Here is a 254,321-nt window from a genome sequence, read left to right as displayed (position 1 = left end):
CTCCCCATTTTTTTCTTTTGTTTTTATTTATTCGTTTATTTTTGGCCATGCTGGGTCTTCACTGCTACATGAGCTTTTCTCTAGTTGCAGCGAGCAGGGGTTACTCTCTAGCTGTGGTGTGCCGGCTTCTTACTGCGGTGGCTTCTCTTGTTGCAGAGCATGGGCTCTAGAGGGCTTAGTTGCTCTGTGATGCATGGGGCTTAGTTGCTCCATGGCGTGTGGGATCTTCCTGGACCAGGGATCGAACCCGTGTCTCCTACATTAGCCTGCAGATTCTTTACCATTGAGCCACCATGGAAGCCCTCCTCCCCGTTCTTAGAGAGTAACCTGGAAGGCAGGGTGGCAGGGGTTCCAAACAACAGGGCTTTAAGCTGGGGGGAACTTGAAGATCTCTGTTCTCACCTTGCTGTAGCCAGGTAGTCTGTCCTCCCAGAAGTGGGAGAGTGGCCCTTCCCCCTTGCCTCCTGGGTTCCCCCATCTTGCTCCCTGCCTCCCAGCACTGCCTCTTCCTAGGAGAGGAAAAGTCACTTCTGCTAGTGCCAGGGATCTCATATCCTGTTGGTGAGGGGGGCAGTTTTTCCCAAAAATGAGCTTCCGAAAGAGATGAAAGCAGAAGTGTTACTGAAGCAAACTTGGGTCCTCTCACCCACACACACAGTGACGCCAGTGTACTAACCGGGGTTTGTGGCGAAGGAAAGTGCAGGCGCCAAGCAAGGAGTCTGGGAAGTTCGTGCTCAAAAGACGCAAACTCCCAATGGCTTTCAGGGCAAGATTCTTAGAGATGGGGTGAGGGAGGGGGGTTGTGGGGTATGTGATGAGCTGGTGGACATTCTTCTGGTTGGTTGGTGGTGAGGTAATGCCATTAACTTCTCCCACCTAGCGGGGGTTTCAGTATCTGCAAAATAGCTCAAAGGGAACTTCCCTGGTAGTCTAGTGATTGAATCCACCGTCAAATGCAGAGAAAGAGGGTCTGATGCCTGTCTGGGGAACTAAGCCTGTGGACCATAGCTACTGAGCCCTTGTGCCACAACTAGAGAAAAGATCCCACATGGTTGAGAAAACAAAACATTAAAAAAAAAAACAAACCAGAAACAATACTGTAACAAACTGAATAAAGATTTCAAAACAAAACAGTCACTGGCCAAGGACTGGTCTTCAATAATTCAGAAGATTCTGGCAAGTGAAGTTATAACAGTGTAACAGTGTAGCAGCCATTAGCATGCCAAATGTATTGCCTATGCTTTAAAATAGAAAACATCACAGGCTCGAACTTATAAACCTCACTCATGTTACAATTCATTAGGCAAATTGACAGTCCCGTCAAAGCTGGGTGGTTTGCAGCCCACACAGGATCCCGCAGAAGCCTGACACCTGGAAAATTGCCTCTCAGCGTCTTGACAAACCTCTCATCCTCTTGCGAGGCGGGGAGTTCCCGTGTTTTGAAAGCCTGCTCTTTCTGTCAGGGTCCTGCCTGCCACCACCAGGACACATGAGGACAAAGGCATTGACTGGGCAGGCAGTAGCTGGGTCCACGGGCAGCGGGACTAAATCAGGTCAGCCCACAACTGCCCAGTGCCGTCCATGCTCTCATGCCAAGAGGCTGCTGTCTGTCAGAACCAAGATGGAATCTAGCATCCTTCTTCCTAACACACGGCCAGGCAGCACTCTTGTTTCTGTCGCCTCCAGTCCTTACCGGCCTCCTGAGCACATGAATCCCTCATGAGGTTGGCCCTTTTCCAGAAAAACTGCCATAGAATCCAGGGGGTAACTCCATGCTAAGAGCCCCTGCCCAAAGTCAGTTGGGAAGAAAGTTGAAGATGGACCATGATTCCCATGCTGCCATGTGGGGCCAGCCACGTGGTGGAGCCGCTGGAAACGGTCCCTGCAGTTTTGTGGTCGACACTTGGTCACAGCTGGTGGGACGTCCCTGCCAGTCAAGACTCTGCCTGTACTCCAGGCATACGCTTATCTGGGGCCAAGTTCACAGAGCTTTCTAATTCATGGTGACATGCACTTTCATCATCCCCCCCTGTAATCCTGGGTTCAGAATAGCCACTAATGTCATCCATGGACTGTACTGAAGCCAACCCAGCCCCCCTAAACCCTCTACCCCTTTTAACCACTGGTCCGTAGTTGAGATCACCTCAGTGGTTACCAGCATGCATCGTGTCTGTCAAACAAAGGGAATTCAACACAAGGAGTTGATCACACAAGTTACTGAAGGGCTGAGGCATCTCAGGGACTCATCTTCCATGGGCTGAAGGGACCCAAGAGAGGGCAGTATTACTGGAGCCAGGAGTCAGGGCCCCTTGTGAGGACTGGGACTCCAGAAAGAGGGATGGGAGAGACACGGCACTTCCAGAAACGCTCCTGAAACCAGAGCTGGGGACGGAAGCACCCTGGTTTCTCTCTACCCTCCAATTCTCCAACGTTTCCTTTTGGCTGAAACTATCTGGAGCTGAAGGACAAGAAATCATGGGATACAGAACTCTCCGTGCAGCAGAGCAGGGACATAGGGGCGGAATGGGGGTTCGAGCACAGACTCGAAGGTGGTGGCCACAGGTCATCTCAACGAGACAGGATTCCTGACTCTGACAAGTGCAAGCTGGGCCAGAGGGTCGCCCTTCTTTCCAGAGGGCCCAGGACACACCCCTCCCCATCACAGGACCAGGACTGGGCACCAGAGGCTCACGGAACAGCACCCTTGATGACATCAGGCGTGCTTTATCCCCTCCAGCTTCACCTGAAACTGGACCGCTGTAGCTGGCAAGAGTCAATGCTGAAATTCTCAGAAATTTTGTGCACCAATTGGGAAATGTTGTTCAGTCGCTAAGTCGTGTCCGACTCTGCGAGACCATGGACTGCAGCACATCAGGTTTCTGCGTCCTTCACTATCTCCTAGAGTTTGCTCACACTCATGTCCATTAAGTCGGTGATGCTATCTAACCATCTCATTCTCTGCCAACCCCTTCTCCTCCTGCCTGCAATCTTTCCCAACATCAGGGTCTTTTCCAATGAGTGGGCTCTTCGCATCAGGTAGCCAAAGTGTTGGAGCTTCAGCATCAGTCCTTCCAATGAATATTCAGGGCTGATTTTCTTTAGGACTCACTGGTTGGATCTCCTTGGAGTCCAAACATGGCTGTTACTAAAAACAAACTATTTACAACTCAATCAATTATAATAAAAGCAAAGGCAATAAATACTCAAAACTCAGCCCTTCCTAATGATTTACTCTATTTTATTATACTCTGTGCTTCTCAGATTATTGTGTCTACAAATCTGTGTGGTGGGCACGGTGGGGAGCTACCTCTTTTCAACTCCACGCTCCCAGAGGGCAGGTTGGTAGCTGGAAATAGCCCCTGGTGGGGGATATTTGTAAATGGAAATTGGCCAGGCTGCAAACTAGGTCAGGTGTCACAGGGCCTGCAGGCAGGCTCTGCCCAGCACACCCTTGCTGTGTTCTCCCCGGGGCCCTGATGAGTCTTCTCAGCCTCATGACCAGGACAAGGACAGACACGTGGAACAAAGAGGGCCTACTGCTGTGTGACTTCCCACCCTGTCCGCTTGGGAAAGTGCTGGTGCCTATTCTCAGAAAATGGAAAAGGGGGAGGGAGGAGCAAGGGAGGGAGCAAGGGAGGGAGAAATATGTCTAAAATGCCCAATTTTAATCACACTTGGTTCTTTTCTGTTTTAACAGCCAATGTGTTATTTGTTTGTTTATTTGCGGTTGCAGTGGGTCTTTGTTGCGGCACCAGGGCTCTTTGTTGGTGCGAGTGGGCTTTCTCTAGTTGCGGCCAGAGGGGGCTTCTCTTCACCGTGGTGCTCAGGCTTCTTACTGTGGTGGCCTCCCTGGTAGCAGAGCGCCAGCTCTAGGCACATGGGCTTCAGTAGTTGAGGCACGAGGGCTTAGTTGCCCTGTGGCCTGTGAAATCTTCCCGGACCAGGGATTGAACCTGTATTCCCCGCATTGGCAGGCAGATTCTTAACCACTGGACCTCCAGGGAAGTCCCAACCCACTTAATTCTTGAAATGACCCCAAGTAGCCCTGAGAACATCTGTGCCCATTTCTCAGATGGGACAACAGAGGCCCAAGGAGTGAAGTGGCCTGGCACAAGTACACACTTGCTGAAGCAGGTGGGGGTCACACTGAGACCTGCTGACTCCAAGCCTCTGCTTTTTCCACTCTGCCCAGCTGCCTAGTGGATATTTTTTTTCTTTTTAAACAACAGTCTTGTTTTAAATGGCAAAGATGCAACAAACAGCATTTAATAAAACCTAATAACAGGCCCACTTCTTTCATTAATTCAATTATTAATTGACTCTGCAGCAAATTCAGAAAAATCCACATCATCTGTTTAAAACAGTTTATTAGTAACCCAACCTAATAAACAGGTTTCTGGGAAAGACCATTAATAAGCAGATGCTTCTGGTGGAAAACAGTGAATGTGCAGGGTTTCCCCCCCACCCTTTCCTCCGCTCTTGATAGAAATGATGTGTACCAGAATTTAATTTTGTCTAATAAAAATATTCATCACTCCTATGAATCTTCATTATGGCTCAGACTGAGTGAGTGACCCTGAGGGAGAGGACTGCAGTGGGATTGGCCCCAGGGGGTGGGGTCCCCAGAAGAGAGGCAGGGGAGCAGGCAGCCCGCAACGCCTGGGAGTAGGTGGGAACAGCAGCCCCCAGGGGGCAGGGATGCAGGCCTGGCAAGGACTGGCCAGGGAACCAGCAGACGCAAGGGATGGAGACTCATCTGCGAACCGAAGAGAAGCATCTTGTCCTTGTTCATGAGCAAAATCTAGCTAAGAGGGAAGCAACGTTGACAAATAAACACAGGGGTGGTTCTGGGGTCTGTGGGACCTTTGGGAATCAGCCCTGTGTCCTAGGGAGGGAATGCCAGGAGCAGACACACCTGGATTGTATTTGCTGTGTGATTTTGGTCAATTCTTTCCCTGTCTGAACCTGAAAAGGAAAAGTAATACCTGCGCCCAACTTTGCCCTGAGGATTAGGAAAAAAAACAAATAACTCTTATCCATGGCGGTTTTGATTTTTTATTTGCTTCTTATTCTTGTCTGTATGTATTTGTTTTTCTGCCAAGAAATGTGTCTGCTGTGAACGATAATCTACTCTTTCATTCATTAAGGTATTCAACACCTGCTGCACTCTGGGCACTGTCCCTGGTGCTGAGGACTCTGCAGGGAATGGAACAGAATAAAATCCTGCCCTGCCATGGAGCTGGGCCTCACCTTCACAGAGCCAGTAAAATGATGATAAGCAGTAGACAAAGTGCCTGTTGGAAGCTGGTAGGTGCTGAGAAAAAAATAAAGCACAACAGAAGAGGGCGAGGCTGGGGTGACTTCGTTAAGGAGTCACTGGGGGAAACATCATGGAGAAAAGAACAGATGGGACCATCTGTGCAAAGGTCCTGGGGCAGGAGCAGCCAGAAGGAGAGTGCCACGGGGTGGGGCAGGTATAGGGAGAGGAGTAGAAGCAGTCAGAGAGGGCAGCCCTGTAGATCCTTGGGGACTGCCTCCAGGTGGGATATGGGGCCATCTGGGGTCGGGCAGAGCAACATCACTGTCTGTAGTGGCAGGGACCACCAGGATTGGACATGGCAGTGAAAGAGAAGAAGGGAACTCTTTCGATTCAGGCATCTGGGCTTAGATGGGATGGTGGTGGTGGTGGTTTAGTCGCTAAGTTGTGTCCAACTCTTTGTGATCCCATGGACTGCAGCCCACCAGGCTCCTCTGTTCCTGAGATTTTCCAGGCAGGAATACTGGAGTGGGTTGCCATTTCCTCCTCCAGGGGATCTTCCCGACCTAAGTATCAAGCCAAGGTCTCCTGCATTCCAGGCGGATTCTTTGCCATCTGAGCCACCAGAGAAGCCCTAGAAGGGATGGAGTTGCTGTCAACCAAGATGGGGTCTGGGGACGGTGAAGGTGGGGGAAGGTTCACTGAAGATACCAATGGAGTCTGGGGTTGGGGGAGAGGTCTGGGCTGGGATCAGGGATGTCTCAAGATGTCAGACTGGGTGAGAGCACTGAGGAGTGAGTGTTGCCAGGAAGAGAAACCAGGAAGGGTTCATGGGTAAAGGTCTTAGAGACAAGGAGGCCCTGGGGAAGGAGAACAAGTTTGCTGGGGCTGCCAGATGAAGTGCTATAGAGGGGGTGCCTTCAGCAACAGATAGATATGTCTCCCAGCTCTGCAGCCAGAATTCCAGGATAGAGATGCCGGCAGGGTTGGCTCCTCCTGAGGCCGTGCAAGAGGGTCTATCCTTGCCCCTACCCCAGGTCCTGGTGGTCCACGGGCAGCACCCTTCTGTCTATAGAAGCATCAGCCCATCTCTGCCTCCGCTGCACGTGGCCTTTTCCCTGTGTGAGTGTCTGGCTCCAAATCTCCCCTTTTATAAGGACATCAGTCCTGTTGGATCAGGGCCCACATTAATGATCTCCCTTTAACCTAATCCCCTCTGTAAAGACCTCATCTCCAAGTAAGTTCACAGCCTGAGGTCCTTGGGGTTAGGGCTTGGGGTTAGGGTTTTTCAAGGAGGGTGCAGTTCCACCCACAGCAGGACAGCACCAGATACCAGTGAAGAAAATCGCTTCATGGGCCTCCCTGGCGGTCCAGTGGTTAAGAATCCGCTTGCCAATGCAGGGGACACAGGATCGATTCTAAGCCCATATACCACAACTTACTGAAGCCCTTTCACCTAGATCAACAAAAGAAGCCGCCACGATGAGAAGCCCATGCACCCCAACTAGAGAATAGCCCCTACTCATCACTACTAGAGAAAAGCCCTCGAGCAGCAGTGAAGATCCAGTACAGCCAAAAATAAGTAAATAAATAAATAAGTAAATGTGAAAAAGAAAGTATATTATGGGGGAGAAACTGTGTGCCTGAGGATGGACTAAGAGGAAAGCTGAAATGACCATCAGATAGACAGAGTTGTATAAAGCACTGCCCACCAATGTGTGGAGATAAGCACAGCACAGTCATTAATAGTCCTCATGCAGCCCCGAGGGAGGGACTGGCCTGAAAGGGGAAACGGGATGAGGGGGCCCCCAGCACCCACCCTTTGCTTGGGTCCCTGGGGTCCTCAGCCCAACTGCAGACATGGAGAGGGGCCAGCACTATGGTCTCACCCTCCAGGGCGTTCTCTCGAGGGTAGACCTTGTCCTCAAGTACACTCACTAAGAGTCAGCAGGGTGCCACCTGACGTCCCCACGGGGCCTCCCTTCCTGCTCACAGGGGCCTCAGTTTTATTTAATACTTATCCAAGTTCCCTAAACATGATTGAATAGGGAGTCTGGCAATTCGTGTGGTTGGTCCCCGACATGTCCACCGCCCCCCCAAAGCCTCTGCCAAGATGCACTTCCAATGATGACTAGAGGGAAATTCCACCTGCCTGAGCCATTTATTCATTTATTCACTCGCTCACTTATTCAGTGAATGTGTTCTGAGCACCCTGGCTGAGAGTGGGTAGTCAGGGAGCAAACGCCAGGGAGTCAAAGGTACCAGGAACCCCCCCAGCACACGACTGGGCCCCCCCACAGTTGGGAAGCAGGATGCAGGACTTCCCTGACAAGGTGAATTATGAGCGCTTTTTCAACAAAAGTCTACAAAGAACTTTATTCAGGACGAGGGGCCTGGAGCTTGCAAGAGCTATGGGCCAAGCTGTTATGAATCCACAGCACATCTGGTGGCAGGAGGGGTGTTGGGTGGCCAGCTGGCAGGCACTGAATTAGCACCTTCTGAGCACTGGCCTTTGGGGGATGCACAGCTAGTCTGTGGATCCTTGCATTCTAAGCCCCAAGGTCTGCTATTTTCCAGAGTCATCAAAGTTCTCCAAAAGGAAACAAGAGATTCTCACTGGAGTGGCTTTACTGGGTGGCTCTCAGCCACCAGGTGACCAGGACCCTGCCTCCATCACCCCCATCACGGCATCTGGAGGCCTTGCTGTCTACCTGGGAAGGGACCCTGAAGCACCCCTGAGGCTTAGAAAAGGAAACATCCTTCCCTTCCTAGATCCAGACCATCAGAGACCCCTTTGCTTCAAAATACTGCTGCTTTGAGCTGTAGTGCGTGGATCTCTCCCCTGCATTGCTTCAAGGGAGATGAATGACTGAGCAGAAAGAGCAAGAGAAAAATCGATCACCTGTCTTTGAAAAATGTCTTCTGTGTTTGGCAGCAGAGGACTAAAGATGAGGACATAAACTGTCCCAGGCCAGTGGGACTTCCGGCACAGGGTCCCATACCCATCCCTCCAGGGCAGGCAAGGGCACCATTTATCCTGGGGCTCTGAGTAGACAATGGAAAAAAGACCCCCAGAGGCTGAGACAGCTCCTTCCACAGTTTCGAGAGAGCACGGGGACCTCCCGCAGGGAAGAGGGTTACTCAGGGCCATGCGGTGGGTGCAAGGACCCCTGGTTGCAGGGACAGGTCTCCTGGACAGTTTAGAATCCTGCTTCCTTGGCCCCTGGGAAGTGGACCCCAAGAGACGCCTTCCAGCCCCGAGGCCCAGAGGGGAGCATAAAACAGGACCACACTGCTGGCTGCCGATGCCCATCACCCCCAGGGGTGCCCAGGGCCCTCAGGAGGCACATCCCAGGTGCCCCTGGGGACCCTGCCTGCCTGCCTGCCCCTCCCTTCAGGCCAGTGTCCCACTCTTGTGTCTGCCCCTCCCCCTCCTCCTGAGGACACACAGCCATGGATGAGACCCCCACCCCCACCTGCCCATTTTCCCTGGATGGCGTCTGCAAAGGCCCTACTTCCACATGAGGAAGCTGCCAGTGCAGATGCCAGGGACTGAATCTTGGGAGTGGGGGTCATAGTTCACATCACACACTGATGCTTTAACTTTCTCTTTTTTTGCTTTAACTTTCTTCTGCAGCAGACAGAGCCGTCTGGCAGCCAGGCACCCGCATGGGGGAGCGCAGAGGCTGGGGTGTTCGCGATCAGAGATAAACTGTCCCACAGAACTCAGACGGCAGACAAAGCCCCGAACTCCAAACCCCCGGGTTCGCCCACCCAGATGCAGTCCTCCCCCATGTGAGACACAGCTTTGACACCGCCCTACTGAGGCCTCATGCAGACGGACTGTCCTGGAAGAACTGGGAAGAAGGCTGGGGTGCTGGCTGTTGATACTCACAGCACCATCGGTCCCAGGAGGCAAGACCCCAGAGAGAGCAAGGAACGGAGGGGCCAGGGTGGGATCCACATCTCAGCACAGTGATGAGAAGCCAAGTTGGGTGGACAGATGCTGCAAGCCCGGCTCCCTGAGTGGGAGGGCAGAGGTCTGGGGGATTGCAGCAAGCGGTGGGGGGGAACTTGTAAAGTAGGAGACACCCCTGTGAACACCCATCCTGGAGCCTGGTTTCCCTCCCTTCTGAGAACTTCTCGCAAGCTTCAGGAAGTCATAGCCTGGCCAAAGGCAGAAACCATTCTTGGGGATGAAGACTTACTTCAACTTTCAGGCTTGGTCTTCCTTTGCCCAAGGTGTCCCAAGCCCATGACAGGTCCAGTCTCTAGCAGCATCCCAAGTGCCCCTCCACCGCCCTGCCAGAGCAGTGGGTGGAGAATGGAAGCCATCCCAGTAGGGACAACATGGGGACAAAAGCGGGGACATGAGCCAATCCCCCGAGTTGAATTTGGCTCAGAAAACACAGGCTGCAGAAACATCAAAGGTGCATGGAGTAGGCAGGGAGGCAGCCTGAGCCAGCAGGAGCCCACGGGTGCAGAGGGAAGCACCGCACAGCCAACTCGTTCTGGGCAATTTAGGTGGAAACAATGCCGATCTATGGGCTTTCCTGGTGGCTCAGTGGTAAAGAATCTGCCTGCAATGCAGGAGCTGCAGGAGACATGGGTTCGATCCCTGGGTCTGGAAGATCCCCTGGAGGAGGGCATGGCAACCCACTCCAGTATTCTTGCCTGGAGAATCCCATAGACAGAGGAGCCTGGTGGGCTGCAGTCCATAGGGTTGCAAAGAGTTGGACACAACTGAAGCAACTTAGCAGGCAGGCAGGATGCCTTCCTGGGACATAGTTGGGCCAGGGAAACAGTCACTTCCTGTGCTGGGATCAGCAGTGTTCCCAAGATGGGGTCCACATGGAACCTCAAAAGGTGACCTTCTTTAGGCCTGGGGTCTTTGTAGTGTAATTAGTTAAGATACAGTCAGCCAGGAGTTGATGGGCTCTGATCCCCTCGCAGCGTCCTTATAAGAAGCGATGACACACAGACACACAGAGAACACAGCCTCGCAGAGATGGAGGCAGAGCTGGAGTGCTATAGCCACACGCCCAGGACATGGAGAGTGCTGGCGGCCCTAGGAGTGGACGAGGGGCCTGGACCAGTTTCTGCCTCTGCCCCCAGGAGCAGCCAGCCCTGCCGACACTTGGGTCTCAGACTTCTGGCCCCGGACTGTGAAAAGAGAAACTCCTGCTGTTTTAAGCCAGCACGTCTGCGGTCACTTGGTAGAGCTGCCCCAGGACACTGATACACTCCATTAGAGGTAACCACATCTCAGAGATGTGTGAGGTGACATGCTCCCCTCCCACAGCACCCGAAGGACAGAGACAGTGCCCACAGCAACCCCGGAGCTCAGCTGACGTTTCTTGTATCATGGATGCCCCCACCTCTACCCCCAACTCCTCCCCTCTCCCTGCCAGCATCACAGCATCACACCACAACCCTAACTCCTCTTCACTCCCTGCCTACTCCCTAGACCAGCACACAAGCACTGCCTCCAGGGGCCACAGGGCAGAAGTCAGATCTCCCAGGCCTGGTGGCCGAGGGTGTCCGCATGGTGACTGGATAAGAATGAGGTCCACTTGGAACATCATCTCCACTTGGGAATAAAATACATAGTATTATAGAAGAAACCGATTCTACTGGAATCCAGCCAGTTGTCAAAATATTAAAAACAAACACAGTGTGAGAGGATAGACTATGCTGCTATATTCATGCTTCAGACATCAAGATGCAGCCACACGTGTGAGAGCGGGGACCAGCGGCCTCCAAGATGCGATTCTTCAGCAGTGGCAATGATGCAGATTGAAGCTCTGTGATTCCACTAACATCGCCATCAATGTGCAGCTAGTAAAAGCGAGGTTTGCCACCATGCAGCCACCCACATCATGCACAGATTCTGTATTTGTGAATGCACCTGCTTGTTAAATCTATCTGTAACCCCAGCATCAGCAGGTGGGTGCTTCCGTGGTCACTCAGAATGTGGCAGGGCAGGAGAGACGTGACTGGCCCCACACATGTGCTCCTGGCGGGCGCGGAACCAGCTGACGCAGCTGATTCATGTCAGCTCTGAGGTGTAAGCAAACCCTTTGTGTCTGTGTAGGGTTTTTTTGTGGGGGTTTTTTTTTTTTTTTTTTTGGTATGTATTTCTGTTTTGTTGTTTTTGCTGTTTAAAATGGCCCTAAGCTCAGAGCTCAAGCGCCATCCAGTGTCCTAAGGACAAGAAGGCTGTGACGTGCCACCGAGAAGACGCGTGTTAGACGGGCTTCGTCCCGGCATGATCACAGCGCTGTGGGCACTGTGAGTCAACAATGTAGATTAAATGAGATATCTTTAAACAGAAACACATCAAATTAAGTTGTCTGTTGGTTGGCGGACAAAAATATGGTGTCCAGGGGCTCAGGCTTTCCCTGGAACAGGTTTGGTGCCACTAATTTCACAATCACATGACCTCATAGCGCCGGACCCCCAAAGAGGATGAGAACTAAGTGTGTTTGTAATTGAAGGAAACACTGCTTTCCGTTCAGAAGTAAGTGAAGAGGGAGATATGTTTTCTCCCTCGCACGCTCACCAGCCCTGGGGACTGCTGCGAGGGCTCACTCTCATCTGGTTCCTGTCACACCCTTGTAGCCACAGAGGCTTGGCCCAGGGGAGGGGCGTGAGGAGCCCCCTGCACTGGCTGAGATGCGCTTTTCTTGGGCTCCCTGTAGAACCATCTTCACGTGCACTGGGCTCCTGGAAGTAGGAGGGAGGGACCAGCCCCGGAGGCTCCGGGTCTGAGGCGGGAAAAAGAGCCCAGAAGAGCCAGACCCGCGCAAAGAGGCAGGACCTGGAGGGCTGGCTCAGCCATGCTGCCCCCTCCTCTTGAGGAGAACTGCCTCCCAGGCCAAAGTTAATTAAACCAACAGCCTTGATAAGTCGTACAAGTCACTGCTCAGTGATAAATAAGATGAGAAGCCTGTTTATTTCTTCTTGCCCTTTTAGACACCCAATAGACATTTTAAAATTAAATGGCTTATCTGTGCTAACACAGATGGACGGGGTGATCTTCCTTCTGTAACAAGTGACGGCTGACAGTGTCCTCACCCTGAGAACACCCTCCTCTCAGCGCAGCACAGCCTGGCCTGAGCTTCCTGAAAAGTGCTGACTTTCAAAACCAGCTTTGTATCCCTCCTGAAGGTCACAGTTGTGTGGCTTCCAAGGTTTGTCCTTTCTAGCCTCAGAACCCTCCTTCCTGTGTCCCGTGGGGCGTCTGGAAGCCACAGCAGTGGGATCTGCTCCCACTGTTCCCACAGAATCAGGAACATCCTTGTGATGTTCTCTGCAGGGTTGTGAAGCTGCTTCAGGAAAGACCGGGCACTCACCATCAGGACCATGCTGGGGCCCAGTTGCCCCGCCATCTCCCCTCCTCCTGTGCCTGGCCTCATACAGCAACCCCTCCACGTGCTTCCACAAAAAGAGAAGGAAAAGGAGAAGGGAAGGAGAAGAAGAAGAAACGAGGGTGTAGAGGATGAGAAAAGGGAGGGAAAGGCAGGCAGAAGACAGACAAAAAGCATTCTAGGAAAAAACACCCCAAAATAGAAGAAAACTTTCTATAAGTGCTTCTCACTTGAGAAGAAGTTGAGAAGCTAACTTTTCTTTTAAACTTAGAAAAAAATTGGATTATAGTTGATTTATAACATTGTGTTACTTTCTTCTGTGCAATAAAGAAACTCAGTTATATGTATGTTTACATTCTTTTCCATTATGGTTTATCATAGGATATTGAATATAGTTTCCTGGGCTATATACTAGGTCCTTGTTGTCTGTTCATCCTGTATATAATAGTTTGCATCTCATAACGCCAAACTCATACTCCATCCCTCCCCATCCCACCTGCACCCTGGCAAGTTTGTTCTCTATGTCCATGGGTCTGTTCCTGTTGCGTAGATACATTCATTTGTGTCCTATTTTAAATTCCACATATAGTGATATCATACAATGTTTGTCTAAGAAGCTAAGATTTCAAAAGAAGAGCTGACAGATTAGACCACAAAACTAAGGAATGAGATGAAAACCGCTGGTTTCAGAGTTAAAGAAACAAAATAAGGCTCAGAACAGCATAATACAAAACTAAAGAGTAAATCAGGCTATGGTTTTTCCTGTGGTCATTTATGGATGTGAGAGTTGGACTGTGAAAAAAGCTGAGAGCCGAAGAATTGATGCTTTTGACCTGTGGTGTTGGAGAAGACTCTTGAGAGTCCCTTGGACTGCAAAGAGATCCAACCAGCCCATTCTGAAGGAGATCAGCCCTGGGATTTCTTTGGAAGGAATGATGCTAAAGCTGAAACTCCAGTACTTTGGCCACCTCATGATAAGAGTTGACTCATTGGAAAAGACTCTGATGCTGGGAGGGATTGAGGGCAGGAGAAGGGGACGACTGAGGATGAGATGGCTGGATGGCATCACTGACTCGATGGACGTGAGTCTGAGTGAACTCCAGGAGTTGGTGATGGACAGGGAGGCCTGGAGTGCTGCGATTCATGGGGTCGCAAAGAGTCAGACACGACTGAGCAACTGAACTGAACTGAAAAAATAAATCAAACAAAGAAAACAGAAGCGTGACCTAGGATGAGACTGCTGATACAGCAGAAAAACTCAAGGCACTCACACTGGTTAGAGATTCAAACAAACAAACAAAACAAACAAAGACCCTTTGAGAAAAGCACTGGCGAAAAGATGATTAACACTGGGAATCCACACAAAGATGCATCAGCCCAAGGATACCCGGTGTCCAGAGGAAGAAACTTCAACAGAAAAGCCAGGAAAACTGGTCAAAGATGTAATGAAAGCAAAGTTGCCTGAGATGAAGGCGGATGAATGAGTTAAATGAATTGAGCTCGTGTTGAACAAGTCCACAGTGCTCTGAGGACACGTGATACAAACTTTTTACTGACTGGCAACCCAGGCCGACACCTATAGGGCAGGGGCTGACCTCAGACACAGAAGCACCAGCACTCAAGGTCAAAGAGCCCAGTCTCACTCGCCTCCAGCAAAACAAGCAGATATACTGTCTTCTATTCCTCCCACAGGCTCAGCCTAAAACTCAAGACATTCCAGAGAAAGTAAGGAGAGAGACTCTGGAAGGAGGAGAGAAGGGCAGGCTGGCTGAGGGCCTCGGGCCTGAGGGGCAATGGGTGGGGCGTGTTGTCAAGACTCAGCCTCTGTTCACTGATGCTGAATAGAAATGCAGAGACGGTGTTTTGGGTGAAGTAGAAAAGAATCGCTTTATTGCTTTGCGAGGCAAAGGGGGCCATGGCAGACTAATGCCTGTAAGACTGTGTCCAGCACTGGAGAGGGTAGTGAGGAGTCTCATAGAGACGGTTCAAAGAGGAGGGAGTGAGTAGCTCATGGACATCCTTCTGATGGGCTGGTGGTGAGGTAAGTGGGAGTCAGCATCATCAAGCTTCTGGTTCCAGCTGGTCTGGAGTCTAGTGTTTATGGGCAGCATGCCGTTAACTTCTTCCACCTTGTGAGAGTTTCAGCATCTGCAAAACATCTCTTAGGACGTAGCTCAGAATATTACCTATAGCCCTTGAGGAGGAAATAAACGTCCTTGACTTTGCTTAATGGCTTATTATTCTTTTGTCTTACATGACTGTTTTCCTTTCTGCATTTCCTCTTTTTTCTGATTAAATTTATTCTTTGACTTAAGTTTCTCTATAGACAAAAGGCAAGCAGAGAACATGGGGGAAGTAGGGTTTCTCTATTCTGAGAAGGCCTCGTAGGGTCTTGCTTTGTTACAGGAGTGAATTTCTTCTTGCCTTGTCATCCTACACAGACTTGGAGCCCAAGAAGCCAGCAACCCAGAAACCATGATGGGCCCAGTGGACAAAGCCTGCTGTCAGCCAAAGGACCAAAAACGCACAGACACTAACTGTACTCCTCTACCCAAAAGCTGGGGAAAGTCTGGATCCCTACACCCATGCATGCTGCCCCACCAGGAAGCACTGAAGCCCAGCCATGGAGTCAGCGGAAACCATCCAGGGAGCCAAGACCTCCACCCCCATCTGTAACACCAAGCCCTGCTTCTCCTGCCAGAGTCCTCTTCACAGAGACCGTCAGGGACTAGCAGCTCCCCACCCCAGATGGAAGTGGAAAACAATATCTCAGATGTGGGGGCATTTGGGATGTGCAGCCCCCAACCCTCATAGGAAAGAGGAATTTTTCAGATCCATCATCTAAGCGTCCAGGCCAAGAAACTGGGAAAGAGCAAAATGAACCCAGATCAAGTAGCAGAGAATAAAGGACAGAAATCAGAGACCCTGAAAATAGGAGAACAGTGCAGACCATCAAAGTCCTGGTTCTGTGAAGAGATCAGTAAAGTGGACAAATCTCTAGTGAGAATGACAGAAAGAAAAGATGGAAGACAAGTCAGCAGGATCGAGAATGGAACCGAGACACCACTACCAACCCTACAGATGCTAAAAGGATCGGGGATGCTGCGGACGGTTTAAGGATACGGGCTCCCCTGGGGACCTGGCCCCATGACGTCCCCCTCTGTCTGCATTCCACTGGCCAGGCTCCCAGTCAGTGTTGTAGGAGGATGGTCTTTGCATGAGGGGCCAGGAATTTCACCTGCCACCTGGAGTTCTCCATTCCTGACACCCTCAGCTGAAGGTCCACCCTCAGACAAGGACCCGCTCTTGAGCAAGCACCAGATCCCTGGAAGGCTCATGAGAACAGACACGGGACCAGCCCCAGAGCTCCTGACTCAGCAGATCTGGGTGACCTGAGAATCTCTACTTCTGACATGCTCCCGGTAGATGCTGCTGCTGTGGGTCCAGGGTCCCCACCTGCTCAACCTCTGCCTAGATGAAAGCTGGAAATAAATAGGGTGCAAGTTCAAGGAAGACGGAGTCACGTCTCTTAGATGCCTCTGTGAAAGACAGACAGTTGCACACATGTGGGGAAGGGCAGCAAATAGCAGTGTGGCAATGGTCACAACCGTGAGCTCTTGCAGGGCACAGCACTCACTGCTCTCAGCACTCTCGTACTTCACTTCTCGAATCTTCACAGGGAGCCTGGGAGGAAAACGCCAGTATTGACCCCCATTTTGCAGAAGGGGAAACTGCGGCACAGAGAGGCTTGGTAACTTTCTTGAAGTCCCACAGCCAGCAAGAAGCTGTATTTATTAGTCAGAGTTCCCCAAAGAAGTTGAACCGATATGGATGGTACATGGATGGAAGGATGGATGATAGATAGGTAGATGATAAATGGATCTGTAGATAGAAGAGGCTTATGAAGGATTGGCTCATGTGGTTATGGAAGCTGAGAAATCCCACAGTCTGAAAGATCTGCAAGCTGGAGACTCAGGAAAACAGGTGTCGCTCAGTTCAAATTCAAAGGCTGAACTAATGTCAGAGGAGCCCCTGTCAGAGGGGCTGTTGCTCACACAAATAAAGCCAATTTGCCTTTCTTCTCATTGTTCGCTGTATCCAGGCCTCCAACAGACTGGATGATGCCACCCACATTGGAGAGGATGGTTCTCTTTATCCACTGATTCAAGGGAATGCCCTCACAGACCCACCCAGAAATAAAGTTTTACCAGCTCTGCGGGCATCCCTGTGGCCCAGCTGAATGGACTCCTAAAACTAGCCATCACAGTGGTCAAGGTGGGTTTCCTCAGAGCCCATACTTCCAGGACCACGACAGATGCATGCTGTTCAGACACCGACTCCCTGTTGAAAGTGGGCATGGAGGGCAGACGGAGGGAACCCCAGCCATGTGGTGGTATCTTCCTCGGAGCACCCCAGCCCCCAGCCTCAGAGACGAGAGGGCTGCTCGAAGTGCTGACAGCCCGGGGTGTCACTGAGCAGGTGGGTCCCAGAAGGAGGTGAGGGGTCTCAGCTGACACACACCTGCCCCAGAGCAGCCCCACCGTCCAGCTGGTGGGGAGAGAAGAAGATCCTGGGGATGGAGAAATTAATTTTATGGAGAAACAAATGAGACATGCTGAGGGGATAAACCTCACAGCCCAGAGACACCTGCTGGGGACAGGTGCCTAGAAACAAATGAGACGTGCTGAGGGACACAGACCAGGGACACCTGCTGGGGACAGGTGTTTGTCCTCAGCTTCTGTGAGACTCCCAGGTCATCCGGCAAAGCCAGGCCTCCCAGGCCCACAGAGTGCTCCTGAAGGTGAGGGCTGGGGGCTCTCTGCAAGCCCTCTGGAACTGCTGGGCTACCAGGAAGTGGCTCCCCAGCTCGAGTGGCACAGATTCTGCCTGGATGTAGCCCTCCCCCTGCCTCCATTCCACAGTCAGGCCCCCCTGGATGGGAGGCCCAGAGCTTGCATCAGGCTGCGGAGGAGTCCAGGGTAGAGGCCAGGCAGGAGTGGGCCTCCACCTGCCTGTCCAGAGGTGTGGCACTGTGACCTAGGGTGCAGTGGACTCTAGGGAGCAGAGCCTGTCGGGACGGCTTACAGTACCTCCTAGATTGAACGTCAGCTGTTTGCCCAGCCCTGCACTGGGCCCTTTCTGCTGGAGCACCCCTCCTTCTCCACCCACCCCCTCCCTCTGCCCTGGAGGCTGCTGCTGATGCTGCATTTGGGCTCCATGGGCTCCATGGCTTCCAAAGCCCCAGCAGGGGACCAAGGACTCCTCCCTGGGAACCAGGTCCCTTCTTACTGCAGCACCCACTGGGTGGCCCCCGCTCCAGGCTCTGGTCCTCTCCAAGGCCTGGAGACACAGCTGCCCCTCAAACATGGGTCCCAACGCCCCCACTCTTGCCAGTCTCCATGAGCCTCACCATCCCTTCACTAAGGACTTGTCACTGGTGAACCCTGGGTGACCTGGGAGGGTCTGAGTCCATGCTGGCTGTGTGGATGGTTACTCCGAGGCGGCCCAGCCCCTTGGCAGCAGGGCCTGGCTGCAGATCATCTTAGTGGGCTTGGGCTGTCCTCACAAATATCATAGACATGAATTCCTCACAGTTCGGGAGGCAGGGGTCCCAGGGTTCCAGCGTGGTTGGGTTCTCATGGGGACCCTCTTCCTGGCTGCAGATGGCACCTTCTGGCTGTGAACTCATGTGGCAGAGGGGAAAGCAAGTGCCCTGGGGGTCTCTGTTCTGAGAACTTTATTCCCGCCCTCCTTGAGGACTAAAGCCAGGTCCTGGGGTGCTCTGGGAGATATGGGGTCTGTGTGATCCCTCCTTGAGGACTAAAGCCAGGTCCTGGGTGCTCTGGGAGTTATGGGGTCTGTGTGATCCCTCCTTGAGGACTAAAGCCAGGTCCTGGGGTGCTCTGGGAGATACAAGGTCTGTGTGATCCCTCCTTGAGGACTAAAGCCAGGTCCTGGGTGCCTTGGGAGATATGGGGTCTGTGTGATGTGTATGTCCAGCCAGCTCTCCAAACCGCACATTTAAAATGGCACATTTCTGAGGAGGCAGGCATTGCTCCTGGGGTTTTCTTGCCAGAAGTGGACAAACTGGATTTAATCCCGGGAACTTTACACTCAGTGGAGGGAAAACTGGTCACTACAGCTCAGCTGGTAAAGAATCTACTTGCAAAACAGGAGACCCTGGTTCGATTCCTGGGTCAGGAAGACCCCCTGAAGAAGGGATCAACTACCCACTCCAGTATTCTTGGGCTTCTCTGGTGGCTAAGAGGGTAAAGAATCTGCCTGCAATGCAGGAGACCCAGGGTTGAGAAGATCCCCTGAAGGAGGGCATAGCAACCCACTCCAGTATTCTGGACTGGAGAATCTCCACAGACAGAGGTGCCTGTTGGGCTACAGTCCATGGGGTTGCAAAGAGTCAGGTATGACTGAGTGACTAAGCACAGCACTCTTCAGAAGGATAGGGGTGCAGGGAAGTAGAGGACCAAGGGGCCAGCTGAGTTAAGGGGAGTGAGCCGCCCCAAGGATACCCTGAGGATACTGGACTGTCCCATTGCAGAACAAGGACACAGGGATGGGTCACTGCATTGCACCCCACGGCCCCCAGCTTCTGACAGCAGGCTGATGTCAGGTGGGGAGCCGGAGGAAGGGCATTCGGGAATTCTTTGTTCTGTTTCTACCAGTCAAATCATTTCAAAGTGAAAAAGGCAAAACTGAGAAAAGACTTTTTAAAATGTGCATTTTATTATATGCAAATTATACCTCAACAAAGAAAATTTTTGTTTAACAAGTGCATAAAATGGGCTTACCTGGTGGCTGAGTGGTAAAGAATCCACCTGCCAATGCAGGAGACATGGGTTTGATCCCTGGCTTGGGAAGATCCCTCAGGCCTCGCAGCATCAAAGCCTGTGTGCCACAATCACTGAGACTGGGCTCTAGAGCCTGAGAGCCACAGCTACTGAGCCATGTGTCCCAGCTACTGAAGCCTCCACACCTAGAACCTGTTTTCCCCAACAAGAGAAGTCGTTGCAATGAGACGCCCATGCCACAACTAGAAAAAAAGCCTGTGCAGCAATGAAGAGCTAACACAGCCAAAAATAAATAATGAATTTTAAGTGCGTAAATTATAATTCTGCTTAGCACATAACACGTTTAGGTAAGCATGTGAAAAGGTTTGGAAGCAAATATACCCCCAGCGTCCGTGGTACCACTTATCCACAGGGGCTACCCCATGGACTTTGGGCTCCTTTGTTCGTAAAATTTTTGAAGCAAGAATACTGGAATGGGTTGCCATTTCCTGCTCCTGGGGATTGTAGTTATAATTAATATCTATAGAATTATATTAATAATTTTATTTAATTGTTAATACAAATAATAGAAATTATTTAAATAAATTAATGGCATAATTATGTAGTTATTACAACTAAAACTATATGTATGTGTTAAGTCACTTCAGTTGTGTCCAACTCTTTGTGACCCCACAGACTGTAGCCCACCAGGCTCCTCGGTCCTTGGCATTTCCCCTGCAAGAATACTGGAGTGGGTTGCCCTTTCCTTCTCAAGGGGATCTTCCCAACCCAAGGAGAGGACCCGTGTCTCTTGTGTCTCCTGCCTTGGCAGGCAGATTTTTTACCACTGAGCCACCTGAGGAGACAAATCAACTATACTTCAATAAAATAAATTTTTTAAAAAGGAAATGACTATTTCTTAAATCGGGGATGAGTCAAGTGAGGGCCCACAGGTCTCTGCTGGGCTGAAGGAACTGAAAAGGTCTCTTTGGGCCCTTTGGCAGCTGGGGGACGTGGGGCGGGGGGCAGCTATGCATCACTGAGACCACCTGCTGGCCGGGGTCTGGGTAACGTAGCCTGACTGGTGACACCTGTGATTCCAAGCAGGGCCCATTTTGTCTTAGGAAAGCTCAGGCCTGTAAGGTTGAGTGGCAGCACCCTCTGGGGGCGAGGGGGGCCACCACCTCTGCAAGGGGAAGTGGGCAGCAGGAACCCCCAGACCTGAGACCCCACCTTGCTCCTCAAAGGCAGACCTAGGGTGCAGCTAGCAGACCCTTGGGTCCAGCTAGCAGATCCCTGGCCCTGTCCTCACAGCACGGCCACCTCCCTTCATCTCCAGCCAGATGTTTTCAGTCATCCCCCTCCCCAGCCCCCTCGGGACACTCTCTTCATTCCAGGTCCGCTCCAGAAAATGAAGTGTAATGGCTTTAGGAAATGCTGTCCTACTTACAGTAAGACCAAGTCTACATCTGCCCCATCCCAGCCATTAGGCCAAGTGGTGCCTCTTAATAAATTCTCCACTTCAGCTTCAGGGTCCATCCCAGACAGGCTCCATCAGCAGAGGCCCTCTGCCAGCCCAGGGCAAGAGGGCACTGAGTGCGTGGTGCCTCTAAACCAGTGCCTGTGTGAGCATGGAGGCCATCCCAGCTGTAGAGTTTTTGAGCCATGTGGGGCCAGAATTTGCAGTTCTTGTCTCTGTTTTTAGGGCAAAAAGACATTTAACACATATAACAAAGAACCACATCAAGTACATACACAAAGAATATCTACAGATCAAGAGAAAAGTCAAATAGAAAAATGGGCAGGATGCCTGACTAGACTTCTCAGTGCTAAAGACTTGCTGAGGTGTGCTGTATCCAACACAGAAACACACATAGGGCATAGATCTCACATTGAGTTCTTACTACAATTTTTTAAAAAGTACTTCTAAAATAATATCAATAATTGCGTTTTCTAACAAGCTCCCAGGTGATGATGCTGCTGCTGCCCCAGGGACGCCCCTTTGAGAACCAGGGGTGGGAAGCAGCCCCCTGCTCCCTGAGAAGCTCAGGAAGTCACTTCTCTTGCTACTGGGACCTTATGACAAGGAACGCAGAGGTGACTTCTTCAGGTGTTCATTCTGAGGTGCGTCATCACCGTCTGCACCCTCCTTCCCAGTTCCTTCCCTGCAGGTGCCTCTCCAGTGTGTCTGATACTTATCTTTAAAAACCCACCAGAACTTCCTTGGTGGTCCAGTGGTTAGGACTCTCTGCCTTCCATTGCAGGGGGCACAGGTTCGATCCCTGGTTGGGGAACTAAGACCCCACTTGCCTCACAGTGTGGCCAAAAAAAAAAAAAGCACGTATCCTTGCAAAATGTGTAGAATTGTTCTGTGTTTTCCAGTCACATCAGTCGTATTGTGTTTCCACATCTTGATCTATTACCTCTGCTTTTTCCCATCAAACCCTACCTTTGACCATTTTTCCACGTTTACTGTCTGTGTATCTGGTCCCTTGCGGCTGTCCCCCGCCGTCTGCACCTGCCACACTTTGCTCATCCATCTGCCGTTTTGAACACTCAGTTGGACCCCAGCTTTCAGTCCCTCAAACAACAACCAACAGACAACCTCATCTCTTTTTGAGCCTGTGAGACTTTACCCAGTGCCACGAAGCCCTGATGTCCAAAATTGTGTCCACGTGGCCCAAACTCCTCCCCTGCCTCCACATCCTTGGAGCAGCGCATCTGCCCTCGTGCTGGCCCAGAATGAAGAGATCCGGCTGCCAGCCCAGGACACCATGGGTGCCGGCAGCCCCGGAAGCTGGAGAGGCAGGGAGCCTTCCCCTCTTAGAGCCTCGGGGGAGCACGGCCCTGAGGCACCTTTCGCTCAGACTCCTGGCCTCCTGTGCTGTGAGAGAACAAAGGTCTGCTGTTTTAATATGTCAAGTTCACGGTCACTTGTTACAGCAGCCCCCGAGGCTCTGATGCATGCAGTCCTGCCATTTGGGGGGTGGTGGGTCTCAAGGATCACCCTGCAGGTGCCCTGCACTGGGCTCTGACCCCCACAGTCCCCTCCCTGCTCCGCTGAGCAGCTTCACTGCCATCCTGTATTTGTAAGCATCAGGGAGCCCCTGCTCCACAAACAAGCTGATGCTTTTCCTCTAAAGAAGTACAATATTCTCCCTGGGGTGAATGCTGAACATAGCTCTTTCCCTAACATTTACAACAAACAACAGTAGGGTCTCCACTGACATCTTGCTTTTTTATTTTTTAATGCGCTCCTTTCACAGGGCATTTAATCCACCATCCTGTTTGAAGACACTAAAAAAGAAGCACACATCTACCAGCTGAGCTGGGAGTCCTAATTAAACTCAGAGGAGAAGCAACGGCAAGACAGCAGATCAAGTTCCTTCAGCTTCTGCCTTCCTGGGTCAGACTTCCTTTTTCTAACAAATCCTTTTCATACAAAATTATACTTATCCTCTAGTCATTTGTTTATGATTCAGAAATCTGGTCCTACTTGTGGGAGCATGGACGTGTCCTTGCCAAAGAAAGCAGAGACCCCCTTTGTGAGTGGGGATAGATAAGGACCACATTCAACTGCAAGAAATGGTAAACCAGAAGAAAACAGTGCCTTAAACAGATTAGGAGCTTTATTTTTCTCATATATGTACCCTCCAGGGAAGCATTTCAAGAAAATCAGAACCAAATGTCTCTGATTCCCGTATCTTTTCCTGATGATCTCAAGAGGGCTGCTGCAACTCCAGCCATTGCATACACATTCTAGGCAATAAGGAAGAGTAAAGGGAAGGAGGATAAAGCAGAAGTCTATATCAGAAAGACAAAGACTTTCCCAGAAGTCCTCGGGAAACTGCTTTTTGTCTCATGGGTAAATCTTTACACAGCCAACCCAGCTGCAAGAGAGTCTGATGATAAGTTTGTGGCTTAATATTAGCTGAGGAAAGCCAGACAAAAGAGGGCTGGGTAAGTTTATCTACAGCATGGTCTCATACCAGTGGTTCTAAGGGATCTGGGAGTAAACCCACATTACAGCCCCTGCCTGCTGCCCTGGTGGTTTGTGAATTGTGGAAAGTGTACCCCAGGGAAGACAGGCCCCATTCCAAGAGTAGAGGGTGTGGGGGAGGACCCATGGACCCTCAACATAAGTAGAGGGCGTGGCCCCAGACCCCCAAGGCAGCAGAAGACTCCTGTGCTGACATGTGTCCTGAGCAGGGTTGGCCAGCTCTGCCACAGCGCCCTGGAAACAAATGAATTTTTCCCTGGACATCCGAAGGGAGTCACAGCTGCTGGTACAAAAAGTGACCAGGGGCAACTGTCATGCGTGGCTGCTATTTCTCAATGGAACAGAGAGCTTTAAAAACTTCCAGAGGAGCTGGTCAGGCTGAGGTTCTCATGAGTTTGCAGCCCCTCCCGCTGGTGGTCTGGCCAGGTCCAACATGCTCTCCACAGCAGCCCGTGTCCCCGGAGGTCTCTGCCTTACCCCTTGCGTGCATCCTTTCCCACTGCCTGCCCACTTCCTCCCGCATTAGCACCTGCCCGCCCCATGCAGGTTGCCCTGCCCCTTGCAAACACACAATGTCCCCAGAGGGCCGCAGGCAGGGCAGCTGCTTCTACCCCCTCATTCCCACCACAGCAGAGGTGGGTGGTTCTGCTTCCTGCAGGCAGTGTCGGCTTACCTGCCTTCTTTCTGCAGCAGCACCTCCCCCAAAGGCAGAGGTTCTCCCCACAGCCACCCTCTGACCAGAGCCAAGAGAGTGCTCAGGTTTTCAGGTCCCTGTGGGAGCCTTACGTGGGGCCCTCAGATCACCCAGCATACCCTCCCTACCTCAAGGCATCCTTCACTTGATCCCATCGGCTGAGCCCTGTGAGGTGCCACATTCGCAGGATCCGGGGTCTGGGACGTGGGCATCTTCGTGGGCTGTTATCCCAGGATCCCCGACAAAAGAGGATGTGCACACAAGCTCTGGTCTCATATGCAAAGTATGCTTCCCAAGTGGCGCTAGTGGTAAAGAACTTGCCCACCAGTGCAGGAGACTTAAGAGACTCGAGTTCGATCCCTGGATTGGGAAGATTCCCTTGGAGGAATGCACGGCAACCCACTCCAGAATTCCTGCCTGGAGAATCCCATGGACAGAGAAGCCTGGCAGGCTATGGTCCATAGGATCGCAAAGAGTCAGACACAACTTCTGCTTTTTGGAGAATCCAGACAGATGTTCCCCCTAAGCCCATCTACCTCTGGACTCATCAGTTGTATGAGGCCAAAAATTCCCTTAAGGATTTAGGACAGTCTGGGTTGAGTGGTGACTTATAACCCAAAGTCACTCCTACATCAGTGCTCTCCTCCCAGTTGGTAGAAGGTGAGCTCTAGCTGTGGGGAAGACCTGGGAAGAGAGGCTGCCAAGGACCCCCAAGCGGGCATTTCATACGGGGGTGTTTGTGGGAAAACGTCGGGTGTGGTCTCTCTGCAGAGGCATCTGGCATCCAGTTCTTTGGGGCTGCTGTCACTCAGCCACACTCAGGTAGCCTCCTCTGATGAGAACCTGGCCCAAGTATTAATGGTGATGAAAGAAACAAAATGTAACTTAAAATCAATTCCAGGGGGTGGGGTGGGGGGGCTTGCTGATGGAATCCATCCAGCTGTCAGCACTCAGTGACCGCCAAACCTGTATGTAAGTTCTCCATCCAGGCCAGGGTGGATGCCAGGCTGTCCTCTGCCTCCACCCACCAGGGACTGACAGCCACCCCCACTGGGCCTGGGGAAGGGTTCAAGCCTCAGAGACTCAGAGGCCCCTCTGCCTTTGCAATGATGCAGCTACACACCCAGGAAGGCCAGGCGCTCCTGGCCACACCGGAAGCCGGCAGGATCCTTCTCAAATCTCAGGAGACTTGGTTTCTGACCTCTGACCTCCGGAGCCGCAGAAGATTGCGTTTCTGTTGTTCTGTTGTTTAGTCGTCTGGCTTGCGGTAACTTGTTATGAAGCCCTAGGAAACTAACACTGGTTCCAAAGACGAGCAGAGAGGGGAGGCGGGCTGGGCAGGAGACAGAACAAAGCACAGAGAGAGAGAGAGGGAGGCTGTGACCTACCTGGGAGGCCTGCTGCACCCACTGCTAGGGCCCCAGGCTTGGGAACAGAGCCCTACCATGAGGAGGAGCATCAGTCCCAGTGGGGGAGACAGATGGTGGAGAGTGCCCCCCAACCCGGCCCGGAGTGACCACAGAGCATCCGCTTTCTCTGCGGCTTAAATCTGGCTGCAGCGTGTGGGGTCCTTGTATCAGCAGTGCCTGCACGCCTGTCCTGGAAGGCCAGGCTCTTTGCCTGGACATTAAGCCTGGGGCTTGCAGCAGGGACATCAGGGCAAGCTGACCAAGAGCAGAATCTGTCAGACCCAAGTGAGGAAGGACAGTCCAGGGAGGGACCCCTGACACCTCCTGGGGTTTTGCTCTAGGAAGGGCACCAGGATCTTTCGTGGCGTTGAACCGCATCCTCTGACCTTTCTTTGGAACTTTGAAGTTTATGCCTAGCAGAAAAGTTAGCAGCTTCCTACATTAAGTGAAATAAACTGGCCCCAGAAGGACAAATCCTGCATGCTTCCATCTAAATGAGGCCCTTAGAGAGGTCAGAGTCACAGAGACAGAAAGTGGAAGGATGGGCACCAGGGGCTGGGGAGTTAGTTTTAATGGGTACCAGGGGTTACCATGCTGTGCTAAGTCGCTTCACTTGTGTCTGACTCTGAGACCCCATGGACTGTAACCCACCATGCTCCTCTGTCCATAGGATTCTCTAGGCAAGAGTACTGGAGCGGGTTGCCATGCCCTCCTCCAGGGAATTTCCCTGGCCCAGGGATTGAAACCCATGTCTCTTAAGTCTCCTGCGTTGGCAGTCAGGCTCTTTACGACTGGTGCTACCTGGGAAGCCCTACTGAGGGTTAGGACTCAACATAAATTCCGAGGATGCCCTTCAACCCACCACAGGGCACTATGGGAGTGGGCAGTGCAGGTGCAAAGGCCCTGGGGTAGGGACCACCTGCATGTGTCTGAAGGACACGAGACCAACAGGTCTGAGAAGTAGTGCCGGGGGAGGGGGTCGTGAGAGCAAGGTGTGAGGGTCATGCAGGGTCTGGGACTCAGAGTGAGGAGCTGGAATTTTGTTCAAGGGTGATAAGAGGCTGCTGGTGGGATTTGAGCAGTGTGTGATATTAGTGGCCTTTTGCAAAGGTGGTCCTGCTGCTTAGGGACCACTGCTGGGGGCTGGAGGTCCCAAAGAGGAAGTAGGAGATGGAGGTGGCCTTTTATGCTCCCTTAGGCCAGAGGGGGTGGGGGCTTGGAGGTGGGAAAATGAGGATGGATTTGGGGTTTGCCTGCTCGGTCACTCAGTCATGTCCAACTCTCTGCAATTCCATGAACTGTAGCCTGTTAGGTTCCTCTGTCCATGGAATTCTCCAAACAAGAATACTGGAGTGGGTTGCCATTCCCTTCTCCAGGGGATCTTCCCGACCCAGGGATCGAACCTGAGTCTCCTGCATTGAAGGCACATTCTTTACCATCTGAGCCACCAGGGAAGCCCGGATTTGGGGATTCAGTTCAATTCAATTCAGTCGCTCAGTCATGTCCAACTCTTTGTGACCCCATGGACTGCAGCACGCCAGGCCCCCCTGTCCATCGCCAGCTCATGTTGGACATGAGTTAACTCATGTCCATCGAGTCGGTGATGCCATCCAACCTTCTCATCCTCTGTCGTCCCCTTCTCCTCTCGCCTTCAATCTTTCCCAGCATCAGGGTCTTTTCAAATGAGTCAGTTCTTCACATCAGGTGGCCAAAGTATTGGAGTTTCAGCTTCAGCATCGGTCCTTCTAATGAATATTCAGGACTGATCTCCTTTAGGATTCACTGGTTGGATCTCCTCGCAGTCTAAGGGACTCTCAAGACTCTTCTCCAACACCACAGTTCAAAAGCATCAATTCTTCTGTGCTCAGCTTTCTTTATAGTCCAACTCTCACATCCATATATGACCACTGGAAAAACCATAGCCTTGACTAGACGGACCTTTGTTAACAAAGTAATGTCTCTGCTTCTTAATATGCTGTCTAGAATGGTCGTAACTTTTCTTTCCAGGAGCAAGCGTCTTTTAATTTCATGGTTGCAGTCACCATCTGCAGTGATTTTGGAGCCCAAGAAAATAAAGTCTGTCACTGTTTCCACTGTTTCCCCATCTATTTGCCATAAAGGGATGAGACCAGATGCCATGATCTTAGTTTTCTGAATGTTGAGGACTGGGGAGGAGTAAACATCTGCCCACTGTTGGGATGTTGATGGTGGGAAAAGAAAGGAACTGGGAGAGACTTTTTGAACTCCCAGAAGAAGTGGGCACACTCTCCAAATATATTGCTAGAGTGGGTGTTACCTGGGTATAGACAGTCATCAGAACTCTGAACTGAACATTTCTCTGTGCGTTTCCTAACCAGTGAATTATATCCCATTTTTAGAAAGGAATCAGGACCTTTTAAGGCAGAGAACTCTTCCATGTGGGACAGCGACGGGGAGGTGGCATTGTGCATTCAGAGAACCCATGGATGTGCAGCACCAAGAGGGTGCTGATGTGAATTCTGCTGATGTGAACAGCAGAATTCAGTTCTTAACATGAGTCAGTGTTGCCTGCTCAGTTTAACAGATTGTAACAGATATACCAATGACTGCAAGGGGTTAACAATGGGCATTCATAGAAACTCTTTGTACTTCCTTCTCAGTTTTTTCTATAAACCTAAAATCGCTCTTTAAAACAATCTATTAATTGAAAAGGAAGAGTGAGTGCTTGTATTGGGGTTGGAGCCCCAGAGGGCAGAGGTGAGGGTCTGGTATCAGTCCATCTCAATGCTGTGTAACAAGAGTGCCCTTCTTTGGGGCCAGCCCAGCATCTAGCAAGCCCATCACATGCTAGTAAGTTAGTTTATGCTCAAAATGCTTCAAGCTAGGCTTCAGCAATATGTGAACTGAGAACTTCCAGATGTACAAGCTGGGTTAAAAAAAAGGCAGAGGAACCAGAGAAACTGCCAATATTCGTTGGATCATAGAAAAAGCAAGGGAACCCCAGAAAAACATCTACTTCTGCTTCATTGATTATGCTAAAGCCTGTCAGTGTCCATTAATAACCCAGACTTCTGGACAAGGAGAAAGTTCGGGAATGAAAGCTCATTAATCACCAGTGTGCCTGGGGGACCCCCGCCCAGGCCGCTTGATGGGAGAGGGATGGACACTGCTCCTGGCACTCACACCCTCTCCCCAGCTTCAGAGATGCCAGCCTGGATCCAGGCCAAAAGCTGGGATCCAGACCCAGGTTCCCCCCCATCTGCTGTTGGTGCCATTTCCCACCTGGGCACTATAGGGTCTCTGAGAGTTCCCTGTGGCCCCTGTGACAAAGCACCCCAGGCTGGGGGCTCTAACCCTGAGCTGGGACTGTGAGGGGCACCCTGTCTCCTCCGTCCAGACTGTGTGGACAGGGCAGGCAATGACTCCAGGGCTGCAGGGAGTGAGGCAGGGCAGAGAGGGATGGGGGGTGGGAGGTCCCTGTCTCTGTCAGGGCCTCAGAGCCATGCCAGGGGACACCAATTTCTCCTGGGACTGGGGCCCCTTACCTTCCTCAGTTGAGGGACAGCCTGAGGCCTCTCTGCGGTGGAGGGAGCTGGGAGAGGCACCCCCTCACACACACTCCATCCCCACTGAGCCCTGGGTATAGCCCCTGAGGGGGCAGGATGGGAGCGGATTTGGAGGGGCAAACAGATGCTCTGAAGCCTGTGCGATGGAGAAGGCAGGCTCCCCACTCCAAAGAGTGTTCTGGCAGTTCAGCTCAGAGGGTGGAGGAGCTGAGGGCCTGGAGGGCCCAGGGCGGGAAGGCAGGGCCACCTGCAGGGCAGCGACCAGCACCCAGAGCCTTTGCAACAGAAAGAACACCCAGCGCATCAGTGCTAAGCAAGTTCCCCAAATCCAGACCCACCTCTGCTGCTACAAAAGTGCATTGGGAGAAATCCCACCCTCGTTCTCTCCTGCCGTGTCCCTTGACCTGTGCCATCACACAGGGTGACTGCAAGGCCTTGTCCCACTTCTGGTCCAGCCATGGGCTTTGCACAGGAGGCTGCTGGGTCCAGAGACAGTGAGAAAACCTGAGATGTGAGCTTCCACTTAACCCCACCCCACACTGATCCAGGTGTAGAGTCCTACCCCAAGGCCACTGGTGCAAAGCCTTGTACCAAGGTCACAGAAGCGGGGCCCAGAACCAAGGTCATCCCCAAAGCTGACTGAGCCCCATTGTGTGTATATGCTAAGTCGCTTCAGTCATGTCCGAGTCTTTGCGACCGCATGGACTGTAGCCCGCCAGGCTCCTCTGTCCATGGGATTCTCCAGGCAAGAATACTGGAGTGGGTTGCTGTGCCCTCCTCCATGGGATCTTCCCGACCCAGGGATCAAACCCGTGTCTCTTATGTCTCCTGCATTGGCAGGTGGGTTCTTTACTGCTGAGCCACCTGGGAAGCTTCTGAGCCCCATTGTAACCATTACCAAAAGATCCCTGATCCTTACTGGCTAGCTCCCTGACCCCATGTCAGGCAAAAATACCCACCCCGGGACTCAACCTACAGTGCCCAAACCAATCACCTGATGCCGCCCTTTCAGCAGGAGCTTTCTTTGTCCTGGGCTATAAACAGTGGCTGCTAACCCACAAAAGGGGACTTCCCAGGTGGCTCTAGTGGTAAAGAACCCGCCTGCCAGTGCAGAAGACACAGGAGACACGGCTTTGATCCCTAGGTTGGAAAGATCCCCTGGAGAAGGAAATGGCCACTTGCTCCAGTATTCTTGCCGGGGAAATCCCAAGGACAGAGGAGCCTGGCAGGCTACAATCCACGGGGTCGCAGAGTCAGACACGACTGAGTGACTCAGCCCACACACAACCCACAAAAGGGGTTGGCTCTCCCTTGAGCTGGCCCACTATTCTAATAGCCGACGCTGCTTGGCCTGTCAGGAGGTCAACGCTCTGTGCTCATAGTGCCCACATTATCTCTGCTCTTTGTTCTTAATAAACTCACTCCCTTATGCAATACTCTGTGTCTGGAAATTCCATTTCAGCCTGTGCCCAGACAGCCGTGATACTGCAGACCAGGGCTCAGCCTTAGAACAGAGGCCCCCACCTCTGCCTGTGCTGAGTCACCCCCGGGGTGAAGCCCAGTTCTGCAGCTGACAGCTGAGAACACACAGGGATAGTCACCAACGTGGCTAATTGCTGGGGGAAAGCTGATCCCAGTGCACTGGTTTGAGAACTGCCCGAACCTCCCCAAGACCCTCCCCTCCTTTTCCCCCAAAACAGAGATCCCCCTGTGCTTCCAGTGGTCTCCCCACCTCATGTTCAGAGCTCCAACCTGCAGCCCCACGTCCAGTCACTCCAGCCTCCAAGAGGTCCCTGCCCTGGGAGTCCTCCCCACTCCCTCACCCTGCCCCCCAGGCTCCAGGGCTCCCTCTTCACCTCCTGTCTCTGCCCCAGTGCTCTCTCCCTTCACTGCCTTCTGGAACACTGAACATTTAAAAAATTTTGTCTCATTTGCCATCTGTCGGCCTCGATTAGAATACAAGCTCCAGGAGGGCAGGGACTTTGGGCTGCAGCCTCATCTCTGCAATGCCTCAGACTCATGGTTGTGCCAGTAAGTCTTGAATGAAAGAATAGTTAAATGTATGAATGAATGAATATAAAGGGAGAGACCCTAAGTGCAGGCCCGAAGGGTATTCATCCCAGTTCCCACCAGTCTGCCTGCACCTCCATCCCCAGTCTCCATCCAGCCCCATGCCATCCGTGGTCTTTGGGTTCCCAAATGCTAGTCCAGGCCCACACCACCAGGAGCCAGTTCTGACCATGCGGGGCCATCTTCCTTGAAGATTCACGCCTACCTCATCTGCACCCTGTGTCTGGACCCCCAGAAGGTGACCCCCTCTCCATCCAGCTGAACAAGCCTTTATCCAGGTCAGAGCCTCCGAACCAGCTCCTCTGACAGCCCTGCCTGCCAAGGACGCCAGGTGTGTTTTATGAGAAAGTATTAAATTTTATTTTTCAACTCAGCAGCTGAATCACTGGGAACATAATTTCCCCACCAGGGAAGAATCTGAAGGTTGATCAGACAGGTCAGGCTGAAGCGCCAGGTGGACATACTTCAGCTGACAAGCTTACGAGCCTCCTGGGGGCCAGACTGTGGCCGAAGTCAAGGACCGGGCATTGTCCTCCGCATGGGGACAGGGCACTCTCTAAGTCTGGCTGGAAGGAGGAGGAGGAACCTCTGGTTGGGGACAGCCGAGGCCCGAGCTCCCGTCCCATCAGTGGCGAGATCAGGTCTGTGACCACAGTCACCAGCCACCAGCTCCCGGCCTCAGGTGACAGGCAAGCTTTGCTGGCGGCTCCATGCGGTCAGACTAGGGTCCCTCCCAGCCCTGCACCCCTTGCCCTCAGCTGGTGAATCCTGCTCCCTGCCTCCCGCTCCCAGAACACACATGGCTTAAGGACTGCCACCGAGCCTGTGGGCAGGGGCTGTTTCAGCTCTGGTTACTCGGCTGAGCCATCGCATGATGAGTGGGAAGCCGAGGTTCCAGACCCACACCCCCACCTCATCATACCACGCCCCCGCCCGCAGTCCAGGGAGAGCACAAGTCCTCACAAAGACGCCTGAGCCTGCGGCAAGGCTCTGAGGCATGCCCCCGCCCGCAGTCCAGGGAAATCACAAGTCCTCACAAAGATGCCTGAGCCTGAGGCAAGGCTCCGAGGGGTGGGACACACAGGGGGGCAGCGGTTCAGTACTCACCGGCCCCACCATGGCCAGCCCAGCCCTGAGGACGGGTCAGCCCCTACATCCCACCCACAATGACCATCCCTTCCCCAGAGCCCAGCCGACCCAGCTTCTCAACAATGGCTCATGGGGCTGGGTGTGGTTGAGCCTCCACTGCCTGTGGGGTTCCTGACTGTGGGACCCCCAACATGGGACCCCTGCTAGTCATGCAGTCTGGGTGGGAAGTATGACAGAGAACTTGTGGGCAGGTTTAGACCACACTTCCTCAGAAACTGCATAACGTTGGGCTCTAGGGACAAATTAATCAAGATAGAAAAGCTCTTCACACCGATTCAAATGATAAAGGGAAAATTTGGCTCAGAAGTGAGGAAAAAAATATATGGTTCTGGCTTCAGGCATGGCTCGATCTAGGGGCTGGATGGATCCAGTGATGTGCCCAAGATTGTTGAGGGTGCCTGGCTGCGCACCTTTGCTCCAGTGTCTCAAGAAGACCCTGTATAGTGAAAGACTAACTGTGCTCAAAGTGAGAGCTGGCCCTAGACCAGCTCCTAGGAAGTGACCTCAGGCCCTAGGTCCTGTCCAATCAGTGTCTTTGTTTACTTGGGGGTCTTGGGCTGTGTGGTATCAGCTTGACCTCTGGGGGCAAGACAGGTCAGCCATGTGTGTAGTCATCTTAAGTGGCCAAGCTCCAGTAAAAATCCTGGACCCCCAGGCTGGGGTGAGCCCCCTGGTTGGCCACACTTCACACGCTGTCACATGTCACTGTTAGGAGAGCTCAGCCCTACCCACGTGACCCCTGGCAGGGGATGGCGGGAGCTGGTGGCTGGTCTCTCCTGAGCTGGCCCCATGCACTGCTCTTCCTGTTGCATTTGTAGTCTGGGCTTTTCACTGAAGTAAATCATGAGTCCTCTGGCTTCACTGAGCCATGCTGAGCCCTTCTCATGAATTGTTAAACCTGAGTGTAGTCTTGGGGTCCCCTAAGCTGCAGAACCAAAGCATTTTCATATGATTTCTTGGAGGGAGGTGTGGGTTCAGCTTCAGGTACAGTTGGATCTAGAAGCAAAAATGAAGGATCAGGTTTCCCCCAGCCCATGCACTGCCTCTGCTCAGCCCTGTCTCCCACCTGAGCTCTGTACACTGAAAAGGCTCCCTTTGCTTACAGTAGGTAGTACAGAGCCTTGGGGTGGGGGCAGGGACACCCCAGTCCTCACACATCTCCAACCCAGACTCTCTGCTGGGCCCTGTGGGGCAGAGATGGGCTTTGTGGTCCCCAGGAGGGTACAGTCCTGGGCTTAACATGCTGAGCAATGATCGAGGATGTCCTGGAGGCAGGGATCAGTCTCTGCAAGTCTCTGGGACCCCTCAAAGTGTTTGCCCTTGATGGGGTAGATGCGGCCAGCCCCTGGCCATTTATCCATCAGAGATGGGTCATAATCAAACTCCAGAGGTCTTGCTGCTTCTCAGCCACAAGTCTGCCAAGCAGACTTGGCAACAATTTTTGGCTCTGTGAGCAATACTGCGACACCCTGAACCTTCAGCATGGTATCTTTTGGGAGTGGCTGCCTGCTGTTCCTGCCTGGCCAGGCACTGGCTGAGCTCAGAGACTAGCCTCTGTGGGTCAGTTCTGCACAGCACCCGTTTTTGTGAGTGAATTGCTGGCATTTAGACTCAGGGGACATCTCAAATGCGTGGAGGGAGATGAGATATGACAGTGGTGACTGCTCTAGAGCTCTGAGGTCTTCCTTCAGCACCCACCCACCTCCACCCAACTAGCAGAAAGCCCCCTTCCACCTGCCCAGAGCACCCTGCCGTCATCGCCAGAGGGACCTGAGTCCATCAGTGCCCCCATGTGAGTCAAGTATGTTTTCAGGAAAAGGAAAGTAAAAGGCATCAAAGTGCCTCCCACTTGCCAAGAGGTGAATTTGCAATCACACCACCCCTTAGAAGGCCCCTGGCTGGGTGGATGCAGCCAAGTGGGGTGTCAGAGGGAGGAGGGAGCAAGGAAGGGGGCGCATAGCTGGGAGAACTTGTGGAGGGAAACAGATACAGAGAGAGACAGCAAGATCCTGGGAGCAGGAGAGAAAAGCATCGACAGAGCAGACGGAGCCAGAAGCCTGCCCAGACGCCCCCTGGAGCCCTTGCTTTTGCAGCCAGAGCAAATGAACGAGGTCAGCTCTGTGGTCCAAGCGAAGTGAACTGCAAACTCAGAGAGGATTCCCAGTCTTCTCTGAAATATTGATAAGCAATCCACTGCCGGACAGTGAAGGAACTGGAGCACAGGGTTTCCCAGGAGCCACTCCGGAGACCACGACCCTCTAGCAGCCCCCTGGGACCCTCACAGGTCTCACCCAGGCACAGGAGAAGTGGGGCAGTGGCTGGGGAAGGCGTGATAGAGCCTTGCCAGTCTCCTAACTCTGCATTTCCAGCCACCAAAGGCAATTACTGCCACTGCCCAGGAAGACGGCCATGCCATTATTGAATTTTAAATGAAGCCGAAATTGACTGCAGAGGCAAGGGGAAATATTTCACAGCACAGTAATTTTTCCTCAGAGTGCAGTTGCTACAGCCAATAAAAATGACCAGCTCTGGAATCAGGCAGCAGTGCAGAGCCAACCCAGAGGGCCCTGCTCCTAGTCCTGACCCAAGGTGCTGGCCAAGCCCCTCTATCTGCCCCACAGACCACCCCCCGAGACACCTCCTGGATCCTGTGTGCACCTGGCCACCTGGCCTCCGACCTTTTTCTTCCAGGACATCTCACATGGCTCTCCCCCAGGCTGCCGAGCTTCCTTGCGGCCTGGCAGCTGGTGACCAGAGGAGTGAGTGATGGAGAGAGGACCCTGAAGACTGAGGCCGTGGTCTTTCATGCTGAATCTTGGAAGTGACATGCTATCTCCTCTGAGGTACTGTTGGTGATGGTGGCCTAGCTGTAACCTGCTCCTAGGCTGCACCGGCGTGAATGCAGGGCTCCTAGGAGCCACCGGGGAGGCTGGCCCCTCACCGGGAATCTGCCTTCCAATACAGGGCACTCGGGTTTGATCTCTGGTTGGGGAACTAAGATCCCACATGCAGCTGAACCCACGTGCCTCAACTAAGACCCGACATAGCCAAAATAAATAAATAAAAAATTTTATTTTGTTTTAAATCACTTTACTGACAAGATTAAATTAAGGGGTTTGCAATACGGAGCTTGTCCTGGGTAATTGACGGGCCCAAGGTCAGCGCAAGGAAGCAGACCTGAGGATGAAAGCAGAGGTTGGAGTCACGAGCTCTGAGTTGGAGGGAGGAGCCGGGAGCCTGGGGACACAGGTGCCTCTAAAAGAGAACACAGGGAGCGATTCTCCCCGGAGCCCCAGAGAGACCAACTGACCCACACCTTGATCTCATCCAGCAAGACTCTGTGGACTTTGGTCCTGCAGACTATAGGATAATATATCTGTGTAATCTCAAGCCTTTCATTTCCTATAGCAGCCACAGGAAACTCCAACACTGTCTTCCCAGTGATGTGGCCTCGGGCTCCTGTGGATACAAACCGGCTCAAGGTGGCCCTCACTTGCTTCCAGAGGGTCCTGCCTGGTTCAGAAAGTGGTCCCGTGCCAGGAGCCAGCGTGGAGAATCCCACCCATGGCAAAGGTCATGAGGAAGAGGCCTGATGGGCAAAGGCGAGATCAGGACTCAAGGGACCCCCTGAACTTGCTCGAGCATCTACCCCCAAACCAGAATCTGTCTTACTATTTTATGCCTTTCATCAACTCCTCTGACATTAACAGGGGGCTGCCTCGACCACATTTCTCTGGAAAGAGTTAACTTAGAGCTTTAGTTTCTAAATCTCCTGGGCATGAAAGGAGTGTTTCAAACCCCCTGTTTGCATTCTAGCTTACTTGGCAGCTTTATCCAGACTCTTGCAACATTGTTGAGCCTATGCAATGCTTGCTGCCAAGTTCTCACATCCCTTACCCATTGTGTTCCTGGGAGTGCATATAGTCAGGATGTAGAAGAAACAAGTAATAGCCTTAGCATTAGCAACATTAGACTTTGAGTTAATAAGTTCTTTCTTTGCTGTAATCGGCTGAATCTTTGCTCCATAAAAGTGTAACTCTGTACTTTACTGGTGACGCAGGCTAAGAATTTAAGAAGAAACACTTTAAGGGAAAATCATTGTTCTGGTGTTCTGGCTGACCACCCTTTATCAAAAGGAGGTCATGGAATATCAACAGGCCTCCGGAATAAAAGATGATGTACAGAAAACAAGACTTTTGCAGGAAGGAACCTGATGTCGATAAAAGTTACTACTGATGGAATGTTGAGTTGACTCTGCATTTTTCACCTTGCTGTATGTATAACTCAGGGTATAAAAGCCCCGAGAAGAATAAAATAAATGGGCCTCGCTCACCAAAGAAGCCTGGTCACCCCGTGTCTCTTTCCTTATCTCTTTATCTATCTTTCTTTATTTGCCGAAGTCGTCCATCCTGAGGATATCCCTGGACCCTGCTGAGGCTGGACCTCAGCAGTCCCGCAGGCAGTGCTGAGTGGTCAGCCCGAGGCTGCCTGAGTCCAGGAAGGAGGTTGGTGGTAGGGTCCTACTGTCCCCTGCTGAAAAGCCACATGCCTTGGGACAAAGGAGCCAAGTTGTCACTATGCTAAGTTGCTTCAGTCATGTCCAACTCTTTATAACCCCAAGGACTGTAGCCCACCAGGCTCCTCTGTCCATGGGATTCTCCAGGCTAGAATACTGGAGTGGGTTGCCGTAGCTTCCTCCAGGGGATCTTCGCTGGAGGAGTTGTCTCCAGCCCCGCTTCCAAACTGGAACTCAGCCCACAAGCTTCTGAGTCCCGAAGCCCAGGGTACATGGAGACAGATATCGAAGGGCTGGACTGTGCAGCCATTTCCTGAGGTTTCCCTGATGGGGCCATGGAGACAGACAGACCAGGGACATGCTGGTCTGTCTGGGGGTGGGAGGGGCATGGAGGACAGCTTTGCTGAGGCCCTCCCTTCCCAGGGACCCTGGTCCAAGGCTGCTGCCACCAGAGAATCGCTTACTGCAAAAGCAGCTTCTCCGGGGACTTCCCTGGTGGTCCAGTGGCTAAGACTCGAGCTCCCAGTGCAGGGGACCTGGGTTCGATCCCTGCTCAGGGAACTAGATTCCCACATGTGTGGCAACTAGGAGATCTTGCATGCCACAATGAAGATGGGAGATCCCGTGGGTTGCAGCCAGGACCCAGCACCACCAAATAAATAAATAAATGCTTACAAAGCAGCTTCTGTGTCCCTCAAACAAAGGCAGGAAAGCGGGGGACACAGTGAAGAGTGAGGTTGGGTTGTGGGGAGGCTGGGGGGCTGCCCTCACCCCTCCCGACGGGAGGTGCCACAGCCTATGCATGAGAAGGCCTGTGCTCATTGTCTCACGCCAGAATCCCCACAGGCCCCAGATGATGTGGAGGCTGGGCCCCCTGCTCCCTGCCTTTTCCAGGAGGTGCCCACTGCCCTGGGCTGGCAGCCCCTTTCTCCACCCTCAAAAGCACCTCCCCCCAGCCTCTGCTAACGTCTCTTTTCCTCAGCGTTCTAACTCCGGCCCTCCTCCTCTCAGAAGGACCCTTCTGATCCATGGGGGCCCTGGACCATCCAGCGCAGACCCCTACCTCAACATCCTTAACTGAACCGCACTTGCCCCATGAGGTTCCAGGCTTAGGACGTGGACACAGCTGATGTGAAGAGCGGACTCACTGGAAAAGACCTTGACGCTGGGAAAGATTGAGGGCAGGAGGAGAAGGGGGCAACAGAGGATGAGATGGTTGGATGGCATCACTGACGAGGGGTATGAGTTTGAGCAAGCTCTGGGAGATGGTAAAGGACGGCGACGTCTGGAGTGCTGCAGTCCAAGGGTCACAAAGACTCAGACACAACTGAGTGACTCAACAACAACAGCAGCAGCAGCAGCAGCTCTCTGGGGACACAGCTCTACCCACCGCAGGATGTGATAAATGGATCGAGCCCCTGTTAATGGTGGATGAGGGAGCCTTGTATCTTCCCTTCAAGGAGAATTTGCATCTGAGTAGCCAATCCTGTACCTTGCTGATGCCAACCACAGGCCAGGAAGACAACTTGGAAGACAGGTGGTAGCAGCGTTTTAGTGCCCATCAAGGCACATCTTCGGGGGTGCCCGGCCTGGTCGCCCCCTTGGCCCACGCCAACCAGGCCTCTGGTGGCTACCTCCCTCAGTTATCCTAAACTGAAGCCGACTTTACTTCTGACCTGAAGTTAAAGCCCTGCTTGGTTCTGCTCTTGACTTATGGGCCCAAAGCAGAAGAGCTTTATTTGGCCTCCTGTCCCATCAGGTCCTCCTGCTGAAGTCAGGTCACCTTCCAGCAAGGCCCCAAGCTCCCTGCCACTGGAGCTGTCATCCCCTAGGGAAATCAAACCTCAGCCCCACGCCTCCCTCATCTATGGGGCCCCGGGCTCTCTTGCCACCTCTGCAGAGGTGCCCAAGCGCCAGCTGAAATTCTAATCAACCTGCAGCCTGAGAACGCTGCAGTCCCTGGACAACACATGTCAGTCGGACACGACTTAGCAACTGAACAACAACATCATTTCTTGGGTATTTTTAAAGTGATATTTTAGGCATATGCGTGTATATGTTTTTTTTAAAGTAGATATGAGCATATGCAAGATCTCTTTTTTAAAATGACATTTATTTATAACTACACTGGGTCTTCGATGGTGGGCTTTCTCTAGCGGTGGTGCTCCGGCTTCTCATTGCAGTGGCTTCTTGCTTCTGAGCACAGGCTCTAGGCACACAGGCTCAGTAGTTGCCCTGCGGCATGTGGGATCTCCCTGGACCAGGGATTGAGCCTGTGCCCCCTGCATTGGCAAGCGGGTTCTTATCCACCAGACCACCAGGGAAGTTCCCAACCAAATTTCTTAAGGGGCTAAAGTTGACCAGTCCCAGGATAGGAGAGGCCAGGCCCCAGCGTCTGTTTACCCAGTATGACCATCTCTGGCCACCTCCATACAGTACTGATCCCTTGAGGTGGACACTGGTTACCATCGGGTGAGCACTGGCTGGGTCAGGGTCTCCTCAACACATTTTCACTGTAATGGGTTAAACAGAATCTCCCCAAAATTCACATCCACTGAAACATCAGAAGGTGACCTTGTTTGGCAATAAGGCCTTTGCAGGTGTAGTTAAGATGAGGTCATATTGGAGTAGGGAGAGCCTTGGAGTCCATATAGGAAGTCCTTATAAGGTTAGACACAGACACACAAGGAGAAGTCATGTGAAGACAGCACCCCTCCCACAGAGACTGGGTGGGCAGGCAGGCTGCCACGGTCAAGGACTGTCGGCCACCCTAGAAGAGGCAGGAAGGGCCCTCCCCTAAAACCTCAGAGGGGTCATGGCCCCATGGCCTCTGGATCTTAGACCTTTGGCCCCTAGAACCACGAGAGAATAAATTCCTGTGGTTTTAAGCCTCAAAGTTTGTGATGCTTGTTATGCAGCCCTTGGACATTAATCCCCCCACATTTCTTCATTTACCTCTCATGAGGGGCTTCCCCAATAGCTCAGTTGGTAAAGAATCTGCCTGCAATGCAGGAGACCCTGGTTCAATTCCTAGGTTGGGAAGATCCACTGGAGAAGGGATAGGCTACCCACTCCAGTATTCTTGGGCTTCCCTTGTGGCTCAGCTGGTAAAGAATCCGCCCACAATGCAGGAGACCTGGGTTCGATCCCTGGGTTGGGACGATCCCTTGGAGAGGGAAAGGATACCCACTCCAGTATTCTGGCCTGGAGAATTCCATGGACTCTACAGTCCATGGAGTCACAAACAGTCGGACATGACTGAGCGACTTTCGCTTTCATCTCTCATGAGATCAGTGCTGTTCTTGTCCCCACTTTACAGATGGGGACTCTGAGGCCCAGCCAGGCTAGGTCACTTGCCCATGGCTCCCCCCATGCACAGCCCTCCTCCCTGTGCTTGTAAGAGGAAGGACCTTCCCCTCCCCCAGCCCAAGGTCAGCAGAGGCTCCATGGTTTGACACCCTTTCAGTTCAGAGTTGAGGTTCGTGTTCTTCCCCGCTTGAGTCTGGGAGCATAGACAGTGGTCCCAGAAGATTTCTGGAGCTGAGTTTTAAAAAGCCAAGCAGCATCCACATGTTCTCAGAGCCCCACCTGCCACGTGGGATTCATACTCCTGAGGCCCCTGGAGCTGAGGAACCAGCCCTGGGAGTCTGGCTGCCTCCAAATGACCAGGCCCCGCTGTAGACTCCATTGTTCTGCTGGGGCCCCAGATACGGTGGAGCTAAGTGAGCTGTCCAGGGGCCCCCGTCCAAATTCCTGACCCAAAGGACTTGGGTGTTTGGGCTGTTTCATGCCACTGAGTTTGGGGGCAGTTTGTTACACACTGACAGCAACCGGAGGGGTAGAAGCCCTGTGGGGAAATGCACACACCCTCCCAGGGGCTATTGGGCTGCACCCCGCTTGGGGAGGCTCACGCAGCATAACGTGTGATGGGCTTCAATACCCCAGCCAGGATTGCTGGGGAAGGGGCGCAGCACTGAACGGCTTTGCAGACAGCGAAAGGTCCCACGCGGTGGGGAGGGGATACAAAGGAGGCCCTTCTTCTGGTAAGAAATTCGGATTTCCAGGGTGAAAACTCACCTCTCTGAACTCTACTTCCTGGGGGGTGGGGGCATCAAGGCAGAGGCCCCGCTACTTGGGACCATCCCTCCCCTCTGCCCCCTGCCCTATGACGGGGTCAGCGGCAGCTCCTTCCCAGGGCACATGGGAGTTACTCTGGGCGTGGCAAGGATGCAGAGTGAGGGACACAGAAAGTGTCACAGAGCAGATAATGCCACCTCCTCCTGGCAGAACACGCATCTAATATTCAATCCACTTCCCAAGAATCTGTTGTGTCCAGGAATACTAGAAATTTGTCACAACCTCTTGGAAATGCGAACAAATACTTTTCATGGGTCAAAAAAAGAACGGCGGTGGTGCAGGGGAGTTGGGGTAGAGGGACATCTCTGGCAGCCCAGTGGTTAAGATTCCACTGCAAGGGGCACAGTTTCGATCTCTGCTCAGGGAACTAAGATCCCACATGCTGCAGAGCACAGCCTAAAGAAGAAAAACAGAAGGAGAATCAATACGACAATGACAGACATTCAATGAAAAGTCAATATATCACAACTCAGGGGACACTGGGGGCAGCCAGTCAGAGAGAGTGCTGTGTGCACGCGCTGTGCCTGTACGTGGCCCAGGCACAGGGGAGGTGAGGGCTCATGGGACTTACAATGTGACGCTGCCATTTTTAATTAAAGGATCCTGAGGAGGAGACAGATGTGTATCGAGCTGGTAACCATGGTCAAGTCTGGTACTGACATCCCGGGGGCCGTTAATGGACAACTCCTATAAAAAGGGGAAAATATAACTCCTCTGCAGATGCAAATGAGCCTCTGTCAAAGTCTATTTAACCAGTGATTAAGGAAGGGGCTGGAAAGACTTCGAACAGTTCCCGGGGAACCCAAGTGAAGGCCGATCGGGAGAACTGAAGCGAATCCCCCAAAATGATACCAAGCTGGCCCCTTCCACCTGCAGAAGGGATATGACCGTCCCTCCTACAGACCAAGTTCATTCCATGGACGAGAACTATATCCTTGGTCATGTCCGCTAATGAAGACCTGGACACAGATATAACCTAGGAGGGTCGCTAGACCAGGGGTGGACAAGCTGCGGCCCGCAGGCTGGATCTGACCCCCTGCTTTAGTAGAGAGTTTTCCATGTTGTTGTTCAGTGGCTCAGTCATGTCCTATTCTTTGCCACCCCATGGCCTGCAGCACGCCAGGCTTCCCTGGCCTTCACCATCTCCTGGAGCTTGCTCAAACTCATGTCCATTAAGTCAGTGATGCCATCCAACCATCTCATCCTCTGTCGTCACCTTCTCCTCCTGCCTTCAATCCTTCCCAGCATCAGGATCTTTTCCAGTGAGTTGGCTCTCTGCATCAGATGGCCAAAGTGTTGGAGCTTCACCTTGAGCATCAGCCCTTCCAATGAATATTCAGGACTGATTTCCTTTAGGATTTGACTGGTTGGATCTCCTTGTAGTCCAAGGGACTCTCAAGAGTCTTCTCCAACACCACAGTTCAAAAGCATCAATTCTTTGGTGCTCAGCCTTCTTTATGGTCCAACTCTCACATCCATCCATGACTACTGGAAAAACCATAGCTTTGACTAGATGGACCTCTGTCGGCAAAGTAATGTCTCTGCTTTTTAATACAGTGCCTAGGTTTGTCAGTTTTTCTTCCAAGGGGCAAGAGTCTTTTAATTTCATGGCTGCAGTCACCATCTGCAGTGATTTTGGAGCCCAAGAAAACAGTTAGATGACATGGATTAGAATGAAAACTGACTTTTCCCCCTGCTTTTGTAGAGAGTTTTCTTGGCACACAGCATTCATGCCAACTGTGTCCTGGTGGCTTTCTGCAGCAGAGGTGAGCTACTGCCACCAGCCAACCTCCAGGCCTTTGCAGAAGCTTTGCAGATGGTCCCACTGCGCAGTCCCCGGCCTCCCAAAGACATCTCCTGGGAACCTTCTTGATCATTTCAGAGTCTCACAGGTTTTCTGTATGCGACTTTTCCCTTCCCACCTACGTCTGCTTCTGTAATTACTGAAGTTCAATGATGGGTATGGATGAATTGTGCAGTGAGAAACATTCTTCCCTATTACAGCACATCTGCCTGGACAAGCCTTTAAGCCTGCGACAATGTCAGTGGTCCAAGCCTTGTATGACCTCTGATGGCCCTACACACCAGCTCAGTTGCTCCCACTCTCACCCTAGGACACCCGAGGCCTCAGGGGAGCTCAACCTGAGGTTCCAGCCACCCCAACTCCTGCCAAGCTGAGCAGAGGCCAGCTGTCCCCTCAAAGCCCTGCCTAGGCTACAGACTCTCGAGCGAAATCAATGTTGTTGTGCCACTAAGTTTTAGGGTGATTTCCCGAGCAGCTGAGGCTCCTGGAACCGCCCGCTTTGTGGATGAGACAACTGAGACCTGGATGGTCCGAGCAACTTTTCTGCACACAGAGCGGAGCCTGAGCTGGTGGGCATCAGGCCGTGACCTCACCCTCAGCTGCTAAGATGGGATTGAGGCCGCAGGGCAGGAGTGGCTTCTGTTAATCGAAAAGCCCCTCGGAGGAGGGTGACTCAGTGCTGAGGGAACCCCCTACCCTGGCCCCTGGTCCAACGGGAAACCCTTGATTGGGGGGCAGCTGCATTCCCCCAGCTTGAAGCCCTGACTGACGTCTCAGGAGACACGCCTCTGACATCCAATTTTCTGCAGCTAATTTGCTAAATGCTAGTGAAATGCTTGAGCGTTCCTTATTGCTGGAGAGCGTTCTCCACGTCTCGTCAGACTTCCTCATTACTTGTGTGACTACGACTTAATTGCCGGCCAGCCTCATTCATCTCCTAGAGGGAGACAGGGAGACAGACAGGGAGAGAGAGAGGGAGAGACAGAATCAGAAGGAGGGCAGCTCCGGAGACAGGACTGCCCTGCATGCTCGGGATGTACCAGCATACGGACTGTGTGCTGGGCACACAGTGGGCAGCATCCACCCCCTTCCCCGGCCCCAGTGACTGAGCACACTGCCCTCCCTCCAAGTTTTTCTGAAACCCTGGGCAAACTCTGGACCGAAGGCCCTGGAGCCTGACTCTCTGCGGAGGGGCAGTCAGTGGGGGGCTGCTCATGGATCCAGGAAGGGGACTCTGTGTCCCTGGCTCACTGGGTCTCAGTAAGTTAAGAGGCAGGACCATGGGACCTGCAAGAGACATTGCGTCCCTGTGTTTCTGCAGCAGGATGCAAATTCTGTTTCAAGCTCCAACTCTGAGTGAGGCAGAAATGGGGTCTCTGTTGGCCAGGGTGCCCCCTTTCCCTGGTGGTGTCAGGATGGAGGTGTGTGTGCCAGGGTGAGGGCCGGTAGAGAGAAGCAGCACCTGATCTGGGAGCAGCTCCAGGGACCAGAGCTGAAGAGCCAGCAGGGAGGGAGGTGGCCCTGAGATTGGAGTCACAGGAAGCTGTCACCCTGAGCAGGTGGCAGGGTGGGGGGCCAAGGTGTGTATGGGAGCCCCACCTCCCATGGGGCTGCCTGTGAGGAGCCTGGACTCAGGTCACAGGGGAAGGACTTGGTGGTCCCTTGACACACAGGGCACTACCTGTCCTGGCTGGCACCCCAAGAGGCACGTCCTCCCCACCATCCTGTCTGGAGGCCACTGGTCCTCTCTTCCCCACCGTGAGGTTCCTATCTGCCTTGCTGTCTCCGGCAATCCTGGATGCGCCATCCAAGGTCCTCCACCAACCTTCCTTCTCTGGAGGTGTCTCCTGCCCTGCTTGGATCACCCGGGGATCCTTATCAAGGTGGGGTCGGTTGGGGGGGGGTCTCATCCCTCCTAGTGCTTGGTGGGGTAGCAGATGCAGGGATCCTCTTTCTCATGGGCCCTCCAATGTCATGCACACTCCCTTCCCCAAGAACATCCCCATCCTGACCCTGACTGCCAAGTCTGGGGTCCTTGAAACTCCCTCATGATGAACAACCGCCTGGGAGGACTCCCCCAGGCACTCAAGGGCTCTGTTCTCACGATCCCAATTTACTGCAGGGAAGTGTACAGCCCCTCCGGAGGGGGCGTGGACACCACTCAGTCCAAAGCCCCACTGGGGACGCCGATGGACCCCAGCCCCATGGACAGCGATCCCAGGAGACAGGATGCCCAGGGCCTGGGTCCCTCCTGGAGCCAGACAAAGGCCAGCCCTCGATCTGGACCAGGTTAAATCATCCACCAGACGCCAGACTCCCCGGGGTGGGCATGGCACCACCTTCCTCCAGACCCCAGCGCAGGTGCCTCTGCCTGAGGGTGCGGGCCCCGCGTGTCCGCTCAGGATTGTTTTCTGCCTGAGGCCTGGGGCTGACCCAGCTCGTGGCGGCCACCCAAACTTAGAGGGAGAGGATGGCAGAGCCTCTGCCTTGTGGGTTTCCAGGCGGGGTCTTCTGGTTCTCAGATGCCTTCCAATGGGCTTCATCATGAAGCAGGAGGGGTCAAGATATACACCCATGGGGCAATGCAAAGTTCTGAAACTAGATACAGGCAGTGGTCACACACCCATGAAGGCACAAATGTCACAGAGCCATGCATTTTAAAGTGCTTAATTTTATGCTTTGTGGACTTCAACTTTCCAAAATTAGTATACCTCAAATATCAGATGGGCATACTTATACCAAAAACGTATTCATTGTGTATCTTATACCAAAAACGTATTCATTGTATATCTGAAATTTTTAAAAGCCGATTGTAAAAACTCTACCCAAGCTAGGAAATAACGTCCCCAGGGCCACAAAAAACGTCTACATGGGGTGGGGGTGGAGGGCGTACCTGACCTCTCCTGGAGGGTGGGCAGCACACAGGATGTAGTCATTCTAGGAGTACAGAAACGGGGAAAGAAAAAAGACCCCAGCAGGATATCCCCAAATCCCCTCTCCAGCCCTGCTCAGTTCTCACCACCCACTTACTGCTCACCTACAGCCACTTAGCCAATGGCATGGCCCCTGGGAAGGGCACTCTCAGCCCCCTCAACCATTGCAAAGTGAAGCTGCCTAGGGGTCAGAGTGGCTGTGGGCAGGCGTCCCCAAGTTAGGAACTGTGGGGAGCACAGGAGGCTGAACCCAAGTAAGACCAAGAAAACGTGTTCACATTGCATAATTTATTTAAAATTTTTACATACTGCTATTTTTCAAGAAAAGCGAGAGGACTCAGGCCCGTCCAGCACTGCCCCCTGGTGTCCCTGATGAGGCCATGGCAGCCTCTCGCTCACTGAGCACTCCTGGTGCCAGGCTGTCCGGGACCCTGGAAACCATGCACCAGGAACGTGCATGAGGGCCCCCCGAGGCAGGCCCTGCGCCCCAGGGACAAGGCGATCTCCAGGTCAAGGAGGAGCGTCCCTGGTTCTCTCAGGACAGTGGGGCCATGCCGTGTGCTGCTCCCAACGGGGTGCTGAGCGCACACTAGGACCCTGGGCCAGCAGTGAGGGTCCCTAGAGACCAAACTGGCTGAACTATTCCCTGCTGTGACTCCCAGGGTGTCTGCTGTGAGCTTCCACCCTGCTCCTCTGAACAGGAGTGCAGGAGAAGGTGGGGAGGGGTATGCCCACAACACGGTGGGGACAGGTGGCTGCTGGGGGCAGCGAGCATCTCTCCCTGCTGGGCCTCCTGCCCCACCACGGCTTGCTCAGTCCCTGCCAAATGTAAGCTAGCACCAGTTGTGTGTTTGAATAAACCAGTTTTTTAAAGAAATGGGGTCACTGCTGTAGATGCAGAACCAAGCACCCATGGTAAAACAGGAGATTTAAAAAAAAACCATCCTGGATACAGCATGCTTGGAGCTGGTGCATGGGGATGACCCAGAGAGATGTTATGGGGAGGGAGGTGGGAGGGGGGCTCATGTTTGGGAACGCATGTAAGAATTAAAGATTTTAAAATTTAAAAAAAAAATAAATAAAAAATAAAACATTAAAAAAAAAAAAAAACCAAAACCATCCTGGAAACACAAGCAGCTGCTGGCCTGTGGCCAAGGCACCTGCTCTGATCAGGGCATGGAGGGGCTGGAGGGATGAACCAGCATGATTGTAATTGCAGCCCTGGGGGCAGGGACTGCTCCTGTACCCCCTCCCCCCATAAACCCCCACCTGTGTCCCCACCAGGCTGCAGAGAATGGAGGGTCCCTGGGTAGCATGTTCCAGCGAGGCTAGCAACACACTACAATTGTGAAGGCACGCTGCCAGCACTGATCCCAGCCCCACAGGCTAAGGAAGAGGGGGTGGGCTTCCCTAGACCCCCACCCACCAGCCCACCCGAAGAGCTCTCTTATGAAACCACTTATGGGGGGTGGTGGGGAGCAGGATGCACAGGGTCAGCTCAGCGTGAAGTGCTGGGCACACAGGTCCTCCCGCCGGCCCAGCAGGCCCCGTGCTGGGATGAACTCCAGCGGCACCGACCCAGGCCCCTTCTTCTTCAGGTCCCGCTCAAAGATCTGCAAGGAAAGGACGGACAGTCAGTCTGCACTGTGCAGCCACGGCCACCCCATCCCCCTGCCCCCTCCACCCTCTCCACTGCAGCCCCGCCCCATGCCCTTACCTCGAAGGCGGTGACCTCCAGCAGCGGGGCGATGCTGACCTCGGGCACGGACAGCGCCTGGTTGATGGCGCTGGCGGCCTTGGACACCTCGGGGTAGTAATGCTGCTGGAGGGCCTGGAGGGACACGTGGGATTTCACCAGCCCTCCTCGGGCAGCACTGAGCAGTGGACATCCCAGCGCTTCAGCAGCTGGGGGAGGGGGACAGAGTGGAAACTCCAGACAGAGACAGAGACTCCCTTGGGAACCCGAAGTGATGTGGCAAGATGGGATCCTGGAGGACAAAGGCCAGAGGAAGGAGCTGGGCAGAGACACACAGGCGGAGCTGGGCGGGTGGGCAGGGGGAGCGCCCTGGGGAGGATGGCTCCAGGAAGCTCAGGGTGTGATCTGGGCAGCCAGGGTGCCCTCACCTGCAGCTCCCACAGGGAGCTCTCCAGGGCTCGGCTCTGGGCTGGGTCCTCCTCTGCGGGGTCATAGGGGTCGGCGTCCAGCTCTAGGAACAAGATCCAGGGCTGATCTCCACTCACCCCCACGTACTGGCCTCGCGGCCCAGCCTCCTCCACCTCCAGCCGCACTCACCAGGGCCCCGGGGCCGATGCATGAGGACCCGGCAGGCCGGGTGTCTGCGCAGCAGGTTGCAGATAAAGGGCAGGACCATGAGCAGGGCCTCGGGGGGTGCTGTCAGGGCCAGGCGGGCCAGGCGCTTGGCGAAGGCAGCCACCAGGTAGGCAGGCAGGTGCCTGGGCAGGGAAGTGGGTGTGAGACCCTGCTGCTCCCTGCACCGGCCCCTAGCTCCCCTTCCTACCCTGCAGGACTTGGTGGGGCCCAGGTGGCCCCTGTCGCACTGAGCTAGGCCAGGTGTCCCCTAGTCCCATCCCCACCCCTGTACTCACGAGGATGACAGGAAGAGGTCGGCCAAGTGGAAGAAGCGGGCCCGGTACTTCACGTGGAAGACGGACGGATCGAGAAGGCCATACAGCTTCCGGTAGAAGTCAGGGTACTCTCTAGGGGGTGAGGTAAGTGAGGGGGGCACGTGCAGGGAGAAGCCACAGAGAGAATAGATCGGAACCCCGACCTGCGGGCGTCCCTGCTGGCTCAGTGGTTAAAAAAAATCCACTTGCCAATGCAGGAGACTAGGGTTCGATCCCTGGTTCAGGAAGATCTTGCATGCTATGAGGCAACTAAGCCCGTGTACCACGACTATTGCTCCGCAACAAGAGAAGTCACCGCAACTAGAGAATGCTCGCCTCAACGAGAGAAAAGTCCACGTGGCAATGGAGAGCCAGCACAGCCAGAAAGAGACAAATAAGTTTTAAAAAAATGCCAGCTCAGGTCAAGGACCTTTTAGCAGAGCTAAAAGGCCCACAAACCCCCAGGCAGACACTCACAGGTTGTGTTTATGAATCAAGATGAAAAGTCCATTCAAGGCCAGCAGGCTGATGGCTCCACCTGCAGACAGACACAGCTGTGAAGCCCCAACCTAACAGCACCCCAACTCAGGGAATGAGATTCCAGCAAAGCCAGAGGCCATCCGCCAGATGGGAGGTAGGAAAAAACCTCCAGCACAAATACTGCTGACCAGCTGGGCCCCTGCTCTCAACCCTGCTGGATGCCAGCATCCAGGAACGCAAAGCACCACCCCATGCCCGGTCCCACTCTGGGCCTGCCGGGCATCTCTTGCTCACCGATGTCATAGGCGCGGGTGAGGAAGTCGATCATGAGGCTGGGCTGCGCCAGGTGGGGCAGGATGGAGTCATGCATGATCACCAGCACCTTCTTGCAGACGCGGAGAGGCAGCTGTGGGAAGCAGCAGGTCAGGGTGCCGGCTTCCCCATCCCAAGAGCCCCACACTGGAGCCCTGCCCTGGGTCCCTCCCCCTCGTCCTACCTGGTGCTTGAGGAAGCGGAGCCACATCTGCTGGAAGGCCTTCCTGTGCTCCTGCAGGGGAGCGGCAGGGGTCGAGGTCCCCCATGTTCTCAATGCCACCCCACCCTCCTCCTGCCTCTGATAACAGGACAGGACTTAAGGGGTCGCAGCGAGAGAAAACCTCCCTCAGGACCACAGGGTCGGTGTTCATAGCCCACCCTGGCAATAACACTCAGCACCCAAGAGGTCTGGGCAGGCTGCCTCTGACCTCCGGGAACCATGCCTGTGGGCATCCTCTCTCCCTTGGGTCCTCCTGTGACCCCACTGTCAAGGCTAGGAAGAAGGTGCTGGCCCAGGATCGGGTGGTTCCCAGGAAGGCCAACCACCCATCTGTCCCGGGAGTCTCACCTTCAGATGAATGACCTTCCACTTGTCTGACAGCTCTGCAAGGAACGCAAGGGGTCACCAGACGTGCGACCCGGCCATGCCCCTCCTGCCCGCCGTCCCACCCCCAACACTCACCTGTGTGCTTCACATAGAAGCTGGAGAGGGTGCCCTCCTGGTGGGGCAGGCTCACAGAGGACAGCAGCATGAAGGCATTGTTCCAGAAAGTGAGGGGCACCTGCCAGAGGCCACGGTGAGCACCTGGATGCTGCATGCCCACTGCCTCCTCCCTCCCTGCTCCCAGGGACCCAGGTGGCTCACCTCAGGGCGCCCATCAGTGACCCGGGCCACGGTGTCAGAGGCGGCCTGCATTGTATGGTAGCGGATGTCATCGTGTTCCAGATACTCCCGGAACTGGGAGAGGAGCAGGGAGCGGTCCTCCTCTGGAGACAGCAGGCCTCCCACCACCAACTGCATGGGGGGAGCGGGGCAGGGCACTGAGCATCTCTCCCACCCCCGAGACAGGCAGCCCAGGCATGGAGCTCACAGAGCAGAGTCTAGGGGAGCTGCGAGAGTCCCCTCAACCCCACAACCCACAGATGGCCGGGGGAGACCCTGAGACTTACCATGAAGAGCTGGTGGGGGAACAGATAGTTGCCTTCCCACTTAGGCTTCTCCAGCGGGTGCTCACCCTCCAGCTGCACAAACTTCATAAGTGTGCTGAGGGCCAGCTCCTAGGAGGAGGGGTGGCAAAGGGACCACGCTGCATATCCACCACACGTTACCCCCTGCAGACTGGTGCTTAGACCTGCATGCCGGCAAAACCACACTCCGGGCAGAGTCAGGAGACAGAATGAACCCACACCCTCGAAACCAGCCACAGAAAGAGAGAACATCCTTACCGAGAGAGGGGTCTGCAGTCACAGCCCCAGACCCCTGCTGTGCAGAGAAGGTGGGGCAGGAGCCATGCAGGTAAGAGGCAAAGCCAATCACCCCAGCTCACCTTGACCTGAAAGGAGGAGTGAGCCAACAGCTCCCCCAGGCGGTTGCAGCAGCTGTGGTACCGGTGCCGCATCCACATCTTGTATTTGCGATTGGCCCCCCGGGACCCTGTAGGCAGGACTGGGTGGTCAGCCCACACCCTGACTGGTGCCAGCCCCAACCTCCCCCTGCCTTCTACTCTGGGCAACCAGGGAACGAGAGGAAATGAGTCACTGTGGCTCCAGACCTGGGGTGAGACCAGCACGTTCCCACAGGCAGGCAGGGCAGGCCCTACTTGGCCTAGGCCCTCTCTCCTCACCCCAAGACCCAGACAACCCAAGGACCAGCCACATAAACCTAAATCTTCGTGGTACTAACAGCCAACGCTCCAGAAGGTCAAATCACACAAGAGGCACGAGACACAGTCACACCCCATCCATCCTTTACTTAAACTCAGCCTCAAAGTCTGTATTACTTTGAACCCCATCCCTTTCCCCAAATATAATCCCGATCCCATCCACCTGCATGGCCCTTGATGGAGTTTAGGGTGGGGTTGGGGGGGCTCATTCCATGTCAGCGAAGTCCCTCTCCAACCCTGTCAAGACTAGGCCCTCCTGGACACTCACCTGTCAGGACCATCTCCTCAGAGGGCAGTTGGCCCACAAACAGTTCTCCTCGGGCCAGCAGGGCCCCGAAAAGTCGGCTGCATGCATGCACGGCTTCCTGGATCTCCTCCTGGTCCTCAGACTGTGGGGAGACGCCGGTGTTCGCAGGGTACCCGGTCAGAACTGTGGCCCCTGATCCCTTTCTCGACCAGGACCTCAACCCCATCCCCCTCCACCCCTGATCCCGGCGTGACTCTCCCATCCCACCTCTGCCAAAGCTCCCCCCGCCCCGCCCGGGACCCTCCAACCTAGAGCCCTGCGAAGCTGGAGAAAACTTCCAGTATAGCCCTGGACTCCACCTCACAATTATCTGCCCCCATCCGAGACCAAGTCCCACTTCGTCCGAGCCCGAGGAGACCCCCATTCTGGTCTCTAACCCGCGGACCCGGCCGCGACCCCCGCCACACCACACGTGCCCCCACCTGCAGAAAGGCCAGGATGTCGAACACGGCGTTGGCCTCGCCGCGGCTGCCTAGCACCGCCTCCACTAGGTGGCCCAAGGCCCGCCGCGCGTCCCCGGAGCCGGCGTCCCCCTCCATGCCGCCACCCCACGCGGGACAGACCAGACCCGTCGCTCCGCCGCCTGGCGCGCCACTGACGTCACGCCCCGCCCCTGCCGTCATCGCTGCGCGCCGAGCAGGAGAAGCGCGGGCTGGCCGGCATGGCGCTCTTCCATGTCGCGCGGTACGCTGGCCCCGAGGCGGCCGGGGCGGAGGCCGAGGCAGACGGTCGGGCTCGCGCGCTGCTGGAGCGGCTGCAGTGCCGGGCCCGAGAGCGGCAGCTGCAGAAGCAGCCGCCGCAGCAAGCGCCCGAGGAGGCCGCGCAGGGCGCGCCGGCGGCGGGGAAACGGCGGCGGCGACCTCGCAGAACTCGGAGGCGCGAGGGCGGCAGGGAACCGGGGAGTACGCCCGCGCCCCCCAACAAGCGGCAGAAGACGGACGACGAGGACGAGGACGAGGGCGCAGGTGGGGCCTCGCGGGGCGGGGCGGGGCGGCGCGGGGTCCTGAACTCGGGGCCGCGTGGTGCTGACAGCCTTCCGGCCCCGCTTCTGCCGCGCAGAGAGCGGTGAGGAGACGCCGGCGGAGAGCAGCGTGGGCGCCGAAGCCGCAGGATCGCCGCAGGGCCGGGGCGGACCGCCCCCCGAAGAGGCCTCTAGACCCCTAACCCACTCCCTGGTGCTCGGGGGCTTCGGGAGAAGCAAGGTGCCAAAGGTGAGAAGCCCGAAGGAGGCTGCAGAGCTGGGGTGACTGTCGTTAACGCGGCTCTTGTTCGTGGAACAGCTTGGAGGACGGTGCCTGCACCTGGTGGGTGTCAGGTTTGTGTTCAGTGAGTGCATTATTGAGTAGGCTGACTACTACGCCTCAGCTGTTTTGTCTGCGGTGGCTACTAATCGTTTGAGTTCTGTGCAAGCTCAGCGTTTCTACTTCAGTTGTAAAACTTGTCTTTTTTTCATAATCAATGAGATCGACTTGGTTTCTGTGCTGCTGTCACAGAGATCTCTAAACAGCTTCACTTCCTTGGTGCACATTTAAGGAGGTTCTACTGTGCTCACTTGCTTTCCAAATAAACAGGAGATTCTACCTGGGAGTTGCAGCTTTATCTTAGCACAAGAGATTTCAGTGAACAAATACTGGAGCTAAAGCGTGTTTGGATGGTGACAGTCACTAGGAAAAATAAGAGAGGCTTGGCAGAGTCCGTATGAAGAGATCCACTTTTTTTTTTCTTTTAGTTTTATCAGAGTATTGTTGATTTACAGCGTTTTGTTAATTGCTGCTATATAGCAAAGTGAGTCAGTTATATATTTGTTGTTCAGTTGCTCAGTTGTGTCTGACTCTTTGCCACCCCATGGACTGCAACACGCCAGGCTTCCCTGTCCTTCACCATCTCCCAGAGCTTGCTCAAACTCATGTCCATTAAGTCGGTGATGCCATCCAACCATCTTGTCCTGCCTTCAATCCTGCCTTCAATCTTTCCCAGCATCAGGGTCTTTTTTAATGAGTCAGCACTTTGCATCAGGTGGCCAGAGTATTGGAGTTTCAGCTTTAGCATCAGTCCTTCCAATGAATATTCAGGACTGATTTCCTTTAGGATGGACTGGTTGGATCTCCTTGCAGTCCAAGGGACTCTCAGGAATCTTCTCCAACACCACAGTTCAAAAGCATCAGTTTTTTGGCGCTCAGCCTTCTTTATGGTCCAACTCTCACATCCATACATGACTACTGGAAAAACAATACCCTTGACTATATGGACCTTTGTTGGCAAAGTAATGTTTCTGCTTTTTAATACGCTGTCTAGGTTTGTCATAGCTTTTCTTCCAAGGAGCAAGCATTTTATATCCATTCTCTTTTAGATTCTATTCCCATATAGCTTATTAGAGAGTATGGAATAGAGTTTCCTGTGCTGTAGAGTAGGTTCTTATTGGGAGATCCACATTGAGTTGGAATCTGTCTTTCCCAAAGACAGAAATCAGCCTAGTTAAGATGGGGGAAGAGGGGCAGGGAAGTGTGTACCAGGCAGAAGGCCGGATTGGAGCAAAGGCCCTGAGGTAGTAATGAGCTTAGTGTATAAAAAGCATGGAGGGGATTGTATACTTGGGGGGCAAGAAACTGCCAGGTCACGGGGCCCTGGAGCTGTGGCTCAGAGCACAGATATTTTTAGAGCATGGATGTTATTGTAGGTGTGAAGGTAAGTCCCTGGGTGGTTTGTTTGGCTCAGGGAGTGGCACATTTTGGATTGTATTTCTCAGTTCCTTTAAATGTCACATGGAGAGTGAGTTGTAGGGGTCAAGGAAAAGCTGGGAAAAGCTGGGGACTCCCTGATGGTCCAGTGATTAGGATTCCACACTTTTACTGCCAAGGACCTGGATTCGATCCCTGAGGGTTCAATCGCTGAACAACAACTCAGATCCCATAAGCCGTGCAGAAGAAAAAGAGCTGGGAGAAGTTTGAAGCCTTGCCTGTTTCTATAGCCTCTTTAGCCTGAGTGTTTTGAGTTCTTGGCTTCCCAGGCCTTGCCCAGCTGGTTCTGGAGAATTTACCCGGTCTTTCTCTTCTGTCCTTTGTGATAGGTCCAGCCTTTCCTGCCAGTGTGGTTGGCTCAGCCAAGCTGCATTGGAAAGAATGTAACTGAAGGCTTGGTGCCTATCGAAGACATCCCTGCAGTTCACCCAGACCTGCAGAAGAAGCTGCGGGCACAGGGCATCTCATCCTACTTTCCAGGTGCCCCAGCCCTGGGAAGGTGGACTGGGGATGGGGGTGGGTTTCCTTCTAGAGCATGCTCAGAGCCATGCAGGGCCTCACTCAGCAGCTGCCAACACAGGCAGCCCCTGTACACGTCCAGTGTCGGGTATGGAGTTGGTCTTAGCACCTTTAGCCTCTTTGACACTCCTAGAGGCCCTGGTGCCGACCCTGAGGGAGAGCCCAGCCTAGAGGTCACGGATGGGGAAGACGCTATTTCTGGCCTCAGAGCCTGTGCTAATCCCGGGTATCCCTGCACAGACATGACCTGCCTCTCGCCCTTCCCTGTCCAGTGCAGGCTGCAGTGATTCCTGCTCTCCTAGAGAGCACAGCCAATGGGTTTCTGGTCAGCAGAGGCGGCTACCGGCCTAGCGACCTCTGTGTTTCTGCCCCAACGGGCAGTGGGAAGACCCTGGCCTTCGTCATCCCTGTGGTGCAGGTGAGCGCAAGGACCCCTCACCCTCCGGTCGGGCATGCAGGCAGGGAGCGACCCTGCTGACACGGGCGGTCGTCCTCCTCTGCAGGCTCTGCTACATCGAGCTGTGTGCCAGGTTCGTGCCCTGGTTGTGCTGCCAACCAAGGAGCTGGCCCAGCAGGTACGTGGACCCCATTCCTGGAGGTCAGATCCAGGGTCTTTGTTGCTGCAGGGGGGCCTCAGATCACACTGGTGATCGCCACTCCTCTTCCAGGTGAGCAAAGTGTTCAACGTCTACACGGATGCCACTCCTCTTCGAGTGGCCCTGATCACCGGGCAGAAGTCACTGGCTAAGGAGCAGGAGAGCCTCGTGCAGAAGACGTAGGTCCCGCTGGGCTGTGGGCACCTCGGGGAGGCAGGCTCACTTTGTGCAGCTGAGCTGGAGCCATCTGGCCCCAGGGGAATGGGAGCGACTACCATCCACAGGGTCCCCGCATAGGAGGGGTCAGTGCCAGGGGACCTTGCTGAGCCACCCTCTGCTCCACAGAGCAGACGGCTTCCGCTGCCTGGCTGACATCATGGTGGCCACCCCTGGCCGCCTGGTGGACCACGTCGACCAGACCCCAGGATTCAGCCTCCAGCACCTCCGCTTCCTGGTAGGTCACCCGCCTGGAGGGAGGCCCGGGCCGAGAGCTGAAGCTGACCTTAGCTTCCTGTCTCCTGCAGATCATTGATGAGGCTGACCGCATGATCGACAGCATGCACCAGTCCTGGCTGCCACGGGTGGTGGCTGCTGCCTTTCCCAGTGAGGGCCCCAAGGTTCCCTGTGCTCTGCTCCAGAGAACGCAGCCCCGGGTGGTGACTGCTGCCAGGTACCCAGCCCTGAGGTCGCTCTGCTCCCGGCCCAGTGGGGCTGCCCTGAGCTGGTCCCTCGAGCTGTCCGCGCTGGCTGGAGGGGCTGCTGGTTGGGCTGTGGCTGCTTTTCCAGTACCCCATTCCCTTTCAGCATGTGCTGTCCCCAGATGCCCCTGCAGAAGCTACTCTTCTCAGCCACCCTGACCCAGAACCCTGAAAAGCTGCAGCAGCTCAGCCTTTACCAGCCCCGGCTCTTCTCAACGGGGTCAGTGTACAGGGCCCCCAGCGACCCTGGCATTGACGTGGACGGGGACTCAGGTGGGAAGTACACCTTCCCCATAGGGCTCACGGTGAGCAGGGTACTGGGGGTGGGGAGGGGGTGCATCTAGGCACCCGGGCCTGGCCAACCCCATGCTGTCCCCTACAGCATCACTACGTGCCCTGCAGTCTCCGCTTCAAGCCATTGGTCGTCCTGCATCTGATTTTGGAAATGAACTTCTCACGGGTCCTCTGTTTTACCAACTCCCGCGAGAACTCACACAGGTGAGGCCTGACTGCCCAGGGCAGGGACAGGAGCAGAGGCAGAGGTCATTCTGGCCCCAGCCCACTGGGCTCTGGCTTCTCTCTCCCAGGCTGTTCCTGCTGGTCCAGGCTTTCGGGGGTGTGACCGTGGCCGAGTTCTCCTCCCGCTATGGGCCTGGCCAGAGGAAGAGCATCTTAAAGCAGTTTGAGCAGGGAAAGATCCAGCTGTGAGTACCTGGCGAGAAAGGCTGGGTCCTGCTGTGGGGAGGGGTGCTCACTCAGGGGTCAGCTGGGTTCCTGAAGGTCTCCTTGTGCAGGAAATGCGCCTCTGGACTTCATGGGAGTGTCCCGTGCAGACTGGGAGGGGGGGTGTGTCACTGCTCCTGGCCTCGGACAGGACCCACAGCCCCTTGTATCCCGGCAGTCTCATTAGCACTGACGCCACGGCCCGTGGCATTGACGTGCAGGGTGTGCAGCTGGTGGTCAACTACGATGCCCCCCAGTATCTGCGGACCTACGTGCACAGGTGCGGGCCTGACCCTGGGCCTGGGGGCAGGGAGGGCCTGGGGAGGAACCACATTTCCCTCAGATCCCTAAGGGGTTGGGGACCAGCGCTCTGCAGTAGCTGTGCTTGCTTTCAGGGTTGGAAGAACTGCCCGTGCAGGAAAATCCGGGCAGGCCTTCACACTGCTCCTTAAAGTGCAGGTCAGTCTGTGTGGTCTCCGCAGGAGGCCAGGGCCAGGTTCTGCCCGGGGCGGCGCAGGGTGGGGCAGGGAGGAACCTCATTCCCTCGTGTTCTTCCCTCCAGGAGAGGAGGTTCCTCCGCATGCTCGAGGAAGGTGGGGTGCCCGGGCTGGAGCGGCATGACACCCCCAGCGAACTCCTGCAGCCACTGGTTCCGCGGTACGAGGAGGCCTTGTCCCTGCTGGAGAAGGCCATCAAGGTAAGGGGCCGACTGTGGGGGCTCGTCTCATGGAAACCCGAGGTGGTGGGTGGAGACGGGGCGGGGAGGCCCATGGCTGGGCTCACTTTCTGAGCAGGCCCAGGGCATCTTGGGTTTGGAGGGGCAGGGCTGGCACAGGGAGTGAGGGAAGGTGGTGTGGGCCAACCCTGTCTCCCCTCCTGCAGGAGGAGCGGAAGCAGAAGGCAGCCTAGGCCAGGACTGGGGACTCATCAGCGAGGGCTGCCTCTTTTCTGGAAAGATCCTGAGCAGTGGCTGCCAGACGCATGAGCAGGAGACAGGGATTCCTCAGTTGCAAGAGTCTTGGTCCGCAAGTACTCTGCTGCCGTAGACCAGGCCCAGGACACACACGAGGCTTGGCCCAGGCCCAAGACCGGCAAGGGGGCACAACGTCAGGTCAGCTTCCTGTAGGTGGTCTTCCTGGAAACAAGGCTCCAATGAAGCTGTTCACACTCTCCCAGAACTGACGGGGTGGTGTCTGCCTTCGTTTGGCTGTAAGTTGGGGGTCAGCCTTGAAGTGCCTTCAGGAATTCAGTTCTTCTAAGGACGTGAGCCACCACCCTGAGTGGGAGAGGTGGCCCTGGGTTCCTCACTGTTGGGGCAAAGCACTGGCCACTTGGTAGCCATTCCCTGAGAGGCATTGCAGAGACCAGAGGACACGCTATGTGGTCACCAATGCTTTACTTCATGATTATTCAGAGTGTGTGAGATGAACATCCAGAAAATGGCTTCGGAGCACTAACCGCTGGGTGTGAGCAAGCCTCATTTCCAAGACTTATGTGCAGACGTTAAATAAAGTGTTAAACCGGGGACGAACTGTGGCTTCTCATCTCTGCCTGGACACGCGTCACTTGTTTTGGCAGTATAACAACCCAGCCCACGAGTCCTGGCGTCCCAAGTGCTCGCTGTCACCGAATCAGGGAGGCAGTGGCCGCTACCTGGAGCTGCGCTGCTTTCTGCAAAAAGTCCCTGGGAGCACAGGGGCCTGCTGTCCGGCTGTGGTCTGTGTGTTGGAGGGACACGATTACAGATGGCTTGGCTCACACCTTCCTGAGGAGCTGGAACCAGTCAGCGCGAGTGGCCGGGGCGAGGGGAGGCACAGGTGTAGCCGGTGGTGAAACAGAAGCCTCTGAGTCACTTGTCAGGAAACCTCACGTTGGATGCATCCAGTTTATTGAAAAACAGTGCCCAAAATTACTGGAGTCTTGTTTCTGATAAATAAACAGCCCCTGCTGACTGGGTCTAGCTTTTGCTCAGAGAAGGTAAGGTTGACTGGAATCAGCTTCCAGGAGGTGGAACGGGGAATGCCATAGACCCTCTCCCTAACAAAACTACTGACAAGATCACAAAAACAGTTGCTTAGGGTCTAGAAATTGTCCCAAGGGCAGATAGCAAATGGAGAAACATTTCTCTTAAGAAAATCCAGATAAGGGCCAGCTGTGTTTGAGCTCCTGTGCCACCCCACCCCCCACCCCTGCCCAGCATGGCGGAGGCTCCCCTCCTGGCGGGTTTGGCCAACAAGCAATCAGAAGGTGCTTGGTGTCACTGATGACCCAGGAGGTGCGTACCAGACACAGGCCACCCCCGCAGCAGTGAGCCGGGACAGTATAGGTGTGACACTGACGTGCGGACGGCCCCACACACTGGCACTGTTGGTGGGTGTGACCCCAGCCCCACACCTGGGCACATGCCCCAGAGAATGAACGTGTGTTCATGCAGGACACAGTGTTCCTCCTAACAGCCAGGGAGTAGAAACATCCCAGGTGTTCATCACCCGCTGAATGGACGAGAACACAGTGTGTGTGCACTGGAATAAAAGGAATGTGGGCTGGGGAGGGGTAGGCAAGGGCAGTGGTTGGGGGTGGGTGCAGTGCCCCGTGGTGATAGGATTACTGGAAATCCCGGCTCGCCCCTCAGCTTGCCCTTTTCTTTACATCCAGACATGCTTATATCAGAAGAAGGTAACTAAAGACAACAGCTGAGCCTGAAAGTTTTGTAATAAATGCAAGAGGACAAAAAATTGCAGTATCATGTTTACTGAGTGTTGTGGGGTGGCCAGGCTAGCCCCACCCCCCACTGTCCCAGCGGGGCCCAGGGTATGCACAGTGGCCCCAAGCCTGTCCACGAGTTCTGGGAAGGGTGTAAGTGGTGGGAAGGGTACATCTGCAGGGATACGAGTGGAGGCTCTCGGCCAAGTCAGCAGAGAGGGCGGGAGGCCAGGAGGCTTCAACCAGGGGCCAAGGGTGCCATGTGCTGATGGCTTCATGTAATTGTACCCCTGAGCAGTGGGAGAGGGGGTCTGAGTCCAGACCTGCTGGCATCCTCACTTCCAAGGAAGTAGCCAAGTGACCACAAGGAAACTGGACATGGCTTGCCTTAGACTTCGCTCTGAACCCGAAGATAGAGTCGACCTGCAGCAGCCCCTGCACCTGCTGGGCCCCCAGGGCCCTAGGTGTCTGGGAGACGGGAGGGAACAGTGTTTTCAGGAGGGCTGGAGGTACAGGTCACTTTTTGGTGCTGGGTTTCAACAGTGACCTGCTAGGCATTTTATCTGAAATAAAAAACGACTTCAGGAAAGAGTGAAGTAGGAGGGATTAACATTGTAGTAAACCAATTAAACAAGCTCATAGAAAAAGACAGATCTGTCATTACCAGAAGCAGGGACTGGAGATGGTCAAAAGGTACAGACTTCCATTTATTAGGTAAATAAGTACCAGAATGTAATGTACATGACACGTGTAACTAACACGCTGTGGGCTACATATGATACGTATGAAAGTTGTTGAGAGTGGATCATGGGCTTCCCTGGTGGGCCAGGGGCTGACTCCACACACTCAAAGCAGGGGACCTGGATTCCATCCCTGGTTGGGGAACTAGATCCCACATGCCGTAAGTAAGCGATCCTGCGTGTTCTAACTAAATCCCGCATGCTGCAGTGAAGATCAAAGATCCTTTATGCTGTAACTAACACCTGGCATGGCCAAATAGATACATTATTTTAAAAGGAGTAAATCCTAAATTCTCACCATAAGGAAATTTTCTTTTCTATTTAATGTTCTATCTACATGAGATGAACATTCACTAAACTTGGTGTGATAATCATTCCATGGCATGTGCCAGAGCATTATGCTGTGCACAGTGCTGTCGGTCAACTACATCTCAATAAAACTGGGAAAAGAAGGATAGAACGGAAGAGGGTGGGAACATGGCCAAGCAGCAGTGGGCTTGGGCCCACTGAGCAGCAGGGTGGGCTGGCGGGCACTGAGCTCACAAAGGATCCAGGGGGACCTGAGAGCCCAGAGCTGCATCCCCCGAGGTTCAGGAACTGATCATGTTTTAGGCGGCCCCCAGAGCAGGGGGCATGATGGGGACCCCCCAGCCCAGCAGCTGCGCTGGTCACGACATCCCTGGGCAGGCTGGTCTGCCCTCCTACGTGACCCCTGGGTCAGGCCAGGAGACAGCATGGCCTCAGTGCAACCGCTCTGCTGCCCTCGCCCACCTAGGGGTGCAGGGTAAGGATGGGGAGCGAGGCAGCTCTGCCAGGTTGGAGGAGGGAAGGCAACAGCAGGTCCTGTCATCCAGCAAAGACCCAGGTGCTGTCTCTGAGCTGGAGCTGGGGGAGGTACCATACCCTGGGGCAGCAAAGGCTCCCTCCTGCTAAAGAACAGTCTAGAATGTGCCCACAGGTGCTTCTGGGAGCTTTCTCTGGCAGGTGTGTGAAGGGGGTACCCTGGCCTGCCAGTTTCCTCTCCCCCAGCACATCGCCACCTTCTGATATAAGAGACAGAGGAGGATGGCGAGACTACGGCCACAGCTCTGAACACCTGTGTGTGAACCCGCATCTCCACTCAGAGCATCATGACAGAGTCAGGCATGAAAAGGCAAAAAAGGGGGCTGTCAGGTATCACCCAATACTCCATCTATGATCGGACACTTGTCATCACCCTATAAAACTACGTGTGACCACACAACTCTTAAATAACCAAGGGTCCAGCTCATGCTCCCCTCTGTGAATCCCTGTTCCCATCCCATTCCCTCCCAGATCTAATCCTAACATTTTTGGGGGAATTATTTTATAGACCCCAGATCCTGTGTCTCTGCAACAGAAATGTACTCAAAAACTGACCACAAGACTCTTAAGTATTCAAAAATAATCTGGGTTGATAAACTGGTACAATTATTATTGGTATGACAAGTGTACTATGATTATAGTAAATAATTACTAAATATAAAAAGTGAAATCTAACAGATGGAGGGGGCTATTCTATTCTTCAATTAGTTCCTATATCCACAGGATTCAATGTCAACTCTATTGTTTTCCAGTTTACAGATCAAAACACCGAAAAAAATCCCATTCCCAAAAATAAACGGATGGGATGAGAAAGAGCTTTGTAGTTGAAACGTTCCTCAATCCTTTGCTCCCTTTCTGAGCTCTCGGGTCTGTGGCCAAAAACTGCGTCCAGACCAGTGCCCTCCCAGCTGGAAGGACGAGTCCTGCAGGTGGAGACAAAGCAGAAGCCACCACCTGGCTAGAAGCAGCTGCAGCCCCGCACCCAGCCCACTTGAGAGCATCTGTCCTCAGACCTGTGCCCACAGCAGACAACTGTGGGCACAGCAGGCAGAGGGACAGATGAGGGGTGTGAAGGCTGCAGAGGCCACTCCCCTGAAGCCATCAGGAAGGCACTCCTTGGAGCCTCTGTTTATCCCAACACCAGAAAGAACTTTCTGGTTTCCAGACTTATCTGAGAAGTTAGCCAGGTTTTCTCCACACTCCTCTCAGTCACTAATTTTCTAATGGACTGTTTACTCTCCCATGAAGGTTTCAAAAATCTGCAGTGGAATCTGCATCCAGTAAAAAATCACTACCCCCACCTTTCTCTTCTGGGCAGCTTGTGGGATTTTAGCTCTCCAACCAGGCCTTTGGCAGTGAAAGCTTGGAGCCCTAACCACTGGACCTTCAGTGAAAGCGTCAGTCACATTCGACTCTTTGCAACCCCATGGACTGTAGCCTGTCAGACTCCTCTGCCCATGGAATTCTCCAGGCAAGAATCCTGGAGTGTGTTGCCTACTTCCTTCTCCAGGGGCTCTTCCTCAATTCAAGGATCGAACCAGAATCTCCTGCATTGCAGGTAGACTCTTTACCTACTGAGCCACCAGGGATCTGGTACTGGACTGCCAGGGAAATCCCCAATTTTTTTGATGCATGGTATAGTGAGTGTTGAGAAAGGCTATGAACAGGACATTTGCATCACCCCCAAATCTCCAATGGCCCTTCCTTTCCCCCCACTGCCATCTCACCCCTAAAACTCCCAAGCTGTAGTCTGACTCTATAGTTTTGCCATCTCCAGGATGTCATATAGATGAAATCATACAGAATGCAGGGGCTTCCCTGGTGGCTCAACCGGTAAAGAACCTGCCTGCTAGGAGATGTAAGAGACCTGGGTTTGATCCCTGGGTCGGGAAGATCCCCTAGAGAAGGAAATGGCAGCCCAATCCAGTATTTTTTTTTTTTCCCTTCAGTATTCTTGCCTGGAAATCTCATGGACAGAGGAGCCTGGGGAGCTACAGTCCATGGGGTTGCAAAAGAGTCAGGCATGATTAGCAACTAAACAACAGCAAAGCAACCACCTGTATTCTGGGAGATGAAAACATTACATGACATAATAGCACCTGGATCAACAGTGGATTTTGAGTGACTGGGCATGCACACGCTTGCTCTTTGGATGATGGTGAATTGAGCTGTCTGGACCAATCCAGTATTCTTGCCTGGAAAATTCCATGGACAGAGGAGCCTGGCCGGCTACAGTCCATGGCGTCGCAAGAGTCAGACACGACTGAGCGTGCGTGCACTACAGAATGCAGCCTCTGGTGTCCGGCCGCCTCCTTTCTGCACAGTACACTTGAGATCCCCCTGCCGTCCCAGCACCAGCAGCCTGGTCCTGCTTCCCGAGTGCTGTGTCATTGTCTGGAGGGAACGCAGTCTGCTTCTCCGTTTGCCAGGTGAATGACTGGGTTGCTTCCAGTTTGCGGAGATTATGAACAAAGCTGCTCTAAATGTTTGCATACAGGTGATTATGTAAATGCCTGTTTTCACCCCTCCTGTGTGAACAGTGAGAAGTAAGGTTGCTGGGTCAGAGAGTAAATGATGGTTTAAATACAACAAGCTGCTTCCAAAGAGGCTTTACACTTTCAAGTGCCCACCAACAGAGCATGGGAACGGGCTGTCCTACATCCTCAGGAGCCAAGGTCTTCACTGTTGAGCCAGTCTAACATGTGTGTCCTTGTATCTCACTGCTGTTTTTTAAATATATGAACTTTTAAAAATCAGTACATCTAATTATGACATCTTATTCAAAGTAGTGGCCAACGTGAACAACATTTTAAGATGCCCACAACTGTAACACAACACAAAAAAGTAACTGATCTGTAGTAGTGGGAAAGTTGCAGGCATTGCTTTTACCACTGTGATTCGCTGCCAGCGTTCAGATTCCCTAGTAAAGCTAAAATTTCAGCTATATCCGTGAAAATAAAGATGTAATATTTTCTTCCATCAATTTCACAGATACTGCTGACTTCTACCAGGGTTTAGAAGTCCTGCTTTCAGAGTAAATTCTGGACACATTCAGGACACACAGCTGCAAAGATTTAGAGAATAGGCAGGACCCTATTCAAGAATCCCCTCTGCAGTGCAGACGTACGTTCTGTGATGTTTCTGTCCTTGCTGTGTTTGTGGTGGTTGCTGGAGGTTCCCACTTGCAGCCTGTATGTTCAGGACTCACTGATGATGTATTTGAAAACAAGTTCACCTACTCAAGTTATGGTTTTCCTTGAACAGCAAATAGCTTCCAAGTCCTTATCAAACTGTCAGCTTAGTTAACGTGTTAAGGGGAACAATTCATTTCACTGTCTTCCACCTAAGAGGTCAGCAGGGTGTGACCTGTGGGGCAGCCAGGGACGGGGGCAATGTGGCCACTGTGCTGATGGGGTAGTCCTGGGGGCAGATCTTCTTGGTCAGCCGCCCCTTCTTCAACGCTCAGGCCTCCTGGTATGATGGTGAGAGGGTAGGGGCTGAGTGGGTGGAGTCTACCTCTATTCTGAGCCGTCTTCTAGGTCCTGTGGGTAACTGCAATCTGAATCATAGGCGCTCTGGATCCCACAGGTCACAAATGGCACAATGACGCGAGTGGGGCCATCTAACTGATTGAAGTCTGGATCGTAAGAGTGGTCCAGTAGCGGCTTGGTCAGGTCGGGCAGGAAGCCCTCAGGAGGGTCATAACCCTTACAGACAGCAAAGGCCTCGATGCTGGCGTTCCGGCTGCTCCTGGGCTTGGCACAGATCACGCTGGAGAAGAAGACACGCAGCTGGCTGTAGACCAGTGTCACATCCCGGCCTCGGAAGATCTTGGCCACAAAGCAGCCCCCTGGCTTCAGGACGTGTGTAGCAATGTTCAGAGCAGCTAGGAGGAGCTGGGACTGCATATACTCGTCGACGTCGTGGAGGCCGGTCACATCAGGGGCCCCATCACACACCACTAGGTCCGCGGGGCAGCCCTCAAAGTGCTGGACGATCTCCTTGGCAGTGGACAGCTGGGCGATGTCCCCCTGGATCTGCACCACGCCCGGCAGTGGGGCCATGGCCTGAAGATCCACAGCCACCACGTGGCCAGAGCCCTGGCCCCCAATCTTCTGACTCAGCACCTGGGTCCAGCCGCCGGGGGCCGCACACAGGTCCACGGCCCGCATCACGCCTTGGAAGAGGTGGAATTCCTCATCCAGCTGCAGCAGCTTGAAGGCGCTGTGGGCACGCCAGCCATTCTCCTTGGCGAGGCGGTGATAGACATCCTGCTTGTCCTCTGACGTCCGGCCCATCTCACAGTGTGTCCAGGCACCTGCCAACAGCAAGCTCAAATTTTCAGTTGGGAGAAAAGGAATGAAGCAGGTCACCAGTCCAGGAGCAGTACAAGCCTCGGCGGGAGCGCAAACCAGTGAGAAGTTACAGGATTTCAGTTTGTGTTCTCAGTTGATCTGAGTATCTGTCGCAGATGCCTAAGGGCAAGTGGAGTGTGGCAAGCTTGTCATCAAGGAAAGCGGTGGTTCGTGCAAAGCCAAGACCAGACCTGAATGTACCACGTGAGTTTCAGTATCTTGTGCCTATGTGGCCAGTCTGGCGAACTCTCTCACTGTTGTTCTGCAGGGGGCACAGGTTCAATCCGTGGTCAGGTCAGGAAACTAGGACCCTGTATACCACGTGGCATAGCCAAAAACGAAAGAAAAGAAAAATGAATCATTCCTGTTTTCACAGTTCTTCACTGGGAAATGATAAGAAATATATAATATACTGGTCTCTGTCCCCAGCTCCTGACACAGAGCTCCTAGAACCCATGAAATCGCCTGAGTGGCAGGGCTGCCAGGAGGGTCTTTTGATCTAACCAGGTGATTCTTGGTGGGCTCCTGGCCAGAGGATGGTCACCAGGAAGACTATATACTATGGTCAGAAGCTTGGAACCTTCAGCCTCCCTCTCCATCCTCTGCAGAGTAAAGGGCTAGACAATGAGTTAATAATCAGGCCCAAGTAATGGGACCTCCACTGAATCCCAAAGGACAGGTCTAGGGAAGCTTCCTGGCTGGTGAACGCAGGAAGGTATGGAGACTGGAGCCCAGCAAAGGCACAGGGACTCCACACGCCTTCCCCACACTCTGCCCCATGAATCTCTTCCTTTAATCATAAACCAGTAACCTAGAAGTAAACTTTTCCTGAGTTCTGTTCTAGCAAATGATTCAACCTGAGGATCGTGGAATCCTGACTTATAGCTGGTGGGTCAAAAGGCCAGGTGACAACCTGCAACGTCTAACTGGCACCTGAACTGGGCCCGTCTGAGGGGCTCTGCGCTACTCTTGGGCTCTCAGCATCCAACTGAGTTCTGCCAGGACAGCTGGCCAATGTCACGAGGACCTGGAGAACTGCTTGGTGTGGGAAACCCCATGCATCTGGTGTCGGAAGTGTTGTGAGTACAGAAAATAGGTGTTTTATTATTTATATATTCTATGTACTTCATGTATGGATGTGAGAGTGGGACTGTGAAGCAAGCTGAGTGCCAAAGAATTGATGCTTTTGAACTGTGGTGTTGGAGAAGACACTTGAGAGTCCCTTGGACTGCAAGGAGATCAGCCCTGGGTGTTCTCTGAAAGGACTGATGCTAAAGCTGAAACTCCAGTACTTTGGCCGCCTCATGTGAAGAGTTGACTCATTGGAAAAGACTCTGATGCTGGGAGGGACTGGGGGCAGGAGAAGGGGACGACAGAGAATGAGATGGCTGGATGGCATCACCGACTTGATGGATGTGAGTCTGAGTGAACTCCGGGAGTTGGTGATGGACAGGGAGGCCTGGTGTGCTGCGATTCATGGGGTCGCAAAGAGTGGGACACGACTGAGCGACTGAACTGAACTGATGTACTTCATAAGTTGTGTCTTTTGCAAATGTTTTCTCCTAGTAACTCTCTTCTTTCTCTCAATGTTTTTCACATAGCAAATGTTTTTAACTTCTACTTTTTTTTCTTTTATAGATTGTGCTTTTGGTGTTGTATCCAAGAAATCTTATTAAAAACTTTTTATTTTTGTCCACACCAGGTCTTCATTGCTGCACATGGGCTTTCTCTAGTTGGGGCAGGTAGGGGCCACTATTTGTTGGGGTGCCCAGGCTTCTCATTGCAGTGGCTTCTGTTGTGGAGCACAGGCTCTGGGCACCTGGGTTCAGTAGTTGTGGCACAAAGGCTTAGCTGCTCCCAAGATCAAGGATCGAACCCACGTCCCTTGCACTGGCAGGCAGATTCTTATCTACTGTACCACCAGGGAAGTCCCAAGAAACTTTATCCAAGGCTACAAAGATTTTTTTCCTGTATTTCAGAATTGAGTTTTACATTTCCAGTCCATTTTGTGTCCATCCCTATGTATGGTATGAGGTAGGGACTGAGATTATGGCCATAAAGTTTTAAATTTCAGTTGTTTTAATTTCTAGATCTGGTTTTTGTTTTCATCTGCTTGGTCTCTGATGACCCTGTCTCTTCTCCATTTGCTTCTTTCACCATATTAAATACATTTTCCACATTTTATTCTAGATCCAGCAATTCTAGCATCTAACATACCTTCAGCTATGAGTCTCTCACTCCTGAGGCCTCTGTGCTATGCATACTGTGGTTTTCTATTATGAACGTACATTCTGGGGGTGGCGGGGTGGGGGGGGGTCCGCTGGCCTGAGGCTTGGAGGTAAGGGTTCCTCCAGTGAGGCTAACATTTTCTGAGGTCAGTCCTCTGGGCTTAGACATGGTGCTAATGGTTTCCCAGCCCTCATGTGGTGATTATTCACGAGAACACCACCAGACCAAGCCCAGCATCATCCCATGTGCCACAGAGGGAACTGAGGCTGAGAGGGGAGCCTCCCGCATAGGACAAAATCCAGTTGGTATCTTCAGCCCTTCCAGTCCTTCACAACTTGGGACTAAAGCCCAGGACACAGATGACTCCCTATTTCCAAATGTGCTTGAATAAAGTACATGCACTGAAGACAAATATATTTTATAGGATGTTCAGATCTCATTTCTTCCATCCCAGTACAAAATATAAATTCAGGGGAAACATTTGTAAGTTTTTCAGATCACAGTATCTGATACACAATTTCTTTTAAAGATTTTTATGTGAACCAATAAAAAAGTTACAAAATTGCTTGTTTTGTTTTCGCTTTTTGGATGCATGGCATGTGGGACCTCAGCTCCCTGACCAGGGATCAAACCCACACCCCCTGCATTAGAAGAAGTCTTTTTTTGTTTTTTTTAATATTTATTTTTATTTATCCATTTATTTGGCTGTACCAAGTCTTAGTTACAACATGCAAACTCTTGCTTGTGGCATGTGGGATCTAGTTCCCCAACCAGACATTGAACCCAGCCGCCCTGCATTGGGAGTGCAGAATCTTAGCCGCTGGACCACCAGGGAATTCCCTAGTAGGCGAAGTCTTAACCACTGAATCTCCAGGGAAATCCCTGATATAGAATTTCTATGCAGAAAAATTCTCAAACTCAATTTGAAGAAAAAAAATTTTTTTTAATTTTTCTGCCATCTGGTCTTACTTGCAGCATTAAGTGATCTTCATTGCTGCCTGTGGGATCTTTAGTTGCGGCAAGTGGGAACATGGCGTCTTAACTATTGGACCACCAGCTGCTGCTAAGTAGCTTCAGTCGTGTCCAACCTTGCGCAACTCCGTAGACGGCAGCCCCCCAGGCTCCCTGTTCCTGGGATTCTCCAAGCAAGAACACTGGAGTGGGTTGCCATTTCCTTCTCCAATGCACGAAAGTGAAAAGGGAAAGTGAAGTCGCTCAGTCGTGTCCGACTCTTCGAGACCCCATGGACTGCAGCCCACCAGGCTCCTCCGTCCATGGGACCACCAGGGAACTCCCCAAAACTTTTTCCCGTTTTTTTAATCAGTGTACGGCTGAAATGAAGTTTCTTAACTATATACAAAAAGAAACAGAGCCATAAAGGAAAAAACAACTATGTAAAAATGTTCTGTAGGTGTTGTTAGTCACTCAGTCTCGTCCAACTCTTTGCGACCCCACGAACTGTAGCACACCAGGCTTCTCTGTCCATGGAACTCTCCAGGCAAGAATACCAGAGTGGACTGCCATTCCCTTCTCCAGAGGAACTTCCTGACCCAGGGATCGAACCCTGGTCTAGTGCACCACAGGCAGATTCTTTACTGCTTGAGCTACAGGCAAGTCCTATGTTCTAAACAAAGTAAAAATGTTCTAAACAAAGTAAAAATGTTCTAAACAAAGTAAAAAGACAAAAATAATCAAGGGGGAAATATATGCAGTATTTCATTTATAGCTGCAAAGGGAAAATATCCCTAACATAAAAAGAGCCCCTACAAATTAGTAAGAAAACAACTTACTGGGGAAATGGGCAAAGAGTATGAAGGGCATTTACAAAAGAGATCATGACAGCGGGCAACAGCAGCTAAGAAAAAGTAACATAGTTCAACAGCAGGATGCCCTTTCACTTCCTCAACTGACAAACCTTCATGATGTAAAGGGTCCTCCCCCACATGGCATATAGGAATATAAGTTGCTATATTTGGGGAGAAATTCTGTCAATACCTGTTAAGATTTTTACAATTTATTCATTTTTAAAACCAATCGTTTATTAAACTTTTTATTTTATACTGGAGTATGGTTGATCACAATAAACTGGAAAATTCTGAAAGAGATGGGAATACCAGACCACCTAACCTGCCTCTTGAGAAACCTATATGCAGGTCAGGAAGCAAGTCAGAATTGGTCATGGAACAACAGACTGGTTCCAAATCGGAAAGGAGTATGTCAAGGCTGTATATTGTCATCCTGCTTATTTAGCTTATATGCAGAGTACATCATAAGAAATGCTGGGCTGGAAAAAGCACAAGCTGGAATCAAGATTGCCGGGAGAAATATCAATAACTTCAGATGTGCAGATGACACCACCCTTATGGCAGAAAGTGAAGAGGAACTAAAAGGCTTCTTGATGAAAGTAAAAGAGGAGAGTGAAAAAGTTGGCTTAAAGCTCAACATTCAGAAAATGAAGATCATGGCATCTGGTCCCATTACTTCATGGGAAATAGATGGGGAAACAGTGGGAACAGTGTCAGACTTTATTTTGGGGGGCTCCAAAATCACTGCAGATGGTGACTGCAGCCATGAAATTAAAAGACGCTTACTCCTTGGAAGGAAAGTTATGACCAACCTAGACAGCATATTGGAAAGCAGAGACATTTCTTTGCCAACAAATGTCCATCTAGTCAAGGCTATGGTTTTTCCAGTAGTCCTGTATGGGTGTGAGAGTTGGACTGTGAAGAAAGCTGAGTGCCGAAGAATTGATGCTTTTGAACTGTGGTGTTGCAGATCTTGAGAGTCCCTTGGACTGCAAGGAGATCCAACCAGTCCATTCTAAAGGAGATCAGTCCTGGGTGTTCATTGGAAGGACTGATGCTGAAGCTGAAACTCCAATACTTTGGCCACCTCATGCGAAGAGTTGACTCTCATTGGAAAAGACCCGGACGCTGGGAGGGATTGGGAGCAGGAGGAGAAGGGGACGACAGAGGATGAGACGGCTGGATGGGATCACCAACTCTAAGGACATGATTTTGAGTGAACTCCGGGAGTTGGTGATGGACAGGGAGGCTTGGCATGCTGTGATTCATTGGGTTGCAAAGTCAGACACGACTGAGCGACTAGATGGTTGATTAACAATGCTGTCATAGTTTCAGGTGGACGGCAAAGGGACTTAGTCACACATATACATGTATCCATTCTCCCCCTAACTCCCCTCCCACCCAGGCTGCCACATAACACTGAACAGAGTTCTGTGCTATACAGCGAGATCCTTATTACGATTTTATGTATGTATATCTTTGACCTATTATCCTAATTTAGTTCCTACTAATGGGAATCTATAGAAACAAAGCAGAACGACCTACATTTTAAAATACTTACCTCAATGACTAAAATCAAAGATCTCTCTTGGTAAATGTCCCATTGCACTTGAAAATACGTGGGTTATTCTCAAATATCTTTTGACACTGATTTCTAACATAATTCCACAGTGATAAGAGAAAAGACTGTATGATTTAATACATTTATACCATGAAATTTTTGCACCTTGTTTTATGTTTCTGAATATGTTGCAATGTCTCCTGGTTTATACTCTATGGGAACTTGAATAAAATTTTTATTCTGCTGTTAGGTGAAAACTGTATAAATTTAATTATGTTGAATTGGTTCGTAGCATTTTTCAGGTCTACTATATCCTACATTTCTGTCTATTCATTCTATTATTATTAATTTTTTTTTTTTTACTTTACAATACTGTATTGTTTTTTTTAATCATTTTTTTCATTCTATTATTTTTGAGAGCTTGATACTGAAACCAAATCCAACTAAAAATCTTTATTTATCTACTTAAAAATAATTGTGATAGTGGATCTATATGTAACTTTGTTCTGTATTTTCCAAGTCTCCTGTAAATGTGTTATCATACTTTCATAATTTAAAAAATTTAAAAAAAAATTTTTTTTTAAATACTTACCTTAGTACGACTCTGTAGTGGTAAAAGCCGGACTCTAAGTGAAAAACCCATCAATGGGGAATAATGAAATAAATATAGTATATGCTCACTGTGGATTATTATTAGTCATAAAAAGAATTAAGTTGTTTATCTCTTGACTTGAATAGATGTTGGAGATCTATTGTGTGAGGAAAAAAAAGTGGGGTGGGGTGGGGTAAATAGATCTAAGAAGGACAGAGAACAGAAAGGAATTCTTATTTTTCTATGTTGTTTGAATTTTTATGAGACTATATTTTATAATATTTAAAAACTAACTGTAGGACTGTCCTCATGGCCCACTGGTTAAGATTCCATACTTCCAATGCAGGAAGGGCAGGTTCAATCCCTGGTCAGGGAAGTATGATTCCATATGCTGTGGTGTGGTCAAAAAAAAGTAAGTCAAAATACAAAAATAAGCCAGGTGACCTTCCCAGTGGTCCAGTGGTTAAGAATCCACGTTCCAATGTAGGGGGCATGGGTTGGATTCCTGATCAGGGAACTAAGATTCCACATGCTGTGGGACAACTAAGCCTGCAATACCACAACCAAGACCTGATGCATCCAAATACAGAAGTAAATAAATAAGTAAGTACTTTAAAAAAGTCAGACACAAATATATAATCTCTGTGGCAGCTCGAATGAAACAAACACAGCAGAACAGCAAAGCTGGGTTTTCCTTCTTCTTAGAGTACCTCAGCACCACAACTCTGCATCGAGCACAGTCTTTCGCTACTCTCCTCCACATGGTCGGTGTCACCAAAACTTTGAGGGCCCAAGAATCATTTTAGATCATTTTGTTCTCCTAGTCAAAACGTGTAGTGCCCCACAGTTCTCAGGGTCATTCCTGAAAACCATATTCTTATACCACCCAACAACTGATGATCCTCCCCAAACTTCCCCAAGGACCCCTACATTCTATTATCATCAACTTTCAAATATTAAAACTGCACTGCTTTTGGGCATCCATAAAGGAAATTGTTATGATGATCATTGATATTTAATTATTATGAACCATCAGTATCAACAGGCCCAGGAGTACAGTCACATCCAGAAGTACTCTGTATCACACTGTTCTCATTAAACCTATTTTTCTTTGCAATCTCATCTGCTACATATTGTTAAAAGGTGAAAGTTCTATTTATCTATTACCTCGACGTCAACATTAAGTAGACACTTTTATAAATAAACTCACATGTCCATTTGCTTGACTAAAGGTTAGAGAAATGTGTGTGCAATACCTGAGTCATTTGTAGGCGTTGGCCATCTCTACACTACACAAAGCCCCTAGGAAGATTTTAAGATTCGACATCGCATCTGGAAAATAAACCTGGTTTTGAGAGACCCTCCACGCCCTCAGTTCTGCAGACGCTGAGACAGCACGTCTCATTCTCAGACCCCGGCCCCGTGAGGCAGGGGAACCGATAACCCAATCTGGCAGCCTGGGAGCCTAGAGCTTTTTTGCACGTGAACTGCGAGCTACGCGAAGCTAAACCAGGTTTCCGTGAGGAAGGAATCCTTATCAGCTTCGGGGACAGACTTCCGTCCCTGAAACTGCGCAAAGGTGTCCGCAGTTCTCGCTGGGTCCTGGGGAAGGCCTCCGGAGAGAGGGGGTGGGGAAGCGCCTCTTCCGACTGACGCGCCCGGCGGAGCACCCGGAGGCGTCAGCACCGAAGACACCGGAGCACCCGGTGCTCCGGTGAGAGGCCTCCGGAGAGAGGGGGTGGGGAAGCGCCTCTTCCGTCAGCACGCGCCCGGCGGAGCACCCGGAGGCGTCAGCTGGGGGCACCCGGGAGGAGAGTCACCAGGGCAGTCACTGGGGGGGCTGCGGAGGACTGAGGGTGAGGTGGGCCGCGGGAACCGTGGGGCCACGGGCGGGCGCGGGGGCTGAAAGCTGCGCCGCCATGAGCCGCCCTCCGCCCCCCGCCCGGGTGCGGACAAGCTTCTGCACTCACCGTAGCTGCCCGGCGACGCGACGGCGAGCGCCAGCGGGGCAAGAGCTGCGTCAGCAGAAAGGGTGACCGAACCCTTCCAGCTTACCAGCCGGCTGGCCTAGCCCAGTGCGCAGGCGCAGCGTCGGCTAAGCGGCGCTGGGGGAAGGTATAGGAACCGGAAAGAGAGGCGGGATGCGGGCGGGATCTGCGCGCCGGTGCTCGGTCAGCGCCTGCGCACTCCCCCGGCCTTGTTCTCCCGCGGTCACCAGGGCCGAAGCCCTCGTTCAGTCATTCCGTTTTGCATCCAACTCGTCCGTGCGCTCCTCCCCCGTCCGGTCCACCCCCTCACCACATACTTAATTACCTGTTAACGTTGACGAAGCACATCTCGTCCTTGCCCTGATAGAACCTGCAATCTAGGGAGGAGGGGACACACATCAACAAGTAAATAACCAATTAGAAAATAAGGCTAGGCCAGACAGGCCGAGCAGCTTGAGAAAGGGAGGTGGTGGTTGAGTGCCTATTTTCAGTTGGGGGGAGTCAGAAAATGCCTAATAGGCTAAGCTGGGATTTAAAGGTCCACAGGGATAATTTGTTTTCTCTTGTGACCAGGGAGATGGTCCAGTGTGTCTATCCCTGGTTTCACTCTTGCTGCCACTAAACACCATCTGCACTGCAGACAGGGTGAGCTTTCAAAACTGAAAATCAAGTCACCTTCCAGGTTTCAACCTTCCCCATTTGCTTAGAATGAAATCCAGATTGCTTGTCATGACCTTGTCCCTGTTTCTGCATGGAACTTACACTGTTCTGAATTGTTCTATTATCTGTCTGGAGTAGGACAATGTAACCTCCTTTTCTACTTTGCTCATAGATTTAGCTCCAGAGCCTTAAAAACAAATTGCCACATGGTATGCTCAATAAAGGGATTCCCTGGTGGTTCAGACAGTAAAGCCTCTCTCTACCTGCAATGTGGGAGACCTGGGTTCGATCCCTGGGTTGGGAAGATCCCCTGGAGAAAAAAATGGCAAACCACTCCAGTACTCTTGCCTAGAAAATTCTATGGATGGAGAAGCCTGGTGGGCTACCGTCCATGGGGTCACAAAGACACGACTGAGTGACTTCACTTCACATGCTCAATAAACATCAGCTGAATAAAGCAATAATTTTCCCTCTCATTAGCTTTGATTTTCTTAAAGAAATGAACCAAGTGTTGCTTTTTCAAAAACAATTTCCATCACCAGTGATAAAGCTGCCATGTGATATGCTTCAATAAATATTTGCTAAAGAGGATAAAATAGGACCACAGCACAGCTGGGAAAACACTGCTACCTTGTACAAGGTAGTACTGGAGAACAAGAATATTATGAATAATAAAATACACCCAGGTCTTTCCTCCCTGTGTGGCTTTGGAACACAGTGGCCAGGAACACATGGTCTCTGAGGAGAGAATTGGTGATTTCACTGAAAGACTCCATTCCTTCTAGTTCCTTCTACCCTGTGGGGGAGAGGCAAGGAGAAAAAAACTTCAGCTTCCATCACTACTTGGTTTCTCTGTATTTTGTTTCCACATGAATGAAATAAATACAACTAATATCTTATTTTAACTTGAACAGTAGTTTTCTATGAAAGACAAAACAAGCAAGCATATAAAAAGGTCAATTTATTATACCTTTTGTTTGGTGGGATATCAGTGCCCTTTAAAACCCTACTATTCAAGTACAAATGATTATGTTTACAAAGTATTTACAATTTCAGTCTTCTTTCTTTATATTTTAAAACACAACAGCTATCTGGACACAACAGTTAACAAAAAATCCTGAAGGTGGCAAAAGGGAAAGCCTCTGCCTGAAGAGGCTCACTTCAGTCTCCTGCTTCCCCCAGCCCTCTGACCACCGCCCAGCCCCTACTAGAGCAAATGCCTCTGAATCAATGAAAAACTGCGTGACTGATTTCCGTGATGGCCAATTCCAGTTTGACAGTGTTTGGCTGCTGTCTTTATGTTTTATGTTCTGAAGATTTCTTTCAGTCATTACCACTGCACTGTGGGGCGGGGGTGGGGACCCGGTTCTGCAAGGTAATATGGGATTCTGCCAACAGTATCAATCTGAGGAAACCTGGAAAACACCACCCTAAACTCACACTTAAATATGGAAAGTTTAACCTTTAAAACAGAAGGTCAAGAAAACAATACACTGGAACTTCTACCTACAAATGACACTACTGAAGAATATGAGGTCAGTGGCGACATCTAGATGTTAACTAAATTGAGCGAGACCAATAAAACTATTTTCTCTCCCATATCTTGAGACAGGGAATTGCGAAGGACAACAACTTCTTTCACTCACATGGTAAGACAGGGCAGGAGTTCCACACTGCAAATATTCGGACTCCAGTTCTGTTCTCTTAGAAGGCTTTTGAGAGACTTTTCTAAATTTCTCTTCTAGTGTTCTAGATTAATAGAGGACTTCTATTCAGGCAGCTATTTCTAGGATATTCTAAACACTCAACATTTCACCACCATCTACAAAGAGACCGTCAACACTCCATGAAAAATAAGAACAAAACCATCGGCTGCACAAATTAAAATAAGCTGAAAAGGAGAATTCCTTTTTAGTTCTGCACATTTGAGGATTAAAAAAAGTGTAGAAACTCTCCTCAGCACCCAGCTATGAAGTATTTCCTGCACGCAGTACTCTCTCATCACAGCAGGTACCAAAGCACAATGAACAAATCAGAAGTGTTCTGTTTGGTGTGTTTTGGTATTACAGTGTTCTGTTTTGGTTGTTCAATTTATTGAAATATTAAATCTCTCCCACTTTCAACACCTGATTTTAACTTTTTTCCAAATTTCGTGCCAAGAAGGCAAAAATGAGCTGCTTAGTTGGCTTCACGAAGGTATCAATTGCCATATTACTGTCCACATAAATTGATGGGAAATAAGGAAAATTCAGGACAGAACACTTTCCTTTTTGTCATAAAAAGTGATATAAAGGGGGAGGAAACATTGGTTAAAATGAAAAATCTCTTGGTATGCTAGAACTGTTCCTTATTACACAGAGACCTCACACAACCTGATCTCCAGGACCAAAACTGTAAAATATGCACAGAGACAGAGCAGAGAGGGTGTCATCAGACATGTGCCTTTCCCTTAGGTGGACACTTCCAGGTAAGCAGACATCATCACCCAATCAAGTCCACTGAAGTTGCCATAGTGGAAAAAAAAACACCTAAAAGCAGCAAACACAGGGCCACTTCTCTGCCCCTCAACCATGGGGCAGCCACCCCAAAGAGCTTGGACAGCTCCCTGCTTTAGGCAGAAACCCAAGCAGCAGATCTACTCACAGATGAGACATGACAAGTCTAGTATGAAGATGCCACCACATCCATTTCTGTAGATTATACTTGTAGGTGCATAAACACACTACCTGTACAAAGAGACTTCTCACCTCCGCAGGTCACGCCTGGGCTGGGCATGAGAGCAAAGGGGCGATGCAGGCTACCTGCCCTCAGTGGGCGTCTTGCCCCACCCTGCACTCAGCAGCGCACTCTGCAATGTGACAACCCTTGCACAGCACTCTGGGCCCTGAACCACTCCCAGATGGGAGCCTCACAAAATCTTCAGGAGCTGCCTCAATACTCTAAGTCCAATTACAAGTTTATCTAAAACCTGGGAAAATACTGTGGATGCACTGGGATGGGAACAGTCCCAAAGGTTCCGCTTACATGGAAACTGGTCACTCTAGGGGAAGCCACACCTGTGCTCTTTGGAATGAAAATTCAACCTCAGGTCACTTCCCTTCAATACCAGCTGGGGACACGTTATGAATGTGCTTCAATGTGTATCAGTACTAAGCCTCTCCTTTAAGGGTCCAAACAAGTCACATTTTAGAAAGGAGGGAAAAAACCACACTGGTTTTCTCTGAGATGACCTACCTTAGATATTAGACAGTTTTTCTCCTCCCATACTGTGTTTCCAAATAGGAATAAAGAACCAAACAGAGGCAGATGCTGTCAGACCACGTTTTAGCTTCATATGCTCTACTTTATGACTCACTGCACCTTCCAAATGGCTGCTTGCAATGTGCAAAACACTGTACACTAACCGAGAAATTCTAGCTGGCTTTCAAGACCCAGCACTATTGCTCTGAAGGAGAAACTAAAGGTCAAACATCCAGGAAAAACTGCCACTGTCGCTTTTTCAACCAGTTACGTAACACAGAAAGGGTGTTCACTGAGGACTGCTGCTCTAGGTACCGAACATCCCACAGGACCCAGTCCCAGGGTTCAGTAAATAAAGTCTATCCCATCTTGGTGGGACGGTGCGACACACAGGTAGCCCGCCTGGGGCTGCCCCTCTGTCCCAACTAGGGGCACGGAGGCTTGGTGGGCGTCTTTAATCTGACGGCAGGGACTCTCATCTGGAGCTTGGGCTGCTGGCTTGGGCTGTCGGAGGTGGCTGGCACCTGGGCAGGGGTGGGGACGCCAGGGGTCTGCAGCTGGGCGGCCGCTGTGGTCACCACTTGCTGCTGCATGAGCTTCTGCTGCACCACCTGTGCTGTCGCTGTCACCGCAGGGATCATCTGGACCTGCTGCCCAGCAGCTGTCGCCTGGGTGAGAGTCACAGTCTGTGGGGAAGCCTGAGCCAAAACAGAAACACACAGTGGAGAAAATGCATGTCAGGTGACACACAATATTAAACATTCTTGGGTGCGGGAAGGAGGGGTGTTTAGAAACTTAGCTAGCACACATGCATCTGTGAAATGTAAAAACTACCCACCATGTCAAAATAGGACCTCCAGTTTCTAACCAAACAAAAGTCAGAACACTGAACTATTGGTGCTTTTAGGCTAAAAGTGGATGCCTCTGGGGAAATGCACAAGTCAACGACTGGGGACTGACAGTGCTGGTGTTCAGATTCTAATACCATTTGGTTTCTTGAAATCTACATGCCAGTGTGATTTTGAACAAAATAAAATTATTTTAAAGCACTGCTTTTATACTTTTATATTTCTTAGCAGTAAATAAAATGGTAAGAACCCGAAAGCTAGGCTCTGTTAGGAAGGTGTTAGGTTGGTGCAAGAGTAATTGCAGTATCAGATTGTGAATCATTGTACTAGGCTCAAACACATTTTCATTAGTCAAAACAGGAACCATTTAAATCAACACATTTTTGCCAATGGGAAGTTAAGTTTGCTGATTCTTGTACCATAAAAATCTGTGCTTCTGGACTCAATGAATTCTTGAAAAGCATTTTCTGCATCCTGCTTGTGGTGAATGTGTTTTCCCTGCAAATAGCTACTAAGAGGTCAGACGAATATGGTGGATGAGGCAAAACTTCACAGCCCAATTTGTTCAATTTCTGAAGTACTGGTTGTGCTATGTGCAGTCGGGCGTTGTTGTGAAGAATTAGGCCCTTTCTACTGACCAATGCCAGCTGCAGGTACTGCAGTTTTCAGTGCATCTCATTGACGTGCTGAGCATACTTCTCAGATGTAATGATTTTGCCAGGATTCAGAAAGAATTCAGAAAATCAGACCACCAGCACACCACCAAACAGTGACCATGCCCATTTTTGGTGCAAGTTTGGCTTTGGCAAGTGCTCTGAAGTGTCTTCTTGGTCCAGCCACTGAGCTAGTTGTCACTGCTTGTCGTAAAAATAATCCACCTTTCATAGCATGTCACAACCTGATCGAGAAATGGTTCATTGCTGTGTACAGTAAGAGAAGACAGCACTTCAAAGCAACGATTTTTTTTAATTTGCAGTCAACTCATGAGGCATCACTTATTGAGCTTTTTCACCTTTCCAATTTGTTTCAAATGCCCAGGGACTGCAGAATGGTTGATGTTGAGTTCTTCAGCAATTTCTCAGGTAGTTCTAATAGGAACAGCTTCTATGATAGCTCTCAATTGGTCACTGTCAACTTCCGATGGCTGGACACTACGCTCCTCATCTTCAAGGCTCTCGCCTCCTTTGCAAAACTTCTTGAACCACCAGTGTACTGTATGTTTGTTAGCAGTTTCTAGGCCAAATGCAGAAAATGCAATGGCACCCCACTCCAGTACTCTTGCCTGGAAAATCCCATGGACGGAGGAGCCTGGTAGGCTGCAGTTCATGGGGTCGCTAAGAGTCGGGCACGACTGAGCCATTTCACTTTAACTTTTCACTTTCATGCACTGGAGAAGGGAATGGCAACCCACTCCAGTACTCTTGCCTGGAGAATCTCAGGGACGGGGGAGCCTAGTGGGCTGCCGTCTATGGGGTCGCACAGAGTTGGACACAACTGAAGCAACTTAGCAACAGCAGCAGCAGCAAGCCAAATGCGTCATTGATATTGTGAGTTTTCTTCCCTACTTTACGACCCATTTTGAATTTGAATTTAAAAAAAAAATCACTCAGATTTGCTTTTTGTCTAACATTTCCATAGTCTAAAATAAATCTAAAATAAACAGGAAGTAATAAGTCATTAGCAAAAAACATAAAGCGAGAACTGCACGTTAATGTATAACACAACCACATTTATTAAGAATGTATTCCGGTATCAAACAGCAAATTTCAATAAAGCAGAAACTGCAATTACGTTTGCACCAACCTAATAAGCCCTGGTTGCTGCCTGTATTATTTCTACTTCTGAATGCAAGGTCAATACGAGCAGATTCTCTTTTGTTTCCCTAAAACTCATGTGTGGTGGCTTCAGCTGTCAGGATACACCTAAGATTACTGGCTGAAGGAAGAAGCCCAGAAATGAGCCCCTTCTCTGTACACGTGACACTGAGTCTGAACACATCTGTTCAGGCTTTTTCCTGCCAGATTAATGATATCAAATGTTTTCCCCAAAGTTAATTGCTTTTTCTGTACTATGAAAACGACAAGCAGTTCACTAGGAATTAAAATTCTGTTTCCTCAGGATGAAACCAAGATCTCTCTCTGTGAGTACCTCCTAGGTGGCTCTGGTCTCCGGACCCTACCTGTTGGGAAGCAGAGGCGACCTGCTGGATGCTGGCCACGGGTGTCTGCTGTTGGACGACTTGAGGGAGTTTTGCAACCTTGGACAAAAGGAAAAAGGCCAAACACAGAGGCCGAATCAATGTGTGCACAAAAAGAGATTTCTTACCCTTTCTCTCCTTCTCAGGTCTTAATGCAAAACAAAAACAAAAACAAAACTGCAGTCAGATGCCACAAAATAGCAACTCTCAAAGTGTGCTCACCTGGAATCCAGAAAATTGGTTATTGCACTTTGGCACTGAATAACAATTGTCTTCCTAATCTGTAATCATCTGTAATCTGAGGCTTTATTGGTCTCATATTTCAGACAGTCACATTTTTCTTTTACTAAAACTTCTGGAAGTTTATATGAGAGAATTAAATGGAAGATGGAACATTTGGGTGCCATCCCAGGAGTGCTTCCACTGTGAAGTGCCCTGGACCAACACCACGGTTCAGCCCTAGTCCAGAGATGTGCCAAAAAGTGGTTACTTCCTCATTTTTCTTCATCACAACTGAGATATTCCTCTGTATAAAACAAAATTTTCCACCTGATGGTCACTTTTTGTAAACCTGCATATCGTGCTGTCTTGACACAATAAGACAATTCAGGCCATCTGTCTACTCAGGGCTTCAGGGGCACCGGCTCACAGAAGCAGAAGGGGCTCCCGAGTGAGCAGCTGCTGGGGGCCATGGAAACCCGGCTCAAGCCTCTAATTGGTAGAACAGGGATGAAAATAAGTCTTGCCTAAGATAATTCTAGAGAAAATGTGAAATTATATGATGTACTTGCAAATAACAAGCTCTGAGTAAATATGAATTCTCATTAAGAAATTAAAATTAGTCAAGAGACATTTACTAGTTTACTATAACTTAAATCAAAAACTCTGAATAGAATTCACTGAGATCAAAGCAACTCCTGACTAAACCCTGTGTGCTTCCTCTGACAGGAAAGATGGGCTGTCAGCTGCTATAGCACATGGGCCACAGCTCAGATGGGCAGACACTGAATATGCTGAAATGCCGTGGATAAAACTAAGGTGACACCTTTTTTTTTTTTTTTACCCTAGCCCCTCTTTATTTTTTTAATTGGAGGATGGTTGCTTTACAATGCTGTGCTGGTTTCTGCCATACAATACTAGGAATCAGCCATAACCATATAAATATCCCCTGCCTCTTGAGCTCCCTCCCACCCCTCCCCTAAGGTGACATCTCAAATGCATCAATAAATTTGCAGATAGTCCAGAGCTCCCCGCTCCAAAATCTAAGCAAAGAGGGGAGACCCCAAGCCATGACAAGGCTCCCAAGACCCTGTGCTGCAGGTGAAGCCTTAGACTGGGTTTTCACCACCCCCTGGGTGTGGCAGACAGGAGACGCGTCCAAGCCCCCTCTCAGGAGGAGCTAACAGGACGGCCTCATGCTGCCCCCTACAGCTGCAATCCTGTCACTCAAAGGGTCTGTGAGGAAGTCACCTGTCTGAGGCCTCAGTGCTGGGCAGGGGAAGAGGAGACACAGGCTGAGAGGCCAAACCCTCAAGCCACAAGCTCCTGAGGTCCTGACTGCACCCACAGAAGCCTAGCAGAAGAACCTACCTTCCACCCAAACCTCAAAGCCTTCCCACAAACAAGCTTCAAGGGAAACTGGATCACAACAAGACAATTTCTATAAAGACAAAAACCCCACAGTTCCTGAGGCAAGAACAGTGGAAAAGAAATAAGTAAAATCAGATGAACTTTGACTTCAAACAGAGGAATTACCAGACGTGCACAAAATAGTACGCTGCTCTGCGCAGCCTGTAAACACATAGGTGAACAAGAAACTGCACAGACCATGCAGATCTGAGATAAAAACAAACAAAACTTCAAAGAATAAGAATAAAGTAAGTATCACCAAAATTAAAATTCAATGGGCAAACTTTTAACAGCAAATTAGACCTAACAAAAGGGAAAAGCATTGAAATGGGAGGCAGGTTACTCAGAATATAGCACAAAGAGACAATGAGAGGAAAACACAGAAGACTGAAGGTACATTGAGGGCGGGAGATGGAGCAGCGGTGGCATCTACCGCAACAACGGCTGGCCAATGCCCAGGTTCCAGGGGATCAGATACCTAGCCAGGGCGTCATGGCGTCAGACCCAAGACATAGAAAGGCACTTTCCAGGCAGTGCTAGTGGTAAAGAATCTGCCTGCAATGCAGGAGACAGAACAGACGTGGGTTTAATCCCTGGGTTGGGACGATCCCCTGGAGAAGGAAGTGGCAACCCACTCCAGTACTCTTAATCGGGAAATCCCACAGACAGAGGAGCCTGGGAGGCTACAGTCCGTGGGGTGACGAAGAGTCAGACATGACTGAGCAGGCACACACAGAGTTTCTTTATAGTTTGATGCTATAGGAAGTGTTTGTCCAGGTGCAAGTATTGCAGCAAAAGGCCCCAAGTCCCAGCCTGTCTCAAGACCACCAGTATTTCTCAAGCAACAGTTATACACAAGACACTGGGCTAAATGCTGAGATTACAAAGATGGACAAAGAAAAGATCTCAAAAGAAAACAAGAAAAGACAAGTTACATAGAAGCAGTGACCTGCTAGACAGACATCTGACTTCTCATCAACAATAAAAGACCAGGAACAGGGACAGCTGTTAATGTGCTGAGAAAATAAATGTTCGTCTAGAATTTCACACCAAGCAGTACCTTTCAGGAACAAGAGTGAAATACATGCATTTTCAAACACTACAGGAAACTCCAAAGAATGGACTTCAAGCAGAAGACAAGTAGTTTTATACAAAAGTGACAATGACACAGGAGAGAACTGTGATCACAGCACACATGGACACAAAGGCTGGAGTGACAGTGTGACAGGCCAGCGCACAGAGCAGAGCTGGGATGGGCTCGCGCTGCTCTGTGAAGAGGCGACCTGCACATGGACAACTGAGGATAACCGCTTCAGAGAACCCATAGAGAACAGGCGATTTTCAAACAAGTAGAGGAGGAAAAACAGAAAGACAAAAATAGATAGACAAATGGAAGAAGAGAAGACAAGTAAGGCAGAAATGAGAAAACAGAACAAGCTGAAAACCCAAACAAAATGGAAGCTAAAGGCCACCCTTCCAGGTCTTGCCACAAAGGCGAGCAAATCTGTCACAGGTAGAGGACCAAAGCTGAGAGGCAGGACGAAGGCAGTGCAGCAGCACCCACCCGACCATTTCCGTGATGTGTGTGAAATAGAGAAAGTGCAAGAAGAAACATGCACCAGAAACTTCTGACACAAAATGGGTGGAGTTCTCAGTTTGAGGCAGAGCAGGCTGCCAGACCAAAACAGGACTTCAGAGAAATAAAAAGTTTAATTTATGTGTAGCTAATAATAAAGGGCTTTCCAGGTGGTGGTAGGGGTAAAGAACCAGCCAGCCAATGCAGGAGACCAGGGTCCAATCCCTGGGTCAGGAAGATTCACTGGAAAAGAAAATCGCAATCCACTCCAGTATTCTTGACTGGAAAATTCCATGGACAGAGGAGCCTGGCAGGCTACAGTTTATGGAGTCACAAAGAGTTGGACATGACTGAAGTGACTTAGCATACACACAGTAATAAAAAACCTAATATAAAAACAAAAATAGAAAGGAATATAAGGAAAAATGGATAAATCCAAAATCAGAATGGGAGATTTTTTTCTTCCAATTTTTGGACAGGCCATGCAGCATGTGGGATCTTAGTTCTCTGACCAAGGATTGAACTCACGCCCCCTGCTTTGGAAGCATAGAGTCCCAACTACCGAAGCGCCAAGGAAGTCCCAGAATGGGAGCTTTTAATATACCTCTCTCATAATTGACAGAATAAACCTGACCTGGAGGTGACAAAGGGAGCCCACAGCCACACCCCACACTACCACAAACCATGTCTCAGCACACTTCCCTGCAAGATCAGCACTGGGCCAGGGCTGGAGTGTGAAGAGCAGCGGAGGGTTTGGGGCCAGGTAAGGCTGAAGGTCAGGACAGAACTGCTGTCCCGGGGCTGGAAGAGGAGTTGCAGTGCACAGGAGGGTCTCAGGTATTGGAGGTGCATACCTCCAGGGAGCCATCCTCAGGCAGCTGGAATGAAAACTGTGCCCAGGGGTCGGGGGGACACGACTTCCCTGGTTGTCCAGTGGTTAAGAATCCACCTCCCGATGCAGGGGATGCAGGTTTGATCCCTGGTTGGGGACTAAGGTCCCACATGTCCCAGAGCAACTAAGCCCAAGCGTTAAAATGCAAGATTCCGAGTGCCAAAACGAAGACCTGCTGCAGTCAAGAAACATAATAAAAACAAATAAAAACCCTGTGAGGAATGGCAACTGGCTGCAGATATGAATCTGGACTCATCAGTAGAGGTGGGCTCACAGCCTCAAGACTAGAGCGACCACAAGGAGAGGGGTGCAGACAGAGGGTTTTAAAAAAGACAAAACACCAAACAACCAAAGGAACAAAAACTTGTAGCCAACTCGATCAAGAAGGGAATTTTCTTATGTGCTGAAGGATGAGTTTAAAAACCCAACCCTGCAGAATGACTATAAGGAGAGTGATGTGGCCGAGCTTCCTGTCTGCGCCTGCCCTACAAGCCCTCGTGAGCAGGAAGAACGGCAAGGAGGAAGGGGAAGGAGTCGCCACCAGGACTCACAGGTGACAATGTCAACACAAATGATAGAAGAACAGACTGAGGCTGCAGGATTCAAAAGTCAACACACACAGTGCCTTAGAGCCACAAAAAAGAGAGGGAACTTACAGTAGAGCAGCAGAAAGCGCTATTACTCAGGAATAAACCCAAGATGAGCAATAAGATCCTTATGGAAAAAAAAATAAGAAACTTACTTGAAGGGCCTTAAAGAAGATTTAAATAGTAAAGCGTGTCTCACGTTGGTGAATCTGAAGTCAAGGCTGTAGAGATGTTTACTCTCCCCCAAACTGATCTACAGGGTCAATGTAATTCTAACAAAAACCCCATCAGTTTGATTGTGATATGAACATTTAATATGCTGACTCAAAATTCAGAACTTCTGTTCATAAAGTGAGTGAGAAGATAAGCTACAAGCTGGGAAAAGTGACATAGACCCGAAGGTGAACCAGGATGTACAACTGCACCGGGAAGCCCCGAACAGGCTCGTCCCTTGAAAGGGGGCCCCAACAATCAGCAGATTCACCAAGGACAGAATCACACGGCTGCTAGAGGAAGGCAGACAGCAGGCCAGGCCACCGTGGGTGGAGGCCAGGGGACCACACAGTGCCTCAGCGGGGTGTGTGCCCAAGCCCCACACCCCATCCCAGACATTACATGTGGCGCTTACACGCAGGACCCACAGGATGTGTGACACTGGGCTGGGTGGCACTGGGAGCAGCAGAGGGACAGAGCTCTCGAGTTCCTGAAGCACAGGGACGACCACGAGCCCTGGAGGAGCCTCACCAGCACAAAGGCAGCCACTGCGGTGGGCCCTCAGCACGGTCCCCAGGCCACACTGCGGGCCCCACAGTGCGTTTCATGGGGTGCTGATCTGTGGTCCCCCAAGTCTGTGGTCGGTCCACAGGCTCCCTCCTACTCACCTGGATCTGCGTCTGCACCTGCTGGGTCCCGGCCAGTTTCTGGGCCTGGGAGATGGGTGTGGTGAGAAACTGGGTTTTAAGGGCTGGCTGGGTGGCGTAGGTGACCTTCTGTGGTTGGCCCTGAGCAGCAATCTGCTGTGCTGTGATCTGAGGAAAGAGACCGCCCAGGGTTAGAGCTGTGTCCCTGTCTCAGAGCCACCAGGCCTCCTCCCGGGCCCTGCCTGCCCCCAGGTGCCCACAGCATTGACCACCCCAGCTCCCAGCCCTGCCTGTCCATTGCCCCCCCACCCCCGGCATTCAGTCCTGGGTCATCACTTCCTCTCCTGGGAGGTCCCCTCACAACCCAGGCTGGGCTTCATCTCCACATCCTCTTCAGAACCTGGGGCCACGTCAGCTCATCAGGTGACTGAGTGAGTGAACTTGACAAGACAGGAGACACACGTGCACAATTTCTCAAATCTAATTTTAAGAATTTGACATATACTCAAACACATTTAGGACAAATAGAAACAAACTATAAGCACAATTTTTGCACCTTTAGTCTGATTTTTAGCTTTCCCTGCCAGGAGAATTTAAATACTATTCAGAAAGCCATGTGTAATATACAGACCATATATTTGGTTACAAAGTCACCTCCACGAACAAACATTTTTAAGGTCTCAAAAGTCTTCTTTCAAGTCATATGAACATACAGACCAGCATGTTCCTAAAGCCCTTCTCTCTTTTAGATGTTGGCTAAGCCTCCATGCTGACCCAGCCTTGCCTGTCCAGCCACAGTGCCTCCCTGCCCAGCACTCTCCACTCACAAGTCACTTCATTTCTTTATGTGTCAGTTTCTGAGAATGGGTGTCAGCACCCACAGAGCCCTCAGCACACAGAGGGAATGTTCCAGCTCCGGTTCAGAAAACACAGATACAGCATGGAGTTCACCATCAGCAGTCGGAAATCAGCACGATGATACATCATCATCTGTAGGCCAGCCTTCATGCCACCAGAAGCAGATGGGAAACAGAATGCCTCACACTCTGCTCCTGCTCGTCAACACGGGGCCTGCAAGTACAACCCCGAACCCCCACCTCCAAGGAGGACTTGCTTTTGGGAGCTGAATCAGCCCAGAGCTTCCTCCCAGCCTTCTCAGTCAGGGTATCACCAACACACTGACAATACTCCTCTTGCAGTACCTTTGTCCGCTGTCTCTTCCCTCCCTCCATCCATGCTCTGAGCATGAGTGCCAGCGTACACACACTCTCTCATGTGGACACAGTCCTTGCCTGGCCTCCTCTTGACAGCTCGACAGCTGTGGCCTGGCTCCATCTGTCCGGTACACCCAGGTGGGTCACACACCATGAGCTACGCCCATGTCCTGGAATCCTTCTGGCCCCTCCCCAGTCATGCAATTCCACAGACCGAGTCCATCATGGCTGCCCCCACAAGCCCTCGGTGCATGGGGGTCCCTCTCCCTCCAGGGCAAACCTTAAGACCATCCTCTGTGCTGCCCAAGCCCACAACCATAGGGTCTCCTGTGTGAAGAGGCCAGGCAGCCAGGCAGGGCCCATTCAGGACCCTCTCCACTTCTGTGCACCCAATGCTTGGCAGCAGGGCCCACCTCAAATGCAGAGGGGATGATTAGGGGCCCCAGTACCCAGTACCTTCTGCTGGACAGCGGCAGGGCCTGGGGCAGCCTGTGGCTGGATGGCCTTCTGCTGCTGGACGGCTTGCTGCTTGAGCTTCAGCAGCTGCTGGACATGCACGGGCTGGGCCACGACAGTCTGTCCTGCGAACACCAAGCAGATCATTTAATCACGAGCACCAGGGATGAACAAGGTCTCGGGACTCACACTGAGTTCAGCTTCAGTGATTTCTTTATAGAAAACAACAGCTTGAAACGGTGCTGAGACAAATAAAGCCGTCCCTTAGGACAACTTTAAATGTTTCTGGGTTCATAATAATATTCAGACAAAGGTCTGGGAAGTTGAGAATGTAAACGGTTAAATCAATGGACACCTCCGCTAACACACACTGTGACACTCACAAGAGGGCTGAGGGCCATGGCTACTAGAAAAGGCTCGTCAGCTCCACTGAAGGCCGTAAGCAGGGGGTGATGTGCGGGGGGAGCAAGGGGTGGTGTGAGACAGGCACCTGCGGCTTTCTGCGGCTGTCCAATGGCCACACTGATCCCAGCAACGTTCATGGGCAGGGTCGTGACGCCCGGCGAGGAGACCACAGCTGCTGGCACTGACACCACCGGGGGCTTCGCCAGTGCCACCTGGGCCGGCTGGGGCGCTGGGGCCTGCATCTGCCCTTGCGCCTGCAGCTGTGAAGTGGGGACCCGGGTCTAGACAATGAAAATAATGGGAGAGTCCAGAGATATTCAGGATTCCATGCATCTGCAAACATTTCCCACCAGAGGACAAGTGGTGAGAAACTGAAAAATTCATGAAGGTGCAATGTGGTGCTCAGCTAACAGAAAACATATTGCTGTGGGCTGCCTATGCCACCTGACCATCACCAAGAGACGCAGAGAGCGGGGCTCAGAAAGCCCCACGTGTGCCCGGGCACACTGCCACTCAGCCACGGCTCCTGTCCTGCCCCACAGTGCACGTGCGCCTCTGCCTCGCCCTCCACCTCAGAACCTCACAGCAGCCCCAGACTGTCACGTCTCCTAGTCTCATCTCTAGTCCTTCAGTGACAACCCTACCCTGAAACTACTGCCACAGCCTCCCAAGGGCCACCCTCGGGCCCCATCTCCTGAGACTCTGTTATCACACTGCTTCCAAACACTTCTTTCCTTAAGTTGTATCTTTAAAAATGAAAATGGAAATAAACCCGTTTTTACATGTACAAAAACTCAGAAAAAGAAAATACGTCTTATCTGTATGGCTCACTGGGAAGGTGTGTAAAATGAGATGAACTGTAGGTATTTTGTCATCTGAGTCTCTTCCTTTTGTAACAATCCTTTTTCAAAGCTGTGTACTATTCCACCGTGTGCATGCTATACAGTCTATTTAGTCAACTCCTTAGTGATGGCGATTTAACTCTCCCCTAACATTCCCAATACAAGTTTGTATATTTATCACTTTGTACTTGTTCTATTATTTCTTTAGAATGTAACAGAAATAGAATCACTGGGTAAGATAACGTGCACGTTTCTTAGTTTAACTGACTAGAACTCTCTCCAAAGGGAGCCAGTTTCTGCCTGTAAGTCCCATTCAAGGAATGGGCTCCCCAACCTGGCCTTCAAGTGTGATTACTACTCTGCTCACTTGAATTGGCATTTCTTGTGAACACAGGCCAACACCAAGCTTGCTCTCACAATTTTTATTCGGTCCCTTCTCTTACAGACTCAGAGTGAAGCACACGAGAAGCAGAGCCTGGACCCCCAAATTACAGCTGTGTTGTGGGTGACGAGTTGTAGGATCTGGGTGTTACTAAAGGTGTGTGACTTGGTTTCTGCACCTGCAAAATGGAGTTAGCATCACAGCACCCACTCCCACCTCAGCAACAATCAGGTGACAGGCAGAGAGGCTCAGGCAGCACCCAGCCCAGAGCAGGGTTCCTAGTGCTAGACGTCACCAAGTGGGACAGAGTCTGGCCCACCGGACACTCCCTCGACTCCTGCTTATTGTGACTGACCGTCCCAGACACCCCTCTCCCACTAGCATCATCCCCTCCTTCGGAAATCTCCGACATCTCGCCATGCTCACGGAGCGCTGTGGTCCTGTAGCCCAGCTCTGGGGACTCGCTCGCCTCCTGCCTCCCACAGCCTCCCCTCCACCTGGCAGCACCGGCATACTTTCCACGTGCCAGGCCTCATGGTCCCCTTATCCCCCATGTAAACCCTGCTTTCCCTCCATGGTCTGGCTTGCTCCCCTCCTCCCTGACCTCTCAGGCCACCATAAGCTTTGTGACATTGATGTTCTGGAAAAGCACGACTGTGTAAATGTTTCCCATACGTGTGCTGTGCTTCGCCCTCTCCAAGGAGAACTTAAAGTTCCTGGGGAAAGACCATGTCTTTACTTGTCACTCCACCATCACACCTGCAAGGGCCTGAGCAAGCAATAACAGTTCAGTTAAAACGTTAAGAAGACGCTGCTCTGGAAAAACAAGCGTATCAACGGGAACTTACGAGCCGGGCCACCTGGAGGTTGGCCACGGTGGTGCCCGTGAGCAGGGCGCCGGGCCTCGGGGCCGTGACCGTGGTGAGCTGGGGGCTCTGCTGCTGCGTGGGCTGCGGGGGCTGCACCTGCACTTGAGCCGTTGGCTGCGGGGGCCCCGCTGGGGCCTGTGCTGGGGGCGCCTGCTGGGGCAGCTGCAGTTTCTGCTTCTGCATTTTGATCAGGTGTTCCTAAAACCCAGATAAAGTAATCTTTTCATCAACATTAACTGTATTCCACTTTGTATATATCTTGGTTTTAAGTTACTGTTCTACTACCCATTAAATATTGAAGAAAACAGTGGCTACTAGGCAGTCTGCAAACAATCCTCCAGGCCTTTGCCAAACATTTTTTAAGTGTTCGTTTATCACTGATGAAAACTAGCAACTGTGATTTGACAGATCAGCAAATCTGTAACAAAATTTCTAGGTTCTGATCACTCATAAACAAGTTAATTTAAATCTGCAGTATCATCAAAAAAATTCTAAAAGTCTTAAAATCATAGTCCTTCTTGAAACTTTAAGATGTATTATAAGCAGTAGCTCTAAATTTTGTATTCCAACTGTCTCCAAATAAAAGTTTAATTGATAAATAAACCCATGTCTTTAAAAGAAGTCGAAATAACAAGATAAAAATATTCTAGGGAATAAAAAATTATTGAGGAAAACTGATATTGAGTTATTCATTCATGACTATCAGATCTCTTTCAAGATGCTGAAAAAGAAAAGGACTTTGCAACTGGTTTAGGAGGGGGCAGGGAAGAGAGGAAAGGAGTCAGGTGCATGAGTGGGTCAGTGGGGCTCTGAGCAGCTGGAAGCAGGAAGCAGGTGACTGAAGGCCCTGCCATCACAGAGCGGAAGAAGCAGGGAGGTGGGGGTTGGGGGGAGGCAACAGCATGGGGAGCGGCACAGACCCGCTCTGACAACTCGCCCCTGCTGGGCTGAACAACCCTAATTCAGTGCTGCCCGTCAGCATTCCGCAGCAATGGACATACTCTGGAGCTGGGCTGTCCAATGAGATGGTCACAGCCACGTGTGGCCTTGCACCCTTGAGCTGTGGCTGGTGTGACGGAGGATGGAAAGTTGAGCTTGGTCACATTTTGTTTCTGTGGTGTGCACTCGCACGCCCCTCCAGGATGAAGTCCTGGCTGGTGCTCGCAGGTTCTCAGGCCCTCCAGGGCCCTGGGCCCCTCTGTCACCCGCAAGGGGCAGGCCTGAGGGCAGGTACTTACTGTGGCAGCTCCGACGGCCAGCTGCAATTCTAAAATACCATCTTGTTTCTATTACATACGTTTTTCTGGCTCCTTTCTAAGTTGAATATTAATGCTTTTCCACTTGTGGCAGTATTTCCTTTTAAAATGAATGTATTTGGTTGTATAACAGCACAGGTGATATGGCGATTGGCAAAATTTAGGAACATCAGTACTCAAATGACTGACACTGAGAAACGATAATGCAAATGAACTACTCCTAGAGAAACCAAGTCTTCACCACCTTGGCTCTTAAACTGTAGAGGAATGCTTTTCACCAACATTTTCTCAGGCTGGGAAAAGGGTCCAGTGGCCTTCAAGTTCTCCCTGGAGCCTGAGCTGCTGCACACAGCACAAGCAAGCAGGTGGGAAGATCCATCTGGAAATGGGGATTAAGGCCTCAGAGAGCTGGGAACAAGCTGGTCACGTGATCATGGAAGTGGCCCTGCAGGCAAGGTTGTTTCTAAACACAACATACACACACTTCCCACATAAAGACGATGGCAGGTTGTGCAGAACACACTCTGAATGACACGGCACAACAAGGCATCATCACACAGGGGTGTCAGGGTTTCTAGAAGATGCTCACCGGTGTCAACTTGCCCACAGCCTTGATCTGTGCTGGTGACTGGGCCTGGCCTTGGATCTGTGGGACCTGCACCTGAGAGGCCTGCTGCTGCTGCTGCTGCTGCTGCTGCTGCTGCTGTTGCTGCTGCTGCTGCTGCCGAAGGAGCTGGAAGTGTGCGGGCGTGATGGTTTTCCCCGGGAGCTGGACCCCTGTGGCTGAAGAGGTTGTCTGGTGAGACCGCAGCCCCCCAAACACACATGCACGCACCTGAGCCCTCAGGAGCTGTAAGAGCAGGGCGGGTCATGTAGGAAACCAACTCTGCCTTTACCTTGGGACACCTGAGTCACCAAAGACCGGGTCGGGGTCTGCACGGGGGTCAGGCTGGTAGTGACCACAGCCGAGGCCGTCACTGAGGTGACCGCTCGAACACCCTGGGTCGGTGCCAGGGACACCAGGTCGGATGTGGCCGTGGCTGGGGAACCAACTGCTCGAGGCTGGGTGTGGACCACCTGGGCAGGAGCAGAGCCTCCCGAGGTCTGGAAAAGGTGAAGGGAAGAGAACTGTCAGGCTGCTTCGAGATACTCAAGACTCTACAGTCATCGGGTAAAGAAAAAAGGCCACAAAACTCTAAAACCTAGAAAACGAAGCCTTCTGACAGAGTGCTGAAAGACCTGTGAGCGCAAAACCTGTGCCCTGGGCTAGAGCAGGTGGCAGCATGCAGAAAAGGAAGGTTCCCTTCCCCGTCTACCACACTTGCCCTGTGTCTGTCCAGGTGTCCTCACTCGAAAGACCTTTGGTTTCCAAGAAACCATCTAGGTGCCCATGTTTATCCCCGCAGAACACACAGGACCGTACTCCCCACGGTCATCCCCAGCCGGGCGTGGAAGCTGCAGCCCTGAACCCACTTCCACCCACTCCAGGCCTCGTGGCATCCCAACTGAAGTAACTGCTCAAATCTTTTGTCCATTAAAAAAAACTATTTTGTCCACTATTAAAAGTTGTTCATCTTCTTCCTGCTGACGCAAGAATCTTTATATATTTATATATACACATCATTTATTTTGGGCTAGTGTTGGGTCCTCATTGCTTGCATGGGCTTTTCTCTAGTTTCAGTGAGTGGGCTTCTCATTGCGGTGGCTTACTCTTTTTTTTTTTTTTTTCAACAATGAGGTGGCTTACTCTTGTGGAGAACCTGCTCTAGGGTGTACAAGCTTCAGTAGTAATGGCACATGGGCTCAGTAGTTGCAGCTCCTGGGCCCCAGAGCACAGGCTCAGTAACTGCGACTCAAGGGCATGGCTGCTCCACATCATGTGGGATCTTCTCAGACCAGGGATCAAACCTGCGTCTTCTGCACTGGCAGGAGGATTCCTTACCACTGACCCACCAGGAAAGCCTGGAAGAATCTTTATATAATCTAAATACTAGTTCTTTCTCAGGTATATTTTCCATGCCTTTGTTTAAATTTTATTAATAATGTTTTCCAAAGAGCAGAAATTCTTGATGATGCCTCATTTATTAATTTTTCATAAGGCACAGGTTTTTGGTATCTTAGGAAATCCTCGCCTAAACCAAGGTAGCAAAGATGTTCTATTTTTTTCCTAGAAATTTTATAGTTTGGGGCCTATGACCCACTTTGAGTGACTTTCTATATATAATACTAGTGAAACAGGTCAAAGTCCATCGTTTTGCACATGGCTCTGCTATTTCTCCAGCACCATTTGTGGAGAAGACTGTCCTTTCTCCACTGAATGAACTCTTCCAGCACTTTTGGCAAAAAGTAATCAACGATGTACATGTGGGTCTATTTCTGGGCTCTCTATCCTACTCCATGGATCTGTGTGTCCATCCTTTTGCCAACACCATGCATCCAGACCACTACCAGCAACACCTGCACAGCAAAGACATTTTTCAAAACTCAAGAAGGGCCTTCCCTGGTGGTGGTAAAGGATCCACCTACCAATGCAGGGGACATGGGCTCAATTCCCTGTTCCAGGAAGATCCCATAGGTCAGCTAAGCCCGTGCTCCACAACCAGAGAAACCACTGTGATGAAAAGCCTGTGCACCACAACTGGAGAGTAGCCCCCGCTTGCCACAACTAGAGAAAGCCCTTGCATAGCAGCGAAGACTCACTCAGCACAGCCAAATAAGTACATTTAAGAAAATGCCCAAGAAAAACATCCCTCTATCTGCCAAATGCACTGCTGACTCTGAAGCAGTGTCTTCTCATTCGGGGCACGTGTTATCTTTAGGTCCGTGACTAAGCTAGAGCTCAGGAGCAAACGTAAACTCGCCAGTTTCATCTGCTCACTTCTGCCTTTCATGGTGAAACACCACAGCCCAGCAGGTGTGTCTTCTGGTGAGTGCCCTGTCTTCTGGTTTTGTGCTCAGGGGTTTTGCCACTCTGCGTCATTCCCTCTGTCCAGGTCTGGCCCCTTCTTGCTTCCTACTCTTGGGCCTAGATATCCCAGAAACCCACCACCCCGCCCTGTGCCCCATCTAGCACCGTCCACTCCTGTACTTGTGCATGGCCACCATCCACTCACAGGCTAACTGTCAGTACGGCACGTGGGGTACCCCGTCCGTGAGGTCAGAGATATGCCCTCACTCCCTTCCTCCTCCTGGAGTCATGGTGGGGGATTTCAATACACTCTCCCTCAGAAAGAACAATGTGGAAACCATCCTCTGCACACCTGAATATTCTTGGTATTTTATGAAATTCAGACTACATCAGTAATTTCTACACCAATGAAATTCTTTTTACAACTTCGGCAGCATCCTAGGTCATGCACACCACCCAAAACACCCAGGAGCAGGGACAACTCACCGTTAAGGCTCCAGGAGCCACGGGCGAAGCCAGACGCTTGTTAATGGACTGGAAGGTGGCGGCGGGGACGCCAGCAATGGTGTTCACGATCACATTTCCACTCACGGTGCCTGCAGAGAGAGAGGGTGTGAGGCAGGAGGACGGGAGAGAACTCATCTCCAGGTGTGGCATCTCACCGTGAGGCTTCTTACCCGCGGGCATGCTCGTCCCTGTGACGGATGTTTTGATGGCTCCTGCCTGCTGAAGGAAGGAAACCATTTTAATTTCAGGTCAAGTTCTCCCCTGCACAGATGCTCTAAAGCCTTCCATTTCATCAGGATAAAATTCAAAGTTTTAATCGTGGTTACTCAGACCACATGGCCGACTTTAGCCCCATCTCTCCCTACGTCCTCCCCACATACCTACCCATTCTCCCACCTCCTCCCACACTGCTGGGTCTGTGCCTCAGTCACCAAGCTCCAGCCACACTGATCCTTTTAACCCCATATTTGTCAAACTCAGGGCCTCTGTGCTTGCTATTTTCCATTCTTCTCTGACTAGTGTCACTTGGCTACAGGCTAGGGGCCAGTCCTGCAGAAAGTCTTCCTGACCACCTACCACTGGGCAGACAGCAGCTCTCACACCAAGCAGGTGCTTAGTTTTCTGAACAAGGAAGAACAGAGCTGCTCAAGTGCCCATAAAAACACCACTGTGGCAAACGCAGTAAAGAACACGGGGAGGAAACAATTCTGTATAACAAAGCCATCCCACGCCGGGTGGCAGTGTCTTCCCATGGGAGATTCTTACGTGTCACCATGCACATACAGAGGGCACATGGCAGGGCACACTGCGTGAGACCGTCAGACTACCATTCTTTTTTAAACACCTTTTACTGCCTCCCTCTCACGGGTGCACAAGCTTCAGGGGAGGGTGGGGCAGGGTCAGGAAAGGGAGGTCTGCACTAACTGCTCTGCAAGTCCGAAGAGGTTGACCTCTTCACAGTTACACTTCACAAAGCCCTAATCCGAAACTTCCAAACACCAAGAAGAGCGGCCTCGCCTCCCGCATCTCTACTGAGCTAAGCCAGCCCGGAGAGCAGAGCTGGGCCTGCGTGGGGTGATGCAGGTGAAATAGCCACTTCCTCAAGGGGGGAGACTGGGCCTCTGAAGGGCTTTGGGCTGGAAGCTGCGGGACCCCTTGAAGGGTGTGCTGGACCCGACCTCCCTATTCCTTCTCACCAGCACTGCAGCACTGCCCACCGTCGTGATCGCAGGGGGCGCCTTTGGTGGGGGTGGTGCGGGCTGTGCCGGGGGCTGTGCCTGAGCCTGGGGCTGGACGGCAGGCGGCCCCGGGGGCTGCTGGCTGCCTGCTGCTGAGGGCTGGGGCAGAGGCGGAGGCGGCTGCTGGGGCGGCGGGGGCTGCGGCTGAGGCGGGGGTGGCGGGGGCTGTGTCACAGGCGGCTGCTGTGCCTTCTGCTGGTCGGCCAGTGCCTACAGGGGCAGGAAGGAACAGCGTCATGGGAAGGAGTTGGCCCAGCAGAGCACCCCAGCCCCTCTGGGCCCTGTCCACCCACTGCACCACACCTTTTTCTCCTTGGCAATGCGCTCTGCCCGGAGGGACGCAACCTGAATAGGAGGCAGGGGTTTGTCGTAGTTGATGCCACTAAAGACGAAAAAAAAAAAAAGAAATGTATTGCAAGTTCTAAAGCAGACAAACATTCTAGGAACCCAAATTCCCCATTTCCCATCCTGCCAGGTGCTGGGACACGACTCCTACAAAGCCCCACAGGCCAGGGCGCCTGGTGGGTCGGCCCTAGGAAAGGGAAAAGGATGCCCTTCCAACAGGAACTTCTGGAAGGTGGGCCTGGGCCTGACTCCCCTCTGCAGCAGTACTCGGCCAGGTGCCCAGGATATCAGGAGGCCCTGAGCATGTAGGGACAAGGTCATTCAGCACTGTGCTCCTCAGAGCAGAATGCCTGCCCCTCCACCTAGCACAGCAAACTGATCACCCCACCTGCCCTGAGCATCAGCCCTCCTCCAAGGGAGAGGTCAGCCAGTCACCTGCCTAGTACTGTGAGCACCTGACGGTCCTCCCCTTCCAAGGTTCCTGTGCCCCCTGGCCCCCATGATAGTCACAGGAAGGTCGGCTCTGCCCTGTGCGCTCCCTCCATGTCTCAGAGCGGCTCACCAGCATGGCCCAGATTATGTGGTGCACCTGTCTGGTATCTCTGGATTCCAGCCCTCCCAAGTCATGTGTCCCTAGCCCGCCCAGCACTTTGTCTCCCATGCTCTGACTACCCATGTCAGTCCACTCAGCCCCCCGAGGCTGCCCTGCAACCCATCCAGCTGCCCCCATATTCAAGTAAAGATGCAAAGACAATCTGTACCATGAAGAGATCACAGAGAGGGGCTGGGGTGTGAGTTTCCACAAGAAAAAGGTGACACGTGACAGTGAGGCAAGGGGAGAGGCCAACATGCCGGGGAGACCATCCCAGATGGAGCGACCCACAAGGCAGAGCCGTGAGGCAGGGACTGCCAGGCCACTCAAGGAGCAGCCCCAGAGGCCTGGGCTCTTGGTTGCGGCTGGGAGGGCCAGGACTCTTAGCAGGGACAGGCCCATGTCCGGCAGCATCTGCAAAACCTGCCTGGTTATGAGGAAAGCTTGAGCCTGAGTGGCAACTAGGTTCCATCTGAACACGTTCTTTCCTCCCCAAAATTTAAGGCGGCAAACACACAGAAAGTGGCAGGGATTTTACAACCAACACCTAGATGCCAAGCAACTCAGACTGCACAGTTCTCCGTCACTGGTCTCTCGCACCGACCAGTCTCACGACCCATCTACTTGGTCATTTTTTTTTTCCTTTGCAAAATTTCAAAGCAAGAACACCCACCCCCAACAGCATATATTTTCAGGGCAGAGCCAACAAGACATCTGCCAGCGCAGAGATGCTGAAGGAGGAGAAGCCACTCTCCCTCCTGCAGCCCATCAGGCCGTCAGACTGCAGGCAGGACACCTCCTCATCCGGTGAATGGGGACACCAGCCAGCCGGGCACTCCCCACCTCACCACCCCCAGCTGATGCCCGGACACACTGTCTGCACAATAACTCACTGAACTTGTAGAGTTTAAGAAAGCCCTAAAATAAGGTCGTTTTCAAATAGTTAAAACTATATCACAAACACAGAATACCTTTCCGCCAATACAGAAGCATGCTTGGGGTTTTTCTGAAAGGGATTCATGCCAAGCCTGCAACACAGAAAGAGAAAAAATTACTGAACAAGGGAAAACGCAAAGGAAGGGAAGGCCGAGTGAGAACAAGCCCCCACTGACTCCGCACGGCCAGCACTGGGGGACCTGGGAAGCGTACAGGGGCTTGATGGGGGGGCTCCTCTTCCCGGCGGTCATCTTCATCAGGTCAAAGTGGCTCGTGTACAGCTGGGTGTGTGTGGCATTCTCGTCCTGGGCATACATCTGGCCTGTGCGCAGAGGACGGTTGTTCTTACTCTGAAACAGAACAGGGCAGCACAGCAGTCAGACACTTACCTGTGAACGGGGTCCCCAACTAGAAGCCTAATGTGAAACCTTTGGGTTAAAAACCGAGCCCCTTCTTCCTGACCTTCTCTCTGAGTCTCAACACAGAACAGCAATGACACAGCGGCCGTCATCCAACGACCACACTCCCCAGCCTGTGCGAGGCCTCCTTGCCCATCCCTGGAGGAAGAAGGGGACGCCTCTAGCTGGGGAGACAGCAGTGAGGCTAAGCGGCTGGGTCACACGGCAGGCCACTGACAGCCAGGACACCTTGACTGTGATCCGCCCCTGGGCACCAGCTTGCCCTCCCAGGGGCCTCTGGCCCCCGGTGGACGTGAAGGCCCGGACTCTAGCATTATTTGTGCCTGGGACTCTCTCCTCCACGGGCCCTATGGTGAAACCAGGCACCTCCTTGCTCCTGTAGAATTTCAGGGCGGTCCCTCTCGGCCTGCAGGCCGCCCCACAGAGGCTGCGTGAGTCCCTCCTGTAGATGTAACACGTCTGAGCATCCCTGCTTCAATGGGTACAAGCAGGTCATCGATGTAGGATGCCCCTATGGAGCAGCGCTCTAACGCAAAGTAGCAAATCCCCACATGCAGGAGTGAAACACCTTGGACACTGAGTGCCTGCCAGCCAGTCACTGGAATACGCTTCATTTCTAACCCCACTCTATGCTCTGCTGCACAGGCACGTAACAAGCTTTCCAGTTTATTCAGAATACCACCTTCAAACCCTATAAACGACCTTTGCCGTTTTCTTTAGTTTCACACATGAGCTGTAACAGAGCGTCAAGTTTCAGCTTGATCATTTACCGTATCCAAGTTATGACAATTGTTAGAAATGCTTCCCAAACCCAATGGCCCTGATACTGGAAGCCCTATTGATGAAAGCATCACAAAATGGTGTTCTGAGGAAACAAACATGTCTTATCCAGAGACAACTGGTTTTAGAAAATTAAACACTTGAGATTTGTTGAAGAAAAAGTAAGTAATGGTCATGAACTAGAAACACAGGAGCAAACTTCATCAAAGCTCAGGATGTCTACTGCTGCTACACCTGCCCCGGCCAGTCCCAGGCAGAGAGGAGGTCATCGCTCCTGCTCTGTGACTGGATGTGAGGACCATCACCCCAAAGGCCACCAGCCACAGGCCCAACACTGCGCACAGAGGCTTTCTACATGGAGGCTGTGGACCCACTCCCAAAGGCAGGAGGCTGAGGACAGAGCAGATGGAGAAAGAGCAAGAGACAAACGCGGTTCCAGGGGGATGAGAAAAGGTGCCACAGTGGAGACATCCTCAGCAGCCACGCTAACTGTGGGGCTGCGCCTGATGACAACACACCACATCTGCAGTCAGTGTCCATGACACCTGCAGCTAGGAACAAGGTGTCCAACACCCATCAATCCCCTGCAGCAAGGCACTGAGGTGGCCGCACGGACAGACCCTTCTTCATGTCAGCTGACAGCACAGAGCATGGGCCCTTCCACTCACCAACCCAGGAAGGAGGAAGCCCTCGGATGGCACTGAGGCCACCAGACAGCACACAGAACTTTCCAGAGGACACAACAGTGCGGCCACTCCCTATGAGGTGGGATCTCAGCACCCAGACCGCTGCCGGCAGTAACTGTGACCACGCCGCCCCCTCTCAGGGCCTTGTCCAGCACTGCACACCCTCAGCCGCCTCTGCCTAGCCCCCCAGCCCCCATGAGCCTCACCTTGCCCTCCTCCCTGGGGATGAGCACATTCTCGTAGCGGTTCCGGCACTGCTTGGAGGAGCGATAGATGCGGCTGCAGGAGTTGACGACGTCGCTGACCAGGTCCCAGTTGGGCGTGTGGGCCGGGGATACAATTGTGAGGTTCAAAGGCAGCTCAAGCAGCTGCTTCACGGCCTGAAGGATCGGGTTCAGGACCCACAGGTCAAGGCCCTGCCCGCTGGACACTTCCCCCGACCCCCACCCCCCTCCACCCCCCATCCCAAGGGTCCCAGTGATGGGGCTGGCCAAGGTCGGGGCCTCGGACTCACCTGCAGCAGCGCCCAGTCCTCACTGATGAGCCACTCAGGGTTGTCGGGGCCGGACTCAGTGGTCGGTTTGGCAAAAGTCGGCAGAGGCTTGGCGAACTGCGTCTGCTGCTTCAGCAGAATGTTCTTCTTCTGCTCCTTGCCCTCCCGGCGGATCTTCAACATGCCGGGGGTCGTGCGGTCAAACAGTGACCGTGGAGGCACCACGGCCTCCCCGTGCCGCTGCTTCTTCTTCCTGCCTGCGGCTGCACGAAAAGCAGCTTCAGCCAGCGGGTCAGCGGGCCAAGGTGGGGAGTGGAAAAGCCACGAGGAAGGTCACCGAGGCCACCGGCAGCCACAAGCCCTCTCCCTGCGCACAAGCCCACCTGAGGGGTCCGTCTTGTGTCGGCGGCGCTCCTTTCTCACATACACGGGCGGCAGCTTGGACTCAGGGATGGGCGTGGTTTCGTACATAAGACACATGACCGAGTCGATGTAGATGTCGTTGTCGTCCTGGGGGGGGGTGGGTGGCGTCCAGAGCTGCGTGCAGGAGGGACAAGCCTGAGCTGGGTGGCCACAAGGGCAGCCGACCCAGCACCGTGGGAAGCAGGCGTCTGGGGGCGTGGGGACACGGGCACTCACCGGCATGACCTCCGTCTGCCCGTCGGCACCCTCACAGACAAACTCCTGCAGGAAAAGGGGAGGCTTTTCAGGTCCATGCAGCCCTCGCTTTGAGCTGCGAGCGGTCAACTATCTACCTTCATGTCAGTTAATAAGCCTTCGAAACAAGCAGGCAGCACCGCTATTACCAAGACCTAAACTGCGCTTCCATCACAGCCGGCATGATGGTGGAGAAAGCCAGCAGCAGGGAACAGAAACCCTCTAACCCAGCGCCGGACCAAGACAGGCCCAGCCCGCCGGCCCTGGGTCCGGGGACAGGAGGCCTGGGGGGTGCCCATACCGCGCTGTAGGCGTCCTCCCGGGTGTAGGTGAGGAGTTGCTCCTGCTCCTGCTCCAGCCGTGCCCTGGCCTCCTGCTCCCGCAGGCTCCGTGCGTTCCGGGCCTCCCACTCACGCACAGCAGTCATCACGGCACCCTGCGGGGAGACTGGCCATTCCCATCGCTGCCCCGCACTTCCCCCCAGCCCCCCAGTCCTTGGGCCCCTTTTCCTCTTCCCAATACAGGACCCTCTAACCAAACACCAAGCTGCTTCAAAACCAAGGAAAACTGCCTGGCGTAGGGTTTTAATGCCTCAAATTCTGGGCGAGTCACGCTTACTTCCAACCCAGTTTAACACTGAAGAATTTGAGATTCTCACACGTGAAGATGGTCAAAAGTGCTTTCTCTTACCTCACTACTTCTCTCCTTTTCTTGATCAATGGAAGTATGGAATAATTCCAGGTAATTCAAAGCATATTTTTCAATTGGTGTGAGCTGTTTCAAAATGCATTTTTTGAACAGAATTAATAGCAAGTTCATAAGGATTTAGTTCCTCATATAACCCCCCACCAGCACCTGAATCAAAACAGCAACTGATCTTGGTCAAGAATGAACAAGAAATGCCTCACAGAAAGGTCACGTGCTTAAACTATTTAGGTATAAAGAAAAACTGAAATAGAAACCCAGAAGAGAAAACGCCCAAACCTGCCCCATGAAGTCCGCTAACTCCTCCAGCTGCGAGGGCTCCTCACCCCACCTGGAACCGCTGGAGTCAGGCGACCCGGGCACGGCCTCCTCAGCCGGCTGCTGGGCATCCTCCTCCTCCAGGTACTCGATGCTCTTGAGGGCCTGCAGGACGTGCACGCTGCGTGGGGTGACTTTAATATGCTTTGAACACTTTAAATAAGGGGTCTTGGAAAAAAGCCTTACACGCCCACACTACACGCCCACACTGCACACTGAGCCCCCTGCCACAGCAATGAGTGTGCTCCTTGGACCCTCACACACCCTGGGGAAGAGCCTCAGGACACAGGCCGACACACACATCAAGGCCCCCAGTCTCAGAGAACCGAGCAGAACGCGGTGTCTCATTCCATCTCACACCCGACACCCACCTTCCCGCCCCAGTCCCACCATGAGAGCGCTGCATGTGACACAGGCTCTGGTCCATGGCGTAGAGAGAAACCAAACCCCCAGGAAGGCAGTCCTTGGCACCACTATTCAAGAAACGCAACTTAGATGAGCAGATAACACGTGCTCCTCTCTTGACAGCCGGAAGGTATACCTGTCAGGGGCTGGCAAACTCAAGACACACATGCTCACGTCGGGGGCAGTGGTGGGGGGGATCACATAGCTTAGAGGATTCAGTTAAGAACTAGCACCTCTTTTCAGGGCAACTGGGCAAATTTTCAAAGTTTAAAAGGTAACCCAACCTCACACGATACCCAGAAATTATTTCCAAACAGACTGTCCATCTAAGCATGAGGGATAAAACACTGAAACATCTAGAAGAAAGTAAAGGAGAACCTCTCAGAACGCAAAAGCGTCAATCACCTGACAGACAGTGGCATTAGGACCAAGAATTTCTGCTCACAGAGACAGAGTATTAAAAAGGGCAAACCACCGATTGGGAGAATATATTTTACATGTATCCCACAAAGGCCTTGCACTCAGAATGTAGGAAAAATGCCAACAAGGCATTAAGAAAAAGAGACAACCCAGTCTAAAAAAAAAAAAACACACAGAAAAAGATGCGAACGAGCATCTCACAGAAAAGTACCCACACTACCAATGAACACAAAGCTCACCAGCCAAGAGCAAGCTGCAGTTCAACCAGAGATGCGCCCACATGGCCCCCACACCTGCACCTCTGAACTGGTCCCCAGCCCAGTGTCCACACAGAGCCAGATGATGGTCCTAAGCCACATGTCCTTGGGCAGCCTGTCTCCATCACCGCTGACCCCCGGCCACACCTGACTCCTGCTGTCCCTCTACCCATAACACTCCTAGACACTGCTCGTCACACCATTTCCATGAGGTGATGGTCTGGCATCTCTCCTGTCACTAGAACAGAAGCTCCAGGGAGGATGAGAGGTCTTTTTCTCAACGCTATACCCCTACTGCTTGGAACAGTGTTTGACACACAGTGTAAGACAACCCACCAGAACATTTCAAAGAATCTGTATGTTCAAAGAACATGCCAAGCCAATGTCTCTAAGTCACAATAAGAAGCAACAGCAAGGGTGTGTGACACACTCACATTCCTCAAACATTCCTGCCTTTAGACCTCACATTTTTCTTCCACAATATCCATGTAAGATTTTTACCAATGGTTAATGATTACCTCAATAGTATCACAATAAACTGTGAAAAATTCTTCAAGAGATGGGAATACCAGGCCACTTGACCTGCCTCTTGAGAAACCTATATGCAGGTCAGAAAGCAACAGTTAGAACTGGACATGAACAACAGACTGGTTCCAAATAGGAAAAGGAGTATGTCAAGGCTGTATACTGTCACCCTGCTTATTGAACTTATATGGAGCACATCATGAGAAACGCTGGGCTGGAAGAAGCACAAGCTAGAATCAAGATCGCTGGGAGAAATATCAGTAACCTCAGATATGCAGATGACACCACCCTTATGGCAGAAAGTGAAGAGGAACTAAAAAGCCTCTTGATGAAAGTGAAAGAGGAGAGTGAAAAAGTTGGCTTAAAGCTCAACATTCAGAAAACGAAGATCATGGCATCTGGTCGCATCACTTCATGGGAAATTGATGTGGAAACAGTGTCAGACTTTATTTCGGGGGGCTCCAAAATCACGGCAGATGGTGATTGCAGCCATGAAATTAAAAGATGCTTACTCCTTAGAAGGAAAGTTATGACCAACCTAGATAGCATATTGAAAAGCAGAAACATTACTTTGCCAACAAAGGTCCATCTAGTCAAGGCTATGGTTTTTCCAGTGGTCATGTAGGGATGTGAGAGTTGGACTGTGAAGAAGGCTGAGCACCGAAGAATTGATGCTTTTGAATTGTGGTGTTGGAAAAGACTCTCGAGAGTCCCTTGGACTGCAAGGAGATCCAACCAGTCCATTCTGAAGGAGATCAGCCCTGGGTGTTCTTTGAAAGGAATGATGCTAAAGCTGAAACTCCAGTACCCTGGCCACCTCATGTGAAGAGTTGACTCATTGGAAAAGACTCTGATGCTGGGAAGGATTGGGGGCTGGAGGAGAAGGGGACAACAGAAGATGAGATGGCTGGATGGCATCACCGACTCGATGGACTTGAGTCTGAGTGAACTCTGGGAGTTGGTGATGGACGGGGAGGCCGGGAGTGCTACAGTTCATGGGGTTGCAAAGAGTCGGACACGACTGAGCGACTGAACTGAATGATTACCTCCAGGAGAGGCTACTGTTTCCCCACTATCGTTTCTGTTACGAGGTTTATGTTAATGATGTTTTCAGTTGGTGGGGGGGTGGGGGGGCGGTTCTCGAGTTGAGAATTATGTTTTGTCTTTTATTTATTGTTTAAATTTTGGGTGCACCAGGTCTTCCACGTGGAACTTGGGCTCCAGAGTGTGCAGGCTTGGTGGTTGTGCCACAAGGGCTTAGCTGTCCTGAGGCTTACGAGATTTCAGTTCCCCGATCAGGGACTGAACCCACGTGCCCTGAACTGGAAAGTGAATTCCTAACCACTGGATGACCACGGTAGTCCCCGTAATGCTGTTTGAGATTTTCTTAAAAGCCTAAGGCACCTATCACCTATTTTAAAAACAACAGGGTAAATCAATCTGTTCCTCCAGATACAGAAACAGCTGTAAGTATTTCTATGCACCTGACATGACCCACAGACAACTCGTAGAAGAAAATGTAAGAAACAGTGGACAGTGGTTGTCTCTGAGAGGAAAGTGAGGGCCTGATGCAAAAGACTTACTTTTCATCATAAATTTTTGAAGATTTTACCACATGCATTTATTTCTACTCAATAATCAAACAGTTAAGTTTCAAAAATAAAAGAGAAGGCATCCTGTAGCCAAAAGCCCCTCCAAGAGGCAGGACGGGAGCAGAGCCTCAGGGAGGAGAGCGAGGTGGCCCTGACAGGTGGGTGTGCAGGTGGGTGTGTGACACGTCTGCACAACAGCTTGTGAGACAAGTGTGCAACCTGCAAGCGTCTGGGCCAAAAACGCAGAAGGCAGGATTTCACTCACTCTCATAAACCTGAAGCACATCATCTCAGCACGTAACCCACAAAGACAGCCGAGTGAAACAGCTGCTGTTCTCTGCGGTCCTGTCCTCAGAGTGGGACGTGGGACTCACGCCAGGGCTGCCTTCAGCCCAGCAGCACTGCGACAGGGGAGCACTGAGACGGTAGCCGGCAAGGGCCGAGGGGTTGGAGCAGAAGGTCACACACGACAGTGCGGGGTGGCCTGAGAAGCGTGGGTGGGAACGGTGACAGCAGGCAGCAGTGGTGGTGGTGGTGCGGCACACCACTCTCTCCCACGCCCTTCACTTCTTTTTACAGCTAAAATCCCCAACAATGAAAGCACGGATGGAGAAAGCTGACAGATCAGGCCCAAGGCCTGGGGAGAGGGAACAGCAGTGCTGCAGCGGCAGACTCAAAGCCCCAGATCCAATGATGCCAAGGGGCACCAGCTATCCTTACCTCTATGAAAGGTCTTGCAATTTTGGGTGCGATGGTTTCTGTGACAGAAGGTTCCTGAGAAAGGACGACAAACTCCTCGGCCTTCACTGGGAAGCCAGTATCATCCATGGGTGGATAAACCTCAAACAGCTCCTGGATCGTCCGCTGAAACAAAAATGCTTACCACTGAGCCTGTGACCTCTGCACCCAGAAAACCACCAGCCACCAACCCCTCAGCAGCATTAAACCCACGCATTCTGGTCACTGTGTGGCACCCCCTCCCCTGCCCCAGGCCTCCTCGTGGATGACAGTACCTGCGTGAGGAATGCCATGGAGTAGTCGTTTCCCTGAGCAGCCACTTCTCGGATCAGATCTTTGGTGCCATTCTTCAACAACTTCTCTTCAATGGAATTGCCACTCACGAGCCTACAACCAAACACGTACACACACACGACAGCTAAGTCCCTGGGAGCCTGAGGGCAGCCTGAGTGCCATGGTGCCCGGACCACCCAGCAGAACAGCACCCACGTGGAGCGGCATGTTGGCAGCACTCTGAGCTGCTTCCTTCGTGTGGTGGCCAGAGGGGACTGGAGGCCTGTGGGGTCGACTGGCCGCTACCCACATGGGGTTAGCCACACCACCACCTCCCATGCAGCAGGAGGGCTGGCCCCAGAGGCCCACGCCACGCATGCTGGCCAGCCACGTCCCCTCGCTGGCCTCTACCTGAAAAGAGCCCCCAAGACGCCGGACCCCTTGAGCCCTGTCTCCCTCAGTGCTGACGACGGCGGGCAGATGCCCCCAAGTCACTGTGCGCCTCCCAAAGGAACCTGTGTCTAGCGGCTGCAGCCCAAGGACCAGCATCCCCTGGCTGCTGCTTCATGCCACCTGAAAAGCTGCAGTAACCGCTCCCTACTTCCATGATCAGGGCTTTCATTAAGATGATGTTAAACTTCACTATCACTTTGGGGAAACTTTACAGTTTTGTGAACCAGGTCTTCTTGTCCCAGAACAGAGCATGTCCTGAGTTCATGACATCGCTCAGGTCATATCCTTTCACAACTTAACCCTCCACTCCTGCACTTCCTTCACCTTTACTGCCGAGGTTGTTCCTGAGTGTCTACAGACTGTGGCTACTGAGAATAAAATGTTTTCCCCATTACTAGCTAGTAACTGCTAAAGGGCCAACGGTAAGCAATTACACAATGAAACATTATTCAATTACATAAACAATATACCAAATTTATATATATTTGCATGGAAACAGGCTCTAAATATATTGTTAAAACAAAACAGCATTACATGGTAAGACTGCTGGCACGACCCATTTAAAAAAATCAGGGAGGGCTTCCCTGGTGGCTCCGTGGTAAAGTATCTGCCTGCCAAAGCAGAAGATACGAGTTCGATCCCTGATCCAGGAAGATCCCACATGCTACAGAGCAACTCAGCCTGTGCACCACCATTACTGAGCCTGTGCCCTAGAGCTCGGAGAGCTGCAACTACTGCAGCCCGAGCGCCTTAGAGCCGGTGCTCTGCAACAAGAGAAGCCACCGCAATGAAAAGTCTGTGCACTGCATCTAGAGAGTAGCCGCCGCCCCCTCAACTAGAGAAAAGCCTGTGCAGCAACAAAGACCCAGTACAGGCAAAAATAAGTAACATTATTAAAAACAAATTTATATTAAAAACTTGGGGATACGTCTGGAAAGACACTGGAATGCTACTAACAGCCTCCTGGGCAGGCTATTTGCCTTCTCCATTTGCTGTCGTTTTTTTAAATTTCTTTTCAATGAACAAGTAACACATTTACAATGAAAAAAAATTAAGCTATTTAAACACAGTGTGTGGATGACTACATCTTGAAAATGGTAAAGGTTATGCATGTGGGGCTGGGGTTCTGGGCTGGGGTTCCAGCCATGGGCCAGCCGCCAGGGACCACACACTCTGCAACGACCCCTCCCAGAGGCGGCAGGAGCACAGAGGAAGGGGCGTGTCACATGCCTGCACACTTGGGCACCAGATGGGCAGACAGAGGGCCGACACACAGGCAGAGCCTCCTCTGGTTTTCTCAGCCGTGTGTGGATGACCGCTTATAAGATTTAAATTCTTTCAGTAGCCTGTTTACAAGTTGCCACAGTTAAGTTATAACAAATCATTTACATTTGACAACACCTGAAACAACCTAAAACCTGAGACACCCTCTTAAAGGTCAGAGACTCTAGAAGAAATATAACAGGTACACGTTAGAAAGACAGCACCTGGGTCTCAGCAGCAAACCCAGTCACCACTGCCAACAACTCAACTATGTCCCAAGCAAGGCTGAGTGTACAGAAAGAACAGACAGGATAGCAGGAAGGTCAGCCCACCTGAAGGAAAGGAAACACACGAAGCAGATTGCTGCAGCCACCCCTGGCTGCCCCGCTGGCAGCCACCTCACCTGTATATGTGCACGTCCTTGCGCCGCCCTATCCGGTCGCACCACTCCTGGGCCTTGGCGTCCATCACAGGGTTGAGGTCGTGATCGTAGAAGACCACCGCATCTGCCTCCACCAGGCTCACACCCGTGGCGCGGCTGTGTGTGGAGAGGAGGGCGCAGAAGATGCGCCGGTCTCGGTTGAAACTCCTCATCAGTTCCTGGGGTGAGATAAGCTCCCAGGTTAGCGCTCCTGATCAACGACAGGAAACCTCCAACATGTTCGGATGCTAATCAGTTAGAAATTGTTTGGTGTGTGTTTCCTTTGATGCATGGTTCGTGTTTCAATTACATCGGAGTTTAGCATTTTATCCTGATTCTTTCAGGCATGTGCACTATTCTTCGATTATTGATAGATAACATCTCTACCCTGTTTGAAGGTCGCCAGCCAGCCTCCCGCCCTGAACTGTCAGCTCCACGTGTAGGCCCCAGAGAACAGCAGAGTCTCCCTGGGGAGGGATGCGTGCTTGTTCATGTACCCTCCAGCAATGCCAGGAGCCTTACAGCAAAAGCCCCTGGAGTAAGGCCGAGGGAGCTGCAGCCAGCCAGGGGCAGGGCCCTCCACTCCCCTCAGGGCCGCCAGCTGAAATGGCTTCCTTCCTACAACGTCTCTCCTGCAGTGATTTCAGTGCCCAAGAAGACCTTAGCAGACCAGCCCTCAGCAGACCAGTCCTCTTCCTTCAAGAAATTCTCTATCTACAGTAAGTCGCCTACACATGAACCTTCAAGTTGCTAGCTTTCAAAGATGCAAAGGTGAGTTCGCATGTTCAGCCACATGTTAGTTTACATGTCTGGTGTGCACTGTCATGCGCGTGCACCCTTGCACTGGTTGGGATTCTGTGCACTTCACTGTACAGCACGGTACAGAGCGTAGTGGTGCATCATCTTTATTTCAAGCCCGGAATGTCCAAACCAGTGTAAAAGCAGCAGGGATGTAGCTGATTGTGTTAGTTGGGGACCTAGGCTAACTTTGGTGAACTTACAAACTGGACTTATGAATACGCTCTCAGAACAGAACTCATTTGTATGTAGGGGACTTACTGTGTTACATTACTCTCAAGGGAATTTACTACTTAAGACTGTGGTGTATTTCCTCCCAGGCCTTCTCAGCGTAGGGAGGCCTGCGTGTACTGGATGATGTGAAGTGGGTAATGCGATGCAGAGCCCAGCAGCTTGTCTGCACTCGGAAACACTTCACCATGATACCAAGACCTGTTATGAAACACTGCTGAGTACGACTTCCTAGTTCACCCTGTGGGACACTTAGGACAGCGACAAGCCCTGTGGCTCACAGGCCACTGTGGCCCATTCTTCTACTCCTGGACGTGGACTTTGCTCCCACCTGGGGGTTATTACAAACACTTTCACAGACAATTGAATAGATACATCTTTAAGAAGTGTGGTGCTGTAAAGGAGTTCTAGATACAGAATAAGGGCTTCCCTGACAGTTCAGTTGGTAAAGAATCTGCCTGCAATGCAGGAGACCCTGGTTTGATTCCCGAGTCGGGAAGATCCACTGGAGAAGGGATAGGCTACCCACTCCAGTATGCTTGGGCTTCCCTTGTGGCTCAGCTGGTAAAGAATCTGCTCGCAATGCAGGAGACTTGGGTTCAATCGTTGGGAAGCTCTCTTGGAGAAAGGAAGAGCTATCCACTCTAATATTCTGGTCTGGAGAATTCACGACTGAGTGACTTTTACTTCACTTCAGATACAGAATTACCAGGCCAAGCATATATTCATTTTTAAGGTTTACAACCCATCCTGTCAATTTGCTTTCTAGAAAGGTGTCCTAATTTGCACCCCCACCAGAAGCCTGATGGAATTAAGTTCAAGTCAGTTCAGTTCAGTCGCTCAGTCGTGTCCGACTCTTTGCGACCCCATGAATCGCAGCACGCCAGGCCTCCCTGTCCATCACCAACTCCCAGAGTTCACTCAGACTCAAGTCCATCGAGTCAGTGATGCCATCCAGCCATCTCATCCTCTGTTGTCCCCTTCTCCTCCTGCCCCCAATCCCTCCCAGCATCAGAGTCTTTTCCAATGAGTCAACTCTTCGCATGAGGTGACCAAAGTACTGAAGTTTCAGCTTTAGCATCATTCCTTCCAAAAAAATCCCAGGGTTGATCTCCTTCAGAATGGACTGGTTGGATCTCCTTACAGTCCAAGGGACTCTCAAGAGTCTTCTCCAACACCACGGTTCAAAAGCATCAATTCTTCGGTGCTCAGTCTTCTTCACAGTCTAACTCTCACATCCATACATGACCACAAGAAAAACCATATCCTTGATTAGATGGACCTTTGTTGGCAAAGTAATATCTCTGCTTTTGAACATGCTATCTAGGTTGGTCATAACTTTTCTTCCAAGGAATAAGCGTCTTTTAATTTCATGGCTGCAGTCACCATCTGCAGTGATTTCAGAGCCCCAAAAAATCAGCTAACCTGGCCAAGTAAAAACTGGGCATGTTATTTGAATTTTAAAGTGTAAGTCAGTCAGGAGGGCTTTTCTGATTTCATGTGGCTACTTTCTGAAGGACAATCATCTCGTTCTTATAAGGACCACAAATCACCAATTTTGATTCTGAGACATCTAGCCAATTGGATTTCCCAAGTTACAGGACTTATGAAAAAGTGTCAAAGGGTGCAGCTAAAGTCCAGAGACATTAAGAGGTTCTTCCCTTTGTTTAGATAACACAACAACACTGAGACCGCGTGGCTCCGAGAAACCAGCTTAGAAACTGGCAATCAAAGTTAACCCAATGAAATCATAAACGGGAACAAAAGAAACGATTTCCTTCCTACCTGCCGTTGTTCACTGTTGGCGTTTTCATCAATTCTTATGTAGGTGAGATAATGGAAGTTCAAGAACATTTCTAAGATGTCCAACATGAGAACCATCTGTGATAAGATCAGCACTCGGCGTCCTTCAGACTTCAGTTTCTGAAGTAAGATGGCTAAGGCCTCCAGCTTTCCTGTCAAACGAGTGACACCGAGAGCATCTCATTATCCAAAGCGAGTAAGCTTGACACAGGGAGCAGAGTGGACGGGACGCCTCTGGTACCTGAGTCAAACTGGACCAGCCTCAGCTCGGGGAACCGCAGCGAGTGCAGAGCTGTCATCCGCTGCAGCTGCTGCGCGTAGGGCGCTGTGTGCTCCCGCAGGCAGTGCCGGAAGAGCCGCATCCTGTGGCTGTAGAGGGAGGGCGGCCTTGCCACCCACAAGTGCGGGGGCGCGGCCACCACCGGCGGAATCACGCACACCACTCTGAGAAGCAGAAAGCATGCGTGTCACAGGTGACACCCACAGCACCTCCAGCAGGCAGTCCCTCTGGCTCAGGCAGCGAAGGCTCGAGAAGGCAGAGGGCAGTACCATCTGGCAGTGGGGAGTCACGAGAGGAGTCAGGGTGCCTAACTCCAGTCCCCCCAGGAGGGATGTGGCTGCTGGAACACACTATTACAGCAGCCACAGGAGTGGGTGCCGGCCAGTGAGGCCTGCCCAGATCAAAAGAAGCAGTGCAGAGTGCTGCCCCTACCCTCTGAGCGCACAGGGATGTGTGCGGAGGCAGGACACAGCACTCTGTCTCCTGGATGGTCTGGGGAGGGTATGAGCCCTGAAGCTGCTACAGCCACAGCGTCCCCAGCCAGGGTTGGGAGCCAGGGTTGGGAGCCAGGCTTGGGAGGAGGAGGCCCTGCCAAGGGCAGCAAGACAACGACTCAGAGGACCCAGACAGTCAACTGGACACCCACCTCCCAACCTGCAGACACCACCTGCTCCAGGAAAGCCCTCTCCCTTGCTGCATGCAAACTGAAAACCATTTGTGGTCAAAATTCTAATCAATGAAACCAAAGAAGCACTAAATAAATGGAGATATTCCATAACTATGGATAGGAAGATCCAGTATAGTCAAGACATCATCAGTTCTTCCCACTTGATCAAGACATTCAGTTCAGTCCCAGTCAGCTATTCTGTAGATAGCGATAAATTCAATCTAAAGTTTACATGGAGAAGCAACAGACCAGAACAGGCAACACAATACTGAACAACAAAAAGTCAAATGACTGGCACTACCTCACTTCAAGATTTACTACAGTAATCAATAGCATGATACTGTCAAAGAACAAAGAGATCAATGGAACAGAAATGATCACCAGATTTTCTCCACAAATAAACTGCAAGGAAAAAAAGAGGGGGAAACAGAACCTATAGATTAAAAGATACATAAAAGATATGTTGATTGTTATGTATGTACCTCATTGTGACTCTGGCTTCAAATATTAACAAAAACCATGAAATAATCAGAAATGTGAATACAGAACAGACATTTGATGATATTATAATTGCTCTGTGAAGGACAAAGTCAGGAGACTGAAAAGACAAGCAACAGACTTGAAGAAGATATTTGCAAAAGATACATCTGCTAAAGAACTGTTATCCAAAATATACAAAGAACTCTTAAAATGCAACAATAAGAAAAATGGGGGAAGCAATAGCTATGGATTGGGATTGACATATACACACTGAGGTATTAAAAATGGATAGTCAACAAAGTCCTGCTGTAATAATAAAAATTTTAAAAAATTTTTTAATGGATCAAAACCTAAAGAGACACGTTATCAAAAACATATAAATGTCAAATAAGCACATGAAAAGATGCTCAACATAATATGTCATGATGGAAATGCAAATTAAAACAAGATACCACTACACATCTATTAAAATGGCCGAAATCCAGATCACTGACAACACCAACTGCTGGCAAGGATGTGGCGCAACAGGAACTCTCATTCATTGCTGGTGGGAATGCAAAATAGTACAGTCACTTTGGAAGACAGTTTGGCAATTTCTAACAAACTAAACAGTCTCTTACCATAAGATCTAGTAATCACATCCCCTGATATTTACCCAAAGCAATTAAAAACTATGTTTACACAAAAACATAGATGTTTGCAGCAACTTTATTCATAATTGCCAAAACTCCACAGCAACCATGTTGTCTTTCAGAAGGCAAAAGTTTTTGATTTTTTTCAGTTGCACCAGGTGGCTTGCGGGATCTTTCTTCCCTAACCAAGGACTAAACCTGTGCCCCCAGCATTGGAGGTGCAGGCCACCAAGAAGTCCCAGTATGTGAATGTTTTTAAACAAACTGTGGTGATTCCAAGTCTTCTCAGGTGGCATGAGTGGTAAAGAACCCGCTTGCCAATGCAGAAGATGTAAGAGATGCGGGTTTGATCCCTGGATTAGGAAGATCTCCTGGAGGAGGGCATGGCAACCCACTCCAGTATTCTTGCCTGGAGAATCCCATGGACAGAGGAGCCTGGCAGGCTACAGTCCACAGGGTCACAGAGAGTCAGACATGACTGAAGTGATTTAGCACACACGCAGGGGGTGCTTCCAGACAATGGAACACTATTCAGTGTTAAATAGAAATGAGTTATCAAGCCCAGATGAGACATGGAAGAACCTTCAGTGCACATTCCTAAATGAGAGAAGCCATCTGAACAGGGTGCCTACTGTGTGACTCCAACTATAAGACACTCCAGAAAAGCAAAACTATGGAGACAGTAAAAAGATCAGTGATTGCCAGGCTTTGGTGATGAGAGAGGGATAAACAGGAAGGAATCAACCCAAAGGGCAGGGCACAGGTTTCCTGGAGGGTGGAGAGACCATCTGATGCCAAAGCTGAAGACCCCAAAATCGATTCTGAACAGACTCCAAAGAACAACCTGGGGAGAGAAGTAAGATGAATGTCCACAAAACCACCACAAAAGTTGGTGGGGTGCAACACAGCATTTACTTTTTTGGACTCCAAAATCACTGTGGACAGTGACTGTAGCCATGAAATTAAAAGACGCTTACTCCTTGGAAGAAAAGCTATGACCAACCTAGACAGCATATTAAAAAGCAGAGACATCACTTTGCCAACAAAGGTCTGTCCAGTCAAACTATGGTCTTTCCAGTAGTCATGTATGGATGTGAGAGTTGGACCATAAAGAAGGCTGGGTGCCAAAGAATTGATGTTTCTGAACTGTGGTATTGGAAAAGACTCTTGAGAGTCCCTTGGATGCCAAGGAGGTCCTAAAGGAAATCAACTCTGAATGTTCATTGGAAAGACTGATGCTGAAGCTCCAATACTTTGGCTACCTGACGCAAAAAGCCAACTCATGGAAAAGACCATGATGCTGGGAAAGACTGAGGTCAGGAGGAGAAGGGGGCGACAGAGGATGAGAAGGTTGGATGACATCACTGACTCAATGGATATGAGTTTGAGCAAACTCTGGGAGATAGCGAAGGACAGAGGAGCCTGGCGTGCTGCAATCCATGGGGTTCCAAATAGCTGGACACGACTTAGTGAGTGAACACCACCACCAACAGTGAGTGAGTAAAGAATGCTTACAATACTCTACCTTACCTGTCGATGACATCCTGGAGGGATTCTTGACGTTGAGTCAGCGTCAAAATCAGGTCCCTGTGACTTTTCGAGGGCGATGTGTACCTGCTTGCAGGCCCAGCCCCCTTCCCGTGACCACGGTCAGAAGCCCTGAACCAAGGCACCTGCTCTCTGCCAGGCAGGGAACAAACCCCCAACAAGTCTCTGCCATAGATGGGAGAGCGGGAGCAGCGCCGTTCATTGACGAAATAAATCTGGTCCAGCCGCTCTTTCAGAAGTCTACTCTTCTCCTCCTTCAACAAAAACAGGGATGAAAATGGCTACTGAGAAATAGCATGGCCAGCCTTACTGAGCCCTATGAGTCCCGCGTGTATTGCAACTGGCCATAGAGCACACATAAGACTCATGGGGCCAGGCTACACGGAAAACAGTGACAGAAAAGCAAGCAGAGAAAACAGCGCCATTTTCATTGCCAACGTGAGTAGTATTTCTTCAGACACAGTGAGCATTTCTAATGTTTGAAACACTAGTAGAAGTATACAAAAAAATGGGAAAGGTAATTTTTACAATTCTAAAGCCTATTGGATTAGAAAAAGTGTTTTTATTTCTCTAATTCAATGGGACACCGTGTTTTTGATGGCATGCCTGGAGAATCCCAGGGACGGGGGAGCCTGGTGGGCTGCCGTCTATGGGGTTGCACAGAGTCGGACATGACTGAAGTGACTTAGCAGCAGCAGCAGCAGCAGCAAATAGACAAACGCCTCACAGAGGCAGTGATGTGTTAACATCACAGCCCTCCCCCATGACGGGCAGCTTCTGAGAAGGACTTTCGCGTGTGCAGGGATGCCACGACGCTGCACTGGGGTCTGTTGCACCATACCTGGGTGGGGCCAGTGACAGGAGAAGCTGGTTTGGAGGCCGCTCCGGGTTCTCCTGCGGCCAGGGGACTGACTGCCACTCGACCAGGCACACCCACTAGAAATGGAAAAACAAAGAGCTGGCACACAAAACTACTGGCATGCCCTCTAGAGGCCCTCCTTCACTGGCATGCTTCCTGGAGCATCCTTGGCTTTCACAACCACATTTCTAGAATATGTCAACTCAAGTCTAAATCATTCAGAACCAACAGTGAGGCATTCCTGTTCTCTGGCCATGATCTGAAGTGAACGTCAGGGTCTGACTCTTTGCCAAGAGCCCTGTGTGCCCCTCAAACCTTCCCACCATCCCGCTGAGCAGCAGCCACATGGGCCCTACACTCTGCTGTCCTTGACATCTCGGCAGCATCAACCCTGCGTGCCCTGGACAGAGGGATGCCAGGGCCCAGGACAGTCTGCTCCCATCAGCCAAGCCATGTTGCCTGTCTTGACAGAGACTTCTCCACAAGGACTATGAAGGGGGTGGCTGAGGTCAGCCGTCAGTTCTCAGTGAAGGATCCACTTGCAGGGAGCAAGAGGAAGGGTTGAGATGACTAGAACCCAGTGGCTGGGCTGGTGTCAGGTTGGGAGTCTCGGGCCTCACAGAACAGGACTGAGCACCCTCTGGGAGAGAAAACCTGAAGTATGAAGCCAACCAAATACAAGTAGAACTGCAAGTGGTCCAGCTGGACACAGAGCAGTGACCAGGACCCTCCAGCACCCACCCCAGCAACAGAGGCCCTGACAGAGATGGGGTGTACTGACCAAGGGTTCTAGCTGTGAGAGGTCCTTGCCACCTCCTCACATCAACCTGAAAAGTGCCCATGTGCAAGGGTGGGCTCCCCAGCAAGCACTCCAGGAGGGTGGGTATGTCTGAAGCAAGGGACCCTGGCAGGAAGCAGGCTGTGCGGGTGCTGGAAGGAGCACTGGCCAGCTGGCAGGAACAACCCTGTTCTGTTACCTGACCGAGGGAAATTCTAGCACGTTCCCTAAATGTATTTGTAACATGAACAAGCAAAATTTCTCATGATTCCAAGTCTCCTGTTAGAGCAAAATCAAAACAAAAAGTCTTAAGGTGAGTGACGGCTGGTTGTATTCAATGAGCACCTTTGGGAACAAAAGAGAAAAGAAACGTAGCAGACATGCGCTGTCTGTGGAAATCAGAGGCAGCCACAAACAGGACTGTCGGGTTATGGGGCCTTACGGAACCCATCAACATCCTCCAGCTGCCTCAGAAGCAAAAAGAGTTGGTAAGTGCTTTCAAAGCCAAGTATCCCCCCAGCTCACAGCACTCCACTCTACCTGGCGGGGTCACAGGCGTGGGGCTTGGGCCACTGGCTGGAGGCTTGCTTCCCAGGGCATTCAGGGCCCCCGCCTGAGACACGGTCTGCATCACCACGGGGCCAGGAGGGCGCAGGTAGGACTGCCCAGGCGCCGACACAATCTGGAGCACACTGCCTGCAAGCAAAGGGCGCGGGTCAGTCACGAGGTGCCTGTGCCTTCCATCCCCCAGCCACACCCACTTCCAAAGGTACAGAATGAGGTAAGAAACCAAAAATCCAGAATCAAATTTATTCCAATGAGGCAACACAAAGTTCAGTTTGCTAGAGAAAGATGGAACTACTTCATTCACAATGAATGAAAACTCTGAGGATCAAAGACACTTGGCTTAATGTCAAGAAAAACTTCTGCAACTCCTTGCAATGCAGATTCCAGGCCGCGAGGCAGGTTCCCACTCACTGTCTCTCCAAGCCTGAGCCATCATGCGGGTTGGGGGTGGGTGGGGGTGGTTCCTGCCCCCAGATCACACATGGGTGCGTGCCAGCTAGTCAAACTGGATGAAGAAATATCAAAAATCTCTGTGGCTTTATAACCACAGTTTAAGAAACCTGCCATTTTCAGCCTCTGTGTGATTTAGTCCTGAAGTGCTGTACTCTGGAATTATACTCTACAAATACTAGAGCGTACCAGAAATTCTTAAGAGATGGTCTCACCCTTTTGGTCAAAAAACTGGAGAAATACGGAGTAAACCAAATGAAACCTTTTTTTTTTTTTTTTGCTGCAGGCTTCTTGGGGGCCTCCACTCTGCTAACATGTGACCCTGGTGTCCACATGGAACACCCCAGACTGGGCTGACAACTGAACTGTCCACCCCAACAGGAGTCATGAACGCCATGTCTCGGGAGGCTGCTTGGGGAGGTGGCCGGACCCCACCTCTGGGAGCTCCGGCCAAGTCACTGAGGATGAATTTTAACATCCCACTCAAACTGCATCCCCTTGTTTCCCCCAAGAAGCAGTTATTGCAGGAACATACCGCTCTCAGCCAGAGGCAGTCTGGAAGTTTTAAAGTCTGTACATAAAAAAAAAATAATTTCTCCTATGTAAATTGCTAGTCTGTTTGAGTTTTGAGGGCAATTTACCTCACACTAAAATCTGAAAGAAGCAATTATTTCTGTTTTGATTTTTAGAATAGGAAACTGTATTCAAAAATTTTTTAATTACTATCCTCTATGTAATATGGACCAAAGGGCAGGCCACTGGGTGATTTACCAGTCACCTCCCTCATCTTTAGAACACCTACAAGCTGAGACTCATTTAGGCCAAGTGAAGCACCTGCGCTAAAGGGGCCAGAATCCCAGCTGCAGGGGGGCGCCCCAGTCAAGCCCCTATTGGGCCACCACCCATCAGAGAGCCCTACCTTGGAGCTGTAGGGGCTGGCCGGCCGTGAGCTGCCGAAGCTGGCTGTGCGACAAGGTGAACTTGTTGCCTTGGAACTGCAGTGTCACAGGGGTCTCTGGTTGGGCGACTCGGCTCGGCGGGCCTGCGAGGGAAGCCAGTTGGGCTATTTTGACCACCTCCCCACCTGCAGAGATGCAGACAAAACGGGAATGAACATTCTTTGGAAGGTTGGTGACTGCTATACTGACAATCACTTGTCACAGAGAATGACCGTCTGTAGCAAACTAAAGTGTCACAGGAACATTCATTAGGTATTGCTTTCTAACACTTTCAGAAGATATTTTAATAGAAAAGAAAAAACAATTAGAATTAACACCAGGTTTTAATGGTCAACTTACTTAATCCTAACAGGTAGAAATTTTAGAGTATCAGATATTAATAATTAACCAAACCATTAAGGAATGTTTTACTTTTCTTTCCAAACAAGAAAAAGTAGCAAACCTCAAAAGTAGCAGAAATATACTGGCCATACACTTTGAAACTCTCATATCAACCTCTTCCTTTCAGAATACTTTTAAAATGTGAGAAAGTACATATCGAATTTAGCTCACAGAGACAAATGAGATTTTATCACTACAGATATAAAATACAGAACTAGCTTTAGTTATGCCCATAATCTTTTCAAAATTTGGCAATGTATTTAAGTACATAAATACATCACACTTTATGATACAATATTCATACTAATTTGAACTAGATTGTAGAATTCGGTCTATAATTCCAACAGAAAAAATGCAAAATTTAACACTGTTTAAATTCTTTCAAACAGAACTCAGATGAGATCATATGTACCTAACTCAACATGATACTACCTTCAAGCTGGAATTGAGCAACAGCTTCAAAGGTTTCTTTAAACCCAATGGTTGATATTCGAGTCTAAATGCTCCTCCCATGAAAATTCATGCCAGAATTATTAGTGATACTATAAAAAGAATAGTTAGCCAAAGACTAGAAAAACGCCCAAGGATATGCTGCCCACAGAAACCGTAAACAAGGGAGGGGAAACGGAAAAGGAGACGCAGAGATCTGTGCATAGAAACATGACTCTTCCATGAGCTCCCCTCAGTCCACAAGCGGAGGCGCCAGAGTGAAAGGTGGCCTGGCCCCTCACACTCCCCTAAGCACGGCTCCTACAATACACCCCTCGGGACTACTACCTCAGGCCAAAAACACCCGCAAAACACATGTAAGGGGCTCTCCTGCCCTGGGCAATGAACCAGGGTAAGTGCTCTTCATCTGCTGGCATGAGAGAGAGAGGCGTGACACAAGAGAAAACTAAATTAACTCAGGGTCTCCTCGTGACCCTACTTCCCTCTCCTGTCTTTCCAGAGAAGCCTCAACATAGCTTGTTGTGCCAACAAATAAGGTGCTCCAGGTGGTATCTGAGAAATGGTGTAGCCCAGGTAGTTCCGTCAGTGTATTTCCAACTGCAGCATGGACAGAGGTAGTAGGCTAATCACACTGGTCACAATAAAAAGTTCTATTTAAAAATGTCAGTGATCTACTGCAAAACATCTCACTTAAGCAATAACTCACTGCAGCTTCAAATCTGGGGATAAACCAAGAGACTAGCAGGAAGTGGGAGTGCAGTTCACAGGCTTTCCTTCCCCTGCAATTTGCTCTCTGAGGGGCCCCTGGAGGCTGACAGGACGAGCCCAAGGCTTACTAAGGAGAAGTGCTAGCCTCAGCCACCAAGGCGGAGCACAAGCCTAGGAGGGAAGCAGAGCTGATGGACGGGGCCAGGAGAAAGGACAGAGAGAGTACAAGACACTGGACCTTGGCCCTGAGTGGGGCCTCCCTCTGTAGGCCAAGGGCTAGAAAGGACAGTGTGGCGAAAGGCAGCACCGGACACAGGGTCAGGGAGATGAAGGGAGCGGACAGCAAGGCTCTTCACACGCCGCTCATCTGAATACAACGTCCTTGTGCAAAGAGGTGGCAGACCAGGGAGAGGCAAGGCCACTTACTCGGCAGGCGCGCCTGGGCCTGCGAGGTGAGCACCAGCCCCTGAGGCAGCGCACTCTGCCCGGCCGGGTGCGAGGGGGCCTGGGGCTGGGGCTGGGGTGGGCCCGGGGCGGAGGCCGGGACAGTGGTCTGAGCCCGCAGTTTCGCAGGATGGGCTGGGCTAGGTGCTGTGCTGAAGGTCGAGGTAGGCTGGTGTCTCGGAGCACCGGTGGAGGCCTGAGAGGTCTGAAACGGGGCTGCTGCCGCTGCAATTGATAAGGTTGGTTTGTGCAAAGCTGTTAGAGGTTCTTCATACAATGCAGTATTAAATCCGAATTTTACAGAAATAAAACAAACAGTATTTCTTTCATACCATCTCTCAAATGAGAAGCCCTCCCTAAAAGGGGGGGCGGGATGGCCTAGGGGATGAGAAAAATCTAATATTTTATATGTTGTTAACTATTTTCACTTCACGTTCACCACCCTGCTACATGGTGTGTTTCTGGAGTAAACGTAGTGTCAAAAGTCGGCCCTTCAGATGTATCAGCGAGAGCCATGTTCTCACCACACGAGAAGGTAGGCAGCACTGGCTGCCCTGCTTCCCAAAGAGCTCTTACAACAAGCTGCTCTGGCATTTACGAAGATCTCAGAAAAACACTGGTCGTGACCCCACAGATAAGGGTTACAAGACTACCTACTACCTTTCCTGCTGTTTAACCCTATCCTTCTTCACAGTAACAAGCAGGTTACGTTGAAGTGGTGGCACTGAACACAAGAGCAGACTTCCTCAGAAGTTTCTTAAATGACGTTGACGTGTACTTCCCGACATAAAAGAGAGCGTTTCTGCTGAGGTACATCTTCACCATCACATCAACAGCGACTCAACTAAGAATGTAAAGTCTTATACAATTCAAAGACATGAAAAAAACCAAAACTCATGTAAGAACTACATGTGGTCCCCTGGGAAAGCCAGAGTGGACAGTCCCACTCCTTTTCAGAGGAGTGGTCACACATCCCCATGGGGCCAGGGAAAGTGCGAGAGGAATTTCTTCCACAAAAACCCTTTGTGACGCAGAGCACAGCCCCCCGAGAGGCATACCTTTTGCATCCGGATTTGCAGAGAATGTGGCAATGGGTGGCCGTCCTCGAACATGGCCCTGTGGCGTGGCCGTGGCTGTGGCAGGGGTGGCCGTCCGGGGGGGGTGTGTGTTGGGGAAAGCCACGGTGCGGCCCTCAGGCTTCTGGCCGTACTGCACAGGCTGGAACAACCTGGACGCCCATGTGCACGGGCAGGGAGACGGGGACACTGCTGAGATGCGAAGGCAGGGCCCCCTAGACGGGCGCTGGGGACCCAGGGCCACCTGAGGGCAGAGGGCTGCCCACCCCAGGGGCAGTTTAAATAGGGAGATTTCTAAGTACAGTATTAAGCAGCAGCCACTCGCCAAGGTCAGGGAGAAGGGTGCTTAGTACACAAAAGTGGTACCTCTACCCTGCAATGCTTAGGCAACATTCAGGAGTGAATGGGATGGCAATTTTCAGGTTTCCATGAACGTGAACTAGAAACATTATCTCTAACACGAAGTCCATTAGACTACTCTTTTGACTAAGGGTCAAGCAAAGTGACAAGTCAACGTGCACAATTGGGTAACGAGAAGCAGCAGAGACGACCCAGGCGCCTTGCAGGCGCCAGTGGGGAAAGCTGTAAAGGGAGGGCCACAACACAGCTTCCCCGTCTGGCTGCGTCACGAAGCAGTGTGCTCTTCACGTTCCTTTCACCTGGAAACCGTGACGGCAGGAATTTTCTATTTCCAAAACCCCTGTGCAATGCAACAGGTGGAGACAGCCAGCAGAAGCAACTAAACGAGGCTGCAACAGCCCAGAGAGGACTTTGGCTTCATTGCCCCGGCTCTGTATTTAACTGAGGGCTGCAGGGCTCCTGTGAGTGCAGGCAAGGAAGCTGAGGGGAGGGCGGTCGGACCCAGGTCGTCAAGCCACATAAAAAAAAGGCAGTAAGAACAGACTGCCAACTGCAGAGCTGGCCCGTTTCTCCCTAAATCACCAACCTGCTTTTTCCTGTTTCTGACTGGTGCCCAGAATTTTGCATAAATCCAACTCATGGATTTCACCTACCTCGCCTACCTCAAGTCATTTGTGTTTTGAGTTCACCATCTAGGGTGCCTGCTCGTCTAGTCTCATGGCACCTGCAAGATGTCCCTTTTTAACCCTGATGCTGTAGCCGGGTGGAGCCTCTGCCAGACCTCAGGGCCCCACCCCCACCGCACTCAGGGACCCCAATCCCGCCCCAACAGTGCCCCCTCTGCCCTCCTACTCTGACGGCCCCCACTAGAGCCTGCACCAGGTTACAGGCGGTCTGACTGCCCCGTCTCTGACCACCTCCCCACGGAGAGCCCTCCCAAAGCCCAGCACTTCTCCAAAATGATGAAAGGGCTACTCTTCAGGCAGCCGAGTGGCCACACTGGCCTATCCACACTTGCTGTTTATCCCAGAAACCAAGCACACCTGGGCATTTCGAGGAGAAGCTGGTAACCAGATTAGATGATTAGCCTTTCTCTTCATAAGCTGTAGCCCAAGTTCTCGTGTGGAACTCAAACCCAGTCATCTCAGTTCTCCCTGAGAGGCCAGGATCTGTTTCAGCAGGAGGAAGAGGGGATGCCACCCGGACCCCACGACCCACAGCCAGCCAAGACCCAGTCAGAGGCAGCTGGTGAGCAGGAAGCGCCGCTCCACACCACGCCACACACCTGCTGGGCTTCAGTCTGACGGCCGCCGGCCTGCTTGATGGCGGCGGCGCAGTGAACAGCTCCTCAAAGAGTTTCCGCGTCACCTTCTTCTTACCCAGCAGTTCTGCCTCATGGCGAGTCATTTTACTTTCTAAGCCAAGAAGATCAAATATAGAAAGGTCTGTTTCCTAGGGAAAAAAGAAAACGATTTTGCTACATGAGGCAGGAAAAAAAATAACTGACTAGGAATCAAAGTGGATTCCAAACTGGGAAGGACAGGCCCTTACTGGCCATCTTCCCAAGAGATGCCCGGCGGGACTTGGTGCGCTCGGTTCCATTTTTTTTTTTTTTTTATGTGGACCATTTTTAGTCTTTAATCAATCTGTTACAATATTGCTTCTGTTTTATGTTCTGGATTTTTGGCCATGAAGCACGTGAGATCTTAGCTCCTGACCAAGGACTGAACTCACAGTCCCTACATTAGAAGGTAAAATCTTGACCACTGGACCACAGTCAAGTCCCAAGTTCCCCATCATTAACACAGGAGTGATGGCATGTGGTCATCCCGAGAGGCAGTGGGAAAGAAGAGGGCGGCACTTAGAGACAGGACAGCCTCAGCAGAGGAGAGGAACGAGCCTGGGAAATGCTGGTCTAGACAGACGGAGATGCTCGGTCTTGTCAAGGCGGGCTGGGAAGAGGCCCCAGTGTCCTGGTGCGGGTGCCGTGGGCATGTGGCATGTCGTTGTGTCCAGAGCCCTGGGGCAGCTTGCTCCACCTGCTCTTGGGACTTTCTCACTCCCACCAGGATGGCGGGAATCAAAGGCGGGGGACAGGAGGTGTGGGCAAGGAAGTGGAGACATGAAAGCCCTCATCCCCTCACACATGGATGGGGATGGGAAACTGAGCAACTACTGTGGGAAATAGTCTGGCAACTCATCTAAAGGTTAAACATGGACTCAACACATGACCCCACAATTTTTCACCTGTCACCCATGTGCCCACTAGAAGAGAGCCCCACACCCACACAAAACTTGTACATGAATGTGCACTCACTGGCTAAAAAAGTGTAAACCACCCAAGTGTCCATCAGCTCGTGGACAGATGGACATAATGTGGTCCATCCAGACAACAGAGGAGAGAGATTATGACGCATGATGCAACATGGATGAACTCTGAAAACACTACGCTCAGTGAAGTAAGCCCCTGACGCAAAATGTTTGGACTAGATGAATCCACAGGGTCAGACACAGGTGGGGAGCCGGGGGAGAATGGGAGTGACAGTGTGTGTGGATTTTCTTTGAGGCAATGAAATGTTCTAGCATTAGTTGCGATGCTTGCACATTCTATGAATAGACTAAAACCAACAAACTGTACATTTCAGACCAGTGAGCTTTATGGCAGTGAGTTAGCTCAACTAGGCTGTTTCGAAAACGAAAACACAATATAAAGACTTCCATTCATGAAACACTTCCCCACCCAAGCAGTATCTTCAGGTAACCTGCTTCTGACTCATCTTTATTCCTCATGGCTCAGGTTTTCTCTAACTCAACAAAGGACACATTCCTACATGAAGAGTAGTGATTAGTGGCAGCACATCCCTCACACTAACTCACCATCAACTGCTCACCAACCGGCCCGTTCTTCAGACCGTCGTGTACATTAACTGACTCCTCACAAGTGCCTGGTGTGGTGAGGAGACCGAGGCCAACTGAGGACCCAAGGCCGCACCCCTGACGAGGCAGAGCCGGGACCTCCATCCATAACGACCTGGCCCCAGGGTCGCATGCTAAACCTGCACAAGTCTATCCAGGCCACAGGGCTGTTCCCGTTCCTTAGTGTCTGTGAGACCTGATCCCTGGTCCTCTGGGGTAGAGGCAGCAAAGGGGAACTCAGGCACCAGCCTGCCAGTGGCCTGGCTGGTCAGGGCAAGCTCTCAGTCTCCCGTGTGGAAGCCAGAGTAGGAATGCCGACCCCGAGGGCACAGCCCCATCCCACTGAGACCCATGAGCTCAGCACACTTGTGCCGGGAATCACCTTACCTAACCCAATCTGTTCTGTTTTAAAATCTGGGGTTTTCAAAAACTTTCATTACCTCTAAATTCAAACACAGAAAGGTATACAACTATAATTTTTTTGGTTAAAAACAACCAAATTTCTCCACCTAGGGATAGTTGTGTGTGCATGGTTAGTTGCTAGCTGTATCCAACTCCTTCCGACCCCCAGGGGCTGTAGTCTGCTGGGCTCCTCTGTCCATGGGATTCTCCAGGCAAGAACATTGGAGTGGACTGTCATGTCTTCCTCCACGGGCTCTTTCCAACCCAGGGATCAAACCCACGCTGGACTGTTTACCACTGTGCCACCTGGGAAGCCCTAGGTATAGCTACTAATATTTTAATAAAAAGACCTGGGTCCCCACCCCCAAATTACACCTATGAAAACACCCCAAGGGTCCTGCAGTTCTAAGTCCCGCTCTCCTTCACACACTCTGCTGTGCTCACGAGCCAACAGCCAGGGAGGAAAACCCTCAAAGCATCCTTCACATCGTGGGCTCGCCCCTCGGGTCCATTCCAAAGCAGGTTCTGGGTCCAGGGCAAGGCCCATCACAAACGTCCCTTGATGTTGCCCAGCATCCGGCAATGCAGAACACAGGACACAAGTTAGTGGACACTGATGTCCAGAAGCTCCTGGAACAGAGCTCAGTGGAAACCCCTCTGGCACCCTCTCTGTACCTTCCAGAAGTCTCTGTCGAGCGCCTTCAGGACAAGCGAGGCGGAGCGGTACTGCAGCGGCCCTGCAGTGTAGGAGGACTCCGGGAGCCGGGGTGCCACCAGCCCAGGGTGGTTGCAGATCCGCTGCAGCCTCAGGAGGATGCTCAGCACGTCCACAAAGTGCCCACTCTTCAGTGCTTCCTGGGTCCTGCGCACATGCGGGAAGAGACAGGAGCGTTGCCAGGGGTGCGAGCACATGCCAGCTGGGCTTCTCCCCGTCTGCTGTCCCCACTCTTATGAACACATGGCTGGTGCATCCCCTTGACCTGGTGAGTAAATCTGCCACATGCCAACCCACCTCCACGAGGTTGTGGTTCTGAGACTGGCTCATTGCCCCATGAGAGAGGACGGGAGGCCAGAGAGCCAGGGCATGGGTTAGACGTGGGGGCACTCTCCATGGCATGCCCCCAAAGAGCAACAGGGCAGGCGTCCCGAAGAGCTCAGGGGTCTGTCTGGGTCGGGGAAGGCCCTGACTCCACATGAGTCCTCTCACACTGGCGCAATGCTGCGCTCCTCCTGGGCCTGCTATGAGCAGAGCCTCTGACGGGACCAGGGAGGAGACAGGACTGTTGAGTCTGAGAGGAGCAGGGCCTCCAGCTCCAGGCACCCACCTCCCGAAAAGGAGCCTTCTAAGAGACCAGAGGGGGCCCTGCTCCACGCGGGAGAGAGGGTGGTGGGGCGTGCACTCACCCCGGCTGCAGGATGACATCCTCGTACAAGGCCTTCTGTCGATTGGAGAGGCGGCACTTGAGGACATGCTCGTATTTCTTCGTCAGCTGCTTCTCTACGTCTCTCTTAGTTCTCCGCAAAATGAAGGGCTGTGTCACCTGAAAAGAAAGAGCTCTTCATTGTTTCCTTTCCAAAAACAGTGTCACAGGCACGCTATGTCGGGGGCCCGTGGGTGCGTACCCGGTGCAGCCGGATGACCACTTTGTGGTAGTAGTCCTGGTTCTCCTCATTGGGGGCCTTCAGGGGGAAGTGCAGGTAGGGCCTGGAGATGCCGGGGATGAGGAAGTGCACCATGGTCCACAACTCCAGGAAGGTATTGTGCAGGGGCGCGTCGATGAGGAGCAGGCGCTGCTGGCTACGTACAGGAGGAGAGATGATTCAGGCTGGGCACAGAATTGCTCTCTCTGACAATGCTCAAGGAGAGGGACAGTGATCCTGTGGAGCCCGCACACACAAATTAAGTCAATGAACTGAATTAGGCAAGAGCCTTGGGTCTCCTCAGCCCTCAAGGGCTGGGACAGAGGTGAGGGGGAGTCTTTGCAGCTGAAAAGCCATTTGGGGGTCTGCAATTCCCTACGGTTCCTCCAAAGAACCTTTACATCAGCAACACAGAGCACAGGGCACGTGGCAGGGGCAGTCAGACCTCTGCAGGGTGAGCACGGCCTCCCAGTGCCTCTCGGTCATGCCCTTCACGCGCTGCATCTCATCGATGACCAGGCACTTCCAGCGCGCCCGCGTGAAGGACGCGAAGCCCTTGAAGAACTGCTTGTAGGATGTGATGCAGATGTTGAAGCTGTTGGGCTCCGTCCACTCCTGCAGTACACAAGCCAGGCCTCACCACCTCCTCGGGCGCAAGCCGCCTGGAGGACTCACCACCCACTTACCCTGTCCCCATCACCGTCACTCCACTCTTTTTTCTTAATAATTTGCTGCCACCACATAGAAAATGGCTGTTTATATTTTTAGGATCTTTTTTCTCTAGGAGGCTAAAGCCCTCATGTGGACAAATTATGAAACTGTTTTGGGGGCATTAACAATTGCTTTTGGAAAATATATTAGCATGTCCTGAAGTGGGGCTTGTTTTCATGGTATATAATCTTAATAAGGGAAACATATATTCAGAAGCTGACAGGAAACATGAATAGCTATGTTGCAACTGATTACATTTAAGGTTTTAAAGAGCAATAACCAGAGATCCTAAAAATAAAAAAGAAAAAGCCAAGAAAAGACACCTCAGAGAAGACACACGTTTTTAGTAACTACTACTCAACACAGTAGAGTTTAACTATAAGCCAAATTTTTCTCTTCAATGAATAACTGTGATCTGGAACATTTACTTAGAATCTAGCACTAGGACCTACTGGGCAGAAAATAGATACAAGTCCAAATCTGTTTCAGAAGCTCTTCTGTTTGTCACAAATACTCCTTATAAACACATCCATGGGAATTATTTATGGATTTATAATACAGAACCCAGGATGCATCACAATTTCTCATTTCTGCCTGTGATAACCAACAGATCCATGGTTTAAAAGGACGGCAGCCTCTCCAGAGACCACCTGGGCTCTGCGGGGGGCCGGGGAGGGTCCCTTCACTTCTGGAAAGTGAGCATGAAACCTGCAGGGAAACCTGCAGGGAACCCATGCAGGCCAGTTTACTGAGTATGGTCTGTTGCTTCCAGGGGCTCCAAGTCCAGACAACTACAAGATCTGGGGTCTCGCAAATGAGTGATTTACAATAATTACACTAAGAAGCATATGCTAATACTTTGAAGTTTGCTTTCTATAGAAATTAAGATACTTTTCTGTTTCATTCTTTTTCACGTTTAAAATAACATACCTGTCTCTTTGCCTTGAGTTCTCTATGGCTGCCAACATACAAGAGCGTTTTGAGCCCCGGACACCAACGCTTCAATTCGAGCTCCCACTTGAGTATGTTGCAGCTCCTCACCACGACAAGGTGAGGGCCCCAGTTGCCTACAAAGGAGACAGAAGTTTCCTCTGTAACAAAAGCCGTGTGTCCAGTCCAGGCGCCCAGCACTGTGCCTGGTGAGCAGGCGTGTGGGAGAGTCCAGGCACGACTAGAGCAGGCATCACTGGGGCCGGAGGGCTGTCCTCCGTCCTCCCTACAGAGCAGGACAACATGCTGCATCTCCACTCCCAGCACCGCCACAGGGCACACTCCACAGAGGTGATGAATAAGTAAGTGCCCGGTAAAATGAGAATTTATTCAAAACCATGGACCACTAACGTAAGGAGCGGGAGGAACCCGCATCTACACAAAACGATGCTCAGAAAGGAAGAAACCTCAGGCAGGAGCCCTGAGCCCAGCACTCGCCAAGCCCCCCTACCCAGCATGGCCCGCTGTCACCCCCACACTATGGGCGCTGGTCCAACACTCATGTTCATGATGGTTGCCAACTGCTAATCAGAACACACCCAAACTATCCCAACCCATCCCAAACCACACAGTTTCAATCTCATTCTCCAGAAAAGTAAGGTTGTTTAAATTACTAGAGTAATACATACATAAATTTCAACTCCTGTGCTATAAAATAAACCTAAACCAAGTTAAAAATCAGGAACGGCAGACTTGGAAAAAATATCTATAACACACACCTCTGTAGTCATAACAGCTCATATGCAAAGCGTTATACTGATCCTTAAAAAGAATCATCCAAATGGAAGAAAATATATGCACACAACATGACTGACAAAGGGTTAACATCTAAAACATATAAACAGTTCACAGAACTCAATACCAAGAAAACAAACACCTCAATCAAAAAATGCGCATAAGACCTAAACAGACATTCCTCTGAAGAAGACATACAGATAGCCAACAGAAACTTGAAAATATGCTCGGCACTGCTCACTAAAGAAGGTGGTGAGTTTATGAGCAATTTTAATTGTGTGAACTTATCAGAACTCCCACACTCAAACTCTCTTGGAGCTACCCCACTACTCTTGAGGAAGTGGTGAACAGTTTTATGGTTACTCAATGATGAGCCCAAGGACACTGGGCCCCCTGGGGTGAGGGCAGACAGGGGGAGCCACATCCAAGGTGAGCCATCCTCGGTCTGTCCCGTCCAGAAGTGGAGCAGGCAGCAGAGGTTCACCCACCCACCCTTCAGAGCCCGCTAAGACCTGCCAAGCACCTGCCTCTCCTCCAACTTGTCAAGCTTCCCAGTAGCTGGACCTTCAGTCTGCTTCCAGCACCAAGGTGCCCAAGTGACTCCTCCAACACTAGCAGTAACACAGACCTCTAAGGAGGAAGACCAAGGCTCCACCCGGCCAGCAGATGGGCCTTCCTGGCTCTGTACGCTCCAGCCACCACACCAGCCTCAACACTGCCCTGTGGACACATCAGCAACTCTTCCAGCCTCTGCACCCACCACCCCACCTCCCCAAGCCCTGCACTCAGGTGGCCACGGCGTTCTCAGGCCTTTGCTCAAAGACCTTGCGAGGTACACAGTACACAATGCCAATAAGCTGCATCCTTATTCACTGTGCCTGCCGCGGGCCTCCTGAGTCGGGGGCGCTTTGTTCGGTTCATAGCTGCACCCCCTGTGACTACAACAGTATCTGGAATGGCGTAGGTATTAGGTAAGCACCTACAGAATGAATAACTGAGTCACTTGTTTGTTCAATTGATGAAATAAAATCCCCTATTTTAGGAAGTATATGTTGCTTCCAATTTCACGCTATTATAAATATAATAAGAAACATTTTTTTTCAACTAAACAAGACAGGAGACATGGTAGCTTTTCTATCTTGAGATAACTAAAACCAATTTTAAAGTACTACACTGAACACTTTGTGGTACTGGGTCAAAAACAAACATATTAACACAAGAAGAAAAGGTCACGAAGTTGATTCACTTGTATTAAACGTAAGCTTTCAAAACTAAGGGCAAGGCAGAGTTATTCACTGAGGACCCTAAGGTAACTGTCAGAATCCGGAGGGGCCACAAAGGAAGAAACTACTCCTGCGCTGAAGGAACCTCTATCCAGCAACTCAGGATGTCAACTCTTCCAGCTCACGCAGTCCTGCCCTGCCTCTAAAGCGCCTGACACAGAGAAGAAGGGTCCCTGGGAGTTGACTAAGTGCTGGAACATCCATGAGCTTCTGTTGCCCTCCATCACCCCACCCCAGGGGCCAGCAGACCCTTCCTTTGGGAGAGGAAGCCCACAAGCCCCGTCCTAGTTAGAGACATGGGCACAGACTCATTTGTAGCCCCGCAGGCACGGAGGGTGGTGAACAGTGCCAAGCTGAACTTCCGTGTGAGTTCAAAGAGCCAAGGGCTGAGGAAGTGGACATTTAGGGTAGAGGGCACAGCCTCCTGTGAGGGCAGAGGACACCCGACCCTCCATTGCTGTGCAGATGCTGAACCCTCACAGGGCTCCAGGCTACTCCCATGGAACCCTTCTAGGAAAGAAGCCCTGTGGGTGGCAGGATCCAGCAGAGAGACAGGAGGGCAGTGCTAGTGATCTTACCAGGAGGGCCGCTCCCAAACCAGCCCAGGGGCAGACCGCAGGGAGCGCCCAGCCGAAAGGATTCATGCCAACGAGAAGCAGCACAGAGGCCCTGCTGCCTGCTCTGCCATCCACACTGGTGGGCAGCAGAACCCTGGAAGTCACAAAGACTCAGTCACAGCTGGCTGGATCCGATATTACATTAGACTTAGAGAACTTGTGAGTTACTTGATGTAGTATCTACTGTGAACGAGAGTTTTGCTGGCTCCAGAGATGAGTGCTTCTAGGCCTTGTCCTGGAGCAGAAACAAAGGAACGGAAAAAAAAGGCCTCCCCACCCCAACACTCAAGCTAGATGTCCCACTCACGCTTCAGTCTCAGCAAACACAGACCATTTAAACAATGACAGGCTCTTACCTTCATTACAGGCTAGGTGAGCAAAGAAGGCAATGATCTGCACTGTTTTCCCAAGCCCAGCTTCATCTGCCAATATGCCATTGAGGTTCTTGCGGTAGAGCTTGGCCAGCCAGTCCAGGCCGATCTTCTGGTAATCCCTGAGGGCACCGTACAGCAGGGCCGGGGCATTCAACTTCACCTGTGGGGCAGACAGGCCAACACACACCTCTCAGGAGAACCACTACAATTCTTTCTCCAAAGTGAAGTCAGAGCAGTCACAGGATAAGCCTACTGGAAGGCCACAAAGGTGATTCATAGATAACAGAAAAGGAAAGATCAGTCATTGTTTTTCCCGACGACTTTTGCCGCTAGGATAAAGAGCTGGTTTAGAAGGAGGAACCTTCCCCTCACAGGGATACCATCCCTCACGAAGGGCGCAGCCTCACCGCGGTGCTGATCCGAGCACTGCCCTTGGGCAGGATGGCTTCAGCCACAGCGGTCACTTCTGCGATGTCCCTGGTATGAGGTTTCCCGACAATCACTCTCTCTGCAGCTTTAAACTGGTCCATGATGAAGAGCGAGTCGATGAGAACCACGTCCTTCCGGCTCTCGCGGTCCCCTGGGCAGTCTTCCATGTCTGTGATCAACGGGAAAATGGGATTTGTCGGGTCAGAGATGCTGTGATAGTATTACGAGCCCACTTAGCATGAAAAGAAAAAAATAAAAAAGCATGAAAAGAGAAGGAAAAGAAGAAAAAAGAGGGGAAAAAGGAGTCGACAGAACCCAAATACTTCAAATACAGAAAGAAGCAGCAAGTTTGTTTTCAATCCACTTTATACAGCTAACACTGCTCTCCAGACAAACAGGTACAAACTCTTACAGAGTCTGGAGGAGCACTCTGGAAGGCCTCTGGGTGCAGCTGGAAAACGTCAGCACAGTGTTAGTGCTAGTGCCACTCACACACTCATGGCCTCTGAGGGCTCAGTGGCCACCCCTCTCCTGTCAGGAAAGGAAGGCTCAGAAGCAGCGGAGTCTGGGCAAGGGGCCAGCAGCCCCTCCTGAAGTCCGGCTGCAGCGAGGGGTCCAGAAGGCCCTTGTATCCCTCAGAATTCTTCTGGGCCCCTCCCTCGCCCACCACCTCCCACAGCCAGCCAAGTCTACCAACCAGAACAGGAGGGGTGAAAACAAGAAGTAGACTCTATGGGGCATAGTCTGTGAACCTGCTTGGAACATTCAATAAAAGCCAGGTAAAGCCCTTAAAATTGGTGTGCTAAATTAAACAAGCATAGCACAGCCTGGATAAACATAAAATCTAGGTGACATACAATCTGGAGAAGACTGTTTCTACACTGTTCACAACTTGATCAAATATTCTGATAACTATGCCAAATTGACCAATTTAATAACACTATTAATGTAAACTTTATATTAAATATATTTCAACTTTTTCTTTCATTAGACTGAAAAAAGTAAAGGTAATTCTTAAACTCTATTTTAAGTGTCCTCCTTCTGTTTGATATTTTGGCTTTTGTTTTCAACGCTGAATTCTTCAAAGATGTCAAGACAGACCTTCTTCTTCACTTGTCTCCTCACTGTCAGGTTTAGGTTGGGGCCACTGGAAATTTGGCAGAAAGGCACCTTCATACAACTTCATCAAATCGATCAATGGCAATTCAGCTGGAAAGGATTGCAGGAAGAAAGATTATTTTACACAAACAGTGTCAGCTGGGAAGAAAAGCCCTTTGGGAGAAGGGCCCTTTCACACACAGTTGACCTTGAACAATTCAGGGGTTGGGGTGCTGACTCTGCAGAGGAAAATATAACTTCCAGCCCTCCTTGTAAGAGGTTTCTTCACACCTGACCAACCATGGATCACAGAGCATTGTAGTCTTTACTACTGGAAAAAAAAAAAAAATCCACGTGTAAGTGGATCCACGCAATTCACAACTGTGTTGTTCAAGGCTCAACTGTATATTCCTTTTCCTGGCTTTAAAATAATTCCTTGGGAAAAGTATTTTCTAAAAGCACATTTATTTTAAAAAAGCTAATAATGATTGCCCATTACTGATACAAAGTATAAGACATTTTCTTTATAAAGTAAGGTAAGGATCTTTGAAATGAGAAACTCAACTTTTATTCATAAAAGAATACTCCTAAAATAACCCAAATACAACCTAATAAATGTACATACAACTTACAGATTAATAAATGAAAATATAAAAATACTACTAATGGAAATAATTGGTGGAGATGACACATAAAAATACAAAACATCAAATAAAAATCACAAGTAAAAAATGTTCAAAAAGGATGATTAAAGATTATTAGCCTTTTTGTATAAAGAGCTCACCCTAATTGATCAAATAACACAGCAAACTAAAGTCCCAGCCACAGTGGGCAAGGGATATGGAGCTGCCACACACAAAAAATACTATAAAGGGCTCATGAAGTATTTAATTGAGCCTCTCCAGAAACCAGTGCACAACTGGTCCTCCATCACACCAGCAAACATCTTAAAAAGTGTAATTCTGGACCGATATACTGAGTCAAATACTCTCAACACTGCAGGTGGTGGTATAAACAGGCTTATTTTTCTGGTAACCAGTATGAAAAGCTGAAGGGCTTTAAATGTCATGGCCTCTAACGTCATTATTTCCCACTTCCATGGGTCTGTCTGGGGAAGTAACTGGAAACCAGGACTTCAGGTTCATGTTCAAACACAGTTCCACATGGTATTATGTATAAAACAAGGCAAAGAACATGGTGAGCTAGGTATCTGTGACACAGAAGCTTTTCTGCATATTTACTGTATGTCAATAAAATTGGTAGTCAAAGTAAGAAATGCCACAGAGAAGTACCCCAAAAGAGCAGTAGGAAAGGCACTATCTGTTTAAGACATAATATTCTAGTGACAGATTTGCTCACAATTTAAACTATTCATCACATGGGGCTGACAGGTAGATATGTGATAAAGCCAAGCAGAAGAAATTATGGAAGAGAGGTGGTAGGTACATGGGTGTTCACAATAAGGTTCTTCACTTCTTTGGTTTGTCTGAATGTTTTCATAACAAAATACAGGGAAATGTGCATATACATCATATAATGGCTATCAAGGCAGGAACAAAAAAGAGGAGAAACAACTGAAAAACTACTTCACCAATTAGATAATTTAGGAAGGTGTCTTGGAACAAACTTAATTCATGGAATCAACAGCTTTCACACACAAAAACTAGCCTGAAGATATAATGGAAGAAAAAAATCCTACTCAGAAAGTATTTCTATACTTCTTTTGATAGAAAGTATTTTAAATACTTAGAATTAAAGTTCAAAAAAATTCACATCTACATAAAGAAAGTGCTGAAAGTTTTGTGAAGGGCGTGAGAGGAGACTCAACCAGGAAGAGGCACCCTGTGAATGGATGAAGACGCGCCCCCAGTGACATCGTTCATGGCACTCACAGGCTGGTCAGCTTCCCCAGTGGTCAGGGCTAACCAAGGTGACCACCAGATGGCTTGAAATGACAGTGAGTACCTTACAAGGCTCCACTGTAGGAGATGCAGACGCTCATGGACCACCTCCTCTGGGGAGACCAGCCTCCATGCCACCCTGTTCTGGGGACGCTCGAACAAAACCCCAGAGAAGTCCCAACATGAGGGGACTGGGGCTCACCTGCCAATAGCCAGCCAGCTAGTTGTGAGTGGCCAGAGGGGCAGGGCACGGACCGGAAGCTGGGCCTGCTGATGGCCGCATCTCCGCAGGACCCAAGCCAGAAGCACCCAGCTGGGCTGCTCCCAATTCCTGCACTACAGGAAGTGGTGGAAGAGCTAAAGCTCCAAGTTAACACAGACTCTACCAAGTCAGGGATGCACACGAGAATGAGAAAGAATGAGAAAGGCCTATAAGAACATAAGACAACGTGAAGCTCAAAGACTAAGAGGCGAAACAGAACACTGAATTTGAACCAGTCATGACCAACCACCACAAGTTACTGTCTTTCCAGGTGAAAATGCCCCTCTCAAGTCAAGAACAAGTCAAAGGCCAGGGAATTCCCTGGTGGCCCAGTGGTCAGAACTCCACGCTTTCATTGCTAAGGGCCAGGGTTCAACCTCCAGTTAGGAAACCAAGACCCCACAAGTTGTGCAGTACAGCCAAAAACAACAAAAACAAGCCAAAGGTGTCCATCATCAACACTTTTGTTGCTACACTTCATTGCAAGAATGGTAATAAAAGGATCAAGATTATAAAGAAAGAATATTATTCTTTGGGGATGAAGAGGTTGTATAAATACAAGCAACATGAGAATTCAGCAGTGTTGCTGGATTTAAGATCAACAAATAAAATTCAACTTCATTTCTATATACCAGTAAAAAAATTAAAATGTAATCTTAAAAATACACCATTTTTTACAGCTTTAAAAAATATATTGCACCTAGAACTAAATCTAACAAAAATATACAACCAGAAAACATTAGTGGAAGCTATTTAAAGAGACCTACGTAAATGGAGAGACTATTTTGATCACAGTTTTAAAAAACTCTTCATAGACACATGGTTCTCACCAAACACCCACTAACTCAACTACATTTACATCAAAATCCTCAATTGGTTCTCTGAAACTTGATAAGCTGATTCTGAATCATACTGAAATAAACCCCAAACAGTCAAGGCTCTCCTCAAAGAAGAATGAGGCAGAAGGCCTAACCTAGCTGGACCTCAAGAATTATTATAGGGCTTCTCTGGTGGCACAATGAATAAAAATCTGCCTGCCAAGGCAGGGGGCATGGGCCAGGAAGATTCCAAATGCTGCAGAGCAGCTAAGCCCCTGGGCCACAACTACTGGACCTGAGCACTGGAGCCCCTGCTCTGCAACAAGAGTAGCCACTGCAGTGAGAAGCCTGCACACCACAAAGGGCAGCCCCTGCTCGCTGCAACTCGAGAAAGTCTGCGCGGTGATGAAGACACAGTGCAAATAAAAATAATAAAAAAGTAATTTTTAAAAATAGTATTATATAAAAAAAGAATTACTATAAAGCTAGAACAATCAACAGAGTGTAGTACTGGTATAAACCGACCAATAAAACAATAAAGGCGCCAGAAAGAACTGTGCGTATCAGAAAACATAATATTTGAGTTGACGCTGGGCATCACTGAGGAAGGATGGCTGTTTCAAGTGGCATTGGGACAATCTGTAATCTATTTGGCAGGGTGGGGTGGGGAGAGAAACTGCACTCTTATTTCACATTAGAGACAAAATCAATTTGTGGTGAATGAAAAGACATCAATATGAGAGCAAAAAAATGTTAGACAATATGGAAAGACATCCTTTTGATCTTGAGATTAAAAAAAGTTTTTTTAATCAACACTGACAAACTCAACTGCACTAAGATTAAGAACATTCATTTCTCAAAAGGCATCATAAAGAGAATGAAGACCCACCCCAAACCAACTGGAAAAAGGTCACTATGACAAACGTCACTGACAAGGTAATGTGCCCAGAATATGCGAAGAATAGCCACTGTCAGTACAGGAAAGAAAATGCAAAACCAAGCGGGTAAAGACAGTGGTAAGAAGACACTGCACTTCGTGAGTAATGCTCCCCCACCACAGGCTGACAAGAACAGGTGCTCCTGAGATGTGGGGCCTGAGACAACCGCTCTAACTCTGACGGGGCACCACCTCATGTGTGCATGCCTCACAAGCCGACCGCTCTACTCCAAGCAGCCGCTCCTGCCCGCGCACACAGGGAACACTAGAGTGACGCACCCAGCACCGTCTATCAGGACAAATGCAGGGGAACCACCAACACCCCCACCAACAGTACAACCGACAACCCATGGCATGGGCATGCACACAACACCTCAGCAGTGGGAATTAATGAATTTATAGCAACACAGGACCACAGGGGACAAAGATCAGGAACAGAATTGAAAAAAGCAAAGCTTCCAGAGTGGTTCTATTTATCCAAAGTTTCAACATACAAGCAAAGCTGTAGGTAGTTTAGGATTTACGTGCCTGGAAGGGGAAAAATGGAGCCAAAAAAATGATAAAGGCAAGTTTCAGGCTGGCAGTCACCCCTGGGAAAAGGTTACCCCATACTCTACCCAACCCTGGCAGTGCAGGTGGCTACAATGAAGGCACTATATTTGGGCTTTTACACCTTATTCTTAAACGTTTATAATGTCTTAAATGCTCAATAAAGCACTTTCAGTAAGCTGCTCAGAGCCTACCTTCTTTGGCTAGATTAGACAGCTCTGTTTGGTGATCCACGACCCCTTCATTCGCTTCTTCCTCCTCAATCGTCTCCTCTTCATCTTCCACTGAAATGTCATCACCAAATGTCAGAGAGAGAGACTCCACGTCAGCTTCTCTTCAGCTATTCATGAAACACTACAAGGCTCCAGAACTGTTTCACACAGCCATTACAGAAGTTAAAACTAAGTCCTAATTTCTCAGGCTGAATCTGGAAATGACAGTATATATTGAGTGAGCAAAAAACCAGGGACCATGCTTTATACTTTCTCTCCCATTTCAGGGTGTGAAATAGAGCCTGGTTTTTCATCACATGACAGACCTATTCAGGCCAAAATAGGAAGCGACGTGGAACTTCTTGTCCACCTGCAGAGCCCACTACAGAAAAACCCACAAGTGCTTTACATGGCATCACTGCAAATTCACCATTGCCATTTTGGAGGCTCCAGCTGAAAATTCCTGGAGCTCAGCTCCTGTCCTGCACCCCTGCCCCCGAATCCTGGTGGAGAAAAGGCCACCAGCACCCACAGTGGAACTCCACCCACCCTCAGGTCACCGCTCCATCTGAACTGACCCTTCACGACAGCAGGCCTTCCTTCCTGCTAACTCCTCAACACTAACCACCTCTCCTACCTACAAACAAAAAGCATGCATCACACACCATCCGACACACTCCCTCCTTCACAATCCAGCTCTTCACTTCTTCACTGCAAAATCCCCACCATCCACCCAGGCACCTGGCCCCCAACAGCACAAGCCACTGAACCACTAACTCTTCCAGGCAGGGCCATACTCGACACCTTGGGGGCACTGAGCAAGCTCTCTAGCTGCACTGTCAGAGAGCCCTGCCGACAGCCAAGAGCACCGGGAAGGGGACAGACCTTCGTCATCAGTTAAAGACGTGCTCGCTTTTCTTTTTCTTCCAGATATTCCCGAATCCTGAAACACAGAATAAAAATCGTTAAGCGTGTGATCTGAAAACAGAATGAGAAACCAAAGCAGAAATGTCTATTCAACATGCCCTTAGAAGAGGTGGGAGAGGCCATGACAGGTGTGTCGACACCAGACACAGGAAAGGTGCAGAGGAGGCAGAGGAGGAGGGAGACTAAGGAGGAGGTGTGTCTACACCTGCTGTGTTCAGCTATGTCTCCCCAAACCACCAAAGTAACACCCAGATGAGCCTAAAGCTATGAAGAACTTGCTTTATGCCCAGGGGAGGCTGATTTCGTAATGAAAGAGAACATTACTCATGTCTACGAGTTTCTCCAGACACAAGTAACTCCACTTTGTCAGGCACTGTATTTCACTCACACCACTTCCGTCCTCTCACGCAGTGACACAACAGTCCTGAACTTACCAGAAAGTTTTCCGGTAGTACATCAAGTCCCTTAGGTCTCAACTCTTTTCCTAAAGAGACAGGTAACATGATTCGTTTTCACTAGGGCTGTGAAGGAGGTGACGTTCCTCACACAACCAAGGGCACCTCTGCTGCGCTCCCTCCACGAAGGAGAGGGTAGCAAGGGCGAGGCCCACCTCCCCTCCAGGAACAAAGGGCGGCACAGCACGAGCCCCACCTCCACACACGCTCTTGGCTTTCAGCACTGATGCTTCTGCAGACACCCAGTCTCCCTCTGGCAAAGTTTCTACTTCATGATTTGTATGATCTTAGAGATCCATGCCTTTCAGCAGGGACCATCTCTTCACCTCAGTTTCTTCATCAATAAAAGAGAGAATCTATCCCCTCCCCCAGTGAAGGCTACCTCCTGGGTGGCCAGTGACCAGGCAGCTACTATGAAGCAAGATGGGAGCAGTGAGACAGCTAGAGAGATGGGGGCCCCAGGGGTCGAAGCCAGGGGAGTTCATCTCACTGTCCCCAGTTCTCAGAGCCTGCCGAAGCTGACCTCCCTGTGGGCACAGACTCATACTAGCAAATCTCAACAGAACTGAAATGCCAGGACCAGGCTGCTGAAGAAAGGTCTCCCTGGGCAGGCTCCACAGAGGGCCACAATGTCACAGAGAGACAATGAGCAGAGTCCAAGCAGACACAACCCGCAAAAGGGAAGACTTTTTAAAAAGTAATCATACCTTTCCGGGAAACTTTCTGTAAATTTAAAGCCTTTTTCCTTTTTTCTTCTAATTCTACTTGTAGTTTTATTTCCACGACCTAAATGCAAACAGTTAAATAAATAAGCATGCTATTAAGGATGTAAATTATAAAAGTTCCGTATATGAAAACATTAAAATTTGTAGACCAAAAGCCCAGCTGTCCAACCTCACTTCAGATTACAGCTGATGTTTGAACAACATGGGTTTGAGCTGTACAGGTCACTGGTGCACACTGATGTTCTCCAGGGGTAAAGCCTACACAACTGCACACTCAGTGGCTGGCTGAACGTGACAACCACACACTCGGCGGCTGGCTGAACGTGACAACCGCACACTCGGCGGCTGGCTGAACGTGACAACCCCACACTCGGCGGCTGGCTGAATGAGCAGCCGTGGACCCGTGGACACAGAGGGCAGATGATGAGTTGTATGCAGATTTTCAACTGCACCCGGAGTTGGTGGCCTCACCCCCATGCTGTTCAAAGAGAAATGTTCAATTTGGTACTCTTTCATTACAGTGTATCAGCTGCATCCTGCCCAAATTCTGTCAGAGGGTAAGATGAAAACTGTTACAGAAAGGAAGACAGAAGAGCCATTCTCGAAGTAAGAGTCAGTCTTTAGTGACCTGCATGTGTGTGCTCAGTTGGTCAGTCATGTCTGACTCTTTGCAACCCCTGGACTGTAGCCTGCCAGGCTCCTCTGGCCACTGAAATTTCCAGGTAAGAATACTGGAGTGGGTTGCATTTCCTACTCCAGATCTTCCCGACCACAGGTCGAACCCATGTCTCTTGCATCTCCTGCATTGGCAGTTGGAGTCTTTACCATTATGCCACCTGGGAAGCTCTTTAGTGACCTGCAACAGAGGTCTGTCTGAAAAGCCCCTCATGGAGGCTCACAGACATCACAGAGCATGCAGATGGTGGCCAATGGGGATTTTGATGCACAAAGAGAAACAGAGAGGTAGAACCAGGTATCTTACTAAGCCAACAGTCCAGAGGTGCCACAGCAGTGCAGGGACCTCGCCTTTCTAAATGACACTTGGGGCTCTACCTGTGGGATTTTTCCAGCACAGAGTCACACATGGTTCAGAAGCCTGCCTTGTCAACTCTGACACAGTCTATGATTCCAGGACCCCATCAAAATTTCAGAATTTACCTGTTCAATATTTGACCAAAAGTACTCTATTTCTCTAGCAGTTGACGCAGCTATTCGCCTCAATCGGTTCTGTTCTTCTTTCTTCCCCCTTTCCTCCCGAAGCTTCTTCTCTTCATGATGACGAGCTACAGTTCTGACAAGCTAGTAAACAGAAGTTCAAGAATTATATGTTGTGCCCTGTGTCATGCCATCAGAAAAAAAGATATGCTACATTTTCTTAAAATCTTCTCAGCGCATAACTGCACGTAATTCACAGAGAGACACACCCTCACGTGCATGCACAGCAGAGGAGAAACGCTGACTCCAGCAAAAACTACTGCCAATGTGCTGCTTGACTTTCCTACAAGTGTTATTATACCAAGTACACATATTTTTCTCTAAAATGGAGTGTGATACTGTTATTTTCTGAAATACCAAAGAACCTGATTTAAGACCCTTTAGATTCACACCCTGCAGTTATCCTCATGGACTCAGCTTCTCTCTACCAAAACTATGCGGAGAAAGCAAGGGTAAGAATTCAGAGGAGGGACGTGGACAGTCTGGCACATAAGACCAATCTCAGTCCTGAAAGTATATGAAATATGAATCTAATCCAGAGGAAGAGACACACAGCAGTAGAGGGAGAAGTACCTGGCCTGGAGCTACACACAGGCACACAAGGACAGCTGCTCTGCGCTCTGGGACCTAAGAGCCCTAGAAATCTGCCACCTTCCACACTGCGAGCATCAGCAGTAACACCTCCCAGAGGTTCTCCCCCAGGCTGGGTGCCTGCTTTGGGAACAGAGAGAGGGAAATGAAGTCTGAGGCAGAAATGGAGAGAAGCTGGACAGGAAGACTAGGCAGCACGGAGCAGGCAGCCTGCCAGCAGCCCTAAGGCCAGGCACGAGTGCCTGAGCTGCCCTCCAGCCAGCTGGCCTTTTCCCCCTCCTACTCTCAAGCCTGGATCTGGGGAGCTGAAGGCACCCTCATGCCAACTGTCAGGTGAAACTGGCCAGAAAAGAAACTAAATGCCAGGACAGAACTGCAGCAGAGGAGCCGGGTCTGTTCCCAGCAGCCCATGCTGGAGCCCTGAGGACGATCCTCAGAAAGGAATGACAGAGCAGGTTCTCTCTAAACAACAGGATATTCTTTATCCACATTATGAGTCAAGAAACCCTTTAGAGACTGGGGCTGGGAGACCTGCCATGTACAGCACGTTCTATCCATAACACCTCCCAAGGCTGCCTGAGAACTGTGATTGCCTGTGTCCCAAATCTACCTTCTTAGCAGCGGCCACCTTCCACCTCCTCTCCTGGGCGAAGTCCGTGGCCATCCACTGCATCTCCTCCAGCAGGTAGTCCCAGTGCGATTTGGGCCGCGGGGCCTCCTGAAGTTTGGGCAGCCGTCGGAGAGACCACAGGCCTTCCTTCCTTAAATCTGCTATGCGCTGATGGATCTGGTTTTCCTGCAAGGAGCATCCAGCACACAGTTTAGGTGTGTGCCACTAATTCACACTGAATCTACAATCCTGCCCCATCCCACACACATGGGGCAATGCACCCAGACCAACACTCACGGCAGAGCACTTACACATAACTGCTTCGTCACCCAACAAACAGTAAGCATCAACTAAGTGCAGGCCGCAACCTGCATTGGCCTGGGCAACCTCCAGCTGGCTCTGAGCTCTCAGTCGGCACCCCACGTCTTGCCCACTCCCCACACCCAAACTGTTGACACCAGCACAGAAAAGACCTTCTCCACACCAGTCTACCTGCAGCAGGACAGGGCCCACTATGCAGTTGTTATCTTAGTCTCTCCTGATCACATACCTCAGTCAGTCATCCTGACCATCAGGGGCTTCATTTTAAACTACTGCCGCCTTAGAAAGTAAAATCAAATGCATTCTACCAGCTGGGCTCCACACTACCATCTTTCCAGGCACTTACCAAGGCTATTTGTTCTGCCAGCTTATCCTGAGAACTGTCCTGGGGTGGGGCAGCATTCTGAGCCGGGCTCTGTGGTTTCGGGGGTGCTGACACGGCTGCCCCCGGAGCGCGGGAGGTGACCGGAGACAGTGACTTGTTGGTTGCCAAGGAGGGTCTATTCACTGGGGAGGCGCGTGCAGGTGAAGGTCCCAGGCCTGAGCCGCTGGCGGGGGCAACAGTCGAGGTAGTAGAGGTGGAGGGCGGGGGCCGCAGGCAGGACTGGGTGGGGTCCACGGGGGGTCTGGTCGGTGCCACCGTCTAGCAGGGGAAACAGGGCTCAGTACTGCACTCAGAACCCACAGGCCAGCAGAGAGGCACACACCAACGCCCCCTCTCCACAGCCACGCAAACCAATCATGAAGCTCATCCGCAGACCACAGTAACAGGCAAACTAAACCATGTCCACAGAAAAGAAGTCCTGTTTGTCCACAAAACCACATTAAGGGCTCACTGTAAACTGTGCTCTCACACAATGTCTTATGTAAGTTGTTTTTGTTTTTTTGCTTTCTCCAGGTTTTACTGCTTTTTTCATAATTGTATGTAGTTCTCCTTAATTGAAAAATACCAAATTCTGAAGGGCAAATACAAATTCTGTGTGACCCTCTTGTGGTAGGCAAGCCGTAAGGTTAGGGGCCCTCCTCAATCCTGGCCTGAGAGCCAAGCTTGTAAAGCTGAGAACTCACCTCCCTCCCTGGACTGAAGGAGAAGTTAATTTCACACAGGAACTCTGTCGGGAGGAAGCGGGGGTGCAGAGAGCAGGGAAGGCAAGTTACTGCCCCCACTAAGAGGGCTGGGAACAGAGAGGCGCAAACACAGCACATTTATAACCTGCAGTGTGAAGACACCACAGCCAAGGACGGGCCTCACAACCTGCAGCCTCTCTCTGCACATCTTTGGAAATGTCCTCCACCTCAGTGGTCGGTACACCATGGCCAGCCACAGACTTCGGAAAGTTCTACTGGCTGCGGCCACACATGTGTGGGCCCTGGGGCTGCTCTCACCTTCCAGGTCAGAGCTGAGTGGCCCAAGAGAAACCACACAGCCCACAAAGCCTGGAATACCGTATGCTTCCTCTCTATGGCCCTTCAAAGAAGAAGTCTGTGGGTCCCTCCTAACCTGGAAGGAACAGAACTCCATGGCTTCTGTAAGGAACTACTCTAAAACCACATCCCACAGCACATGTGGTCAACCAGGGCAGGAAACAAACCCAAGACAGACATCAGTGCTGCGCGAAGTTGGTATGGGACTCAACAACCGTGTCCAAAACTGAAAGACTCATCTCCATGAAAACCTCCAGCTTGCCCAGGGAAGAGGCTCAGCCACCCTGGTGGGAGAAGGGGGGCTCCTTCTCAAGGCACACAGAAGGCTCCGTAGTCAATGCTGGGAGCCAGTCACAGCCCCTGCAGCGCTGCCTGGCCACCCTGGTCACGTTATCCAGCCTCTCTGGCCTCAATCTTCTCATGCCTAATGAGGGCAATAATAAAGACTCCACCACAGCAGCTGCCCAGTGGAGGGAAGCAGGTGACGCCATTCTGCGCCCCACACCTGCAGGCAATGAGAGGCACCACCACCACGTGGGAGAGCAAGCTTCTCCAATCACCAGAACTCGAGCTCCAAATCCAGCGAGGGAGTCTCCTCATTAACCAGTTAGGGGCGGGGTGGTTTTCCTATGCAGCTGACCACATGCAGCTAAGATAAGCCTCTGAAAACACTCCTTCCTGCCCCTTCTGGGGCCCCAGGCCCATGCTTTTTGGCCTCACTGCTCGTCAGGGATCCCACAAGGTTCACTGTACATATTTCACAAAGGCGTCTAGGTGAAGTAAATCAGTGGAGGAAACGTCTATCGAGCCTGCAAATCTATGCCGTGCCCACCACTTGTGGAACCAGCATCCATGGGGAGGCACCTGGGGACAGAGCCTGGTGGATGGTCAGGAGCTGCAACGACATATTGTGACCGGCATATCAGGTCACACAGCTGACCTGTACTCAGCTCTCGGTACTGAGAGCAGCAGTAAGAATTGTGTCATTTTCTGACATTTTAATAACAGTAACTAGGACTGCAGAACCAAACAAAACTATGTTGCAACTAGTGAATTAACTGCTCCACAGTGGAGAGTGAGCTGCTACGAGAGAGTGAGTTAGCCGGCCATGCACCGTCCCATCCAACAAACCCCCTGTCTTTTCTTCCCCCTCTAACCTGAGGAACAACAAGGGCCCGCAGTACCTGTGGCTGGGCCGGGAGTGGAGGGGCCTGCATCTGCGCCTTCCCGGGCATCGGGATGTGGAGGGTGGGTGGCGTGGGCTGCGGGGGAGCTGTGGAGAGTTGACCGGGCGGGGGCGCGGGGACCGGAGCGTTGGGCGGCTGCGTCTTCATGGGGACTGGGAGCTGGGTCTGGGGCTCCGCCATCTGCGGCTGCGGGGGGAACTGCAGCGCGGGGGGCAGTGGTGTGGCGGGGAGGCCGGCCGGGGGCAGCCTGGTGGGCAGCTGCGGCGGAGGCGTGTGCAGGCTGGCGGCATTCTGCACTGGGGGCCCAGTAGAGGGGTCGTACTGCTGCTGGCTCTGCTTCTGGCCGGCGAGCTGAGCGGCCTGCGGGGCAGGAGGCATTCCTCCTGCAAGAAAGGGCAGACCCAGCACCCCTGACTCCGGGGCTCAATTCCACCTCCCAGCGTTGTCACAGACCCTGCCCTGACAGCACCACACACTCAAAGGGGAAATTTAACTGGCGGGAAACCTGCGTGTATTAGGTCTAACGCGATAAATGAGCACACAAACAAGGAAAGAAAGGCTCTCGGCCTTTGCAAGTTAGCACCAAGCAAAGCAGGCACAGACTAACCACAGGGTCCCTACCACAGCAGCAAGTCAGAAAATACACAGGAGGGAAAACCGGAGAGAAGCTGAGGACAGTGGGGCATGTGGCTCCGCTAAGGTGACAAGAGCTGGTCTCCAGTGTTTCTTCATGCTGTGTTAAGTGGGACTCAGAGGAACATCCCAGCGGCAGAAACCACCTGGATATGCTACCTGGACTGCACACGTTCAGCCTGGTGCTACTTCCCTAAGCCCTCTCTGCTCTCCCTTTTTCTGAACTAAGAGAGCTAGTTCTGGTGCTGGGTCTTACCTTGAACTGTCGGCATTAACTGCTGGAGAGGAACTCCTGTATTCACCCCTGGGTGCTGGAAAACTACCCCTTGGTGACCCACTTCAAGTCGAGGTCTCTTAGACTGCTCTAGAATAATTTTCAGAAAAGGTGCAGTTTGATGTAAAAAATAAAACCACAAAAGTAGTAGAAAACACATGTGTAAGTGTTTTTATCATCTTTGAACAGAGAGGCCTTTCTATGCATGAACCAAAATGCAGAAGCCATAAAAGGTTGATAAATACACTTTCTTTCTGTTAAAAACTTGTAAATATAAAGAATAGCATCATAAAAAGGCAAAGGATAAGCGTCAACCTAAGAGACAATATCTGCAACATACATGATGGGCAACATTCAGAAAGCTCTTACAAATTAATATGAAAAGGCTCAACAACCAGACAGACGAAATGGGCAAAGAACACAAACAGCTAGCGGAGGGACACATCCACAAATGGTTAAAAATGTGAAGAGATACTACCACCATAATGAAATGAAAGAAATCCATTTCAAAACAAACATTTCATTTTTCACCCATAAGATTGACAAAGATTAAAAGATTGGTCATACTTAATAACATAGCCAAAATTTGAGAGAACCAAACTGCTAATGGGGCAAAAACCGGCCCTATCCTTTTGGAGGGCAACTTAGCATCACTAACCCTTCACTATGCACACACTCTGATCAGCAGTCTCATTCTTGGAGTGCTGCTTTTACAAACATGCACAGACATATAGGAAAAAATGTGAAACTAAAGGTTTAATCCTATTTTTATTATAACAGAAAAAAGGTAACACTAACAAATGAATGCTAACATTATTCTTTAATGAATAAAGGAAACATCCATGCACCAGGTGCAATACTTTGCAGCCATCAAAAAGAATGAGGTCCATGACTGGGAAATATAACCTAGTCATTTAATATTAAAGGCGTAACAGTGCATATAGGGTTGCATTTTAATTTTTTCAGAATGACACACCTGAAGCAATGCTTGTCTGGGAAAATGAACAAATGCAGCCAGCTCTGTGGCTAGGGAATGGAGAAGGAATACCAAACCAGAGGTGAGCTCAAATTACACCCTGCTGAATTGTTTGAATTTTTTACACAAAATGTGTATTAAGTTTCTAAGTTGGAGAAAGAATCCAGTTTGAAAAAATGAATGACAATTTGAAAAGGCAGGTTTACACTTGAGGACATGAACCTATAAATGCACACAGAAAATGAAACGAATATACCTATTCAACTAACAAACTTCTAACCAGTACATATAAACACGCACAGGAATATTTTGTTGAGTTGATTACCATCCAAAGAAAAATTAACTTTCGAAGTAGAAACGAACCAGAATTAAATTCTTTAAGGGCCACGCTTCAGAAACAGGTGGCCACTACGCTGGAACTCCCAAACTAAGAAGCCAACTGGCTCTGTAGACCCCTGAGCCTGTGCTCCATGACATACCTGCCGGGGGTCCCGCCTGCTGTCTCTTAAAGGGATCCGTTTCAATCGCACTTCCGGCTCCTGCCACCAGGGTCCCTGCAAGGGCTTGCTGCTGGGGGAAAAAAAAAAAAGAAAAACTGAGATTTTCATAATTTAAGTGCATCACAAGAATGAATGTAAACTAAAACTGTCATATTACCCCAAACACTGACTTCAATCATTTTTGAGAAATGTTATCTACCCAATATATTGTAAAAAAAAAAAAATGTTCTAACTTACCTCTGGAGAATAAAAAAGGACTTGCATTCTGGTTTTAAATGGAATTTCAGATCAATGAGAATCTAGAGTCTTTCAGAAACAAACTGGCTTTGCACACAGAATGACAGCAGAATCTAATGCAGGAAATCTTAGTTTTGTCTAGGACTACAGCTTAGCCTCCCTAATTATTATACTACCTGTCATCACACAGCCCGCCAAAATCACAAAGCTGAATGATAAGAAGAAAGGTTGAAACTGTCTTCCTACTGGGAAATGGCACTAAAACTCCAATTAATAACAATCTAACTTCAAAATGGTACTGCAATTAGCTGCATGAAATATATACAGGTTATTTAAAATGTTCTAATGAAAAGCTACCATCAAAGACAGAAACTGGGCGCCCTACACCTCTGACATCTCTGCACCACCTTGCAGGGATACTGAATGCTAAAAATGAGGTTAACAGTTGTTAATTATTTTTAAATAATTCAACTATATCCACTCTACTTATCAAGGCATTTTAAATGCAAGTTCTATATGTCTGAACAAAGTAACTGCCTGTGAGAGCAGTTGTTGATCCTTGCCATCTAGGAATGGATACTACACCACCAGGACCAGCCATGCAGCAGGTTTTGCCTTACATAGTACAGGGACTCAGTAATGAAAAGGGAAAGTAAGCACTCCACCCCATCCAACCCCGTTTACATGTAACAAAGATTGGAGGAGGAAGGGAGGGAGGAGGAGAGAAAAGAATGATATAAAAAAACAGACAATATGTGAACAGTGGTTATCTTTGGGGACAAGATTACAATCAATTTATAATTTGTGTGTGTGCACTTTTTCTAAATTTTCCAAATGTTTTATGATGAAAATGTATTACCTCTATAATCAAATAGAGGGTGTTTTGGTGTGGTTTTTTTCAATAAAAGAAATTGGTACAGGGTTCTGTGTTCAGTAATGGCCAAGAATGTCCCATTGGGCCAAACACATTCCACATAAACATAAACTCTAAAAGAAATATAAAAAATGCGACAAGGTGGCCAGACACAGGATGGAACTCGATGCTTGCATGGAGGAACTGGAACTATCAATAGCAGAGGCTTCTGGGCTTATGGAATTTGGCACAAGGCAGGCCTCAGACCCAGAGGCAGAGGGCCTCACTGGCTTGAAGACCACTGGGATGGAGCACAGGAGACCACAGCAGAAGTGAGGGAGGGCAGTCACCACAAGGGGCAGCTGGGGCCTGATCTCTGGCTGCCTCCTAAGCCACACATGTGCCAAGGCTCCAAGCACAGGCCAGCGTGACTACACTGAGAGCTCAGGAGACAGGGTTCACCGCCTCAGCTCAATCACGTTAACTAAATGCGAAAGCAAAACCACCAATACTCTTCAGAAGAATATTATATTAACAGAACTCAGGGTCTCTGTAACCTATTATTCACAACACTCACGGTCCAATTCAAAATTACTTCAAAACACAAAGAGACAAGAAAACATGAGTCGTACTCAGAAAACAAATTGATGACACCAACCCCTAGACAATTCACATGCTGGAATTAGCAGCAGGGATTTCATAGCAGCTTTTAATAAGTATGTCCAAGAACATAAAAGTATGTTTTTACAAAGGATGAGAGGACATCTTCACAGAAAAAAAAAAACTATTAAAAAACAGAACCAATCTGAAAAAGAATATATATATATATATCAATCACTTTACACCAGAAACACTGTGAATAAATTAATTTCAACAAAAAATATAGAAAGATAACCAAACAGAGATTTTAGAACTGAAAAAGTGTCTGAAATTTTAAAAATTCATTCGATAGGCTGAACAGTAGAGTGGGGATGCAGAAGTCAGTGAACTGAAAACAGATTCTTGAGAGAAGAACTAGAAAAGGACTGGACTTCAGGACTCACCACAGGGTGTGGATACCAGGGCAGCATTATGCTGCTTAAGGATGGATGACAGATGAAAAAGCTGAGCAGAGAGCCCAGAGGGAGACTCAGACACACACAACCCTGTCAGTTCCTAAAGACTCCAAAGCAACATAATGGAATGAGAAGTCTTTACAACCAAATGAGCTAGAAGATTGGACATTCATATGAAGAAACTGACAAGTTACACTTCATTAAACATAAAAGACTATGTCATCAAAGACACTTGTCTTTGCCTAATTCCTGATAGCCACTGTTTCTTGGTTTTCAGAATGATTTTTAGTTTCATCTTATACGTCTTCATGACTATTTTAATGGGAAAGACACTGCTGTCTTTAAAATACCAATTTGATTTTAAATAACAATCATATATTAGAACTCTTTTAAAAAATAAAAAAAAAATACTTATGGGGAGAATAAAAAAGAACAGTTGAAGGAACTGGGGATGTAGCTGACAGAAAAGAAAAGCAGACTTATGTTACTCTGGAGGAAGAAATTAAGACCAACCAGCTGTACTAACAACCAGCTGGTTACCAATGGGTAAATTTCTATCCAATTTAAACAACACACGTAAGCTGAGTGGCACCATGGGGTCTGTAGGGCTGGATGAAAGAAAAGGACATGGTCAATGAGATGATGACCTTCCTAAGTGCCTGCAAAAGAAGAAAAGAACTACTTGTAAGTAGACAGGACTTTGTCTCTCAATTCAAGATTCTAGAAAGAAGTCTCCCCAAGGTTATTCTTCAGTAAGCATAAAGGAGAGGACAGCACAAACAAATCACTCATGCCTTCTTTCTGCAAGTATGTCTATTAAATCAAGTTAAGCTACCACTTTATAACTATAAACTTTTAACTACACACACAAAAACATGAACACACATATAAGAATTAAAAAATCAATCGTTGGGGGATAATTAGAAATTTAGGATTAAAATATACACACTGCTGCTGCTGCTGCTGCTGCTGCTAAGTCGCTTCAGTCGTGTCCGACTCTGTGCGACCCCATAGACGGCAGCCCACCAGGCTCCTCCATCCTGGGATTCTCCAGGCAAGAACACTGGAGTGGGTTGCCATGTCCTTCTCCAGTGCATGAAAGTGAAGAGTGAAAGTGAAGTTGCTCAGTCGTGTCTGACGCTTAGCAACCCCATGGACTGCAGCCTATCAGGCTCCTCCACCCATGGGATTTTCCAGGCAAGAATACTGGAGTGGGTCGCCATTGCCTTCTCCAATACACACCCTACTCTATATAAAACAGATAACCAACCAGGACCTACTGTACAGCACAGGGAACTATATTTTTAATGTCTTGTAATAATTTATAATGGAAGAAAATGTAAAAAAAAAAGAATATATACATTTATATATACAAGTGTATATAACTGAAATCAGTTTATCAACTATTTTTCAATACAATTTTTCTAAATGGAAAAAAAAATCAATTGGGATAAGGTTACAGAACTCTAATTATTATTAATTTCCTTTAACGTTATAATCACTGACAAATAATCTCCAATTAGAATTTCTTTAAGATCTAAATAACTGTAATAAAAACCATCTGGGAGAATTCTCTGGCTGCTGCTGCTGCTGCTAAGTCGCTTCAGTCGTGTCTGACTCTGTGATCCCAGAGACGGCAGCCCACCAGGCTCCCCCGTCCCTGGGATTCTCCAGGCAAGAACCCTGGAGTGGGTTGCCATTTCCTTCTCCAATGCAGGAAAGTGAAAAGTGAAAGTGAAGTCGCTCAGTCGAGTCCGACTCTTAGTGACCCCATGGACTGCAGCCTTCCAGGCTCCCCCATCCCTGGGATTCTCCAGGCAAGAGGACTGGAGTGGGATGCCATCGCCTTCTCCGGAATTCTCTGGCAGTACAGTGGTTATGACTCGTCGCTTTTCACTATCGTGGGGACAGGTTTTCACTGGTCAGGGAACTAAGATCTTGCAAGCTGCATGGTGCAGCCAAAAAGAAAATATACTACCTCAAAATCTTTGAGAAGCAAACAGAAATTAATATATAACACGAACAGTTCTGAACTGGGACTTCCCCAAAAGTTACCACAGAATTTAAACAGTGGGATATGAATGTTCACTAAACACTGTTTTTCTCCATTTGAAATTTTTCATAATAAAATGCTAGAAAGTAGAAAGACTTATAAGTTTACAAATAACACCCAGGTACTGATCCTGAGGCTTAATGCCCTGGAGCCCTGGTGCACTATGAAGGCATCCCCTGTCCCACCAGGTACTGGCCGCCTGATCCATGGGTGACCGCTTCCCTCTGGTGCCAAAACCCACAGGCCACGCTCCGCTCTATGCTGTGTTTGGTTTTGCTTCCTTGTTGTTTAGTCGCTAACTCATGTCTGACTCTTTGCGACCCCATGGACGGCAGCAGGCCAAGTTTTCCTGTCCTTCACTATCTCACAGTTTGCTCAAACTCACGTCCACTGAGTCGGTGAAACTCTAACCATCTCATCACTTGCCGTCCCCTTCTCCTTCTGCCTTCAATCTTTCCCAGCATCAGGGTCTCTTCCAATGAGTCAGCTCTTGCATCAAGTGGTCAAAGTATTGGTGCTTCAGCATTAGGCTTGACAATGAACATTCAGAGTTGATATCCTTTAAGATTGACTGCTTTGATCTCCTTGCAATCCAAAGGACTCTCAAGAATTTTCTCCAGCATCACAATTCAAAAGCATCAATTGTTCAGTGCTCAACCTTCTTTATGGTACAACTCTCACATCCATACCTGACTACTGGAAAAACCACAGCTCTGACTATATAAACTGTTGTTGGCAAAGTGATGTCTCGGCTTTTTAATACACTGTCTAGGTTTTTTCATAGCTTTCCTTCCAAGAAGCAAGTGTCTAATTTCATGGCTACAGTCACCGTCCACAGTGATTCTGGAACCCAAGAAAATAAAATCTGTCACTGTTTCCACTTCTTCCCCTTCTATTTGCCATGAAGTGATGGGACCAGATGCCATGATCTTAAGTTTTTGAATGTTGAGTTTTAAGCCAGCTTTTTCACTCTTTTACCCTCATCAAGAGGCTCTTTAGTTGCTCTTCACTTTCTGCCATTAGAGTGGAATCATCTGCATATCTGAGATTGTTGATATTTCTCCCAGCAATCTTGACTCCAACTTGTGATTCATTCAGACTGGCCAACATTTCGCATGATGTACATGATGTACTGTGTATTAAATAAGCAAGCTGACAATATACAGCCTTGACATACTCCTTTCTCAATTGTTTCACATCCAGTTCTAACTGTTGCTTCTTGACCTGCATACAGGTCAAGAAGGTTCCTGGTGGCTCAGATGGTAAAGAATCCACCCGCAATGCAGGACACCTGGGTTTGATCCCTGGGTTGGGAAGCTACCTGAAGAAGGGAATGGCTACCCACTCCAGTATTCTCACTTTGAGAATTCCACAGACACAGGAGCCTGGCGGGCTACACAGTCCTTGGGGTGACAAAGAGTGGGACACGACTAAGTGACTAACACCTTGCTTCCTAGTGAACTTTAACTGAAGAATGCTGCCCTTGGGCTCTCCTGTAGCCCCTTCTGCTCCACATGGTGTTGCTGAGGCCCACCCACACCTACTCACTCATTTTTACCACTGATTATGCATACAGAGCATTCCTCTGTATGACTGTGCATGACCAACTGATCTATTCTGCTGTGGTGGACATTTTGCTTCTTTCCAGTTTGGGGTTATCATAAACAATGCTGCTGGGAACATTATTAGATATGTTTTCCAGCTCACAAACACAACAGTATCGTTGGAGTATGCTGTTTGGGTCAAAGGGCCTGCCCACGTTCACCTTCTCCAGATCATGTGAAATGTTTCCACACTACACTCCCATCAAAAGTGAGTAAGAAGGAACTTCTCTGTTAGTCCAGTGGTTAAGACTCCGTGCTCCCAATGCAGGGGGCCTGGGTTCAATCCCTAGTTAGGGAACTAGATCCCACATGGTGCAACTAAGACCAACTGTAGCCAAATAAATAAATATTTAAAAAAAAAAAAAAAAAAAAGGTGGATGAGAGGACTTCCCTGGTGGTCCAGTGGTTAAGAATCCACCTGCCAACAGAGGGGACACAAGTTCGATCCCTGACCCAGGAAGATTCCACATGCCGTGTACCACAACTGAGGCCACATGCTAGAGCCCATCAGTGGAAGAGACTTCCACAGACCTAAATAAACAGATTCTGTCCAATTTTAATCTGGCAACCTGGTTAGTATGGTAGTAAATCGGAGGGTATAATTTATGTCATTGTGGAGATCATGCACCTAGATTTAAGGGCACTCTCTGCCTTTCACTGTCCCACTGTTCTTACAAAAATATTTATCAATGTGGTTTATAAATGCATTGATATATTACATTCTTCTAAGCACTAATAGGAAAGACGTTTCACTGATTAAATTTTCTGACAATTTCCAATTTAGAAAATGTATCACATTCATTACCACAAGCACTTAAATACTGGGTTCAAATGATTATTCCCCCCTAAGTGGAACCAGGTTCCTTACAGAAATGACTGATTCCTGGACTGAATCAAGGCATATGGAAGAAAAACTTTCAATATTTTGTGCCAGAAGGTAAGGAAGTACTCAGAGAGTGACAAGGATGTGTCAAAAGTATATAGAGCCTGTCTGAAAGGGCTCTCATTGGTCAAATTACAGATAAACTGAACATCAAAATAAACAGTAAGAGGGACTACCCTGGCGGCCCAGTGGTTAAGAAGCATGTCCAGCTCTGCACAACCTTAGAGACTGTAGCCCGCTTGGCTCAGCTGTGGCAGGCAGGGGTTGGGCCACTCTCTAGCTGTGTTGCAAGGGCTCCTCATTGCACTGGCTTGTCTTATTGCAGGGCACACGCTCTAGGTGCGGGGGCTCCAGCAGTTGCCACTGATGGGCTCTAGAGCATGGCCTCGCTTGCTGTGGTACAGGCAAGAATACTGGAGTGGACTGCCACGCCCTCCTTCAGGTGATCTTCCTGACCTAGGGATCGAATCCGAGTCTCTCATGTCTGATCTGCATTGGTAGGTGGGTTCTTTACCATTAGCACCACCAGGGTCACAGGTTCAATCCCTGGTCGGGGAACTAAGATCCCACACGCCTCAGAGCACTTAAGCCTGTGTGCTTCAACTAGAGTGCATGCACAGCAACAAAAGATCCTGTATGATGCAACAAAGACCCCTCATGCTGCAACTAACACCCAGTGCAGTCAAAACACACCTTAAAGATAAATGAACAGTAGTAGTAGAATAAACAGGAATAAAATGGGCTGGGAGCTGGGTAGCAGACGGCTGGCAGGGACATGAGAAGACTTGATGGAAGTGAACTTCTCAATATATGCGTGGGTTACATGGGCACTTGTCAAACTCAACAAACTGTAACACTTGAGATCTGTGTATTCCCTGCTTACAAATCATACCTTAATGTGATATAATTCATCATTTCTATACCAAAAGAGAAACATCACATGATTAGGTAACTAGATGTAGAAACAGTATTTGAAAAAATTCAACATCCATTCATGACAAACACTAGGAAAAAAGAATTTCCTTAACCTGATAATGGATAGCTACAAAATCTATGGCTAACATCATACTTGATGGTGAAAGACTGAATGCTTTCCTCCCAAGATCAACACGGTAAGAATGTCTGTTCTTACCACTCCTATTCAGCCTCACAGCGGAGGTCCATGCTAGTGCAACATAGCAAGAAAACAAAAAAGAAAAAAGCATATAACTAGGAAAACATAAATCTTGCTTTCTTTGCAAACACGATTTCTCTAGGTAGAAAATTCCAGCTACAAAAAAGCTCCTAAAACTAATAAATGAGTTTTTTGCAAGGTTGTACAACTCACTGTATTCCCATATACTTGCAATAAACAACTAGAAAATAATTTTCCAAGTTAAGTACCATCTATAGAATCACAGAAAAACTAGACTTTATGGGTAGAAATCTAACAAAATGTGCCTAGAATGTGCATGCTGAAAACTAGAAAGTATTGATGAAAGAAATCAAAGAAGACAAAAATAAATGGAGAAATATATCATATTCCTGGTCTGGAAGACTGAATGTTGTCAAGATATTACTTCACCCCAAACAGATCAACCGAGTCAATGCAATCCCAACAGGATGTTCTATAGATACTGACAAGCTGATTCTAAAATGTATATGAAGAGTGAAAGGAACCAGAATGACCAAAACAATTTTGGAAAAGAACAAAGCTGAAGAGACAATACTGATTTCAGGACTTACTACAAAGCTGCAGTAGTAAAGACAGTATGGCATTACCAACAAAATAAGACATATAGATCAGCCAAAAAGAAGAAAGCCTAGAAACAGACCTAGATGGGATTTTTAGCAAAGATGCAAAGTCAACTCAGCAGATACAAGATAAAAGAAATGGTGCTTAACTATCAATATGTGAAGAAAAAAACCTCTAGCTATGCTTGCATGTTACACAAAATTTTACTCAAGGACTTCCCTGGTGGTCCAGGGGCTAACAGTCTGCCTCCCAATGCAGGGGACATGGGTTAATCCCTCGTCTGGGAAGATCCCACATGCTGCAGGGCAACTAGGCCCACGTGCCAAAACTACTGAGCCCACGGACGCTGGATCCTGTGCCCTGCAACAAGAAAAACCACTGCGGGGAGAGGCTTCCGCACGGCAACTAGAGTAGCTGCAACTAGAGAAAGTCTGTGCGCAGCAACAAAGACTCAATACAACCAAAAAAACAAAAACACGTTACTCAAAATGGATCACAGACCTAAATGTAAAACATAAAACTATACAACATCTAGGGGAAAAAACTGGAGGAAATTTTTGTGACCCTGGGTTGAGCAAAGAGTTCTTAGATAAATGTCAAAAGCATAATACATAAAAGAAAGAAATGGTAAAAGAGATTGCATCAAAACTCAAAATTTTTGCTCTGTAAAAAAACAATATAAAAGAAGCCAAGGCAGAGAATGAAGAGAAAAATATTTCCAAATTTGTATCTGACAAAAAGCTTACATCCAAATTATATAAAGAATTCTCAAATGCAACAATAAAGCAAATGACTCAATAGGGGAAAAACTGGTGAAAGAAATGAACAGATACTTCACCAAAGAAGATATACAAATGCCAAATGAACACAAGAAAAGTTGTTTTCAATATCATTAGTCTTTAGATATAAAAATTAAAACCACTACTTACGTATTAGAATAACAACAAAAGAAAACTGACAAGAACAAACCGAGGGGAGGAAGCAGAACAACAGGAACTCTCATTCACGGCTAGTGGGAATGCGAAACGGAATAGCCACTGTGGAAAAGTTCGTCAGTTTCATATAAAACTGAATGTACACTTATTAACAACCCAGCAATCTGTCTCCTAGATATGCCAACAACTGGAAACCACCCAAAGTCCTTCAAAGGGTGAATGGATAAACAAAGTAGGGAACATTCATACAACAGACTACTGCTCAGCAAAAAGAGAAGCAATCGGTAAATTCAACAATATGAATTGAATTTCAAATGCATCACGCTACATGAAAGAAGCCAGACCGAAAATGCAGCATAGACTATATGATTCTATTTACATTTTATTCCAGAAAAGAAAAAATCATAGAGACAGAGAATAAAGGTTAAGGGAGGGAGGGAATCTGATGACAAAGATGTAGCATGAGGAACACCTGGGGGATGAGAGAACTCTGTTTCTTGTGTGGTGGTGGTTATACAACTTGAGGCACTTGACAAAACTCACCAAACTATGCACCCCCAAAAATGAATTTTACTGAATTAAGCAAGTTTAAATAAGGGACTTCCAAGGTGGTCCAGGGGTTAAGAGTACACCTGCCAATGCAAGGGACATGGGTTCGATCCCTGGTCTGGGAAGATCCCACATGCCTCAGAGCAACTGAGCCTGTGCACAACTGAGCCCACGCACTGCAACTGCTGAAGCCCGTGCGTCTACAGCCCATGCCCCACAACACAAGAGGCCACCACAACATGAGATGTCTATGCAGTGCAATGAAGAGTGGCCTCCACTCACGGCAACTAGAGAAAGCCCATATACAGCAATGAAGACCCAGCACAGCCAAATACATAAACCTAAAAAAATAAAAATAAGAATCCACATATGAACATAAGAATGGAAGAAAGAAGGAAGCTCATCATTGCAGCAGAATGCCAACTAGTGAATGCAGAAGGAATAATGGAGTTAGAAAATCCACTTTGCCATCTTTTTCATGACAACTGATGCTGGCAAGGCTCATCGAGAGGTGGTAGATTAGTGGCCCATGTCAAAGGACATTCTACAAAATAACCGACCAGGACTCCTCACAAAGGAGTCAGCCTACATTAAAGAAGACAGCCTAGATTAAAGAGAGGCGTGACAACTAAACACAACTGGTGATCCCAGACTGGGGAAAAGCAACTATACAAGGGAAGTCACTGGAACAAGAGATAAAATTTGCACGAGAGCTGTGGCTTAGTCATAGTAAAAGTTACTGTAAAATTTCCAGAACTGACTATCATACCGTGGTTAGACCAGATGACACTGGTGCCTGATACTACTTGCTTGAGTACTCAGGGATACAAGTGCATGAATACGATGTCCACAACTTACTCTCAAACAGTTTGGGGGGAAATGTGTCTGTGTGTACATATGAGAGAGAGAAAGAAAATGAAAATAATGCAAATGGGGTAAAAAGTTAACAACTGGTGAATCTGGGTACAAGATACAAGGGGAGTTCTTTGTACTGTTATTGAAACTTTTATATGGATTTGAAATTATATCAAAATTAAAAATTAAGAAGTTTTTTAAGACATACCACCACAAGATTAAACTGCTTTCAGAACCTAGCATAATCTATTCCAAAATGACTAGACTCTGACCTGTACTTTTAGGTTCTTGGCATGTATTAACATAAAACTGAATGACTTAATTTTCAAAACTTAATCAGTCTGCATTCAATTAACATCCATTTAGAAGCCTAAGGTCCTGATAGTTCAAAACTATGTTTTACTTTAGGGTTTCTTCCAGCTACAGAAAACAGCAAGTTACCTATATAATCTTTCTTTCTGCCCTGTTTGCACTGTTCTCAAAAATACAGATAAAAGACACAAGAAAGAACCAACATTGAAAACACAGCACACAGGAATCCTGAGCACACATTCAACAGGACTATAGGTATTAGATGACATGCATGCTGAAGCTACTACTGAGTTACAGGTCAACACACACAAGAAAATAATGCATTAAGGTCTGTGTCGTCATTTACTCATGCAATTTAGTTGTATAATTTTATATGCAGGAAGACTTTTTTACTTTTTTAAAATAAGGAATGGGCTCTGGAAAAAAAAATGCTGAAGAGCAAATAGTAAATTGAAGGTTAAAATATCTGGATGAGGAAAAGTTTCGGATGAGACTACATTTTAGAACCATCGAAAAGTACCTGAAATGGTTGCTGCTGGGATGAAAAAGCAGCAGAAACATTTGGAGGAAGCTGGGTTGCTATAGCAACAGGAGTACCAGTCTGCCCATCCTTTCCTGTCACAACCTTTACCTGAGAGGAAATATTTTGAGAAAAAAAGGCAACATAATTTTTAAGACTGCTCAAAATTTTGTTAGAATTTTACTGCTGATAGCTCACCAATGTCTGGTGTTTAAAAATGGAATGTTTTTGCATCAAATCCTGTAAAAGGACACTGAACTAATTTATGACAGATTTATAACATAACACCCTAACTCAACTGCAAATCTTGCAGAAACTCCAATTTAAGTCACAAGTACAATATCCTTAGATTCTTTAACTTCAAACTTTAAAAATGGGAATGGCAGACAGTCTTCAAATAGCAAAGCCCTGACAACTTCAGAGGCAGTTTGCACCCTGGCCTACTGCGTGCAGGTCAGAATGGTAATGACAGATAAAGGGGACTGAGCCTACAGACAACATTGGTGTACAAACATAAACAGAACTGAACTTCACTATTTCATGGCAACAGAGGGGAAACCCTCAAAAAAATCATATAAACCTTTTAGAAAATAAAAAATGGTTCATCCTGGAAAGGGTGTTAAAGAAAACACCAAATGGCAAAGCTACACATAATAAATACCAATGAGGAGATGAGCAAAGAGGCCAGCTTTTGTGCATCAAAAGCTGATTTCTTTGCAGAAGAGCTGACAGAAATTTACATTTTGGCTCTATCAAAAAAACAAAGTAAGTCCCACCAACATAGTGTACAGTACACAACACAAAGGCACAGAAACAGTGCATCACAGTGCACCTCCCTGTCCCCCTATCTGGTCAGCTTCATTCTTGGGGGAGTGTAGATAAAAGCATCTGAAGAGTCACTGAGGGGTCGGAAAATCTCAGTGGGGAGGACCTATTAAGCACCCATTCCAGGCACCCAAAATTTCACCACCTAAAAAGGAGTCTTATCTTAAATATCATTCTGTAGGTATCTGCAAAAGTGTGAGTTAAATACATGATCTTAAATCTAAGACATCTACAAATTGAAAAAATTCTGTTTTGCTGTAATAACCATATTTTATAAAGATACCTTAAAAATATATCTAGTGATTTAAATTTCATCTGATATACTGTAACAAGCTGATGATTCAAATTCTTTCTTTAAAAATGATATCCATGCTGTTTTTAGTGGGTGGACCTACAGAAGTAAAATGTGAAACCTGGGGAATCGGCAGGAAAGTGGCCACGCCCCTGGCTTCTGCAGGCTTTCAGGGCCAAGCAATGGCCGACACCCGGCAGAGCACAGGGTAAGGCTGGGTCACGCCAGGTTAGTTCTCCAAACCAGGGAGGTGTTGCTGTTCTAAAGGAGCCAGCATTACTCACAGCATCACTCTGCACCGTCTTCCCAACTAGACCAGCCCTTTCCTTCCATGAAGGAAAAAGCAAATCCATTCTTCAGTTTTACTCCTGGATGAAATCCTCATGAGACTGCATCTTATACACACCCCAGGCTCACAGACTACTTTTGATTTGAAGTTGCGTAGACTAAACTCCACATAGCATGACCCGCTGCTTCTCACCTCATCATTGATAACCTCAGACTTCTCTTCTTCCTCCTCCTCCTCCTCATCCTCTTCTTCAAGGTCCAAATCATTCTGCCTAAGATAAGCTTGTAAAGGGGCATAATGTTTCTTCTTAAACGCTAAGAAATCCATCATGTTCCCTTGAAGGTGCTGCAGGAAGAACAGTTCGATCAAGTACTCCTTGAAGGCCTCCTTCAGCGCCTCCATCTCCCTGTAGTGATAGTCCAGGCACTGCTTCCTCATCTGAGCCAGCTCCTGGGAGGCCGGGGGGATCTCCTCCAACTTTCTGGGAGCCTTCCTCACGCCTGTGCTCCCCGCAGACGAGAGGGGAAGGCTGGAGAGGCCCGGGGGCACTGCGGTCCTGGAAGGGCTGGTGGGGGGCGGTGGGGACGTCATCCCAAACGCCGAAGTCCCCCCGACCCCGACCCCAACCCCGGGGAGCAGAGGTCTGGTCAGTGGTGGCCCCTGCAGCACCTGCTGCTGCTGGATCAGCTGCCCCTGGATGATGCTGCTGATCTGGGGTGGCAAGCTCGTCGTGGTGATGTGGCCGGGGCTGGACAAAGGCTGCAGGCCTGCCCCGCCCGCGGCCGCAGGGCTCTGAGGCCCCAGGTGGTGGACAGTACCCCCAGACTGTGCGTGGGGCTGTGAGAGTCTCCGTTCTCTGCTGACCGTGATGGGCGCCCCCGCATGCTGCAGCTGAACCTGGGTGCCCGGGGCCATCTGCGCCAGGCCCGAGCCCTCCTGGAACACGAAGTGGCCGCCGCTGGACGGGCTCAGGCTGATCTGCCTCACCAGCACGCTGGCATCCACAAAGCCCCCGGTGGGACTGCTGCTGCAGAGACCCAGGCCGGGGCCGGGGGCACCTGCCCGCACGCTCTGCAGGCCCGGCCCTGGCCCGGGGCTGGGCTGGGTGGGGCTCTGAGTCTGCACCTGCTGCGACAGCGGCGAGGTGACCTGGATGTATGACGGAGACCCGTGCTCAAACCGCCTCTGCTGCGCGCTGAACTGGAATCCTGGAGAAGTGGGGCTGGGCAGCGGCAGGGGAGCCAGCGTGATCTGGGGGTTTCCGCCCACCACCGGCCCCACATTCTGAAGGGCGATATTCACGTTCTGCCCGGCCACAGGACTCCGATTCATCAGCTGTGAAACTTGGTAACCAGGGGACTGGGGTGCAGATGGGCTCACCGCTGGGGCGAAGGGCGTGGCGGGGGACTGGGGAGGGTTGGGGTGGGCCTGCTGCTCTTCTCCTTCGCTGCCGGCGAAGGCCCTTGACCTCTGCAGCTGGTGCTGGACATTCTGAGGGCCGCTGCCATGGTGCATGATCGCACTCCTCTTTTATCCAACTTAACGTTCTCCTGAAAAATCAAAGTTAAAATCAAGTTACTTAAGGGCAAATAAAACCATCTGATCACTATTTGTTTCCAGTACCACTCAACACCCCAGGACAGGGGTTCTGAAAGGATATTCCCACCAGCATCTGACACAAACCACTGTCTTCCTGAGGAGATGGCGCTGGAGACCACCTCCTTCGGCAGAGGAGGGACAGGGCCTTCTGGGTCTCACTGTACCTGGGGCCAGGACAGCCTGGCAGGAGCAGGTGGGTCCCAAACAGCTCCTGAGGAAGGTAACTAACCATTACTTGCTCAAGGCCAGCAGGATCTAACTCGGAGCTGGCGTTCGTGGCTGGCACACTTCTTCCAGGGAGGTGAGTAGCCCTGCTCCATGCCAGGCTGGGGTGATCCACCTGTCTCTCCCATAAGAGGGATGGCACCCAGGAGGCGGTCAGTGACTCTCACCGCATGCCACCACTGCGTGTCACCAGAACAGAGCCCCTAACCCTTCACTGGCCGAGAGTTTTCGTAAATGTCTGTGCTACGGCCCTGGCAGATACCCCTGGGTTCAGTTCAGTCGCTCAGTCGTGTCCGACTCTTTGCGACACCATAAATCACAGCACGCCAGGCCTCCCTGTCCATCACCAACTCTCGGAGTTCACTCAGACTCACGTCCATCGAGTCGGTGATGACATCCAGCCATCTCATCCTCTGTCGTCCCCTTCTCCTCCTGCCCCCAATCCCTCCCAGCATCAGAGTCTTTTCCAATGAGTCAACTCTTCGCATGAGGTGGCCAAAGTATTGAAGTTTCAGCTTTAGCATCAGTCCTTCCAAAGAACACCCAGGACTGATCTCCTTTAGAATGGACTGGTTGGATCTCCTTACAGTCCAAGGGACTCTCAAGAGTCTTCTCCAACACTACAGTTCAGAAGCATTAAGTCTTCGGCGTAACCTGAGTATAAACATGCACAGCCCCCATCCCAGGTCAGACACTGTGTTCCTGGGGAGAGGACCCTGCTTGGGTGTCAGACTTGCACCTCAGCCTTCTTTACAAGCTCATCCAAAGGGGGGATTTCAGGAAGAAAACCTAAGGAGAGAGGGGAGCAGCTAGGACTCGAATCCCCATTCCAAGAGAGTCCCCATTCCAGGAGAGTCCTGATCAGGGGTTCACCTACTCTCTGGGAGCTGGGACACGGCTTTAAAGGGGTTATGGCCCCAAACTGCTGAGTGCAGTGGACTAGAGGGGGAGGTGGGAGAGGGAATGACAGGAAAAAGGACAAGAAAAAGCAGAGGATGGAGAGAGAGGGGGCCAATTCTGAGATGGAGCAGGGAGACTGCTTACAAGTCACACCCGGCCAGAGCCCTGAGGCTTGCAAGGGGACAAACCCCACTGGGAAGAGAATGACAGCCTCAGCCTGTCTGCTCCCCACTGTGGCTGGGTCACAGACACAGAAATACCCTTCCACCATTTAAAATTCTCAGTCTTCACTGACATGCCTAGCTCCCCATCTCTGGTGTTCCTTCCATCACACCCCCACCCCCACACCCCCGGGAAAAGTAGGAAAGTGATGCCTTTCATCTTGAGGGCATCATTATCTCACTGAGAAGACAGATAAGGGGTGAAAAACATTAAATACCAAAAGTTACAAAACTTACAAAGTGGAAATACACATTTGTATGAAAGCTCCCAGACCTGGGCGCCTGGCTAAAATACACATATACATGAAATCAAAAGCTACAGAACTCATGGGATACACAAGTACAGGCTGAGAAAACATAAAAACCAGTGCCTATTCAAACTAGAAGGCACTTTCTGCTCTGATGACTATCTCTGAAGATCACTATCTCTGATCTAAAGATCACAGGCAAGCTCAGAAAGCACAGCTGAATGGGAAATCAGGACCAAAGCAAAGAACAGCCTTAATTATCAAACCAGGAGCCCACTCCCCACTTAGCCCCAGCAGAGAGAGCCCGGCAAAGTAGGTGGGAACTGTGAGTTGGGGGACACAGCTTGGGAGGGGGACCTCTCCCATGCTGATTGCTTTCAAACTGAGCTTTTGTTCCTGATCTTTTCAAACAAGCATTATGAGGAAGATTCATGTAGAACAGACACAAAAATAGGATAAGGAGAATACACTGTGATCACTAACAGGTTGAAAAAATGTGGAGGGGTAATGGAAAAGCATATTTAAAAAAAGAATGTCTATACGTGTATAACTGAGTCACTTTGCTACACAGCAGAGTCTGACACAACACTGTCAATCAACACTTTGTTGCTACTGTTGTTGTTATTATTGTTTAGTTGCTCAGTCATGTCCGACTCTTTGCAATGGACTGTAGCCCACCAGGCTCCTCTGTCCATGGCATTTTCCAGGCAAGAATACGGGAGCGGGTAGCCGTTTCTCCAAGAGATCTTCCCAGCCCAGAGAATAAACCCACGTCTCCTGCACTGGCAGGCAGATTCTCTACCAATGAGCCACCAGCGAAGCCCACGCCGACCCTACTTCAGTTAAAAAAAAAATGTGGAGGGAGACAGAGCAGATGTCAGAGGGCTCAGAGCTCAGAGTATGCTTAGCAGGGTGAGACAACAGTGGGAAAGCAGACCTTATTACCTCTGACCCAGTAATGTGACCTCTGTAAACCTCTAAGGAAATTCACCTACCAATTTTTTAAAATTATGCTTAAAAATATTTATGACAGAACAATGCAGTGAAAGTAGAAAGAGCAACCAGAAATATCCAATACTCAAGTTCTAGATAGAGAACGTGAAAGTGCCTAAGTGTTAGTCACTCAGTCGTGTCCAACTCTTTGTCACCCCATGGACTGCAGCCTGCCAGGCTCCTCTGTCTAAGGAATTCTCCAGGCAAGACTACTAGGGTGAGTTGCCCTTCTCAGTTTTTCAGATATATTATTGAGTGAAAAAAGCAGAATATCAATTACACAACTTAACCCTCCACTGTTAAAAAATTCAAAATTTAAAATGTCTACTAAGATATATGGAAACATAAATACTGACCGTCACCTGCCAAAGACACCTGAAGAGCCACACAATGGAGCGGCCTCAGCCTCATAAAGGCTGAGCTACAGACACACCCACACCACGAGGACGCCAAGGAGCACGGCCAGACAGAAGGACCACTGACTGCCGGCCACTGAATTGACAAGACATTCTGGAACAGGCAAAACCACAGGGACAGATAAGACAGAGTCTGAGAGGTGGAGAAGGAGCTGCAAAAGCAGGCGGGAACTTGGCGGCATGAACCTACTTGTACATTCGATTTGCTATGATAGTTACAAGAATGAGTGTGTCTGTCCAAATTCATAGAAATGTAAACTACACCTCAACTTTTTAAAAAGGTTCCTGACTTCAGTGAGCTTACAAATCAAGTTAGAGGAACAAACCAAATCAACTATAATGTAAAGAAACCACTTATCTAAAACAGCATCCCCCCAAAATATGGTACAGATACCCTGGCAGAAAGCAAAGCCACCACCAGGCAAGACAACTTTGAACTGGTGCTGGCGATGTTCCTAATTGTAAGGTCTGTCAGAAGCAGCTGGAGTGAGCTGTTTGGCTCACAGTTCGGAGCACACTGCCTGGAGCAGGCCAAGGTTGGCAAGCTGGGTCAGGGCACCGCCACAGCCTGTGAGGAGCAGGCACAAGCCCTCCGACCACCGTGAGCAGTGCCCACCAGTGTCGCACGGTGGGGACAGGGGCAGGCATCTGTGTGGCTGCTGCTCTCGCAGGACAATGCTGGCATCACAAAGAGGCGCATCTGGTGCCGGGAAACACCACCCTAAGAAATACCTACCTGGGCCCTGTCCTTAGTGCAGGTCAGGGGTCCCAGGTGAGAATTGGAAAGAGTGAGGGGAAAAGGGCTCAGAAGATGGGGTCCTGATAGCAGCTGCTCTCACCCCACCCCCACCAGGCTAAGGCCCAGCCCCCCAGCCCCTCCCGCCCCAGTTGCTCTTCTGGGCATTGCCAGAGTCCAGGCAGCCAGGCATTGGGAATCCTTCCTTCAACACGCAGGGAGCTCAGGTCATGAGCCATCTCCCACTCGGCCCCCACATCTCCCAAGACAGATCTGGCCTTCCCGCCACCAGTCAGTCTCCTGCTGTGGGTGGTTCTGCTCTGTAGTAAACAGCCCCCCAGATGGGAGTAGAGCAAGGAGAAGGGAACAGGGAAGAGGGTGGAACAGGCCTTGGACACATAGTTCTAGAGAAAGTGTTAGTTGCAGGCCTTGGAGCATGAATTCAGGGCAGAAGAGACAGACAAAACATGATGTGAGTGAAGAGAGGATAGAAGCCACAAAGAGTGTCCGGAAATACTTTCAAGTGGAAACTCCAGAAAGCAATTTGGCAGCAGGTGTAGAGTCTTACAGCACACTCACATCTTCTGACGCAGTCACCTGACTTTTAGACCAGCCTTAGAAAACACATCAGAGTTGTGTTCAATATGGGCTTCCCTGGTGGCTCAGACGGTGAAGAATCCACCTGCAATGCAGGAGACGCAGGTTCGATCCCTGGGTCGAGAAGATTACCCTGGCAAAGGGAATGGCTACCCATTCCAGTATGGACGTTCACTATATTATTTACAGCAGAAAGCTGGCATGCCCAACGATAAATATCACTAAACTTCAATTCATCTACGCAAAACAGTATCAATACTGAATATGTGACAGTGCACACATGCCTTCTTTCCTGCTACCTGTGGCTGCTTTCTAACCTTGTCCCTCACTGGTACATGCCATGGTCATTAGCGCTTTCACCAAATACTCTGATCCTCCTGGAGTATTTGGTGAGCATCTCCCAGCCCTGAATCAAGTGGTCATGCTGTGGCAAAAACAGGGGCATGCTGTCTGCCATGCTGACTTTCTCCTGCTTGGTGGTTCACAGGAGCACAGAGATGAAGCCTCAGGGGGCATGACAAGCAAGCTAACTTCAGGAAACGTGTGGGGGGCACTCCGCCCCGCCTGGGAGTCACAGGCACCTGGGGAGCACCTGTTAACTGCAAGAACTGGGTATAGCTTGGCTGATCCAGCACATAAAACAATAAATGCAAAGAGACTGATAGATACAGAGATCAAACAGTGGTTGTCAGAAGGGAAGAGACGGGAGGGGGCAAATGGGTGGTTCTGCCCATTTGCAAAGGGAAGGGAATTAAGTGGCAGAAACCTCCAGATGTACAGTAAGTCACAGGGCACCAGGTGAAGCGTGCGGAACACTGGCAGTGATACTGTAACACCTCTGTATGGGGACAGATGGCTACTAGACTCATCACAATGACCATTTCATAACATGTGCACACGTCAAATCATCATACGCCTGAAACTAACATAATATTGTACCCCAACGATCTTTCAACTAAGAATAAAAACAAGAAAACCCTTCCTCATAGAAGTGACTCCTCACCCTCCACTGCAGCCCATCACACAAACCCCAGCAGTTCTCGGCCGTAAGACACAAGGCCCCGTTGACGGCTCTCTCCCTGCCTCTGCGACTTCTGGCTGTGGTTCACCAAGGGAGCCTCTCAGGCTTCCATGGGATCCACAAATGGGTACCTCCCAAGAGCTGCAGATCAAAGAGAAAAATGCCTCCTACAGACAGATGCCATTTTTAAGACTCTCTGACAGATTTTTAAAATAAAAATTTTTTTTAAGCATTACTAAATTCATAACAGCTTTCTGTGAGGCGAGAGAACTAAGACCCAGAGTTTCTTAGATCAATCCATTTTAAACAATAAAAGGCAGGGACTTCCCTGGCAGTTCAGCGGTTAAGACTCTGCACTTCCACTGCAGGAGGCGCAGGTTCAATCTCTGGTCAGGGAACTAAGATGCCACATGCACACAGTGTGGCCAAACAGTAAAAGGAAAAAAGGAAAAGAAAAGCCAGATCGGCCCCTGAGGCCCACCTACCCCCACACCTCACATCCTTCACAAAAAATTACTCAAAGCGGGGAAATCAAACCATAACAATATTTTAAAACAGATGAGAATATCTTTATAATCCTGCACTGAAGAAGAGTTTCCTAAACATGATGTGAAACCTAGAAACAATATTTATTTTTAAAAAGCATTAACAACTGACAACTCTACTAAAGAAAACATTGCAATACAAAAGATGGATAAAAAAAATATTTGAAGCCTATATGACAAAAGGTTATCCATCCTTAAGAATTCCCATAGAAAAAGCCAACAACCCAAGAAATATAAACCAAAAATTCTACAAGAAATTCAAATGACAGAAAAACACCAAAAATGCTTAACCTCATTAATAACGAAATACAAAATAAAGTGAGACACCTATCTGTTGTTTAACAGGTGAGTGAAAATCAAAACAATGATAATATTCAGGTTCAGTAAGGCTGCTGGGAAATGGGGAACCCTCCACACACACGAGGGAAGCAAAGCAGAGAGCTGGCTTGCTGGAGGGTAACGTGGCGTCATCTGACACAGTGCTAACATACACTGATCAGGGAACTCAACTTCCAAGGACCTAGTCATAGGAATATACAACGGTCCAACAATGTTCACTGTAATATTTATAAGGTTAAATTTGCAAACAGTGTAAATGCTCACCTATAGGGAACTTTTAACAAAATTTAGTATAACCACGCCTTAGAAGCAGCCACTAAAAGAATAAGAAAATACTTGTATGTCTAGAAATTATTGTTATTGTTCAGTCACTAAGTCGTGTCCAACTCTGCGACCCCACAGACTGTAGCAAACCAGGCTTCCCTGTCCTTCACTATCTCGCTGAGTTTGCTCAAACTCATGTCCACTGAGTCAGTGATGCTATCCAACCATCTCATCCTCCGTCACCCCCTTCTCCTGCCCTCAATCTTTCCCAGCATCAGGTCTTTTCCCATGAGTCAGCTCTTCACATCAGGTGGCCAAAGTATTGCAGCTTCAGCATCTGTCCTTCCAATGAATACTCAGGGTCAAGGTGAGTAAAGCTGAACATCTGTGTAGCATATGTTAATATAGGTATATGTATACGCATGTTTTTAAAACTCCAGTGTGACAATATATATATGGGTGTATACATATTTCTAGCTGTCTCTATACACATTAAAAGAAACATCTCTGGCCAACCACAGTTGCATTTAGAGTAAAGGAGAGCTGTTGGAATGGGCTCACTGATGAACCACCAGCATTGAGAACAGTACCTGTACATCACAGATAGCCAATAATTGCCTGGAGAAAGCAGAAGAAAAGTAGAGATGGGCAAATTGCTGGAACATTAGCGTGCTGAAGACCAAGACCAAGGAGACACACAGAGCCAGGGCTCAACGTGTTGTTCCATCACCTGGGGAGTTCTCACGTAGCTCAGGAGATGCTGGCAATCATGGGCATCCTGGCCATCTCAGGCTTGTCTGCACGTCTTCAGGGCCCGTAAGGGGCTCTTTGAACCAGATGCTGTGCACTGGACATGGGGGCTTCCTCCCTTTCAGAAATGGCCCTCTTGATAGCACAGTACAGAAATATTTTTCCAAAATATCTTCTAAAAATACTTTTGTTTAGTCTGTGTGATGTTATCTGCAGTTTGGATTTATTTCAAATATTTTTAAATCAGGAGATTTCCCATAATATGCAAGTTGTCAGCTTCGTTCATTAGAAAAATCCAAATACTCGCCACACTGGGCCACATCCCCCCAGCAGAAGAAGCAAGAGTGAGCAGAAGCTCCAGGCCGCCGGGCTCACTGCGGCCACCATGACAGCAGTGTGCCTCCCACACCCATGCCCAGGGCCAGGCACTGCTTGTTGCCCACGGAGCACGGCTATCAGCCTGGAGAAATATTTCTACTACACTATCAAGAGGGCCATTTCTGAAAGGGAGGAAGCCCCCATGTCCAATGCACAGCATGTGGTTCAAAGAGCCCCTCACGGGCCGTGAAGACGTGCAGACAGAAGCCTGAGATGGTCTGGCCTGCCACAAAAAAGGCCAGGTCCACTTCCTAACACAGTGGCCAGGATTGACCAGAACCCAGACCTGGGTTTCTTAACCAACACCAAAACACTATTTCAGTATGCCTCTACAAGGCTGCTCACAAGCAACGAACCAAACGCTTGATTCAATTCAATCAACCAAATGCTTGATTACCTCCTTGCCTATATTTATAAACCGGGATTTTCCATTGCAAACTTCAGTAAAACAAAGTGAAATTCCAAGGTAAGACTTGAAGTTGAATTTCTCAAGCACATTCACTTGTAAGCCCATCACTGATAATAACAGAAAAGTGAATTAAAACTAAGCTGAAACATCATTTCTCATCTATCAGCCTAACAAAATTCAAAGGCCAGACAACGTGCGGCTCTGGGGAATCAGGCCCTCCCAGCTCTGTCCAACCCAACACATGGGTCTGGCACCACTGAACAAAACTGCACATGCTCTTACCCTTGGGCCCAGCAGTCCCACTACAAATTCACCAGGAATATCCACCTCCAAAATGAAAACACGTGAGCACAAAGTTTATTCACTATGACATTATTTCTAAATACAAAATACCAGAAATAAACTGCGCATCCATAATATCTCAGAGACTGGTTGACTATATTATGGCACACTGACTTTAAAAACTTTGTATAAGAAAGGGAAAAAGAAAGACAGATGAACTAATGGAAGGATAGAAATATACCTTTCCTGTATTCTCTTTTTACAAATTGTAACAGACATTCAAAGATTTACTGACTATCCTTCTCAAACTCTTCCAAAAAACAAAATGAAGAGAAGGGACTTCCCTGATGGTCCAGTGGTTAAGACTCCACGTTGTCAATCCAGAGAGCATGGGTTTGATCCCTGCTAGAGGAACTAAGATCCCACACATAGTGCAGCATCTCCACTCAAAAAAAAAAAAAAAGAGGCAGCACTCCCAAAATCATTTTACAAAGCCAGCATTACTGATAATGTAAGCTAGACACACCACCACAGAGAAAATTACAGGTTAACATCCTCAATGAACAGAGGTAAAAATCCTCAACAAAATATTAGCAAACTGAATTCAACGATACATTAAAAGGATAATACACTATGATCATCTTCCCTGGTGGCTCAGAGGTTAAAGCGTCTGCGTACAATGCAGGAGACCCGGGTTCGATCCCTAGGTCGGGAAGATCCCCTGGAGAAGGAAATGGTAACTCACTCCAGTACTCTTGCCTGGAGAATCCCATGGACGGAGAAGCCTGGTAGGCTACAGTCCACGGGGTCGCAAACAGTCAGACACGACTGAGCGACTTCACTTACTTACTTACTTACACTATGATCAACAAGGACTTATTCCAGGGATACAAGGATGGTTCAACATCAGCAAATCAATGTGATATACCACATTAACAAAATGAAGGATAAAAATCATATGATCACCTCAATAAATGCAGAAAAAGCATCTGACAAAAATTCAACATCCATTTAGAATATAAACTCTTTCCACAAAGTGGGTATTCAGGAAACATATGTCAACATAATAAAGGCTCCATATGACAAGCTCACAGCTATACCATCTTCAACAGTGAAAAGCTGAAAGCATTTCCTCTCATATAAGGAACAAGACAAGGATGCCCACTTTTGCCACCTGGATTAAACATACTTTTGGAAGCCCCAGCCAGAGCAATCAGACAGGGAAAGGGAATAAGAGGCATCCAAATCAAAAAAGAAGCAGGGACTTCCCTGATGGCACAGTGGATAAGAATCTGCCTGCCAAGACAGGGACACGGGTTCAATCCCTGGTCCAGGAAGATTCCACATGCCGCAGAGCAGCTAAGCCCGTGTGCCACAGCTTCTGAGCCTGCGCTCTAGGGCTGGTAAACCACAACTGCTGAAGCCTGTGCACCCAGAGCCTGTGTTCCGCAACAAGAAAACCACTGCAATGAGAAGCCCATGCAATGAAGAGTAGCCTCCGCTCACTGCAACCAGAGAAAGCCCGAGCAAGGCAACAAAGACTCAGCACAGCCAAGATTAAATAAAATTTATTCTTTAAAAAAGGGAAGCAGTAAAACTGTCACTATCTTCAGATGACACCATATGATATATAGAAAATCCTCAAGGCTCCACCAAAAAAACTGCTAGAATTAAATGAATTCAGTAAAGTTGCAAGATACAAAATCAATATGCAAAAATCTTAGACTTTTTTCATACAGTAAGAATTACCAGAGATATTAAGGGGAAAAATCTCATTTACAATTGCACCAAAAAGAATAAAGATATTTAGGAATTTTCTGACCAAGCAGGTCAAAGTCTTGTACACTAAGGACTATACGACACCAGTGAAAGAAACTGAAGATGACACAAATAAATGGAAAGCTAATCTGTGCTCACAGATTAGAAGGATTAATATTGTTAAAATGTCCATACTACCTAAAGCAACCTATAGATTAACTGCAATCCCTATCAAAATCCCAAAGGCATTTTTGGGATAAAAATAAAAATTCCATAAAAATTAATATGGAACCATACAAACGATGGATAGCCAAAGCATCCATCACAAATAGTCAAAGTAATCTTGAAAAAGAAGAACAATGCTAGAGGCATCAAGCTCCCTCATTCCAAACTATATTACAAAGTTTTAGTAATCACAATATGGTATTGGCATAAAAACCAACCCACAGATCAACGGAACACAAGAAACAGTCTAGAAATAAACCCACACTTTTATGATCAATTAATTCATGACAAAGGAGGCAAGAACAAACAATGGGAAGAAGTCTTGAAAATAAATGGTGTTGGGAAAAAGGGAGAGCCATATGCAACAGAATAAAATGGACCACTATCTTACACCACATGCAAAGAGTAACTCCACTTAATGGCTTGAAAGTTTGAACAAAGATCATAAAATTCCTAGAAGAAAATACCAGTAGTTAAACTCAACATTCAGAAAACGAAGATCATGGCATCCGGTCCCATCACTTCATGGGAAATAGATGGGGAAACAGTGGAAACAGTGGCAGACTTTATATTTTTGGGCTCCAAAATCACTGCAGATGGTGGTTGCAGCCATGAAATTAAAAGATGCTTACTCCTTGGAAGGAAAGTTATGACCAACCTAGATAGTATATTCAAAAGCAAAGACATTACTTTGCCAACAAAGGTCCGTCTAGTCAAGGCTATGGTTTTTCCAGTGGTCACGTATGGATGTGAGAGTTGGACTGTGAAGAAGGCTGAGCGCTGAAGAATTGATGCTTTTGAACTGTGGTGTTGGAGAAGACTCTTGAGAGTCCCTTGGACTGCAAGGAGATCCAGCCAGTCCATTCTGAAGGAGATCAGCCCTGGGTGTTCTTTGGAAGAAATGATGCTAAAGCTGAAACTCCGGTACTTTGGCCACCTCATGCAAAGAGTTGACTCATTGGAAAAGACTCTGATGCTGGGAGGGATTGGGAGCAGGAGGAGAAGGGGACGACAGAGAATGAGATGGCTGGATGGCATCACTGACTCGATGGACGTGAGTCTGAGTGAACTCCGAGAGTTGGTGATGGACAGGGAGGCCTGGCGTGCTGCGATTCATGGGGTCGCAAAGAGTCGAACACGACTGAGCGACTGAACTGAACTGAACTGAACTGAACTGAAGCTTCTTGATTCTCTCTTGGAGACTTTTGTTTTTGGATCTGACTCCAAAGGCAATGGCAACAAAAGCAAAAATAAACAAATGGGAGATATCAACTTAAAAGTTCTGCACAGCAAAGAAAACCATCAAAAAAATAAAAAGCAATCTACTAAATGGGAGAAGATACTTACAAATCAAATATTTAATAAGGGGTTAACACCCAAAATATATGAAGAACTCCTACAGCTCAATAGCAAACAATCGAAGTGAAAATGGACAGAGGATCTAAAGAGACATTTTTCCAAAGAAGAAATAGATGGCCAACAGATACATGAACAGATGCTCAATATCGCTAATCATTAGGGAAATACAAATCAACACCACAAGGTATCACCTTACACCTGTTAGAATGGCTATTATCAAAAAAGACAAATGACAAGTTTTGCTAAAGATCTGGAGAAAAGGGAATCTTCATGCACTGCCGGTGGAATGAAGTAGTGCAGCCACTATGGAAAAGAATATGGAGGTTCCTCAAAAAAATAAAAAACAGAACTACCATATGACATGGAGAAGGCAATGGCAACCCACTCCAGTAGTCCTGCCTGGAAAATCCCATGGACAGGCAGGCTATAGTCCATGGGGTCGCAAGAGTCAGATACGACTTAGCAACTATATCATCAGTGTATGACAATTCCACTACCAGTGATTCCACTTTATCTGAAGGAAAAAAAAAAAACATTAATGTGAAAAGATATGAAAAGATTTGAATTTGAAAAGATATGAACACTCCTATGTTCATAGTGAAAGTGAAGTTGCTCAGTCGTGCCCGACTCTTTACGACCCCATAGACAGTAGCCTGCACCAAGCTGCTCCGTCCATGAGATTTTCAAGGCAAGGGTACTGGAGTGGGTTGCCAGTTCCTTCTCCAGGGAATCTTCCCAACCCAGGGATCAAACCCAGGTCTCTGACATTGTAGACAGACACTTTACCGTCTGAGCCACCAGGAAGTGTTCATATGCAGCATTATTTACCACAGCCAAGATATGGAAGCAACTTAAGTGTCCATTAACAGATCAATGGATAAAGAAATGTGAGATGGAGAGAGATGGATGTGACGATGGAATATTACTCAGCCATAAAAAAGAATAAAATCCTTCCATTTCCAATGACTTGAGGAGGGAACTTGAGGGTACTATGCTAAGTGAAATAAGTCAGACAAAGAAAGATGAATACTGTACGATTTCACTTGCATGGGAAAGCTAAGCAAAACTCACAGGTACAGAGAACAGACTGGTGGCTGCAGTGAGGGTTGGCTGGCAGGTGAAACGGGTTGAGAGGATTAAAAGGCGCAAGTTCCCAGTATAAATAAGCCACGGGATAACAGAGTGTGATAACTACAGTCAACAATATTGCACTGCATACTTGAAAGTTGCTAAGACAGTAAATCTTGAAAGTTCTCATTATAAGACAAAAATCTGTAACTTTCTATGGTGACAGACAGTAACTAGACTTACTGTAGTGATCACTGTGTAATGTATACAAATGTCAAACCATTATGCTGGACACCCGAAACTAATATACTGTTGTATGTCAATTACACTCCAGCAAAAATAAGCTGATACACACATATTTCCAGGTGGCGCTAGGGGTAAAGAACCCTCCTGACAATGCAGGAGACTTAAGAGATGTGGGATCAGGACTTCTTGGGCGGTCCAGGGGCTAAGACTTCACCTTAATGCAGGGTCGCAGGCTTGATTCCGGTCAGGGAGCTAAGATCCCATATGTATGGTAAAAAAAACCCAAAAAACATTAAAAAAAAAAACAAAACAACAAAAACAAACAGAAGCAATATTATAACAAATTCGATAAAGACTAGAAAAACATTTTTTTTTTAAAGAGAAAGAGATGTGGGTTTGATCCCTGGGTCAGGAAGATCCTCTGGAGGAGGGCATGGCAACCCACTCCAGTATTCTTGCCTGGAGAATCCCATGGACAGAGAGCCTGGTAAGCTTCAGTCCACAGGGTCGCAGAGAGTCAGAAAAGACTAAAGCAACTTAGCAAGCACGTTCAGTTTAGTCGCTCAGTCGTTTCCGACTCTTTATGACCCCATGAATCGCAGCACGCCAGGCCTCCCTGTCCATCACCAACTCCCAGAGTTCACTCAAACTCATGTCCATCAAGTCGGTGCTGTCAACCAGCCATCTCATCCTCTGTTGTCCCCTTCTCCTCCTGCCCCCAATCCCTCCCAGCATCACAGTCTTTTCCAATGAGTCAACTCTTCACATGAGGTGGCCAAAGTACTGGAGTTTCAGCTTTAGCATCATTCCTTCCAAAGAAATCCCAGGGCTGATCTCCTTCAGAATGGACTGGCTGGATCTCCTTGCAGTCCAAGGGACTCTCAAGAGTCTTCTCCAACACCACGGTTCAAAAGCATCAATTCTTCGGCGCTCAGCTTTCTTCACAGTCCAACTCTCACATCCATACATCACCACTGGAAAAACCATAGCCTTGACTAGATGGACCTTTGTTGGCAAAGCAATGTCTCTGTTTTTTAATATGTTATCTACGTTGGTCATAACTTTCCTTCCAAGGAGTAAGTGACTTTTAATTTCATGGCTGAAGTCACTATCTGCAGTGATTTTGGAGCCCCCAAAAATAAAGTCTGACACTGTTTCCACTGTTTCCCCATCTACTTCCCATGAAGTGATGGGACCAGATGCCATGATCTTAGTTTTCTGAATGTTGAGCTTTAAGCCAAACTTTTAACTCTCCTCTTGCACTTTCATCAAGAGGCTCTTTAGCTCCTCTTCACTTTCTGCCATAAGTATGTATGTATACATATTTTTTCCTTAAAAAATATATTTCCTAGTTATGTCCACTAACAGTCTCAAAAGCAATGATGCCCTGTAAACATCTGCTTACTTTTGCAAAACAAAAAAGGAAGAAATTTAGGAAGAATAAGCCAGAAATGAAGGGGGGTGAGTGCAAGCCGACTCACAGGAGAGTGAAGGAAGGGGCGCTTCTGAGTACATCATCTGTATCATTTTGACTTTTACAATCAGGTTTAAAGTGCTACACGTTCAAAAAGTAAAATTAAATCAGTAAGAATGAAGAACTCCCTAAAACTGAATATAAACAGAAACTCTGAGAAGGACAACATAATCACCAACAGAGGCTCCCTTGATGGTTCAATGGTAAAGAATCCTCCTGCCAAAGCAAGAAACTCAGGTTTGATGCGTTGGAGAGATCCCCTGGAGTAGGAAATGGCACCCCACTCCAGTCCTCTTGCCTGGGAAATCCCATGGACAGAGAAGCCTGGCAGGCTACAGTCTACTGGGTTGCAAAAGAGCTGGACACGACTCAGCACAGCACAGCAATCACCAAGGGAACCAGGAAGGAACACTAATCAACTCCACGACACTGAATAAGAATTAGGAGTCAGCATCAACTCATGGGTCTTTCCTTAAAACACGTTTCCTAATTCCATCTCCTGAAATGGCCTAAAAGCAATAACATCCTGGCAGAATGGAGGGAAAGTGGAAGCAGAGAGCTCTGCGGGACAAGCAGCAGAGTGTACAGCTTCTCCTGGGGTGGTGATGGAAGATGGAGAGAAAGGTTAGGAAATTTTAGGACAGTGGTTCTCATCTTTGAAAATACAGCCATGTGCTCATTTAACACTATTTGTATTTCAAAGTCATGTCAGTGATGGGACTACAAATAAATCCAAGAAGACTAAGTAAAGCTTCTCTTTTCTACCTGGGGCTCTCCTTGAACAGAGCTACTGACACACACACACTCACAGTCCTGAAAACCAAGAAGAATTCAGATTGGCAAGTGTGGTAATGGGCATAGGTGGGTTAAGAAAGGCCAAGGTGAAGTTCACAGCTCAGCACCGTGGGAGCCATGTCCCCACACAGAACAGGTCTCTGCATGGCAGAAATGTGCACAGCATCAGCCGGGGGGCCTGAGGCCCGAGCGACCACCACGACATCTCACTCCTGTGAGAAAGCAGTCCAAGGGGCGCCCAGGCAGGGACAGAGACTGACCCCGATCAGCAGAACTGTGGCAGCTACACAAGAACCTTCCTCCCATGTCTAGCCACATGAAATCTCCCTCTTTCCCTGGGAAAGCACTGCCATTCTCCAGAACTTCCCTCCAAAGAGAACGTTCTCTGCCCTCTACTCCCTAGTAACCGGTACTCAAGGGCTTCTTATAAGCTGTCTTAGTGCTGGCCTAAGCGACTTGATAGATACCCCCAAAATGGACCAATTACATCTGCCAGATGGAGTTAAAACGGCTTAAACATGTTAAAAACAATGCTTTCACTCACCTTGAACTGCTCCCTCAAATTTTTAAAAGATGATGGGTGGATGGATGTGTGATAAACCAGGTCAATAAAATGTTAATAATAGAAAATCGAGTGGTGGGCATACAGGCATTTACTATAAAATTCTTTCAATCCTGGTATATCTTTGAAATTTTTCATAGTAGAATGTTAGCATCTATTAAGATAGCAATGTCACATGTCACTTAATAAATAAAAGGCTGTAACAAAAGTCCTATTTGCTAACAAAACTTCATTCTTCCACCTTAGAGCAGGTTATGAAGGTTCCATATTAGACCTTAAAATATGCAAGTTCCAAAAGATAAAATGGACTAAACTAATTTTTAACACAAAAGAAGACTCTACACATGGACATCACCAGATGGTCAACACTGAAATCAGACTGATTATATTTTTTGCAGCCAAAGATGGAGAAGCTCTATACAGCCAGCAAAAACAAGACCAGGAGCTGACTGCAGCTCAGATCATGAGCCCCTTATTGCCAATTTCAGACTTAAATTGAAGAAAGTAGGGAAAAACACTAGACCATTCAGGTATGACCTAAATCAAATCCCTTATGATTATACAGTGGAAGTGAGAAATAGATTTAAGGGACTACATCTGATAGATAGAGTGCTTGATGAACTATGGACAGAGGTTTGTGACACTGTACAGGAGACAGGGATCAAGACCATCCCCATGGAAAAGAAATGCAAAAAAGCAAAATGGCTGTCTGAGGAGGCCTTACAAATAACTGTGAAAAGAAGAGAAGTGAAAAGCAAAGGAGAAAAGGAAAGATATAAGCATCTGAATGCAGAGTTCCACAGAACAGCAATAGGAAATAAGAAAGCCTTCCTCAGCGATCAATGCAAAGAAATAGAGGAAAACAACAGAATGGGAAAGACTAGAGATCTCTTCAAGAAAATTAGAGATACCAAGGAAACATTTCATGCAAAGATGGGCTCGATAAAGGACAGAAATGGTATGGACCTAACAGAAGCAGAAGATATTAAAGAAGAGGTGGCAATACACAGAAAACCTGTACAAAAAAAGATCTTCATGACCAAGATAATCACGATGGTATGATCACTCACCTAGAGCCAGACATCTTGGAATGTGAAGTCAAGTGGGCCTTAGAAAGCATCACTACGAACAAAGCTAGTGGAGGTGATGGAATTTCAGTTGAGCTATCTCAAATCCTGAAAGATGATGCTGTGAAAGTGCTGCACTCAATATGCCAGCCAATTTGGAAAACTCAGCAGTGGCCACGGGACTGGAAAAGGTCAGTTTTCATTCCAATCCCAAACAAAGGCAATGCCAAAGAATGCTCAAACTACCGCACAATTGCACTCATCTCACACACTAGTAAAGTAATGCTCAAAATTCTCCAAGCCAGGCTTCAGTAATACGTGAACCATGAACTTCCAGATGTTCAAGCTGGTTTTAGAAAAGGCAGAGGAACCAGAGATCAAATTGCCAACATCCGCTGGATCATGGAAAAAGCAAGAGAGTTCCAGAAAACATCTATTTCTGTTTTATTGACTATGCCAAAGCCTTTGACTGTGTGGACCACAATAAACTGTGGAAAATTCTGAAAGAGATGGGAATACCAGACCACCTGACCTGCCTCTTGAGAAACCTATATGCAGGTCAGGAAGCAACAGTTAGAACTGGACATGGAACAACAGACTGTTTCCAAATAGGAAAAGGAGTACGTCAAGGCTGTATATTGTCACCCTGCTTATTTAACTTCTACGCAGAGTACATCATGAGAAACGCTGGGCTGGAAGAAGCACAAGCTGGAATCAAGATTTCCAGGAGAAATATCAATAACCTCAGATATGCAGATGACACCACCCTTATGGCAGAAAGTGAAGAGGAACTAAACAGCCTCTTAATGAAAGTGAAAGAAGAGAGTGAAAAGGTTGGCTTAAAGCTCAACAATCAGAAAACGAAGATCATGGCATCTGGTCCCATCACTTCATGGGAAGTAGATGGGGAAACAGTGGAAACAGTGGCAGACTTTATTTTTGGGGGCTCCAAAATCACTGCTGATAGTGACTGCAGCCATGAAATTAAAAGACGCTTACTCCTTGGAAGAAAAGTTATGACCAACCTAGACAGTATATTGAAAAGCAGAGACATTTCTTTGCCGACTAAGGTCCATCTAGTCAAGGCTATGGTTTTTCCTGTGGTGATGTACGGATGTGAGAGTTGGACTGTGAAAAAAGCTGAGCGTCGAATGATGCTTTTGAACTGTGGTGTTGGAGAAGACTCTTGAGAGTCCCTTGGACTTCAAGGAGATCCAGCCAGTCCATTCTGAAGGAGATCAGCCCTGGGATTTCTTTGGAAGGAATGATGTTAAAGCTGAAACTCCAGTACTTTGGCCACCTCATGCAAAGAGCTGACTCATTGGAAAAGACTCTGATGCTGGGAGGGATTGGGGGCAGGAGGAGAAGGGGACGACAGAGGATGAGATGGCTGGATGGCATCACTGACTCGATGGACGTGAGTCTGAGTGAACTCCGGGAGTTGGTGATGGACAGGGATGCCTGGCGTGCTGCGATTCATGGGGTCGCAAAGAGTCGGACATGACTTAGCAACTGAACTGAATTTTTAAAACCGTCTAGGATGACTAAATCCTGAGATGTGGATGCATATCAAAGTAAAAGCAATTTGCTGTATTCTAAAAAAAAATGAAACAAAACTGTCTAGGATGCATTACATATGCTAATACAGAGAACTGACCTCTCGAGGGGCTGCAGTGGAAAACAGGGAAGCCCAGACTTGATGCCACCTATGCCTTCTGATCAAAATCATGGCACTGGTGCAGGTCCTTAATCTGATGGGCCAGAGCCCCTGGACTACAGTAAGTAGGCTCTATCTCAGTTTGAGAGGAACATTCAAGACAAACTGAAGAAGTGCTTCCTCAAACTCTAGGCAATAAAGCCACAAAAGCCCAATTTATTATTCTGCTGCTATTTCTCAGTCTTTTTGTCCCCTATTGTCCCCCTAAGAAGCCTATTTAGGCCTCTCTCCGAATCACCGCCCATGAAGTTTTAAACCACAGCCATACTGTACCTCTGTGAAGAACTATGACCCTTCAGGAGACCACAAAACATTGTCACATCTAATTTTTTTTCACCCTCCTCCCAAGAACCATTCTGACCCCCGTGGGGGAAATATCACCTTCACAGAGAACACAGGTTCTAATGCATAGAAAGAAACATATTTTTGCGACTTTTCTGTACATCTAAAGTTACTCCAAAGCGTTTAAAAATTAAATAGACTAAATATCCAATTAAAATCCTACAGTCTCAATCCGGATTAAGAAAATAAGACTCAACTATACGCTGCTTGAGCTTCCCAGGTGGCTCAGTGGGTAAAGAACCTGCCTGCAATGCAGGAGAGGCAGGAGACTTGGTTGGGTTCGATCCCCAGGTTGGGAAGATCTCCTGGAGGAAGGGTATGACAATTCACTCAAGTATTCTTGCCTGGAGAATCCCACAGACAGAGAAGCCTCAAGGGCTACAGTCCATGAGGTCTCAAAGAGTCAGACATAACTGAAGCAACAGCATATACAAACACATGGTATTCCTACCATGAGTGACATGCCTCAATTTATTTTTAAAAAGGGCTTCCCTGAAAGCTCAGCTAGTAAAGAATTTGCCTGGAATGCAGGACACCCAGGTTCAATTCCTGGGTCAGGAAGATCCTCTGGAGAAAGGATAGGCTACCCACTCCAGGATTCTTGGGCTTTCCTGGTAGCTCAGATGGTAAAGAATCTGCCTGCAATACTTGAGAGGTGGGTTCAATCCCTGGGTTAAGAAGATCCCCTGGAGAAGGGAACAGCTACCCACTCCAGTTTTCTTTCCTGGAGAATTCCATTGACAGAGGAGTCTGGCGGGCTACAGTCCATGGGGTGTCAAAGAGTCAGACACAGCTGAGCAACTTCTCACTTTTCCTATGCTGTTTACAATGATACACTTTTAAAAGTAATGGAGGGGCTTCTCTGTGGTTCAGTGGCTATGAATCCACTTGCCAGTGCAGGGGACACAGGTTCCATCCCTGGTCTGGGAAGATCCCACATGTCGGGCAACTCAGCCCAAGCACCACAACAAGAGAAGCCACTACACTGAGAAGCCTGCCCACAGCAACTAGAGAGTGGCCTCTGTTTGTCACAACTAGCAAAAGCCAGCAGCAGTGAAGACCCAGCACAGTCAAAAATAAATAAACCTTTAAAAAATATAATAAACGGATAGTGAGGAATTCTCTGATGACCCACTGGTTAGGATTAGGTGCTTTCACTGCAGAAGGCCAAGGATCAATTCCTGGTCAGGGAACTAAGATCCTGCAAGCTGTCAATGTTTAAAAAAGATTTTTTTTAATTTAAAAATAAACCCAAACTGGGCTTCCCTGCTGGCTCAATGGTAAATAATCTCCCTGCCAATGCAGGAGACACAGGTTCAGTTCCTGATCCGGCAAGATCCCACATGTGAGGAAGCATGAAGACGGTGCACCACAACTATTGAGCCTCGGCTCTAGAGCCTGGGAGCCACGACCAAGCCCACACACCCTAGAGCGCGAGCTCCACAACAGTGTGGACACTCCACAACAGTGTGGACGCTCTACAATGAGACGCCCGAGTGCCGCAACTAGAGACTGGCCCCCGCTCACCAAAGCTGCAGAACAGCCTGCACAGCAACGAAGGCCCAGCACAGCCAAAAATGAGTAAATTTTTTAAAAAATTAAAAACAAAAGAAGTGGATACCAAATCAGTTAGTTTGGGAAAGTCAAGAATGAGAAGAAAGAGCAAAGAGGAACTTTAGCATGCTCGGGGTACTTCTCTACTGTCTGACTATAACACAGTGACTTGTTCATTCATTACTTGTATTAAAAGTCTGGCAACAACCCAAAGCCCTTCAACGAGTGAACGGATAAACTGTAGTCCATCCACACTGCAGACCACACCTCCACAAAAAGAGACACATTCTTGGTATATGCAGCAACCTGGATGAATCGCAAATGCATTATGCTCAGTGGAAGAAGCCAGACTCAAAAGGCCCCACACTGTAAGCTCCTTTAACTGACATCCTGGAAAAAACAGAAACATACACTTAGGGGTCAGAGGCTACTGAGCACTCAGGGAGGAGCTGACTACAGAGAGGCAGCACAAGGGAATTTTTGGGAGGGAAGGAACTTCTTTGTACTCTTAACTATTGCGGAAATTAGACATCTGTCAAAATTCTCTGAATTCTATACCAAAAAAGTGAATACTATCACATATACATTAAAAACAAAGACAGCTAAGTAAAATAACAAAGTGAGGATGTCCAAAGACCTTCCCTTTCACTCAGAACATAAAAGACTTTTAAAATTTATTTCTATAATATGATAATACACCAAAACAAGATAAAAATTTCTGTTGATTAGAAATAAAGCAGAAATTACAGCGCTGGTGGGCCTGAGATGACAAGCCCAAAGGATGCTCTACCCAGAAGAAAACTCTTAAGGGTCAGGGTCTTGACTACTAAAGGCAACAGGTACTTGGTCCCTCTACAGGGGGCTGAGGAGCAGAGTCAGGCTCCAGAGGAAGATGTGCAGGTCACAGCCACCATCAGCTGCTTGCCCTCCTGGAGGAAGGGGGCAGATGCACCAGGCACTCACTGCCACCACAGTGGAAACATGGGACCTGGGGTGGGGGTGCGGGGGTATGTGCAGATCTGTTGGAGGGGGTGGGGCCTGCTGGGCAGAGAGAATGCCAACAAGAGAACTCAAAACAGAAGATGGATGAAGATCTTGTCCCTCTGAAGGGCACCACACTGCCAGTGTGGGACATCCAGCTTCACACAAGGCCCTTGAATGCGAAATCCGGCAGCTGAATCCTTCCTTCAAGGGCCTCAAGAGCTCTCATCTTCCACTGGAGGAGTCATATCCAATTCTTTTCATTTCTACCTATGAAACCCAACATCTACATCAAACCTCACCTCCTGCATAAGCTTCTCTCTACTAGAAAAGCCAACTTCTCTCCTCTAACTTACAGCAGGTGAAGTCTATTCCTCAGCAACCCCTATAACTTTTAATACCCTGCAGGCCTAGGTCCCTACCAAATTAATCTGCTTTAGGAAAGAATTTGTTCCTTAATTTACTTACGCAACATTTATTAAGCATATACTCCATCAGACAGTATCTGAAGCACTGTGTGTAGGAGAGTGAACAAAGCGTAGTTCCTGCCCTGAGGCTGGGGGTGAGGGGAGGGGGCAGTGAGGCAATGAACAAAACCGTAAGTGCCAGACCATCCGTGCAATGGCAAAGTCAGGGTAAGGGATAGGAGCGTGTGGGCGAGAGGACAAGGCCCTGGGTTACCCAGCAGCTTCTCTGAGGAGGGAACTTCTGAAAAGAGAACTGAGTAAGAAGCAGACCTGTGGCACGCAGGAACCTGATGTTTCAGGCAGAGCCGATGTGGGCCCAGGCACGGAGCTGGGCGTAGCTGGAGCCAGGTGACAACCAGTGGAGTGCGAGGACATGAAGTCACAGGGGCAGCAGGAACCTAGCCACAAGGGGCTTCATAAACTGCCTTAGGGACTCTGGCTTTTTTTTCTGAGGGAGATGACAAACCACGGAGGGCGCTGAGCTAAGCGGTGCATCACCCAGATCTGTATTAAGAGTCAACTGCAGAGCAGCTCAGCTCAGGTGAGTAGAGAGCAGGGAGGTCACTGGAATAACCCAGGCAAGATGGTGTAGGGGGCTTAAATGACAGCTGCACCCAAGAAGGCAGTGAGAAGCTCCAGGTTTGAGTGCTGACCAATCAAATTTGGTACCTGGAAGAAATGCACACACCACACAAGGAGCTCTGTCCTGAGCAACAGGAAGAAGGGAGTTACCTCTGACTGAGATGCAACAAGGTATCAGTAGATTACACACCAGTAAAAGTGGCTGTTTGGAACGGGAAGATCCAGCTAAGAGCTACACATTCTGGGAGTATTGACAAGTGACCTAGCCATGACCCGGGATGAGATCACCCCAGGGTACAGACCAAAGAGGAGGTGGGAGGACCACTCCCAGGCAGCACAATTTGTAGCAGTTAAGGAGATGAGACGGAGAAGGCAATGGCAACCCACTCCAGTACTCTTGCCTGACAAATCCCATGGACAGAGGAGCCTGGTAGGCTGCAGTCCATGGGCTCGCTAGGAGTCAGACACGACTAAGCAACTTTACTTTCACTTTTCACTTTCATGTATTGGAGAAGGAAATGGCAACCCACTCCAGTGTTCTTGCCTGGAGGATCCCAGGGACAGGGGAGCCTGGTGGGCTGCTGTCTCTGGGGTCGCACAGAGTTGGACACGACTGAAGCGACTTAGCAGTAGCAGTAGCAGCATCAAGGAGATGAGAAGGAACCAGCAAGGACGCTAGGGACAGCAGCCTTCAAGATAAAAGGACAACCAACTGAGTTGTGTCCCAGGGTCACCAAGGGAGAGTGATTCAAGAAAGCCATGGGAGGCCTAACCAAAGGCTACCAACAGGGGGACTTGGCAATATAGTGGTCCCCAACCCCAGGAGGAGCTGTTTCAGAGGAGAGGTGGGACCAAATAGCCTGAACCATGTTCAAGAGAAATGAGAGAAGAGGAGACAGGAGTTCAGGATTCTTCCTAATTCTGATATAAAAGGAAGCAAAGACCAAGAAAGGGTTTCCCTGGTAGCTCAGTGGTAAAGAATACACCTGCCAATACAAGAGATGAGGGTTCAATTCCTGTGTTGAGAAGATCCCCTAGAGAAGGAAATGACAACCCAGTCCATTATTCTTGCCTGGGAAATCCCACAGAGGAGCCTGGTGGGCTACAGTCCAGGGGATTGCAAAAGAGTCAGACAAGACTTAACAACTAAACAAGAAGATCTGAAGATCCAGAAAAGGTAACGGTAGTTGGAGAGTTTGCATACTGATGGAAATACTCTGGAGAGAAGATAAACTGAAGGCAAAACAAGAATATTAGAGCCACGGGCTGGAAAAGGCAAGAAGGGGTGGATCCAATAGGAGAGATTAAATGGCCAATGGCTTACAGATATTGCTCTACCTACAGCAACTGTTGTAGATTTAATAGCACCTGATCATGCTAACTACGTTTTTAAAAGCACATGAAATTACATTGTACAATTAAAAAAAAATAAATGAAAAGGACAAGAGGCCACAAAGAAACTGTTAATTATGCTTATCTTTGGGTGGTTGAATGATTTAGTTTTAAGATGTATTTTTACTTTTTTTCCAATCATTCAGAAAGCCTATTTCTATTTCATTGGTTCCACTAAAAAAGTCACAGAAACTATTTCATGGTATATATCACGTAAAAAATAAAAATCCAATCCATCAGAAAACACAAATAAACGAAGAGAAAAAAACGTATCTATAACGCCCGGGTTAAAGACTACTAGCATCCCGCTCTATTATTTTTCTCTAACTGATAAGCTGACGTCTGAGCAGAGAGGCGGGTTGCAGACCTCTGCAGGAAGGTAAGTTCCGGGCAGGGCGGGCGCGCAACGCAAAGGCCCGGGGGCGAAAAGGCTTCGCCACTTAAGGGATGCTAGTGGGCGGCGGAGAGGAGCTGGAGGGAGCGGCGCAGGGGTTCCTGGACGACGGGTCTGACAAGTCACTTTCCCTCTGCATCTTTGCTTACCCCTGCGCGGAGAACCTCGCGCGAAGAAGCAAAGTGGTGCGATCCCCATCCTGTGGAAGGAAGGAGTCGAGCATCGAACCCGGAAAACCAGGTGAAAAGAAAGCACCGGACCTAACTTTAACCCCGAGCAGAAAAAACAACGCGAGGTGCCCCGCTCACAAGGAGGAACCCTGTGAGGCAGACAGGGAACCCGCAGCGCCCCCGGCCGCCGGCGGCCCCCGTCACGACCCGCGGTCCCTGCACAGATTCAGTGCCGTCCCACAGCCAGCGCCGCTCCGGGCCTCCCTCCTCGCCGCCCCGGGCCTCCGCCGGGGGCTCCAGGGCGAACCGAGGCCGGGGCGCGGGCCATCTAACCCGCAAGTCGGTCGTCCGCGCCACGCCCACACCTACCCCGAGTGTGGGCCGCGTTCCTCAGCTCTGGGGCTGGGTCTGGGGTCCGGGCCCAGACAGCGCCGTTCCGCTCGACACATCCGGGGCCCGGCCGGAAGAAGCGGCGGCGCGGCTGCTACGGCGAGCCGGAAGGGACGCGCGCTGCGCTCTCGCAGCTGCGCGTTGGTGTGACGTCGGCGGAGCGGGAGACGCCGAGGCGGCTGGGAGAGCTAGACTTGCAGGGCGAGGGCAAGGGCCGATGGGCTGGCGGCGGAGCGGTCCGGGGTTTGTGAAGAGTGGAGGTTGCCATGAGGGCTCTGCGTAGACGACGGTGCGGGCTTGCGTTCACTCCGGCCGGCCGGATCGCCCGTTAAGCGCCGGCTCTAGGTTTGGGGAGGAGACCTCGAAAGCCTGTGGAGCCGCCTCTCCGAGAAGTGGGGTTGGCTGGGACTGCTGCGGGTGGGGCGAGGGGCTGACAGCTGGGCGGACCAAGCAGGTGAAAAGGCCAGTCCAGGGCTGAGGAGGAGGTGCAGAAACGGGGCGGGGCCGAGGAAGTCATGCCTCAGGAGCAAACAAAAGGACAAGGGGAGACCGGGTGTCCACCTGTAAGTGTTACTCAACTCAGCTTATTGATTGCTCAAAGCCAATAAAGAGACGCAAGAGTCAGGAGAAAGGGAAGGTGCTTTAATCAGAAAAACTGGCAATCGGAACTGCCAGTGGTTAAGAATCCACCTTGCAGTGCAGAGAGCACAGGTTTGATTCCTCCTCAGGCAACTAAGTCCGTGTACCGCAACTACTAGAGAGTCTGTGCAGGGCAACAAGAGAGGACAGAGATGCGGTGTGCTATAACTAAGACCTGACACAACCAAAATAATTAATTAATTTTTGAAAAGAAAAAGAAATCTGGTGTTCTAGGCAGGAGGTGTTCTTATGTCCTGAGGCCAACTCTGAAGATTCTGCTCAGCCTTGACAGTTTTTAAAGGGAAAAAGCGGAGAGAACCTCAGGGAATCGTCAATCTGGAGGGTGGGTTCTGCATCCTTTTCCTCCGTGTGCCGACTGGCTGACTCTTCAGATATTGCGCAAGCGATCTACCCTCTGGATTGCTGAGGGAGCCGCTGTGGGGAGAGAACTAGTCATTCTTTAACTTTTTCATTCTGACTTCTTTCAACGTAGGAAAAGAATCAACACGTTAGGCACAGGCATAGTGGGCAATAAGGAGAGCACAAGTCAGGAGTTCGGTTAAATTACCCAGTGATCTCATTCCTGTAAGTAGTTCTTAGATGGGAAAAGAGGGGAAACAGTGTCAGACTTTATTTTTGGGGGGGCTCCAAAATCACTGCAGATGGTGACTGCAGCCATGAAATTAAAAGACACTATTCCTTGGAAGGAAAGTTATGACCAACCTAGATAGCATATTCAAAAGCAAAGACATTACTTTGTCAACAAAGGTCCATCTAGTCAAGGCTATGGTTTTTCCAGTAGTCGTATATGGATGTGAGAGTTGGACTGTGAAGAAAGCTGAGCACCGAAGAATTGATGCTTTTGAACTGTGGTGCTGGAGAAGACTCTTGAGAGTCCCTTGGACTGCAAGGAGATCCAACCAGTCCATTCTAAAGGAGATCAGTCCTGGGTGTTCTTTGAAAGGAATGATGCTAAAGCTGAAACTCCAGTACTTTGGTCACCTCATGCAAAGAGTTGACTCATTGGAAAAGACTCTGATGCTGGGAGGGATTGGGGACAGGAGGAGGAGGGGACGACAGGATGAGATGGCTGGATGGCATCACCGACTCGATGGACGTGAGTTTGAGTGAACTCTGGGAGTTGGTGATGGACAGGGAGGCCTCGGTCGGACACGACTGAGCAACTGAACTGAAGGTCAGAGGGGGACAGAAATGGGCCAACGGGAAAGGGACAAAAGAGCTGCTTTCATAAAGAATGGAGTTGGATCCCAACCATATGCTTTATGCAAAACTGAAATCAAAATGGACCAAAGACCTAAATGTAAGTGCTAAAATTACAAAAGTCTCAAAAAGTAACATAGATACAAATCTTCAGTATCATAGATCAGGCAGTGATTTTTTTATGACACCAAAAACAGAAGTAACAATAACTACAAAAAAAATAGGTTGGACATCATCAAAATAAAAAAACTTTTGCTTCAGATGACACCATTAAGAAAAGATAACCCACAGAATGAGAGAAAATATCTGCAAATAATATACCAAATAAGGGACAGAATACAGAACTTGCAACTAAATAATTAAAAGACAATTAATTCTAAAATGGGCAAAGGAATAGATAACAAGATCCTGCTGTATACCACAGGGAATTACGTTCAATATCCTGTGACAAACCATCATGGAAAAGAATATGAAAAAGATTTTATATATATATATAGATACAGATACAGATACACACACATATGTGTGTGTATGTGTATGCTCGGTCGTGTCCAACTCTTTGGGACCCCATGGACTATAGCCTGCCAGCTCCTCTGTCCAAAAAATTTTCCAGGCAAGAATACTGCAGTGGGTTGCCATTTTCTACTCCAAGGTGTCTTCCTGATCCACGGTTCGTACCCGGTTCTCCTGCGTCTCTTGCATTGGTGACAGGTGGACTCTTTACCACTGTGCCACCTAGGAAGCCCATACTTGGAATAACTTGAAATTGTATAGATTTTGTAATACTTAATTTAAGCAGATGACTTGAAACAGTATAGATCTTGTACATTTACTTGAGCAACTTTTTTTATTACATTATAAAAAGTGCATGTTACCTTAGAAAAGTTAATCTATTTGCTGTTTTACTGTTTTGCAAAAACATTTGCTCTAATGAAGAAACTTGTTTAATTCTGCTTTAAAGTATTGAACTGGGCATAAAACATTAAAATATTAATCCAGAACCTGTATAAACTGGATGTTGCTTAAAATCTGTATTACTACCATGCTGGAAATCCAGACTGCTTTTGTGATGTTTAAAATTAAAAAAAAATAATCCTCCTCCTTACCTATCTATCGATCTATAAAGCTGAGTCACTTTGCTGTACAAAAGAAATTAACACAACATTGTAAATCAACTATACTTCAATTAAAAAAACATTTTTAACGGGCAAAGGACTTGAATACATGCCTCAAAAGAAGATATACAAATAAGCACATGAAAAGATCTTCAGCAACATTAGGGATCAGGGAAATATAAACCAAAACCGCTAGGATGGCTTAAACCAAAGAGTCAGGTAACTAGTGTTTACAAGCCCATTGGAAAAATCAGAAACCTCATCTGCTGCTAGTCAGAATTTAAAATGATGCAGTCAGGGACTTGCCCAATGGTCCAGTGATTAAGCCACAGTCTGAATGCAGGGGGCTTGGGTTCAATCCCTGGTCAGGGAACTAGATCCCACATGCCACAACCAAGAGTTTGCATGCCACAACAAAAATCCCTCTTGCCACAACTGAGAACTGACACGGCCTACATAAATACTTTTTTAAATAAAAAAATAAATGATTCAGCCACTTGAAAAAATGGTTTGGCTGTTCCACAAAAGAGTTGTTAGGACTTAACATATGACCTAGGAATACCACTACTAAGTATATATCCAAGAGAATTAAAAACACATCCACATGAAAGCACATATGAAAATATTCTTAGCAGCATTACTCATAATCCCCAAGTAATGGAAACAACTAAAATATCCATCAACTGATGAATAAATAAACTACGTCACTGGGTGTGGGCACTTGAACTCCCTGTTGCCAAGGGCAGTTAAGACCAGTCCAGGAAGCCTCCAGGCTACAGCCAGTCAACCAGAAACAGAGCCCCCACGCCTGCCTCCCACCAGCTGGGCCCTCTTCACAGGGCAGGGAGGGAGGGAAGGACCCCTGGGCACTCTCTCAGGGCCTGATTCAGTACTGTAGTTTGTACTGGACCATCCATGCAGCTCACTGGTCCCAAAGCCTCCATCTGCCAAGAGCTGGCTGCTGTGGCCACTGGAGCTAATGAATCTGTTTAACTTGAGAATATATGTATATAATGGAATATTATATATTATATAAAATTACATTAAATATATACAATGGAGTATTATTCAGCAAAAAAAAAAAAAGGATGGAATTTGACATAGATGAACCTTGAAAATACTACAGTAAGTTAAGGAAGTCAGATATAAAAGGCCACGTATCATGATTCCATTTATGTCAAATGTACAGGGACTTCCCTGGTGGTCCAGTGGTTAAGAATCTGCCTTCCAATGCAGGGGACACAGGTTCGATCCCTGGTCCGTGAACATGCCGCAGGGCATGCCACAGGGCAACTAAGCCTGTGCAACATGACTAAAGAGCCTATGCTTGGAAATAGTGAACCCACATACTCTGGAGCCCATATTCTGCAGCAAGAGAAGCCCGCTCACCACAACTAGAGAAAGCCCGTGCGCCCCAGCGAAAACCCAGCACAGCCAATGTTTATGTACATATATATATGAATTTAGGTAGCGCTGACAATTGCACCACTTTGTGTATCTACTAAATACCACTGAATTGTGCATTTTGAAAGGATGAGCTTTGTGGTGCATGAATTATACCTCAATTACAATTCCATTTTAAAAAAGATACAGGCTAAAGTGATATGGGAAATAGATGGAGAAACAGTGGAAACAGTGGCAGACTTTATTTTTTTGGGCTCCAAGATCACTGCAGATGGTGATTGCAGCCATGAATTAAAAGATGCTTACTCCTTGGAAGAAAAGTTATGACCAACCTAGATAGCATATTCAAAAGCAAAGACATTACTTTGCCAACAAAGGTCCATCTAGTCAAGGCTATGGTTTTTCCAGTGGTCATGTATGGATGTGAGAGTTGGACTGTGAAGAAGGCTGAGCACCGAAGAATTGATGCTTTTGAACTGTGGTGTTGGAGGAGACTCTTGAGAGTCCCTTGGACTGCAAGGAGATCCAACCAATCCATTCTGAAGGAGATCAACCCTGGGATTTCTTTGGAAAGAATGATGCTAAAGCTGAAACTCCAGTACTCTGGCCACCTCATGCGAAGAGTTGACTCATTGGAAAAGACTCTGATGCTGGGAGGGATTGGGGACAGGAGGAGAAGGGGATGACAGAGGATGAGATGGCTGGATGGCATCACTGACTCGATGGACGTGAGTCTGAGTGAACTCCGGGAGATGGTGATGGACAGGGAGGCCTGGCATGCTGCGATTCATGGGGTAGCAAAGAGTCGGACATGACTGAGCGACTGAACTGAACTGAAAGTGATCCAACTCCTCAGCAAAGTGCAGATGCAAATACCACCTCTGATATTAAACACACAGAAAAAGAAAATAAAGAACAAACTTGGCTATAAATGGGAGACCATAAAGGAGCATAAAGGGGTATAATTAGTTGGATAAAAGAACAGAGTGGAGTGATTGCATGTTTCTTTTACTTTTTAAAACATTTATTTTATTTTTGGCTGTGCTGGGTCTTCATTGCTGTGCACTCGGGCTTTAAAAGTGAAAGTTGCTCAGTCCTGTCCAACTCTTTGAAATCCCATGGACTATACAGTCCATGGAATTCTCCAGGCCAGAATACTGGAGTGGGTAGCCTTTCCCTTCTCCAGGGGATCTTCCCAACCCAGGTGTCGAACCCAGGTCTCCTGCATTTATGGCAGGTTCTTTACCAACTGAGCCACAAGGAGTGTGAAATTCTAATTGTGGAGATGGAGGGGGGCAGGCGCTGATCTCTTGCTGCAGAGCTCGAGCTGCAGGCTTCCATAGTTGCAGTGCTTGGCTTAGTTGCTCCTCGGCATGCAGGATCTTTCCAGACCAGGAAGATTCCCAGACACACGGATCGAACCTGTGTCCCCTGCATTGGCAGGCAGATTCTTAACCACTGAACCACCAGGAAAGTTCAATTTCGTGTTTCTGAGCACTGATAGGAAGGCCCTTTCAATCTTCACTCCACCTCCCACTCAGTGAGTTTGGAAAGCTCAAAAACTACACCCCTCAGACTCCTTGGAGGTCAGAGTCCCAGCCCCTCCCACTGGCTGCGTCTCTGCAGGAGTGGAGGTACCGGGAGGCAGCTTCCTTGCTGCTCCTGGCTACACTTGCGGCAGGAGTTGACAATTTTGAGTCTCTCCTATAAGGGAGGTCCAGTTGTGAGTGACTTCTTGACCTGAACCCCCAGCCCTGAACTCAGCTCTGGGCCAGGGATCACACATCTCCAGACATGGAGCCATTGGCAAACAAATGGGAAAAGGGGAGCAAAGGGAAAACAGGCAGAAATGGCCAACCAAGAGACTAAAGACTTACCTGCAGGGGAAGGGATGGTTAGGGACTTTGGGATGATCAAACCTATACCTCCTGCAGTGGAAGCAGAGTCCTAGCCCCTGGAATGCCAGGGAAGTCCCTCCAAACACATATTATTTTAAAATATCACATACCTATGGATCCTCCAAGATGACTGAAATGATTACCCACTAATTGCCTGGAGTCACACTTGGGAATTGTCTACAATTTGACCCTGAAGCCAAGACCATGTAACTTTTCATGGGGAAAACCCCATGACTGTAGCAATTTTTAGGTTACTTTCTGCTTTGGTGACTTAAAAAGTGACTTACAAAGCCCTATCACAGGTAAAATTAACATGCTTAAAGACAACCCCCAATATTTCTCCTTCTAAGCCCATCCTGTTCTCAGTCACCCCACCTGTTAATGGCCCAGCTCATCAATTTATCAAACACAAAGCCCAAGTCAGCATTAAACCCTCTCTCCTGTCCCAGTAGTCCAGGGACCACCTGCAGTGACCCAAAGGCACACCTCACTCGGCCTCTCCCCAACCACAGTGCCTCCCCCATATCATTGCCAGTCTTCCTGATTCTATCGCCCAACTCCATCTATTCTCCCAAATGGAACAGCCCCTCAAAGAGATCCGCCCCATTGTGCACATGGGTGTGCAACCCACACGTGTATCACATGCACACACAGGTATCTGTGCGCACACATCACCTACACTTATATATGACATAAATACACATGTATAGACCACTTGCATACCACACATGCATACACATGGGTAAGCACATACCACACAGCACATGAATGTTTGCATCCCAGGTGACACATGTATCCACACAGGCCCAACACACACACATACCACTTCTCCACTTGAAAGCTCCTGGGTCTCCACTGGCAAAGTAATCCTCAAAATTCTCCAAGCCAGGCTTCAACAGTACGTGAACTGTGAACTTCCAGATATTCAAGTTGGATTTAGAAAAGGCGGAGGAATCAGAGATCAAATTGCCAACATTCATTGGATCATCGAAAAAGCAAGAGAGTTCTGGAAAAACATCTGCTTTATTGACTATGCCAAAGCCTTTGACTGTGTGGATCACAAAAAACTGTGGAAAATTCTTAAAGAGATGGGAGTACCAAACCACCTGACCTGCCTCCTGAGAAATCTGTATGCAGGTCAAGATGCAACAGTTAGAATTGGACATGGAACAACAGACTGGTTCCAGATTGGGGAAGAAGTATGTCAAAGCTGTATATTGTCACCCGGCTTATTTAACTTATATGCAGAATACGTCATGAGAAATGCTGGTGTGTATGAAGCACAAGCTGGAATCAAGATTGCTGGGAGAAATATCAGTAACCTCATATATGCAGATGACACCACCCTTATGTCAGAAAACAAAGAACTGAAGAGCCTCTCGATGAAAGTGCAAGAAAAGAGTGAAAAAGTTGGCTTAAAACTCAACATTCAGAAAACTAAGATCATGGCATCTAGTCCCATCACTTCATGGCAAATAGATTGGGAAACAATGGAAACAGTAACAGACTTTATTTTTGGAGGCTCTCAAATCACTGCAGGTAGTGACTACAGCCATGAGATTAAAAGAGGCTTGCTCCTTGGTAGAAAAGTATGACCAACCTAGACAGCATATTAAAAAGCAGAGACATTACTTTGCCAAAAAAGGTCCATCTAGTCAAAGCTGCGGTTTTTCCAGTAGTCATGTATGGATGTGAGAGTTGGACTATAAAGTAAGCTGAGCACCGAAGAACTGATGCTTTTGAACTGTGGTGTTGGAGAAGACTCTTGAGAGTCCCTTGGACTACAAGGAGATCCAACCAGTCCATTCTAAAGGAAATCAGCTTCTTCTTCCTGAAAACACCAAATGGCGGATGACGCCAGTGCTGCGGGAGGGCCCGGAGGCCCCGGGGGCCCCGGAATGGGAGGCCGCGGTGGCTTCCGCGGAGGCTTCGGTAGTGGCGTCCAGGGACGGGGTCGCGGCCGGGGTCGCGGCCGGGGCAAAGGCCGCGGAGCTCGCGGAGGCAAGGCCGAGGACAAGGAGTGGCTCCCCGTTACCAAGCTGGGCCGCCTGGTCAAGGACATGAAGATCAAGTCTCTGGAAGAGATCTACCTTTTCTCTCTGCCCATCAAGGAGTCTGAGATTATTGACTTTTTCCTGGGAGCATCCCTCAAGGATGAGGTTTTGAAGATTATGCCTGTGCAAAAGCAGACCCGTGCTGGCCAGCGGACCAGGTTCAAGGCATTTGTTGCTATTGGGGATTACAACGGACATGTCGGTCTGGGGGTCAAGTGCTCCAAGGAAGTAGCCACTGCCATCCGTGGGGCCATCATCCTGGCCAAGCTGTCCATCGTCCCCGTGCAAAGAGGCTACTGGGGGAACAAGATCGGCAAGCCTCACACGGTTCCTTGCAAGGTGACTGGCCGCTGCGGCTCTGCGCTGGTGCGCCTCATCCCTGCCCCTAGAGGCACCGGCATCGTCTCTGCCCCTGTGCCCAAGAAGCTGCTGATGATGGCCGGCATCGACGACTGCTACACTTCTGCCAGGGGCTGCACCGCCACCCTGGGCAACTTCGCCAAGGCCACTTTTGATGCCATTTCCAAGACCTACAGTTACCTCACCCCTGACCTCTGGAAAGAGACGGTGTTCACCAAGTCTCCATATCAGGAATTCACTGACCATCTTGTGAAGACCCACACCAGTCTCCGTGCAGAGGACGCAGGCCCCAGCTGTAGCCACCACATTATATTTATAAAGGGAATAAAGTGAATGAAACCAGTTTAAAAAAAATAAATAAATAAAATAAAGGAAATCAGTCCTGAATATTCATTGGAAGGACTGATGCTGAAGCTGAAATTCCAATACTTTGGCCACCTGATGTGAAGAACTGACTCATTGGAAAAGATCTTAATTCTGGGAAAGACTGAAGGCAGGAGGACAAGGGGATGACAGAGGATGAGATGGTTGGATAGCATCACCAACTCGATGGACATGAGTTTGCGTAAGCTCCGGGAGTTGGACAGGGACAACTGTGATGGACAGGGAAGCCTGGTATGCTGCAGTCCATGGGGTCACAAAGAGTCAGACACAACTGAGCGACTGAACTGAAATGAACTTCTGCTGTTACTCAGCGACTGCCACCTCCTGACCGCCTCTTCCTTGCTGACAGAACATCACTGTTCTTCTGCAGGGCATCACTTAAAAAGCATTCCCTGCCTCCCTTGCAGCTACAGAAAACCACATGACACACTTCTAGCCAACGAGGGAATGAAGTTGCTGGCAGGAGAGCTCGCTAAGGGAGAGGTTCAACAATGTGCCCCTTCCTTCTGCCCTCAGTGTTCCCACAGGGGTCTCATGCTTCTTCCCTGAGTGTGGAACATGCCAGGGATGTATGGATCCAGATGAAAGCTATGTGCTGCAGGGGGCCAGGTGGACACAGAAGGAACCCACGTTCTCTGGCGCTGGGGACCACTCTGCATGGCCCCACAGTTGCCCTGTTCTCTTGTCTGTGCGGCTCTCCTGGCCACCGAGCCTCATCTTGCCAGGAGCGTCCCGCCCATTCCAGCCTCCACTGGCTAGCCAGCCCACGCATGTGCACTGACCAACCCGCACTTCTCACAGCTCGGGGTGGAGGCGGAGCCAGGCCTGTTGCTAAGACAGCACATACCGTCTCTCTCCACAAGACCCACAGAAAAGACCGAGGAAAAAAGTCAAAGAAGTATCTTAAGTGGGAATTCCCTGGTGTTCAGTGCTTAGGCTTCTGCAGGGAGCCCGGGTTCAATCCCTCGTTGGCGAACTAAGAATCCCACATGCCCAGTGCCGCAGCTCAAAAATGAATAGAAGTGACTAAGCCAAGTTTGTACTTATTTAATAAGAAAATCACTTCTTTAAAAAAATAAGTCTTTACATGCTCAGGTGTGTGTAGTCAACATGTTGAGCTGAAAATAGATTTGCAGCAGGTTCTCCCTGTGAGGAAAACTCAGAATGACGCAGGTCACAAGACCCTGAGGTGAAGAGGGCATGCGGGGGCTCTCCCATCTGGCGAAGGCACACAGCCAACAGCAGGCTGGCAGGTCCCGGCACGTGTCGTGGGCCACTTCCAAGATGTTCCCAGGGCCTCAGTCACTGTCCCCGACCCCGTCACTGCCTTCCAGGGAGCTGGGGGCCTGCAGAGCAACAGCACACAGGAGACAGCCGTGAAGAACCATGTTGTCCAGGGGCAGGCACTTCCTCCCAGGATGGACCTGCCTGAGGCAGGGCTCACCCTGACACCGTGTCTCTCTTAACTGGTTCAAGGACCTGTCTTAAGACTGGGAAAGCCAGAGGCTGGGAACAAGAAGGGAGGTCTTCACTGGGATCCTTCAAACGCCCAGAGGCCACTACTGTGGAACCCTGGGAACATAAAACTGAGCCACTGCAAAGCTGGACGAGTACAAGCCCCTCAGCAGTATGTACAGATGGCAAATGGCCGGAGGCCTCTATTCGCAGAATCAAGCAGAGGGCAAGCCTGGCCCCAGGTCATATCTGTACATGTGCTCAACTTGGCCTCATGGTGCTTGGGAAAACTGATAACCATCAACCATCAAAGGGTAGAAGCGCAACCCAAAGTATATAAATAAAAGGTAGAATATTTCACATAAAATCCCGGAATGCGTTTTTCTGGAAAAAGAAAACCTAAGCTCGCCAACACTTGGTTCCACCTCCACTGGCTGAACTGACCACACCTGCCCCTTCAGGTGGAGCAAGAACTCTCCTATTGGCCAGTCTCCACCGAGCCCTACTGCTTCCTGACACTGCATGCTACTTACCATCCGACCTGCATGCCTGCTTTCTTTACACCTGGCCCACCTTGCTTACTTCCCTTCCCTGGATGCACCTGAGTTTACAAGCCTTGCTGTGGAGGAAGGACAGTGTCTTTCTGGATATCTAGAACGTGGGAAGAGATCTCCCAGAGCTCCAGGTGGGAATCTCACCCTCTGACTGCCTGCTGGGCCCCCAAAAAAGAACATGGGCTTTGGGGACCTCCCTCACTGCAGGGTAAAGAATTAAGAACTAAAGTTAAAATGTTAACTTTTAGCTCCAGCACCTTGAGTCATGGATATTCTCCTTCTAACATAAGGTTGGTAGTTACGTAACAGATGAGTCACACTTTGAGCCAGGGCCCTGGAAGATACTTGACAGCAAGCCTGGCTCCCTTGCTTGCTGAGCAGAGCAGCCTGATTGGGAGCTGGGCCACAATGCAGGGTCTGCATCAGCCTGCATTACTCCGCAGATGGAAGGCAGCACCATGGGTCTGGATAGGAGCACCGTCCTGGGCGAGAACACCACTGGGCTGCTCAGTGTCCTAGGCCCAAACGATCCCACATTCTGGAGTCAGACACATGCATACCGACCAAGTACATGAGCCAGAGAAGGATGTCCTAGTATCACCTCCATCTCACACTTGGGAACACAGGCCACTGAGTGTGCTCCTCACCTGGGGTCACCAAGCACAGAGCAGGTGAGCCAGCCACCAGAACCTCTGCCCTGGCCTTTGCTCCTGCTGCTGCTGTGACCCTGGAGGACTGACGCAGCTTTTGGCACCTACGCTTGCTCATCTATAGAATGGGTGCAATCAATGACAGGTGTGGACAAGCGCCTGGCTGAGCTCCTGGGAAGGCCGGCACCAGGCCCCATGGTCCCCGTGGTACCCAGCCCCCAGCCCCACCTTGGTGCCTAGGCCAGCAGCAGCGTGGGCAGTGGCGCTGAAGTCATGCATAGGCAGGGTGCTCAGCCACTGGGCCATGGACCTCTCCTGGCGTTCGGTGCTAATGATCGTGGGGTAGATGTGCTGCTCCTTGAAGGCTGTGACCTCTGCCTCCTCCCGTGCCCAGTCCAGTGGCTCGTGCAGCCCGTCGTGGCCAAAGCGCTGGTTGTACTTCTCAAAGTGCACCCGCTCCAGGACCAGGCCCAGCCCCGGCGCTTTGGGCACGTCCACCTTGGCCTCCCCCCAACAGCGCTCCAGCACACTTTCAGGCGCATAGCCCTTGATGATAGCCACCACAAGCCCCACCATCTTCCTGATCTGGTGCGTCATGAAGCTCTGGCCCTTGACCTTGATCACAGCGAACTCCATGCCCTCACGCACGAAGGGCTCCTCACAGAACATGTCGAGGATATAGCGCCGGGCACTGGGCTCATGGGGCCCCTTCTGGGAGGTGAAGTTGTGGAAGTTGTGGGTGCCTTTGTAGCAGGCCAGGAGCCGGTTCACACGCCCCAGCGTCTCCGCGCTCAGTCGGTACGTCTCGTCCTGCGAGTCGTGGTCCTTATGGGCGAAGGCAAACGTGGGCAGCATGTAGAAGTAGGTCCTGGCGTCGCACTTGTTCTTGGAGTTGAAGCCGCCCGTGACCCTCTTCAGTCCTAGGGGCAGAGGAAGTGATGAGGACAGACTGATGACACCATGACCAGCTCTGAGCGCTGGCACCTGGCCTCCCAAACCCAGATGAGCCCGAGCGGGACCTGGCTCCATGTGCTAAACCCTCAGTCCACCAGACACTCCGTCTCAGAACCAAACCAACCAGTACAGCCAACTCTCAGGCATCTGTCAGAACCCAGGGTCAGCCAAGGTGCTGGGCATCCTGCTTTTGCCTCTAGGATCCCAGGGGGACCCAGAACAGTTGCCATGGAGACCAAAGCACCAGCCGGTGACCCTGACTCGGAACCAGTGGGTCAGAAGCCATTCTGCAGGTGAGCCCGGGGGCAGCAGTGTGATCAACAGCAAAAGAAGCTTAAAAAGCCCAGCAATAGGAAAGCCATCAGTGGCTCCTAGACATCTGCAGGATGAAATGAGAGGCAGGCCCGCAGAGCAGGTGGCACGTCACCCAGACTGGGGGCCTCATGGCTGAGGGCTCACTGTATTGGCAGGAGCTCCAAAAATATTTAACCATTAAGTGGAAAAAAAAAAAGCAAAATGGGGCTTCCCTAGTGGTACAGTGGATAAAAATCTGCCTGCCAATGCAAGGGACATGGGTTCAATCCCTGGTATGGGAAGATCTCACATGTTTCGGGACAACTAAGCTCGTGCATCACAACTACTGAGTCTGCGCACCTAGAGCCTGTACTCTCAACAAAAGAATCCACCGCAATGAGAAGCCTGTGCACTGCAATTGAGAGTACAGTCCCCACCTGCCACAGCTAGAGCGAGCCCTCGCAGCAACGGAGACCCAGAGCGACAACAGCAACAAAAAAAGAAATTATAAAGAAAGAAAAGCAAATGGAGAACTACAGAAAGAGGAATTCTTTTTGTGACAGGAATACATATATAGAGATTATGTCTATATTTATACAGAAAATTTCTACAAGGATGGCGAGAACTGTTGGTGGGGATGGTTTCTGGGAGCTGGGGACCAGGAAGTCCCCCGTGGCCTGGATGCTCCCTACCGCATGGCTGTCCTCACGCTGGAGGCACAACCAAGTTGCAAGGAGTCAGCCTCACAAGGAGCCTGACTTAAAGGCCAACTTTGGCTTCATATTTCAAGGGGTGATTCGATGCCTGCCCCCCGTCAGCCCTCCACAGCAGCCAGCGCCTCCAGGCTGCCCCTGCCCCTCTGCCCGCCACTGCCAGTTCAAGGCTGCACCTTCCCTGTGCTCGCCACCATCTGTTTCTGCTATTATGTTTGATTTGGGGTAATCTTATTTTTGTTTTTTGTCTTGCTTTAAGAATTCATCTCAGTCGACACTAAGCATCACAAATATGCTGTAGCACGTAATTTCCATTGTGTGGAACATAATCTCCAAGAGGCTGGGGGAGGCTGGCAGTCGACCATACAGCTGGGCTGTTAATGGTCGTGTTGTGTCATGTTATAGAAGCAGTGTAAACAGCTGCAATTGTGCACAGGGTTTGGTATTGTTTTAGCAAAACTGGAGAATAACCCATGGCAAACATTAGAATATTCCCTGGGGAAATGACTGTTAAGAAGCATCAAATGGGACTTTAAGAGGACTGGCTCTAGGAGGAGGTTTTCAAGAGGGATTACCCTACCAGGGAGAGAAAGACCACAGTGTAATAAAAACAAAACTATATTATACTAAAAGTAAATTCAGGCTTCCCTGGAGACTCAATGGTAAAGAATCTGCCTGCCAATGCAGGAGACGCAGGTTTGATCCCTGGATCAGGAAGATCCCCTGGAGAAGGAAATGGTAACCCACTCCAGTATTCTTACCTAGGAAATACCATGGACAGATGAGCCTGGCGGGCTACAGTCCATGTGGTCGCAAGAGTCAAGACAGGACTTTTGCGGCCCTCTGGCCCTCTGCAGAAAAAGTTTGCCAACTCTTGCTTTAAATTTAAACCCCAAAGCAATCACTTAAAAAAAAACAAACAAAACTAGAGTGAGTCATAGCATTAACTAACCAAACCGCTCCTTTCTCCAGAGGATATTCCCAATCCAGGTATCAAACTCAAGTCTCCCACATTGCAGGCAGATTCTTTACCAGCTGAGCCACCAGGGAAGCCCAAAGTGATAATTAAAAGCAATTTTAAGAAACATCAGTTAATCCAAAAGGAAGGAGAAACAGAGGAGGGGAACAAAGTAACAGATGGGACAGAGAGAAACAGGAGGCAAGATCTTCACCCAGCCACCCCAGCACACATTATAATAATTATTAAAACCAATGGCACATATACACCACCTAAAAGGCAGAGAGTCAGACTGGATTAAAAAAAGAAAAGGACCTAGAAATCCCATTATCAGGCTTATTACAAAAGGGAATAATTGCCCCTGTTTTAATTTGATCGAATCCAGATTTTCATATCCAAGCGTTTGGTTAAAACAAGGCACATGTGGTGCCAACGTGCTGCAGCGATGGCGCATCTGTCTGTCTGGCTGTGTCCCTTCCTGAAGGAGACGCGAGTCCTCAGTCCTTTTCTATAACTGACGTACAGCCACTGCAACCAACCGCTAAGGACCTGCTCTGTTGTCTGATCTCCACAATAGAGAAACTCGGCGAGAGAAGGAATTGCGTGTCCCTGTTGGGACTGGCCACCACCTGGTGCGCAGCCCTGGTGACACATGGCTTACCCAGAATCCGAATGTGAGATGGAAGGTGGCTGTTGATCTTTTCTAAAATGTCATCAATCAGCCACACCTTCAGGGACACGACCTGGCCGGCCGCAGACACGCCCTGCAAAGGAAGCAGACGTGGGAGGGCCAGCTGGGCCTTGCACTTGGAGCACGACGCTCGGCACGCTGGTCTCTTCAGCAGAAGGACCACGCACACGCTGCGTCTTTCCACGGAGGAATTCTGCTTCTAGAAATGCATCTGAAGGGAATAATCAGAGACGAGAACAGTGCTCTGTATACCAAGGGAGTGAACGCTGTGCCAGTCACAAAACATTACAAGTGTGAACTTCGAAGCTCAACAAAACATAAACTTAGGGAACAAATCTATGACATCCTACAGATAGGAGATAAAGTCCCACCTTGGATGTGATTCTCCAGGACTTAGGAAAAAAAGAGAATGCAAGTTAGATGACAGAACTCCAGGGCAGAGCAATGAAGAGGTCACTATCTGAGTTGCAACAGCAGGAATCCTTTGGGGATGGGTCGCTGGTTACACAACTGATCGAGCTCTGTGCTCAGGATGAATGCAGTAACCATTTGTATATTACACCTCTGTGGCCACATGGTCCTGCTTGTATCATGAGCCTGAGATGGTTGGCTCTAAGGCAGATGTCGTGGCCACTGCGCCATCCACAGGAGCAGCCAAAGAGAAAGTACAGGCAGAGAGGACATCAGGCCCTGTGGCCCCAAGCACCTAGGTCCAGCCACACCTGGGCTGGAAATGGCCCGGCTTCTTGGTCGCACGAGGCAACACGTTTCTTTCCACTTAGACTCGTTAGATCTATGCATCTGTCATTTGTGACCACGAGAATCTTGAGAGATAGAGACACTAAGAGGGAAAGTGGGACAAGGACAAACACAAACCACAGACAGGAGGCTGCGGTGCTGCTCACACCTGCCGGGGACGTGGGGACAGCACCTACCTTGTCCGTCCGGGCGCAGCGCTGGAAAGACATCTTCCGCATGTCCTCCCCGTGATTCTCAGGAATACAGCCCGAGCGGACCAGGGCCGACACCAGGTCATCTTCGATGGTCTTGAATTTCGAGGACCCAACATTCCTCTGAGGAAAAGAGAAGAAAAATTGTTTTTCACTCAGTCACGACCCACAGAAAGGGGCCCCAGGCCAGGGCTGGTCCAGGAAGGGATGTGCGTGGTGTGCCTGCACCTGGCAAGTGGGGACCACACCTGTGGGCATGGAGAGACCCTGCAGCTCGTCCCCCGACCTATGAGAAGTAGTAAAGCCACCTGTGGGTGCCCACGGTCCTAGAAATTTCCAACCCTAGACAGCCAACACTGGCTTCACCTGAGACAATATTTCCCCCTACCTAGTCAGATATTAAAAGACGCTTGCTCCTTGGAAGAGAAGCTATGATAAACCTAGACAGCATATTAAAAAGCAGAAGTATCACTTTGCCAACAAAAGTCCATCTAGTCAAAGCTATGGCTTTTCCAGTAGTCAGGTACCGATATGAGAGCTGGACCATAAAGAAGGCTAAGTTCCGAAGAACTGATGCTTTCGAACTGTGATGCTGGAGAAGACTTTTTTTTTAACTTTATAATCTCCTATGGGTTTAGTTTGTGAATAAAAAAATGAACAAAGTGTTCACAGTAATTATCAAGGCAAAGTCAACTCTTAACACAGTTTCTCTGTAACGTCATGAGCGTGTCAGCAACACTACCAGGCCAGCGTGCAGTTGATGACATCACCCCTGAAGCTGCTACTGTCGCCAGAAGTCCTCAAGTTGCAGGGTCAGTGCCTGGGGCCCCAGCTCCTCACCAGCCACAGCTGTCTCTTCTAGAGCTGAGCAGAGGAAGCAAGTGGTAGGACCCCAGGAGACCTTAGTCTGCATTCCACACACCTGCTGGGCTCGTGGGTCCAGGGCTGCCCTCTGGGGTCAAGGGCGTGCGCAATACTGCTGTGGTGGGGAGGGGGCAACCCCACTAGGGCTGGGTGGAGAAGACTCTTGAGAGTCCCTTGGACAGTAAGAAGATCAAACCAGTCAACCTAAAGGAAATCAGTCCTGAATATTCTTTGGAAACTGAAGCTCCAACACTTTGGCCACCTGACGCAAAGAGCCAGCTCATTGGAAAAGACCCTGATGAGGGCAGGAGGAGAAGGGAGTGACAGAGGATGAGATGGTTGGATAGCATCCCCAACTCAGTGGATGTGAGCAAATTCCGAGAGATAGTGAAGGACAGGGGAGCCTGGCGTGCTGCAGTCCATGGGGTCACAAAGAGTCAGACACGACTGAAAAACAAGTCAGAGACCAGCACCCTCCTGCTGAAGACCCATCTGTCTGCAGCACCCGGCCAAAGAGGGACTCCTCTCCCTAATCACCCTAGGGAATCCCCTGCCCCAGCACCCCAGGGTACCCCCTCAGGTCCTGAGCATGCCCTCCTGCATCATTACAGGGAGGCAGGCCCCCCACTAAAGAAGGAAGCCACCCCAGGGTACTACCAGCATCTAGTGGGTACAGATGGGAATATGCTGTTGGTGAGGTATGCAGTGTAACCCCAGCCCAGTCCTGCAGGATCCCATGACATTGATGAGATCACCACCCTGACATTTTCAAAGAAAACCTTTGACAAGGAAGGGACACAGTCCTACACGCACTTTGCCAAGGCTCATCACAGTGGGAAGGTTCTTCCCAAAGTTCACCTTACAGTCTCCACGGCACCGTAAGCCAATCTCTCAGCAAGAAGCTGTAAATGCTCCTCCAGCGATTGGCATGGGTATTAGGAAACAGGGATAACAACCCGTCCTGTCTCCATATGAGCTACCATCACTCTCCACCCTTCATTCATTCCCCTAATGAGGAAACTGAGGCAAACTGAACATGATGAGACATGGGCAAAATTCTCAAGTCGGCGACAAGGCAACAACACATGTGATCAAAGTCACCCTCAAAAAAGCATTTAAATAACCACAAAGAGCAGCGAAGGTGATTAGCTTGTTCCACTAAGTGGGACCGAAGCACTGTTTTCACCCACTGTCACAATCTACCAGTGGTCATCAAACTGGGTTCATGGGTGCAACCTTGTACTTTAAAGAAAATAATGAAATAGGAAATGAAGTAGCTCATTACTACTGTTATTCACAGTAAAGGCTACCACAGCCCTTGGTAAGGTAGTTTTCTTAAACTTCTGCTTCAGTTAGATACTTACACAGCAGTGAATTACTCCCTGGGAGTCAAGCTTAAAGAAGTTTACAGAACAAGAAACCAAAGTGTAAGAGCCACAGAGCTGACCACAAGGAACAAGAAGAAAACCCACGTGCATCTGTCGGGGCACCCAGACCCTTCTGCCTTTCAGGAAAGGACTGCATGGTGGGGCTGGGCAGGGAATTCTCATGTGCCCATGCACGTGCAAACTGTCACCTTCACGACTCTGACAAAGAGAAACAGCAGCCTCTTCTGAGCATCCCTGGCACTGTCCCAATCCTAGTGAGCAGCATCAGTCAGCCTAATAATGACTCTTCATGCCAGGACTGTGATCTTAAAGAGGAGGAAGCGAGGCACGGAGAGCTCCAGTCACTTGCCCGAGGCCACAACGCTTGGTCATCAGCAGGCCTAGGACCTTAATCACCTTAGGAGGCTCGTAAACACCCCCCACAAGCATCCAAGCAATGTATAGATGACACAAGTCTCAAAGCTGCTTCCATTTGAATCTTACTTGATGGGAACCACTCGATAGAATAGGTGAAGAATGAGACCTCGCTTTCTGCCATTTCCTGAGATGGCTCACAGGGCAACTGTCACTCTGAGGTCCCTGCCCCAAGCACATGGTGGCCTTGAGAGGTCAGAGCTGCGCAGGCCCCTCAGGGTGCCCTCACCTGCATGCCGTGGTAGCCCTTCCCAGAATAAGCCATGAGCAGCACGATCTTCCGCTTGGGCAGCTTCCTCTGCTGCTCCCCATCCTCACTGCTCTTGAGCTTTTTGGCCTGCTGCTCTGTTTCCTCCCAGACCCTGGTGGGGCCCTGCCAGCCACTCCGGGCCTTCTTGTCGTGCTCCTGTTTGGCTCCCACAGGCACAGGGGTCTCCCCGTTCCCGGCCATTGGGTGCAAACTGAAAAGACACGGTGGGGGTAGGGTGCGGGGCGGTGAGCAACACAGAAGGAAACACAGTGAAAGAGTGACGGTGGCGGCATGGGCCGGTAAACACCCTGGGCTGACCACCGCGGCGTCCAAACCCCAGCTGGGCACTAACTATAGATCTTGCCCAACCACTAACTTGGCCTCGTTTCACTGTCCGAGAAACGGAGCAGTGACAGCACTTAACGCGATCAGGGCTTGGCGCTCGCCGGGCATGCAGTCGGGCTCAGTGGGGGTCAGCGTGCTACCTCAGGGTCACAGACAAGTGCACCGTCATTACCAGAGGGGGCGCGGTCCCAGGTGCGGGGTCCACGGTCCGCAGGCTCTCCTCAGGGCCCAGGCCGCCGCCCGCAGGCCGGGGAGCCCCATGCAGTGCCGAGAGTGGCGGGGGTGAGGGGGCACGCGCCCGACCCCTGACCTCCCCCGGGACGCACCCTCCCAGGCCCTTTAGATCCCTGACCTCCCTGGGGCCCCTACACACCAGCCCGCCTCTCCCGAACTCCCCGCGCCCCCTGCCCACCCGACACGCTCCAGCTCCGCCCCTTCTGGACTCTAACCTTCCTGGGACCCTCTCCCGCTCCAGCCCCGCCCGCTGATAACCTCGGACGTCCCTGACCCCCAGGCTGACCTCTGACCTCCCTAGTCCCTCCTGCTCCCCCTTCGTCCTTTCGCCCCACCCAGCCGGCTCTCCCTCGGGAATCGGGGAGATCCCGGCCACCCACGCCGGGACCAGTGGGGCGCGCCCTGACCCGGCCCCACTCACGGAGCCGCGGACTGAGCGCGAACCTGACCACGTGGGCGAAGGCGGAAGTAGAGAGCACTGCCGGACGGCGGCCGGACGTGGACAAAAGTACTTCTGGGCGAGGCGGGCCGAGGTGGCTTGGGGCGGACCTTGGTGTCGGGGGCGGGACTAGGCGGGGCTTGGGCGGTATTGGGCGTGGTTTGGGGCGGGGCCTGGTGCCGGGAGCCGAGTTCCCGGCCGCCGCCGCCGCCGCCGCCGCCGCCGCCGCCGCCGCCGCCGCCGCCGCCGCCGCCGCCGCCGCCGCCGCCGCCGCCGCCGCCGCCGCCGCCGCCGCCGCCGCCGCCGCCGCCGCCGCCGCCGCCGCCGCCGCCGCCGCCTCCGCCTCCCGTCCGGTTCGTGGCACTGTGAATGCACCATTTTAGAGCGAACGAATCATCCTCGCAGCTAACGCTCCCAGGCGCTCCTCCGTGTTACATGTGTCAGTTCATTCAGTCCTTTCGCCCAGCCTAGGGAGGAAGCACCATAGGATCTCCCCGTTACTGAAGAGGAACCTGAAGGACAAAGAGGCTGAGCCCCTTGCCTGAAGTTTCATGCAAGCCCTGGCATGTGGAATGAGAGCCTGTCTTTCAACAGCATGCAGACCAGCGCCTTCCCACAAACCTGTCCTAAGAAAGCACTTGCTATGTGCCACGTGCCGTTCTAGTGGCTCGGATGCATGTTAGCTTATTCAATCCTCATGAAACATTGAGGAAGATTTTCTTGTCCCCATTTTACACCAAGAGGCCCCGAAATGCCAGGGAAAGAGTGAGTCATGCTGAGGCTCCAGGGAGTGATGACCTCCCGTGAACTGGTGGAAGACAGTTGGGAAACTCATCCATGCGTGGGGTTTGGAAGACTATGGGTGGGTGGAATGAGCAACAGAACCCACAGAAGGTGGAAGGAAGTGCTGCTGAAGGCATGGGACTCATATCTCCCTGAGTGGGTCATTTGGTCAGCAGCTATTTACTGAGCACCTGCTAGGTTCCTGGTGCCTCCAGAGGCTGGGAATAGATGAGGAGCAGAACCCCTGTCCACAGGAAGCTTTCATTCCTGGGGGGACAGGTCATAACAAACCAACAGTCAGAGAGTGTGTGATCAGGTAGTAAATGCTGAGTGAAGAATGACTCAGAAGTACTGATGCATGCTACAGTCGGGGGTACCTGAGAATACGGTCAGTGGGAGAAGCCACTCCGGGCCTTCTCCTGCTCCTGCTTGGTCCCCATGGACATGGGGGCCTCCACACGCAAAAGGCCGCATCTTGCGTGGCTCCACGTGAGGTTGATCCTTTAACAATGCAGGGTTGAGTATGCAGCTCCACTTACACAGGGTTTGTGTCACTAAATCCGAACTGCAGTACGACTCAGTCTGCCAGTGGTTGAATCCACGGACGTGTAACCATGGATACAGAGAGCCAACTGTCCAGTTATATATGGATTTTCAAACTGCTTGAGGGGTCTGTGACCCTAACGACCGCGTTGTTCATAGGTCAACTCTATATGAAATGTCCAGAACAAGCAAATCCACAAAGAAAGAAAGTAGATCCGTGACTGCTGCCGGGGATTCTTTTGTGGATCAAACTCTTCTCAGCTTCCTCCTCTGCACACAAGTCAGACCTGGTTGGACAAGAGCTCACGCAGATGGGAGGGGACAGCTGACCTGTGCTAAACAACCCCCTGACTCCACGGCCCCAGGACAGCCCATCCCTCTGGGGGAAGGGAAGAAAGAGCAGCACGAGGATTCCAGGCATGAGTAAAGGTCAAGGTCACGTGTGGTCTTAGGAACTCAAATGGCTGAGTGGCCTTGAGAAGCAGCAGGGCACTTTCACACAGAGCCCCCCTCACCTCTTACCATAGACAGGGACCCATTATCAGGGGCTGGTTCTTTCCCGCTCTCAGCCTCTGCAGCTCCGGAGGCGTGGGCCCCGCTCTGACACTTGCAGATGGATACGGGGGCCCAGGCTGAGCTGCTCGTGTGAAATGGCTGAAATGGCAGAGGAACTAGAGCTGCTGAGGAGAGCTGTTGAAACTCAGTGATGGGGACTTTGGGTTGTGTCCTGGAGATCAGTCAGTCAGCCTCTCCCTGCCCGAGTGAACCAAGAAGCCCAATGTGCTGGAATGGAAACCCGGGGTGGGGTGAGGGCAGTCTCAGGGGCAGGTCCAAGACCCTGAGTTGTGCCTGGGGGCGGGGGGCCGGAGTCAGCAGGACCGCAGAAGCCTGGGGCCCTGCTCTCGGGTCCTGCATCAGGTGAGATGGAATGAAAGGAAAAGGCCACAGAGGCGGCTTCCTGCAAACTGGCCATGGCAGTGCCAAGCATACCTGCTCCCTCGTCGACGCCAGCAGCTCTGATCTCGCCATCTCAGACCTATGGAGTGCACATTAAAGCCTGTGAGGTTGGGATAGGTGCCCAGGGGACAGTTTGAAGTGGGACAGGCCCCTGAGTTGGGCCTCCTAGCTGAGGGTCCCTGTGAGCATGCCAGAACGTGCAGTGCAAGGTCTACAGAAAGCAAGCCAGTCCCTCCTGTGTGCTTGCTGCAGCCCCAGGCCCAGCCAGTCCTCCTGGGCACTCCTTACTGTCAGGCTCCTGCACAGGGATGTTTATAGCAGCTTCACCTATAAATACTGACACAGAAGCCAGAGGGCATCCTTTGGTAGGTGAACAGATAAACTTGGTACCTCCAGATGGGGGTATCATCAGCACTGAAAAGAAATGAGCCATCAATCCATGAAAAAGCCACTCTGAATAAACTACACACTGTGATTCCAGCATTCTGGAAGAGGCAAAATTATGGAGACAGTAAAGGGATAGGGATTGACGTTGGTGGAATGAACACAGGGCACAGAGGATTTCTCAGGGCAGTGAAATGATACTGAAACGGTACATCACCGTGCACGTATCCAAACCCACAGCATGTGCACCGAGAGCAAATCACAACATAAACCGTGGACTCTGGGTGATGACGTGTTGATATCAGTTCAACAGTGGTAACAGGTGAATCCCACCAATGCAAGTTATTAATGGGGCAGTGAAGGGGGCAGAGGGGGAGAGGGAGTAGTGCGAGTTCTCTGTTACTTCCTGCACAATGTTTCTGTGAACCTAAAACTGCTGCAAGAAATGAAGTCTATTAATGTGACAACAAAATGCCATGGCTGTCTTAATCCTCTTTTGGCGTTTCTAACATACGGGGGAGCCCCACAGAACGGAAGGGGCGGCCTCTCCACCAGCACGACCCTTCCTGTCTACGAGAAGGGAGCATGCACTCCAGGAAGCCAGACTGAAGCAGCCCTGCTGGGACCCGGCCTTTTGGGCCCCACCTCCACTTCCTCTTAAGGCTACCTTTCCAGGAACTTTTGTCTCACATTGTGGTTAGCCTCTTTGGTAACTTAATGAATTATTTTTAACCTACTGCAACAATATGTAGTCTAAAAATGCAAACCTTACCACTCAACAAGAGAGAACCCATCCAAATCAAGGATGGGTAAGGAACTTAAAATAGAAAAGATCTAGAAATTGCTGACAAACCTGTGAGAAGACACTTGGGATCACTAACCATTAGGGTAGTGCAAATCAAAACCACAGCCTCTCACACCCACACAGATGTGGAGCGGGGGACCCTCCTGGCATGGAAATGCTGTGGCTGCTGTTATGGTTTGGCGGCTGGTGAAGCCCCAGAAGACTGAGCTCCGCAGCCTTGCCTTGAGCCTGATCCCCAATCGCCAGGTGATGCTGCAGGACATGGGGATGGGGGGGGACCAAGAAAAGAGGTGACAGAGCAAGAGAGTGACAACCCATCAGTAACAGCAGCTCAACAAATCCAGACGTTTATTTCCTTAAATTGATATTACACAATTAACATAAAGGTGTGTGTGTGGGGGGGGTCACACAAAACGTCTTTTAAGGTAGATCAAGGGGAGAGCTGTGTCATGGAGAAATGGACAGGCTGGCAGCACGCACCCTGTGCCCTGGGAGGCTGGCAGCGAACAGAGCTGCAAGTGGCTACTCCCATGGCGCTGGCCTCCCAGTGGGCCCTGATTCCAGCTGATCATAAAGCAATAAATACGAACACATTCTGTGTTAGAGGAGAAACTCAAGTCACTGGTGATGAGACACAAAGGGGTCCCAGGGCTGCTTGCGGCTTTTCAGTCCAAGCACAGAGGCAAGATTTCAAGTATCACCGAGAGAGAAAATGAGGATCTTCACCTGGGCCTGGGGTGAGATCTCAAAGCTGTGGGTGATGGACTGGGGCCCCCTCTGCATCCTTGTGAACAGGTTTGAGAGGAGTTGGGCACGGTGGGCAGATCAGGGAAGGGCACCCTAGGGCCTAGACAAGGGCTTTTCCGCCAACCACTCAAATGTGGCCAGGACCTGGGTGTGTGGGGGGTGACTTGATGTTAAAACCTACTGTGAAAGCTGGACTGGGAGGCTTTTGCACTAATAACGGTCATCACCTGCCCACCATCTTCAGGCAGGAAGCGAGGGTGAGGGTGGGGCAGACAGCTAAGCGCAGACCACACGCGCCTAGCACCATCAGACCCCCAGGTCTCGACATCGCTGCCAAGGCTGTCCCTGCCCTGTTCCCACCCTTTCAAAACGAAACATCAACTCGTATGAGATTTCTTAAAAAAAAAAAAGTTACGGAAAATAAGACACGTTTTAGGAGAAAAATGTGAAAGACTGCAACGTCTGTGCTGGGTTTTGGAAGCTCGGTGCTTCGTACTGTCCGTCCCTAAAAGAACATTTAAATAAGACGGCTGTCTCCCGAAGAGGGTCCCGGGCGGCGGGCACAGAACATGTGCTCGTGGGGCTGTTTATACACGTACATGAGAATACGGGTGTGCACACACGCTTCATAGTGCAACAGCCGGGACCAAGTGGCAGCCCCGGGTCCAGTCCGCCTGCATAAAGTGCTGGGTGATTCACAAAGCTGGGTGGTGGTCTCAGGGAAGGGCAGAGGAGGGAGCCAGGAGGATACACCTTTTCCTGGGTGGATCCACTGGGCAGGCCTGGCGGCTTTGGCTTGAGTGGGCATCATGGTTTCAGGGCCTCTGTCTTCAACATGACAGCCCTGGGGTCTGGGTGGGGTCGGGGGATGCCCACGCATCCCCACCTGCCATCAAGGCAGCTGAGAGAAAACTTCAGATTGCTGGCTGGGCTAGGAGTTCTGCCCGTCAGGCAGGCCAGGGGACTGGCCTGTGCTGAGGTTCTGGGTGGGGCCCTCCACCACCCTGAAGTCCATGGCAGAGGAGCCCAGGAGATGGAGACGTGGCTTGAGGCCTGGCTCTGGTCGCTGGGTGGGGAGCCAAGGTCCTTTCCCCAGCACCAGCAAGCAGTGTCAAGGCCACAGGCTTGTCTCTTTTAGCCCGGCCAGCACACTGCTCCCCGCCCCATGGATCTGCAGAGAAGGTCCAGTCCTTTCGGCACCACAGGCTGGGCCTCCAAGAGGTCAGGCACAGATGCCGGTCAGCAGGGCTGAGAGTCTCCGCTCAATGCACAGCTTGCCTGCAGTGAGGGAGGGAGAGAGAGTACCCAATGAGTGGGTGCCCGGCTGCCCCCTCCCGCTCCCCCCGGGCCCAGCGGCACTGACACTTGGCGATGTTCTCCACGTCCGCCTGGTCCGTGAGAATCTGCTGCAGCCCCTCCATGAGCAGCAGGGCCTTGTGGTAGCGCTGGACACAGTCCTCCCGGCGGTGGAACATCTCGTCCAGGGCGGCCGACTGCACCTGCCGGGCAAGGGTAGAGGCTGGGTCTGGCTGTCCCCCAACAGGGTAGGAGGACCCGGAGCTGACTGCCTGCAGGCTGGAGGGCATGAGTGATGGGGCAGGGTGGTGCAGGCACCATCCAAGTCACCGTGAGGCCTAAACAGATGCTTGCTCACCTCAGGCAGTCGGGGTTACAGGTCAGACCCCGAGGGTGGCTAGCTCTGCCCCCAGGTCTGCCACTGGGGAGAAGGCTCCCTCGGACATGGTCCCAGTCACTATCAGTGCGGGCCAGCGATGGCACAGCTTAGCAACAGTCACCCCAGGAGTTTGGGGATGAGAAGGCAGACTTTCCCCAAATGTTTATTCAAACGTTGCTTTTACTACAAGTGACTTTTTTCAAAAACCAGAGATTGCTTTAGAAGCTACTCTTTTTGAAGAGCAACAGAGGCAGAACACTGAGCAGGGGCCCTCCATGCCCCCAGCTGTCTTCACGCTGTGTCTTCCAAGCTGGATGCCTGCACAGGTTTCTTCCATTGCAGAAGAAACCAACTCGCCTGTGAAGAGACTTCAAAACCAGATCCCCTGTTTCCCTGGTAAGGAAACTGAGTTTAGAGAGGGATGTGACCAGAGATATACTTGGACAATGGAGTCACACTGTGGGGCTTAAGCTCAGGTGAGGTCTGGGCTCCCTGCTGGGGCTGGAGGGGGCCTGGGTATCACTGGTTGGCAGAGTAGACAGCATGGTGGAGCAACGCCCTCTGCAGTCTGGCAGAGCTGTGGCCATCAACCAGCCCTGCTCACTCCTTGGACCACTCTCCCAGCTCCTCCCCACGCAGGGTCCCGCAGGTCGTACCGTCTGCACTGCGTGGCTAAAGATGAGCTTCTCAGCAGTGACGCTCTGGATGCGGTCCAGGAGCCGCTGCTTATCCAGGAAGAAGCGCTGCAGCCGCAGGCTCAGGCTTTGGCAGGACACTACGCTGGTCTTGTACAGCTCATTCAGTTTCCGCACCACTGCAGGAGGGGGCCTTGCAGCTCAGGCTGACTGCAGGAGTGGGGACCAACAGGCAAAAAGCCCCTCACTCCACCCCCGGGGCAGCTTGCTGACCCCACCTACTATGCATTCTGCTCCACCAATGCACACTGTGCCTTCCCACCCCCAGACACACAGGGCCCTGCTTCAGGGCCTTTGCACTTGGCCTTCCACCATCCCCCTGGCTGTTATCCCACCTGGGTGGGGCCTGCACCAGGTAGCCTTAGGGAGGCCTCCTGCATCACCTCACCCTCCCTGTCTTCCCCACAAGCTCAGAGCCTCCTGCCCCGACCCTGCTGGGAGCCCGAGCCATCCGCACTCACCTTGCTTCACGGTGGATGACAAGCAGAGCTTGCCAGCCCGGATCTGGTCAATGGCGGTCTGCAGGCCCGAGGACAGGAGCTCGGCCACCTTCAGGTAGAGCACCAGCTGCTCTGCAAAACTGGAGGGCGGCACGGATGTGTCAGAGGGGGCCCACGCCCCAGGCGGCCTCCCCACTGGGCACCCGCTGGGCACACCCACCCCCACTCGCGGCTCAGCAGGCTGATCTGGTCGGCCACCACGCTCTCCTGCAGCTGGTCCTCAGGGCCCCCGGCCGCCTCGCTGGCGCTGCCCTTCAAAGCCGCGATCTCTAGGACGTGCTGGACAAAGACGAGCGTGAAGCGCAGGCTGTGCAGGATCTCCGTGTGCTCTTGCTGGGGAGATGGGGCGGGTGAGCGACGGACCTTGACAGCCCTGTGACCAGCCCTGCCCAGAGATCATGCCGGGCCTCACCCCGGCCTGAGCCCTCACCTCCATCAGGGTCTCCTCGGGGAGGTCGGGGGCCTCGAAGGTCACGGCCCCCTCCAGGTTGGCGGTGACAGGGTCGGCAAAGCTGCAGCAGTGGCCAGGGGCGGGGACCTCGAGGGTGGCCTCACTGTAGGCCCCAGGCGCCAGGTGGCGGGCAGAGGAGGAGCCGGCCGAGCTGAGGGAGCTGGAGGAGCCCACTGTGGGGAGAGGGCTGGTGAGCAGGGGCCCCCATCACGGCTGCCCCTTCCCCACCAATCTTCTGCCACTCTGAGACACAAAGTCTGGTCCCCACCACCCGGCTCCTCTCTCTCCAGGGAGTAGAGCCCATAGTGGAGGCCTCACCACTCCTGGGCCTCCATCCACTGTAGGTGGAACCCTCGAGTTCAGAGGTTGGGGTTACAGAGGCCTATCTGCATGACCTGTGCCTGCCCAGAGGCAGCTCTGAGCCCTAGACCCCTGACCCTACCGGGAGGACCCTCCCAGGGCCTCAGCATGGGGGTGGTGCCCTGGTGCCCAGGGTTATCATCCCTGCTCCACTGGTGCCATCAGCCACTGACCCTCCTGCTTCCTGAAGGATAGCATGGGCCACTGACTCACTGCAGCTCCAAGGCCACCAGACAGTTCTCACCTGAGAACATGGTTGTGCGGGGGCCCTGGGGTGGCGTGGTCCCGCTGGGGGGTGAGCCCACTGTGAACACTACGGGGGAAGGGCTGCTGGCGCCCCCAGCGCGAGCTCCTGGGTGCAGGTTCCCTCCGAAGCCAGCAGAGGGCGCTGGGGGAGTGAGAAGAGGCGCTCAGGTTCCTCCCACCATGGCCCCCCCACTTCCCAAAGAACTCCCCACCGGCCCCCTCTGGCGCACCAATCTCCATGGGCTTCTCCTGCAGGCTGTCCGTGCTGCCTGAGTCGGGAGCCTGCGTCCCAAACGCAGCCTTAAGGAGCAGATCTGTGAGGCGGCCAGTGCTGAGGGACCTGCAGGGCGAAGGGTGGTAGAGGTACCATGAGCCGCCCCGGGGGTACCAGTCTACCCACTGCCCAGGGCTGGCCCCCTACACCCCACAGGCAGGGCCTGGGGAGCCTCACAGCCTGGTCAGCGTACCCAGCCCTGCCCATTCCAGGCAGTTACTATCACCCATTGAACAGATGTGCAAACTGAGGCTCAGAAGTGGTGGTGGAGGGAGTGAGGTGCAGGCAAACAGCAGGCAGGCTGGGCCTCACCTCCCCAGGCAGTGTTGGGGGAATCCTCAACACTCACCTTCCGAAGGGGCCCTTGGTGTCCTCTGTGGGCCGCAGGCCAGGGCCCAGCTGCTGCCCTTGGAAGGGCCCTGCCTCGGAGAGGTCGGGTAGCGTCCGGTTCCGTGGTGGTGTCATGACCACGCCTTGCCGGGCCAGGAGGGTCAGCAGATTCTGGGAGCTGGGGGTCTTGGTGAACTCGAATGCGGGCACAGTCTAGGAGGGGCAGGGAAGGTGCTGAGAATGACCTGCACGGTAACGCTAACATCCTGACAGGCTTAGCAGTGCTGGCCTGAATCTGCAAGGCCCCATGCCTCCGCAAAGGCCCAACCCTCACTGACCCACGTCTTCACAGCAAAGAAGTGAGACTTCTGTGTGGCTGACTCCGTCCTGTGCTGGAACAAAGGCACACATGCAGACCGGGCACACATGTGTGCATCTATGCCCTGACACAGACACCATCAGCTAGCTGAGGTACTAGCCCCGCTTCACAGACAGAAAAACTGAAGCAAGGGCTGAACTAAGTCATCTGCCCATGGCGGCAGGTTAGGTTCTCTGGTGCTCTGGATGCTGGACCAGGGTCAGATACTTCCCATCAAGGGCCAAGAGATGTTTTGCCTTTGGGGCCAGTCTTCATCACGGCACTCCGCGTGTAAATGGGGAGATTTATGGAGTCAGCCACCAGCCAGGGCAAAAGATCTGGGTGCAGAGGGCAGGCCCGGCTGTCCTGGAGCATGCAGGCCCACCTCCGGCTTCTGGGGACCCTCATGTCCTGCGGGAATCCCACCAGGGAGAAAGCCCAGTGGCCCAGGCACGTGAGACAAGTACAGCATCCCTCCCACCCAGCCCCTGGAGGTCTGGGGCCCTGATACCTTGGTGGGGGAGCCCAGAATAGGAGGCAGGGGATTCCGCTGCAGGAAGTCGGGCAGCTTGGGTGAGCCGCGCAGGGGCCGGCAGGATTGAAGTCCGTGGGAGGGCTGGGGGGGGCTGGCCTGCGGGTGGCCGAACGCTACCCCCAGTGGGTCCGTGGGGGGTTTGGGCAGCTTGGGACGGACGACATGCAGGTCGGACAGGTTGGGGGCGCTGTGCAGGCGGCAGCCCAGCCCTGTGGTGTGGGGAGAGTGCTCAGGCGCAGAGGAGCCTGGGAGGGGACAGGATGGGCCCAGTCACAGCCGTCCACGGACGCCTGGACCGGCCCACACCACCAACCAATTGTGTACGAAGGACCCCAGTCTGCTCAGGATTCCCTTTACCCTCACAGTCACCCAAGCCACACTGCACCCATGCTTTACTGTGTACCTGGAAACAGGCACAGACACTGAGACACCTGCCCAAGGTCACACAGCATGACAGGAATATGGGCTGAATTTGAACCCCGTAGTCAGCCTCTATAACCTGAAGGCTGGCGCTTGTTAAACAGTCTTATGGAAGCTTTCCTGGTGGCTCAATGGTAAAGAATCTACCTGCCAAAGCAGGAGACCTGGGTTTGATCCCTGATCCAGGAAGATCCCACGTGCTGCGGAGCAACTAAGCCTGTGCATCACAATTAATCAGCCTGTGCTCTAGAGCCTAGGAACTGCAATTACTGAGCCTGTGTGCTGCCAACTACTAAAGAGCCTGTCCTCCGCAACAAAAGCCACCACAATGAGAAGCCTGCACAACTGCTCGCCACAACTAGAGAAAAGCCTGCACAGCACCATAAGACCTAGCATAGCCAAAAATAAAGAAATAAAATTATACTTAAGTAAATCTTAAAAAAAAAAAAGATGGTTGTGGACAGGAAGACAACCACTGTTCTAAGCAGTGACAGGCCAGCCCAGGGAGGTCAGCCCAGCTCCTGTGCCCCTCCCCAGCTCCACCCTCAAACCCATCAATCAGGCTGGAGCTGCACCCACCTGGACGAGGGGACCTGCCACCCCGCATCTCAGATGCTTGAGGGGAAGGTGCTCCGGTCCAGCCTGGCCGCTCAGGGATGGTTCCGACTTGGGGGAAAGAGAAATTGCCAGGGTCAACATGGGATGGAGAGCAAGACCCTCCCCTTCCTCAGGGTGGAGACACCCAGTCCCAGCTCAGATGCTGGGTCTCCCAGCAGTATAGTATATAGGCTCACCCTGGGGAGACGGTGTGTAGGGCCGGCCCCCACCCAGGGACAGCTTCCTGGCCAGGGCGCCTCCGTGCTCAGCATGGGACGGGGGTGATGGGCTGGCCCGTGCAAAGCCCAAAGGACTGGTGCTGCCTGACCTGCGGATGGCAGAGGACCTAGGGACAAGCAGGTACAAGGTGTGAGGTCCCCAGCCACGCTCAAGGGCCACGAGCATGCCACATTGTCTGTCCCCCTCCATTCAAATAATGGGCCTCACCAGGAGCCAAAACCAGTTGGGGATCCCCGGTCCCTGCCAGGGTGACTGCCAACTCAGAGGGGCTTCTGGGAATTAATTTAAAAAGTACCCCTTCCCACTCTCTTTTGGAACTTAACACAAATCACCATCAGTTTTAGAAACACAAGCAGTCACCATACAGCTAGAGTGCCAGAACGTCCACGAAGCAAGTGGTGGCACTGACAGTTACACAGTGCTCAGCCTGCACAACCGTGCTTGAGAGATGGCCCTGCACCACCCAGGTGGGGTTCTTACCACAGACGAGCCTGGCCAGTGGGGGGGCCCTGCACTCACCGCGCTGTCTGATACTGGGTGGGTGACTGCAGGTTCTGCTCAATGCGCTGGTAGTTCTGCACCTGCGTGGGGACTGGGATGGGGACAGAGGCCCCACATCTGCTGCTGGAGAACGTGCCGGTCCGGCTGTGGTGGGCAGAGAGAGCTTGGGGTCACTGCAGGCGGGGCACTGGTCTGAAGCCCAGGCCCAATATCCCGGGGCAGAGGCCACTGCAGCCACCTGCTTCCCTGTCTCCGCACATGGCCCCTACCACTTCCAGGGGTCTGTGGGCACTTCCTCCCCGCTACTCTGCACTCAGGTGGCTTCTGGTTGGGACCAGCCAGTGGGAAGGGGACAGAGGAAAGTGAGTGGGCTGCTCCTGTGGGCTCTGGGCATGACTGCCCCCGTGGCCCTACAAGCTTGGGGAGCGGGGCTGATGACACTGGTCTCTGGCAGTTTCTACAGCCCCCGTGGGCCCCAGCCCCAACCTTGCATCCTTCCCACCACAAACCCTCCCTTCCGCCGGACCACCCATGAGGGGCCTGGCAGCCTGCCCAGCCTCTGGACATGATGGCTTCCTGCATGGCCCGGCTTGGCGCTGGCTGGCGTCCTGTGACGCCAAGGGAAGCCTAGGTGGCCCCGCCCCACTTACCCTGAGGGGCTAAGGGAGCTGCCACAGGGCGGGGAAGGAGATGGGGTCCGGCCACGGCTGTCCAGGCCAGTGGAGGCTGCCAGCGAGCTCCTGCGGACAGGGCAACAGGCAGTCCCCACTCAGGACAAACGTGCACACGGACTCTGGCATCACCCTCAAGACTCCACCCTGCACTGGGCACAGCAGACCTGGCCCTGCCCAAACTCTGACCCGGAGGGTCTAAAGATAACCTGAGAGCAGGCGCTGCCCTCCCTGCAGAACAGGGGGCAAGGGGCACGGGGCTGGGGGATGCTTACCCACTGCACATCAGGCTGTCCGGTGGTGGCTTGGCACCTGCTGCCTCAGCTACCAGGTCACCTGTGGACAGGAAATGAGTCAGGTTGGACCCAGACACCTCCTCCTGGGGTGGTAGGGGCCCTGTGGGGCCCCAGCGCTCTCCTGTCCCTGTTCTGGCACTCACATTGCCACCTCCCTTTGCCTGTCTGGACTCAGGGCTCTAAAGGAGACCCTGGAACCTCCCCTGCACACCAGCCTTCAGCCAACCTCAGGCCGGGTGTCCACACCTTCCAATCTGGGTCTGCCCCTCCTCCCAGATCTTCAGGTTCCCACCTTCCCTCCTGCTGCCCCCTCCTTGCGATGCCCTTGGCTGGGTACCGGGCCCCTCCTCTGCATCAGAGCCAAGCTGACAGGCTCAGGGTGCCCCACTGGACACCAGGGCTGGCTCCCACCCAGCCCCATCTCAGCAGTCTTGGTGGCCAGGGCCAGCGAGAGACGCGCCAGCATCTAGGGTCAGGAGAGGAACTGAGGACCCCAGGACAGGGCTTTGGAAGGGCTGCGGGGCATAGGCTACAACTCAGATACAGATGGGCAGGTGCTCTGGACGCTCTGGACACTCCGGGGCACAGGCCCTGTGCGTGGCCAAAGGCAGGACGCAGCTCTGACTTGATGACCAAGCGCATCTGGGGTGGGAGCTTCCAAGTCCCTTCTTAGGGGTATGTCTGGCACATCTGCAATGAGCCCCCTGCCCACCCTGTGGGGGCCCCCTTACCTGGAAACTGGGCCGGGACCATGACAAAGTCGTCGGTGTCGCAGGATGAATCCTTGCTGCTGCCGCCTGAGTCCCGGGAGCCTTGCAGGAAGCCGGCGGCCTCGGCTGGGGAGGTCAGGGTCTTCTGGAGCTCCTGCTGCATCTCCCCCAGGGACTGGGGGTCAGAGGGGAGCCCGCTGAGACTCAGGCCCAGGGCCTGGGGGAAGCGGGGCTGCTGGGGACGAGGCCAGGGCTCTGCATGATCTCCCCACCACGTCACGCCTCGCCTGACTTCCCCACAAGGACAGTCATCTCACAGAGCCACCTGCCCCCCAGGGTGAGGAGGCGCTTCACTCCCACAAGCTCCAGGGAGAGCCCCTTTCAGGTGACCCTCCACTTCTCCCTCCGTCCTATGGAGGGTTGTACAGTCTGGCACACTGGGGACAGGTACAGGGGGCAAGGCTGCCTGTGCGCAAGCCCTGTGCCAGGCTCAGCAGATGGGGCATCAGAGAGGTGTTCTCTCCACCACCAGTCCAGCCCTGGTCCCTGCCTAGCAAGACAGACAGATGGACAGGTGGAGGTTCAAGTCCCAACGCCCCCAACCCCATGCACAACCTCGGCAGACCTCACCCCACCCGTGCTGGGAACGTGGGCTGCAGGAATCAGATCCCAGGACACAGGGACCCCTGCACACAATCCTGCCCGGGGCCCCTGTCCGTGTCCACCCATGCACAAGAAGGTTCAGAGCTGATGCAGCCCACTGACAGCCATCAGGTCAGCCACCGGGACACGAGTGGAGAAGGGGCCTGAAAGGGGACTTCACCCACTTCTACCGCTCCACGTCCACAAACAGAACGTGTAAGTCTGGTGTCATCTCACCAGACTACACTGCAGAAATAAATGTGGGGGCCTGGCTAGGACAGAACCCCCAACAGGGTTCCTGCAGCCGCCTACATGCCCCAAAGCTGAGGGAGAGGAGCCCGTAGCCCCGACCCTGCGCATGACTCACCGGTGGGGAGGCCAGGTGTGAGGTGGAGCTGCTGCTGGAGCTGCTGCCAGACCCCGAGCTCGGGTATGAGGGCACGGGCACAGGAGGGGCTGGGGGAGGGTGTGGGTCAGCGCACGTCAGCACAGGATGCTCCCCGGGCCCTGCACACTCCTACCCTGCCCATGACAACCCCACACTCTCCAGGACGCCAGGGAGAAGACCTGTGCGAGGCCCCTGCCCCCACCTCCCCAATCCCACTGCACCAAGTCAGCTGAGCTCAAGCCCACCCCATGGCCTCGGGGGTCCCTGGGGACTACAGACTGGAGCAGGACTGGGGAGCTGGGAGTGGGCGCGGGGCTGGAAGCCCATGGGGAGAAGGGAGGCACAGGAGTCCTAGAACTCTCAGGGGACTCACACTTCTTCACAGCGGCACTGGCATCCAGAAAGGGGTGATGGAAAAACTCATCTGTAGGAGAAAAGTTGGGTCAGGGCTCAGGAGGGTCCGACACCAGAACTCCCCGGGTGAAGGCTGGGCCCCCACCGTCCCCTCCTGTGGGCCTGAGCTCCTGCAGGCTCTGGCCCCTGTCCTGGCTGCCTCACGCCAGGCGCGGGGGAGACAGAGCCCCAGCTGGCAGCTCTTGAACACATCTGGCACCCCTAGTGTGGTCCAGGCTGGCGCCGCCCACCCTTCCGACAGTTCCCAGCAACGCTGCCTGTTGCACAAGTGGGGGTTTTTCTATCTGTGCAGCTGGGAAAGGAGCTGTGGGAACGGGGAAACCCACTCACTGTGGCCACAGGGGACCTGGAAGCTGGGGGTGCAGGATGAGGGGTCCAGGGCCAAGAGCTAGAAGGGCTCCTGACCCCCAGGCCTGTCAGAAGGAGAAGGGGGGCCGGGAGGCTGGCACTCACCGAAGTCCATGCGGTCTTTGTGGTTGCGCTGAAGCAGAGCCAGGAGCAGCTGTCTCAGTGGGGCCGAGGTCTCCCGGGGGATGCTGGGGGCACAGAACACAGCGTTGACAGGGCAGCCTGGTTGGGGCAGAGAGGAAGCGGGCGGGGGTCTGCCACCAGGAGGGGCACTCACGTGGGGACCAGCGTCTTGTTCTTCTCATAGAAGAGGCGGAGGTCCTGGGGACTGCTAGCCTGGAAGGCGGGGACAGGGGGTGAGGAGTGAGCGCCCACTCCACCTGGCCACTGCCCACTGCCCACTCTGCGCCTGACCCTGAGAGGTCCGTGGTCCAGCACTGCCAGCCTGTCTGTCTGAACACAGAGCCCTCACATGCTTCCAAGGAAGGGGCGCCCCCTCTCCCCACTCAGGCTGTGGAATCGCAGGGACCGCACAAAGGCGGAGGCTGGGGGGCCCCAGAGAAGGTTGCTGGGCCTTCCACCCACCTGCTGTGGATGACTTCTGGGTAACTGCTGTAACTGGTTGTTTGCTTCTTGAAATTGAAAGGTAGCCCATGCGCCAGCTCCAGAAGAGGGCCTGAGCAAGTTCGCTCCCCAAGTGGGCCCTGCCTCCCTTGATAACACATGGCTGGCACATGCGTGTTCATTAATCATTCACTGAGCCCTGCTATGTGCCAGGCACTGTTCCAGGCACGAGGGTACAACGCTCCCAAGGCCGACCTGCCAGCCAGGGACAGCCCTGTGCTTGCCCACATGGGGAAAACGGTAGGCAGGAAGGGGTGGAGGGAGTGGGGGGTGGAGGCTGGCCTAGGTCACTGGGCAGGCACAGAGGCTCTGGGGCAAGCTGGTAGCAAAAGAAGGCTACCAGGTCAGGCCAAGGGGTCACTGCAGGACGCGTGTTTGTGGGGTGGGCTCAGACGCATGGGCCCTCTAGGGTCCAGCGCAGGACAGGCCACTGCCTTCCAAATGCAGGGTACACCCCAGAATTTGGGGTCCTGGTATCAATATCTTGGCTCACTCCGGCACTAGAATGGGTGGGAGGGAGGCCGTGACACTTGGTTCAGACATACACATGGACACACACAGAAGTGCTCCAGAGCCAGTGGAGACTCCGGCCTTGGCTCTAAGCAGGATAGGCCCCTGAACTGAGTGCACAGTGGGAAGCTGGGTGACCATGTCATGCAGGTGGAGGGAAGGCTGCAGGACTTTAACAACCCACGACTATGGCAGGCTGCAGAGACAAGCATGCACACACCTGCAGTGGACCCCTCTGCCCTGGGCGCTCACCTGGAACGGTGCCTTCCCTGTCAGGCACTGGTACACGATGGTGCCGATGCTCCATAGGTCTGCCTTCCCGTCATAGTGCTGGGACATGATGACCTCTGGGGCCTGCGGGGCGTACAAGTTTGTATGGCGAGCATGGACACTGAACTGTGCTGACCAAAGCCTGCCTCCAGCCGGGTGTCAGCCAATCAGAACAGACACCAGCCAGGGGCCAATCACACAGACACTAGCGAAGTGTCAAACGCCAGAGACACGGTGGGGAACAAATGGTATATCCATGTCAGCTGCCACCCAAGGTGAGACCACAGGATGGGGCTCAGCTCTGGACACGGGAGGGAACCCTGCTCCCGTGTGGATGGAGGCCCCCTCTGACAGGACAAGGCAGCAGGGGCTGTGGGTAGCCACCTACCATGTACATGGGGGAGCCACAAAGTGTGGCTGCCATCATGTTGCTCTGCAGGTACCGAGCGAAGCCGAAGTCGGCTGCAGGCAAGGAGAGATGTGTGAGGGGCGTGGCTGAGGCCCCTGGGCCCCCTGGGCCGCAGCCACCCCACCTCACCAATCTTGACCCGGATGTTGTTGGGGTTGGCGCGACGCCCGCCAGGGTTGGACAGCAGGATGTTCTGGGGCTTTAGGTCCCGGTGGATGATGCCCTTGCTGTGCAGGAGCCGCATGGCACCCGCGATCTGCTGCAGGAAGAGCCGGATGGTGTCCTCGCTTAGTGTGCGCATGGCTGCAGGGAGACAGGGTTCAGGTGGGCACAGCTCGCCCGGGCACCCAGAGTGAGGGGCCTCCTACTGCTCCTGCGGCCTCTGAACCCATCCTTCGCACTACCTGATCCTGAGCTGCTCCGGTGTCCCCTCCCCATCTGCCAGCTCCATGGTGTTGCCCAGCACACCCAGCCCCTTCTCAGTTTAGGACCACCTCTCAACAGCTTCCTCCACCTACTGCTCAGGGTAAAAACCATGGCCAGTGGCTGCTTGACAAGCCCCAGGTCCAGCTTCAAGCAGCGAAGGGCTCATCCAACAGGTGAGAGAGTAATTCCCCACTTTTGCCAGGACCCTGGGGAGGCCTGACCCCTGTGGATAGCCAGGGATCTCTGGAGTCCAGAGCACTCAGGACAGGCCTGTCTCCTGCAGAGCCACCAATCAGTGGCCATAGGGACACCCCACAGGGCACCACATCCCAGCAGACCGACTAGAGCCCAGCTCAAGAGTGACCCTTCCAGATCAAGTCTCCCCTGCAAGGCCATCCTTCGTGGTTTTGACATAGCATGTAACCCTAACAGGGCTTCAGTCACCCTCCCATCCTTCTCAGCAGGCGTCACCACCATTAGGCCTAAGAAAGCTCGTTCACACCAGGCCACCTCTCACACTGGGTCAGGGTGAGCCTGAGTGCGCAGCCCATCCAGCCACGGGTGTCCACTCACTGTGCAGGTAGTCGGCCAGATCCCCGCCGTTACAGTACTGCAAAAGACCAGCCACATGTCTTGGTCAGCTGCCAGGAGAGACCCTGCAGCCCAGCCCAGGTCTCCCCATCACCCAACTCCAGGACACCTGCTCCCTTGGCACTTGGGTCAGACGTGCCTTGCAACTCTCAAGCAGGTCAACAGGGACGCTCACCACCCCTTCAGCCCCTGCTGTGGCCACTGGGCTGCTGGCTTGATAAGCCCACAGACATGAGGACAACTTCTAACCCCCAGATGACAAGGGGCCTGAGAAACAGGAGGGCCCAGCCTCCCGGTCCTTACAGCTGGCCGCCAGGACTCACCTCCATGACCAGGTAGACGGAATTGGCCATTTCCTGCAGGACACAGAAGAGGCAGTGAGAGGTGGTGGGGAGCATGCCCTGCCCCCAAGTCTAGCAGCCGTCTGGGAAGCCCGACTTAGCCCCAATTTGACCTGGGTGCCCGACCTCTGCAGCTGCCCTCAACACACTGCCTGGGCTCAGGCAGCAGCTCCGGGGGTCATATCAGGGCTCAGCCAGTTGGTTAGCGACCAGAACATAAGGACATCTGAGGGCCAAGTGAGCTTGAGTGACGGGAGGAGGAGCAAATCATATCACGCTGTTTCTCAAGGCGGGGAAAGGAGCTGAGGTCCCAGGAGAGATGTCAGGGCTGGAATGATGACCCCACCTCCAGGGAGGGGCCCTAGTAACCCCAGGACTCCAACAGGATCAGGGTCAGCTGCAGCCCTGGGGTCCTGACGGGACTTCCTGTCCTATTGAGTAGCGAGTTGTGGCCGAGTAGACCCACCAGGTGGGGGATCCAGGCCCACATAAACGACACAACTGGGGTATGAGGGCCTGTCTCTCGGGCCAAGGCAACCACTCCTGCCTTCGGACTCAAAGATGCCAAGAGGATTACAGGTCAGTGCTGTCAGCCCACTGCTAGCCAGGAGCACCAGGCCAGCTTCCGGCTCAGCCCTTGGCCACCCATGGCCTCGAGGAGACACTGGCATCCTTGGCTGGGTCCACACCTGCAAGTCTGAGGGGCCAGTTGCCTGGGCCGGTATGGAACCCCACCAGTGTCCCCACGCGAGGTGCCCTTGAGATCCCAGGTCACCGATGAGGAAACAGGCTGGAGGAGCCAAGTCCACCAGGCAGGTGTGGACCTGAACTCTCTGCTCTCCTGCAGACCACTCCCTCCAGTCTTCCCCAGGTGGGGTTTTCCCTAACTGCAGGGGGCTCTGCCAGCCAGGACAAGGTCCCCAAGCCCCTTTAGCACCAGTACGTTGCAGGGTCTTGGAAACCAGGAAGAGCCCCTCCCGCCAACCCCCCCCCCCGCCACACCCCTGCAAAATCAGTAAGTCTTCATTCCTCATCAGCACGCTATTCCCAGGAACTCCAACTTCTAACCCACCCCCGACCCCCATGCAAGGGGGCAAGTTTGTGAGCTGGCCCTGTAGCTCTCAAGGCAAGGGGGGAGCCCCAAGGGGGAGGTGACTGCAGGAGGGACATGTCTCAGTGGCCTCTGGGGGAGGGCACCCAAGGCCCAGATAGACTTGACCCCTCAGCAGTGGGCCACCGCCTTCTACCCCTACTCAGGTCCCAGACATGTCCCCATTCCCACCCGGCAGGACAGAGGACCCTGACTCAGTCACCCTGCCCCCAGGAGGTTGGTTCCAGGCTCAGATCCACATCAACGGGGACACAAAGCCACTAGTGACACCCTCTGTGTAAATGTCAGTGCCCTGTAACAAGAAAACCCCTCTACCCCGCCTCCAGAGCTCTACCAACAGAGGGCCTGTGGGTCTGGGATGGAGATACCCCAAGGAGCAGGGATGAGGTCAACATGGAAACCTCTTAGAGCTGGCTGGGGCCCGGATCAAGCCCATTTCCACACGTCCCCACCCCGTCTCCCCAGGCTGGTTACTCTCTGTGTCCCAGCAGGCATGCAAGAAGCCTCCAAAGTGCCCAGCTGGGGCTCCTCCGGGAGGGGGGCAGGCTCTGTCCACAGAAGTCCACAGGGGCCCTGCCCCTCCCCCCAGGAGTGACAGCGTGGGAGCTGCCTGCAGGCCCCGCCCTCCCAGGCCAGCTGTGGGCAGAGATAACTCAGGGTAGGGGCGGGAGGGAGTCCCAAGAGGTCACGTGGGGACTGGTTGGGGGGGCCCAGGCCAGGGGGGAAGGCACACAGGGAGACAGGGGGACAGAAAGAGGAAGATCACAACAGAGGAAGACACATGGAGGCTCAGGAGCAGAGTCGGAGGCTCCCAGCAGAGGACCCAGCAGAGGACGGAGGGAGGTGCCAGAGATAAGGACCCAGAAATAACCCCGGAGATCGGAACACCCACTCCCCGTGACATCCAGGCCACCTGCTCCCTCACCTGCTGTCACCCTGACCATGGCCACCTCTGCGGATGTGCTGAGCAGGCTCCCAAACTCACTCACCAGGGAGCATCCTTGTCTCAAGTGGCCCAGAGGCTCGGTCCCTCGCCTGGGCCATGCAGCCAAACGGGCAGCAGAGCGGGGACTCAGGGCCCCTGCTTCCCAGAGAAGCCCCCAACTCCCCCACCGAGCCAGGGACCGAGTGACAAGGACAGGAGATGGATGCAGCATCCATGCCCACGGGGTGTCTGTCCCCAGAGTCACCCAGGCCTGGCAGGAACGCTGCCACCACCATGCCTGTTTGGGGATGAGGGGCCTGCCAGCTGGGAGATGCACCCATCGTCCCCCAAATCTGGGTGCATCCACCACACGATCACCTCCTCACCAGGATGTCCCTGTGGCCTCAATGACAACATGCTGTCTTTCGCACCCAGGAATCCACGGGACCCCCATACCCACTGTACCTACTCCAGCCAGGGAGCTTCCAGATGCCAGGCCAGACGCACTCCCTCCCTTGTGCCAGCCCACAGGGCCCACTGCCCTGGGGCTCCTAGACCTGGGGCCTGCCCCATACCCCTCAGGTCCTACTGGGCAGAGGGTCAAGGGTGGGGGGTGGGGGGAGTCGCACCCACCAAACCTCACCAAGTGGGATTCAAGCCCAGCTTCAGAGGGCCCCTTAGGCCAGGACCTGTCTCCCTGCCAGTGGTATCAGCTTGTAAGGCACTAAACCAGCCGGCTGGCACAAGCCTCGGCCATTCCCTGAGGTCAGGAAACATGCCCAAGGCCCTGCCACCCCTCATGCCAACCCCAGGCCAGGTCCAACGACAAGAGCCCCAATGACAGGGCCTGCAGGGCCCCCAGTGGAACACTTTTCCAAGGAGGCTATGTGCCCAGGCCCTCCTGCCACCTGGGGCCTCACTGGGCGTCCCCCACCACCCACCGATCCCTGAAGACGACGACTCTCTGGGGCCCCTGGGGAAAGAGAGGTCAGTGCGGCCTCGAGGGCACAGCTGGTCAGCCCCTGGCAGCCTGCTGCCCACCCAGAGCCTGAAAAGGTTCTGCCCCTGCCTGCCTCCTCATGAGCTAAACTTGGTCTTCACAAACTCCCCCAGGAAGTGGGGACCAAGTGGGCTCCAGAGGGCAGGCCTCCTCCTCAGGGGTCAGTCCAGACACCTGACTGCTTCCTGGGGCTGCAGTGATCGCCAGAGCGAGAGAAGGTAGGCAGATGAGCACTACCAGCCATATTCCTGTCCTCAGGGGTCTGTTACGTCATTAACACAAGAATACATACATACACACACACACACACACACACACACACACACGCATGCATGCACACACGCACACGCGGCTGAGGACACACACACATGCGCGGCTGAGGCGCTGGCCCCCCCAGGCCCCTGGATTCTGCAGGGAGCACACCGGGGCCACCACCTCCATCACTCCAGTCACCCCCAGGGCAACCTGAGGACTGTGCAGGTCCCAGTGATGTCCTCCTATTTGAGGGCAGAGAGGTCCTGCAATTCTGCTTCTCACACAACTAGCGAGGGAGGGGAAGTGCTGGGTACCAGAGTCCTGACCACCACACCGTGCAGCCCCCAAGGCAGGGGGCGGTGAGCCCCAACCTGTGCGCCTGAGGTGAACAGGCAAGACCTTCAAGGCGGGATGACACGAACCCTCTCTATCTCTCCGTGGTGTTCCCACAGGCCCTGGGGACGAGGTTGGCCTGGGTGTCAGGGCCAGGTGTCCTGAGCAGCCTGGCACGGGCGCCCAGGCACGTAGGAGGCTGCCCCGCCACAGGGTGCTAAGGTGCTTTGCTTAATAGGATCCGAGCTCCCGGGCTGGGCCGAGCCCACTCTGTCTGGTGATCCTGGGCTGGGCCTGGTAGGCAGGTGGGTGGGCGGGCACTGACCTAGTTACCTCCTGGGGAGTGGGCTGTCTTGGCTCCCAACAAGGTGGCAAAAGCCACAGCCAGCGTCAAAGTGCGGGCCGCCCACGGGAGCAAGGCTGCTCCCTGCCCCCAGGCTGGGCTCTCCTGGACAGCGCCCAGACAGGAAGGGATGCCCGGCCCCACCCTGAGGAGGAAGGCCCACCCTCCGTCCTCAGGGAGCCTCCTTTAGCTTCTATTGTGTGCCTGCGTCTCCCGGGAGGGGGGAAGGGGAGGCTGGCTGCTCTCTCCAGCCCCCTTCTTCCCACATGCCGGGCCTGCCCCTGGTTCAGGAAAAGCAAGGACACTTCTAGAATGGAAAACACGGAATCGACACGGTCCTCCCTGGGACGGCCAAGTCCATTCACTACTGAGCCGGGGCTCTGAAAAAAGCAAGGCCAAGGGCTGCCACTGTCCTCAAAGTTCCCACAGGGAGGCAGACCAACCCCCCGCCACCCCCGAGGAGGTGTCCACCAGCCCAAAGTCACAAGAGGCTGGCTCTGTCGGCCAGGCTGGCGAGAGTGAGTCATCCAGCTGTGGGAACCAGCCAGACGGCGTGCGGGCCTCAGGAAGGCCCTCCTCCCAGGGCACACTGGGCAGGGCTGGTCCCCAGATTCCTAGGATGGCTGCTCTCCCCAGAAAGAGCACATCTGGACACCACACAGCAGGCTAGCGTAAGACCGAGGGCCTTACCCCTCAAGGAAAGGCCAGGGCTCCAGATGCCTCCCCACAAGTCTGCAGAGCACCACCCCATCCCCCACCCCACCCCCCCCCACCCCCGCCGAGTGCCTACGACCCACCCACCCACCCACATCAGCCTGGCCTGACAACAATCACTATTCCATATGGCCCCAAAACAAAACCACCTCAACAGACAAGAGGCAACCTGAGGGGGAATATTTGTAAACTATCACAGAAGGGCTTTCCTTAATATATAAACAGTTTCAATATATAAAGAGTTCCTACAAATCAATGATATTTATATAGCTCTTACTAAGTAGCAAGTACAGGTCTAGCCAGGCTTCCCAGGTAGTACTGGTGGTAAAGAACCCACCTGCCAGTATAGGAGACATAAGAGACTTGGGTTCGATCCCTGGGTTGCAAAGATCGCAGGGGAGGAGGGCATGACAACTCACTCCAGTATTCTTGCCTGGAGAATCCCATGACAGAGGAGCCTGGCAGTCTACAGTCCATAGGGTTGCAAAGAGTTGGACATGACTGGAAGCGACTTAGCATGCACAGGTCTAAGCACTCGATATATACAGACTCAAGCTGTCATCACAACCACCCTACAACACAGGTGTACTGTTAAAATCTCCAATTTTCTGGGTAACAGAGAGGCACCAGGAGGCTGAGTAGTTTGCCCAAGGTCACACAGGTAAGTACATGGGGGAGCTGGGCCCAGAAAGGCAGTATGGCACAGGGCCCATGCCATTCACCACCATGCTGTCCAGCCTTGGGAATCACAAGACCTACAGGAATACATCCCTGGGCAGGAGGCATTCCTAGTGTTCCTGGGCACAGGAGAGATGCTGAGCCTCACTCAAAAGTGAAAAACAAAACCATACGAGATGCCATTTCCCACCACTCAGAGTTGCCAAGATGAAACTCTGATAACAGATCTCCTGGCAGCAATGCGGGGAGACAGGCCCTCTCGCAGGCAGCTCTCCTGTGTCCACGGTCCATCCTCAATGGACCACAATCTGGCAACAGTTCCCAACTAAAATACGCATCCTCTTACTTCTAGGAATCCACCCTGCAGACACATACACATGGCAAAGGTGAATCAAGGAGAGTCACCACCACACTGCTGACATGTCAGAATCCCAGAATAACCCCATGTTCCATCAGCGGCGGATTGGTGAGGTCAACTGTGGAATATGGGGCCATGAACGCCCCACAGCTGCAAACAGAACCCACAGCCACAATCATTAACAACACTAAGACACACAGTGCTCAGTGCTTACTGGCACACCAGTTTCAACCAAACAACTCCAGACTCTGTTTTACAGAGAAAGAGATGGAGGCACAGAGAAATTAAGATACTTGTCCAAGGACACACAGCTAGTTTAAGTGGCAGAACCAGGACTGGAACTAGGTCACCTAGCTTCAGAGCTGGGGCTCTGAATCTTGCAGAAGGAATGGGGGATAATTTTCCTGGGAGGAGAGGGGGTGTCATTTCTCACCTCGGGACTGAGACAGTTAACGTGGAGTGACACAGACTTTCTCCAAAACATACACTTAAGCAAAAAATACCATAGTAGAACAGTGAATGGTGTGGCAGCAAGAAGGTGCGTGAGGATGTGTCCTGATCCCAGTGAGACCCTCTGGGGGAGATGGGGCTCACTGGGACAGGGGTGGTAGGGTCACCTTTTTCCACACCCGTTTTGTACTGCTTCTTCATTTTTGTTTTTTAAGTCAAATCATTAATTGCTTTTTAAAGCCATGATTTCCTGGGTCCCATGGGTGTCTCAGTGGAGAAGGTAATGGCAACCCACTCCAGTATTCTTGCCTGGGAAATACCATGGACATAGGAACCTGGCGGGCTACAGTCCATATGATTACAAGAGTCAGATAGGACTTAGCAACTAAACAAAGCGTGTCTCAGACTGGTGTCTAAGGACTTGGGGAGCCACCTTACACTTCGAGGGCTGAAAGCACAGAGCCCCAGGTGAGGAGCCTGGAAAGGAGAGGCTGGCTAGCCCCTAAGCACTTCCTCCGCACAGGGGAAGCCACAGCATTACCAGCCCTGGAGGAAGTGGCACTGCCCACAACCAGGTGTGTGGCCCAGCCAGGATGGGAAGAAGGGAGAGAACTGTGTATATATGTGTGTGTCTGAAGCGGGGGCAGGTAGGGAAGAGTGGGAGAGGAGGAAGAAGAGGAGGAGACAGGGGCCGCCCTCTTAGCCCCAGGACACAGCTTCCAGGCACTCGCTCTCGCTGTCACATTGGACGTGGGCCCTCCCCAAGTCACCTCATGTCATGCCACAGCACCCAAGGCCACAGCCCAGCTCTGAAGGGGGAGGGAGAGGACAGGGCAGGAGGGAGGAGGCCACCAAAACACAGTCGGGCTGGGAACTTCCCCTCAGCCAGGGGCTGGTCCCATGGCCTCAGTAAACAGGTTTCAAAACCATTAGTCAGCACTTTGGCCCTCAGATTTGCTGCCTCAGGTTCCTCGGTCCCAAACTGGGTCTCCAGGGTCTCAGACCCGGGCCAAGGCTGGGCCCCACCGCCAGGCCCACATGCCAGGGGCATTGGGGGAAGTTGGCCTCAGCTTTCTGGGCCAGCTAGGCCTGGGGTAGCCTCATCAGCTGGGGGCCGGCCTCCCTCCTGCCTCCTGCCTGGGTGGCTGGCCCCAACTGCCAGCAAGAAGGAATCTCCTTTGGCTCCTCCCCTCCCCCAGTCTGACGCAGGGAGACACTGGCCAATGCCAGGCCACTGGAGTAATGTCAACAAACAATCGGTCAGCCCAGACAGGTGGTCCAGGCCGGCAGGATAAGCCTGGGCCTGGGCTGGGGACAGGACCCACCTTCGGGACCACTGGGTCCAACACCTCTGGAGGGCCACATAGTAGCCAGACCTCCCTCGGTGGAAAAGTGCTGGTGCCCGTGGCGATTAGGGGGCCGGGGAAGGTGGGAGCTCTCCCAACAGGCCCAGAGGAAGCCCAGACACAAGAACTGGACTGAGGGTGGGGTCTCCAAGGTCCCATCAGGCCTCCAACACCCATCCAACAAATAGGGATGCCCAGCTCCTTCCCCCAACACGAGATGCTGGCCTAGAACAACCTACTCCTGACAGGGTCTCCAGCAGTTAGCTGGCCTGGGAACGGGAGTCACCAGGGCCTGAGGCTGCGCTGGGGCCAGCCTGGGGGGAGCACACCCCCTCCCCACCACAACCACAGCCCCAAGCCTTACCTGAAAGTCGTACAAAGCCACGATGTTTTCATGTTTCAGTTCCTAGGACAGAAAGCCAAGTTTCCGGTGAGTGAGGTGGACTCACCCACCACCCTCGCCCCTCTGGCTTCTGGTGTTGGCTCACCTTGAGGATTTTTATTTCTTTCCCTAGGAGAGTCTGAGACTTGGCGAGATTCTTCTTATTAATGCACTTGACGGCGACCTCCAGGTCGTGTTTCTGAAAACGAAGCGTGGGTGTCCCTCAAGTGCCGAGAACCTGGCAACCCCTTGAAGGCCTTGCCCAAGCCAGGTAAGCACCTGGCAGGTCCCTGGAGATGACCGGTCAGGAGCGTATGAGAGGGATATGGTCCCGGGGCTGTGGGGTGGAGATGAGGGGACGCCTGGCTATGTACGTGTGGGGCCCCCGGCGGGATGAGGGGGAATCTCCGGGATGTGGAGGTGGGGACGTGGGGGGTGCCCGGTGGTAAGGATAAGGGGGTCCCTGGAGCGGAAGGTGGGGGCCCCCGGGGCGGGGGGCCGCCCTCACCAGGGCTCTGCCCTGGCTCGCCTGCCCCTCACCTCGCGGTGGCGCCCCTTGAAGACCACGGCGAAAGCGCCGTGCCCAATCAGGTCCTTGCGCGAGAACTCGAACTTGCCCACGGCCTCCAGGCCGCCGCGACCGGGCTCCATGGCGCGGACGGGGCCAGGCAGGCCGGGGCTCAGGCGACGGCACAGACCGGGGGCGGTAGGCAGGGGGCGCACCCCATCGGGCAGCCCGGGATGCGGACGCGATTCGACTCCAACCCGGTCTCGACCGGGGCTCAGACCCTAGCTTCGGGTCTGACTCGGGCTCCGGCGGGGAAACAAAAGAGCCGCTGCCGCCGGGGCCCGGAGCCTGAGACGCCCGCGCAAGCGCATTGAGCGCCGGGTGGGGCGGAGCCTGGGGGCGGGTCTGTCCAGGAAGGGGCGGGGACTGGTGCGTGTCTGGCCTAGGAAGGGCGGGGCCTGGCCGGCGGCCGCGCTTTGTAGGTGGTGGCGCCGGTTGTGGGGCGGGGCCATAGTGGGCGGGTCTTATTAGGGGCGGGACCTATCGGATGGTTAGGCGGGGACAATAACGGGCCCTCCCCCTTGGGAATGGCATGGGAGCTGCAAGCCTGGGCATAGGCCAAGGTTGGTCCTCCAGCCAGTCCTCATCCAGCAGCCTTGCACTACGTCCTTTGTCTGTGCACCCGAGTGGTGCACATGTGCCATAGTCGCCATTAATACCTGGGACGTGTTCTGCGTACCCCAAGGGCTGGGGATTGGATAGAATAAATTATTCGAAAAACAACTACTGCATTGCAGGTTAAGCATTTAAAATTGTGCTCAACAGTTACAAACTTTTCCCCAAAACTGCACCAAACCAAAGAAATAGCCCAGAAGTCCTAAAGGTTAGGTCAATTCTGGTGCATCTTTTCTACGGAATAATACACAGCAGATTCTTAAAGGCAGAGGTGGTCAGATAAAAAGTGCTCCAGGACTTCCCTGGTGGTTCAGTGGTTAAGACCCTACCCTTCCGCTACAGGGGTTTATTCCTGCTTGGGGAAGATTCCACATGCCATGGATCTTGGCAAAAAAAAGTGCTCCAAAGTATAATTCAATGAAAGCAAGATTTTGAACAATGGATTGGTCACTGTCATTTTAGAAAGTCACTGGAGAAGGAGATGTGTATACAATACCCGCAAATGTATACCTATATTTGTAAACATATATAGAGGGCTCTCTAGGTGGGACAGTGGTAAAGAATCCACCTGCCAATGCAGGAGATGAAAGAGATGCAAGTTCCATCCCTTGATCGGCAGATCCCCTGGAATAGGAAATGGCTACCTGCTCCAATATTCTTGCCTGGAAAACTCCTTGGCCAGAGGAGCCTGACAGGCTATACTCCACGGGGTCACACAGAGTCAGACATGAAAGCGACTGAGCACCTACAGGTATAGGGTACTTAGTACTATACGTATGTATATCCAGCACATTGTATAATTTATAACAGCTAACTGTTGCTTACCATATGCCAGGCTATTGTCTTTTTATATATTAATACATTTATTCTTCACAGCGATTCCATGAGGTGCTTACTATTAAATCCCTGTTTTACAGATGAGAACATTTAAGGCCCAGAGAAGTTAGGTAGTAGGCTCTAAGGTCACACAGCTGACAAAAGAGTCTGGATTCTCACAGGAGAAAATGTTAATAGCAGTTGCTTTGGGAAGAGAAAGTCCTTTTCACCTTACTCCTTGAGTACTAGTGTGAATTGCTCTTGTCACCTTCAAGTATTGCTTTTGGAAATGCAGAATCTTCAACAATCTCTGCTGCCACTCCCAATCTTCAGTAATAGCCCTGGATGGTTGCATCAGCCTGTGGGAATGCAGTCCTGAGGGGCAGGCTCCCAGGCCACTCAGGGAGAAACCCCACTCCAAGCCTCAGGACATGCTGGCTCTCTACCCTAGACTGGGGCCAGAGGCCATCAGAGCGGGACTGGACAATGGGTTATCTTTGTTCTCCAAGGACCAGGTGTTGCAGTGCCACGGGGTCAGCCATAGCTTGCCCTTACCGCCTCATCCGTCCCCCTACTTCATTCAATGACTATTTAATGCCAGGAGTTGCCGCAGGACAAAAAAAGAGAATCCCCTCCTTCAAGACCTTCCTTTTTAAAAATATACAGTTTTATTTATTTATTTAAATTTTGGCTGTGCTGGGTCTTCGTTGCTTCATGTGGGCTTTTCTCTAGTCGTGGCTAGCGGGGGCTGTTCTGTGAGGGCTTCTCATTGCAGTGGCTTCTCCTGTTGCAGAGTATGGGTCCTAGGCACTCAGGCTTCAGTGGCTGTGGTGCATGGGTTCAGTAGTTGTCGCTCCTGGGCTCTAAAGTACGGGCTCAGTAGTTGAGGCGCATAGGTTTAGTTGCTCCGAGGCATGCGGGATCATCCCAGACCAAGGATGGAACCCATGTCTCCTGCAATGGCAGGTGGATTCTTTACCACTGAGCCACCAGGGAGGCCTATGACCTTGCTGTTCAGTGGTTGGGATTGGGAAACAAGATGCGCAATGACTGCAGAAAGAGTTGTAAAGTTTCAACCCAGGAAAGTGAAAAGAATGAGCAGGGCAGACAGGAGGGGCTAAGATTGCTAGAGGGAGTCCACCCATCCTGGGAAGGAGATCTTTACCCTTAACTTGTGAATTGATGGGGTAGAAGTTAGGAGGGGGCAGATGAGATGGAATATGCATCTGGAAGAGTTTTCTAAGCCCTCAAGGGAGGAAAAGCAGGGAGGCTACATATGCTTGACCCCCACGGCCTTGGGCCCTGCTCAGTGGCTCAGGCTGCCACCCTCTTCTGTGGGACATGACCTCCATGGTCTGTGCCAAGTCAATCCTCATAATTCAGGCTCCATATTTGCAAATTTGCCTGTTCATTCACTTTTTTTTATAACTTTCAAATCCATACTTTGATGCTTTCATGGGCAAAACGTTTGAGTCTCCTGAGGCCCTCATGCCCTCATGAGAGTGAGGGAGGGGACTGCCTTGTGTTGGCAGCTCTCACATTGCAAACAGGTGTCCTATGAGCTACTTAGGGCCACACTCCTTGAATCTCTGTGCTTTCTTTTGGTGATTTCGCTGTTCAAAATGAAACAATATTAATGAATCAACTGCCTGTATCAAATAAGAATAAAAACTCACATAAAGACACCATGATGGATTGAACAGTTGGCAAAAATGTAATTGGAGGGTGGCAGGAGCCTCACCCTCTATTTTGCCTGGAGCAGATTCCAAATCTCTTAATCCTGTATTGGTGGCAGCTTTCATAGAGCATAGGTACTGTTAGCTGAAAAAAATGCACAACCTAAAATTTGAGAGTTATGCTTTATTTGAAGGACAAAACTGAGGACTTAAGCCTAGGACACAGCATCTCAGATAACTCTGAGAGTGGACTGCTCCAAAGAGGCAAAAGGGGAGCCAAGATATATAGGAGATTTGCAACAAAGACCAGGTAGTTGGAACATCAAAAGATTACTGTTCATTAAGGAAAACCAGATACCTCAACTTAAGGAATTTAGCACTTTTCTGTGTATAGGAAGATGCAAAGTCTGAGCTCATTGAAATCATTGCTTTCATGTGCACCCCAGCAATCTGGGGCCGGTATCTGGGCAGCTGTAATGTGATGGCTTGATGGCTGCAACACCCTTTGTTTACTGAAGGATGTGGCAGGTGACAGTTTTTATTTCCAGTATTTGAACTGTGAGAATCAACTATCCTTGCTATATGCAGGCAATACTCTTTACAGGAAGTAACTCATGCCCGCATCAACCCTTTGGAGGTAGACTCCTGTGGTCTAAGGAAGTGGTGTCTCTCCACTGCAAGCCCTTGCTCCTCATCCTTCTAGGTCTCCAAACCTCCAAAAGTGAAACTCGCTCAGTTGTGTCCAACTCTTTGTGACCCCATGGACTGTAGCCCATCAGGCTCCTCTGTCCATGGAATTCTCCAGGCAAGAATATTGGAGTGGGTAGCCATTCCTTTCTCCAGGGGAATCTTCCTGACCCAGGGATTGAACCTGGGTCTCCTGCTTTGCAGGCAGATTCTTTACCATCTAAGCCACCAGGGAAGCCCCCCAAACCTCCAAAGGCAAGGATTAAATCCTGTTCATCTCTGACCTCCAGTGCTTAGCTCAATGCCCAACAATCAGTAAAGAAACTTGCCAAAAGAATGAAGACCACCTCCTACTTGCTTACTCAACACACAAAACACAACGCCTTCCATAGAGGTGCCACTTGCCTACCCAGACAGGGCTCCAGTACAGCTGCCACCTTCTGTGAAAAGAATAGTGAACAGGTGTTATTTCAAAGGGATTGAGGCGGCTCCCCACAGCCTTAAGCTTCAGAGTTCTCAAGAGTTCTGTGACTGATTAGTAGTTTCTGTCACAGGAGAGGGGAGAGGGGATCCTGTGCCTTAAAACAGATGGAGGGCTCCTGTCACTGTGACTTCACCAGTGTAATTTTCAAGAAGTTAAAAACTCTTACGTGAATGTGGCACAAAAAGTGGGCTAGACGTTTAGTTAATTCAGTAATGAGGGAAGCAACCAGATAGGAAAGATGGTTCCTGGGGGAAAATTTGAGGAATTGGTTGTTTACAGGGATTTGAAAAGAAGAATGTTAGAATAAGATGGATTCAGTCACATTCAGAACTGGTTACTGTTTCCCAGGGTAAAACCTTAACCTTTGATTATCTTTTCTATTTCAGAGAAATCATTTATCTTCTGTTTGACAGAAACCTGCAAGTTAACTAGGAGATAATGTCACAGACCCTTAGCTTTCAATCTGTAGTCAACAGATAGGTAAACACAGGTGCAGAACCCCTGCAACAAGGATCACAAACTTATGGTCTAAGGGGCCAAATCCAGCCCTCCTCTTGCGTTTTTCTTTCTTATTGTTTCTTAATAGTTTTAAAATATACATAACTTAAAATTTGCCATCTTAAATTAATCATTTTTAAGTGTACAATTCATATCATTGTGCAGCCATCACCAACATCATCTCCAGAACTTTTTCATCTTCCCTAACTGAAATTCTATTTCCATTAAACACTAATGTGCCACCCCGCAAAAATCCACTAACACCCCTGGCATCCACCATCCCACTTTCTGTCACTGTGGCTTTGACAGTTCTAGGTACTTCATCAAACTGGAATCCTACAGTCTTTAACATCTGCCTTATTTCTCTTAGCATAATGTCCAAAAGTTTCATCTGTGTTGTAGTGTGTGTTAGAATTCCCTTCCTTTTAAAGGCTGGATAAAATTCCATTATATGCATATGCTACATTTTGTTTATCCATTCATCCATTGATGGACACTTGGGTTGCTTCCACATTTTACCTATTGTGGATACTGTGGTTACGAATATGATGAGCGTGTATGTGTCTCTTCCAGATCCTGTTTTCAATTCTTTTAGCTGTACACCGAGAAGTGGGATTACTAGTAATTCTATTTTTAGTATTTTGAGGAGCCACCGTACTGGTTTTCACTGAAGCTGCACCATTTCACATTCCCATCAGCAATCACAATCTCTCCACATCCTCACCAACACTTATTGTTTTCTGCCTTTTTAAAAATAGCTGTCCTAGTGATTGTGGTTTGTCACTGTGGTTTTTATTTGCATTTCCTTAATGATTAGTGATGTTGAGCATCTTATGTGTTTATTGGCCATTTGTTTATCTTCTTTGGAGAAATGCCTACTGAAGTCCTTTGAGCAGTTTGTTTATACTTTCTGGAGATTAATTGCCTACCTTAGTAAATAAAGTTTATTGAAACACAGCCACACCCACTTGCTCATTTATTGTCTCTGGTTGCTTCCAAGCTGTACCTGGAAAGCTAAGTAGCTGCAAAGATGGCTGCGTGACCCGCAAAGCTGTATTTGCCATCTGGCCCTTTACAAAATGAGTTTGGTGACCCTGGCCTTGAATTATTAAGTAGAACTTTACTGATGCTCCAACAGGACCACAAAAGAGCATGGTGAAGTCATTACTGACAAGCTTTGGGTCATTTTTCCAAAGAGTGGTAGAGGATACAAACAGAACTTAGGAGTTTCTGTCTGTATCACCCCAGTCCGTGATGCCCGCAGATGAATCTGCTCCTCAAATTCCACTGAAACACTACTTGCTGATGGTGTGTGGGACGCCCTCCTCCTCCTCTAGCCCTGATCCCTCCCCCTACCATGGGTTGGGCAACTGAATGGATGACATTGCCTGGGTGGGTCCGCTCCAGGCACAGGGTGGAGACTGGGGTAGCCACCTAGGTCCTCTGAGCCTGGGTTATCTCACCCAGGATAATAAAGAGGATTAATTAGAACAATGTAGGTAACCAGCTTCCTCAAGAGGAGTTCCCTAGAATGCCACCACCTCTCTGCCTGTCCAAGCTAATTCCAGCTGAGAGAGCACACTGCTGAAGGGACAGCGAGTGAGCTCATCCAGGAAAGATCTTTGTCCTCCCCTAGGGGATGTAAAGCAAATCTTCCCAGGGCTTAGGCTCATCTCAGGGGCTTCAGACTTTGTTTAAACATCAGCAGGGTGAAACGACTTTTGCCTTGGTGCCAGTATTGGTTCTAAGCTTAGTATTGGGCAAGATGGGAATTTGAAGGGGCCCCTGGGACATGGAACAGCTGACTGGTTCCAAATAGGAGAAGGAGTATGTCAAGGCTGTATATTGTCACACTACTCATTTAACATACTCTGGGCTGGATGAAGCACAAGCTGGAATCAAGATTGCCAGGAGAAATATCAATAACCTCAGATATGCAGGTGACACCACGAAGAAGAACTTAAGAGCCTTTTGATGAAAGTGAAACAGGAGAGTGAAAAAGTTGGCTTAAAGCTCAACATTCAGAAAATTAAGATCATGGCATCCGGTCCCATCACTTCATGGCAAATAGATGGGGTAACAGTGGAAACAATGGCAGACTTCATTTTGAGGGGCTCCAAAATCACTGCAGATGGTGACTGCAGCCATGAAATTTAAAGACGTTTACTCCTTAGGAGAAAAGTTGTGAACAACCTAGACAGCATATTAAAAAGCAGAGACATTACTTTGCCAACAAAGGTTCATCTAGTCAAAGCTATGGTTTTTCCAGTAGTGAGAGTTGGATTATGAAGAAAGCTGAACGCCAAAGAATTGATGCTTTCGAACTGTGGTGTTGGAGAAGACTCTTGAGAGTCCCTCGGACTGCGAGGAGATCCAATCAGTCCATCCTAAAGGAAATCCGTCCTTAATGTTTATTGGAAGGACTGATGTTGAAGCTGAAACTCCAATTCTTTGCCCACGAAGAACCGACTCATTTGAAAAGACCCTGATGCTGGGAAAGATTGAAGGCAGGAGGAGAAGGGGACGACAGAGGATGAGATGGTTGGATGGCATCATGGACTCAATGGACATGAGTTTGAGTAAACTCGGGGAGTTGGTGATAGGGAAGTCTGGCGTGTTGCAGTCCATGGGGTCAGCAAAGAGTCGGACGACTGAGCGACTGAACTACTGAACTGAACTGAACTGGGTGAACCACAGGGCCACACCCACCATGGCTTCTCAGCCAATCCCTTCCAGCTCCAAGTCCAGAGGGAAGGGCTACACCTGTGAACCCCAGGCAGGAAACGCTAAACATAAACTTACCTTGCTGTTTTAGTTGCTCAGTCCTGTCTGACTCTGCAACCCCATGGACTGTAGCCCACCAGGCTCCTTGTCCGTGGGGTTTCCCAGGCAAGAATACTGAAGGGTGCCATTCCCTTCCCCAGGGGATCTTCCCAACCCACGGATCAAACCCGCATCTCCTGCACTGGCAGCTGGATTCTTCACCGTGGAGCCACCAGGGAAGCCCTCAATTTACTGTCAGTTCAGTTCAGTTCAGTCGCTCAGTCGTGTCCAACTCTTTGTGACCCCATGAATCGCAGCACGCCAGGCCTCCCTGTCCATTACCAACTCCCGGAGTTCACTCAGACTCATGTCCTTCGAGTCAGTGATGTCATCCAGCCATCTCATCCTCTGTCGTCCCCTTCTCCTCCTGTCCCCAATCCCTCCCAGCATCAGGGTCTGTTCCCATGAGTCAACTCTTCGTATGAGGTGGCCAAAGTACTGGAGTTTCAGCCTCAGCATCAGTCCTTCCAATGAGCACCCAGGACTGGTCTCCTTTACGATGGACTGGTTGGATCTCCTTGCAGTCCAAGGGATGCTCAAGAGTCTTCTCCAACACCACAGTTCAAACGCATCAATTCTTCGGCGCTCAGCCTTCTTCACAGTCCAACTCTCACATCCATACATGACCACAGGAAAAACCATAGCCTTGACTAGACGAACCTTAGTCGGCAAAGTAACGTCTCTACTTTTGAATATACTATCTAGGTTGGTCATAACTTTTCTTCCAAGGAGTAAGCGTCTTTTAATTTCATGGCTGCGGGCACCATCTGCAGTGATTTTGGAGCCCCAAAAAATGAAGTCTGACACTGTTTCTACTGTTTCCCCATTTATTTCCCATGAAGTGATGGGACGAGAAGATGCCATGATCTTCGTTTTCTGAATGTTGAGCTTTAAGCCAACTTTTTCACTCTCCTCTTTCACTTTCATCAAGAGGCTTTTCAGTCCCTCTTCACTTTCTGCCATAAGGGTGGTGTCATCTGCATATCTGAGGTTATTGATATTTCTCCCGGCAATCTTAATTCCAGCCTGTGGTTCTTCCAGCCCAGCGTTTCTCATGATGTACTCTGCATAGAAGTTAAATAAGCAGGGTGACAATATACAGCCTTGACGTACTCCTTTTCCTATTTGGAACCTGTCTGTTGTTCCATGTCCAGTTCTAACTGTTGCTTCCTGACCTGCATATAGGTTTCTCAAGAGGCAGGTCAGGTGGTCTGGTATTCCCATCTCTTTCAGAATTTTCCACAGTTTATTGTGATCCACATAGTCAAAGGCTTTGGCATAGTCAATAAAGCAGAAATAGATGTTTTTCTGGAACTCTCTTGCTTTTTTGATGTTACAGCGGATGTTGGCAATTTGATCTCTGGTTCCTCTGCCTTTTCTAAAACCAGGTTGAATATATGGAAGTTCATGGTTCACGTACTGCTGAAGCCTGGCTTGGAGAATTTTGAGCATTACTTTACTAGCGTGTACCTTACTACCTAGAAATCCACTCCTAGATGTCTACACAAGAGTCCCTGATGGTAAATGTTAATTACAGCTTTATTCAGAGTAGCCCAGAGGTGGAAACAAATGTCCCTCAACAGGTGAAGGCAGACTTAGAGGAGTATATCCACACTCTGGAGTGGAGAGAAAAAGCATCTGGTCCATGCAACCGCGTGGGTGAACCTCGACACCCTGGATGCATAGCAGGAGGAGCCAGACACAGACTTCTCTTGCAAGGACTCATCCTGTGTAGAATTCATCTGTCAAAAAAAAAGAGAATTCATCTGTCAGAAACTGGATCACTTGTTGGTTGTCTGGGTTGGGAGGATTGACTGAGAAAGGACAGGTGGGACTTTGCAGGTGACAAATGTTCTATGGTGACTGGGGTGGTGGTAGATACAGGGCTTTATACAGTTCTCAAAACCCTTAAATTGTTAGTATTTCTTAAAGATTTTTGATGTTGACCATTTTTAAAGTCTTTATTGAATTTGTTACAATATTGCTTCTGTTTCTTATGTTCTTGGGTTTTTTGACCAGGAGTCACATGGAATTTCAGTTCAATCAGGGATCAAACCTGTAACTCCTGCATTGGAAGGCAGATTCTTAACCCCTGGACTGACACAGGAGAGAAGAGGGCAGAACACAAAGAATGACATAGCCCGAGGACACAGGATAAACTGATTAGAGTCAAGTGGGATCAGTATGGCAGTCAACTTTGACTACACCTAGATCCTTTGCGTGCTCATTCTAACACATCAGCAAGTTAAATGATACATCCAGAGGTGCCACGACAGTTCCAAGGCCAAAACGACCATCAAAGACCAAAAACTCGGTGGTAGCCCAATTCCTGGAAATCTCCCCCTCTCCCCAAGTGATTGGAATAATTCTCCCACTCATTAGCGTATGAGATTCAGTTCAGTTCAGTTCATTTCAGTCGCTCAGTCGGTCCGACTCTTTGCGACCCCATGAATCGCAGCACGCCAGGCCTCCTTGTCCATCACCAACTCCTGGAGTTCACTCAGACTCATGTCCATTGAGTCTGTGATGCCATCCAGCCATCTCATCCTCTGTCGTCCCCTTCTCCTCCTGCCCCCAATCCCTCCCAGCATCAGGGTCTTTTCCAATGAGTCAACTCTTCACATGAGGTGGCCAAAGTACTGGAGTTTCAGCTTTAGCATCATTCCTTCCAAAGAAATCCCAGGGTTGATCTCCTTCAGAATGGACTGGTTGGATCTCCTTGCAGTCCAAGGGATGCTCAAGAGTCTTCTCCAACACCACAGTTCAAAAGCAGCAATTCTTCGGCGCTCAGCCTTCTTCACAGTCCAACTCTCACATCCATACATGACCACAGGAAAAACCATAGCCTTGACTAGACGGACCTTAGTCGGCAAAGTAATGTCTCCACTTTTGAATATACTATCTAGGTTGGTCATAACTTTTCTTCCAAGGAGTAAGCGTCTTTTAATTTCATGGCTGCGGGCACCATCTGCAGTGATTTTGGAGCCCCAAAAAATAAAGTCTGACACTGTTTCTACTGTTTCCCCATCTATTTCCCATGAAGTGATGTGACCAGATGCCATGATCTTTGTTTTCTAAATGTTGAGCTTTAAGCCAACTTTTTCACTCTCCTCTTTCACTTTCATCAAGAGGCTTTTTAGCTCCTCTTCACTTTCTGCCATAAGGGTGGTGTCATCTGCATATCTGAGGTTATTGATATTTCTCCCGGCAATCTTGATTCCAGCTTGTGTTTCTTCCAGTCTAGCGTTTCTCATGATGTACTCTGCATAGAAGTTAAATGAGCAGGATGACAATATACAGCCTTGACGTACTCCTTCTCCTATTTGGAACCAGTCTGTTGTTTCATGTCCAGTTCTTACTGTTGCTTCCTGACCTGTATACAGGTTTCTCAAGAGGCAGGTCAGGTGGTCTGGTATTCCCATCTCTTTCAGAATTTTCCACAGTTTATTGTGATCCACACAGTCAAAGGCTTTGGCATAGTCAATAAAGCAGAAATAGATGTTTTTCTGGAACTCTCTTGCTTTTTCCATGATCCAGCCTGTGAAATTACCCAGCTCATAAAAGCTAACCACACCACATTCCGAGGCCACACTCACCTTCTGAGATGTCTGTGGAATGTGTTTCTCTCTAAATAAATCCACGTCTTATCTATCACTTTGTTTCTCACTGAATTCTTTCTGCAATGAACATCAAGAACCAGAGCTTCATTAGGTCCTGAAACCAGGTCTGTGATCTCAGTTGTAAGACTGAGTTGGGTTTTGGCTGGGTTTGAGCCTTAGCCATATGCGTTAGAGCCCCAAGCTGGGTTTTGGCCAGGTTCGAGTCCCAGCACATAGGTTCAAGTCCCAGTCTGAGGTAAACAGTTTCAGGACCACCAATGAGGTCCCGAAATACAAGTATTTAATTGTGTGTGAATTATACCTCAATTTTAAAAGTTAATTTAAAAAAGAAGCACTGGGGGCTCTTCCCTGTTGGTCCAGTGGGTAAGACTCCACACTCCCATTGCAGGAGGCCTGGGTTTGATCCCTGGGTGGGGAACTAGGTCCCACATGCCACAGCTGAGAGTTTGCAAGCTGTGACTAAAACTCTTGCGTGCCGCCACATGGAAGCACTGACGCACTATAGTGGATGAACCCAGAAAACGTCCTGGGAAGTGAAAGAAGCCAGACACAGAAGGCCACATCTTGTATGCCTTTATGTGAAATGTTCAGACAGGCAAATCCATGGAGACAGAAAGAGGACTGGTGGCTGGCAGGGGCTATGGGGATGGGGAGGGGCAGTGACTGCTGACATGTATGGGGGCTTCCCACTGTGCCCACTGATGCTGCCCTGGGGGGCTGGTGGTGTGGCCCTAGGATACACATCAGGAGTCAGTGTCAGTGGAGGCTGGAGGGAGAAGGAGTGAGTGACTGCTGCGTCCAGTGACCCGAGCTTTACCCTTCATCTTCCCAGCCGCGGAAGTCAGCAGCTCCTGAGAGAGACCCAGGCTGGCTCAGGGCCGTCAGCTGACCAGACTGGTTCCTGCAGAAGTCAAAGTAGAGTGCCCCAAGGCCTTCGTATACTGCCAGGTGGGTGACTCAGCCCGACATGGACAGTAGCCACCCTGCTGATGGATGACAGACAGTCAGGAGCCTTGTGGGACATCTTAAAGTCATGCCCACACCTCTACCAGGCCTGGGGCAGGGACGAAGACTTGGGGCTTTCTCTAAGCCTCTGGGCCCCAGCTCCGGAATCCTGTGAGCTCTTACTCTCCCAGCCTGGCAAACCTGTTCTCCCTCTATTTGTCCCTGATTTAAGTAGCACCTCAGTGTGTCTTCTGATGATGCCCAGGCTCTTCCTGCCTCCCAACCACAACCTGCTGTCCTCTCCCTCCCTCAGTTCCATGCACTGGTCACACCCTTGTCCAGACCCCTGTCTGGAGCCTGGGCCACCCCAGGATCCCTTAGCCCTGCTACCTCCTTCTCAGCCACACTCCTCAGAGAAATGCTGTCTTCTTCCCTCTTCACCTCCCTCATCCAGCCCCACTCCACCTGTCCCAGCCACAGGGCCTTTGCATTGCCCCAGTCTTGGACCAAATGCTAGTTTCAGCTCTAAGGTCACCTCCTCCAGAGGCTTTCCCTGATTGCCATTCCATCTGAAGAAGCTCCTTCTCTCCAGGCACTCTAATGATAGTGGGCTGTTGTTAGAACACAATCAAGGGTCTATGAAGTGGGAATGTGTCCTCAGTGGTGTCTCTTTTGTGACCCCATGGACTGTAGTCCACCAGGCTCCTCCGTCCATGGGATTCTCTAAGCAAGAACGCTGGAGTGGGTTGCCATTTCCTTCTCCAGGGGATCTGCCTGACCCAGGGGTCGAACCTGCATCTCCTGCATTGCAAGCCACTTCCTTACCACTTGAGCCACCTAGGAAGCTGAGGGAAGAGGGTTGAGAGAAACTTAAATCCTTGTTTCACTTACTTCCAATAGAAAGCTAGTGTTCACCCTCTCCAAAGTGCTTAAGATTTTAAAAAGTTAGAGTCCTTCATCCCCATATCATTTTCTTCCTACCTTATCCTTATAGGAACTTTGTCTTTTTTTAATTTATCTTGGCTGCTCTGGGTCTTTGTTGTTGGACAAGGGCTTTCCTTAGCTGTGGTGTGCAGCAGGCTTCTCACGGCAGTGACTTCTCTTGTTGTGATGCGTGGGCTTAGCAGTTGTAACTTGCAGGCTCTAGAGCTTGGGCTCAATTGTTGTGGCTCACAGGCTTAACTCTCTCCACTAGTGTCAAAGCTCTAACACAGGAAACTTGAATCTGTCATTAATTTAAAAGGAACTGAGGAGAACTTCGGAGAAGGCGATAGCACCCCATTCCAGTACTCTTGCCTGGAAAATCCCATGGACGGAGGAGCCTGGTAGGCTGCAGTCCATGGGGTCGCTAAGAGTTGGGCACGACTGAGCGACTTCATTTTCACTTTTCACTTTTCACTTTCATGCATTGGAGAAGGAAATGGCAACCCACTCCAGTGTACTTGCCTGGAAAATCCCAGGGACGGGGGAGACTTCTGGGCTGCCGTCTATGGCGTCTCACAGAGTGGGACACGACTGAAGCGACTTAGCAGCAGCAGCAGCAGAGGAGAACTTCAATTCATTATTGTTGATGGATGAAAGAATGAGCAAATGAATGGGAGGGGACAAGGCCTGGGCGTGTCCAGGCGCTCGCCTGTCCATCTGTCCCCAGAGACCCTCCTCTACTCTCTGCTGACAGAACATGGTTCTCTCTTCCTGTGGAACCCCATCCAGGCCCCTGCCCTGGCCTCACTCACACTCACAAAGGGGAACTTAGGACGTTTACAGCGGTAGTCTTTTTTTTAAAAAAAATATTTATTTGGCTGCACAAGGTCTTGAGTTGTGGCTCGTGGGACTTTTTCCTTTAGTGGTGGCATGGAGGATCTTTAGTTGCAGTATGTAAGGTCAAGCATGAGGGGTCACGTTCCCTGACCAGGGACTGAACCTGGGCCCCCTGTGTTGGGAGCATTGAGTCTTAACCACTGGACCACTAGGGAAGTCCCAGCAGTAGTCTTTATAAAAGGAAAAAAAAACACAAAAAACCTGGAACCATCCCCCCAACTTTGTTATAATATGTTTAACATATTATTCAGTGGAATATTACCCAGTGGTGAAAAAAGGAACAGATGCCAACTTCCTGCAACAACTAACTAAGATGCTTTCTACTTTCTTAATATGCTTTGGGGAAAAATGAGTCCTAGAAGATGACCTAGAACATGACACCCTGTCTACAAAGCTGAAGACAATTAAACCTCAACATGACATTGTGATGCATGTATGATGAACATGTGGGTGATTGTCTGTGCTAAAACTGCCATCAACAAGAAATCAGTGGTTCCTGGGATGGATGAGACAGTGTGGGGCACAGAGGCGGGCAAAAGAAGTTACTGCTGATACCCTGGTTCTTGGCGGGGGTTGGTGAATTCATGCATTTTTATACCATGAATAAAATAAGTCCAGTTTCCTGGTGACACTGCATTACGAGCTAAGATACAACCAAATAGTGCATCTGAGGTTTGTTTAGAATTTTTTTTTTTAAAGGACAATTTATATAACCATGTGGGGACCTATTTTTATTTTCTTATCTCCTGGCAGCCTCAAACGAGGGAAAGTCTAAGGTCCCACGTGGGTGGTCCATTTATAGGAAACACCTGGAAGAGGTGAAAGCACAGAGACAGGTTGCCAGAGCCCGAACGGGAGGGGGAGGGGCTGCTAATGGGGGCGGGGTTTATTTCAGGGTGATGTAACGTCCTGGAACCAGACAGAGGTGGTGGCTGCACAGCGTTGCGGATGTGCTAAACGTCCTCGAATTGTTCATTTTAAAACGGGTGATTTTGTGTTATGTGAATCGCACCTCAGAGAAGACACCTTGAGGGGCTCTGGCTTGGGAAGAGGCGCTCCGAGGGATCTGTGAGGGGATGGATAGCACAGCGCCCTGTTCAGGCCTGGCTCTAGGTGCTCCTCGGAAACCAACCCACACCCTTTTCACTTCCACCCCCAGGTGGGTACCATTACCCTCCCCATTCTTTTTTTTTTTCTCTTTGTCTGCACTGTTCGGCTTATGGGATCTCGGTTCCCAGACTGGAGTTTGAACCTGTGCCCCTAGCTGTGGCAGCTTGAAGTCTTAACCACTGGACCATTCTACAGGTGAGAAAGCTGAGGCCTAGCCCAGAGCCACATCCTGGCGTCCTGGAGCTCAGCTCTGGATCAGCATCCACACTCGCCAATATGTCCTGAGGGCAGTGCACAGGGGCGTGGCACCCCACACCTCTGTCAGGCACCGCTGACGCCTTGCATCCTCCAACCCAGGTTGCTTTTCCAACTGCTGGCACCCAGAGACAGGCAGGTCAGGTAGTACTCTATTTTTCATAATTAAAAATGTTTTTATGCTATAATTTACATACCATAACATTCAGGCTTTTAAAGTGGACACTTAGTGGTTTTTAGCATACGTAGTTCTGTGACCATCATCATTATCTAATTCCACAACATTTTCAACACACTGAAAAGAAACCCAACATCCACTGACAGGTACCACCCACTCCCCGCCCCAGCCCCTGGCGACCACTAGTCTCTCTGTCTCTCTGGATTTAGCCCTTCTGAACATTTTGTATGAATGGAATTGTAACATGCGTGGCCTTTTATGTCTGACATTTCTGTTCTTTTTTTTTTCTTCTATTTCATTTATTTATTGTTTTATTTGTGTCTGGCTTCTTTCACTCAGTATATTCTTTTCAAGGTACACCTATGCTGTGACATATATTGGTGCCTTATTCCTTTCTCTTGCTGAATGATACTCCACATTTTTTTTTTTTACTCCACATTTTTTAATTGAACAGTTAAGTGAGTTTGTTAGTCGCTAAGTTGTGTCCGACTCTTTGTGATCTCCTGGGCTGTAACCTGTTAGGCTCCTCTGTCCATGGGATTCTCCAGGCAAGAATCCTGAAGTGGGTTGCATTCCCTTCTCCAGGGGATCTTCCTGACCCAGGGATTGAACCCAGGTCTCCTGGTAAAGAATTGCAGGCAGATTCTTTACCGTCTGAGCCTGACTCTTTTTTAACCTACCTTTGGCTATTACACAGAATGCTGCTATGAGCCCTTATCCCAGTTTCCAGGTGAGGAAACCCTGGGTCTGTGGGGAGAGAAGACCTGTTCAGGGTAGGGTCAAAGTGCCTGTGTGGACAGGAGCTGGTGGCAAAGTGAGTTGGGCAGACAAACCAGCCAGTGCAAAGGCCCTGGGGCCCCAGTCAGAAAGGAGGAGAAGGCCCAAAGGCATTCTGAGAGAAGTCGCAGCTCTTTCCCCATCCATCAAAACTTCCTTCCAGCTCCAGGCCCTGCTGTCTGAGGTTTGGACGGCCCTAGCCTGTCAGGGGACTTCAGAGGACCATGCATTCTGCTCACTGAGGGTCTTTGATCAGAGCAAACCTGCTGGGGCCACAGGGGGCTGCACGGAGAGGCAGGGACCTTTGCTGAGGCAGCCCCAGCCCAGGAGCATCTTGGCTGTTTCCCTGCTGGTCTCGGGACAGGGTGGGCAGACTAGCAACTCCAGATCACATTTACTGGAGGCATCCCAGTAACTGAAGGATGCCAGCTCCATCCTTTGTGCTATACAGGCCAGAACCCTGCAGTGTCCTTGACCCACACTTTCTCCCACATCTGGAAACCCTGTTGCCTCTATATTCAAGTCACATCTAGAATCCTGCCACATCCCACCGCAGGGATTCGCTTCCCGGGGCTATTGTAACAAACGACCCACACAGCGTTGGAGGCCAGAAATTCAAAATCAAGGTGTGGGCAGGGCTGTGCTCCCTCTGGAGGCCCTGGAGTGAGGAGGCTCCTGCTATTGCCAGACAGCCCTTGTCTTGTGGCTGTGTCTCTCCATCTCTGCCTGCTTCTTTACATGGCCTCCTCTCCTTTGTCTGTGTGTCCTTTCCTCTTATGAGAATATGAGTCATTGGATTTATTAAAAAACACACACACAATAATTTTACTTATTTGTTTCCATGCGGCTGTGCTGGGTCTCAGTTGCCGTGCTTGCTTCGCTCTAGTTTCGGAGAGTGGGGGCCACTCTCCAGTTGTGTTGCACAGGCTTCTCACTGCGGTGGCTTCTTTTGCAGCAGAGCATGGGCTCCAAGGTGCATGGGCTTCAGTCGCTGCAGCTCCATAGCTCTAGAGTGCAGGCTCAATAGTTGTGGTGCAAGGGCTTAGTTGCTCCAAGGCATGTGGGATCTTCCCGGATTAAGGATCAAACCTGTGTCTCCTGCATTGGCAGGCGTGTTCTCTACCACTGAGCCTCCAGGGAAGACCTGAGTTGTTGGATTTAGAACCACCCTAATTGAACATGACCTCAACTCAACTAAGTACATCTGCAAAAACCTTCTCTCTAAATAAGCTCATATTCTGAGGTTCCGGGTGGACATGAATTTTTGAGGACTCAATGCTACCCAGTACAGCACCTGCTCCAAGTGGGAGGAGCTGGTTTCTGCCACCAGCATCTCCCTCCTGGGTCATATCCCCAGCCTCTAGCTGGTTCCCACTGCAATCTCTTCTCACTTCTGCAGGCTCACGGTTCTGGAAAATCCCAAGTTGGAAAGTGCACCTCCTCTCCAAGGACTCCCAGGTAACTCCAAACAGAAGCCCAGGTCCTCACACTCCAGGCTGGACACCTTTGCCTCCCCATCCAGCCTCCATGCTCCTCCTGAACACATAGGACATCGCTTCTGCCCCAGGGCCTTTGCACTTGCTGTTCACTCTGCTGGGAGGGATCTGTCTTCCCTAGATCTCCCCCAGCACCCCTTCCCTCAGGTCCTGACCTCCAAATTAAACTTGTGACCCTTCCCACACACTCAATCCCCCTTCACAGTTCTGTTTTCCTCCAGGAAACCTAGCATCGTCTAACGGACCTTGCTTAATGGCATCCAGTGTTTGTTGCCGTCACTGGAACGTGAGTTCCATGATGGAAGGGGTTTTCCAGAACCTCGGTTGGTACCTGGTCCTCAGGAAGCACTCCGTGGAAATTGTTGTGTGAGCAGTCATGTGCGAGGTCTGTGCCTCACCTCCAGACCTCCCTGATGAAGTGACCATTATCCTTACCAACCCCTGTCAGTGTCCTGGCGGGAAACAGGATTCCACTCTGGAGAGCTTCACTGGATGTTAATGAAGCCCCGTTCCAGAGCTGTAAGGAGCTGGGACTTCGTAGACCTTCAGGGGCTTCTGGAGCTGGGTGAGTGGATGGGGAGGTGGTCCCAGGGCTCAAGCTGTGAAGCGGGTGGGACTGAGGGCCTCTGCTTGACCAAACCCAGAAGAAATCAGAAGCCTGGGTGCTGCAGCGTCCAGGGTCCAGAGCCTGGTCTGGATGTGGGGCACAGAGAGCGTGCAGGACACCCCTCTCAGGGGAGAAAACGCAGGTGTGGGAGGCCTAGGCGGAGAAGGCAGGCGGCTCCTGGTCCCAGCCCCCACCACCAGCTGCGTGGCCCCCTGGGAACTTGGGGAGTCTTCAGGCTAGGAAGCAAGTCCAGAATCTGTCTGGAGGCAGATTCCAGTCTTCTGAGGCAGACAGATAGCACGCTTGTGCCCCATGTCAGGGCTGGGAAGAGCAGCCACACCCACCACACCTGACACATCCTCCTGCTGGGGCCTCTGGCATCAGAGCCAAAGTCCAGGTCAACTCTCCCTGCCTTTCCTATGACCAGGTGTGAGGCCTTGGGTAATCATTTTTATCTTTTTTAAACTAGCTTTCTCATCTGTACGATGGGGCCACAATGCTGTGAGGATGTTTCCAGCTTCCCAGCTCCTGGGCACAAACTTTCTGCCCTTCTCAGGGTTACAGCCATGCTAGGGATTCTGGCCGATGAGTTATCAGTAGGAGTTTCCAGAAGGGAGCTTCTAATGGCCCCTCCTGAGCTTGCCCCTGGTATGTCGATGTCAGACAGTCAAACGTTTGTTCTGGAGCCCCCAGCCAACCCTGTGATGGAGGACCACGTAGCAGGAGGAAGAAATAAACCTGTATGCTTCAGGTCTCGGAGCTTTGTGGAGCTGTCTGTCACTGCTGCAGAGCCTAGCGAGTCCTGACAGTCAGGAATTCACTGGGCTGTCGTGAGGGTGGGCATGTGTTGTGCCCAGCACGCAGCTCATGCCCAGCAGATGATTCATAGATATGGGAGGTCATCCACCTGGAATGTCTGCGCCAGCCTTATCCACTGGCTTGTTCAGCTCCTCATGATCTGGCTCCCCCAGCTCCTCTGACTGTACTTCTAGCGCTTCCTCCTGCCACTGGCCCTCCCACTCGGGCCTCCACGTTCCTCCTCAAACATGCTGAGCCTGTGCCTCACCCTTGCGGGGCACACCCTCCCCCTAGAAATTTACGTGGCTGGCTTCTGGGTCAGCCCAGGTGTCTCCTCCTCCTCTTCTAAGGGCATCCCTGGCCACTTAAAGCAAAGCCATGCTCCCTCACCCCAACTCCATCACTTCGCTCTGGTCTACTTTGTCTAAAGTACCTGTCTCGGGGGACTTCTGTGGTGGTCCAGGGGCTAAGACTCCATGCTCCCAATGCAAGGGGCTGGTCAGGGAAATAGGCCCCATGTGCTGTAACTAAGAAACTGCATCCCACAACTAAAGATCCTGGATGCCGCAACTAAGACCCAGGGCTGCCAAATAAATAAATATTTTTTTTAAGTTAAAAAAAAATAAAGTTCTTGTCTTGGACAAATATCCTATGACATCACATATGTGGAATCTAAAAAATGACTCAAATGAACTTATTTATAAAACAGAAACAGAGTCACAGACTTCAAAAAAACCTTTATGGTTACCAAAGGGGAAAAGTTGGGGGTGGGGATAAGTTAGGAGTTTGAGATTAACATATACACAGAACAATATATAAAATAGTAACCATCAAGGGCCTACTGTACAGCACAGAGAAGTCTACTCAGTATTCTGTCATAACCATATAGGTTACACCTGAAATTAACACAACACTGTAAATCAACTATACTCTAATACTAAATAAGATTAAACTTAAAAAAAAAAAAAAACTTCTTGTCTGGGGACAATCAATCCTAGCTGCTCATCAAGTTAAGAGCATGGGAAAATAAGCGTGTGTTGTAGATTAAAGGAGATTTACAAATGTAACCATGGCTCTGGCCTAGGCTTGATTGAACGAATCCACTGTAAAGACATTTGGGAGGACAAGGGGGCAACTTTGAATATGGTCACATGTGAAATGACACGGGCATTATTGTCAGTTTTGGAAAGTATGACAGTGATAGTGCTATCGTATAGGAAAATGACTTTTTAATTGACATGTAATTACATGGTGGCTCAGAGGTTAAAGTGTATGCCTGCAATGCGGTTCGATCCCTGGGTTGGGAAGATCCTCTGGAGAAGGAAATGGCAGCCCACTCCAGTATTCTTGCCTGGAGAATCCCATGGATGGAGGAGCCTGGTAGGCTATAGTCCACAGGGTCGCAAAGAGTCGGGCACGACTGAGCGACTTCATTTCACAATTACATATAAAAATGTCTTTATTCTGAAAGAGAGGTATACAAAGCAGTTAGGATAATGTGTCATGATGTTACTTTATTTTT

At 50.6% G+C, this 254,321-nt stretch overlaps 5 protein-coding genes and 2 pseudogenes across 17 annotated transcripts; 2 read left to right on the top strand and 5 right to left on the bottom strand.

Moving 5' to 3' along the window:
• NOC4L (nucleolar complex associated 4 homolog) lies at positions 45,943-51,874 on the bottom strand. Of its 2 annotated transcripts, XM_018061446.1 has the most exons (15): positions 51,702-51,874; positions 51,241-51,361; positions 50,637-50,743; positions 50,260-50,367; positions 49,955-50,104; positions 49,772-49,871; positions 49,658-49,692; positions 49,271-49,321; positions 49,069-49,180; positions 48,772-48,832; positions 48,277-48,387; positions 47,963-48,123; positions 47,794-47,876; positions 47,387-47,500; positions 45,943-47,282 (listed from the first exon to the last, which is right to left on the bottom strand). In XM_018061446.1, the coding sequence occupies exons 1-15, from the start codon at positions 51,816-51,818 to the stop codon at positions 47,163-47,165; spliced, it is 1,551 nt and encodes a 516-aa protein (XP_017916935.1). In that variant the 5' UTR covers positions 51,819-51,874; the 3' UTR covers positions 45,943-47,162. The 2 variants fall into 2 exon arrangements, with proteins under 2 accessions (XP_017916935.1, XP_017916936.1); XM_018061447.1 differs by lacking the exons at positions 45,943-47,282; positions 47,387-47,500 and adding an exon at positions 47,507-47,657.
• DDX51 (DEAD-box helicase 51) lies at positions 51,910-62,127 on the top strand. 2 transcript variants are annotated; one of them, XR_001919398.1, is made up of 15 exons: positions 51,910-52,244; positions 52,339-52,490; positions 54,347-54,497; positions 54,809-54,954; positions 55,040-55,111; positions 55,205-55,311; positions 55,478-55,586; positions 55,657-55,802; positions 55,937-56,103; positions 56,213-56,328; positions 56,418-56,534; positions 56,732-56,833; positions 56,949-57,012; positions 57,116-57,250; positions 57,436-62,127. XR_001919398.1 is itself a non-coding variant. In XM_018061445.1 (15 exons), exons 1-15 carry the CDS (start codon positions 51,941-51,943, stop codon positions 57,460-57,462), a joined length of 1,947 nt encoding a protein of 648 aa, XP_017916934.1. In that variant the 5' UTR covers positions 51,910-51,940; the 3' UTR covers positions 57,463-62,127. The 2 variants fall into 2 exon arrangements, 1 of the variants encoding a protein (XP_017916934.1); XM_018061445.1 differs by having other exon boundaries at positions 55,937-56,135.
• On the bottom strand, positions 62,875-73,661 carry LOC102175147 (annotated as a pseudogene).
• On the bottom strand, positions 74,974-188,136 carry EP400 (E1A binding protein p400). Of its 7 annotated transcripts, XM_018061438.1 has the most exons (54): positions 186,841-188,136; positions 160,588-161,945; positions 158,990-159,100; positions 147,378-147,468; positions 145,905-146,012; positions 145,013-145,398; positions 142,750-143,046; positions 142,083-142,268; positions 140,825-140,965; positions 139,649-139,727; positions 138,921-138,970; positions 138,445-138,502; positions 137,542-137,631; positions 132,884-132,991; positions 131,761-131,951; positions 131,336-131,513; positions 128,285-128,421; positions 127,089-127,258; positions 126,626-126,800; positions 126,407-126,543; positions 125,678-125,864; positions 122,970-123,136; positions 121,307-121,476; positions 120,231-120,473; positions 118,226-118,390; positions 116,830-116,985; positions 115,494-115,588; positions 114,635-114,906; positions 111,287-111,489; positions 111,028-111,197; positions 108,196-108,392; positions 106,079-106,190; positions 105,786-105,929; positions 101,828-101,971; positions 101,534-101,617; positions 101,145-101,279; positions 100,826-100,870; positions 100,570-100,723; positions 100,208-100,449; positions 99,900-100,073; positions 98,022-98,158; positions 97,844-97,900; positions 96,239-96,317; positions 95,894-96,145; positions 94,868-94,913; positions 94,677-94,786; positions 92,179-92,386; positions 91,872-92,065; positions 90,006-90,224; positions 88,019-88,214; positions 87,529-87,653; positions 85,880-86,026; positions 80,297-80,374; positions 74,974-77,967 (listed from the first exon to the last, which is right to left on the bottom strand). In XM_018061438.1, exons 2-54 carry the CDS (start codon positions 161,908-161,910, stop codon positions 77,695-77,697), a joined length of 9,396 nt encoding a protein of 3,131 aa, XP_017916927.1. In that variant the 5' UTR covers positions 161,911-161,945; positions 186,841-188,136; the 3' UTR covers positions 74,974-77,694. The 7 variants fall into 7 exon arrangements, with proteins under 7 accessions (XP_017916927.1, XP_017916931.1, XP_017916928.1 ...); XM_018061442.1 differs by lacking the exon at positions 120,231-120,473 and having other exon boundaries at positions 94,868-94,916; XM_018061439.1 differs by lacking the exon at positions 158,990-159,100 and having other exon boundaries at positions 94,868-94,916.
• Positions 194,963-195,871, top strand: LOC102173027 (annotated as a pseudogene).
• PUS1 (pseudouridylate synthase 1) lies at positions 196,967-207,162 on the bottom strand. Of its 3 annotated transcripts, none has more exons than XM_018061436.1 (6): positions 207,072-207,162; positions 206,051-206,282; positions 203,141-203,278; positions 202,176-202,278; positions 198,824-199,515; positions 196,967-197,282 (listed from the first exon to the last, which is right to left on the bottom strand). In XM_018061436.1, exons 2-6 carry the CDS (start codon positions 206,270-206,272, stop codon positions 197,235-197,237), a joined length of 1,203 nt encoding a protein of 400 aa, XP_017916925.1. In that variant the 5' UTR covers positions 206,273-206,282; positions 207,072-207,162; the 3' UTR covers positions 196,967-197,234. The 3 variants fall into 3 exon arrangements, with proteins under 3 accessions (XP_017916925.1, XP_017916924.1, XP_017916926.1); XM_018061435.1 differs by having other exon boundaries at positions 206,589-207,094; XM_018061437.1 differs by lacking the exon at positions 207,072-207,162 and adding an exon at positions 206,937-207,065.
• ULK1 (unc-51 like autophagy activating kinase 1) lies at positions 210,893-233,898 on the bottom strand. Of its 3 annotated transcripts, none has more exons than XM_018061432.1 (28): positions 233,566-233,898; positions 233,132-233,224; positions 233,008-233,049; positions 225,113-225,145; positions 224,772-224,808; positions 223,902-224,075; positions 223,752-223,825; positions 223,346-223,447; positions 222,237-222,295; positions 222,065-222,147; positions 221,571-221,621; positions 221,177-221,265; positions 220,189-220,342; positions 219,437-219,497; positions 219,141-219,230; positions 218,509-218,634; positions 217,947-218,095; positions 217,732-217,818; positions 216,709-216,977; positions 215,859-216,052; positions 215,466-215,575; positions 215,234-215,377; positions 214,609-214,802; positions 214,339-214,511; positions 214,140-214,258; positions 213,640-213,797; positions 212,672-212,807; positions 210,893-212,586 (listed from the first exon to the last, which is right to left on the bottom strand). In XM_018061432.1, exons 1-28 carry the CDS (start codon positions 233,674-233,676, stop codon positions 212,531-212,533), a joined length of 3,168 nt encoding a protein of 1,055 aa, XP_017916921.1. In that variant the 5' UTR covers positions 233,677-233,898; the 3' UTR covers positions 210,893-212,530. The 3 variants fall into 3 exon arrangements, with proteins under 3 accessions (XP_017916921.1, XP_017916922.1, XP_017916923.1); XM_018061433.1 differs by having other exon boundaries at positions 216,709-216,941; XM_018061434.1 differs by lacking the exon at positions 215,234-215,377.

Source organism: Capra hircus, chromosome 17 (genome assembly GCF_001704415.2).
Source record: "Capra hircus breed San Clemente chromosome 17, ASM170441v1, whole genome shotgun sequence".
NCBI lineage: Eukaryota > Metazoa > Chordata > Mammalia > Artiodactyla > Bovidae > Capra > Capra hircus.
The sequence above is the reverse complement of the archived record's forward strand: the minus strand, read 5'-3'. Positions and strand labels throughout refer to the sequence as shown.

Excerpts from the sequence above, each read along its gene's own strand:
- NOC4L (XM_018061446.1), bottom strand. The coding sequence starts at position 51,818 with ATGGAGGGGGACGCCGGCTCCGGGGACGCGCGGCGGGCCTTGGGCCAC. Across the intron at positions 49,322-49,657 it reads GGAAGGTCATTCATCTGAAG|GAGCACAGGAAGGCCTTCCA; the intron begins GTGAGACTCCCG and ends GCTCCCCTGCAG. Across the intron at positions 49,181-49,270 it reads TCCGCTTCCTCAAGCACCAG|CTGCCTCTCCGCGTCTGCAA; the intron begins GTAGGACGAGGG and ends TGCTTCCCACAG.
- DDX51 (XM_018061445.1), top strand. The coding sequence starts at position 51,941 with ATGGCGCTCTTCCATGTCGCGCGGTACGCTGGCCCCGAGGCGGCCGGG. Across the intron at positions 54,498-54,808 it reads CATCTCATCCTACTTTCCAG|TGCAGGCTGCAGTGATTCCT; the intron begins GTGCCCCAGCCC and ends TTCCCTGTCCAG. Across the intron at positions 55,312-55,477 it reads GAGAGCCTCGTGCAGAAGAC|AGCAGACGGCTTCCGCTGCC; the intron begins GTAGGTCCCGCT and ends TCTGCTCCACAG.
- EP400 (XM_018061438.1), bottom strand. The coding sequence starts at position 161,910 with ATGCACCATGGCAGCGGCCCTCAGAATGTCCAGCACCAGCTGCAGAGG. Across the intron at positions 125,865-126,406 it reads GATGTCATCCTGCAGCCGGG|GACCCAGGAAGCACTGAAGA; the intron begins GTGAGTGCACGC and ends GCATGTGCGCAG. Across the intron at positions 96,146-96,238 it reads GCATTGCCAAGGAGAAAAAG|GCACTGGCCGACCAGCAGAA; the intron begins GTGTGGTGCAGT and ends CTGCCCCTGTAG.
- PUS1 (XM_018061435.1), bottom strand. The coding sequence starts at position 206,677 with ATGGGGCTCCCCGGCCTGCGGGCGGCGGCCTGGGCCCTGAGGAGAGCC. Across the intron at positions 203,279-206,050 it reads AGGGCTACCACGGCATGCAG|AGGAATGTTGGGTCCTCGAA; the intron begins GTGAGGGCACCC and ends TCTTTTCCTCAG. Across the intron at positions 199,516-202,175 it reads ATCTCACATTCGGATTCTGG|GACTGAAGAGGGTCACGGGC; the intron begins GTAAGCCATGTG and ends CTCTGCCCCTAG.
- ULK1 (XM_018061432.1), bottom strand. The coding sequence starts at position 233,676 with ATGGAGCCCGGTCGCGGCGGCCTGGAGGCCGTGGGCAAGTTCGAGTTC. Across the intron at positions 224,076-224,771 it reads TCTGGCCGACTACCTGCACA|CCATGCGCACACTAAGCGAG; the intron begins GTGAGTGGACAC and ends GTCTCCCTGCAG. Across the intron at positions 222,296-223,345 it reads CAGGGAAGGCACCGTTCCAG|GCTAGCAGTCCCCAGGACCT; the intron begins GTGAGCGCCCAG and ends CCCGCCTTCCAG.